Raw genomic sequence first — 288,358 nt, forward strand, 5'->3', positions numbered from 1 at the left:
GCTCCCAGAACAAAGCCAGTGCTGGCAGTGGAGTGTCCCCACACTACACATAGGCAGAGGGATTAATTCATAGCCAATACTGAGGGTAATTCCTGGCACCTCCCAATGAGAGAAGCTGTTGAGAAAATTCAGAGTAGCCTGAAGTAGCCCCTCCCCCTCCCACCCAGACAAAGGAGCTTCAACATAGCCATATCCCTGTGAACAGTGTGTTTCGACCCCATCTCATTAGCAGGGATGGTGACAACTCCTGGAAACCCCTGGAAACTCTGTGGCCCAGCAACACTCAAACCAAAAAGTATGTAGCAGAGCCAACAGTTTGACAAGAAAACCCAGCGGCCCTGTTCAGTGAGGGAACTTGGGATGTTGGTTGGCTTGAATTAAGACAACAAACAAACAGCTTTAGCAGCTTTAAAGCTGGTTCTCCCACTGCATCTGGGCATCTAATTCTAGCCCCCTCATTGCTGAATACAGCCTTCAGCCCATCTGACCAGAGAACCTAACACACAGGAAACTACATAGTCCATTCAACAGCACTACTTACTCTGGCACTGGAACAGAGAGCACAGCCGAGGCTTCCCCCATCTGCAGAGAAAAACCAGTGGCCTCACCTGACCAGGGAATTCAGTGTACACTCTGGCCCGATTTGAGTCCCTAAACAATGAGCGGTATAGGGCCTGGCTCCTGTCCTGTTGCCCTGCTAGGGCAGGGAAGCTAACTCATAGCCCCATCCAGTAATGAATAGAACACTCAGTCTCAACCATGTAATAAGCCTAACCTAAAAATCCAGGCAACCGCAGAGACCATCCTACAGCCTCACTTGGGTAGGGAACCAAACCAGCAGTTCTATCCAACTGTTCTCAGCCAGTGGCACAATCCCCCACCAAATCCTCAGCACTCAAACACTTACCTCACCCAAAAATAGACAACAGCTTGCCCCACCTGCCCAAAGACAATATCAAGAAATCCAAACAGAGCTGACTGGTGAAGAACTATCTCTGCCAAACTAAATCTGTAAAGACTAGAAAAGGAGTCTGATTACTCAAATGTACAAATACCAACATAAGGAATCAAGGATCATGAAAAAAAAAAAAAAGATCTTGAAAACTCAGGTAAATATGACACCACCAAAGAAAATTAATAAAGCTCCAATAATTAACTCTAAAGAAATGGAAGTCTATAAATTGTCAAATAATTCAGAATAATCCTCTTAAGAAAGTTTAGTGAACTACAAGAAAACACAGACAACTAAACAGAGTTAGGAAAACAATGCATAAAAAAACCCAAGAAGTTTGACAAGGAAATAGCAACCATCAAACAAATAAACAAAGGCTCCCCCCCACTTTTTTAAAACTTTTAAACTAGGATTAAGTGAATTATGCACCACTATTACTATATTGCAGAATCTAACTATACTATATATTTGCCATTATTGGTGAGATTTACATTACCTGTTTTTATGGTGTTAATTAGCATTCTTTTATTTTTGCTCAAAGATCTCCCTTTAGCATTTCTTGTAAGGCAGGTCTGGTGCTAATAAAGCCCTTCAGCTTTTGTTTGTTCAGGAAACTACTCTTTTGTTTCCTTTTTTTTTTTTAGATTTATTTACCTATTTGAGAGAGAGAACAGGGGAGGGGCAGAAAGAGAGAATCCAAAGCAGACTCTATGCTTAGCATGGAGCCCAACATGGGGCTCGATCCCGCGATCCTGAGATCACAACCTGAGCCCAAATCAAGAGTTGGATGCTTAACCAACTGAGCCTCCCAGGCGTCCCTTTATCCTTTTGTTTCTGAAGGACTTTGCTGGGTATAAAATTCTAGGTTGTCACTTCTTTTCTTTAGATATTTTGAATATGTCATCTAATTTTCTCTTGGCCTAAAAAGTTCTATTGAGAAATTTGTCAATAGTCTTATGGAAATTCCCTGGTATGTAACTTCTCTCTTTTCTCTTGCTGCATTTAAAATTCTTTGTCTTTGACTTTTGACAACTTCATTACAAAGTGTCTCAGCATAGTTCATCTGGGTTCAACCTACTTGGGATCTTTTGGGTCTTGTGGATCTGAATGTCCATTTCTTTCCCTAGGTTCTCTGACTGCTTTAAATATAGTTTCCGTCCTTTTCTCATTCTCTTCTCCATCTGGAATTCCCATAATGTGAATATTGTTTCTTCTCATTGTGTCTCATAATTCCCATAGGCTTTCTTCACTCTTTTTCATTCTTTTTAACTTTTGCTCCTCTGACTGGATAATGTTCAATATCCCTTTCAATGTCCTCTAGGTCACAAATTCTTTCTTCTGCATGGCTAAGTCTACTTTTGAAACTTTCTACTGCATTCTTCAGTTCAGTTGTATTTTTTAACTCTAGATTTCTGCTGTTTTTTGTTTTAGATGGTGCCTACTTTCTTGTTGAACTTGTTTATTCATGCATCGTTTTCCTAATTTTTTTTTTTAAGATTTTACTTATTTATTTGAGAGAGAGAGCATGAGAGGGGGGAGGGTCAGAAGGAGAAGCAGATTCCCCACTGAGCAGGGAGCCCAGTGTGGGACTCGATCCCAGGACTCCAGGATCATGACATGAGCCAAAGGCAGTCGCTCAACCAACTGAGCCACCCAGGCGCCCCTTGTTTTCCTAATTTGAATGCACACTAATGCAAGGAGGGTTCAACATATACAAATCAATGTGATACGCCACAATAATAGAATGAAAGAAAAGAATCATATGTAAATCTCAATAGATGCAGAAAAAGCATATGGCAAAATTCAATATCCATTCACAATGAACTCTTAACAAATCAAGCATAGAGGAGCATATCTCAACATAAGAAAGACTATATATGACAAGCCCACAGCTAATATCATACTCTATGATGAAAGGCTTAAAGCTTTCCCTATAAGATCAGGGTCCAGACAAGGATGCCTACTTTTACCACTTCTATTCAACATAGTACTGAAGTCCCACTAGAGCAGTCAGGCAAGACAAAAAAAGAAAGAAAGAAAGAAAAAGTATTGGAGTTGGAAAGAAAGAAGCAAAACTGTCTCTGTTGCATATGACATGATATATAGAAATTCTAAAGACTAAAAAAAAAACCTATTCGATCTAATCAATAAATTTTGTAAAGCTGCAGAGTCCAAAAATCAGTAGTGTTTCTATACACTAATACTGTTTTCTGAAAAAAGCAACAAAGAAATTGATCTCACTTATTATAGTATCAAAAACAATGAAATACTTAGGAATATATTTAACTAAGGAGGTAAAGATCTCTACTCTGAAAAGTATGAGACATTGTTGAAAGAAATCAAAGAATAAATGGAAAGGCATCCCTTGTTCATAGTTTGGAAAAAATTAATATTGTCAAATGTCAAAACTTAGCTAAAGTCATCTATAGATTCAGTGCAACCTCTATCAAGATTCCAATGGCATTTTTTTTATCAAAGTAGAAAAAACACTCCTACAATTTAAATCTTTTTTTTTTAAAGATTTTATTTATTTGAGAGAGAGAGAGAATGAGAGAGAAAGCACATGAGAGGGGGGAGGGTCAGAGGGAGAAGCAGACTCCCCGCCGAGCAGGGAGCCTGATGCGGGACTCGATCCAGGGACTCCAGGATCATGACCTGAGCCGAAGGCAGTCACTTAACCAACTGAGCCACCCAGGCGCCCCACTCCTACAATTTATATGGAACCACAACAGACCCCAAATAGCCAAAGAATTCCTGAGAAAGAACCAAGCAGGAGGCATCACACTTCCTAATTTCAAGCTATACTATAAAGCTGTGGTCATCAAAACAGTATGGTACTGGCATAAAAACAGACAAGTAGACCAATGGAACAGAATCAAGAGCCCAGAAATAAACCCAAGCATCTACAGTCAATAAATGACAAGGAAGCAAAGAATACTGATAGAGAAGAGACAATCTCTTCAATAAGTGGCACTGGAATAACTGGATATTCATATATAAAAGAAAGAAACTGGATCCATATCTTACAACACTCATAAAAGTTAATTCAAGATGGATTAAAGACTTAAATGTAAGACCTGAAATCATAAAATCCTAGAAGAAAACATAGAAGTAAAGTCCCCTGACATGGACTTTGGTCATGATTTTTTGGATATGACACCTTAAAGTACAAGCAACAAAATAAAAAACGAGTGGGACTACACCAAACTAAAAAGCTTCTGCACAGCAAAAGGAATCATCAACAAAGTGAAAGGAATACTTACAGAATGGGAAAAAATATTTGCAAGTCATATATCTGATAAAGAGTTAACATTCAAAATGTATAAAGAACTCATACAACTCAGTAGCCACCAAACAAATAACCCAGTTTTAAAAATGGGAAAAAGACCTGAACAGACATTTCTTCAAAGACATATGAAAGGCCAAGAGGTACATGAAAAGATGTTGAACATCACTAGTCATTAGGGAAATGCAAATTAAAACCACAGTGAGATGTCACTTCATGCCTGTTAGAATGGCCATCATCAAAAAGATAACAAATGCCAGTGCGAATGTGGAGAAAAGAGAACCCTTGTGTACCATTGTTGGTAGGATTGTAAACTGGTGCAGCCACTATGGCAAACAGTATGGAGTTTCCTCAAAAACTTAAAAAAATAGAACTACAATATGATCCAGCAATTACACTTTTGGAAATATATCCAAAGGAAATGAAAACTCTAACTCAAAAAGGTATCTGCACCCCCATATTCATAGCAGTGTTATTTACAATAGCTTAGACATGGAAACAACCTAAGTGTCACTGATGGATGAATGGATAAGGAAGTTGCGGATGTGGAGCTTACTTAAAAAAAGAGAAGTTGTGATTGATCTATATATCTATCTACCTATAGATCTATCTATATACTCAGCCATAAAAAATGAGAAAACCCTACCATTCGTGACAACATGGATGGACCGTGAAGGCATAATGCTAAGTAAAGTAAGTCAGAGAAAGACAAATACTGTATGAGCTCACTTATATGTGGCATATTTTTTAAAGATTTTTTTTTAAAATTGAGAGAGAGAGTGAGAACACAAGCAGGGGGAGGGGCAGGGGGAGAGGGAGAAGGAGCAGCAGACTCCCTGCTGAGCAGGGAGCCCATCATAGGATTCGATTCCAGGACCCTGGGATCATGACCTGAGCCGAAGGCAGACACTTAACTGGCTGAGCCATCCAGGCACCCCATACATGGCATATTAAAAACCAAAAAAACAGGGGCGCCTGGGTGGCTCAGTTGTTAAGCATTTGCCTTCGGCTCAGGTCATGATCTCAGGGTCCTGGGATCGAGCCCCGCATCGGGCTCCCTGCTCGGCGGGAACCCTGCTTCTCCCTCTCCCACTCCCCCTGCTTGTGTTCCCTCTCTAGCTGTCTCTCTGTCAAATAAATAAATAAAATCTTTAAAAAAAAAACAAAAAAAAACCCCCAAAAAACAATCTCCTAGAAAAAGAGATTGGACTTGTGATTACTAGAGGTGGAGGGTAAAGGGAGAAGGAATCAGAGGAAGGTGATCAAAAGGTACAGAGTTCCAGTGATACCATAAATAAGTACTAGGGATGTAATGTACAACAGGATGACTACAGCTAATACTGCTGTATGATATACAGGAAAGTTAAGATAATAAATCCCAAGAGTTCTCATCACAAGGAAAATGTTTTCCTTTTTTTCCTTTCCTTTTATTGTATCTATATAAGAAGATGGACATTAGCTTAACCTACTGTGGTAATTCATTTCACAATATATGTAAATCAAAGCAACATGCTGTTCCTTAAACTTATGCAGTGATGCATGTCAATTATTTCTCAGTAAAACTGGGGGGCAAAAGAGTAGTATAGATAAGTGAATTGTAGGGTACCTGGGTGCTCAGGCAGTTAAGCACTGCCTTCAGCTCAGGTCGTGATCCTGGGGTCCTGGGATGACGGCCCGCATTTGGCTTCCTGCTCAGTGGGGAGTTTGCTACTCCCTCTGCCCCTTCCCTGGCTGGTGCACTCTCTCCCCAGCCGCCCCCCCCCTTGCAAAAACAAATAAAATCTTAAAAAAAAAAGTGAACTGTAGTTATTTTCAGAATGGAATATCAAATGGAAATGAGAATATTAAAAACTACCAATATTCAAGGGCGCCTGGGTGGCTCAGTTGGTTAAGCGACTGCCTTCGGCTCAGGTCATGATCCTGGAGTCCCGGGATCGAGTCCCGCATCGGGCTCCCTGCTCGGCGGGGAGTCTGCCTCACCCTCTGACCCTCCCCCCTCTCATGTGCTCTCTCTCTCTCAAATAAATGAATAAATAAAATCTTTAAAAAAAAAAACAAACTACCAATATTCAAAACATGTGAATGAATCTCACGAGAATATTTAATAAATCAGATGTAAAAGCATAATGTGATTCCATTTATATAAAGTTGAAAAGTCTGCACATGATAACACACATTACAATTTTCTGTTTTCACAAGTTAGGATATCCTGAGGATGACAGTGTAGTAGCAGTGAGGGAACACGAAGGGGCTTCCTCGATGTTGATTATGTTCTACGATCTGAGTGCTGGTTACAAAGATGTAATCACTTTGTAAAAATTCACTTAGCTGTATACTTGTAATTTATGCACTTTTCTATATGTGTGTATTAAAAAATACTTCAAAATTTAAAAATTTAAAATTTATTATATAGTCTATATGTCAATAGCTACCATGTGAATAAATGCACAGGATAAAGACTAGAAGGACATGAGCCAAAGGTAGTCTTTCACTTATTCATTTGTTCATTCATCCAACAGATACTTATTGAGCACCTGCTATACCAGGTACGGTGCTGGGTAGTGGCCATGGCCAGGTACTGGGCACTGCTATCTCCAGGAGTGAATTTCTAGTGTTTTTTTCTTCTTCTTTTTGTATTTCTAAAAAGTTTTATTGTGAATATGTATTTACTTATAAAATAACAGGACATTATATATATTCATTTTTAAAAGATTGATAGAAGGACAAGAACCACATGATCCTCTCAATAGATGCAGAAAAAGCATTTGACAAAGTACAGCATCCTTTCTTGATTACAACTCTTCACAGTGTAGGGATAGAGGGTACATACCTCAATATCATAAAAGCCATCTATGAAAAACCCACAGCGAATATCATTCTCAATAGGGAAACACTGAGAGCTTTTCCCCTAAAGTCAGGAACACGGCAGGGATGTCCACTCTCACCACTGTTGTACAACATAGTACTAGAAGTCCTAGCCTCAGCCATCAGACAACAAAAAGAAATCAAAGTCATCTGAATCGGCAAAGAAGAAGTCAAACTCACTTTTTGCAGATGACATGATATTCTATGTGGAAAACGCAAAAGACCTCACCCCAAAATTGCTAGAACTCATACAGGAATTCAGCAATGTGGCAGACTATAAAATCTATGCACAGAAATCAGTGGCATTTCTATACATCAATGAGACAGAAGAAAGAGAAATTAAGGAGTTGATCCCATTTAAAATTGCACCAAAAACCATAAGATACCTAGGAATAAATCTAAACAAAGAGGCAAAGAATCTATACTCAGAAAACTATAGAATACTCATGAAAGAAATTGAGGAAGATACAAAGAAATGGAAAAACATTCCATGCTCATGGATTGGAAGAACAAATATTGTTAAAATGTCAATGCTACCTAGAGCAATCTACACATTCAATGCAATCCCTATCAAAATACCATCAACTTCTTTCCACAGAACTGGAACAAATAATCCTAAAATTTGTATGGAACCAGAAAAGACCCCGAATAGCCAAAGGAATGTTGAAAAAAAACCCAAAACTGGTGGCATCACAATCCCAGACTTCAAGCTCCATTACAAAGCTTTGATCATCAAGACAGTATGGTACTGGCACAAAAACAGACACATAGATCAATGGAACAGAATAGAAAATTCAGAAATGGGCCCTTAACTCTATGGTCAACTAATCTTCGACAAAGCAGGAAAGAATGTCCAATGGAAAAAAGTCTCTTCAACAAATGGTGTTGGGAAAATTGGACAGCCACATGCAGAAGAATGAAACTAGACCATTTCCTTACACCATACACAAAAACAGACTCAAAATGGATGAAAGACCTAAATGTGAGACAGGAATCCATCAAAATCCTAGAGGAGAACACAGGCAGCAACCTCTTCGACCTCGGCCGCAGCAACTTCTTGCTAGAAACATCACCAAAGGCAAGGGAAGCAAGGGCAAAAATGAACTATTAGGACTTCATCAAGATAAAAAGCTTTTGCACAGCAAAGGAAACAGTCAACAAAACCAAAGGACAACCTACAGAATGGGAGAAGATATTTGCAAATAACATATCAGATAAAGGGCTAGTATCCAAAATCTATAAAGAACCCATCAAACTCAACACCCAAAGAACAAATAATCCAGTCAAGAAATGGGCAGAAGACATGAATAGACATTTCTCCAAAGAAGACATCCAAATGGCCAACAGACACATGAAAAAGTGCTCAACATTAATCGGCATCAGGGGAATACAAATCAAAACCACAGTGAGATACCACCTCACACTAGTCAGAATGGCTAAAATTAACAAGTCAGGAAACAACAGATGTTGGCAAGGATGCGGAGAAAGGGGAACCCTCCTACACTGTTGGTGGGAATGCAAACTGGTGCAGCCATTCTGGAAAACAATATGGAGGTTCCTCAAAAAGTTGAAAATAGAGCTACTCTATGACCCAGCAATTGCACTACTTGGTATTTATCCCAAAGATACAAATGTAGGGATCCAAAGGGGCACCTGCACCCCAATGTTTATAGCAGCGATGTCCACAATAGCCAAACTATGGAAAGAGCCCAGATGTCCATTGACAGGTGAATGGATAAAGAAGATATGGTATATATATATATATATACAACGGAATATTATGCAGCCATCAAAAAAATAAAATCTTGCCATTTGCAGCAACATGGATGGAACTAGAGGGTATTATGCTAAGTGAAATAAGTCAGTCAGAGAAAGACAATTATCATGTGATCTCACTGATATGTAGAATTTAAGAAACAAGGCAGAAGATCATAGGGGAAGAGAGGAAAAATGAAACAAGATGAAACCAGAAAGGGACACAAACCATAAGAGGCTCTTAATCATAGGAAACAAACTGAGGGTTGCTGGACGGGAAGGATGGGGTAACTGGGTGAGGTGATGGACATTGGGGAGGGTGTGTTTTAATGAGCACTGGGTATTATAGAAGACTGATGAATCACAGACCTGTACCCCTGAAACAAAAAATACATTATATATTAAAAAAAATAGTAAAAAAAATTAAGAAAAAATGAATTAAAAAAAAGATTCTGATAGATCTATGGTTCAGAAAGGAGTGCATTGATATAATTGTGTAGCCATGTTGTAATAGATGAGTTTTTGAGATACTTTTTTTTTTTATCACTTCTTGGCCTTTTGGCTAAGATCAAGTGTTGAGATATTTACTTATTTTTGAAGTAACACTGGTATTCCCCAGAAAGCCTTTTCCATGCCCTTTGTAAAATGTATCCCTTTAGCAAACAGTAGCCATAATTTTTAGAAAAAAGTGTATTTTTATTAGTAAGATTTTATATTACCTTCAACATCTGCCTATCTAAATGTAAGTATGTATATTTTTTTTGAAGAGCAAATTTTTTATATGTGGTTATTTAATGTTATTTAAATACTTTAAAGGTTTTTTCAATAATAAGGCTTTAGGGTAATTAAAAAATATAAAAAATGTATAGTGTAAAATGAATTTGAATTTATATAAATACAAATTATCTATACCACGTCTTTTTGTGAATGAGATTTATCTTTAGATTTATCCTTTTCATTCTTTTTCTTCTGTTTTTCCTCTGCTTGTTTTTCAAAATAATCTTTAAGAAGATGGTTCAGCTGTGGTTCATACTGGCTTGCATGTTGTAATCCATCTTCCCTTCCTTAAAAAGATACAAAACATGAGACAACAGTATTTCATAGTGATCCCCTACTATTTTAGTCATCTCCCACAGTGGCAAATCCAGAGCTGTTCCTACCTGAACCACTTCAAGCACTAACTCAAAAGTCAGTTTCAATTCAAAATGCTTGAATTAAACATATTTTTACCTTACCTTCACAGTGTTGGATCACACGTCCCCAGAGTCGATTTTTCCGCAAACAGGATAAATTTCCCACGATCAATAAATGCCTCCTTCCTCTGGTCAATGCAACATTCATTCTTTTTTCTGAATCAATAAATCCTACTTGTCTTGTTCTTACACAGGACAGAATAATGATCTCCTTTTCAGCTCCCTGAAAAGCATCTACTGTGGATACATGCACAGCTTTAATATCAGGATGGTCAAAGTCCACGGCACTGAGTAAATGACAAAGCTATGCAGGAAAGAGGAAAGAGATCATACAGGGTAGGGACTATGAAGAACTTAAGACCTGAACCAATTCATAGCAGCCATTTTTATTTAACTGGTAGTGGATAATTTTCATTTTCATTTTCTTTTTTATGACTCACAAAGATTTGGTAGATAGTTTCTAAAATGATACATAAATAACTAGAGGACAATATAAATTAGGAAACAAAATCAAAAGTGATGATTTATCTATTGCTGGAGAATTCATCTGGATATGCTAATTCAGAGTTGATAAATAATAAAACAGATGAAAAATATTTTTTAAAAAAAGCAAAAACTAGTTAGAAGTAATTGGCTTATGCGTACATTAATATCTGGTATCTATCTTTGATTAATAAAATGAAATGATAATGAAAGTACATTTTGGAAAACAAAGATTGAATCCCATCTGTCTCAAAACACAAAGCATACACTGTATTTTCTTCCCTCTAATTTGTTTATTTGCATTTTTGCCCTAACAGCTGTAAACTGAATTTAATTAAACCTTGTTAGGTTTACATTTAATTATACAGAAAAAAAGCCAGACCAGACAAAAATCAGAATTTTTTTAATGTTAACTATACTCCCAAAAGTTTTTTAAGCACCAAACCAAACCACTACAAATGTAATATCAAATATTACAACATAAAATTATAATATTTAAGTATCATAACATGTAATACAAACCTTGTACATCTGGGATTTGTATAATGTTATCACCCCAATCATAGAGCCCGCTATTCCACTTGCAATCAGTGATTGAATCAGCTTGAGTGTAAAAGCAGCTTCTGCCACATTATGAAAGCTGTTATCTCTTTCAATCTGGAATAAGAAACAGATCCTAAATTATATTTCCCAGAAAGGCTATGGAAAAACCAAGAAAACCATATAAACAACAACAATAAAATTAAACCCGGAAACTAAACCATGCTGACTCTCATTAACATTAATGTCATTTACCTGTTCCAGTCCTTTAACGTTATAGAAACACAGGGTTGGGAGCCATTCCAATAAAGGGCTCCTCTCTGTTTCTGAAATGCCATTCATGAGGTTTCCTTCATAAAACAGATCATTAGAGATAGCACTGATTGCAGGGTGACAACGGTATTGGGTTCTCAACAGAACTGGCTTATGCCCCTAAGAAATTTAAATGCAGAAAAATAAAAAATTAAACCATTTTTTTTCTTAGGGAAAAAAATATTTTAAAATTTAAAAGTATCACCATATTGTGCTCTCAGTAAATGAATTACAACCATGAAATAGATTATAAATAGATTGTAAATGAATTACAAACATGAAATAGACTATAAATAAAATTTTTCTAATTACTAAAAATATTTTCATGGTAAACTATTATTATACCACAAAATTATAAAATATAAAACAGGTCAAATCTTCAAATTATTATCTAATAAGTTTGGCACCTAACATTATGCTTTCAGAATCTATGCAGAGTTGGCTTGACACTAAATTGAAAGGGAATCTTCAAAAAAAATTAGAAAGTGTTGTTGATAACTCATTTATTAATTTTCCCCCTTGGGCACAAGCCATCTTTCATTTTGAATCTTCAAAGAAGTTTCCAATTTTGTTAGTGCATCATAAAATCCACATTCCATCTACTTCAGGGCTTTTCTGGAACATGTTCTTTCTTTGCAAAATGTTCTGTAGGACTGTCTGAACATTTTAAATAACTACAAGTTACTCTAATAAAAGCACATAGTAAAAGGCAGGATTAATGATCACATAGACAAGGTATTTTTTATGGGAGAAAAACAGTAAGTAAAAAACCAATCCTCAATACTAATTAGGGCATAAGTTTGTGGATGAGTCTAAGTCAGTGGGCATTTGAAATCTCTGACAAAAATACACAATATGCTCAAAGTACAAAAATGCTCAAAGGCTCTGGGGCACCATGCTGGCTCAGCAGATGGAGCATGTGACTCTTAATCTTGGGGTTGTGAGTTCAAGCCCCAGGTTGGTTGTGGAGCCTACTTTAAAAAAAAAAAAAAATGCTCAAAGGACCATGATTTAGTACTAGAAAAAATGTTAGAGAAATGACTAAATTATAGTATATCCACATTACGTATTTGGTGATAAAACATATTTATGACAACAGTGATGATTACAAAGCTAGTTAGTAACACAGGGAAATGATTTATTATAATGCAAAGTTTTAAAAAAAAGGCAGGATAGAAACTATATGGTATGATCTCAATTTTGTAAAAAATATATATATTTTTTCCAGCTTTATTGTGATATTATTGACACATAACATTGTATAAGTTGAAGGTGTACCAGGAGTTGATTTGATACACTTATATATTACAAACTGATTATCACCACAGCATTAGCTAACAGATCTATCACATCACATAGTTACCACATCCTTTTTATAGTAAGAATATTTAACATATACTCTCCTGGCAATTTTCAAATATGTAATATAGTATTATTAACTATAATCACCATGCTGTTAATTAGATCCCCAGAACTTATTCATCCTATAACCAGAAATTTGTACCCTTTGACATCTCCCTTTTCCTACCTCTCTACCTCCCAGTTCCTGGTAACCACAATTCTACTCTTTGTACGAGGTCAGCTTTTTTAGATTCTATATACAAGCGATATATACTATTTGTCTCTCTCGGATTTATTTCACTTAGCGTAATGCTGTCAAGGTACATCCATGTTGTTGCAAATGGCAAGATTTCCCTCTTTTTTATGGCTGCATATTCCAATGTGTGTGTGAGCGCACATGCGTGTGTGCACATATCAAATATACATATTTTTATAGTTTATATATATACATATATTTGATATAAGCATATACCCCAAAGATAAAAGCTGGAAGGAACAATACTAAAATATTACAAAGGATTTTCTCTTGGGGGCAGTGAAGTTATTATAGATTTTTTTTTTTTTTTTTTACCTTTTAGTTTTATGTAGTTTCCACACTTTCTATCATGATTAGTAGATATTATTTTTATTTCTTTTAATTAATTCTGAACTAGTTCAAATATACAGAAAAGCAAAGAAAATATAATACTCATGTATGTACCACACAGATCTGACATTAGTATTTAGTCATTGTTGCTTCAGATCTCTTTTTTTTTTTTTTAAGATTTTATTTATTTGCGAGAGAGAATGAGAGACAGAGAGCATGAGAGGGAGGAGGGTTAGAGGGAGAAGCAGACTCCCTGCTGAGCAGGGAGCCCGATGTGGGACTCGATCCCAGGACTCCAGGATCATGACCTGAGCCGAAGGCAGTTGCTTAACCAACTGAGCCACCCAGGCGCCCCAGATCTCTCTTAAGACATAAAATGTGACATATCCAGATACAGCCCCCACCTCATCTATTTCCTCTGCCACCTTCTCCAGAAATAGCTCCAAACTAAATGTATCTTATGGCATTCCCATGCAAGTTCTATATGTTTACTACAGAGGCATGTATCTATGATTAATACATATTATTTGTTATGCTTTTGAAATTCACATAAATTGTATTTTACACTATGTAACCCTCTGCACCTTGCTTCTCTCAATATCCACTATGTTTATGAGAACTGTCTATATGGATCAAGTGAATTCACCTTAACTGTTTTATATATTCCATTTTGTAAATTCTATTCCATTTTATTCTGTGAATAAATCACTTTTAAGTCCTTTATTTGCCCTTTTAAAATTCCCTCTAAAAATCTACTCATATTTTAAAAGTCATCAACAACAAATAAGTGAAAGAGCAAAGAGCATAACAGCATGCATAGTATGCTAGCATTTGTTAAAAGGGGGAAAATATTTTATGTATTTGCTTACACTGGCATAAATTATCACTAGAAGGATACAAGAAAAAGATGACAGTTGCTTTGAGGGAGAGAAACTGAGTGGTTGGGGGACAGGAGTGGAAGGTGTCACTCTACTTTTTCGTTCCTCTTAAATTCAAATTCTGAATCATGTGACTATGTTACCTATTGAAAAATGTTTTAAGAACCTAAAGAATTTTTTTAATTAAGATATTTTAAAAGCCACTGGAAAGGTCTGATTCAAAAGAATCTGGACACTGACATTATGGAAGGGGTAGAAAGTTATGCAATTCAATTCAGTTACAATTAAAAGCTCAAGACAATGAAGCTTGAGTCCTCACAAAATTGAGTACAACTCAACTCAAAACTCAAATCAACTTGAAACTCAGTTTAAGGGGAAACTTCTGAAGAAAGTAGAATAAAACTGCCTTGGAGAATCCATTCTCTAATATCTAAAGGAACAACAAAATACTAAAATAACAAAATATTAAAAACAGCAAAGAAAAAATTCAGTAGCCATGCAACAAAGAAAGGTTTATAGCCAACCCAATGTCATAAACTTTAAAAAAGTACTTGTCACCAAGAAAGAAACAAAATTTTAAGTGGAAGGGAGAAATACAGTACAGATCTTCCTTGACTTATGATGGGGTAGCATCCTGATAAACCCATCATAAGTTGAAAATATTGTAAGTCAAAATGTATTTAATACAATCCTAAAGAAACAAACTAATTTTCTAAATAGTAACATTAAAGAATAAACTAAAAGCAGCAAAGAACAAATAGGATTTCTTCATAAAACTCACTGTAACCTAACTCAAAACTCTATGCAACTTCCAACTCAACGTAAGAGGAACAGTAGTAGAAAAGGCTTCACAGGTAATGAGGATGAAATTAAAGTAACATAAATGGAAGACAGATGAAGATACCCAATATAAGAATAACTGGGGGACCTCTGTTTTAGACTGAATGTGTCCCCCACCCAATTCCTATGTTGCAGCCCTAAACCCCAAAGTGATGGTATTTGGAGGTGGGGCCTTTGGAAGGTAATTAGTTTTGGTGAGGTCATGAGGATGAGGTCCTCATGATAAGATTAGTCTCCTTATACGAAGAGGAAGAGGCCAGAGTTTTCTCTCCACCATGTGAGGATATAGCCAAGAAGAGAGTTCTTATCAGGAACCAAATCTGAAGGTACCTTGACCTTGGCCTTCCCAGCCTCCAGAACTGTGAGAAATAAATCTGTTGGTTAAGCCATCCAATATGTGGTATTTTGTTATAGCAGGCTGCACAGACAAGCTACTGATAGAGAATTCCACAGGTAGAAAAAAAGCTTTCCTGAAACAAAGAAAGAAAAGAATCTCCACTTTGAGAGAACTTATATTACAGAATAATTAGTTACAGAAAGCTCCACACTGAGATATACTGTAGTAAATTTATCAATTTTAAGGTTATAAAAAGAGTTCTTGCATCCAGGTAGAAAACATAAATCATTACAAGGGGAAAATAATCAGGCTGGCCCTAAAATTCATAGTAATAGCAACAATTCAATAAGCCAAGGGGCCATTTACATTTAAAGGCAATAGACATTTGAAACAAAAGAACTCAGGAAAGTAGGCATCTATGAGCCATTCTTGAAAAAAAATGATGATGAAGTCCAAGGTACCCAGATGAATGAAGTACTGAATCTTTTAAATATAGAACTGATTCTAAATAACTGTACAAATTATGATTGTAGAACAAAAAGAATAATGATGTAACTAACAACAATAGGAATATGGGAAGGGATAAGAAAAGGGGGGAAAGCATGAGAGCACTAATATCTCTACCTTTCAGAGCAAAGAAATCAATCCATCTGTCTAAAATCTGTTAGAGGATCTTTTAGGAAAAAACATTTCTTATGGGTAAAGAAATATTTATTTGAAATTTCATCATTTCTAGTTTCATTTCAGTTTTTCTCCTCTCTTAAGAAAGTACAGATTATTGAAAGTTCAAACAGCAAGATAACCCCTTAAATGCAATTTAAACTAGCAAGAATGGGGGTGCCTGGGAGGCTCAGTTGGTTAAGTGTTTGCCTTCAGCTCAAGTCCCAGGGTCCTGGATCATGTCCCACATCGGGCTCCTTGCTCAGCAGGGGGTCTGCTTTTCCCTCTCCCTCTGTCCCTCCCCCAGCTTGTGCACGTGCTCTTGCTCACTCTCACTCTAATAAATAAATAAAATCTTTAAAAGGAATAAACTAGCACCAATGAAAAAATAAATTAATAATAATAAATAAGCTAGCAACAATGATAAAATTTTTCTTTTGGCAACAGATTTTCTATAATTCTTTTGGCTATAATATTTTAATCTTCTGCTTATAAAAACAGCTTGATTTAGATTATTGCATCAAAATAATAGTAATAATAAACAGGCAAGCAAATTGTGGTATATACATACAATGAAGTATTATTCAGCCATAAAAAAGTAATTAAATCATATAGACCAATGGAATAGAATGGAGGGCTCAGAAATAAACCTGCACATAGTCAACTGATTTTTGACAAGGGTGCCAAAACCATTCAAGGACAGTTTTTTCAACAAATGGTGCTGGGAAAACAGGGTATCTGCATGGAAAAGAAAAAAGTTGGTCTGTACATTATACCATATACAAAAATTAACTCAAAATGGATCAAGGAATTAAATGTAAGAGCCAAAACTATAAAACCCTTAGAAGAAAACATTGGGGGAAATCTGTATGATACTGGACTGGGCAACAATTTCATGGCTATGACACCAAAAGCAAAAGCAACATAAGAAAAAATAGATAAATTGGACTTCATCAAAATTACAAACTTTTGTGCATCTAAGGATACTGTCAAGGGGCACCTGGGTGGCTCAGTTGGTTAGGCATCCAACTCTTGATTTTGGCTCAGGTTATGATCTCAGGGTCGTGAGACTGTGCCCCATGTCAAGCTCTGCACTGGCCTGGAGCCTGCTTAAGATTCTTTCTCCCTCTGCCCAACCCACCACTTGCTCATGTGAGCACTTATCTGTCTCAAAAAAAGAAAAAAAAAAAAAGATACTGTCAAGAAAACAAAAGACTACCTAAGAATGGAAGAAAGTATTTGTAAATGATGTATCTGATAAGGGTTTAATATCCAGAAAATATAAAGAACACATACAACTCAACATCAAAAAACCAAACATCCCAATTCAAAATTGGGCAAAACACTTGAATAAGCATTTTTCCAAAGTGCTTTAAGCACATGAAAAAATGCTCAATGTCATTAGTCATTAGGGAAACCATAATGAGATACCTAATTCACACTCACTAGGAGAGCTATTATTAAAAAAACTCAAAAAAACAAATATTGGTGAAGATGTGGAGAAACTGGAATATTTTGTTGACAAATTGCTGTTGGGAATGTAAATGGTGCAGCTGATACGGACAACAGTTTGGTGGTTCCTCAAAAAGTTAAACATAAAATTATCAAGGATGTGGAGAAAAGAGAACCCTCTTGCACTCTTAGTGGGGATGCAAACTGGTGCAGCCACCCTGAAAACCATATGGAGGTTCCTCAGAAAGTTAAAAATAGAACTACCGTATGATGCAGGGTATTTGCACTTCCGAGTCTTTACCCCAAAAATACAAGAACACTAATTCAAAGGCATATATGCACCCCGATGTTTATAGCAGCACTATCTACAATAACCAAATTGTGAAAACGGCCCAAGTGTCCATCAACTGATGAATGGATGAAGAAAATTTGGTATATATACATATATACAATGCAGTATTATTACTCAGCCATAAAAAAAGAATGAAATGTTGCCATTTGCAATGACATGGATGGAGCTAGAGAGTATAGTGTTAAGCAAAATAAGTCAGTCAGAAAAAGATAAATACCATAGGATTTCACTTATATGTGGAATTTAAGAAACAAGACAAGTAAAGGGAAAAAAGAGCAGGGGAGGGAACCAAGAAACAGACTCTTAACTACTGATAACAAACTGATGGCTACTAGAGGGGAGGTTGGTAGGGGGATGAGTTAAATAGGTAATGGGGATTAAGGAGAGCACGTGTTGTGAGAAGCACCCAGTGTTGTATGGAAGTACTGAGTTATTATATTGTACACCTGAATTTTAACAAACTGGAATTTGAATAAAAACTTAAAAACAAAAAAGAGAATGGATTAAAAAAACCCATAAAAGCATTATATAACCCAGTAGTAGCACTTCTGGGTGTATAATCAAAAGAACTGAAAGCAAAGACTTGAACAGGTATTTGTATACCAATGTTCATAGCACCATTATTCACAATAGCTGAAAGATAGAAACAACCCAAATATCCATCCATAGATGAGTGGATAAATAAAATGGGGTATTACACACAATGGAATGTTATTTGGCTTTAACAAGGAATGAAATTCTGACACATACTACAACATGGATGAACCCTGAATGTATTATGCTAAGTAAATAAGCCAAACACAAAAGGACAAATACTGTAGGATTCTACTTATATAAAGCACTTAGAGTAGGCAAATTCATAGAGGAAGAAAGTAGAACAGAGGTTATCAGCTCAGGAAAAAAGCATATTAAACAATGGGTACAAAGTTTCTGTTGGGATAATGAAAAAGTTCTAGAAATGAGTAGGGTGATAGCTGCACTACATTGTGAATGTACTTTTAAAAAAACGTAATATAGCACTGACATATGCTACAGTGTGGATGAACCTCAAAAACACTGTGCTAAGTGACAGAAGCCAGGCACAAAAGGTCAATATTGTATAGATTCCAAGTTGTATGATATGAAAGTTGTAAACTGTATGATATAAAATCTCCTGAACAGATAAATCTATACAGACTGAAAACAAACTGGTGGCCAGGGCTGGAGGAAGGAGGGAATGGAGAATAACCGCTCAACAGGTATGGCGTTTTATTTTGGGGTGATAAAAATGTTTTGAAACTAGAGAGGGGTCGTTACACAGTACTGTGAATGTACTAAATGCCACTGACTTATTCACTTTAAAATGGTTAATTTTATGGTGAATTAGTTACCTCAACTTAAAAATATATTAATAATTAATTGAAAAAATTCTTTTAAATGTGAAGTAGTACCCTACAACAGCTCTACAATAGGGGACAGGGATAATAGAGACATTATAGAGTTTTTTAAACTTTGGAGCAAAAGCAATGTATTTACTACCCATTACTAAAGTACATGGGGGAAATATTCATTTTATAAAAAGGCATTTAAATTAAATTAATTTAAATTATCTTTAAGAGGGGTACTTTCTAAACAATTCCAGTTAAAATTATTTTAGGGCATAGAGTAGTTCTAATATTTTCATTTTCTATCAATCTACATAGTGTATAATCAATAAATGATAATTCTGTATGAATTTAGCAGTAGTACCATTAAGCAAAGCCGATCAAAAAGAGTTTGTTCCAATCCATTTTCATGAGCTGCATCAGAACCCTGAATAGTAGGAGGAAGCTGTTTGGGATCTCCAACAAGAATCAGCTTTTCACACTCAAACCTAAAAACAGAATTCCAAAAGTTAATCTAAGCAACAACAACAACAAAAAGCATGCATTCACATCACTTGTTGCACTGTTTTGTTTTTTAAAATTTATTTATTTGATAAAGAGAGAAAAAGCAGGGGTAGGGGAGCAGAGGGAGAGAGTGAGAGAAACTTAAGCAGACTCCTCGCTGAGCCCGGAGCCCAATGGGGCTCAACGGGGCTCGACGGGGCTTGATCTTATGACCCTGAAATCATGACCCTGAGCCTAAACCAAGAGTCAGAGGATTAACAAACTGTGCCACCCAGGTACCCCTTATTGCACTATTTTCTAGCATGTATTTCAAAGAACTGGAATACCACAGAGTTCTGGGAACTAGGGCACCTAGCTGGCTCAGTCAGTAGAGCATGCGATTCTTGATCTCTGGGCTGTGAGTTCAAGTCCCACACTGGGTACAGAGATTACTTGAAAATAAAAAATCTTAAAAAAAAAGTTCTGGGGCGCCTGGGTGGCTCAGTTGGTTAAGCGACTGCCTTCGGCTCAGGTCATGATCCTGGAGTCCCGCATCGGGCTCCCTGCTCGGCAGGGAGTCTGCTTCTCCCTCTCACCCTCCCCCCTCTCATGTGCTCTCTCTCATTCTCTCTCTCTCAAATAAATAAATAAAATCTTTAAAAAAAAAAAAAAGTTCTGGTAACTAACAAGGCTTAATAATGTTAATAAATGTATTAAAGGGATTTGAAGTTATTCAGTAAAAAATCCTTTACAACTTTTTTCCACATAAAATTTGCTAAATGTCTACCTGCCTCTGCATGGAATTAGCATTTTGCAGAACACATTTTGAGAAACAATGACTTTTAAATTTTGTAAGCTCAGAGGCTTTCTTAGAAGTCATTTGGCTTAGGGCGCCTGGGTGGCTCAGTTGGTTAAGCGACTGCCTTCGACTCAGGTCATGATCCCGGAGTCCCGGGATCGAGTCCCACATCAGGCTCCCTGCTCGGCGGGGAGTCTGCTTCTCCCTCTAACCCTTCCCCCTCTTGTGCTCTCTCTCTCACTCTCTCTCTCTAATAAATAAATTAAAAAAAAAAAAAAAAGAAGTCATTTGGCTTAAACTCTTATTTTAGAGGTGAAGTAAATTAGGCTCCTGGGGGCTAAATGTCTTTCTAAATAGAGGTAGGATATCATGGGAAAATGTCCAGTTTTTGTAGAAAAATCTATAGTGGAACCTTTAATCTAGTTGAGAAATCTGCAAGGTCCTAGGAGAATCCTAGCACTAGAGTTATCAAGGCTTTAAAAATTATGTAATCTGGGGTGCCTGGGTGGCTCAGTCAGAAAAGTGTCTGACTCTTGATTTCGGCTCAGGTCCTCATCTTGGGGTCCCGGGATCAAGCCCTGTGTGGGTCTCCGTGCTCGAGCCCTGTGTGGGTCTCCGTGCTCAACAGGGAGTCTGCTCTCTTCCTCTCCTTCCCCTGCCCCCACTTGTGTTCTCTCTCTCTCAAATAATCTTTAAAAAAAATTATGTGATCTACCACCAGGGAAATACAAATCAAAACTATAATGAGATACCACCTCATACTCGTTAGAATGGCTAAAATCAACACAAGAAACAACTGGATTGGTGAGGATGTGGAGAAAGAAGAACCCTCATGCACTGTTTGTGGGAATGCAAACTAGTACAGCCACTGTGGAAAACAGTATGGAGGCTCCTCAAAAAATCAAAAATAGAACTACCCTACGATCTAGCAATTGCACTACTGGTTATTCACCCAAAGAATGCAAAAACACTAATTCAAAAGGGGGGGAAATCGGAGGGGGAGATGAACCATGAGAGACTATGGACTCTGAGAAACAAACTGAGGGTTCTGGATGGGAGGGGGGTGGGGGGATGGGTTAGCCTGGTGATGGGTATTAAAGAGGGCACGTTCTGCATGGAGCACTGCGTGTTATATGCAAACAATGAATCGTGGAACACTACATCAAAAACTAATGATGTAATGTAGGGTGATTAACATAACATAATAAAAAAAAAAAGAAATACTCTTCCAAAAAAAAAAAACAAAACACTAATTCAAAGGGGTAATGCACCCTTATGTTTGTAGCAGCATTATTTATAATAGCCAAGATATGGAAGCTGCCCAAGTGTCCATTAACTGATGAATGAATAAAGAAGAAGTGGTATATATATATACAATGGAATATTATTCAGCCATAAAAAAGAATGAAATCTTGCCATTTGCAATGATATAGATGGAGCTAGAGAGTACAATCCTAAGAAAAGTAAATCAGTCAGAGAAAGACAAATACCATATGATTTCACTCATATGTGGAATTTAAGAAATAAAATACACAAAGGAAAAAATAAGAGACAAATCAAGAAACAGACTTTCAATTAGAGAAAACAAACTAATGGTTACCAGAGGGAGGCTGGGGGGGGTGTTAAATAGGTGATGGGGATTAAGGAGGACACTTGTGATGAGCACAGGGTGAAGTATAGAAGCGCTGAATCACTATATTGTACACCTAAAACTAATGTAACACTATGTTAACTAACTGGAATTAAAATTAAAACTTAAAAAAAAAAATTATGTGATCCAAATATCTCAACTGTGATCTAACAAAATTTTGACACATTAACCAACCCCCCTAAATTTTCCTCTGCATTCTCTTATTTATTTATTTTTTAATTATTATGTTGTTAATCACCATACATTACATCATTAGTTTTTGATGTAGTGCTCCATGATTCATTGTTGGCGTATAACACCCAGTGCTCCATGCAGAACATGCCCTCTTTAATACCCATCACCAGGCTAACCCATCCCCCCCACCCCCTCCCCTCTAGAACCCTTAGTTTGTTTCTCAGAGTCCATAGTCTCTCATGGTTCGTCTCCCCCTCCAATTTTCCCCCCTTCATTTTTCCCCTCCTGCTATCTTCTTCTTCTTTTTCTTTTTCTTTTTTTTAACATATAATGTATTATTTGTTTCAGAGGTACAGGTCTCTGCATTCTTTTAAATAATCAGTTTAGTATCTAAATTGCTAAGAATACTCACAAAAGTTTGGTAAGAGTTTGAAGTGCAAAATTATTTGAAATAATTGTGATATCTGAGTGCTTTTCAGAAAAGAAATTTTTAGGTTACCTTGCAATAGGAAGGAGAGAGGCCGGTTCAGTTATTTGACTACACTCATCCAGCACTACTACAGGAAATTTAAGATCATTCATGCATGGGAATGGGCAGGCTGCACAGGTAACTCCAACTACTCGCACCTTTAGTACAACAAGAATGTTATTAATTAACAACCTTTTGAGAAAATAAGATAATGTATTTACCAAAGAACTTGTAAATCTAAAATCAGAAATGAGCTGTCCTAATTACTGGCAATCAGGAATAACAGGTCACTTTATCTCCACATTTTTATTATTTCCACGTAGGAAATGGAAATCACAGAACATAGGCTACTTAAGCCACAAGTCCCTTAATAAGAACAAATAAAAGGCACAGTTTGATATTCACAAGGAAGGTATTATATTATCAGGGATTTAAAAAATATTAATGATGACATCAATATTTTATCCTTCTAAACAAAGCTGGATAAACGCAACATGCATTATTATCAACACAGGCCACAATTCTCCACAAAGAACAGTGAATATGCTATAAACTGTATTTTGCTTAACCTTCAATCACACTAGGATTTTGACTTATTTAAGAAAGTAAAGAATACTATTTCTAAACAACAGTAAATTAAAGTGTACTTGTGGCCTGTAAGCATATTTGAATCTTATAATTCTCAAATATTATAGCAGAATACCATTATTCTCAAGGCAAAAAGCCTGATAAAAAAGCTAATATTTAATCTCTGGAACTAAACATAAACAAGAGGAAAATCACTGAATTTTCTAATTAGATGTGTTCAATTGCCCTAGTAGTCTAATAGCTACAGACATACACACACACTCACATATATATACACACATACGCATACACGATTTTTTTTCTCTCCTAACAATCTGAAGTATAATTCCACTTTTTGGTAGCAAGGGCAGTCCACACAAACAGACCATATCTTTTGTCAACAAATGTGACTGACAAAAATATGCTTTACAAATTAAATACTGCCTCCATAGAGCCTGTGAAACAAGAAATATATACATTAATAATAACATTCATCACGTGTAACAGCCCTCTGTCAGTTTCCTTTTGTTAAAAACAAAAATCACAAAGCCACATTTATATTAGAAACTCCACACTTTTTGAATATTCAGCTCTTTTAAAATGATCCAGCAGAAGACACCACTGTAGTAAAATACACTGCTCATGGTACCACTCTCAAATATCATTCATTATTTAATTTCTGGGATTCTGGAAATTCAGCCATAAAAAAGAATGAAATCTTGCCATTTGCAATGATATAGATGGAGCTAGAGAGTACAATCCTAAGAAAAGTAAATCAGTCAGAGAAAGACAACCTTAGAATGAGAACCCGAAAGTTATGAACCAGGAAGAAGTTTTTTTAAAAGAAATAGCTAGGGGCGGGAGCCTGTGTAGCTCAGTTGGTTAAGCAACTGCCTTCGGCTCAGGTCATGATCCTGGGGTCCTGGGACTGAGCCCCACATTGGGCTCCCTGCTCGGCGGGAAGCCTGCTTCTCCCTCTCCCACTCCCCCTGCTTGTGTTCCCTCTCTCACTCTCTCTCTGTCCATTAAAAAAGAAATAGCTAGGAGCGCCTGGGTGGCTCAGTCGTTCAGCGTCTGCCTTTGGCTCGGGTCATGATCCTAGGATGGAGCCCTGCATCGGGCTCCCTGCTCCGCGGGAAGCCAGCTTCTCCCTCTCCCACTCCCCCTGCTTGTGTTCCTGCTCTCACTATCTCTCTCTGTCAAATAAATAAATCTTAAAAAAAATAAATATAATAGCTAATACAAAAACATAAAGAACTAAGCTTTCTTTAAAATATTATATGAGTATCTACTAATTTGTCATCATATTGCTAAGATTCTAACCCCAGAAGATATTTTATTATTGATCTAGGAAATAGCAATTAACTATGAAGCATTTTTAAAATTTAATTCTATTGTAAAGACATGTCACTTTAGAAATGTGTTAGCTCTGAATGCCTAATTGGACCTTGGAAATTTGTTAGACAAAACTTTTTAAAAAATGTTCCCTTTAAAAGAGTTTTCATTTGGGGCGCCTGGGCGACTCAGTCAGTTGAGCATCTGACTCTTGGTTTCAGCTCAGGTCATGATCAAGCCCTGATCCAGCTCCAAGCTCTGTAGGGAGGCTGCCTGAAGATTCTCTCCCTCTACCCCTCCCCTCACATGCATGTGCATGCACACACACATTCACTCACTCTCTCTCTTTAAAATAAATAAGTAATTTAAAAAAATAAATAAAAGAGTTTTCATTTGTGAACAGATAATACCAATGAACAATAGATTATGCTATCTGGGCTTTCACTTGGAAAATAATAATAATAAAAAAAGAAAATTATCAAAGAAATCATTAACAATTATTCTTACATATCAATATTATGTTGGATAAGTGAGTAAAATGGTAAGTAATTTACATAAATGACTAATTTGCATTAATTGAACACAGTCAAACTAAGCCCTTCTGGATTTAGTTGGGGAGAAGAAAGTAGAGTTAACTCTATAACTCAAAATAATAGAAAGCTAGTCTGAAACCTGAGGACTTCTGTAATCAAAACTTGTAGATTGGTTATTATTTCCAATTGCTCTCTCTCTCCCTGTAAGAGTATTACACATCCACATTCTTTGCCATGTGACTTTGCAGTACTTCTCACCAGAGAAGTAGGGGGAGTGTATTTCCCTGTCCCACTAAATATTAGGCATGGCCATATGACTTTTTGCAGCAAATGGAATATTAGCAGACATGACATGAACAAAAGCTTTAAATGTATTTGTGTGATCTAGGCTTCCTTCTTGCACTTCTGCCATCTGTCAGGAGAAGACCATCATGCCATAAGCAAATGTTCTCAGAGTGAGAGATCTGAACCATAGCCTCAAGCTGGGCCGTGCCAACTGATCTTTAGAGTCATAAGTTTGTTGTCTTAAAGTATTGAGATGTTTGTTAAGCAGCAATATTTCTGAAAATAGCTACATAATATGGGGATCCAAGTATGTTGATTTTTCCAAATCTCTTGCAGAAAGTAACCAATGTCCACATAGTCCAAGAAGTCAAGAACCCTCTTTTCTTCCCTTCCTCTTTCTTTTCCTCAAGCTCTCCTTTCACTGGAGGAAGCTACTGATTGACTTCTTTCTCATCAGCTACCAGCTAAAGGAAGCCGCCCCGGATCAGAAGCTGATAAAGGGGATACAGCTACTTGTTACAGCTTGGGATCCTGTGTGTCCAGTCTTGGCTTCCAATACTTAGAAGCAAGTGTCTGAGCCTCCTAGATTCTCAGATATAGACAGACCCTGAAAGGCTTGGCTTTCTAGGGAGGCATTAAAGACAAATTTCACTTGGGTATTTTGTCCAGGGTCAGACCTTCTTTTCCTTCCCCATTGCACCTAAAAAAAAACCAAGTTTCATTTTAACTTTCCAGGAAGTCTATTCCCACCTCTTCTCTTTCCTCTTTAAGCTTATAAAAAGATCTACAAATACGGAAAAGGAGAGAGGATAACTCAGTCATGGTAAGTTGGATCTGTTCGCAAATTTGAAGAATGTTTTATAAGATAAAAATATGCACTGGATAGACATACACACACTTTATTTGAATCTAAGCTATCACAGTCATTTGTTTTATTTAAAGGAAATATTCTCCATCAACAGGAATAAAAGAATTTTGAGTAGTATATATAAATTAAGAAACAAACTTACCTGCTTCAGCAGGGTTTTATTGGTCCCCAGTTTATGCTGTTCAATACTTTTTCTGACATAGACCCTTTCCAGAGGAGTCAAGTCTTCTTTCATTAGTGCATGTAGTTCTTTCAGTTGTTCATTTTCATTTTCTGAGGCATGCAAACTTAAAAAGAATTACTTAAAAGAATATCCCTTTTTATCCCATTTTCACATTATAAAAAAGTAAAATACAGATTTTCTAAGTTAACCAAAAAAAATAAAGCTTTTCCACTCTTCTTCAAAAACCAAATTTAAAATTATATAAAATTATTATACTTTTTTTAAAAAAAGATTTTATTTATTTATTTGACAGAGAGACAGCGAGAGAAGGAACAAAAGCAGTGGGAGTGGGAGAGGGAGAAGCAGGCCTCCCGGTGAGCAGGGAGCCCAAGGCGGGGCTCGATCCCAGGACCCTGGGATCATGACCTGAGCAGAAGGCAGACACTTAACGACTGAGCCACCCAGGCGTCCCAGAATTATTATACTTCTTTGAGCACTCTGACTTTTGGAATTCAGTGTTCTTACCTATAAGGTAAAATTGGCTTGGCAATCTTCCTGACACTCCCAACTCTGACGAACTTTTCAAATCCAAGACTGAGAAGGCTTTAAAGAAAACAAGGTAAAATAGATTCTGATTATTTAGAAGAACTTATAAAGCAAAGTTTACCTAATATTTATGTTATTAAAATTAATTTTATGTAACAGTGTATTTTATAGTTATAGAATTCAATCTGATATGCCTAAACTCAGTAAATGCAATGTAGCTAAGACTTTTTTATATAATACATTTTATAGAGAATTTTAAAATTATATTGAAGGTTCATTAAATGTTTATAAAATAGTGATGTCAGTATTTATCACAAATAAAACTGTCTCTAATGACATAATAATATGGAAAACAATAGCTACCATATACGTAGCATCAGGATTTATTAGGAATGCATACCTTATTTTTACATACACTATCTCACTTAATACTCATTTCAGCTCTGCAGGGTAGTATCTAATCTTAGAGATGAGGACTCCAAAAGTGAGGAATTTTGCTGAGGCCACAGAGCTAATAAGTAGAGTCAGCCATGATTCAACCAAAGCAAGTCTGTCTACCTTCAAAGGCTATGATCATTCTTCTACATACATCACCCCCAATTAGGGCTTTGTGAATAAGCAACTCTCATCTACCTTTCCCTCTCATGTATCTTACAGCTCTGGTTCTAGGCTAGAAACAGAGTAGAGAGCTCAATGAATATCCAGTCCTCTACAACATCTGTCACCTCAAATGGGAATTTAAAGAGTTACAACACTAAATAAACTATAGCTTTCCACACATAGTCTTCCTAAATAATTTTGAAGCAGTTTGTTTAATGTCAATGGATGGATAGATTTCAACTTCTGTGTATTTCATAGTCCTCATCCTGGAGACAGTCAGCTACTTTTCAGTCTCAAAACACAGATTACACGTTTTCAATGCAATTTTATGTTAATTTTTTTATAATAGAGGGTGCAGTATCCTCATCATACCACTAAAATAGGGTAAAAAGTATGTTTTGGGGCACCTGGGTGGCTCAGTCAGTTAAGCATCCTCTTGCTTTGGGCTTAGGTCATGATCTCAAGGTCATGAGATGAGCCCCACCGCAGGCTTCACACTTAGCGTGAAGTCTGCTTGTCCCTCTCCCTCTGCTCCTCCCCATGCCTCGAGTGCTCTCTTTCTAAAATAAATAAAATCTTTTAAAAAAAAAAAAAGTACATTTCATTTCTTCTCAAGAAACTCTTTGTCCCATCCTGTCCATTACAGTCAGAGCACATTGTCGAAAGGCACTGCTAAATGTTATTTTAATGTGAAGAAGTGTGTGAGTCTAGCCTATATGAAGTTGAGGTGTATATCCTAATTATAAATCCATACTTCTCAGGTCCTTATCAGAGGCTTAAACATTGAAGAATTTCTCCTAAATGTTTTAGTATTCAGTACTTACCTTCCTTCTTCATTCTACTTTTGTGATTTTTCTAACTTTTCTAACAGCCTACAGTTAAAATTTTCATCTCAAGCTGAGCAATCTAAACCTTTTCCTGTTTAGCCCCCAAGTAACTCCTCATTGTCTTGAATCAAAAAATATATTCAGTCTCTGTTTTAGATATTTAAGTCCTAATAAAGACTTAAAAAATATTTATATCTTGGGGTGCTTGGCTGGCTTAGGCAATAAGCATGCAACTCTTGATCTCGGGGTTGTGAGTTCAAGCCCCCACTGAGCACAGAGCTTACTTAAAAAAAAAGTTTAGGGGTGCCTGGGTGGCTCAGTCAGTTAAGCACTGACTGTTGATTTAGACTCAAGTCATGATCTCAGGGTAATGGGATTGAGCCCTGCATCTGGCTCCTCATTCCTCGCTCACTGTGCAGCCTGCTTAAGACTTTTTCTCTCCCTCTGCCCCTCCCTTCCCCCCCAACACACGCACACGTGGTGTGCATGCTTTCTCTCACTCTCTCAAATAAATAAATAAATCTTAAAAAAAAAAGTTTATATCTTTTATTCTAGGCCTAAGACTTTTTCATAAGGAAAGAATCAGAAATGGAGACACATTTATATTTAAGGATTTTTATCACAATATTATTTGTAATGGCAAAAATCTGAAAAATGTTTACTGATCAAAATTGCTTAATTAGGAGTGCCTGGCTGGCTTAGTCAGAGAAATGTGGGACTACTGATCTCGGGGTCCTGAGTTCAAGCCCCATATTGGGTGTAGAGATTACTTAACTAATAAAACTTTAAAAAAACAGCTTAATTAAAGTATAAGCAGGGGAGGGGGGAAAGATGGCGGAGGAGTAGGGGACCCTATTTCAGCTGGTCCCCGGAATTGAGCTGGGTATCTACCAAACCACTCTGAGCACCCACGAAACCAGCCTGAGATGTAAGAAGATCTGGATCTCTACAAACAGAATATCGCAGGCAGTTGGTTTTGAGGTATGAAGCGGGGAGCCGTGATTCTGTGGGCAGATATCGGAGGATAAACGGCAGCGGGAGGGTGCCTGGCCGTGGGGCTCCTACACCGCCGGTGAGTGACAGCCTCGTGCACTGAGGACGGGCACAGACTCACAGACGGGTAGTGCCGGGAAAGGACTTTAGGGCAGCCCCCGGGGTGGAAACCCAGAGTGACGGAGTCGCGCGCACGCGAACTGCAGCCGCCAAGACGGAAACCCGGTGTGCTGGGGTCACGCCTGCAAACTGCAGCCACCTGGACGGAAACCCGGAGCGGCGGGGTCGTGCCTGCGAACTGCAGCCCCTGGGGCAGAAACCTGGAGCGGCGGAGTTGCGCGGGCACGAACTGGGAGCGGCTGGCGGTTTTAAAAGCACAAAGGGCAGAGACGTGCCCTGACCTGGAGGCAGGACTGGGAGCGCTGCGGAGGGGCACACAACCCAGGATGCTGCGGTTTAGAGCAGCACGGACACAAACGGAGACAGTGTGGCCTGGAGAGCTCACTGAAGAACAGACTGCGGTCTCTCTGCTCTGAGGCAGAGGGTTGGAAATGGTCTCTTCTGCTCTGACTCGCGGAAGAGACGTGGAAAGCCGCCAGGGAAAGGCGCCAGAGAACAAAAGCCCCAAAACCTGATTCCCACTGAGCCCATCCCCTGCCACAGGGGCACAGGGCAACTCCGCCCAAACAGGGTTGCCTGAGTAACAGCGCGGCAGGCCCCTTCCACAGAAGACAGGCTGGGAAAACAAGAGGCCAGCAACCCTAAGGTCCCAAGAAAACAGGTGCATCTTGCTTGGGTTCTGGTCAATAATCTGGACTCTATACATTCCTTCAAACACCCATCAACAGAATGACTAGGAGGAGGAGCCCCCAAAACAGAAAAGACTCAGAGATTATGACTTATGCTGCAGATTTACAAATGGATGCAGATATAACCAAGATGTTGGAGATGGAATTCAGGCTAGCAATTGTGAAGACAATGGCTAGAATGGAGAAATCAATTAATGGCAACATAGAGTCTCTAAGGGCAGAAATAAAAGGTGAATTGGCAGAACTTAAAAATGCTATCAATGAGATCCAATCCAATCTAGATAATCTAACAGCTAGGGTAACTGAGACAGAAGAGAGAATAAGCGACCTGGAAGACAATATAATAGATAAAAAGGGAAAAGAGGAGGCCAGGGAAAAACAACTCAGAATCCATGAAAATAGAATCAGAGAAATAAGTGACACCATGAAGCGTTCCAATGTCAGAATAAATGGAATCCAGGAGGGAGTGGAGAGAGAGAGAGGACTAGAAGATGTATTTGAGCAAATCATAGCTGAGAACTTCCCTAATCTGGGGAATGAAACAAACATTAGAGTCCTAGAGGCAGAGAGGACCCCTCCTAAGATCAACGAAAACAGGCCAACACTCCGGCATGTAATAGTAAAACTTGCAAATCTTAGAACCAAGGAAACCATCTTAAGGGCAGTTAGGGGGAAGAGATTCCTTACGTACAGAGGGAGGAACATCAGAATAACGTCAGACCTATCCACAGAGACCTGGCAAGCCAGAAAGGCCTGGCAAGACATATTCAGGGTACTAAACAAGAAGAACATGCAGCCAAGAATACTTTATCCGGCAAGGCTTTCATTTAGAATGGATGGAGAGATGAGGAGCTTCCACGACCGGCAGAAGCTGAAAGAATATGTGACCACTAAGTCGGCCCTGCAAGAAATATTAAGGGGGGTTCTATAAAAGGAGAAAGACCCCAAGAGTGATATACAACAGAAATTTACAGGGACAATCTATAAAAACAAAGTCTTCATAGGCAACATGATAACAATTAATTCATATCTTTCAATAATCACTCTCAACGTGAATGGCCTAAATGCTCCCATAAAACGGCACAGGGTTGCAGACTGGATAAAAAGACAGGACCCATCCATACGCTGTCTGCAAGAGACTCATTTGGAACCTAAAGATACAACCAGACTGAAAGTGAAGGGATGGAGATCCATCTTCCACGCCAGTGGACCTCAAAAGAAAGCTGGGGTAGCAATTCTTATATCAGACAAATTAGATTTTAAACTAAAGTCTGTAATGAGAGACACAGAAGGACACTATATCATTCTTAAAGGTTCTATCCAATAAGAAGATCTAACAATTGTAAATATCTATGCCCCCAACATGGGAGCAGCCATCTATATAAGCCAACTGTTAATCAAAATAAAGAGTCATATTGATAACAATACGTTAATTGTAGGAGACCTCAATACTCCACTCTCAGCAATGGACAGATCATCTAAGCAGAAAATCAACAAGGAAACAAGAGCTTTGAATGATACATTGGACCAGATGGACCTCATAGATATTTACAGAACATTCCACCCTAAAACAACAGAATACTCAGTCTTCTCGAGTGTGCATGGAACTTTCTCCAGAATAGACCACATACTGGGTCACAAATCAGGTCTCAACCGATACCAAAAGTTTGAGATTATTCCCTGCATATTCTCAGACCATAATGCTCTAAAACTGGAACTCAATCACAAGAAAAAATTGGCAGAAATTCAAACACTTGGAAGCTAAAGACCACTCTGCTCAAGAATGTTTGGGTCAACCAAGAACTCAAAGAAGAACTTAAACAATTCATGGAAATCAATGAGAACGAAAACACATCAGTCCAAAACCAATGGGATACTGCAAAGGCGGTCCTAAGGGGGAAATACATAGCCATCCAAGCCTCACTCAAAAAAATAGAAAAATCCCGAATTCACCAACTAACTCTACACCTTAAAGAACTAGAGAAAAAGCAACAAACGACGCCTAAGCCACGCATTAGAAGAGAATTAATTAAAATTAGAGCAGAAATCAATGAATTAGAAACCAGAAACACAGTAGATCAGATCAATGAAACTAGAAGTTGGTTCTTTGAAAGAATTAATAAGATCGATAAACCACTGGCCAGACTTATCCAAAAGAAAAGAGAAAGGACCCAAATTAATAAAATTATGAATGAAAGGGGAGAGATCACGACTAACACCAAGGAAATAGAAACAATTATTAGAAATTATTATCAACAACTATATGCCAATAAACTGAGCAATCTGGATGAAATGGAGGCCTTCCTGGAAACCTATAAGCTGCCAAGACTGAAACAGGAAGAAATTGACAACCTGAATAGCCCAATAACCAGTAGCGAGATTGAAGCAGTGATCAAAAACCTGCCAAAAAACAAGAGTCCAGGGCCTGATGGATTCCCTGGGGAATTCTACCAAACATTCAAAGAAGAAATAATACCTATTCTACTGAAGCTGTTTCAAAAAATAGAAACAGAAGGAAAACTTCCAAACTCATTCTATGAGGCCAGCATTACCTTAACCCCCAAACCAGGCAAAGACCCCATCAAAAAGGAGAATTTCAGACCGATATCCCTGATGAATATGGATTCCAAAATCCTCAACAAAATCCTAGCTAACAGGATCCAACAATACATTAAAAGGATCATCCACCACGACCAAGTGGGATTTATCCCTGGGATGCAGGGGTGGTTCAACATTTGCAAATCAATCAATGTGATAGAACACATTAATAAGAGGAGGGAGGAGAACTATATGATCCTCTCAATTGATGCAGAAAAAGCATTTGACAAAATACAACACCCTTTCCTGATTAAAACTCTCCAGAGTATAGGGATAGAGGGAACATTCCTCAAGCTCATAAAAGCCATCTATGAAAAACCCACAGCGAATATCATCCTCAATGGGGAAAAGCTGAGAGCCTTTCCCTTAAGATCAGGAACACGTCAAGGGTGCCCACTCTCACCACTGTTGTTCAACATAGTACTAGAAGTCCTAGCAACAGCAATCAGACAACAAAAAGAAATAAAAGGTATTCAAATTGGCAAAGAAGAAGTCAAACTCTCTCTTTTCGCAGACGACAGGATACTTTATGTGGAAAACCTAAAAGACTCCACCCCCAAATTACTAGAACTCATCCAGCAATTCAGTAATGTGGCAGGATACAAAATCAATGCACAGAAATCAGTTACTTTCTTATACACTAACAACGCAACTGTAGAAAGAGAAATTAGAGAAACAACTCCATTTACAATAGCACCAAAAACCATAAGACACATCGGAATAAACCTAACCAAAGAGGTAAAGGATGTATACTCTAGGAACTACAAAACGCTCATGAAAGAAATTGAAGAAGACACAAAAAGATGGAAAAATATTCCATGCTCATGGATCGGAAGAATAAACATTGTTAAAATGTCTATGCTACCTAGAGCAATCTATACCTTCAATGCCATCCCAATCAAAATTCCAATGACATTTTTCAAAGTGCTGGAACAAACAATCCTAAAATTTGTATGGAATCAGAAAAGACCCCGAATCGCCAAGGAAATGTTGAAAAAGAAAAACAAAGCAGGGGGCATCACGTTGCCCGATTTCAAGCTATATTACACAGCTGTGATCACCAAGACAGCATGGTACTGGCACAGAAACAGACATATAGACCAATGGAACAGAATAGAGAACCCAGATATGGACCCTCAACTCTATGGTCAATCTTTGACAAAGCAGGAAAAAACATGCAATGGAAAAAAGACAGTCTCTTCAATAAATGGTGCTGGGAAAATTGGACAACCACATGCAGACGAATGAAACTCAACCATTCTCTAACACCATTCACAAAGATAAACTCAAAGTGGATGAAAGACCTCAATGTGAGACAGGAATCCATCAAAATCCTAGAGGAGAACATAGGCAGCAACCTCTTTGACATCGCCCACAGCAACTTCTTTCAAGATACATCTCCAAAAACTAGTGAAACAAAAGCAAAAATGAACTTTTGGGACTTCATCAAGATCAAAAGCTTCTGCACAGCAAAGGAAACAGTCAACGAAACAAAGAGGCAACCCACAGAATGGGAGAAGATATTTGCAAATGACACTACAGATAAAAGGGTGGTATCCAAGATCTATAAAGAACTTCTCAAACTCAACACACAAAAAACAAATAATCAAGTAAAAAAGTGGGCAAAAGATATGAAAAGACACTTCTCTGAAGAAGACATACAAATGGCTAACAGACACATGAAAAAATGTTCATCATCATTAGCCATCAGGGAAATCCAAATCAAAACCACACTGAGATACCACCTTACACCAGTTAGAATGGCCAAAATGGACAGGGAAAGAAACAACAAATGTTGGAGAGGTTGTGGAGAAAGGGGAACCCTCTTACACTGTTGGTGGTAATGCAAGTTGGTACAGCCACTTTGGAAAACAGTGTGGAGGTTCCTCAAAAATTTAAAAATAGAGCTACCCTATGACCCAGCAATTGCACTACTGGGTATTTACCCCAAAGACACAGATGTAGTGAAAAGGGCCATATGCACACCAATGTTCATAGCAGCAATGTCTGCAATAGCCAAACTGCGGAAAGAGCCAAGATGCCCTTCAACAGATGAATGGATAAAGAAGATGTGGTCCATATATACAATGGAATATTACTCAGCCATCAGAAAAAATGAATACCCAACTTTTACATCAACATGGACGGGACTGGAGGAGATTATGCTAAGTGAAATGAGTCAAGTAGAGAAAGTCAATTATCATATGGTTTCACTTATTTGTGGAACATAAGGAATAGCATGGAGGACATTAGGAGAAGGAAGGGAAAAATGGGGGGGGTGGGTGGAATTGGAGGGAGAGATGAACCATGAGAGACTATGGACTCTGAGAAACAAACAGGGTTTAGAGGGGAGGGGGGAGGGGGGATTGGTTAGCCTGGTGATGGGTATTAAGGAGGGCACGTACTGCATGGAGCACAGGGTGTTATATGAAAACAATGGATTGTGGATCACTACATCAAAAACTAATGATGTATTGTATGGTGACTAACATAACATAATAAAATTAAAAAAAAAGTATAAGCAGATCCTTGCATATGACAGAGCTAAGAAAAATTATATTTTCTAAGAGGATTTGATACCATAATCTTTTTTTTAAGATTTTATTTATTGGGGCGCCTGCGTGGCTCAGTCGTTGAGCGTCTGCCTTCGGCTAGGGTCATGATCCCAGGGTCCTGGGATCGAGCCCCGCATCAGGCTCCCTGCTCCGTGGGAAGCCTGCTTCTCCCTCTCCCACTCCCCCTGCTTGTGTTCCCTCTCTCGCTGTGTCTGTCAAATAAATAAATAAAATCTTAAAAAAAAAAAGGGAGATTTTATTTATTTATTTGAGAGAGAGATAAGAGTGTGAGAGCAGAGGAGGGGCAGAGGGAGAGGGAGAAAGAATCTGAAGCAGACTCCACACTGAGCACAGGGCCCCATGCAGGGCTGGATCCCACAACCCTGAGATCATGACCTGAGCTGAAACCAAGAGTCAGACGTTCAACCAACTGCGCCACCCAGGCACTCCAATACTTAATCTTTATGTGAAAAAAACAGGACACAAAATAAATAATACATTATGTTGAATGCTAAGTTTGGAAAATAAATGAGTATGTGTGTATGCACAAAAAATCTCTAAAGAAATATATTATCCGTATAGTCTGCATATTTTCCACCTTAAGCATTCATTTATGTAATTATAAAAGCTAATTTTTAAAAAGCCTACACATTTTGAAATAATGAGTTATTTCTCCTAATCAAACTTTTGTCATTTATGTCAAAATTCAGATAATTAAACATTGAGATATTGGTAAAATATATACTATTTTCTTTGCATTAAAAAAAATTTTTTTTAAGACTGTATTTATTTTATTTTAGAGACAGAGAGAAAGAGAGAGAGCGGGCATGCGAGTGTGGAGAGGGGTAGAGGGAGAGGGAAAGGAACAAGCAGACTCCACAATGAGGGTGGAGCCCAATGAGGGCTTGATCTCATGACCCTAAGATCATGACCTGAGCCGAATCTAAGAGTCAGATACTTAACTGCTTAATTGACTGAGCCATATAGGTGCCCCTTTCTTTGCATTTTTAATAAAATTTTACACAATCACAAAAATTTTATACCTGCAGGACAGATTGTGATTATCTTCCTTATATCCCTCTTATTAAAATCAAAAACTTAATTTGACTAAACTGATCAGCTATTTTACTATTATATGCTCATACAGACAGGTATATAAGAGAATAACCTATAAGTTGGTTCTGCGATTTTAGCCTACTTCCAAGGTTCTTGAGTCAGAGACAAAGGATTTTTATTCATGGCACAGGAAACAGCATAAGCATCCACAAATATGCACTGGTTTCCCTTGGCCCCCAAGTCCAGTGGAAAGATACAGAAGGTCCAGATGGATGCCTGCACATGCAATGTGCTGAGCTGCAGAAAAGAACACTGAACTTGGAGAGCCACTATTCTTATAACAATCAGCAAGCAAACCTGCTCTTTGTCCTGGAGGGAGATACTACCTTGTCAGTCAAGGTTGCTTGCTGCAAACATAACACTGAGAAATGTCTTGGGTAATAGTGGTCAGGGCCTTGCATCCTTAGCATCCCAGTAGGGATGCTCAGGGTCCCAGAGCAGATCGCCTCCCTCAACAATATACATTTTAGTCTTACATGACTGAACTTTTTAGTGAGTATCTTATCTTTGTGCCAAAATGGTCAGGTTTGGTATTTGATTTTATCCTACTTACAACCTAATAAACTTAGTTTATTACTGTTTCATTGATGCTGGCTCTTGAGTCAGAGACTAAGGCCTGGAATTTTTGACATACCCAGCAAAAATGTGCATGGACACTCAGGGCCCATGATGGATTGCCTCTCTCAACAATAACCTAAAATATTAACTACTGGGCACCTGGGTGGCTCAGATGGTTAAGCGTCTGCCTTCGGCTCAGGTCATGATCCCAGGGTCCTGGGATCGAGTCCCACATCGGGCTCCCTGCTCCTTGGGAGCCTGCTTCTCCCTCTGCTTCTCTCTCTGTCTCTCATGAATAAATAAATAAAATCTTAAAAAAATAAAAATAAAAAAAAATAAAATAAAATATTAACTACTTAGGAGTGCCTGGTTGGCTCAGTCGGAGGAGCATGTGACTCTTGGTCTTGGGGTCCTGAGTTCAAGCCCCACACTGGGGGTAGAGACTAAATAAATAAAACTTTTTAAAAAATTAAAAATAAAATAAAATAATAAAATATTAGCTACTTAAATACACTAGTCATACCTACCCAAGAAGTACTCTGTCCACAGCTACATTAGTGGAAGAAGAAATGAGAAGTTTCCATGGTCTTGCATTTCCAACTGTAGGAACTTCACTCTTTTCAAATAGCTGTACAAAAAACAAAATCACCACTGCCAGCAAATAACTCTTTCCTGATCCAAAAACACCTAATTATTTTGAAGGAAGGGGAAAAAATAAAGGCAGTGTCATAAATAAATTTCTGAAAGCACAAGAAACATTTCATCCATCTGCCTTCCTCTCTCCTCTGTTTAAATTAATTTATTCAAAAAATATTCACTGAATGGCCACTATGTGCTAAGCACAGGGGATAAGGAGATAACCAAAGATCTCCACATTTAATGAGACCCTAGTCTAGTTGGGAAAACAGATAAAGTAAAGGAACAATGATAAAATGATAAGGTAAGTAACACTGTTATGGTATTAATTAAAAAAAGAACATTCCTTTCTGCTTTGGTGGAGATGGGAATGTTTCCTAAAAATAAGAAGTAGCAGAATGAAGTCTTTCAGCATAAGATATCCAGACGACTTAAATAAAGGGTCATTCTAGGCAAAGGCATGACAAAGTATGTAGATGTTACCTATTTCTATACAGCCTATAGCAAATAGGCAAGAGACGAGGCTGACAAGATAGGCAAGAGGATAAATCATAAGAGTTCTGCATGGTATGGCTAAAAAGTTTAAATTTTGTCTTGTAGGCCAGGGACAGTCCCTAAAGGATTTTAAGCAACAGAACTGACTTAGGCAGATTGTATTTTGTAAAAACTACTTAAGTGAAAATATTAAGAAAGGTAAAACTACAGGTAGATCAATTAGAAAGTGGTGTGACAGTAACTGTTACAATATTGTTACAATACTCTAATACATGCTAACTTTCCTGAGTGCCTCCCATGTGACAGGCACTATTCTAAGACCTTTACCAACCAGTTAACTCATTTAATCTTCCAATCCTAAGAGACAGATGCTATTATCAACTCCACGTTACAAGGCAGGAAATTAAAAAGATAAGTAACCTGCCCAAGATCATATAGCTAATAAATAAAAGAGCCAGGATATAAACCCAGGATTCTAGCTTGAGAGCCCACCCTCTCACCAGTAGGCTATATGAAGGTATGGTGAAGGCTGGGATTGAGGTGATGCTAGTGATCTGGAGAGAAGAAAACCGATATGAAAGAAAGGTAGACACTAGAAGGGAAACATCTCAGTGACTGATCTGATGAGGGAAGATAAAAAGAGAGTAGGAGGAGGATTAAGAGAGTCACTTCATCTAGAGAGAAAGAGTAATCAAGGATGACTCCCAGACATCTAGCTTGGTCAACAGGGTGGATGTGATGTAAATCCTCAAAGTAGCACAAAACAGCTCTGGAGTGGAGGTCTGTGAGAGGAAATGAGCTAAAGGGGTGACAGAATCCAAATAGAATAATTAGCTCTAAGAGGGGAAAGTAAAGCTCCCTTACTGGGACAGAACCAAACGGGGTTAAAAAATAGATTCAAACTTAGGTAAACTGGAGGATGGCAGGATATTGAGAGGAGTTTCTGTTATAAGCTCCATTTCCTGTTTTAGAGGCAAGATCAGTTTCAGAGAGAGTGGGGCAGGGGCCAGGAGGGGTTATGAGAATGAAGGTTTGGAATAGCTGCTGGGGAGGATGAAAGAGTAAACTAACTAGGAATTAATAAAAGGCTTTGCTGCTCAGAGTTGAAGTTCACTCTGATAGTGCAACACATGGATATCTAGATCACATCTGGATGCTGTGAATAATGAGTGCAAGATGCTACTCATTCATCAGATACGCTGCCTATTCTCCCTTTCAGGGTGGTCAGTTCTGCTCTCATCTAATAGTTTACTAAAGTAGGTTCAGATTCAAAATAATCTATGCAGAGTTTTTCTGGAATCTTGTCTGACTAGGAAATTACAAGCAGGCTAAGTTACAAAAGCTTATATAACAGGATATTCACTAAAACTATTATCTTTCTTACTTCTTACCATGTATGATCGTGATAGGGAGGGTATGGATTTGCAGTTCCTTCACTTCTTCAACATTTCCATGGGATGCCATCATTTGAGCTATCTGAATTAAAGCTGTAGCTTGATCCTTATTTAACTTGTGTGCCTGAATTAATTCACTAGCTAACTGCAACGTTGCTTCTAGGCTGAGAAGTTCAAATTTTGTGTTGATATTTGAGAAGGCTGGTGGGATAAATCTTCTCTTATTGACTTTCTTGTTGTTAACTATAGTTGATGAAGACCTAGTATAAAGGCAGCAAAAAAAAAAAAAAATCAAAGAAAAATGAGCGGTTTTTGAAATAGGTAAATAAACCTATTCATAGCTTAACCTTCACTTCATACGCATCCCAGAGAACATTTTTTTAAAGGCATAAATGCATATATGCCCCAATCTGAAGGAGGGGGAAAGAGAAAAGAACTAACGTTTGTTGACCATCAACTATGTGCAAGTACTATGCTGAGCATTTTACATACTATTTGATGTAATCTTAAAAACAACATTAGGAAGTAATTACCCCAAATAAAGATACAGAAATATTAAATTTTTTCCCAAAAAGCACACAGATAATAAGTGGTGCACTGACCTAAAGCCCATGTTCCACTATATAAGGCTGACAGATAATTAATATAGCCTCTATTTCAGGTAATACTGCAATAAATAAATTGGCTTTATTTCTATTTCTATAAAGAAATTCTATATAGAATGAATTCATTTCAAAGATTAAATAACAAAGATAGATAATAATATAATGGAATCAGAAGGATTTTAATTTTTTACCTAGAACTTCCATAAAATTCCAAATTAGAAACTATACTTTTTCTACCATTTTAGTGAATTTAATAGAATATCACTTCCAATATTTTAAAAAGGGGTATGGTACTTGAAAAATTAAAAGTAAGTTATAGGTTATGTCAAGAATAAAGTTAGCATCAATATACATTACTGAATTCAACCTGTAAAAGGATTCTTTTAGATATTAAATCATTTGAGGCATAAAAATACAAATGAATAAAAAAATTAACACTCAAAAAAGTCCTTAAAATATTATTCCTTGACAAATGGAAAAAAATTGCAGTAACATCCTTTTATTTTTAACTAGTGACTAACAGTAATCTCATGGTCTCTGAAAGATAATAAGAATATTGTTGGCAAAAATTTATGTAATGTACTTTTGATTTCATTTTCAAATTCACATTTAGTCACATTTTGGAATACCAATGACCCAAGGGTAAAATAATGACTTACATTGTTAACAAGTACTGTGTTAGAGGTAGAGTAGCTGGATTAAAGTTGTCCTGAATGTTTTTCAAAGTGGTCAGCTCTGTGCTAGCATTACAAACCAACAATGCATGGACCACTACTGTAGAGAGAATGCAGAAAATGAACATTTAATATAAAAAAATGGATCATAAAAAAACTATTAAAAATGTTCAGTCGGGTGTCTCAGTTGGTTAAACATCTGACTTGATTTCAGCTCCAGTTGTGATCTCAGGGTTATGGGATCGAGCCCTGTGTTGGGCTCTGTGCTGGGCATGGAGCTTGCTTAGGATTCTCTCTCCCTCTGCCTTCCGCCCCTCCCCAAATGTTCATATAACTCAGAGCTTGGCTACTGAATTAATCACATGACATAAAATAAACTCTTAAGTATATATGGAGGTCCTTTTATCCATTAAACTACAATACTACCCGCTTATTCATACTTTTCATAATGGGTATCCATAAATTGCATAACTTAAATAAAATTTAGACTTCTATACGTCAGCTAATGAGCAAGAACAACTGTTCTGAGTTAGTGCACGGTGACACTGCTTGACAGTTCCAACTAATAAGCAGACCATCTTGTGCTGTACAGTAGTTATTTGTGTAATTTCTGAACATTTTATTTGTTCAACTATTTTATAGGAAAATATGGAAAGCATAAAGTTAGAATGCTGATATGGGGGAAAGAACTGCAATAAATACGAAAATATGCATATGAAAGTGACATATTAAGTAACAAATGTTTAGGTAATTAGGCTTTTACTGGACTCAAGCTAGTTGACTAGCTTTTTCAGTTCCTGAAGAAAAAAATCAAAAGTTAAAAATGTATATGAAATACTTGAAATGGGGACGCCTGTGTGGCTCAGTCGATTAAGCATCTGCCCTCGGCATAGGTCATGATCCCAGGGTCCTGGGATCGAGCCCCGCATCGGGCTCCTTGCTTAGCAGGGAGCCTGCTTCTCCCTCTGCTTGTGCTTGCTCTCTCTCACAAATAAATAAAGAAAATCTTAAAAAATAAAAATAAAAAAAAAAAACTTAAAGTGAATCATTAAATGTTGTGTCTCTAATTATAGACCAAATTCAACTATCAGGAATTATTCCAGAGATCAAGAGGCATAAAGAAATCTATAGATTCTTAGAACTGGATAGGGATTCAGGCTACTAAAACTTCCTTTATTAAAAAATAATAAGGATGGGGGTGCCTGGGTGGCTCAGTCATTAAGCGTCTGCCTTCAGCTCAGGCCATGATCCCAGGGTCCTGGGATCGAGCCCCGCATCAGGCTCCCTGCTCCGCGGGAAGCCTGCTTCTCCCTCCCCCACTCCCCCTGCTTGTGTTCCCTCTCTCGCTGTGTCTCTCTCTGTCAAATAAATAAATAAAATCTTTAAAAAAATAAAAAAAATAATAATAAGGATGGTAGCCTACTATCTTATTAAAACTTTCTCAAAATAAAAATCATACCTTCCTGTTCCATTGCTGGCAAAATCCCTGTAAAATCTACAAGACCTTCTCAATGTAAAAAGAAATGATGTGTTTACTAAGTGTACCCTATTAGAAAAATAAACCAAAAGAATTAAAAAAACCAAGAGAATCAGAACTTAATGTAAGAAATGATTTAAGAAAATTCTTCTTTATACTTTTAATGTTTATATTTTTAAAAATCAGTTATATAAAAATCAACTTTAGGGGAGCTTGGCTGGCACAGCCAGTTAAGTGTCCACCTCTTGGTTTCGGCTGAGGGTTGTGGTCTCGGGGTCATGAGATCGAGCCCCGCACTGGGCTCCGTGCTCAGTGTGGAGTCTGCTTGAAATTCTCTCTCCCTCTTCCTATGCCCCCCCACCTCTCTTTATCTCTCTCTCAAATAATAAATGGATGCATTTTTTTTTTTTTTAAGATTCTATTTATTTATTAGAGAGAGAGACAGCGAGAGAGGGAACACAAGCAGGGGGAAAGGAAGAGGGAGAAGCAGGCCTCCCACCGAGCAGGAAGCCCGATACGGGGCTCAATCCCAGGACCTTGGGACCATGACCTGAGCCGAAGGCAGATGCTTAACCGACTGAGCCACCCAGGTGCCCCAATAAATAGATGGATCTTAAAAAACAAATCAACTTTAACAAATACTTAAGTGAGGGTTCAAGATTTTATTATATTGTTAGCCCTCTGAGACTTGAACTGCAGAAATATTTATATATTCAACTTTTACACATATTTTCAGGAAATAGAGATGGATGCTTTTTTTTTTTTTTGTGAGAGAGTGTGTGTGAGCCAGGGAGGGGGGCAGAGGGGAGGAACAAAGGGAGACGGAGAGAGAGAATGTTAAGCAGGCTCCAAGCCCAGTGCAGAGCCCCACCCTCACAACCCTAAGAACATGATCTGAGCTGAAATCAGGAGTCAGACACAGCCGACTGAACCACCCAGGCGCCCCGAGGTGGTTGGCTTTTTGTTGGCCTTAATCAAATAATCCCACACAAAGTTAGCATCCTTGCTCACAATGCATCTTATGTCTATCGTTCTTCTTTTAATATCAATTAATATGGGCATGATAACACTTACCGTTAGTGGGCCAGTTAGAGGGGAAATAACCTTTCAAAGGTAGTAGCTCCACCTCATTGATAGATGATGGTCCAAAGAAAGCACTACATGCAATAAAAGTATCCAATTCAAAGTCCAGGGTTTTTGAAACCACCCAAAGATCATCTGAAAAGACAAACATTTTTTTTTAAAGATTTTATTTATTTATTCATAAGAGACAGAGAGAGAGAGAGGCAGAGGGAGAAGCAGGGAGCCCGATGCAGAACTCGAACCCAGGACCTGGAATCATGACCTGAGCCGAAGGCAGAAGCTTAACCATCTGAGCCACCCAGGCACCCAAGACAAACATTTTTTAAAGAACTCAGAACTATGCTCAATTCAAAACTACTTTGGATTTCTTACATGCCTAGTCATATGTTATTTCTCCAAAACCAAAATTAGTTATTATCTACCAGATTCCACCCAAACTAAGATCTGAATAAGTAACATTTTCATGTTTTAATGCAATTACTTTTATGTTTTTAAAGTTATTTTATGATTATATTAAAAAATATAAATAAAGCAACATAACATCTAACTCATCTTTCTTATAAAACAACTTTATAGCTATATCAGACTTTCCCAAGGTAGAACATTAGTCTAAAAAGATGCTCTGCCATATAATGGTTTTCATGCACAAATAAAGTTGGCAATCTGTGGATAGAATACAAGTTCTCTTAACAGACTTCTACTTAACTGATGCTCTAGATTAATTAATGTTCTTCTTTCTGTATAACATGCCATCTCCACAGCATATTGAGTACTCATAGCTAGTAGGCTATTTCCCAGAATACCTGTACACCGTTTCTACCACCAGTTGAGTTAATACAAAGAGTCAATTGTATTTGTTCTAAAACTTATTTATACCAGTTGGATTAGTTATAATATTATAACTTAATCAGATATTATTTGAACCATTATGAGTATGAAGAAAAATAATTGTTGCTTTAAGAAAATTAAATAATTTAGAAAGACTTAAGATTTGCTTTAAAAATTTTAGCCACAAAACACAAAAAAACTGCCTTTGACTCAAGTATAGATGAGATATATGTAAAAGATTAGAAGAGATTGAAAAAATTTAAATCACTCTACACTTAGATTGGTTCACACGTTCTTGCTCCATGTTTAAGAATTCAGAGTGGTAAATCTTTTTTTTTTTTTTAAAGATTTTATTTATTTATTTGACAGAGAGAGAGTTAGCGAGAGCAGTAACACAAGCAGGGGGAGTGGGAGAGGGAGAAGCAGGCTTCCCGCTGAGCAGGGAGCCCGATGCAGGGCTCAATCCCAGGACCCTGGGATCATGACCCGAGCCGAAGGCAGACGTTTAACAACTGAGCCACCCAGGTGCCCCAGAATGGTAAATCTTTATGGGTGGTGTATTTGTGGGTATGGTATATACAAGATAAAAATGATCACCAATCAAAAAACCCATAGTCTAAGCAAAAGCCTTAATTCTTCATCAAAAGATCATTAAATAAAAATATATTCAAATATTTTAAGTTTAAATGTTCATATGCATTATTTATTATAATCCTTAACTTAAATGAACTTTGAAAATTAACTGACAAATCACGAGTCTCAACTGCATCATAAAAGATCATTTACTGGCTACATTCCCATCTTGGGAAGTCCAATGCATCAGCATATTTAAGGTTCTGAAAAATCTTAGATTAAGGTTATTTGCTTAACACAGCATTTTCCAAATTTATTTAAACACAGAATCTATTTTTTTTACATTGACTTTTATCAATACCCCCATAGAACTATTGTTTTAGAAAATGTTTATACTTTAGAAAAAGCTGATTTATATTATAGTATATTTTATATTTAATTTTTAAAAATATTTGCCGGGCGCCTGGGGCTCAGGCAGTTAAGCATCTGACTCTGGATTTCAGCTCAGGCCATGATCTCAGGGTCGTGAGATCGAGCCCCACCTGGGGCTCTGCGCTGAGCTTGGAGCCTGCTTAAGACTCTCACTCTCCCTCTGCCCCTCCCCTGTTCTCTGTCTCTCTCTCTCAAAAAGAAAAAAAAAATGCCAACTGAGGTAACATATAAACAATTTATTCCTTATTTGCTAATATTTATTTAATCTAACCATCACCACAATTTTTAAAAAGATCTCCAATTCAATATAGTTGACAGAAAAAAATTGTCCACCTTTCCTTTCTCTCTATATCCCACTGATATGGCAGGAAAAATTTGAAATACAAATCTAATATAATGTTAAAAAACAGCCAGTGGGAAAGGGAAAGGCATGCCTACCTCAGAGCAGTGAGATTCTTACAGAAGCCACAAAGAGAATAGTAAAGGATGATGATAAAAATCTTACAAATTTAGGAAACTCCTAATCCTTTATAGATGATAGAAAGGAATTCTGGGATTGGGGGAGAGAGGAAGAGTTTTCCCAGCAGATTCCCAGGATAACCCCAACTTCACCACCAAGGGGACAAAGAGGAATTTTGAGTGTCGAAGGTCAGCTAGGACATTAATTAATGGATGATGGAATAATCCTATCACTCTTGGAACAGCTGACTCCAGGATTTGTTTTGAGGCTAATTTAGTCTTTGGCTAAAACAAAGACTGCCAGGAGGACTTTAAGATAGAGAAACAGGGCAGCAAACTACATAACTACTGCCACCAGAGTTAGACAAATAGATAAGAATCTATTGGCAGGTCATGTATCTATGGGAATATATATTTTTTTAATAAAATACAATAAGCCTGGTGCACCTGGCTGGCTTGGTGGAGCATGTGACTCAGGGTTGTATGTTTGAACACCACGTTGGGTGCTGAGATGACTTAAAAAAAATAAAATCTTAAAAAAACAATAACAACACTATGGACTCTGAGAAACAAACTGAGGGTTCTAGAGGGGAGGGGGGTGGTGGGATGGGTTAACCTGGTGGAGGGTAGTAAAGAGGGCACGTATTGAATGGAGCACAGGGTGTTATATGCAAACAATGAATCAGGGAACACTACATCAAAAACTAATGATGTAATGTATGGTGATTAACATAACATAATAAAAAAAAATAAAGTAAAAAAAAAAACCAGTAACAACAAAAAACCCCACACAGTAACACATATTATATTCTGGGTCAACAGACATTTTAAATGTCAGACAGGTGCTATTATTATCACCATTTTATTGATGAAGGAAGACTGAGGCCCAAAGAAGTTAAATAAATTATCCATAGATACAAGGCCAGTAAATGGCAGATCTGGGACTAAACCCAACTCCCTGACCTCATTGGAGCTAACCAGGCTGGGGTCCACCTTCACCCATTTGCATTGCCAGAAACAGCAGCTGATACCACCAGGGGAAAATTCGTTTACAGGCCAAAATAATGAGACATTTAAGAAGAACAAAGACTTCAAAGAAAAACATACTGGATTACAGAGTCCTACAGAAAAGGAAATACCAGAACAGATGGACAAATAATTTAAATTTAGCCTGAAAAGAGATTTTTTTTATGAGATAAGAGATGATAGTAGCAATGCAAAATAAGACCAAGAAAATAAGGAAAAAGAAATGAACAAAAATATTAGGTTGAAAAATATTGTAGTTGAAATAAAGTTATAACTGATGGGATAAACAGCAGAATGGATATATCTGAGGAATAACTAAGCAATTTAGAAGACCATACTGAGGATGTTTCCCAGAAAGAAGAAGGGACAAAAGCCCAGACAATATAAAAGAAATGTTGAGAGTCAAAGATGCTAATATTGGAAAAGTCCTAGAGAGAGAAATAAAAATAAAATGAAGATTATTTGAAGAAATAGTGGAAATCAATTTCCCAGAATTTAAAAAATAGAAAAGATAAAAGACTTTAGTATTTTTTTTAAGACTTTTATTTATTTATTTGAGAGAGAGAGATAGAGAGAGCACAAGCAAGGGGAAGAGGGAGAAGCAGGCTCCCCACTGAGCAGGGAGCCCCACGTAGGGCTCGATCCCAGGACCTGGGACCACGACCTGAGCCGAAGGCAGACACTTATTAACCGACTGAGCCACCCAGGTGCCCTGACTTCAGTATTTAAAAAAAAAACAAAAACAAAAAAACAAAACACCCTATGGAGATATAAATGACATACAAAAAGCTATATATATTTAATGCTTATACTGGATGAGTTTGGAGATAGAGGACTTTAGACTTAAAAGGCCAACAGTGTGCCCAAGAGGAGAAAAAGGAAAAACTCTTATTTAGATACATTATAGGGAAATATAAGACTAAAAGTCAGAGAAAAATTAAAATTCTAAAGCTTCCAACCAGAAAGAGCAAATAACATGTAAAGGAGTAAGAATCATAATGCCACCAGATTTTTCAACAGCAAGCACATAACCAAGTATGTTAATATTTACTTAAAACATATAAAATTGCTGCTTCTGTAGGCCCAAAGTATTAAATGAAAAGAACTTAAGGGGCGCCTGGGTGGCTCAGATGGTTAAGCGTCTGCCTTCGGCTCAGGTCAAGATCCCAGCGTCCTGGGATCGAGTCCCGCATCGGGCTCCCTGCTCCTTGGGAGCCTGCTTCTCCCTCTGCCTCTCTCTCTCTCTGTCTCTCATGAATAAATAAATAAAATCTTAAAAAAAAAGAAAAAAAAGAAAAGAACTTAAAACCTAGAATTCTAAATGTAGCAGAACTATCATTCAAATATGAATGTACAATAAAAATATTCTCAAGTATTCAAGGCTTAGGAGGTTTACCATTCAAAGACCTACATTCAAAATAGTTTTTGATGAAATATATTAATGAGAAAAATCCAGAAGATGCTAAAAGGGAAACATGAAATAAATGTAATTAAATTACCTTGGACAAGTTTATAGGCCTCTTTTAAAAGGTAGTTATGTTCAAGGATAGGAAATAAATCCATACTAACCTAAAATTTATGGATTTACATTAGTGCTATTCAAAGTAGTCTATCTTAAATAGTTTTGTTTTTGGTCTGCAACATGAAGTTTGTGCTAGAATGCAATCAACAAATCAATATAATGCTTCCTTCATTCAGAAATTTAAAATACAACTGGTTAGGGGTGCTGAACTCCCGCAGTCAAAAATCTGCATATAACTTTCAACTCCCCCAAACTTAACTACTAATAGACTACTGGCCAGAAACCTTACAGATAGCATAAACAGTTGATTAACACATATTTTGTGTGTTATATGAATTATATGTTATATTCTTATAATAAAGATAGAAAAAAATATTAAGAAAATCATAAGAGAGGGGCGCCTGGGTGGCTCAGTCGTTAGGCGTCTGCCTTCGGCTCAGGTCATGATCCCAGGGTCCTGGGATCAAGCCCCGCATCAGGCTCTCTCCTCAGCGGGGAGCCTGTTTCTCCCTCTCCCACTCCGCCTGCTTGTGTTCCCTCTCTCACTGTCTCTCTCTGTCAAATAAATAAATAAAATCTTTAAAAAAAAAAAGATCATAAGAGAAAATATATTTATAGTACTGTACTGAATTTATTAAAAAAGTCATGTATAAGTAGACCTGCACAGTTCAAACCTATGTTGTTCAATAGTCAAGTGTATGCTCTTTAGGAATTCATTTATATAAACCTATAAACAAAGAGAAGCAAGATGCTGATGAACACAGGGATGAAAATGATAATCACTTTAGGAGAGACAGCCAGATGAGTTATTGGGGTTACTCTATATTAAACGTAGGTAGCTATAAAGGTACTTGATTTTGCTTTGGTTTATAGATTCACAGACACTTACATTATTTAAAATAACTAAATAATTAAAGCAAGCTACATGAGGACCAATGATAGGAGTAGGTCATGAAACCAAAGATAATGATTAACCCAATTTAGCGCATCTAAACACCTTAGAAAAAATTCTTTTAAGGATTTTACTTCCAAATATATAAAACTTGTGGTCCATTGTTGTCAAATTGTGCAATGACAGAAATATCAAGAAAATCATTGCATTTTCAGTTTATTTTTGATATTAGGTCAGAGTACAACTGAATTAATATAGTTATTTATATAATGCTGAGAAGCTAGTACAATTTCTTAAACAAAATTAAATAGATTTGAGGATCCTTTAGTAAAGTTTTTTAAAAAACTAAAATTTTAAAATATGCGTTTTGGAAATGGTCCAATTTATTATACAATAATTCACAATATATGCTACTATTAAACAGTATTTTATAAAACCTCTTTAATATAAAGAATTTACAGAGCTGTTATGTAACTGAGATACAAGGCTAGACTCAGTTACCAAAATGATCAATTAACTTACTTTTGCTGTATGTTGAAGAACTTTCCTTCCGACTCAGCTTAAGATAAAGTTTGCTTTTAGGTTCAGTATAAAATTCAGGATTTACAGTAGTAAACTTCTTTAGTTTGCCATACTGCTTTCTTTGAAAATCAATTCCTTTTCTGAAAAATGAGTAAAAAATAAAAATGAATTTAAGTATTAAGGTACAAATTTTTTACTGAGATATAAATGTCATACAACATTATAGTAGTTTCAGATGTACAATAAAATGGTTTGATATATGTATATATTATGAAATGATCACCACAGTAAGTATAGTTAACATCCATCACCACAGGTACAAATTGTTCTCCTTGTGATGAGCATTTTTTTAAAAATTTATTTATGTATTTGGTGGGGGAGGGGCAGAGAGAATCTCAAGCAGACTTACCGCTGAGCACAGAGCCAAATGTGGGGCTCGATCTCATGACCCTGAGATCAGAAACTGAGCCAAAATCAAGAGCTGGACGCTTAACTGATTGAGTCACCCAGGTGCCTAAGAGGAGCACTATTAAGATCTACTCTCTTAGCAACTTTTAAATATATAATACAGTATTATTAACTACAGTTACCATACTGTACATTATAATTCCAGGACTTACTTTATAAGTGGAAGTTTGAAGGTACAAATCTTTTTCTTTTCATCTTTAAAATACAATATTAAAAGGAAAGAACCAGGGTGAATGTATGTTTATGTACTTTCATACATGTACACAAAATAAAAAAGTATTGTGTCAAAGGAAGAAAATAGCAACCATCACAGAATTATTAGTTTTAAAAGAGACTGATAGGAAAAGTATCCAAGAAGTATATAAAAGAGTATATCTCAGTTTTAATAACTATAATAAATTATCCCCATTATTTCCCTATTTTCTAGGTTATTATGATGATTAAATGAAATAATACATGCAAAGTGCTTAGGAGAGTGCAGAGCATGTATAAACTCCCCATAGATGTTATTAAATTACCATGCAAATGTTCATTATAGCTACATTTTGGATAATCCCACTTTTATAAGACATGTTTCCAAAATGTAGCATTCTGGGGGCACCTGGGTGGCTCAGTCCTTAAGCGTCTGCCTTCGGCTTGGGTCATGGTCCCAGGGTCCTGGGATCGAGCCCCACATTGGGCTCCCCACTCAGTGGGAAGCCTGCTTCTCCCTCTCCCACTCCCCCTGCTTGTGTTCCTGCTCTCACTGTCTCTGTCAAATAAATAAAATCTTTAAAACAAAACAAAACAGGGGCGCCTGGGTGGCTCAGTCGGTTAAGCAACTGCCTTCGGCTCAGGTCATGATCCCAGGATCCCAGGTCCCAGGATCGAATCCCACATCGGGCTCCCTGCTCAGCAGGGAGTCTGCTTCTCCCTCTGACCCTTCCCCCTCTTATGTGCTCTCTCTCACTCTCTCAAATAAATAAATAAATAAAATCTTTAAAAAATAAAAATAAAACAAAACAAAATGTAGTATTCTATTACCCTATAAAACTACCTAGTTCAGGCTTATGAATGACCACTATTATCCTGCACTGATAAAAATTATTCTTATGGTTGATTGTGACTGTATATAAAAATGATTAGAGGGGCACCTGGGTAGCTTAGTCATTAAGCTTCTGCCTTCGGCTCAGGTCATGATCCCAGGGTCCTGGGATTGAGCCCCACGTCGGGCTCCCTGCTCTGCGGGAAGCCTGCTTCTCCCTCTCCCACTCCCCCTGCTTGTGTTCCTCTCTTGCTGTCTCTCTGTCAAATAAATAAATAAATAAATCTTAAAAAATTAATTTAAAAAATGATAAGAAAAATAGCATGCCTGCCAGTCACCTTCATATTGTTGACACTGCTTGATGTTTAGAGGGGGCCAAATATAGCTTTAGAAAATTATTCCCATTTTACAGTTAGAAAAACTGAGGCTTTAGATACTTTTAGATATTTTTTCTATCTCAATCTCTTTTAAAACTAATGATAATCAGGGCCCCCTGGTGGCTCAGTTGGTTAAGCATCTGACTCTTGATTTCAGCTCAGGTCCATGCTCAGTGGAGAGTCTGCTTGAGATTCTGCCCCCCCGCGCCTCTGCTCCACCCCCAACTCGCTGTCTCTCTCACTCTCTCTCTAAAATAAATAAATAAACCTTTAAAAAAAAAACAAATGATGACAATCATGTAAGGTTATTATTTTCTGATATAATTACAGGCATTATTTGGTACCAAGAAACATACCTCACCAAAAGTTGGCATTCCTCAAAGAGCGGAATCTTTTGACTTCTTAAGTATAAGCCAATACTCTTTATATCACTTAAAACCATGCTAGGTAGACAGTCTTCTTGTGTTAAATATTCTGGGGTCATTTCTTCAAGCCACTTGAAAAATTTACATCGGTCAACTTTGGGTCCATCACAGGTATAAAAGAGACGACCCTAAGAGGAAAAAGATACTACAATTTAGTAAGAGAAATTTTATATTTTACTGTTTTTGTATTGTGTTTGTCAAGACTTGTGTCTGGCATTAACGTACTCCAATAAATTATTCATTATACAAGTTAATCTTTTTATTAATATCAATTTAAACACATTAAAATTTAAAACCACCTACCTTTCCATTTATTTTCTCCTTATCAAAAAATTACATTATCCTGAGAATATAAGCTTATTTGAAAAATAAAATTTATTGTTTTCCCCATTTAAAATGTTCACTATAGAAAACCAGAAAGCTACCCAGAAACAACTACAAGAAATACCTTGTGCATTTCTTTTGGCCTTTTTTGTCATTCACATAAGTGTGTGCACATGCACATGAAAATATACACATGCATACTGTTTTAAAAAAAAAATAAAACTCAGATAATGATGTGTTTTCTACTCCATAACCTAACCTTTACACACAACATACTGTACACATGACAACAATGTCATCAAATTATCTTAAAAAGAAAAAAAAGACTTGATGGTTCTATATTTTATTCTATGGTTATATTATATTTAAGAATTCTTGCTTTTTGGGGCGCCTGGGCGGCTCAGTCATTAAGCGTCTGCCTTCGGCTCGGGTCATGATCCCAGGGTCCTGGGATCGAGCCCCGCATTGGGCTCCCTGCTCCACAGGAAGCCTGCTTCTCCCTCTCCCACTCCCCCTGCTTGTGTTCCCTCTCTCGCTGTGTCTCTCTCTGTCAAATAAATAAATAAAATCTTTAAAAAAAAAAAAAATTCTTGCTTTTGACAACTGAATTTATATCTAAATTTATATATGAAATACATAAACATTTTACTAACTTGACTTCTTCTATAATAATACATTATCAGCAATGTAAATTAAATTATTATGTTTTATATTCCTAAGGCCTTATCTTTTACTCATACTGGAGATTACATAATAGACTACTTCAACTTTCACTTCTTTCAGGCTCATCTCTGCATTCTCTAAGACGTCAGGTTGGGAGATAATCTTTTCTCAGTGCTCTAACTGTAACTTGGGCATATCCCTCCTACTGTATCAGTTACACTATTATACAAAATTTCCTTTTATGTTTCTTTCTCCATCCACCACTATGTAATAAGTTCCTAAGCAATCTGAAGGATGATCTTTTTTTTTTTAAAGATTTTATTTATTTATTTGACAGAGAGAGAGAGAGACAGCAAGAGAGGGAACACAAGTAGGGGGGAATGGGAGAGGGAGAAGCAGGCTCCCCACTGAGCGGGGAGCCCAATGCGGGGCTCAATCCCAGGACCCTGGGATCATGACCTGAGCCGAAGGCAGTCGCTTAACCGACTGAGCCACCCAGGCGCCCCTTGAAGGATGATCTTAACTCATACTTTTGTATCCTAGAACACAGATAATCTTTCAATAAAAATTTCCTGGGAGTTTACTGTATGTTAGTTACTAACACCTCAAGTGGCTCCTAATCAAGACTTGATCTTTAACTAAGCTTGTCATAAAGCAACAGGTACCTACACTTTTTACAAGTTTTTGGTGGGGCAACAGGCAAGGAAGGGAACAATACCTTATTTGGACCTTCCTTTTTAACCATGACAAGTTTTGCAGGTTGATGATGATGGCAGGATGGCACATTACTTTCTACATTTTTCAGTTTCTCTCCCTTTAATGATGTGTAAAATGATATGTCAACTTTTGAAAGAGCTTTGTGCAACCTCTGTGCCAACCCAAACAGCAATATATTTAGATGTTCTACAAAAAAAAAAAAAGATAAGTACAGATGAAAACTAAATACAAAATAATTGTTTGTATCATGTGTATTGTTAGCTAAATTAAAAAAAAGCCTTTTAACAGAGTAATCTATAACCTAATGCTAATATCCACTTTTTTAAAGTTAAGTTTTGTCGTTGTACAACAAAAAGAACTATCAAAACTAATCATGCATCATGTTTAAAATTTCTTAACAAAACCATTTGTAACACTTCTAGTTTAAAAAAAATGAAAAATTATAACTTGAAAAAGGTAATACTGTCATTTCCCACTTATGAAACTCAATTTGACCTGCAATTAGAATATGTTACTGTTGAAAACCGGAGGAAACATGGAAAATAACAAATCTCAAGTAGAGAATTTAATATGAAAAGTCACAGTATATTATGCTTTCTCGCAGCTATACTACTTACACTAAGCAGCAATTAATCATAATAAAATAGAAAGACAACAGTCATACCTATGAGACAAGATGTAAAAATCTGCTTATAATGAGCAGGAGACTGAAAAACAGCTGGTATATGAATTTGCCTTTGGGGAAGACAAGCAGATTTTATTTTCTGCCCACTTGGGAAGCATAGCTCAGAGCCATTTATCTCCTGAAATGGAATAATTCAAATTATAACAACTCCAGAAAAATACTGTTTACTACTGAGTAAATTACTTTCTATAGATATATTTAACACATTTTTCTTTTAATTTTCAGAATTCTTGAAAATCATTTGCTAATTTTAAATGAGACAGTAATATAGCAAGAATGGCTATGCATAGCACTTTTTTTTTTGAGGCATGTGCATTTTTTTATTATGTTAATCACCATACATTACATCATTAATTTTTGATGTAGTGTTCATGATTCATTGTTTGCGTATAACACCCAGTGCTCCATTCAGTACGTGCCCTCTTTAATACCCATCACCAGGCTAACCCATACCCCCACCCCCCTCCCCTCTAGAACCCTCAGTTTGTTTCTCTGAGTCCATAGTCTCTCATGGTTCGTCTCCCCTTCCGATTTCCCCGCTTCATTTTTCCCTTCCTGCTATCTTTTTTTTTTTTTAACATATAATGTATTATTTGTTTCAGAGGTACAGGTCTGTGATTCAACAGTCTTTACACAATTCAAGTGCTGTGAATTGCATAGCACTTTTAATCATGTAAATAAAACTAAATGTTTTTTGTCTGTCCCTTAATAAGTTTTTAGTTTTTGCTAGGAAAAACTTAGCTGATAAGAACAAGATTATGGGGGCGCCTGGGTGGCTCAGTGGTTAAGGGTCTGCCTTCGGCTTAGGTCACGATCCCAGGGTCCTGGGATCAAGCCCCGCATCAGGCTCCCTGCTCTGCAGGAAGCCTGCTTCTCCCTCCCCCACTCCCCGCTGCTTGTGTTCCCTCTCTCGCTGTGTCTCTGTCAAATAAATAAAATCTTAAAAAAAAATACATATATATGTGTGTATATATATATATGTATATATATATGAACAACATTATGTGCATTATGTGTTTCAATTTATGGTTACAACTACAATAATTGTGCACAACCAATGCATAATAAGATGTAACTTTACCTTAACAATGATCTGATTGGCAAAACTGAACTGAGAGTGAAAAATGAGAACAATCACAGTAATAGTAGTAGTGGAAGTGGAAACAGTTGGAGCTATAATTTATTAAGTACTTATTATGTGCCAGACACTGCACCAGACACTTTCAAATATATAATTTCATTTAATGCTCACACTACTAGGAAAGATTTTAAGTCAAAGAAGATATGACTGTACCTAGAGTTCTGGAAAACTCAAATAAGGGAAAGAAAAAAAAAAAAAAAAGCCATCCACTCCAAGAGTAAAATCATTGCTCCTATATGATTTTGGTAATTCTTCTGTTAAAATTCAGACAGTAACTATTGGAAAAAATGCACCAAGATACATTGGTACACTTCCTCACCTGTAAATTTCCTGTTACACTGTAGATATAGCAGGCAGACTCTCTTAACATGTTTTGAAGTTTTTCAGTCTTGGAAGTCTGCTTTATACTCAAAGAGAGTGCTTTCTTTCTGGGAACCAAATCTTGACTGCTAAAATCCTGCTGCTGTTGATGGAGCATGCCTTTTAACATTTGCAAATGCATAGAGTCTAAAGAGCTTTTATTCACAGCATCATTCTGTTTTTCACCTGTGTCACTAAAATGTGTCCCAGATATAACCTCAGCAGAGAAGCCATCTGTTACTTTCTTATCGACTCTGTTTGAAGTAGTCAAATTGCACTGGGGTATGTTCTGATATTTCAGCCACTTGCTTTGAGTAGATACATTATTGAGAAGTAAAACGTCCCTTGGAGTTATTTCTCTAGATTCTTTACAGAAGGAAGTTTCACTTTGGTCCTCAAGCCCACAGCGAAAAGAAAGAACTCCTGAATCTTCACACAAATTGAGTATGTGGGGGGAACCAGAAGATTCTTGCCTGTCACAGTTGATCACGTATGAACAAGCATCTAAATCAGGTGACCTTTCAGCAGGTGGCAAGGTAATAAGTGGAACTCGGGTTCTACTTACTATTGGAAGCCTTTGAAAGTTCTTATTCTCCAGAGAACTGGATTTTTTGATAACTGGGGAGGAAAAAAAAAGAGCTGATTAAATAAAAAAAAGTATTACAGTCATCACCTAGGCTCTAAAAACCAGTAGCTATCTGTACAAAAAATAAAAAGTACCAACTTGCCTTGAAAAAATAATAATAATTTTATTTCCTTTTCCATAATAAAAAAATTTTAATGATTTTAGTCTCAAAAAATAAAGATTTCAAAGCTTAAGAGACTCAAAGTTTAAGGTTGATGAACTTGCAATCCTTCTCTTTTTCTTTTCCCCCTTAGCTAAGGATTCACCCCCGCCCCCACCAATCACTAGATTATATTTATATAGCACTTAAGTTTTCAAAGTACTTTACAGGCAAGAAGGGATTTAGTATTCTTATTTTACGGATGAGACTACCAAGACCTAGAGGTAACATGACTACTGACTGGTAGAGTCAGGACAAATACTCAGAACTTGTTTGTGCTCAACCTTACATTCCTACTCCAGAGACTGAAGTTCATGGTTTATTTATCTGACCATGTGACTATAACTTCCTTTATATTTACTACACTCATGAATTAGTATGTTAACATTCAGGGTAAAGAAGGTATTTAGCCTTATTCTGATCTATTGGTATGTGATAAGAGTTCAGTTCTGGTAAACTCATGTTATGGCAGATCTTAGCTGAGTTTTAGAATTCCTTTTTTCAGGTGCGCCAGGGTGGCTCAGTCATTAAGTGTATGCCATCAGCTCAGATCATGATCCCAGGGTCCTGGGTTCGAGCCCCTCATCGGGCTCCCTGCTCTGCGGGAAGCCTGCTTCTCCCTCTCCCACTCCCCCTGCTTGTGTTCCCTCTCTCGCTGTGTCTCTCTGTCAAACAAATAAAAATCTTAAAAAATAAAAAAATAATTTCTTTTTTTAGCAGTGTTAGTAATAGATATATTCCTGAAAATATAAAAAGCAATAATAAATATTTGTTGAATAAATAAATGAATGAATACTACTACATGGAAAGTATATAAGCTTAAAGTTTTTATCTGACAATGCTATGGTTTCCTATTTTATGATAATGTACCTTCTTGACAGACTTATTATTTGTTGGAAATAAACTCTGGAGATCACTTGGGAAGGTAGTAGAGCAGTAGGTGAGCCAAAGATATTCTTCTATAATGTTAGATTATAATTCTAACAAGTCAATCAAGCAACACTGACAGAAAAGTTAAAACCTCATTAAAGAGTAAAAGACTGGCATAAAAACAGACATATATATCAATGAAAGAGAATAATAGAGTCCAGAAATCAGTCCACACTTATATGGTCAATTAATCTATAACAAAGGAGGCAAGAATATACAATGGGGAAAATCTCTTAAACAACTGGTGTTGGGAAAACCAGACAGCTACATGCAAAAGAATAAAACCGGACCACTTTCTTACACCATAAACAAAAATTAACCTGAAATGGATTAAAGACCTAAATGTGAAACCTAAAATCATAAAACTCCTAAAAAACAACATAGGCAGTAATTTCTTTGACATTTGCCATAGAAACATTTTTCTTTTTTCTTTTTTTTTTTTTAAGATTTTATTTATTTATTTGACAGAGAGAGAGCCAGTGAGAGAGGGAACACAAGCAGGGGGCGGAGGGAGAGGTTGAAGCAGGCTCCCTGCACAGGGCTCGATCCCGGAACCCCGGGATCATGACCTGAGCCGAAGGCAGATGCTTAATGACTGAGCCACCCAGGCTCCCCTAGAAACATTTTTCTACACATGTCTTTTCTGATAAGAGAAACAAAAACAACATTAAAAACTATTGGGACTACACCAAAATAAAAAGCTTTTGGACAGCAAAAGAAACCATCAACAAAAGAAAAAGGCAATGTACAGATTGGAAGAAGGTATTTGCAAATGATATATCAGATAAGGGGTTAATATCCAAAATACATAAAGAACTACAACTCAACACCAAAAAACCACAAGTAACTCCATTAAAGTGGGCAAAGGATATGAAAAGACACTTTTCTTTTTTTTCTTTTAAATTTATATATTTATCTTAGAGAGAGAGAGTGAGCACATGCGCAGGGGGAGAAGCAGAGGGAGAATGATAGAATCCTCAAGCAGACTCTCCGCTGAGCATGGAGACTGATGTAGCTTGACATCAGAACCCTAAGATCATGACCTGAGCTGAAATCAAGAGTCGGCCGCTTTACTGACTGAGCCATCCAGGCACCCCTGAATAGACATTTTCCAAAGACATACTTATGATCAACAGACACATGAAAAAATGTTCAACATCACTCATCATCAGGGAAATGCAAATTAAAACCACAATGAAATACCACTTTACACCTGTCAGAATGGCTAAAATAAAAAAAGACAAGAAATAACAAGTGTTGACAAGGATGTGGAGAAAAAGAACCCTATGCACTGTTGGTGAGAATGCAAGTTGGTGTAGCCACTATGGAAAACAGTATGGAGGTTCCTCAAAAAATTCAAAATAGAACTACCATATGATACAGTAATTCCACTACTGGGTATTTACTGAAAGAAAAGGAAAACACTAATTTGAAAAGATATATACACCCCCATGTCTACGCAGCATTATTTTCAACAGCCAAGATATGGAATCAACCCAACTGTCCATCCTTAGATGAATGGATAAAGAAGATGCAGTACACACACACACACCATGGAATATTAGTCAATAAAAAGAATGAATCCTTGCCATTTGCAACAACATGGATGGACCCAGAGGGTATAATGCTAGGTGAAATAAATCAGAGTAAGACAAACACCATATGATTTCACCCATATGTGGAATTTAAGAAATAAAACAAAGAAAAAAGGAGATAAACAAAATAACAGACTCTTAAATACAGAGAACAAACTGGTGGTTGCCAGAGGGGAGATGGGTGGGGGGAGGAGTGAAATAGATAAAGGGAGTTAAGAGCACACTTATCTCAGTAAGCACTGAGAAATGTATAAAATTGTTGCATCATTGTATTATACACCTGAAACAGAATACTACATGTTAATTATACTTGAATAAAAAATTAAAAATAAATAATTTTAAAAATAAAGAGTGAAAGACTCACGGTCTAACTATGAAAATCATCTATTATTCCATTGTCACTTCACTTGTTTAGATACCCAATCCTCCCACAATGACTCTTCCCTACCTTGTTTTCTCTACCAACCACACCCAGTAAACCTTTTCCAACCCAACTACTCATTCACATTACAAAGTTTTTCTTTTTTATATCATCCACCCATGACCAAAAAAATTACGTACAACTTCACCCCTTACCTAATATGGCTTTGGAATCAGGGGAAGATCCGTTGGTGAAATTACAAAAAAAGAAGAAAAATTAGTGGAAAGAATCCTACAGAATGTACTGTACTTACCAAGAAGCAGGAAATTACTCATAGGGAAGAGTCAAATATATGAAAACATGGAGACCTGGAAATACAACTATGGAAGCAGCAGCTGAAGAGCTCCCTGATATTGCCAGGATCCCAGAGCAAAAACAGGGGAAAGTAAGAGGTTAGACCACAGTCAACTAATGGTGTAAATGAAACATTCATAATGAACCGTTCCCCTGGGAGGGGAGTGGGCAATTGAGGGGCCTGGCTCTGGAGTCAGAGCTATGAGAAGAACTGTAATGACAGAAGAGACTTTCAGAGGTCCATGATGAGAAACTGACAGGCAAAATAAGAAGGAACCTGTGAATTAGAAGGAAATACTGTATTTGGAAGTAAGGACCATCTGAAATAGAAAAAGGATGTGGGAAAGCTTGAGGGGTATGACACTGAATCTGGTCCCAAGATTATTTTTAGTTTAGTAACAATTTCTCAAATAAAAAACTTCATTTTACACAGAGAGATATTAGAGGACTATGATAGTAACTAAGTTGAGGAAGTGAAGGTCACCAGGTAAAGTTCTTTCTTTCAGGGACTCCTCAGAGAATTCTAGCACAAAGTCTTCATCTCTTGAGTTCAAAGAAAAAGTAGAAACAGGGTTTAATGTAGAGTTCTTTTGTTCTGGTGATGTCACCTATTCAGAAAGAAAAAACAAAACTACTGACCAAAATGTTATTACATTTTTTCCCTATAGTTTGAATGAATTCTAATAATCTACATTATAAAAATAATGCTTTCAAGCACATTATGAAGAGCTATAGTAGGGCAAAGATTCTTCCCAAAAGGGCAGGATAGAATAAACTCACTAAAGTCAATAATAATAATAAAAAGTAAAATACAGAACATAAAAACTACTGGATTTATGGGGCTCAGTCAGTGGGTGGCTCAGTAGGTTAAGTGTCTTAACTTGGGCTCAGGTCATGATCCCAAGTCCTGAGATCGAGTCCCACATTGGGCTCCCTGCTCAGCAGGGAGCCTGCTTCTCCCTCTTCCCCTCCCCCTGCTTGTGCTCTCTCTCTCTCTCTCTCTGTCAAATAAATAAATAAAATCTTTTTAAAAAATAAGTAAAAAGGGGCTCCTGGGTGGCTCAGTCGTTGAGTGTCTGCCTTCGGCTCGGGTCATGATCCCAGGGTCCTGGGATCAAGGCCTGCGTCGGGTTCCCTGCTCAGCGGGAAGCCTGCTTCTCCCTCTCCCACTCCTCCTGCTTGTGTTCCCTCTCTTGCTGTGTCTTTCTGTCAAGTAAATAAATAAAATCTTTTAAAAAATAAATTAAATAAATAAATAAATAAATAAATAAATAATAAAAACTACTGGATTTATTTGAAATGGGTCAGATTCTGATTTAGATTGATCTGGGTTATGGAGATTTGGTTCTGAAGATGAATTTCCAGTCGAAGGGGCTTAAGATGAACTCAGACCTCATGTTTAGAGCTGTGAAAGTAAAACTTCCTGCAGACTCAAGGAATAAACAGCTTTCTCTTAATGTCTTCAGGTCTAGGGTTTATCTACAGTTGACCTAAATCTCAAAATATTGCTCCCAAATGGAGTGAACTTTTTTGATATATTCCAGACCTGAAGTCATATTATTCATTATGTTATTCTCCTTATAACAGTATTTAATTTTCTTGCTGCTTCCAGAAATTAATCACCTTAAAAATCTAATATGATGATCACATTTGATATATATATATTTGTATAACAATAGAATAAAAGAATAAAAGTTTGGAAGAATGCATACCAAACTGTTAAGAATGGTTGGTTTCTAATGGAGGTGGAATTAGGGGAAAAGTGTTCTTGAAACTTTATATACTTCTGAATGATTTAAACTTGTTAGAATGTATCTGTTTATTTTTTTAGTAAATTACAATAAAGATAAAAATTTATATACAAGTTTTAAAACACTTTCTTGATTAGCCACTTGGTTCTAGGTGCTGTGCTAGGAAATAAGGATGTGAAGATGAATACTCATGATCCTCACACCCAAGGAATTCAATTTAGTAGAAGAAACAAACTAATGAGAAATTACAGTCAATCATCACCATGGTAATAGTCTTACTATATTTACAAATTCTTACTGTGTGCCAGGGAGTATCCTAAGCACCTTATATTTTTAACTTATTTGATCCTTACCACAATCATAGGAGATTGGTACTCCCATTTTTCCTTATTCTACCACTTAGAGAACTGAGAAAGAGTAGTTAAGCAATTAAACTTGTTTAAATTCACCCAGCTTATTAGCAGCAGAGTTGGCATTCAAACCTAGGCAGTCTCCATTGTATTACACCTTCAACAAAAGTAACAATAAGAGGCAGTACTTCCTGAGTATTACACACTGAGTATTACATCCACAGTGCATTCTCTACAAACTGGCCACAGAGTTCTTTCTAAACATAAGTTCAACTATTTCCTTCCTCTCATTAAAACTCTAATGGTTCCCAAACTCTCTCAAAGTACAAGAAGGTTCTGAAAATGTCCTGTGCAGCTGCCCTGTAAGATCAGGCCCTTTACTTCCTCTTTGATCTCACTTCCTACCACTCTCCATTCATTCATTCCAGGGCTACCTCCTTGCTGTTCTACAAATTGGCCAGCATTCCCCTGCCTCAAAACCTCTCTACTTACTATTCCTTGTGCCTGGAATGCTCTCCCTCCAGATATCTGCATGGCATGTGTGTGCTCTCCCTTCCTCTCTCTCCTTCTAGATCTTTACTCCAGTGTCATTTTATTAGAGGCCCTATTTTACCTATAAAATAGAACTCTATCCCCTTTACACAGCTTTATTGTTCTCCATAGCACTTAAAACCCTCTGAGGTACTATATACTTGCTTATTGTCTGTTTCCTTTCATTAGAACGCAAGTTCCAGGAAAGCAGATCTTTGCCTGGTTTATTCACAGGCCTATCTCTAGCACGTACAACAGTGTAACACACAATAGTTGCTCAAAAAATATTTGAGGAATGAGTGACTGATTGACTAAATATGCTAATCTTTTTAAGGAGTTTTCTGCATCTATAGTCACTACTTCTCACGTCTCATTTACTATTAAATATACTCTAAACTGGTTTCTACCCTCACTATTTCACTGAAACTGCTCTTACCAAAGTCACCGATGATCTCCAACTTGCCAAATGAACAGTTTCTTTCACTTTACAACAATAACTGACATAACTAGCCCTCTCCACCTCCCAATTCTTGAGAATGGGATATAACATTCTCCTTTCTCTACACACTCTTGAAATGAACCCCTCCATTCTCAGTACTTTAAACTTTGCTATGTGCAAATGACCACACAAACTTCTCTGAGCCAGACCCAGGTACCCAACTTCTAACTTCCTATCTCTACTTGACTGGCTCATGGGCATTCCTTGTCTGTGTCTGTATATTCACCAAACATGCTTCTCCCTGCTGTGGACTGAAATGTGTCCCCCACAAATTCATATGTTGAAGTTTTAGCCCCCAATGTAACTGTATTGGGAGATAGGGCCTCTAAAAGATAACAAAGTGTAAATGATAAAGGAGGTCATCATAAGAGTGGGGCCCTGATATGACAGAATTGGTGTCCTTATAAAAAGAGAGCTTGCATTCACTTGCTCTCTTTCTCTCCACATGTACACACCTAGGAAAGGCCCTGTCAGGATATAATGAGAAGGTAACCATCATAAAGAGAGTCCTCATCAGAGACCAAATTAGCCAAAGCCTTGATCTTGGACTTCTAACCTCCAGAACTATGACAAAATAAATTTCTGTTGTTTACGAGACCCATCCCGTGGTATTTTGTTCTGGCAATCTCAGCTCCTCCATCTTACTCCACTCAGTGAAAACCACCGCAGTCTACACAACTGTTAAGTCAGACAGCCAGGAATCTTTCTTCTCCATTTTTCTTCACCCTACTATCTATATTCAATCCAGCAGCATCCATGCTTCTAACTCCTTTCACTGCCACAATCCCTACCTGCAAGTCCTTATCATTCAAGGCTCCTCTTAACTGGTTTCCACCAGCAGTGCCCACTAAACCCATCTTCCATAGAGCAGCCAGCAAAACCTTTTAAAAAGGTGAATTAAGTCATGTGGCTTTCTGCTGAAAACACTTCATGGATTTCCCAGTGGAACATAGAGTACTATCAAAATTCTTAACCTCGACTGCAAGACTGTGTATCTGGTCCTGCTCACTTTTCCAATCTCTAAGTACCACTCTCCCTTTCACTCACTACAATCCCGTTACTTTGGTTTTCTTCCACTTTCTCAAGCTCACTCAACTTTTTCCAATCCCGCAGTATTTACACTTGCAGTTTCTTTGCAAGGTATGTTCTTCCCCTCACTGCTGCCATAGCTGGAGAAGCCTTCCTAATTACCCATAAAGTAGATTCCCCTATAATTTCAGAGTACTTTGACAGCTTTCCTACATAGCAATTATTTCAATTTATTTGTTTGCTTGTTCTCTTGATTAACATCTCTCTCCCTCCTTTAAACGTCTCAACCTCTTTCTCCTTGGCCTTTAAAGACAGGGATCAGGGGCACCTGGGTGGCTCAGTCAGTTGAGCATCCAACTCTTAATTTCGGCTCCAATCATGATCTCAGGGTCATGAGATCGAGTCCAGCTCAGCTCTACACTCAGCACGGAGTCTGCTTGACATTCCTCCCTCTCCCTCTGCTCCTCCCTCCACTCACTTGCTCTAAATAAATTAATAAGTAAAATCTTTAAAAAAAAAAAAAAAAGGGGGAGATCATACCTGTTTTGTCCATTACTCTATACCCAAGTCTTACAAGTTCTGACATACACAGGGCATTCAATATTGTTGAATTGCTATTTATACATGAATTTTGTATTTCCACAGTAAAATTTCATAGTCTATTTCACACATGTTCCACACATTTCCAATTAAGATTATACCTAGGCATTGTATATCATTTGTTACTACTGTCGGGATTCTTTTTCTGTTATATATTCTAACTGGTATAAGAAGGTATTTAACATTTCAAGTTTATCTTATCTTCAGCTACCTTACAAAATTCTTCTTAAACTTCTCATTTTTAATTGATTCTTCTATTTCTTCCTCTCTAATTATGTATGCCTCTCTTATCATGTCATATTAGAAAATTCACAACACCTTTGAGTAATAAGATAGCAGTCATCCACATTTTATTATTTATTCTAACAAATTACACTGCTGTTTTATCACTAAAATAATGTTGGTTGGTTATTGATAAATTTCTTGATCGTGTTAAAAAAAAAATCCAAAGATTTTTATCTTTTTAGTTTTTGCTGGACTCATTTCTTCTAAGATTACCAAGACTTGTTTTTAAAGACTTATTTGAGAGAGAGAGAGAGCATGGATAAGCAGGGGGAGAGGTGGTAGGAGGGGAGAGAGAGAGAGAGAGAGAGAGAGAATCTCTAGCAGACTCCCTGCTGAGTGCGGAGCCTGACTCAGGCTCGATCCCAGGACCCTGAGATCATGACCTGAGCCAAAATCAAGAGGCAGCCACTTAACTGACTGAGCCACCCAGGCATCCCAAGATTACCAAGATTTTTTACTCTAAACCATTAAAGTTCTCCTTACATTATACCTTATTTGCTTCCCATGAAGTCTTCTCTGCTGATTTACAATTGTAATCCAAATGATATGAACATTCTGAATTTTTAGGAGAGAAATCTAAAATAACTGTGGAGAAGGAAAAAAGCATGGATTTTTACACAACAGTTTGTTCAATGTCAAATAACTTTTAATGTTATATTTTACTTAATTTACTTACAGTCATTTTCAATTGAGTCCTTATTACACTCAGCTCTCACTTGAAAATTATCTTCAATATTAAAGCTAATACCTCCTTTTGGAAAGTTTTCTTCATTTGGGAACTAGAAAACAGAGATCCATTTATCAGTTTATTTAGTAAAAAGAAAAAGTGTGTGTACACATCTGTATCTTTATCTACCTCCCTATATACACACACATAGTCCATGGTATAACTTGAGACACAGAGGAACACAAGCAATATGTTATGAAGCCAATTCTATTCAGGGAAAGCAGAGTACATTACGTATCATCAATTCTTATGATTCACATTTCTTATATCTTAACATCATTGAAATAAGGAATGAACCCTAACAGTGATAACATTGTTACATCTCTAGAGCACAGGCAACAGTCTTAACATAGCTGGCATTGCTGCGCAAGTGAAACCATGTGCAAGTTAGTCATACTGTTCATATAATAATCACTTAAGTATGAGTTTGCATTAACATCACACATTAGGTAATTTTGCTGTTTAAATGTCTTCAAAAGGATAACATTATCATTTGCCATTGAACAAAAAAGTATTGTGTTCACAGAAGGGCAAGGAAGCAAAGCAGTGTGATATATCATAAAAAATCTACACCCAAATAAATCCAAGGCTTCTTACAACAAATATAACATCAAAAATCTAAGTGAAAGTGAAAAAGCTCTAGAGCTCTGTTTCACAACATTGTAAATATACTTCGCATGACTTAACTGTACACATAAAAATAGGTAAGATTGTAAATTTTATGATTTTTTTTTTACCACAATAAAAAAGTTTTCTTTGTTTTTGTTTTTTTAAGTAGGCTCCACACCAAGCGCAGAGCCCAACATGAGGCTCAAATGCACAACCCTGAGATCAAGACCTGAGCTGAGACCAAGCATCAGATGCTTAACCAACTGAGCCACCCAGGGGCCCCACCACAATAAGGAAGTTTTTAATAAAAAATCGAAGTGATAAAGCATTGCATAATGTTAACTGCTCTTCTTCTTTAGTGTTATATAATGGTGCTTCTTTTAATCGGATAGTACCTGGGAATTTGATGAAATACAGAATATATTCTAAGCGTCAGAGACTACTATTGAAATCTGCCACACTTATACCAAAAAGCTCTCCTCTCTGTAGGTAAGCCTGGTCATTTTGCCTTAAAATATATTTTATAAACTCATGATATAAAACATGACCATAGTGATGTATGCAATAATAATTAGAAATAAAACAAATGGACACAAATTTTTTTTCAATAGGAGTACTTCTCTAATCTATTCTCTTCAAAAAACCACAGGAAATAGGGGTGCCTGTGTGGCTCACTTGGTTGAACGTCCATCCAACTCTTGGTTTCAGCTTGGGTCAGGATCTCAGGGTTGTGGAACCAAGCCCCGTGACGGGCTGGGTGCTCACCACAGAGTCCACTTGGGATTCTCTCCCTTTCCTTCTCTCCCCCTGTCTGACCCCACCACTACATGCACAGGCTCTCTCTCTCTCATAAATAAAATCTTTTAAAAAAACACACAGGAAATAAGACATAGAAACATCTTTTATCTTTGATGAAACTAAGAAACAATGGTAACGCTTAATTACAATACAATATTAAGAGGATGGGGAAGAATATAGACTTGGTTAAGATGGAAGAAAGTTAAACCAAAGTACCTACTACAGGGGGCCTAATAAGAAGTAAACTGATTTACCCTTATAGCCATGGAAAACACTTAGAAACCATGGCATTCTCAGGGGATCCTCAGCAGAAAAAGTAGGCTATAGTAGGCTGAAAACATTTGATAAAAGTTCTAGAAAGAAAAACCAAGAAAATAGTGGGGAAGAAATTACCAAAAAAAAAAAAAAATTTTTGAGAAAGAATTTTTTAGGGGCACCTGGGTGGCACAATTGCTTAAGTGTCTGACTCTTGGTATTGGCTCAGGTCGTGATCTCAGGGTTGTGAGACTGAGCCACCCTGTTGGGTTCCTTGCTCAGCGCACAGTTTGCTTGAGATTTTCTCTCCCTCTCCCTGCTCCTCCCGCTTGTGCACTCACTCTCTCTAAAATAAATAAATAAATCTTTAAAAAAAAATAAAAAATTTTTGTAAGACTGGTGGACTTGTATGTGCAGGATGAAAAGATTCACTGAATGTCCAGTATACAATTTGAGATATAGGGAACCAATCTAGGACATGGGCAAAGGTCATTCTTAAAATGTCAACTATACACGGGGCACCTGGGTGGCTCAGATGGTTAAGCGTCTGCCTTCGGCTCAGGTCATGATCTCGGGGTCCTGGGACCGAGTCCCTCATCGGGCTCCTTGCTCAGCGGGGAGCCTGCTTCTACCTCTGCCTGCCACTCCCCCTGCTTGTGCTCTCCCTCTCTCTCTGGCAAATAAATAAATTAAATCTTAAAAAAAAAAAAAGATGTCAACTATACAGTGCAGATTGGAACAGATGGATGGAGGACCTAGGAAAGAGGTCCTAAGGAAAAAAAAATGGAGTTAACAAAGATTATCTAATAAGTTTGTGTGGATTCCTATATTGAAAAGTACTTTATAAGCTTTTGGAGCATGTGAAAAATCTTTAGCCTAATATTCAAAGAACACTAAGCAAAGTTTAAAAAATGAGACAATTAGAAACAAGAAAATAAAACCAAAATTATAAAAGAAATAAAATGTAACCATAGTATATTAATTGGCTCAGCTGTGAAAAATATTAAAACACTGGGGCACCTGGGTGGCTCAGTCGTTGAGCATCTGCCTTTGGCTCAGGTCATGATCCCAGGGTCCTGGGATCGAGCCCCGCATCGAGCTCCCTGCTCACTGGGAAGCCTGCTTCTCCCTCTCCCATTCCCCCTGCTTGTGTTACTGCTCTCGCTGTCTTTCTCTCTGTCAAATAAATAAAAATCTTTATTAAAAAAATATTAAGGGGCGCCTAGGTGGCTCAGTCGTTAAGTGTCTGCCTTCGGCTCAGGTCATGATCCCAGAGTCCTGGGATTGAGCCCCGCATCAGGCTCCCCACTCGGCGGGAAGCCTGCTTCTCCCTTTCCCCCTCCCCCTGCTTGTGTTCCCTCTCTCACTGTGTCTCTGTCAAATAAATAAATGAAATCTTTAAAAAAAAGTAAAACATTTATAATAATAAAAATGTTGAATACCGCTTTATCTAAAAATTATGACATAGCTATAATAGGAATCTAAGAGAATTTATAAAGCAGGAACTCAGAAATAACTTATTTTAATTAATGTAGCCACTATAATCATTAGATCTTACTAAAGATAGTGTAAAACCATGATAATAGTTAATAAAAGCAACAAAATTTATTAATAAGAAGCACAAAATGAAAACTTAAGGATTTTGGCTCCAGAAACCATGAAAGAAAGCCCTGACAGATCTGATTACCTAAACATTAAAACTGTATTTCTGCAAAAAATCTGAGTCAAAACATTAATACATTAGGAAAAATGACAAATGGTTAATTTTCTCAATATAAAAAGAACTCCTACAAATCAAATATATGAACAAAGACCCTGTAATGCCAAAACTGTAAAACATTACTGAGAAAATTTTAAGATCAAAAGATCAAAATAGAAAGATATTTTATTACAATATTGAAACGTATCAATAAAATATTCTAAAAATGTTAATTTTCTCCAAGATTTATATATACAATGAGGGGCGCCTGGCTGGCTCAGTCGGTAGAGCATGTGACTCTTGATCTCACAGTTGTGACTTCAAGCCCCACGCTGGGTGTAGAGATTACTTAAAAATAAGATCTTAAAAAAAAAAAAGATATATACACAATGAAATTCCAGTCAAATTCCTAGCATGGTTATATACATGGTGGAAATTGTTAAGCTTATTCTAAATGTATACGGAAACACAAAAAGCTAAAAAGAACAAGGTGAAAAGATTTAGAGATAAATGAAAACATTCTTTATAAGACATGAAGACTTTTAAAACTACAGACCAATGAATCAGAATAGAAACCAAAACTAGACTCAAAATACATGAATACCTGATTTATGGCAAAGGGGGCAAGGCAAAGGAATGGAGAGAAGACAGCCTTTTCAATAAAGAGTGCTTGGTCAAATGGATGTCCAAATGGGAAAAATATGAAACTTTATCTATACCTCAACACATAAAAATCAATTACTGGTTAATTGTACATCAAGGTGTGAAAGGCAAAATAATAAAGCTTCTACAAGATAATATGAGAGAATATCTTCATGATCTCCAGGTAGAGAAAGATTTCTTAAACAAGACAAAAAAAGTACTGATCATAAAGGACACAATAGATAAACTGTTATTATGTTAAAAATTATAAACTTCTATTCATCAAAAAGCATCATTAAGAGTGAAAGACAGACAAATGTAGGGATCCGAAGGGGTACATGCACCCCAATGTTTATAGCAGAATGTCCACAATAGCCAAACTGTGGAAAGAGCCAAGATATCCATTGACAGATGAATGGATAAAGAAGATGTGGTATACCTCACACCAGTCAGAATGGCTAAAATTAACAAGTCAGGAAACGACAGATGTTGGCGGGGATGCGGAGAAAGGGGAACCCTCCTACACTGTTGGTGGGAATGCAAACTGGTGCAGCCACTCTGGAAAACTGTATGGAGGTTCCTCAAAAAGTTGAAAATAGAGCTACCATATGATCCAGCAATTGCACTACTGGGTATTTACCCCAAAGATACAAAAGTAGGGATCCGAAGGGGTACGTGCACCCCGATGTTTATAGCAGCAATGTCCACAATAGCCAAACTGTGGAAAGAGCCAAGATGTCCATCGACAGATGAATGGATAAAGAAGAGGTGGTATATATATACAATGGAATATTATGCAGCCATCAAAAGGAATGAGATCTTGCCATTTGCAACGACGTGGATGGAACTGGAGGGTATTATGTTGAGTGAAATAAGTCAAAAAGAGAAAGACATGTATCATATGATCTCACTGATATGAGGAATTCTTAATCGCAGGAAACAAACTGAGTGTTTTTGGAGTGGGGGGTGGGGTGGGAGGGATGGGGGGACTGGGTGATAGACACTGGGGAGGGTATGTGCTCTGGTAAGCGCTGTGAATTGTGCAAGACTGTTGAATCTCAGATCTGTACCTCTGAAACAAATAATGCAATATATGTTAAGAAAAAAAAAAAAAGAAGAAGAAGAAGGTAGCGGGAGGGGAAGAATGAAGTGGGGGAAATCGGAGGGGTAGACGAACCATGAGAGACGATGGACTCTGAAAAACAAACAGGGTTCTAGAGGGGAGGGGGGTGGGAGGATGGGTTAGCCTGGTGGTGGGTATTGAGGAGGGCACATTCTGCATGGAGCACTGGGTGTTGTGCACAAACAATGAATCATGGAACACTTCATCTAAAACTAATGTTGTAATGTATGGGGATTAACATAAGAATAAAAAAAAATGGTAAAAAAAAAAAGATGTGGTATATATATACAATGGAATATTATGCAGCCATCAAAAGGAATGAAATCTTGCCTTTTGCAACAATGTGGATAGAACTGGAGAGTGTTATGCTGAGCAAAATAAGTCAATCAGAGAAAGACATATATCATATGACCTCACTGATATGAGGAATTCTTAATCTCAGGAAACAAACTGAGGGTTGCTGAAGTGGTGGGGGTGGGAGGGATGGGGCGGCTGGGTGATAGACATTGGGGAGGGTATGTGCTATGGTGAGCGCTGTGAATTGTGCAAGACTGTTGAATCACAGATCTGTACCTCTGAAAGAAATAATACGTTATATGTTAAAAAAAAAAAAAAAAGAAGATAGCAGGAGGGAAAGAATGAAGGGGGGGGAAATGGGAGGGGGAGATGAACCATGAGAGATGATGGACTGTGAAAAACAAACTGAGGGTTTCTAGAGGGGAGGGGGTGAGAGGATGGGTTAGCCTGGTGATGGGTATTAAAGAGGGCACGTTCTGCATGGAGCACTGGGTGTTATACGCAAATAATGAATTATGGAACACTACATCAAAACCTAATGATGTAATGTATGGTGATTAACATAACATAGTAATTTAAAAAAAACGTTGAAAATAAAAAAAAAGTGAAAGAGAGTCAGGGAAAATATCTGCAAAGTATACAACTGACAATGAGTATATATCCATTATAAGAATTCCAAAAATTAATTAGAAAGATAAACACATCAATGAAAAACTAAGAAGGGGTGGGCGCCTGGGTGGTTCAGCTGGTTAAGTGTCCAACTCTTGATTTTGGCTCAGGTCATGATCTTGGGGTCCTGAAATCGAGCCCCGTGTTGGGCTCCTCCAAGCTAACAAGGGAGTCTGCTTTTCTCCCTCTACCCGTCCCCTATATGCGCACGTGTGTGCGTGCATTCTCTCTCAAATAAATAAATAAATATTTTTTTTAAAAACTGAGGAAGAAACCTGAGCAAATACTTCATCCCCAAAGAGAATACAGAGAAGGCCAATAAGCATACAAAAAGGTCCTAGCCTCATTATTAGGCAGGAAAATGCAAACTAAAACCACAATGAAATACCACTACATATCTACCAGAATAGCTAAAATTCAAATCAAAAACTTTCAGCACCAAGCGTTGATGAAGATATAGAGTAATGGGAACTCGTATATACTTCTGACAGAAATGTTAACTATAATAACCATTTTTGGAAAGCAGTTTGCCATTATATACTAAAAGTAAAGATACACATACCTGGTGACTCAATAATCCCACTCCAATGTAGTATAACTGACAGAAACATGTCATGTGTGTACATGTTCAGGACAGCACATGAACATTCATATCAGCATTATCGGTAATAGGCCCCAAATGCAAACGACTGAAAAATGGATAATTGGAGCGTATTCATACAGTGGAATAGTACACCAGCAATGAAAATGAATAAACTACAGACACAGGCAACTACATGGATGAATTTCAAAACTGCAGTGTTGAACAAAAAGAACCAGACACAAAAAATACATTGTATATTACTCTATTTACATCAAGTTTTAAAAGCAAAACTAGGGCACATGAGTGGCCCACTCAGTTAAGAGTCTGCCTTCAGCTCAAGTCATGATCTCGGGGACCTGGGAGGGAGCCACGCATCAGGCTCCCTGTTCAGCGGGGAGTCTTCTTCTCCCTCTCCCCCTGCTCATGCTCTCTCTTTCTCACTTGCTCACTCTCTCTCTCTCAAATAAATAAAATCTTAATAAAAGCAAAACTAATATATGGTATTATAAGTCAAGATAGTGGTTATCTTTGGAGGGAATAGAAAGGGATAGTGGCTGAAAGGGGGCCAGGGGACTTCTGGGATGCTGCTAAGGTTCTATTTCTTAAGAGTGGAGGTTACATGAGTGTGTTCACTTTGTGGTAATTACTGAGCTGTGTACTTATGGTCTGTGCACTTATTTTGTATGTGCATTATGCTTTAATAAAAAAGAAAAAAATTGGGGTGCCTGAACCGGTGGCTCAGTCGGTTAAGCGTCTGCCTTCGGCTCAGGTCATGATCCCAGGGTCCTGGGATCGAGTCCCACGTTGGGCTCCCTGCCCAGCAGGGAGCCTGCTTCTCCCTCTCCTCCCTGCTCATGCTCTCTCTCACTATCTCTGTCTCTCTCTCAAATAAATAAATAAAATCTTTAGGAAAAAAAAAAGAAAGAAAAAAATGTGCATCTCTTTAACAGACACTGTTTCGAATATATGCATATCATTCTCTTATGACCTCTATTTGGTAACAATTGAGAGGTGCTTGGTGTCATACTTAGAGAAGTGGGGATAGGGATAACTTATATTTGTTCAAGGATTTAAATATAATCTCTTCATAAAATTTAGTATTGACATAAAGAAAATGATTTGGCAAGGTGCAACTATAAAAAATATTTTTACCTGCAAGAAATCAATCTGCATACAAGCGCTAGTCAATTTTGGCGTCAATAAACAAGTGTCTGTCGTGCGGTTTTCATATTCAATACTATCTGGAAACTGACCGCATTCTAGCTGTGAGCTGTGTCCTCTGACCATCACAGCACTAGTAGCTGATCCTTTCACTTGGTGTCCTTGAAACTCAACAGGCTACAAGTAAATTATTAAAAATGAGTATTGCAATAAATACACATTGATATATAGTCACAATGTATATATACACAGGAAATAAATAACAATTTAGCTTTCTATTAAATACTACTTAATGTAAATAATTATAAGTGACAAATGCTGAAAACCAGAAAAACTAATTATCCTAACACATGCTAATTATAAAACATAAATCGGTTATTGATTTAATTGAATTCAAGTTCAACATTAATAAATATGAATTTTTTATTAGGAGCATAAGAAGTATAGTTATAATGGACTAATTAAACCAGAAAGATATAGTTGTTCCTTTCTCTATGCTTCCCCGTACATTATACAACTTTCCATTATAGACTTATCACATTATACTACAATGAAGTTTCTTTTCATATATACCCTAACTGTACTGTAAGCTCCTTGAGGGAAGAGACCTGTTTGTTTCATCAGGGTATCACGTGCATTTAACACCATGCTTGGCATATGGGAGGCAGTCAATAAACATATGATAATAGGAAGTAAGGGAAGAAATACAGGAAGGATTTTCCTTTGTTCAGGCATTTTGTAAACTATCAGGCTTCACAGAAGAGGGATGGTGGGTTCTCTCCCAGAAGATCTGATCCTATTGCTCTGAGAACAAAGGCCTGAGAATGTGATGCCAATACAGACATGTACTTCAGAGAGGTACTGTGATCTCCTCACAGACCTGATCAGCTTTCAGGCTTCAAAAGGCTTTCTCTGCTGCCCCCTTGAGGGTTCTAGGATTTTTATTCCTCACAGGGTGACAAAGCCTACCCAGAAAGTGGAAAATTAAGATTGCTAATAGAGCCAAAGGAATGTAAAGAATGAATTTATTTCTAACTGATAAATTAACAACAAAATTATGATAGTAAATAATCTGAATATTCTCTTATTTTAGGATGAAGATTCTATATCACACATTTGAAAGGAAAATTAAACCTAAAATGTCCCTTATACTTTTGCTGAAAATATCTAAATTTTAAAACATACACATTTCAATTAAAAAAGTCTCAACGGTTAGACTCTATATTTCTGATTTGTTTGATAGGGAATACACATTTTCTACAAGCAAATAGATGCCCCGTTTTCTATGCTTCCATGTAGATCTCTTCTAAAGATCTGTTGAGTTTTAGGAATAGAATCATTATTTGTAAAACCCAACTATTTATATGCTATTTTCCCTCCAAACTTTTGATATGGAGTAGATGGCACTACTTAGAGCTTGGGTTATATATACTTCTACAGAAGTAGGACTGGTAGAGGAGACTATAATATGTTCAAGGCTATAAAGATCTTCATTTTGTTCTCGGCAGAACATTCATTATTTATACGTTATTTATCTTCCTGTCCAACCTCTAGGGTATGCATCATATATATGCATGATGCATTATTAGCTCACTAGTAAAGAGAAAGGGCTCAAGATCAAACAAGGGGTAGCAGTCATTAGTTTTTCTTGTTCCTAAAACCAGGTTAATTCATTATGCTCATTGACCTTCTGACCATGAAAACTCTGAGAGTGGTATAAAAAAGAGCAGGAAAAGACAGTGGATTAGAAAATCAAAGTTGTTCACAAATTTTACCGTAGGGTCACAGGTTTTTCTCTCTAATTGTGTAGTGATAACATCTAGAAAAGCAGTCTCTTCATCTCCCAAGGAAAAGAACTAGAATAAAATACCAATAAGCATGTTAGCTAGAAGAGTTCTGTAGGCAGCTCATGAGTATGATGGGAAAATACTCCCAAAACTTAAAGTATGCCATTTGAAAATCTTACTCCTGTATATACATACATATAATTAGCTACATCTAGCAAAGGAGTTCTCCAGCAGATAAGGTACTATGCTAATTAATTTTATTTTTAATTTTATTTTTTAAAGATTTTATTTATTTATTTGACAGAGAGAGGCATAGCGAGAGAGGGAACACAAGCAGGGGGAGAGGGAGAGGGAGAAGCAGGCTTCCAGCCGAGCAGGGAGCCCGATGTGCGGCTCAACTCCAGGACCCTGAGATCATGACCTGAGCAGAAGGCAGACGCCTAAGGACTGAGCCACCCAGGCGCCCCATATGCTAATTAATTTTAAATTCAGCAATAAAAAATTCTAATTCTAAAAATTTTTTTAATTTCTTTATTTTGAGAGAGAGAGAGGGAGGAAACACATGCACACACAGAAGGAAAGGGCAGGGGGAGAGAGAGTATCTTATTTTTTTTAAGATTTTATTTTTTAAAGACAAAGTGCAAGAGTGCACATGAGTGGGGGGAGGGGAAGAGGGAGAAAGACAAGCAGACTCCCCGCTGAGCAGGCAGCCTGCCCCCGGGGCCTGAGATCGTAACCTGAGCCTAAGGCAGATGCTTAACCCACTGAGTCACCCAGGTACCCCAGGAGAGAGAGAGAATCCTGGGCAGAGTCCCCACTAAGCATGGAGCTGGACTTAGGGCTCAATCTCACAACCCTGAGATCATGACCAGAGCTGAAATTAAGAGTCAGATGTTTAACCAACTAAGCCACCCATGCGACACTAATTCTAAAAATTTTAGTTAAATATTTTAACACTAGAAAAAATTGTTGCATACCTAATAATCTCCATCTAATCTAATATTTAATATTAATGCAGATTATTTAATTCAAAAATTAGTATGAAACCAAAGGAGGAAAAATTGTAAACAGTGTTAACAGTTTATTTAAAGAATGAATCAGAGTACCTGGCTGGCTCAGTCAGTAGAGCATGTGACCCTTTTTTTTTTTTTTTAAGATTTATTTATTTTAGAGAGAGAACAAATGCCAAGGGGAGGGGCAGAGGGAGAAAGAGAGAAAGAATCCTCAAGCAGACTCCCCATTGAGCACTGAGCCTAACACAGGGTTTGATCACGACCTAAACCAAAATCCAGAGTTTGCCGCTTAACTGGCTGTCACCCAGGCGCCCGAGTAGAGCATGTGACTCTTAATCTCGGGATCATGAGTTCAAGCCCCATGTTGAGCATGGAGCTTACATTAAAAATAAAAATAAAATAAACCATTTTCTAGCAACCATAAAAACACAAGCTACAGACAACAGCAACTAGTCATGTTTAGTTAATCAAGTAACCATATCAAATAATCATAATTTCTACTATGAATTAGATAGACTTTGAAAAGGAATTTAAACAAGAAAACAATTTTTATGTTTAAAAAATATATAGAAAAAAATTTCCTCAATAGACAGAAGAGGTAAAGTAGCATATTTCTTCAAATAATGATAACCTTCCATTAATAACACAATACATTAGCACATCTGCCAACTACTCTTGAAAACATTCAACTCAAATTTTAGAATTAGGGGCGCCTGGGTGGCTCAGTTGTTAAGCGTCTGCCTTCAGCTCAGGTCATGATCCCAGGGTCCTGGGATCAAGCCCTGCATTGGGCTCCTTGCTCCGTGGGAAGCCTGTTTCTCCTTCTCCCACTCCCCATTTGTGTTCCCTCTCTCACTGTGTCTCTCTCTCTGTCAAACAAATAAATAAAATCTTTAAAAAAAAAAATTTTAGAATTAGAATTTTCTAATACAGTGAGTTTAAAAACCAATTAGCACAGCACCTTCTCTTCTGCTTTGTTATGTATAGCTAATTGTAGAAATAAAACTAGCAGAAATAAAAAAACAGTGCCATTAAGTATATCCTCAAAGAGCACCCTAACTTTAAATTTTGGAAGTTTTTCTATCATTAATGTACATGAAGAGGTTGTTTCAGAAAGTTATAATATGAAAGGTATTACAAAAATGCAAATATTCTCCTATATTAATGCTAAAAAGATTTAAATAAATTTTTTTTACAAAAGATAAGACCTTTTTAATTCCTGTGAGATTACAACAGATTTTTAAAATATATATATTTATTTTAAATGGCAACTCATAGGCGCACCGGGGTGGCTCAGTCAGTTAAGTGTCTGCCTTCGGCTCAGGTCATTTTCCCAGGGTCCTGGGATCGAGCCCAGCATTGGGCTCCCTGCTCAGTGGGGAGTCTGCTTCTCCCTCTCCCTCTGCTGCTTCCCCTGCTCATGCTCTCACTCTCTCAAATAAATAAATAAAATCTTAAAAAAATAAAAATAAATGGCAACTCATTCTGGAGAATGATAGTGTTTATTTCCAGTTTATACTTTGTGATAACTGTCCATGAAAGAGTTTAAATCATATTTTTTCAAGTGAAAAAAAGAATTAAGAATGTGATCATTTGTAAGCTAAATAATGCAGTTGCTAATTATGATTTTATACATTTGATCTTATTATATAAGGATGAAAAATGATTGAGCCACCACTATGTGAATTTTACTTGTTTTGTTTTGTTCTTTTTTGGCAACAGAGTTGCAGGTACAGCTATAATAGTCAATGTCAATTCTTGGATTAAGTGATGATTCTAAGTTTACAACCTTATTTGTGATAAAAGATTTGTCATTTAACCAAATCCTATTGACCACACAGGCCATTTATACAAGACAGTAGGCTCACCTAAATAAGTATAAAGGGGTAACTAATTACAAATGATATTGAAACTGACAATATAAAATATAAAACTATATGCCATACCTATATATACAACTACAATTTCTGGCTACTTTATATTTTAAAAATTAACTCACCTGCAAAGACTGAAGTGGTTCACTTGCTTCAACTTCTTTTTCTGTTATAATCTTAGGAACAGAATATTAATATAAGAATAACTAAAAGATACTAGTAAGTTATAAATAAAATATAAATTTCTATTAGACATAAATAAAACACTATCACTAATAATCAAAAGAGCAAAAACTAAATGTTAATTAAACACTATTCTGACTTAGCAAGAATTGAAATTTTTTTTTTTTTTTTTTTAAGATTCATTGGGGCACCTGGGTGGCTCAAATGGTTAAGCTTCTGCCTTTGGCTCGGGTCATGATCCCAGGGTCCTGGGATGGAGCCCCGCATTGGGCTCCTAGCTCAGCTGGGAGTCTGCTTCTCCCTCTCCCTCTGCTGTTCCCCCTGCTTATGCTCTCTCTCTCTGTCTCTCTCTCTGTCTCAAATGAATAAAATCTTAAAAAAAAAAAAAATTTATTTATTAAAGTGGCAGAGAGAGCGTGAGAGGGAGGGGAGGGGGAGAGGAAAAGAGAGAGAATCTCAAACAGACCTCGCACTGAGCACAGAGCCCAATGCCGGACTTGATCCCACAACCCCAAGATCACAACCCAAGCCGAAATCAAACGCCCAAGCAACCAAGCCACCCCGGTGCCCCAGAATTGAAAATATCTTAGTACTGGTGATTGTGAAATGAAATAAATATTCATACTGTAAAGCAGTAAGATTTTTAGATTTGACAGTGTAAATCAAGAAAATTGTTCTTAGCCGTTCAAGTTATCAGTTCCACTTGTGGGACTCAAATCTTTTTTTTTTTTTTTTTTAAAGATTTTATTTATTTATTTGAGAGAGAGAGACTGAGAGAGAGAGCGCGCATGAGAGGGAGGACGGTCAGAGGGAGAAGCAAACTCCCCGCTGAGCAGGGAGCCCGATGCGGGACTCGATCCCGGGACTCCAGGATCATGACCTGAGCCGAAGGCAGTCGCTTAACCAACTGAGCCACCCAGGCGCCCCGTGGGACTCAAATCTAAGGAGATAACTTAAAATGTAAACACTGATTTATGTGCAAAAACATTTGCTAAAGTTTTATTTATCCCAGCAAAATGCTAGAAATAATTTAAATGTTCAAAATAGGGCATTGCTTATCCAAAGCATAGAATATCCACAGGATGGGATGGTAAGTAACCTCTAAAAGATATTTAACTGCTGGTCTGTGGTGAGCCACCAATGTGGTCTCTGTTCCGCAGGATGGCATTTGTTAAAGTTGTCAAGAATAAGTCTTACTTTAAGAGATACCAAGTGAAATTTAGAAGATGATGAGATGGGGCACCTGGGTGTCTCAGTCGTTAAGCGTCTGCCTTCGGCTCAGGTCATGATCCCAGGGTCCTGGGATCCAGCCCTGCATCGGGCTCCCTGCTCAGCGGAAAGCCTGCTTCTCCCTCCCCCACTCGTCCTGCTTGTGTTCCCTCTCTCGCTGTCAAATAAATAAATAAAATTTGGAAAAAAAAAAAAAAAGATGACGAGGACAAAACTGATTACTATGCTCAGAAACACTTGGTAATTCAGGATAAAAATAAATACCAAACACATTAATATTAATACAGGATGACAGTTTGTGTGGCCAACAGAAATATCATTTGTCAGATTACTTATGCCCACATAGAAGGAGATATGATAGTTTGTGCAGCTTAAGCTCATTAACTCCCAGAGTACGGTATGAAGGTTGACCTGACAAATTATGCTGCGGCATATTGTACCAGCCTGCTGCTGACCCACAAGCTTCTCAATAGATTTGACATGGACAAGATCTATGAAGGCCAAGTGGAGGTGACTGGAGATGAATGCAATGTGGAAGCACTGATGGTCAACCTGGTGCCTTCACCTGCTATTTGGATGCAGGGCTTGCCAGAACTACTGGAAATAAAAATTGGGGGAGCTGTGAATGGAGGCTTGTCTATTCCTCACAGTACCAAATGATTCCCTAGTTATGATTCAGAAAGCAAGGAATTCAATGCAGAAGTACATCAGAAGCACATCATGGGTCAGAACGTTGCAGATTATATGCATTACTAATGGAAGAAGATGAAGATGCTTACAAGAAACAATTCTCTCAATACAAAAAGAACATAACTCCAGACATGATGGAGGAGATGTGTAAGAAAGCTCATGCTGCTATATGAGAGAATCCAGTCTATGAGAAGAAGCCTAAGAAAGAAGTTAAAAAGAGGTGGAACCATCCCAAAATGTCCCTTGCCCAAGAAGAAAGACTGGGGAGCTCAGAGGAAGGCAAGCTTCCTTAGAGCTCAGGAGCAGGCTGCTGAGAGCTAATAAACCAACCCACAATTTTCTGTGAAGATTTTTCAGATAAAGACAATAATAAGCTTACTCACCAAGCAGCTAAAAAATTAGCTAAACAAATAAATAAGTAGAAGATATATTTAAGAAGTATCTTAATAATGTGAGAAACATAATATATTAAGGGGAAAAGATATAAAACTATTTGTACACATCAATCTAACCATATTTTTAAAAATAGGCCCCAAACATTAATAATAAATATCTATCAGTGATAGGGTAAGTTTTATTTGTCTTCACTTTTTTTGTATTTAAAAAAGAAAAAAATAGTAACATGGAAAATAGAGTAAGATACAAAATGGGGGCAAATGAAACATTTCACTTTCTTTTATTTCAAACATGTCTTCTAGAAAGAGCAGTGCCATATAATGAATATCCCTCCAAATATGCTAAAAGCATCCCCAAGGGGTGCCTGGGTGGCTCAGTCGTTAAGTGTTTGCCTTCGGCTCAGGTCATGATCCCAGGGTCCTGGGATCCTGCTCACTGGGAAGCCTGCTTCCCCCTCTCCCACTCCCCCTGCTTGTGTTCCTTCTCTCGCTGTGTCTGTCAAATAAATAAATAAAATCTTTAAAAAAAATAAAAAATAAAATAAAATAAAAATAAAAGCATCCCCAAGAAGAAACACTAATTCTAGAATTTCAATGTATTCTAATTAGTACTATAATTTTTATAATATTACCATGGTTCCTAAACTGTTCAACAAGGTACTTTGAGATGCCAGAGTGAACTCAACAGGAGCTGCACAAAATGTTTTAAATTTAAGGGAAGGGGTGTCTGGGTGGCTCAGTGGGTTGAGCATCCAACTCTTGGTTTTGGCTCAGGTCATGACCTCAAGGTTGGGAGATTGAGCCCTGCATTGGGCTTTGCGCTCAGCAGAGCCGCTTAAAAGATTTTCTCCCTCTCCTTCCCTCTCTGCTCCTCCCCTGGCTTGTGCGTGCTCTCTCTCTCTCTCTCAAATAAATAAATAAAATCTTTCAAAAATTATAAAACTTGGGGCGCCTGGGTGGCTCAGTTGGTTAAGCATCTGCCTTCAGCTCGGGTCATGATCTCAGGGTCCTAAGATCGAGCCCTGCATCAGGCTCCCTGCTTAAAGGGGAGTCTGCTTTTCCCTCTCCCTCTGCCCCTCCACACCATTCATGCTCTCTCTAGCTCTCTCTCTCTCTCTCTCAAATAAATAAAATCTTTAAAAAACATTACAAAAATTTTAAAATTTAAATAAATTTAAGGGAAATACAGTGTCACTTGACATCTGTTGATCACTGAATGAACTACTAACTCAAGGTAGTTCATTTCAACATCAGATCTTTTTTTTTTAATATTTTATTTATTTGACAGAGAGAGAGAGAGAGATCGAGAGAGGGAACACAAGCAGGGGCAGAGGGAGAGGGAGAAGCAAGCTTCCCACTGAGCAGGGAGCCCAATGTGGGGCTCGATCCCAGCACCCTGGGATCATGACCTGAGCCGAAGGCAGACGCTTAATGACTGAGCCACCCAGGAGACCCTCAACATCAGATCTTTTATCATCTCTTTCAATGGCATTATATCTTTGTAAAGTTGAGTTTTCAGAAACTGCTATGATAAAAATCAATTACCATGGAAAAATCAATGAGAACAAGAAAACTAATCTATTTCAAGGTTTGAAAAGTTACGTGGTGCCCAACAAGCGCATACATCCCATTAGTAATTGCGTTTAATTAAAAATAAAATGCTTACATTGGGCTCCACACTGGGGGTGGAGCCTACTTTAAAAAAAAAAAAAAGCAGGATGGGGGAGTGCCCCTGGGTGGCTCAGTCAGTTAAGCACCAACCCTTGATCTCAGTTCAGGTCTTGACCTCAGGGTCGTGAGTTCAAGCCCCACACTGTGTTCTGCGCTGGATGAGGAGCCTACTTATAAAGTAAAAAGTAAAGTAAAATAAAATAAAAGGCATATAGTAATCATTTCACAATATATACATGTATCAAATCATTATATTGTAAACCTTAAACTGATGTGTTATATGTCAACTATATCAATAAAACTGGAAAAAATAAAAATAAAAAGCTTACTAAATTAGTAGGACATAATACTTATTAAGTTGTTTAATACTACTAACTACTTAATAAATGAAACTGCTAGGCTCCTTTTTTTTCCCCCAAAGGATGTAATGAAAATAATTACTGAGATACAAGGTCGGGGCGGGGGGGGTCATGAGATAAGATATATTGGGACCCTCTATATTACTGTAATCTCATTACAAAGAACAGAACATTCTATATCAGAATAAAAGAATATAGGAAAAAAATGTACCTGATGAGAATCCTGGTTCAGATGAGGCAACTTTCGTAAAGCTTGTGAAACTCCTGCAGTCAATGGTTTCCTAACTATAGTAGATAAAATAAAATGATTTTATTCATCATACATAGTGTTTTAAACTTTAAAAACTTATTTCTAGGGGAGCCTGGCTGGCTCAGTCAGTGGGGCATGTGACTCTTGATCTCAGGGTTGTAGGCTTGAGCCCCACACTGGGCAGAGGTTACTTAAAAATAATAAAATCTTAAAAAAACACAAAAAACCTTATTTCTAAAACTGAATGAAATGAGGAATACAACTTAAACTTGAAGATGAGGTATTCTTGATAATTGTTGAATCTGGATTTTGGATATTTCAGGATTCACTGACTATTCTGTGTATCTGTGCAGTGTATGTGTAGTCAAACATTTTCAAGATAAAAATTCAAGAAAAAGGGGCGCCTGGGTGGCTCAGTCAGTTAAGCTCTGCCTTTGATTCAGGTCATGATTCCAGGGTCCTGGGATAGAGTCCTGCTTCAGGCTCCCTGCTCAGCGGGGAGCCTGCTTCTCCCTCTGCCTGCAGCTCCCCCTGCTTGTGCTCTGTGTCAAATAAATAAAATCTTAAAAAAAAAAAAAAGTAAGAAATAAGAAAATGTTGATTTTTTTAAAATTCAGGAGAAAAGAATTTTTTGGTTGCTTTCTAAGTCAATAGTAGAAATGCTTCCTTTTGTTTTTTCAAACTAATTGAAAAAATAAATACCAAGTCAACAGCCAATAACCTACACTAAAAAATGCTAAAAATGAGATATTAACTGTTAGAATAAAGCCAAGACCATTACACTGCTGCTATGTGCAAACACAGACAACAAAAAAGCACTTAATGCTATTTCTATCCTAACCCTATTTAACTATGGTTTGAGAAAAAAAACTTCAATTATCTTCTAAGTACATTGTGCCAGACACTGGGAAAACAGCAGTTTCTTGAAAAAGGAAGGCCACAGAAGATAAAAAAAAAAAAAAAAAAAGATAAATTCAGATTATGATACAAAAGAGCTTTGTAACAAAGGTTGATAGGACAGAGAGTAATGTTAGATAGGATGATGGGAAAGATCTTTTATGGGAAGTGACATTTAAGTTGAGATCTGAATACAAGAAAAAGCTACGAGCTAAGCCAGAGGTAAAGATGTTCAGAAAAAAGTCAGAACACATATAGAGTCTCCCACCAACAGGAGAGTTGGCAAAGCTACAGAATGAAAAAGAAGAGAGGGTGGCCAGGCCATACCACCTAATTGAGTATGTTTAAAAATAGGATTTTGGGGGGCATCTGGATGGCTCAGTTAGTTAATCGTCTGCCTGCGGCTCAGGTCATGATCCCAGAGTCCTGGGATAGAGCCCCACATCAGGCTCTCTGCTTAGCAGGGAGCCTGCTTCTCCCTCTCCCTTTGCCTGCCACTCCCCCTGCTTGTGCTCTCTCTGTCAAATAAATAAAATCCTTAAAAAAAAAAATAGGATTTTTTTTCCTTAAAAAGGTACATATACAATCATTTCAATTTCTTATAAAGTCACCAAGAAGACTATAATTTTAAAGTGATTATTAATAAACAAATAATTATTGTAAAAATGAAAATCAGAGGCACCTGGCTGATTCAGCTGGGGAGCATGCAACTCTTAATCTCAGGGTCATGAGTTCAAGCTTCTTTTTGGGTGTAGAGATTATTTAAATAAAAAAACTTTATTGTAAAAAAAAAACATAGCTAAATCTAGTGTAAACTTCAATTTTAGTCAATTGTTACTTCAGGTTTCATTATTTTCCTGTTAAAATTCAGAATACATTAAATGAAATCAAAATAAGTAGATTTTGGAACTTGATGCTATTTCTAAAAAGGGCTTTAAAAAGGCACTGGTGAAAATTGTATTTTTTCCTTCATGCATTCACTCAAGAATAAAACTCTAAATGAACATTTCTAAGATATATTCAGTAATCTCACAAAAACTTTAATCTACTGGAAAAAAAATTTTTTAACACTTTCACACATCCTAAATTGGTGGCAAAACCGATTCTCACTCCATGAAGTCAATTATTATATTCCAATAAATAGATTCAAGTTTCTCAGATTGTCTCAAGAAAACCAACTTATTTCTTTTTAGAGAAATATATCAGAAAACAAATAGTCAATCCTCATTACTCACAGAACCTACCTACTCACTAAAATTTATTTGGAACCCCCAAATCAGTACCCTGTTTTTTTGAGGTCATTTGTAGACATGCAGAGCTACAAAAACTGAGCTGCCTGACATACATTCCCAGCTGAGGTAGAACAAGGTGACACTGCCTCCTTGAGCTCTTACACTATAAACAAGTGCCCTTTTTGTGGTCTTATTTTAGTAGCTTTTTTACACTTTGGGGCTTTTTGTAGGGGACTTTGCTATTTACAATATTCCCTACGCATACTGTCTAGTGTTCCTAAGTGCAAGAAGGCTCTGATGTCCTTTACAGAGAAAACGTGTGTTAAAAGAAGTTTTTTTCAGGAATTACTCATAGCGCAGTTCACCATGAATTCAATGTTAACAGATCAACATTAATTAATATCTTTGAATAGAAACACTCATAAAAACAAGATTTTGATCAATTGATAAAAATGCTCTGACCAGAGGTTTGAAGGAAACTACCCCTAAAAGCAATGACTCATTTTTCACTAATTCAGTGTTTGTGTTGATTCAATAGAACATAACTACCACAAATAATGAGAATCAACTGTAATCCTCTTTCCAACTTGATGAGAAAAAAGATTTCTTTTTTTTTTTTAAAGATTTTATTTATTTATTTGACAGAGAGGGAGAGACAGCGAGAGAGGGAACACAAGCAGGGGGTGTAGGAGAGGGAGAAGCAGGCTCCCCGCTGAGCAGGGAGCCCGATGCTGGGCTCGATCCCAGGACCCCAGGACCATGACCTGAGCCAAAAGCAGACGCTTAACAACTGAGCCACCCAGGCGCGCCGAAGAAAAAAGATTTCTTAAAACTAAATTCTATAATTCCTGTATCTTCATATAGGAATTTATATCCTTATATATTACATAATTATATCTGCCCCTACTTATTTTTCATGAAAATTTTTTTCCTTTTTATTTAGAAAATAAACTATCAATTGCCATCAAACTTAACTACATTTTAAACAAATATTTCAGGAGGTACAATAATTTATTCTTATCTTTCTCAGGAATCCCTTGAGGTATTTAAATAAGAATTCAATTTTAACTTTCGAGTATCCTAAAGTACCCTGTTCATTCACAATTATATGAACCTAATATTTATATTTATTAATATGTCCTACATTGGTTTTCTTTTTTAAAAAATGCTACTGGCAACATACCATAAGCAAAGTCAAAAGACCAATGACATATGAAAGAGAATATCTGCAACACACATCACCAGTAAAGGGTTAGTATACCTAATATATGAAAAAAAAAACCTCGGGGTGCCTGGGTGGCTCAGTTGTTAAGCGTCTGCCCTCAGCTCAGGTCATGATCCCGGAGTCCTGGGATCGAGCCCCGCATAGGGCTCCCTGCTCCGCAGGCCTGCTTCTCCCTCTCCCACTCCCCCTGCTTGTGTTTCCTCTCTCGCTGTGTCTCTCTGTCAAATAAATAAATAAAATCTTTAATAAATAAATAAATAAATAAATAACCTCTTAAAAATCAATGAGAATAAAAAGACTGACAGCCATTAAACATCTGGACAAAAGGGGAGGACAGTTCATGAAAAAAGATGTACAAATGCTGCTTAAACATATGAAAAGATGTTAAATTTCACTTGTAGTAAGAGAAATACAAATTTAAATACACTGAAATGCCATTTCTCATTTATCAGATTAGCAAAAATTCCAAAGCTTGGGAACACACTCTATTGGCAAGACTGTGGAGAAAAAAGCACTCTCATACATTACTGGTGGGGATAAGAAATGGAGGGAATTTTGAAATATCTAATAAAGTCACACATTTACCTAGGAACCCTACTGGCAGGAATTTGTCCTGAAGACACACCTCAAACAATATGCAAACATGCACACACATATATATACATATATACGGCTACTTAATATTACATTATTTGTAATAGCAAAGTATTGGAGACAGGTTGCATAAATGATGGTTCATCCACACAGTGGAATATTACACAGATGTAAACAAAATTAGGATGTGTCCTATGAATTGACATGAAGCAAACTCCAGGATATACGAAGTGAAAAAAAGGTGATGAAGAATATATAGAGTATACTATCTCTTGTTGAATAGGAAGGGAACAAAAACGTAAATTATGGAGGTATTTATTTTTGCAAAAAGAAACATAGGTATGACATATTGGCTATGTCTAGCAGATAGGTAAGAAAAGGATGAAAGGCATAAGGAAGGCATCTGAGTTTATGTTTTTATACAGCTTTGATTCCTGAACTAGGTTAATATTTTACATAATCGGAAATAAAAATAAATCAAGGATGGGCAAAAAAGTCCTCATACCGAATATAAACAGTGAATATAACTATATTTACATCAAATTATAACATAATCACACTGAAGAAAATAACCCAAGTAACTTTTTAAAAATATTTGAGAGAGAAAGAGCACCTGTGTACGCACACCTGAGCAGGGGAAGAGCAGAGAGAGGAAATCTCAAGCAGACTCCCCACCGAGCACAGAAGTGGATGTGGGGCTCAATTCCACAACCCTGAGATCATGATCTGAACTGAAACCAAGAGTCAGACACTCAAAGAACTGAGCCACCCAGATGCCCCACCCAAGTAACTTTTGAACATAATACTCTATGTATTTTCAGTAGGATACGTTGCAAAAACAAACCAAAGAAGGGGTGCCTGGGTGGCTCAGTCGGTTAGGCATCGGCCTTCAGCTCAGGTCATGATCTCGGGATCCTGGGACGGAGCCCCGGGTTGGGCTCCCTGCTCAGTGGGGAGTCTGCTTCTTACTGGGCCCCTCCCCACCGCTTGTGCTTTCTCACTCTTGCTCAAATAAATAAAATCTTAAAAAAAAAAAAATGGATTTGTGAACTTTACAAATTTGTAAAGGTTTTTTGCTAGTAGTGATACCAGTGTAACAATTAGGAAGCCATTTGATATGTATTGTAGAATTGAGAAAGTAAAATACTAATGTTGTTGGGAACCAGGGACCTTTCTCATTTTGGTAGTAAAGTAATATAATCATGAAATTGAGGAAAGACAGAAAGAACCCAGTGGTTAAGAATTGGAATTAGAGATATCAATATGAACTCATGATTTTTTAAAAAAGTATCTTCTAACACATGTCCAGAAATGTATGATAGGAATGGATATTCACATACATATGTGCCTGTATATGCTTATATATGCACAAAATATTTCCAGAAGGATACCCTGGAAGGAAACTGTGGCTAATTCTGAGGAGTGGACTGAAGGACTGTACTAGAAAAGTGACTTTTCACTATATTATCCTCTATTGGAATTGATTTTACCAAGTACACATATTACCTATTTAAATACTATGTAATTCTGAGGTGCCTGGGTGGCTCAGTCGGCTAAACATCTGACTCTTGGTTTTGGTTCAAGTCATGATATTGGGGTCATGAGATCAAGTCCTGCATCACGCTCTGTGCTGGGCATGGAGCCTGCTTAAGATTCTCTCTCTCCTTCTCCTTCTGCCCCTCCCCCAGCTCACAGGCGCACCCTCTCAAAAAAAAAAAAAAAAAAATTACTATGTAATTCTTTAATGTAGCCTCCAAAGCAAATACTTTTCAACCTCTGAGCTATACAGAGAACAATCCAAAACAAACATGCCAATCTAACCTTCAGGATTGCTATCTGGCTCATAAGTCCACAGAGTTCCTTGTTGTTTAAAGGTAGCATATTTCTTTTTCAATACTTCCAAGCCTTCTAAAGCCGTACTGTGTTCAGACAATGACTTTAAAAGGGAAATGTTATTTACTAATCCAGAGAGTTCCAAAGGATTTCTAGGACTATTCCAATATTGTTTGCTTTCTCCATTAGTTTCTACTTCAATATGGTCATGGTCTAAACTTCTAATGCTTCGCAAATCTTCAGATTCAGGAATATATGCTTCTGTGTCTTTGGAAATAGGATGCTTTTTTTCCAGAGGGTACAAAGAATTGGAGACTTGGATATTTGATTTATCAAGAGCAATACATTCCTCAGAGTGATTATGATTAACATTTAATTCTTGGATACTGATGTTGCTGCTTGAAGTTGACAGTAAAACCTGTTCATCATTTTTGTCTAAGTTACTTCCCATAATAAAAGTCTGAGGCTCAGTCTGTTCTGAGAATAGGCTATTTTCAGCAGTCTGATTAGTGGCTATGTTTACAAAAGGAGTATGTAAATTCAAGCTTATACCTTTAGATTTATTCTGTAGTGAAGCAATATCATAGTTAATTCTGACTTTTTGAATAGATTTATTAGCATTTTCATTATTATCTATAAATACATTATCAGTTCCCTCTAAAGATGAGTCAAAACTGCTTAATGTGTCACTACACACTTCTATTTCTTTTCTAATGTTTCCAGCTTTCCAAGGTCCTGTGTCAACACCTACACAAGCTTTATCACAAAATTGTGATAGCAGAGTCTCTTTAATAGGAAATGTCTCTGTAGGCTTATCCCTGATAGATGTTAAAAGAGACAAATGTTCACTGCCAACTTTCTTACAGCTTATATCTTCACATCTCTTCTGAACACCTGAACTGCTGTCATTAACCAAAGCTTCTTTTACCCAACCCCCTGAATCCTGGGAAATTTTGTTGTCTTCCTGTGATTCCTCCTCAGTGTCGCTGGTTTCAAAATTGTTCAGATTAAAAGTCACCTCCACAAGTGGCTGTGTTACATTACTCATAGGTTCAGGAATACTATTAAGACTTCCATTATCAGTATTACTTTTAAAAAGCATGTTGGTAAAGTCATCAGAGAGCCTAGAATTGTTGCTTATAGAAGACTCCGTTCGCAGATGTTCAGATTCTGGCAGGACTGACGTCGGCTGTTTATATTTTTTTTCTGGTGTTCCACATAGATTTATCTCCTGAGCATTTTCTCTAATGAGAATTGATCCTTTTAGACACATCTGGTCATTCTGTCTAACAGATATTTTATTATTTTTTTGAATGTCAGATTCTGATAATAAGCCATCACATTCCACACTACTACAGGTAACTGGTAAGCTGTTGCTTTTACAGAATGAGGGAATTTCTAATTTTACTTCCTGATCCAAAGATTGATCATTATCATCTACTGGCTTGTCTTCATTATACTTTTTACCCTTTTCAGCACATGTTTCAAAGAACTGTTTCCTTTCTTGTACCAAAAGGTCTTTCAAATTTAAATTTGTATTATCTCCCTGGACCTTGGGTTTCCTTTCTATATTATTTCCATCTTCAGTAGAAGAATGTACAGGTGAACTCTGTGAGGATAAATACATGGCCCATCGGCTTTTATTTCTCATGATATTTTCGGATTGATGCTGGTGGTGTAAACTCTCTGTACTCTTCTTCACCTCAGCACACTCTTCTTGTTCAGTTATGCACTTTGGTTTAGTAGGAGTGTTTTCATTTCCTTGTAGTTGTATCTGAGGGAGATGTTCTGTAATCCCAGAATTTAGTTCTTTACACACACCAGTTGATTTGGACTTCAGAAGAGCTAATATCTGTGCTTTGCTTCTGATGTTTTGTGAAACTGCTAAACAGTGAGATGTCAAACCATCTTTTTTTATAGTCTCATTGGTCAGTACAGAATCTGAATGCTTATTTACAGAATAGACAGGAGAGCAAAAATAATTTTCTTCACATAGCATTTCTGGGTTATTCTTGAAGGATGGAGTAGAGACAATAGAAGAAAAATGTAAGCCATTTGTCTCTCTGTTCTTGTAAGTGATACTCTTCTCAGGGTCTGTTGGCATATTATTTATATCTTTCTTACCAGCAGTAGAAAACAAAGGAGGTGTGCTGTAGAAGGGAGAGAGAAAAATAGGACCAGGTTTCTTAGCCTCAAGTGATGCAGCTGATTCACCATTTTCTGTAATAATCATTTTCTTTGGCACTTGACGTGGTCCTCGAAAACCCTAAAAATATTAAAACAATTATTAGCTGTTCCATTATCTATAAAGAAACTTTGATATGAACTGGCTAAAAAAAAAAGAAAAAGGAGTGTGTCTGTTTTGTAAGGTAAAGTAATAAAGATATAAAATTTACAAGATTAAAATGTAAACACTCATTTGTATTAAGATTTTTCTAGTTAGGGTTTACTTCCTCTCCACCTAAACATATATTATGAAGTACCATTTTAATGATAGAGTGCAATAGTTTCAAATTCACTACTTCTTGAAACAATATTATAAATACATATTGATTTATTATTTTCAACAGAGAAACTTACAGTAAACTTCCTTTTTAAACCAGCAGGCTGACATCCAAGGGACCGGCCAGAGGATATAAATCTCCTTGGATTTAACTCCGGTGCTTCTTTAATGACATCCTGTTTAATAGCTATGCTCCCAGCAACTTTAACCTCCTCAACTGTGATTAAGTATCGATCACTTTCTAAGTCATCTCCAGGCTTCACCTAAATTTTAAAGAATAAATTTTAAAAAACAAATAAATTTTAAAAAATAAATTTAAAATCATATACATCTAATTATTTAATTATGTGTTCCAATAGGTCATTAGCACTAGCAAGACACAATAGATAATAATTGTTAAATGTATGAATCAATACCTAAATCTTCATTTATTATTATAGACTAGTTGTCAAATAAGCACAAAAAAGGATAATAATATAGCAAAAATTTTTCATTAATTTGTTTATTCAATAACACATATATGAGACCCTTTGTTGCATGCAGGAGGTACAAAGACAAGCAAGACAAATATGCCCCTTCTCAAGGAGTTCACTAAGAACCCATACAACTAAATGTAATTTTTAAAATTAGAGGTATCAGGGCGCCTGGGTGGCTCAGTCGTTAAGCGTCTGCCTTTGGCTCAGGTCATGATCCCAGGGTCCTGGGATCAAGCCCTGCATCGGGCTCCCTGCTCCGCAAGAAGCCTGCTTCTCCCTCTCCGACTCCCCCTCCTCGTGTTCCCTCTCTCTCTGTCAAATAAAAATAATAATAATAAAATTTTTTAAAAGAGTGTCTGCCTTTGGCTCAGGTCATGATCCCAGGGTCCTGGGATCGAGCCCTGCATTAGGCTCTCTGCTCAGCGGGGAGTCTGCTTCTCCCTTTTCCTCTGCCTGCAGCTCCCCCTGCTTGTACTCTCTCTCTCTGTCAAATAAATAAATAAAATCTTAAAAAAAAAAATAAGATCGGGGAGCCTGGGTGGCTCAGCCGTTAAGCATCTGCCTTTGGCTCAGGTCATGATCCCAGGGTCCTGGGATCAAGCCCCACATCGGGCTCCCTGCTCAGCGGGAAACCTGCTTCTCCCTGTCCCACTCCCTCTGCTTCTGTTCCTGCTCTCACTAACTCTCTCTCTGTCAAAATAAATAAATAAAATCTTAAAAAATAATAATAATAAAAAAATTAAAAAATTAAAAATAAATAAGATCATCAACCTAGTTGGTGATATACAAAATCTGTGTATTATCACAGACAATATGCTTAGTCTTTCCTAATGAAATGATTTAAGATGAAATAATAACAACAGTAGTTATGCCCAATTAAGCATCTACTAAGATAGTGCTTTTCATAGACCCTTTTGATAAATACAAAAATACCACAACCATTATTAATGCTATTTAACACCATGGCTGGAGAGCCTGGGTGGCTCAGTCGTTAAGCGTCTGCCTTCGGCTCAGGTCATGATCCCAGGGTCCTGGGATCGAGCCCCGCATCGGGCTCCCCACTCAGCAGGAAGCCTGCTTCTCCCTCTCCCACTCCCCCTGCTTGTGTTCCCTCTCTCGCTGTCTCTCTCTCTGTCAAATAAATAAAATCTTAAAAAAAAAAAAAAATTTAACACCATGGCCAAAATCAACACAATGATAATAAGAATATGCATTTTTTTTTTTAAGATTTTATTTATTTGACAGAGAGAGAGACAGCGAGAGAGGGAACACAAGCAGGGGGAGTGGGAGAGGGAGAAGCAGGCTTCCTGCTGAGTGGGGAGCCCGATGCGGGGCTCGATCCCAGGACCCTGGGATCATGACCTGAGCCGAAGGCAGACGCTTAACGACTGAGCCACCCAGACGCCCCAAGAATATGCATTTTAACACTTTTAGAATCACCATACTAAACTGCACTTTACATAAATTATTTCTAATTTTTACACCAACATAATAAAGTCTGTCTTATGGTCTGTTTTACAGTACAGAATTTAGACACAGAGAGGCTAGGCTAGCTAGGAAGCATTTTAAAGTGGGAAATGAACCCAGAATGACCAAACTTTAATATCCTTATTCTTTACACTAAAATATGCCTTTAGTTCCCTTTCTTTCTCCAAAAGGGGAAAACAGAGAATATTTGAGAAAATATTATATATAGGAATAATTTCCCAAAATATTTCCCACTATAGTTCTCAGCCTATCAAGACCATGTAATACAATTAAGTTAGAGTCAATTTCTGGGGTCAGATCCCAGCCCTACCACTGTAATTCTATGAACATGGGCAAGTTACTGAACCTTTCTGTACTGCACTCCTATTCTAAAAAAAAAATCACAGCGTTGTGTAAAGATTAAATGAAATATCTAAAAGTTTTTAGCAAGGGTGTGGCTAATAATAAATGTTGAAGAAGTATTAACTATAATTAATGCTATTAATACCATGTCTATACTCTTTAACAAAATTCATATAGAAATTTTTTTAACTTAAATACAGAGATTTAAGTAACTTAAAAATAGAGATTTAAGTAACTTAAAAATAGGATAGAAACATTAAAATACCTCCAAGCACTTCAGAAATATACTCTCCAAACATTCTCCTTTGTCATCATATAAAATTGCCTATATTAAAACAAAATAAATGTTAAAAAGAAACAAATTCTGCTTTTCTTAAACATTTTCAATAGCAAATCAAAAATGGTTGTATGAATAAATCCTATAATGAAAGAATTACCCAATTTGTTTTGGATTAGAAAGTACATCTATTTCAAATGTTTCCTAAGCAACTATTCAATCTGTGCAAGACAGCAAAGGTATATGCCTAAGAAATTCATGAACTTAATCTCTGCCAGGAGGATCCTGGAATGGAAATGGGAAGAAAACAGAATTGGAATGCATTAGAGGGCAAAACAGGAGGCAAGATGAGTAAACAGGGGTGCCTGAGTGGCTCAGTTGGTTAAGCATCTGCCTTGGGCTCAGGTCATGATTCCAGGGTCCTGGGATTGAGCCCCAAGCTGGGCTCTCTGCTCAACAGGGAGTCTGCTTCTCCTTCTGTGCTCTCTCTCTCAAATAAATAAAATCTTAAAAAAAAAAAAAAAAGGATGTGACATGGAGGATTGGGGAGATGATCAGTGCTTGAAATAAGTCATCAGCATTGGGAAAAAAGACTTATATGGGGTATAAGGAATAAAACTTGTTGAATGGAAGCAATAAGGGAGAAAAAGGAAGTTAAGGTAATTATAATTTTCTGGCTTTCTCCTTATGTCTTTAGCCATTTTTTTTTTTAAAGATTTTATTTATTTTTATTTGAGAGAGAATGAGAGAGAGGGAGTACATGAGAGGTGGGAGGGTCAGAGGGAGAAGCAGACTCCCTGCCAAGGAGGGAGCCCGATGCGAGACTCGATCCAGGGACTCCAGGATCATGACCTGAGCCGAAGGCAGTCGCTTAACCAACTGAGCCACCCAGGCGCCCTGTCTTTAGCCATTTTTTATAGCACTTTCTCCACTAGCCCTTTAAATGTTACTGTTTCCATCACTTTGGAGAACAGTTTGGCATTCTTAAAAGGTTAAAAACAGAGATGCCATGAGATCCAGCAATTCCACTCCACTCTGTACATATACAGAGCAATGAAAACATATGTCTTCACAAAAACTTGCACACAAATGTTCATAGCAGCAAAAATGGCAGCCAAGGGTTGCCTGGGTGGCTCAGTCATTAAGCGTCTGCCTTCGGCTCAGGTCATGATCCCAGGGTCCTGGGATCGAGCCCCACATCGGGCTCCCTGCTCAGTGGGAAAGCCTGCTTCTCCCTCTCCCACTCCCCCTGCTTGTGTTCCCTCTCTCGCTGTGTCTTTCTCTGTCAAATAAATAAATAAAATCTTTAAAAAAAAAAAAATAGCAGCCAAAAAGTGGAAACAACTCAAATCTGTATCAGTTGAAGAATAGATTAAAAAAATGTGATATATCCACACAATAGACTATTACTGAGCAATAAAAAGAATAAAGTATTGAAACATGCTTCAACATGGATGAAACTTGAAAACATGCTAAATGAAAGAAGTCATTCAATGAAAGACTACCTATTGTACCATTCCATTCATGTGAAAGGTCCAGAATAGGCAAATCTATTGAGGCAAATCTACTGAGACAAAGAATAAGAGCAAAAGTTCTTACAATGACCAATAAGGCCTACATAATCCCCTTGATCTCCATTCTCATCCTTGCTCACTCTACTCCTTGTTGTCTGCCTAACCCACTAGACAAACATTCATTTAGTTTACTGGTCTGTCTCCTCCATGTTGTTTCCATGAAGTCAGGGGTTCATGTGTTTTGTTCCCTCTGCATCCTCAAGAACAGTGTGTAACTCATAACAGGTGCTCAAAAAACATCTGTTAAAGAAATAAATGTAGGGGAGCCTGGGTGGCTCAGTTGGTTGGGCATCTGCATTCAGCTCAGGTCATGATTCCAGGTCCTGGGATGGAGCCCCACATTGGGCTCCCTACTCAGCAGGAGTTCTGCTTTGCCCTCCTCCTCTCTCCCTGTGTTGCGTGTGTGCTCTCTCTCTCAAATAAATAAAATCTTCAAAGAAAAAGAAAAAAAGAAAGAAATGTATGAATCCACTCCAGAAGCTTCAAATATCATCTAAATGCCACGTACTCCCAATCAGTATTAGTAGCCGAGAACTTTCCTGAGTTGCAGGTCTCTATAGCCAATTATTTAAATGTTCCTATGACACTGCAAATTCATTAAGTTCAAAATGGAACTCAAAATCTTAATTTTGGGGTGCCTGAGTGGCTCATTCGGCTAGGCATCTGACACTTGATATCGGCTCAGGTCATGATCTCAGGGTCGTGCGATCAGGTTCCAAGTCGGACTCTGCACTCAGTGCAAGGTCTGCCTGAGATGTTCTCTCTCCCTCTGCCCCTCTTCCTGCTTGCATGAGTGCGTGCACTCTCTCTATATATGTATATATAATAAATAAATCTTTAAAAAATTTTTTAATTTTTTCTCCTAAACTTACGCTTTTTCTTTTTGAGATATCCTATCTCAGTACCTCAGTGTATCCTATCACAATACAAAAACCTGAAAGTCATTATGGATTTTTCTCACCTTCCATGTCCAAGACCTTAAGGTTCTATAATAATTTCACAATTTCTCTCTAATCATCCTTTCTCTCCATTGTCATTGCTAATGCCTGCTTGGTCAGACCTCCACCACTTTTTGTCTACATTATTCTTTAGCCTACAGTCTTCTTAAATTCAATCTTTCATCCTACACAGCTTAAATGTTATGTTATACATTGTTGCCAGAATGATATAAAAAAGAAATATGATTATGTCACTCTTCTGCTCATAATTCTTCACTGGCTCCTAAAGCTGAGTATACAATGTCCTCTGTGATAGGACTCCTGACTACCTCTTCAAGCCATATATTCTACAATTTCCCAATATGAGCCCTTCATTCCAGGCATATTTAACTGCTTATAGTTACCCAAATTTTTAATAGTTTCATCCTCTATGTTGTTATAGCTATGACACCATCTTTAGCTCCCCTCCCTCCAACCTATCAATTGTTTACGAAAACAAATATTCAAAAAATACTCTTTATCTGGAAAGACTTCTCTGAACCAGAATCAGACTGATATCACTCCCACAGAACCTTAAGCATATCTCTATACATATTATAATCCTTATGTTCTTAGATAAAAGCTGCTTAAAGACAGAAACTATTAAGTTACCATTTATTGCATTCTTACAATGTGCCAGGTACTTTAAGAGGTTTATACATTTTCTCATTTAATCCTCAAGACAACTGTATTAAAGGGACTGTAGGCCTTGAAAAGCTAAATAACTTGCCAAGATTATACATCTAGTAAGTGAAGAGCCAGGATTCAAACTAAGGTCTATGTGACATTAACTGGTCTTCCACATAGCCTTTATATGTCTTATTTAAATTGTCCCACTGCCTACCAGCAACATGTTTATTAAATGACTCAATTAATGAAAATAAGTAACCCTGACAGTAAGAATTTGGATAGGTAAAGATAATACTAGCAAGAGAAATGGTGTAAGCAGTGGCTTGGATTTGAGAACAAGGGTGTTACTTAGTATACAGAGAGATTACTAACTTTCCTGATCACAGAAAATCCCTGGAACTAACTTGAATTTATCTTGTTTTCCTATGACTTATCAATGTAAGGGATAAAATAGACATTCAAATACATGCTAGGGGCGCCTGGGTGGCTCAGATGGTTAAGCGTCTGCCTTCGGCTCAGGTCATGATCCCAGAGTCCTGGGATCGAGTCCCGCATCGGGCTCCCTGCTCCTTGGGAGCCTGCTTCTCCCTCTGCTTCTCTCTCTGTCTCTCATGAATAAATAAATAAAATCTTTAAAAATATATATATTAAAAAAAAATACATGCTATACGCTGAAGATAAAATTGGATTACACCACTAGCGTAACCCAATATTACGATTTTGTACCCAAAGACATGAAGGATATGCAGAATCTAACCAGATGCCTTTTTAATATAAGACAAAATCTGTAAGACTTTGAAGACTTAGCCCAACCAAATAGGAAAAATATTTTTTAAAAAATTACATAGGGGGGCGCCTGGGTGGCTCAGTTGGTTAAGCGATTGCCTTCAGCTCAGGTCATGATCCTGGAGTCCCGGGATCGAGTCCCGCATCGGGCTCCCTGCTCGGCAGGGAGTCTGCTTCTCCCTCTGACCCTCCCCCCTCTCATGTGCTCTCTCTCATTCTCTCTCTCTCAAATAAATAAATAAAATCTCTAAAAAAAAAATAAAAAATAAAAAATTACATAGGGGCACCTGGGTGGCTCAGGCGTCAAGCGTCTGCCTTCGGCTCAGGTCATGATCCCAGGGTCCTGGGATCGAGCCCCACATTGGTCTCCCTGCTCTGCAGGAAACCTGCTTCTCCCTCTTCCACTCCCCCTGCTTGTGTTCCCTCTCTCACTGTGTCTCTCTCTGTCAAATAAATAAATAAAAATCTTTAAAAAATAATAAATAAGATTAAAAATAAAAATAAAAAATTACACAGAATATCATCAACAGTGAATGGATTAGTTTAAGACAAATTATTAAAAAATATGAATGAAGATAGGCATAGACATTCATCTACTCAAATCAAAAGAAATAGATGATATGACTTAAACCCAAGATATCAACTATGAGGGGGCGCCTGGGTGGCTCAGTCGTTGGGCGTCTGCCTTCAGCTCAGGTCATGATCCCAGAGTCCTGGGATCGAGCCCCGCGTCGGGCTCCCTGCTCGGTGGGAAGCCTGCTTCTCCCTCTCCCACTCCCCCTGCTTGTGTTCCCTCTCTCGCTGTCTCTCTCTCTGTCAAATAAATGGGTAGGATCTTTAAAAAAAAAAAAAAAAAGATATCAACTATGAGACCCTTCCTAAAGGGCATGGACTTGGAGATCCCATTGTTACTCCAACTAAACACAAGGTTCAACATGTCCCTTTATGATGCTGGTAAGGTTACAGTGATTATAACCCTAGGTCTCAACTCTCAGGCCGGAATCTAATTTGTAACTTCAGTTCACTGGTATAACTCTAATTTACTTGGGACAGTAACATTTTTATTTAAAGTTAGTTAGTTTGTTTATTTAAAGTACTATTTATTTATTTATTTACTTACTTACTTACTTACTTACTAAAGTACTCTCTACACCCAATGTGGGGTTCGAACTCATGACCCCAAAATCAAGAGTCACATGCTCTTTGGACTGAGCCAGCCAGGGGGCTCTTATGGGAAAGTGCCTTTTAACTCCTGAAACATTTAGAACTGGATAGTGATAAGGCAGTAATTCAAACCAAAAATATCAATGTTTTGAACTAAGATCATGAATAGGTTTTAGTAATTATGCAATTAATGATTTTAAAGTAATTTGTGTTATTTTAATTTTCAAAAAATATTTTTTACTTTTATTTCTTTCTTTATTTTTTAAGATTTTATTTGGGAGCGACTGGGTGGCTCAGTGTTAAGCGTCTGCCTTTGGCTCAGGTCATGATCCCAGGGTCCTGGGATCAAGCCCTGCATCGGGCTCCCTGCTCCACAAGAAGCCTGCTTCTCCCTCTCCGACTCCTCCTCCTTGTGTTCCCTCTCTCTCTGTCAAATAAAAATAATAATAATAAAATTTTTTAAAAGAGTGTCTGCCTTTGGCTCAGGTCATGATCCCAGAGTCCTGGGATTGAGCCCCACATCAGGCTCCCTGCTCAGCAGGAAGCCTGCTTCTCCCTCTCCCACTCCCCTTGCTTGTGCTCCTTCTCTCGCTGTGTCTCTGTCAAATAAATAAAATCTTTAAAACAAACAAAAAAATAAATAAAGATTTTGTTTGTCAGAGAGAGAGAGCGCGCGCACACACAAGCAGGCAGAGTGGCAGGCAGAAGGGGAAGCAGGCTCCACGCTGAGCAAGGAGCCAGACACGGGACTCGATCCGAGGACACAGGACTCCATCCAAGGACCCCGGGATCATGACAGGAGCTGGAGGCAGATGCTTAACCAACTGAGCCACCCAGGCATCCCTATTTTTTACTTTAAAAGGTACTTATAGGGGCGCCTGGGTGGCTCAGTCAGTTAGGTGTCCGACTCTTGATTTTGGCTCAGGTCATGATCTCAGGGTCATCAGATCGAGCCCCACATGAGGCTCCAAGCTGGGCATGGAGTCTGCTTAAGATTTTCTCTCTCCCTCTCCCTCTGCCCCCTCCTCCCCAACCCCGCTCCCTCTCTCTCTCTCTCAAAAAGAAAAGGTACTTTAATGCTTCAATTTACATTTTACATGCATCTAACAGATTAGACAAATTACACATTAATGATTCCAAATGTGTAACTGAGAAATTCATTTTGGATAGGTTACTTTTTAATTGAAAGTTAATTTTACTAAGTTTATAAACAGCATTAGAATACTTATATTTTAAGGGCGCCTGGGTGGCTCAGTCGTTAAGCGTCAGCCTTCGGCTCAGGTCATGATCCCAGGGTCCTGGGATCGAGTCCCACATCGGGCTCCCTGCTCGGCGGGAAGCCTGCTTCTCCCTCTCCCACTCCCCTTGCTTGTGTTCCTGCTCTCGCTATGTCTCTGTCAAAAAAATAAATAAAATCTTTAAAAAAAAAAAAAAAGAATACTTCTATTTTAAGAATAACTGTTTATGTTTAATTTCTTAGATACACTAGAAGGATTTAATTGGGAGGTTTTTGTTTGTTAGGGCAACTAAAATGCTAAAGAAAGAAACTTAGGGGCAGCTGGCTGGCTCAGTCAATACAGCATTCCACTCTTGACTTTGGAGTTGTGAGTTCAAGCCCCACCTTGGATGTAAAGATTACTTTAAAAAGAGGGGGTGGGGTGGTACCTGGCTGGCTTTTTTTTTTTAAGATTTTATTTATTTATTTGAGAGAGAGAGAGAGAAAGAGAGTACGAGAAGGGGGAGGGTCAGAGGGAGAAACAGACTCCCCGCTGAGCAGACAGCCTGATGTGGGACTTGATCCCAGGACTCCAGTATCATGACCTGAGCTGAAGGCAGTTGCTCAACCAACTGAGCCACCCAGGCTCCCCACCTGGCTGGCTTGGTAGGAGCATTTGACTCTTGATCTCAGGTTTGTGTGTTCAAGCCCCATGTTGTGAGTGAAGATTACTTAAAAAAAAAAAATCTTAAAAAAAAAAAATCAAATAAATTTGTAAATTTAAAATATTTAAAATATTTAAAATTTTATGTTTGTTGACAGACGGATTATTAAAAGTATCTAGTTTGGGGCAACTGGATGGCTCAATCGGTTGAACGCCTGACTCTTGGTTTCGGCTGGGGTTGTGATCTCAGAGTCATGATCTCAGGGTCGTGAGATGGGGCCCTGCATCAAGCTCTTCACTGGGTGTGGAGCCTACTTGGGATTCTCTCTCCCTCTCCCTCTGCCCACTAGTGCTCACACACACTCTCTCTTTCAAAAATAATAATAATAAAATAAAATCATTAAAAAAATATACCTAGTAGGGCACATGGGTGGCACAGTTGGTTAAGTGTCTGCCTTCAGCTCAGGTCATGATCCCAGGGTCTTGAGACTGAGGCCCACATCAGCAGGGATCCTGCTTCTCCCTCTCCCTCTGCCCCCCAACTTGTACTCTCTCTTTTGCTCTGCGCTCTCGCTCTCAAATAAAATCTTAAAAAAAAAAGTATTTAGCTTGTGCAACTTAAGTTGACTGAACATTAAACCCACTGAAAGTTAAACTAAAGTTAATAGGATTTGTAAATTGAACTTGAAGGCTTAAAGCAAAACTAGTTTTTCTTTTAATTTTCTGTTTTAATTGTTAATTCACTAATAATAATAAGTAGCCTTTACATTGAGAAGCTTGTCTTACTGATAACTTCACAATGATAGATATGTGGAGTAAGAACAGAATATGGAATAAGTCAATCAGAGAAAGACAATTATATGATTTCACTCATATGTGGAATTTAAGAAACAAAACAGAGGATCAAAGGGCAAGGGAGGGAAAAATAAAATAAGACGAAATCAGAGAGGGAGACAAACCATAAGAGACTTTTTTTTTTTAAGATTGTATTCATTTATTTGACAGAGAAAATGAGAGCACAAGCAGGGTGAACAGCAGAGGGAGACTGAGAAGCAGACTGCTGAGCAAGGAGCCCGAAACAGGGCTCAATCCCAGGATGCTGGGATCATGACCTGAGCCGAAGGCAGGTGCCATCCTAAGCCATCCTAGGCCATCCACGCACCCCAAAAGACTCTTAACTATAGGAAACAAACTGAGGGTTGCTGGAGGGGAGGCGGGGGGGGGGATGGGGTAACTGGGTGATGGACATTAAGGAGGGCACGTGATGTAATGAGCACTGGATGTTATATGTAACTGATGAATCACTGAACTCTACCTCTGAAACTAATAATATACTATATGTTAATTAATTGAATTTAAATCAAATAAATTAAAAAAAACAAAACAGGGAGATCTGTAAATGTAATAAAGTTGTTCTTTTAAATTTGTAGTATTTTTTTTTTTAAAGATTTTATTTATTTATTTGAGAGAGAGAATGAGAGAGATAGAGCACATGAGAGGGGGGAGGGTCAGAGGGAGAAGCAGACTCCCCGCCGAGCAGGGAGCCCGATGCGGGACCGGATCCCGGGACTCCAGGATCATGACCTGAGCCGAAGGCAGTCGCTTAACCGACTGAGCCACCCAGGTGCCCTAAATTTGTAGTATTAAGAGAGACAATAGACTGCTTAGGATATGGGCTCTGGAGCCAAAAAGCCTAGTGTCGCATATGACTCCTCCACTCTCTAGCTGTGAGATCTGGGGACAAGCTACTTTATCTCTCTGTGTCTCAGTTTCAACCTCAGTAAAATACAGAGAAAAACAGTACTCTAAAAGGGGAGTTATGTAGACTAAGTAACTTGACACATTAAAAGCATGCCTGGCACATGACAATATAAGTTTTTTTAAAAATCCATTTGGGGGAGGGGCAACTGGGTGGCTCAATCAGTTAAGCGTCTGCTTTTGGCTCAGGTCATGATCCCAGGGTCCTGGGATGGAGCCCTGTATCGGGCTCCCTGCTCGGCAGGGAGCCTGCTTCTCCCTCTCCCTGTGCTGCTCCCCCTGCTTGTTCTCTCTCTCTCTCTGTCAAATAAATAAAATCTTTAAAAAAAAAAAATCCATTTGGGGGAGGGTAACAGGGGGGTTGCTAAATGGATGAAGGGAGTCAAGATTCAAAACTCTAGTTATAAAATAATGTACAGCAGGGCGCCTGGGTGGCTCAGTCGTTAAGCATCTGCCTTTGGCTCGGGTCATGATCCCAGTGTCCTGGGATCGAGCCTCACATCGGGCTCTCTGCTCAGCAGGAAGCCTGCTTCTCCCTCTCCCACTCCCTTGCTTGTCTTCCCTCTCTCGCTGTCTCTCTCTCTGTCAAATAAAGAAATAAAATCTTAAAAAAAAAATGACCATTAGGGCGCCTGGGTGGCTCAGTCATTAAGCGTCTGCCTTCGGCTCAGGTCATGATCCCAGGGTCATGGGATCGAGCCCCGCATGGGGCTCCCTGCTCTGCAGGAAGCCTGCTTCTCCCTCTCCCACTCCCCCTGCTTGTGTTCCCTCTCTCGCTGTGTCTTTCTCTGTCAAATAAATAAATAAAATCTTTAAAAAAAAAAAAAATGACCATTTTTTTAATTATGATGACCATAATTAATAACACTGTATTGCATATTTAAAAGTTGCTAAGAGTAAATCTTGAAAGTCCTCATCACAAAAAATAAAAGGAAAAAATCATTTTAACTATGGTGACAGATGGTAACTATACTTATTATCATCATTTTGCAATGCATACAAATATCAAATTATTATGCTGTATACTTAAAACTAGTATTATGTTAAATGTCAGTTATACCTCAATAAAAACAATAAGCAAACAGAGCTCTCCCTAACTGGGTGGGCCCTATCCAATCAGTGGAAGGACTGAAGAGAACAGAAAGACTGAGTAAGAGAAAACTCCTCCTGCCTGACTGTCTCTGAGCTGGGACATGAGTGCTCTCCTGCCTTTTGACTCAAACTGAAACACCAGCTCTTCCTGAATCTCAAACCTCCCATCATTTATACTGAAACTATACAATTGGCTTTGTTGAGTCTTCATCTTACCAACTACAGATCTTGGCACTTAACAGCCTCCACAATCACATGATTCAATTCCCTAGAATAAATCACTTCTTTTTCTCTCTCTCCATATACATATATATACATAGACAGAGACTCGGGCATCTGGATGGCTCAGTCAGTTAAGCGTCTGCCTTTGGCTCAGGTCATGATCCCAGGGTCCTGGATGGAGGCCCACATTGGGCTCCTTGCTCAGTTGGGAGCCTGCTTCTCTCTCTCCCTCTACCCCCCAACCTCGTGCTCTCTCTCACTCTCTCAAAATAAATAAAAAAAACTTTTTTTAAAAAAAAGACAGATTAAAGAGAAAGATTTATATATCTTTATATATTTCTGTGTAAGTACATACACAACTGAGTTCTAAGGAAAACTTTAATGTTTGAGAAGAGAATGAGCCCACAGAAAATACTTAGATGTCAATAAGCAACCTCAGGAAAGTGTGGTGTCACAGAAGTCAAACGAAGAGTTGTTATGAAGAATGGAGGAGCCAAGGCTGTTGCATAAGGTCATGAGAACTGGTATGAGAAAATTACAATTCAGCAGATGCAGATACTTGGGGTGAAAAAAGAAACCATAGAGAAGGATCAGCATATCTAGTAAAGTGAAAGATCACCCAGTAAATAATTCTCTCAAGACCGTTAGGATCAGAGGGCCTGGGTGGCTCAGTTGGTCAAGCACCTGACTTTGGCTCGGGTCATGATCTTGGGGTCCTGGGATCAAGTCCCGTGTCGGGTTCTGTGCTCAGCGGGGAGCCTGCTTCTCTCTCTCCCTCTGTCCCTCCCCCAGCTCATGCTCTCTCTCTCTCTCAAATAAATAAAATCTAAAAAAAAAACAAAAAAAACAAAACCCCTTCCCCCCAAAAAAGACAGGATCATATCATAACCAAAGTAAATGATTCAAAGAAAACCTGAAAATAGAAGAACTCTATACATAATTTTAGACATTGGCAGCTTTCCTAAAATGGTGTGTCAACTCTGTATGTACCATTCCACTGTGAGCATTATGGTGTTAGAAATATATTTTAATACAGTTTTTTTGTATCATTAAACTCTCATTGCCTGTAAAGAAAAAATGTGCCAAAATAAAAAGTTTTACAGAAAACCTAATTCAAATTTTAAAAATCAAAACAAATTAAATAATATTTACTGAACTTTTAAAACATACAAATTAATCACTGTAACGTGACAATCATTTGACAACTTTTATAAGCTGACAACTATATCAGCTTAGGAACATATCCAACATTTTATCATCTACAGAGTCTTCTTAATATTCAATCAAAAGGCAAGAATCTAGCTTTTGGACGCCATAGTCAATTTTCTTGTACTTACTTTGTTTCCTAAATGAGTGATCTTCAGAATTCCATCTTGCCACACTTTTGACTTCTTCATCTTTTGATGAGTATACAGTACCTTATTTCCAAAAGTACAAAAGAAATGGTTTCTACTTACATGTATTAAATGTTGCATATTCTTATACCCTTCCTATATAAAAAAATATTTAGATATCTTTTAATAAAATAAAAGATAACATAACAATAACAATAAAATATCAAGGTCCCTGGATGACTCAGTTGGTAGAGCATGTGACTCCTGATCTCAGGGTTTTGAGTTCAAGCTCCATGTTGGGCATAGAGCTTACATTAAATAAATAACAAAACATAAATTTTTAAAAAAGGAACTCAGTAGTAAAAGGCACGGCAGGGGAGAAAGGAGAGGTAAAATCTAAGGAGAAAAGTGAAAACTTAATTGAACAACAAAAATCATTTTGAGCTTCTCAGTCATCAGTGGGAAGGAAAAAATTTGTTGGGTTATATAGAAGTCATCATCTGAGCTCAAAATGTAGTCCAGATTCCTAGAGGTTCCCAAGACTTTTTCAGGAGTCTTGGGGTCAAAACCATTTTCATGATGTTATTTGTCTTTTCACTCTCATTTCTTCCGGCATGCATAGTGGTCTGCCAGGGTTATGTATGTGCAGTGTTGCAAGATTCAATTTCAGACTAAATGCAGAGGCAGATCTGAGAATCTAGTTGTCTATTAAATCAAATGGTAAGGGGATTTGCAAAAAAATGTCTATAGCAATGCTACTTTTTTCAATGTGGTTTTTTCCTGTTGTTGTTTTGGAAAATACAGCTATTTCCATTTTTAAAAAGTAATTTATGTTCAATGTAATGGGTTTTTTAAATGAATTAATAAATATTTTTTAAATTTCTGAAAGACATCAATAAATATAAGCCCCATTATCAGAAATTCTCTGGGCTCCTCAATAATTTCTAAGAGTATAAAAGCATCCTAAAACCAAACAGTTTAAGAATCACTGATCTAGATAGAAGAGGCATGGCAATTCTTCAAAAGAAATTATTTCCTGATCCTAACAAAGAGCTTACAAAGGGTTTGTTCCAAAGGATTTTGTATAACTAACATGAGTAGTAGGCAAGAGATAAAGTTGCCAGAAAAATACAGGGCAGGGCACCTGGGTGGCTCAGTTGGTTGGGCGTCTGCCTTCGGCTCAGGTCATAATCCCAGGGTCCTGGGATCAAGCCCCGCATCGGGCTCCCCGCTTGGCGGGAAGCCTGTTTCTCCCTCTCCCACTCCCTCTGCTTGTGTTCCCTCTCTTGCTGTGTCTCTCACTCTCTCTCTGTCAAATAAATAAATAAAATCTGTAAAAAAAAATACAGGGCAATATTTGAGACATACATACTTATACCAAAAAAATTACTGTTTATCTGATACTCAAATTTACCTAAGTGTCCTGCTTTAGTTTTGGGTTTTTTTTGGTTTTTGTTAAATGTGTCAACCCCAGCAAGATATCTGTGAAATGTAGAAGGAAGAAATAAAAAAGGAAATAATGGGAAGCCTGCCTGGCTGGCTCAGTCAATGGAGTATGTAACTCTTGATCTCAGGGTTGTGAGTTCAAGTCCTACACTGGGTATAGAGATTACTTAAAAATAAAATCTTAAAAAAATTTAAAAATAGAGGATTTAAAAAAAAGAAAAAAGGAAATAGAGAAAACTGTTAGACTCACAATAAATTCCTGGCTTTCCATTATTTCTTCTGAAATTATAAACCAGTCAGGTCCAGAAAATAATGGTGGTTATTCAATTATTTATACAACCTAAAATAAAAATAGACAAAGAATATTCAACCCTGATGAAAAGAATATCAAATACGACTGTTTCCCACAAACTCTTGACAGGATAGAGGAATCTAAGAGTTCTAAGACTATGTGATTACCAAGGGAAACCCAGGTGTAATCAAATTATCTGATACTAAGTACAAAATAAAAGAGGGACCCCACCCGGTGGAAAAAGAGTTTGCCAAGTAAAGAGAAATCTAAATAAAATGTATAAAATAATTAGTAGTGTGCTAAGCTTTTTTCCAAATGCCATAACATGTATCAGAAAACCATCCCTCTTCCCCCAACATTTGAGTTCCTTATGGAAAGAGCTTCTATTTTCCATTTTCTGAATTGCTATGGCCACCACAAGATGGCCCCCTTGCGTTTTGAATTTTTCCTTTTATATCATAGTATCCAGGATCTAATACACAAATTTCCTCTGCAAGGAATAATCTTTTCAATATCACTGCAATGAGTACTGTATTTATCCTATGCTACTGGATAAAATTGTTATTGTGGGCAAATTTGGAAGTCAAAAATTACTGATGGTGAACTGAAGAAGTAAATGGAGATGCCAAAAAAAAAATTTTTTTTTTGTAAAGCAGTGGTCCCAAAGATATGATCCCTGGACCAACAGCATCAACATCAACTGGTAACTAGTTAGAAATTCAAGTTCTTGGGTCCTGCCCCTGACCTTTTAAATCAGAAAGTCTGAGGTTGGACCCAGTACTTCGTTTTAACATGTCCTGCAGGTGATAGTGGTACATGCTCAAGTTTGAGAACACAGGGCTAAAAGACCTAGGATGATTCAATAAAACTATAATTTGAAATTCTGGATTCAATTCCCCCTTCATACATACAAGATATACCACATACATATTATTTATAAATTACATGTATTTATTTAGTACTTCCTTTAGCATTTGCCAGACACTGCTAGGTTGAAGTACTAAAATAAACAAATACTATTTTTAATCAGGGACTTTCCAGTATAACAGGCTGATAAACAGTAATTACAATAAAACATGACAGAAATAAGCACAGGAAGGGACCCAACTGGGTCTATGGCATCAAATAAGGCTTCCTGAAGAACATAATGTCTAAGCTGCAAGCTAAAATAACTATAACCGAAAGAAAATGCCAGGAATGTATTTCCAAAAAGGAATCAATATATACAAGGGCCTATGAAAGACAGAGCAAGGCATGACCAAGGAACTCAGTACAATTAAGGGGTCAATGTAAGATAGTGAATAGTGAGAGAGAAGACTGAAAATGAGCAATAATAGGAGTCAGAGGGCTTTCTATGCTATGCTGAGTTCTTTGAACTTTATTCTATAAAGGCAGTACGAACGGTAGGGTTTTAAGAATAAGATTACATAATCTGACTTGGATTTTACAAAGACTGCACTGGCTGCTAAAATAGGAGAGATAAGGGATTAGGCAAATGAGATATGAATACTTGCCCCATACCATAGTTCCCAGGACAGGACACAGGCCTACAGAGGCACTGCCTTCCAGCTATAAAACTCCCATATCCCATATCCCTCCCCTCAAGCCCAAAGGAATTGCTAAATGCCTAATGAATGCCAAGAAGATAACAGAGGTCCAGAGAAACACGTCATTCACTACTACTTTGAGAGCAACTTGCTCCCAACACTGAATGTGTCGGACATTTTACATCTGTATGAGACTACATGGTGTAGGCACAGTGTTTACCATGTGGCAGTTATGGATATGAGATCTCTTTAATAACAGCTATCATTTATTCAGTGTAATTTTATGCTAGACACCTAACATGCTTTAAATGCTCACAACCTTATGGTATAGATACTATTTTTTACATTTATTTTACAAAAAAGGAAACTAAGGTACATAATAGTATGTAATTTGCTCAAGATCACAAAACAAATAAATGGCAGGTTCAGAATTCAAAACTAAGTAGTCAAGAGGTCCCTAGCTGGCTCAGTCTGTAGAGCATGCAACTCTTGATCTCCCGGTCATGAGTTCAAGCCCCATGTAGGGCATAAAGTTTACTTAAAAAAAAAAAAAGAAGAAATTTTAAAAACTAAGTATCTAAATTCTGGTGCTCATACTCACAAATATGACATGACTATTGAATACCTAGTATGTCAGGCAAATTTTTGGACTACTTTGTATTATATATGTTACTTATATATAATATTTGTCAATCTCAGAATCCTGAAGAGTAGATATTATCACAACATACAGATTACTAATCCAGTATTTACTAATTTAAGATTACTTATATTCTATTTAGGAACTGCAAGATAAATTCCCCATTGTTTTCCTAAATTAGAGATATTACTTGCAGGGCTTACAATTTAAAAGGAATTGTGAAGATCCATATCCTCATAAGTGGTAAATTAGATTATAATAAAACAAAGACTAGCTAAAAAAAAAAGGCTAGCTTTATTTAAAAATATTTAGAAGAGGTCTAAATTCCTACATTCGAAGGAGAGTCAATAGTCCTATTTTACCATTAAATAGGAAAATGGTATTAGCTAACAAATGACATATTTAAGTGAAGTGCAAATATAAAAAAAATTTCTGAAAGTCTTCACCTAGCCACATCAAGTGTTCACCCACCTCTAACGGGCGGAAGTTTAATTTACAAAGTTTTTAAAGCGGTATGGAGACCTCAGATGTGGTAGTTATATAACCACAGACATGCACACATACCCCCCCAACCATATATATTCCCACACGTCCTTACGCTGCTTTATACATTCATATATAAAAATCAGTGTTCTCAACAAAACATGAGCCATTCTTCCTTTTAAGATGTTTTTGGTCTTTTTGTTTTGGAACAAGCAGGACCTTTAGAATCCCTAAATGGTTCACAGATTTCAAAGTTCCAGAATCTCGAACTCAGTATTCTGTTAAGAAGCCATTCAGTCCAAATAACCAAGAGAAGCTAACATTTGCCAAAATAATAATTACCATGACTCTGTGTAACCAAATGGCAATGAGACTTGACCCTCTGTCAGTCCTAAATGGAAACACCAAAACCTTCTCTGGTCCTTACACTTATGCGGAAACTGCAAAGCAGAGGCTGGGGAAAGCGGTCAAGACGAGGCACCAATTTTACAGAGATTCGGAGCAAGCGAGTGTAACTGTCCAAACCTGGTTCCATATAGCACCAGCAACGGTCCGCTTCTGGCGGAATAGTCTTTCAACCCTCTGCCCTAAATTGCGACGCCTCCTCTCCCTCAAATCCCTTTGCCTATACATCCCCACGCCGGGGAAACAACAGACCTCACCTGTCCATAAAATCCACTTTCGAATTTCTCCCGCGAAAGACTGTGACGTCATTAAACTGGGACCGCACCAGATCAGGACCCAATACTCAGCCCGCCCACCACAACCGGCGTTTTCAAACCGCCAATCAAACTTTTCATCGTCTGCGAGCCTCCTTGCCCAGCCGGGTAATCCAACGCCCCGCCCCCAGCGCCAGCCCACGCCCGTGACGTAAGCGACGGACGCACCGTCCCGTGCTCGTCTTTTCCAAGGCCTACGGGAGAGCTGTGTCGCTCATCCTATGACGCGGAAACCAGGACTATAAGGATCTGGAGACGAAAAGGTCGGAGGACGCTATCACCGGCCCAGTGTTTTGGGAATTGAACGGAGTAAGTTCCAAGTAGACCGTAGATAGTGTCGCTCAGGTTGACTGAGGTTTCATTTCCTCTGAGTCCTTTTTAACGCAGTCCATTCTATCTTCTGTCGTCCCTTTCACTTCGTCCCCTCCCACAAACCCATCAGTTTGCTTGTCCTAGTTCTCTGTGCGCACGCGCAAAAGTCCTTTGGGCGCCCTTGTAGTTCCAGTTTTCAGAGGTTGGGGGCGCGTATTGTCCGGCTTTGGGAGACTGGGGGCCTGCCCGGCATTTGGCGGCGTACTTGGGAAAGGACGGGTGCCGAGGTGGACCTTAGCCAAGGGTAAAATGCTTTACTTCCTAGATCTGAGCCTTGGCGGCCAAACAGTAGCGAATGTGAGGACTTGTTTTAAAGTTAGTCATTTTCTTTTTCAAGATTCTAGTTTTTGTTATTAAAGAACCGAAAATCCAGTTACGGAAGGGAGCTAACAGATTTTAAGTGTCAAGTGAAGGGTACGGAGCGCCCTAATAGATGTGCTTGAGGGAAAATGGGTAAGGAGACAAATTAGGGGAGACGTGGTGGTAGAAAGCTACATTGAGTAAGAGGCCATTTAACGTGGGCCTTGAAAATTGGATAGGGGTTTATAAGGCAAGTAAGACAAGACTAATTCAAAAAAGCAAAGACACACAGGCAAGGGTGTTCTGGTGCCTTTGAATGGCCAGCCGTGGCTAGAACGATGACTTAACGTTTTTGACACATCATTTCCTCTAAGAACGATGAAGGCTGTGGATGAGCTTCCCAGGAAGGTGCATGCACATGGCAAGACATTTTACGTGTAATTTTGTTGGGAAATTGTGAAACACCTTGAAATGGCCAAGAAAAGAAATACTGGATATCTTGTCTAGCTCACTCTTCCAGGTTATCTCTTTCATTGTCATTGAGCTATTTTATTTTACATTTATGGAAGTTGTAGAAAATAATGGAAATTAGTCTTGCAATTAATTTTGCAATTATTGCCCTAACCATTTTTGCATCTATGAACAAATTCCTTTCAGTGTTTCTGATCGTTTATATATTTTAATACTCCTTTGAAGTAGTTTTTTTTTTAAGATTGATTTATTTGACAGAGAGAGACACAGCGAGATACAGAACGCAAGCATGGGGAGTGGAGAGGGAGAGGCAGGCCTCCCGCGGAGCAGGGAGCCTGATGCAGGCTGGGATCATGACCTGAGCCAAAGGCAGACGCCCAATGACTGAGCCACCCAGGTGCCCCTGAACTAGTTTTTTTTTTTTTAATATAATATTTTTAAATTTATTATTTATTTTAAGTAGTCCTCACATCCAACATGGGCCTTGAACTCATGACCTTGGGATTGAGTCTCCTGTTCTACTGACTGAGCAAGCTAAGCGCACCCTCCCCGAACCAGTTTGTAATACTTAACTAGTTCCTTGATTAATTACTGAAATGTTTGACATATATTCATTTTATATTAATTTATATTTAAATTCCATTGTTTAAAATCTTTTAACAATTTCACAGAATTCACAAGAATGTTTGAAACTCACCCAAAATTCCATGGGCTTTAGGTTAAGAATATCTGAGTCAGAGCATAGAATGCATCGTGACAGGCTAAAAAAGTTGTACTAAAAGGTAGGCAAATATGACGGAGTCAAACTTAACAGAGCTCGTTTGCTTACCCAAGCTTGTTTTTACCCAGCTAGTTTTGACCAATTCACTTAATCTTTAAGTCTCTGTAAAAAAAAAAAAAAAGAAAGAAAGTTGGAAGAAACCACCTAATTGTGATTGTGAGGATTTAAAATAATATATGTAAAGTAACTGGCATTGTTACACAGTACTTTATTTGTTTAAAGCCCCTGTTTAGAAGCCAGTTAGATGTCCCTGACTCTAACAATTTTTTAAACTTACATATTATGTTTTAAGAAGGTGCTAAGGAATTTTTAATGTTGAAAGTTTTAACATTAAAATCATAAAATTAGGTCTGTGTTTTAGACAAGTTACACAGCTTATGAGAAGGATAAATGACTTCTAGAACAGTTTATAAACTGTTCCTGTATTATAGTGACACTCGTGGAAAATATTAGAGGAAGATAAAAGCCATTCCAAAAGTTGAATTGGTAGGACTTAGTGACGGATTGATAAATGATAAAATGGTAATAATGTTACATTTTATCAAGTGTGTGAGAAAGACTTAGAAGATCAGACTAACAAAAGTAACTTCCTGATTCCGCCCCCCAGCCTTTGCACTGGGCAGTGAAATTGTACTATATCTTGTTACTTTGTGTTAATCAAATCTTTCCCTTATACATATATGAAAGTATATTTGATTATTTACAGAATATATTTCTTAAGATCACAGACTGCAGACATACGTTAGGCGCACTAGGCAAGAGTTTTAGAACTTAATTTTCCAAGTCACAAAAATAACCCTTAGGTGAGGGAAGGAAGGAAGGTCTCTGAGATGAGAATGATGGGAAAAAATCTGATTTCAGGAAAATTTTTACTTTCTGCGCTTCTGTCCTCTATTTCCTTAGATGGTGGCTCTAACAAGGAAAGGAATTGGAGAGCTGGTTGTCTGTCCTTTATAATTTGTGGAGTTTTTGCAAAGGGGAAAGTTAGCATTGGATTCTGCTGTGTTGATAATTTGTAGCTTCCATTTGTATTTTATTTATAAACATCTACCCCCTTTCAAAACTTGAAATGCCTAACACTTTGCAGTATGAGATCCTTTTAAATACATTAATTATTTAACAAACGTTTAGGTTGTGATCAAGCTAAAGTCCCTGCCTTCATAGTTTTTGCATTCTGGTGGGATAGACAGACAATGAAATTATAATTACAGGTAGCAACAAGAGGATACAAAGTGGTAACGGAATGGGTAGTGTTAAGATTGTCAGAGCAGAAATGTTTCAGAGTGAGTGAAAGAAAGGCATCTTTGAGAAAGTGACATTTAGAGACCTGAATGAACAGAGAAGTAATCCCTACAGATGTGGTGGGGAGGGTAAAGAGAACAGCAAGAGCAAAGGCCTTGAAATGGGAATGGCCGTAGCATGTTTGAGGAATGGTATATCATAGTTGGAATGAGCCTGTTGGAAAGAATTGTAAGAAATTAAGTTAGATATCCCCAGGCCAGATCGAATAGTGCCTAGTAGGCCACAGTAAGGTCTTTGGATTTTGAGTATGATAAGAAAGAATTGGAGGATTTTGTCTGAGAGATTGACATGCTCTGATTTACATATTTAGATGATTATTCTGGCTACTATCTAGAGAATTGATGATAATGGAAGAAGAGTAGAAACAAGCACAAGTTACAGTGTACTTGCAGTAGTTCAGGCAAGACACAATGATACCATGGACCAAGTGGTTGTGATAAAAGAAAAAGTATCATTCAGAATATGTTTTATAAAGATAGACAGTGCTCCTGGATTTGTTGTGGCGTATGAGGAAAAGAAGGATTTTGGAATTTTGGGCTCTCAGCAATATTGTGATTGGTGTTTTCCAAGATGGGGAAAACAAGGCAAATTTAGGTTTGTTAAAATTTCAGAGTTCAATTTAGCCATTTTACTATAAGAGAAATACTTAAGGTAAATAAGTGGAGATGTCAAATGGACAATTGAGTATTGGAATGGGGGGAGCTAATGGGGGAAGTCAGTGCTGGAAAATACAGATTTGTGAAACATCAGCATGGCACTAGGGAGCTTAAAGTCAGAGACTCTCATAAAGGATATATGTGGAGATAAAAAGGGAACCCAGGACAGAATGCAATTCTGGGTAGCATATAAAGGTAGAACAAAGTAGGATGGTCCAGAAAAGGAAACTGAGGAGGAGGAAAACTCTCCTGGAAGCCAAATGAAGAAAATGTTTTCAAGGAGGGAGTTTAACTGCAGATACTGCTGAGGGGTCCAGTAGTCAGTAGAGATCACTGTTTTCAGTTTCACTAGAATGGTGGAAAGGGAAGCCTGACAGGATGGGTTAAAGGGAGAATATGGGGTGAGGAATATGGTTATTCAGCACTAAATGACACCTTATTGGTTTTTTTGAGTGATTAATTCTGACGAGTAGCTCCCTTTTATATGTATCTCAATAAATACTTCTTGCATATTTTCAAAATTGGCACTTGGTTAATCAACTGCAGCCTGTTTTAAAAGTGCCAAAATACTCTTCCGTTGATTTTGGTGAGAATGCAAGTTTAGTTGGAGATGTGAAGTGAAATGCATTAATGGCTTTGTACTCTCTTACTGGATGTCACTTTGAAACACATTTTCTATGTGTTACTCTCTGCAGCATTGCAGCTGGAGTAACTGATTCTGGCTGACAGCCTGAAGGGGTACAAATAGGCTTTGATATTATGTTTAGTGAGTGTTAAAGGATATAAGGCAGGGATGCCTGGGTGGCTCAGTGGGCTCAGTGGGTCCAGCGTCTGCCTTAGGCTCAGGTCATGATCCCAGGGTCCTGGGATCAAGTTCTGCATCAGGCTCTTTGCTCAGCAGGAGCCTGCTTCTCCTTCTGCCTGCCGCTCCTGCTGCTTGTGCTCTCTCACCCTTTCTGTCTGTGACAAATATGACAAATAAGTAAGATCTTAAAAGAAGAAGGATACAAGGCAGAAGAGATAGTAGGGACAGCATCTTCATCTCATCTGGAGTCCCAACCCCAGCATTTACACAAACTCCACAATTAATCCAAATCTACTTTTTCCCCCCTTTACCTACAAAAAACATGTGACACACAGATAAGGACCAAAGTGGTTTTAGGTCACCTGGATATGTAAAAGCCTTAGCCCCTATTTCCCACAGATCTCAGATGTCATTCTGGTTGCATAGGTTCAAGGCCTGCATGCCAACTAAGAGTGGCTCCCACCGTGGTGCAACAGAGGAGACAGAAAAAACTCTGTCCGTATGTCTTAACTCTCCTGTGTCCATGAAAACCATATTATGGGAGCCTGGGAAATACAGTAGGGGAAAACCATGTTTAGGGGTTTTTCTCAGGGAGGACTGCACCATCCCGGGCCCTATGTTAAGCCTTTGTTCATTTACTTATTTTTGTGTGTGTACCTCTAGCGATTCAATGAAGATGACACAATTAATTCAACAAATTTTTGAGTGACTACTCTGTGCCAGGGAATGGGAATGCATCAGTAAACAGACAAAAACCTGATTTCATTAATATTAAATTCCAGGAAGGAAAAATAAATAAAATTGTACAATAATGTTAGAAGATAAGTGCAATGGGAAAAAATAAGGGAGATAAAGAATATCTGTCCAGAAATTTGAAGTTTTAAATACGGCTGTGGTATACTTCATTGAGGTGACATTTGAACAAGACTTACCAAGTAAGAGAACAAGCCATGTTATCTAGACATTAAGTGTTTGAGAACAGCAAATTCAGAAGGCCCTCAGTTGAAGATTTGCCAGCTGAATTTTAGGAAAAGCTAGATGACCAGTATGGTTGGAGCTGAGGGAACAAAGAGGCATGCAAAGTGACTCAAGGAAGGGCTTGGGAATTGCTGTCCAAGAAATAAACACTGGGATGGGAGGTCCCCTGGAAAAGAAAAAGCTTACCATTTGAATTCCGCTTCTAGTGAAGAAGGAAATTAACAGTTAAGGGGCCCCTGGCTGGCTCAGTCAGTAGAAAGCATGGGACTCTTATCTTGGAGTTGTAAATTAAAGCCACACTTTAGGTACAGAGATTACTTAAAAATAAAATCTTGGGGCACCTGCATGGCTCAGTTGGTTAAGCATCTGCCTTCAGCTCAGGTCTTGATCCTGGGGTCCTGAGATTGAGCCATGCATTGGGCTCCCTGCAAAGCAGGGGACCTGCTTCTCCCTCTGCCCCTCCTCCTGCTCATGCTTTCTCAAATCTTGAAAAAAAAATATCAAAAACAAGAATCCACTTATATCATTGGAGACTGTATATTTAAAAATGTGACACCTTTTTTGAGTTCGTCAAGATGGAGAACGTCTGAATCCGTTAATCTTACACTTTGACTTACTGACTTAAAGTGTAGTTTGGTCAGATGTAAAGATTTTATACTATATGAAGATAATCTGGTCCTACAGTATAAAGTGCATCAAAAAATAAAGCTGATTTATGATGTAGGAGGTAAATTATTTTAAAACTAAAAACAAGGCAAATGAAAAGTAAACAGGTAAGAAACTTAAAAAGATCAAAAAATTTAAAAACCACAAGGCTAATTGCAAGGGTTACCCCAAAGTTTGTTCTCTGCCAGGCAACTTTGTCTATTAAGCCCTCAGGCAATTTAAAGGCTAATCTGAATATTTTCCTGTATTTTCTTCTTTCAATGAACAGGAATGGAAACTGAAAGTGGAAATCAAGAAAAGACAATGGAGGAAGAAAGCAGTGAAAAGAAAAAAGAAGTAGAAAAAAAGAAACGGTCACGAGTTAAACAAGTGCTTGCAGATATTGCTAAGCAAGTGGACTTCTGGTTTGGAGATGCAAATCTTCACAAGGATAGATTTCTTCGAGAGCAAATAGAAAAGTCCAGAGATGGATGTAAGTGTACTTCACTGTAAAATTGGAACCAGTTTATAGATAAGTTATGTACTAAAATAGTATTCTAGCACAGTGTGATACTACCATGCCATGTACTGAATAGCATACCACATTTTATACATTATGGTTTTTTCCACATGAATATTATAGCTCATTTTAGCCTTAAGGACAGACATTTGTGGGATTATGATATTCTAAAGTTTGTGTGGTGGAGCTCCTAGCAAGCTCATGGTTAGGTAGAGTACGTGACAGTTGACCTGGGCTTAGAGGTTACTACTTTTAAAGTGTTGCATGTGTTTGCAGGTTCACACAAGGCATTTTATTTTGAGTCCAAACTTCTTAGTTTGTGAATGTCACTTTTTTTACCAATGAGTAATAGGTATACCTACTTATATTTAGAGAGGCAGATTTAATTACCAAAAACGCATTTGAACTCCAATTTAGCATATATACATTCTGTATTCACTTTTGCATTTGTTAGATGTTGATATATCACTCCTCGTGTCTTTCAACAAAATGAAAAAATTGACCACAGACGGAAAGTTAATAGCCAGGGCACTGAAAAGTTCATCTGTTGTGGAGGTAAGAATTGTTACAATACAATTAATTGTATCACATAATCATATTAGTTTAATAATAAACTAATCCATAAAACATAATCCCCTCATGTGCCCATTTCAAAGCTGGACTTAGAAGGCACCAGAATCAGGAGAAAAAAGCCACTGGGTGAACGACCAAAGGATGAGGATGAAAGGACAGTGTATGTGGTAAGTAAGCCATTTAAGAAAAGCTCAGGGCTGGCGATCACAGTCAAAGACAGAAACATTTTTATATTACAAGTAAAAATTTATTGACCTTGAGAAAAGTACTTATATTTAATATTGCGTTTAATTTATTGTAGGAATTACTTCCCAAAAATGTTAATCACAGCTGGATTGAAAGAGTATTTGGGAAATGTGGCAACGTTGTTTATATAAGCATACCACATTATAAATCTACTGGAGATCCAAAGGGATTTGCCTTTGTGGAATTTGAAACAAAAGAACAAGCAGCAAAAGCTATTGAGGTAGGTCCAGAACCTAAAAGGAAAAGCAAAAAAATTAGCAAGTGTGTTTCAAAGAGTAACAAAATTGGTTGGTTTTGCCGATTTTCCAGTTTCTTAACAACCCACCAGAAGAAGCACCAAGAAAACCTGGTATATTTCCTAAGACAGTAAAAAATAAGCCCATTCCTGGGCTTCAAGTATCAGGTAATTAATATTAAATTTAATTTTTAAGTAAATGTAGTTGAAGGAAAATGAAAACTAATGATAGTATTGTTACAGAAGAAAAGAAAAAGAAGAAGAAGAAGAAAGGCCGAATGAAGAAGGAAGACACCAAAGTGTCAAATATGGACACAAGTAAGGAGAGTGTTGGTAAAATGAAAAGATCCAGGACCACGTCTGAGGGATCAGAAGTAGAAACAACTGAACCCCAAAAGCCGCCTTCAAAAAAAAAGAAAAAACGGGAAAGACAGGAAGTATCCAGTTTACCTGCAGTCAGAACAGGGAAGAGGAAGAGAAGTATATCTGAAGAAGCAGAATACCCTACTCCCAGGTCAAAAGTAAAGAAAATAACTCAGAAAGACAACATTAAAAAAGAGGTTTCCAAAGAGAACAAAGGTATCGACAACTTTAAGGTAAATGTTAGACGATAAAAGGTTAGTACATGTAAACTTGTCTTTATTTTTTTATATTTTAAAATTTAAGATTTGGAAGTGTCTACTGAAGAGGAAAAGGATACTGGAGATGTAAAAGATGGATCCCTTTTAAAAGCAAAAAGGAAGCATAAGAAAAAACACAAAGAGAGGCACAAAATGGGAGAAGAGGTTATACCATTAAGAGTCCTTTCAAAGTAAGTAGATACAATCCTGATGAAAACTGATCCTCTCCATCACCATTGCTAAAGTGCAATTCCAATTTGTATTGAACAGAGTTGCATATTAGCAACAGTCATGGCATGTAGGCAGGATCTGCAGATTGTGGGTTTAAGGCAACTGAGAATTAAAAAGGAACCACCACACTAAAACATGGAAGCACTTATTTTCAGCATGTCACAGCAAGTGCCTCCATGTTAAAGTAGAGGGTGTTCCTTAACAGACTTAAAGATAAAGCTTAATTATACCACAGACAGGCAGTTCCGTGAAGGACTCTTGTGAACTTCTAAAATGTAAAAGTAAGACTTACCATCACTAAAACATGGAAGCACTTACTTTTTTAGCTTCAAAGCAAGTACATCCACGTTTAAGTGGTGGGGAGCCCAGTCTTGGAAAAAACGTGAACCACTAACATTCATTAACCTGTAAAGTAAGCTTTGAGATAAAACTGTGTCCATTTGGAGACCCCTCCACTGAAACATGGAAGCACTTACTTTTGTTTTACACAGCAGGTACCCCCATGTTAAAGCAAAGGGGAATCCCCTTGGGCTCTGTAAGGGACTTGCCATATTACATTCCGAGGAAGAATTTGGGTTCACTTCTACTAAAACATGGAAGCACTTACTATTTTAAAAGTCAAAGAAAGTACTTCCATGTTAAAGTTAAAGGGAGTCCAATCCACTCAAAGGGTGGAAGCCAAGGGGAAAAAAAAAAAAGAAAAAATACCATACCTTTGGGAAGAAAGTTTTTCCTAGCTTTCCTGAATCGTACTCCCCAAGTGTCTGTCCTCCTCTTGAAGGTTAAAAGGCAAGGACTTCAGGCACTTGTATTTATACTATTCTTAACTGCTGAATTCCTTTTGCCTTTTTATCTCAGAGAATCATTACAAGAGGTTTTTGTTATTCTAATGTATCAGCTCTCAGGGAATGTATGATCCTGGGTGGGTCTGGATACTTTTTTTTTTTTTTTTGAAGTATACAGATGTCAGTAATAACTGCTAAGACCATTACCACAAGATATCCTCCTCTTTCAAAAAAAAAAAGCCCCTATCTGCTTGTTTGATGGCATAGATTAGAGTAACAATGAGTGCGCCTGTGGAGCCTGGAGGGGCATTGTGTTTCTATCTGGGGAAGCTCTAGCTGTTTGAAGAAACATCTACATGTTAAATGTATGTAAATAAATAAAATGCTTCCATGGGGTGTTTTTTTCTTCTTAGAAATTCTTTTGATTCAAGTAAATAATAAGGAATGTTCTCTCTCTCAAATTGGAAGGAGTTTAACAAATAATCTTTAAATTATAATTGGCCATTATTCCCCCAAAGATGACTAATTGTTACTAGCTAATTAATTCAAAGCTTTTGTTTTCATAAATAAAAACATTTGAAGCTTATTCAAGAATTGAATTGCCAAGTTTAAAACATTTAATCTGAATGTTGGGTCAAGGGAAACTAAACTCCCCTTTTCATATTTCCTGGATCACTTAGGACTCAAAAGGTAATTTGAATGTTTGTGTTTAAAGAAGGAAAAGTTAGGAGGAGTGGTTATAAAACACTGAATGTATATATTTAGATATTTTTATTTGCTCATCTGTGTTCACTACTTCAAAAGTACATTCTTTTCATTACAGGGGCGAATGGATGGATTTGAAAAAAGAGTATTTAGCACTGCAAAAGGCCAGCATGGCTTCTTTAAAAAAAACAATATCCCAAATAAAATTGGAGTCAAAAATGGAAACAAACGGAGTACCTACTACGTCTGAGATAAAAAATGAAAAAAGTAAACAGCACTATGATAGTTGTTGTAGCATTATGTTGTATTTAGATACTGACATACTATTTCTCAGTTACTATAGGATAAATCTTAATTTTTAAAAACTTAAATATACAGTGGTAGTTATTAGAACAATTACTGATTTGTCATGGTATCCCAAATGTGCTATTTATGCTTGATACAAGAATATTTGAAATGGTTGTTATAAAATCTCTTTTTTCGTGGCACCTGGCTGGCCCAGAAGAGCATGCGACTCTTGATCTCAGGGTCATGTGTTTGAGACCTACATTGGGTCATACAGATGACTAAAAAAAAAATAGTAGACTTAAGGTGTCTTTTTTAATGATTTAAGTTTGCATTCTTAATCATATTTAGTAATGAGTACCTAGTTTATGAATTGAGCAAGTTTATAGCAACAAAAATTGTAACTTCTCATCTATAATTTTGTCCTAGTATATTAAGATGTATTTTGAATTCTTATAAGTTGAAAATACAAATTTTCACATTTTTATCATAATGTTTATAGAATATTTTACGTATTATTCTGTTTATTTTTTTATTAAGTAAAGTGCTTTATTATTCGGCTAAGGGAAACAGGGCAGGTATTCTTATTTGTTTAAGGTTTTACAAGTGTTCTTCTAACTGCACTTTGCAATTAAGAGTGATAAAAGTTTTGGTATTTTATTTCATGCTAATCTGCAATAAGCAGTATGGCATCAAGGATAATTTAGTAAATTAATTATTTTACAATGAAATTTAAGTAAATTTGAATTATTTAAATCAGCCTAAGAAATCATTGTTGTTATTCTCAAGTGGGCCTACTAAGTATTAAATTATTAAGTGTAAGAGGCTTATTTCTGGTCTTTCCCTTTCAAATCAACAGCAAACAGTGAAGAGGGTTGTCCCCAGGAAAAGGTTAATGCAGCAGGACCACAGTTTGTGAGTGGCGTGATTGTGAAGATCATTAGCACTGAGCCTCTACCTGGCAGGAAACAAGTCAGGGTAATGCTTTTGTGTGTCAAGGGTAGTTGTTGCTCTTTCCTCTTTAGAATTTACCCATCTGAAAATGTTTTGCATTATAGAAAATGAAGAAAATAAAATTAGAATTTATTCCTCTGTGGAAAAATACTTCTAGGATTTGATTCCACAGTAACTCTTGTGTTTGACTTGAAGCAAAATCTGCATTATGAAATTCTTCACTGGATCAGATTTTGCAATGAGTACGGTTGAAACATCCTTCTGTAGAACTGCACTTTGTGCTTATTTTTCTTGGTGCCCTTAATGGTTGACTGTTGTGTAGTTGAATGAACAGGCCTTACTGTGGTCATTATAACTTAAAAGAATAAAAATAGTAAAATGCTGTCATAATATTACTTATTTAGGGGACATTATCTGTTTTCAGAGAAAATGGGTTTTATAAAATACTTAATGTCAAAACTTTTTGACGATTTAATCAACATTACAGTTCATCTGAAATTATTTTGAACTTTTAATCATCTGCTATTGTCTGATTTTTGTAGCATACTAAAGAGTTTGTCATTTGTTTTCATTAGCTTTCAGTAGATTCTTAAAAGATTTTGTGACCTAAAAAAAGTCAGAACTGTTTTCATATAAAAGGGATAATACGCTTATTCTTAACTTACCAGAACGATTTTGTCTGTTAGTCCTCTTGGAAATTGAAATTTTTTCCTGGGAGAAATGCAGGATTTTTTGGAGAAAAGAGCTTTTGTTAATTTTATTTTTTAAATGTTGCATTTTCAGTTTGTGCTGTTTTTAAAATGTCAAACAATTACAGAAAAGTTAAAATATTTTGAAAAGCTACAAAAATTTTGTATGGGTATGCAAACAGAGTTTTACATAATTTACAGATTACTACATTTACTGCTCTACAGTCTTTTTTTACTTACATATTTTATCTTCGAACAACCTTTTGTATCAACAAAACATACTTAATTCTTATTGACATATTCCTGTGTAAGATGTCCTTTGGCATAGCAAAGATATTTAAAATTGTTATACTGACATTCATCATCATGTAGTATGTTTTGGGTTTGCATGGACTCCTACCAGTCACGTTTTTTAACTTGCATAAATGAGGTTGCTCACTGTAATTATCTTGTGAACACTCCTTATCTAAAATCCTGTTTCTATCCTGTAAAATCTTGTAGTTATCACTAACACATAAATTTAGATTCTGTTTATGATATTGATGAGGGATTTGGCGGATCCAAATTGGTATTACCAACTTGAATTTCAGAGTATGGTAGCAATATAGAATTTCAGGTCAGAAGGATTAAAAACTGAGGATGTAAATGATGCTGTGGTTAGTCAAGTTGCAAAAGATTTAAAAGTAAAATTAGGCAAAGTTTGCTCTTTGGAATAATTGTCATAGACTTTAATTATATTCACCAAAGACCTTTTTATTATCTAAATAGTAAGTATATCAATTAAACATTCTTCATTTATCATCATCAAAATCAACAAAAACTGAGTTATAATGATGGTTTACTGTTGTCTGACTTGCCCTTGTGATTACCAGGCTAATTTGTCTTTTAAAGAAGGGTTTTTAGTCAGGAGATAGCCTAACATTATAATGTCTATCGTAAATACCTTTTGAATTGTAGTAATCTATCTGATAAATCAATTACAGAATTTACTGTTACCACCTAATACATCAGATTTCATCAACTTGATACCAGTTATTTGTCTTGCTTTGTTTCTAAATTTAGTGCTTAAGTAGATAGCGAAATGGGAAGAATTGGCAAGTATATTTCTCTCCAGTTGTCTTATTTTTTCATTGAAGTAGCAATCATTTATTAAGTGCCTACTTTGAGATAGGCAGTATGCTAAGAGTAGGGATGAGTTAAGACTTAGTCCCTGGCTTTGTAGGTTTTTATTGCTTATTCTTTATTATTAACTAATAAACTTTTCTTGTTTTATGATCAAATATTTTCACCTATTGCTTAGTTTTTTCTGTAATCCAGACTTTAAAAATCCAACATCTAAAAGTAATCTAAATTTCTTGTGGCTTGAAATTTGGGTCAAAAAGAAAGGAAGCCAGATGGGTAGGCAAAACTTTTTTTTAAACTGGCAATCTCCAGTAATTTCTTAAGCTTTCTGAATGGAAGTTGATGAATGAAGAATTATGTAACATTCCTGCATAATTGCATTGTTTACACCTAAGAACATGCTGGGAAAAAATAATTAGAAATGCAGGAATGTCGTTAATTTGCCCTCACAGCAGGCATTATAGGTAAAACTTTTCCTTGCTGCCTGACCACTACTTGTTCAGAGGAGATTGTTTAGGTATTTCATCAGAAAGCACGAGCTCTTGGGGCACCTGGGTGGCTCAGTCGTTAAGCGTCTGTCTTGGGCTGAGATCATGATCCCAGAGCCCTGGGATCGAGTCCCGCATAAAAAAGTTGAATGTTTTTTTCATACATTTTAGGTTATAAGTGATTTTGTACAGATGAGTGTAAACACCTTGTCCACCAATCCATTGTGGGTTTTTTGTTTTTTAATCCATTGTAACTGCACTGAGACTTGGAACCCTCTTATTGATCTGGCATTTGGGGGAATTACTTGTACATTCTGCTCTACAAATCTGTTGTCCTTGTGCAGTGTTCCCATTCTAGTTAATATTTTAGGATTGTGCTTGATTAAAAGAAAGTTATGATTAGAGTTCCCAAGTTTGTTCAAGTCAGTTTTCAAGTGTATTTGTGTTTTACCGATGCCTGGCTGGCTCAGTCAGTGGAGTGTACGACTCTTGATCTTGGGGTTTTGAATTCGAGCCCCATGTCAGGAGTAGAGATTAGTTAAAAATAAAAACTCATTAAAAGAAGATATTTGTGTATATTTTAGAAGAAATGTTAATGTAGGATAGTCACTCCTCATTTTAAACTGTATATGGCTGACTTTTTTGTACATTCTGTCACAACCATGGGAATAGTTTTAGGATTATTGTGAAACTTTTTTATTATTTATTTAAAGTCTTTCTAAATTCTAATGCAGGATACTTTGGCAGCAATCTCAGAAGTTGTTTATGTTGATCTGCTAGAAGGAGATACAGAGTGCCATGCTAGATTTAAAACTCCTGAGGATGCTCAAGCTGTAATAAACGCATATACAGAAATTAAAAAGAAACACTGCTGGAACCTCGAGATCCTTTCTGGTAAAAATTCATGCAATCTTTTTTTTTTAGTAATTCTTATCTAGGGGTGATTGTGTTGTATTTTCTGAGTTTGGCTAGTAAGATTAGTTTAATTTTCATATTCTAACATGCATAAAGTAGTAGTAAATATAATCAGACAACGACAGTTTGTTTATTGAAATGTGATTAATGCCTTGAATACGTTTCTTCATATGTATTACTGATTGTCGTTTTTGTTTTTAAGGTGACCATGAGCAGAGGTATTGGCAGAAGATTTTGGTAGATAGGCAGGCCAAACTTAATCAGCCTCGTGAAAAGAAAAGAGGCACTGAGAAGGTAATTCGTTTTTTGGTTTTTGTTGTTCAGTAGCCCAAATTCAACATTTGCTTGAATGTTTTCTGAAAGTCAGTAATGTGTAGCCCTAAAATAACCTTGGTTTTGCTAGACACAACAAAGATTTACATGGTATATACTGCATTATAGATTGTGAAAGAATACTTGTTTTTTTAGATTTTGAAATACATGAAATTAGAATTATTTTCCCCATAAGGGTGCGTAATTTAGAGTTTTCTTGTTTTGCTTTTTTTACTGTAACTAGTGGCAGTTTAAACAGTATTGATTTCTAGCTGCTGTGTTTTGTAGTTTGGTAGTAAATGATTATTTCAAGATTGTCTTAATGGTAAAACAACATATTTGAGAGTGTAGTTTTTAAAGATAGGAGCCTCCACAGATAATACCAGGAAACTTAATGCATAAAGTTTGCTGTAGAAATGATAAGCTTTATTCCTTTTTCTCTAGAATACTCAACAAGTGAAGGAAACAAGCTTAAATACATGAAATAATTTAAAGCAAGACTCTCAGTAATTTTGTTTTAAATGACACTGAGTAATTTATCATACTTACTGTTGCTTGTGAGCTGTAACGTTTATTCTTTTAAAACAAATTATTATATGTGTAAAAGATTAGTACATCTTTAAGTGCTTAGGACAAATTAGGGCACATAAAAACTAATACTATTATCAAAATTTTAAAATGCTTATTATTAGACAAAAATATGAAAAGTTATGTATTATTCTATGATTCATTAGCACTTAAAATCATACTTTCTGTATTTTAGGTTTGTTGATTTAGGATTCTAATTCTATTTTTGTTTTATTACATAAAAATATAGTGCTTTTTCATCAGCCTTACATTGCCTAGGATTCACTGGAATTTAAGATTATTTGGGTGCGGGGGACTGGTCTTTGTTAATTCTGTTTGCATGAATACAGACTGAATTTGCTGAGATGTGGGAAGGCCTCCTTCCTCCCTAAAGACTCATTCAGGTCTATGAGGTGTTAATTTCAAAGCCTGCTTGAGATTATTTAAATGTTAAAATCATTGATCCAGAACTCATGACTAAAATGAAATCACTTTGTTAAATAATTGTTATCCTTCTAATTGGTGTGAAGTTTCATTTAAGTTGTATATGTTTTTAAAAGTAGGAATTAGTCATTTTGTTTTCCAGAAAGATCTGATCTCCATAAATTAAATTTAAAGTGAGGAAATAAACACTGACTAGGGAGTTTTATAAATTGGGTTGGAAAACAATGTGTAGCTCTGTTATTCAGTTGGAAAATTGTTTTCTGATCTCATTTATCTGTTGCACCATCAAGCTTTTTCTTAGCATGATTTGTTTCATAAACAGTATAGGATCCTAGCTGAAACTATGAAAGTAGACGTCTATCACAAAGTGAAAATATGGCACCACACAAAGTAGGTATTGTACAGGCTTTTCAGAGGAGACAATTAGTATGTCAGTCGACTTTTTTGATAATTCATTTAATTAATATTTTTTGAGTGCTCATTTTTGTTGCCCACTGTTCTAGGAACTGGGGATAGAGCCAGGAGTAACAAAGTTCCCTGGTTTCATAAAGTTTACAGATGAACAGTTTAGGACAGGTGATGACAGGTGCTGTGTAGAATAATCAAATTAAAGGATATCATGAGATAGCTTTCCATCAAGTGAGGTTGTCCAGGAAGTTCTTTGAAAGTGACATTAAGACACACCTTAGGAAAGTGAGCAAGCAAGCCCGAGATTTTAAAGGCACAGTTTTCAGGCACAGGCAGCAGAAACTGCAGAAGCCTTGAAGGGAAGGAGGCTATTATAGCTAGAATACTGGGAGTTAAGCACCTTATTAAAGGGAGTTAAATATTTAGAAAAAAATTTAGCAGCCAGAAGTATGACATTAGCACTTTTCTCATACTACAGCTTTACATTTCCACAGTAATGTTATATTACTTGGTCCATAATTGAATTAAAGAAAAGCACTGGTAATAAATCCTGGTTCTTAATTTTCACCTTATGAAGCAGAAGGAGACTGGGGACAGTTTCCTAAGCCCCAGTCAGTTTATACAGAATTAAAAGACAAAAAGGGGAATAGGTGAAGGAAAAAGTTATTCTTTGTGGGTAAAGACCTCTCAGAAAAGATCAGTAAGATGAAGGAAATATCTGCCAGATAGGGTCTCACTCATTCTTGCTAGACCAAGCCTTTGTTGTCTTCCCTATCACTCTGAGCACATTGGTAAAATTAGATAACAGCTACTGGAAACAGAGTGAGTCTTTTCTCGTTTGTCTTATCTTTTAAAGCATATTTGAAATGTTTTTATCACCAAGGTCTTTTCTCTACAAATTACCAGTAGTCAGATATTCAGCAGGTAAAGGCAGAATTCACAAAATATGTTAACAGAGTTATAAATAACTTATATTTTGACTCACTTCACTGATGAATAGGCTTTTAGTTTAATCTTAAAGTGACTTCCTAGAAAAACAACAAATACAGGGTCCCCCTATTTTCATTTCCAAAGTAACCAGACCTTAAATATATCCCATAAACCTTTACTTCCATAGATGCAAGCCCTGACTCTGGCTTTGCTGAAGTCTAGAGACCTTTGAAATGTGGGTGAATGTGAGTGAATGTGGTCCTCGTGTGGCAGTCACTATTTCCTATCATAAACAGACAATTTGGTGACCTGGGCAATTTTTGAATTTTTTCTTTAAATACTTGTTTTTTTAACTTGTCCAGCCAGTCTATCTATAGACTGACTCACACTCTTTAACTTTTAAGTAAACTTTTAATGATTTAGTAAACATTTTAAGAAACTAAAAAATAAATAAAAGTGACTTCCTGCCAACGGCCACAGTCATCAAACACTTTAATGAATGTCTAATGAATACTTAACTAGAATCTGTATTTTTAAGAGAACAAGATTTTCATTTCTTCCAAAGCTACAGAAGATATTTAAAACTTTTACATCTCAAGAAAACTTTTGGAATATTTAGCCATCTTAAATGGTCTTCTACATTCCACATAATTTCATTTGCCTTCTTTAAAAATATTAAAAGGGCATCTAACTGGCTCAGTCAGTGGAATGTGTGACTCTTGATCCTGGAGTTGTGATTTCAAGCCCCATGTTGAGTATAGAGATTACTTAAAAATAAAATCTCTTTTAAAATTTTTAAAAATGAGGGGTGCCTGAGTGGCTCAGTCGTTAAGCTAACGTCTGCCTTCAGCTCAGGCCATGATTCCCAGGTCTTGGGATCCAGCCCCACATCGGGCTCCCTGCTCGGCGGGGAGCCTGCTTCTCCCTCTCCCACTCCCCCTGCTTGTGTTCCCTCTCTAGCTTTCTCTGTCAAATAAATAAAATCTTTAAAAATAATAATAAAAATAAAATTTAAAAAAATAAAATAAAGGATTTATGTAAGGGTATAATAAATAATAAGTACTCTTAATAGCAGATCCTTAGTTGGAATATTTTAATTTTCAAATTTGTAAGCAAACCTTTATGTAGCACTCAGCCCAAAATATACTGTCTTCATTCAAGTAATGATTAATCAAGTAATTAATACTCAAGCCCAAGGGGGATATGAAACAACTAACAAATACGGGTGCTGAACCTTCCTAAAAGGTTAAAAATTTCCAGCATGGAGTGGTTGGTTTTTTTTTTTTAACTTTTTTTTTTTTTTTAAAGATTTTATTTATTCATTTGAGACACAGAGATACAGAGAGAGAGAGCATGAGCAGGGAGAGAGGCAGAGGGAGAGGGAGAAGCAGGCTCCCCGCTGAGCAGGGAGCCCGATGCGGGGCTCTATCCCAGGATGCTGGGATCATGACCTGAGCCGAAGGCAGACGCTTAACCATCTGAGCCACTCAGGCGCCTGGAGTGGTTGTTTTTAATTGAAAAATTCTCAGTGATGTGGAAGGAAAATGGTAGTGTTTTAGTAATTCTAAGATTTAATATCTATTATACTTAATAAACCATAATCCTAAACAGTTCTCTCTGTAATTGATTTGGCCTAAGCTTAATTTATCTCATTTGTGTACCTTTCTCTCTTTTAAAAAAATTTTATTCAAACTGATAGTTGTGAAATTTTTTACTCATGATTATCTTTTTGTTTTAGGTATACAATACATTATAATTTCTAATTTCTTTCTCCACAGTTAATCACCAAAGCTGAAAAGATTAGACTTGCAAAGACTCAGCAAGCAAGTAAACATATTAGATTTTCTGAATATGATTGAGAAACGGTTTTGGGTCACCTCTTAAGATTTCACTGGACACTTGAACTTTTCTTAGGAAATCCATTTTATTTTGATAGTAATAGTTTTTCTGAAACCTATATTGATTAGAAGAAATACCTTTGTTCTTTAATTTGTAAGTAAGACTTTTTGTTCAGATAAGTACATTGTATACCACAGTTTTTCATTAAAAACATTTTATTTGCTGACATTATCTTATACAAATCAACCTCGAAGTAATTTAGTAAATGTTTTGAACATTATCATTAATTTTGTTTTTATATTACAAAAACAATATTTACAAAAATAATACTACATAGTTTAGAAAAAAATGTTTGACAGTGCACTCACTCTACTTATTTTGTAATGTTTTTTCCTTTTCAACTACCTTTTCATGTTGATTTATACAGAGACTTATGTGTGATATTTCATTCTGTTTATTGCACTTTGTTTATCTGAGCTTCCACTGAATCGGCCATATGAACTGTTTCCAATTAAAATGTTAAACTTTAAAAGTATTGAGTTTGTTTCTCATAAATGAGGTTAGACAAAATAAAATGTACCAGATGCTGTGAACATGGGGAGAAAAAAATCTTCTAAGAATCAGCCTTAGGCATAACTGAACTCTCTATCATTTTATTCAGAAAAATCTCAGACCTGGCATATTTAAGGCCTTCTTAGAACTGAACCGAACCTATAGGGTCTATTCATGACTAGCATCTTAATCCTTTATAAGAATATCAGAAACATACTCTGGACAGCGAAGGGGTTTATTTCCTTGGGCTACAAATCATTTGTAGTTCCATCAGCTTTGTCCAGAAGTGGGCCTAATTTGGTGCCCATTCTATGCATTGTGGAAGACCCAAAGTTAGGAAACTATTTACTTCTATGGGCCAAGGATTTGAGGAGATTGGCTACCTCAGCAGTAGGGGTGACAGTAGCTTATTACTAGTAAAAATAGGTATCTAGCAAGTTGCCATTGTCTCCTTTTTGTTCTCTCCGTGAAGGAAATCTAACAAAGATCTGTAAATAGTTGCTAAACCTTATTATGAGGATTATGACCAAATATGCTTCATATGTTCCAGAATAATCAAAACTTAGATGTCTGTTTCAAGGATTCAGTTGATATCAGTGAGGACTCTCTTAAGGTGACTTTGGAAAGGTTATCAAGTAAAATTTCAGAAATTTTCCCCTTGGCAGTTTTTTAAAACAAGATGAGTGCTCATTGAACAACTAGCTTTGGCCACTTTTAGCACTTGGGAGATATTAGTGAAGCACATCAGACAAAGATCCCTCTCTTCTTGGGCCTTATAGTCCAGCAGTAGATAGAGACCGTAAACAAAAATAAGTAAAGTTACATACTTTGTTAGGTAACTCCTTAGGACAAACAAAAAAGGTGGAGGAGACACCCCATTTGTTTGTTTATTCTTCTGTTTATTCTTTAATTCATTTAATTAAAAGAATATTTAGCCCATACTACATATTAGACACTGACACTATAGACTTTAGAGATATGAAGAAGAGGTAAGGTGCTCTGCCCTTGAGTATACAGCCTTGGGGAAGACAGACAAGCCAACATAATTATGATAGAATGTAAATGATGTAAGTACCTCCAGATGATCTGGGATAGTTCCTGAACGCTAAGTCACAATTTTGAATGACCTTCCAAGGTTTCTGTGAACCTTTAATCTTTTGGGTGAGTGAATTTCCTTTTTATCCAACACTTAGCACATATTAACTGCTTAATAGATATTGTTTAGTTGAGTTGAACTGAATATATGTTTCAGGTTGTTCCCCAAGGGCAGATGTTATGATTTACTTACATGAGGGATACTTTCTTTCTGTACTTGATTCTCCTATTCACATTCCTCCCCCCCACCTCTTTTTTTAAGTGCCTGCTTATGTACCTGTCTTTGTGCATTTCATTGGGATTTGCTTTCTTAACTGCAAAACCAATTTTATTTAAGAACCTTGCATTAGCTCAGTATCTCTCACTCATTGGCCATTGTCTGTTGTTAGTAGTTGTTGAACCTGAAGCACTTACCAAAGGTTATAATAGCTAGTCTAGATTTAAGCTCAGTTTCTCTACTCTAAAGACCACACATAACAACTGTAATACGTCCCCCTTTCCTGCCCTCCCGCCTTCCGTCCGTCCGTCCTTATTTTATTCACTCCAGCCAATGTTTTGCATCTCATGGTAGTGATATACTATAGTTCATATACCCGTGCTTCCATTAAACTTGTAAAGTTGTCTGCTCTTTTTTACTACTAAGAGCAACGCTGCAGTGAACATCATGTCCTCCTTTGTTGATGTGTGTGAGTGTATCTGCAGGATAGATTTCTGGAATAGGAATTGTTGGGGCAAAGATACCTTTTAGGGGCACCTGGCTGGCTCAGTTGGTAGAGCACATGACTCTTAATCTCAGAGTCATGAGTTCAAGCTCCACATTGGGCATGGAGCCTACTTAAAATTAAAAAAAAAAAAAAGTTGCCTAGTGTGGGGCTCAATCCCTGGAACCTGGGATCACTACCCCAGCTGAAGGCTGACACTTAATGAACTGAGCCATCCAGGCGCCCCAAAAGTTTATATAGTGTGTCTGAAATAGTCCAAAAGTATATAACTTTTCATTACCAACAATTACATTTTCCTTTTTTTTTTTTTAAAGATTTTATTTATTTGACAGAGACAGAGCAGGAACACAAGCAGGGGGAGTGGGAGAGGGAGAAGCAGGCTTCCCGCCGAGCAGGGAGCCTGATGCGGGGCTCAATCCCAGGACCCCAGGATCATGACCTGAGCCGAAGGCAGACTCTTAACGACTGAGCCACCCAGGCGTCCCTACATTTTCCTTTTTTTGTACTTATTTTTTTTATTTGACAGAGGGCATGAGCAGGGGGAGGAGCGCTAGGGGAAAGGGAGAAGCACTCCCTGCTGAGCAGGGAGCCTGACATGGGACTCCATCCCAGGACACTGGGATCATGACCTGAGCCGAAGGCAGACACTTAAGGACTGAGCCACCCAGGCACCCCAGGGCATGCGACTCTTGATCTCAGGGTTGTGAGTTGGAGCCCCATGTTGGGTGTAGAGTTTACTTTAAAAAGAAAAATACAGGTTCTAATCAGTCTTTTTCTTTCTTTTTTTTTTTTTTTTAGTCTTTTTCATTTTTGCTGTTCTGAGAGGTGAAAATGTATCTCATTGCTGCCTTCATATGCATTTATCTGATTACTCTGAGATTGAGTACTTTACGCATGCTTCTTTAATATCTATCTATACATATATCCTCAGCAAAGTGCTTAGATTTTATAGGATGGATAATTTTTTCTTAATTACTGATCTGCAGAACTTTTTAAGTTAACATATCCTTGTAAATATTTTCTCCAATTCAACCACTTGCCTTCCAACTTAGTTTATAAAACAGTTGCTGTTTTTTGTTTGTTTTTAAAGATTTTATTTATTTATTTATAAGAGACAGCCAAAGAGTACAAGCAGGGGGAGGGGCAGAGGGAGAAGCAGACTGCCTGTGGAGCAGGGAGCCTGATGTGGGACTTGATTCCGGGACCCTGGGATCATGACCTGAGCTGAAGGCAGAAGCCTAATGACTGAGCCACCCAGGCACCCCTATAATACAGTTGCTATGTAAATATTTTATATTTTTACAGAGCCATGTCTTTTAATCTGCATTTAACAGAAAATTATTTCCCAGTCTGGGGCCTATGAGTCCTGCCTTCATTTCTTATTCTCTGATGTCTAGAAGATTGACATATAAATAGGAATCTTCTTGAGTTAGCATGAGTGAGTTTGTTTGCAGCCAATACAACCTTAATTAAAGTAATACCTTTCTTTAAAAAATAAATAACACATTTTATTTTTTAAATACCTTGGGAAGTTTATAATGAGCAATTAGGAAAAAAAACTAGGAAAGAGTCACACTAGGAAAGAGTCCACACTGTCACTTTTACTTATTCCCCACGTGTCTATTGACTTATTTAAAGATACCACAAACAAGGTTATAGTTCATGTAGCCACACACGTCATGCACCGCTGGTAGCATTTGCATAGACAACACTGTGAAGGTGTTCTTGGAGTTGTGTAGTACACAGTCTGCACACCATACATGACAAAACAAAACAAAAAACTAACATTTCATGTAAATTATCACAGTAGTCCAGGTAGTCCAGGTCTGAGGTGATCCAAACCTGGATACAGTTGGTTAAGCGACTGCCTTCGGCTCCGGTCATGATCCTGGAGTCCCTGGATCGAGTCCCGCATCGGGCTCCCTGCTCGGCGGGGAGTCTGCTTCTCCCTCTCCCACTCCCCGTTTGTGTTCCCTCTCTCGCTGTGTCTTTCTCTGTCAAATAAATAAATAAAATCTTAAAAAAAAAAAAAAAAAAGTGTCTTAGGGCGCCTGGGTGTCTCGGTTGAGCGTCTGGCTCTTGATTTCAGCTCAGGTCATGATCAGGTTCATGAGATAGAACCCTGTGTTGCGCTCCATGCTCCTCAGAGAGCGTGCTTGAGATTCTCTCCTCTCCCTCAGCCCCTACCTCCCATGCAGGCACACACACTCTCTAAAATAAATCTTAAAAAAAAAAACTTGTGTTTTGGGGGCACCTGGCTGGCTTTGTCTGTAGAACATGTGACTCTTGATCTTGGGGTCATGAGGTGAAGCCCACGTTGGGCATAGAGTTTATTTTTAAAGTTTTTATTTATTTATTTGTAAGAGAGCACAAGCAGGGGTGGGGGAGCGGCAGGCAGAGGGAGAAGATAAAGCAGACTCCCTGGGGAGCAGAGAGCCCAATGCGGGGCTCGATCCCAGGACCCTGAGATCATGACCTGAGCTGAAGGCAGATGCTTAACCAACTGAGCCACCCGGGTGTCCCTGGTGTAAAGTAAGGTATATCTTAATAATAATGAATATCTTTTAACTTTTATTTTCTTAAAATTCAACTTAATCTGTATTTCAGGCCTCACATCCCACAAAACTCTTAATCTCAGTCAATTTAGGCTTCTATCCCTTTTTCTTAGAGTTGAATCTGCATTCTAGGTGCTTACGCAGTACCAAGTGAGAGGGGCACGCATTTGTCTCCAGTCATATTATTGAGAAGGCCACTATCCCAGTTAGTTCCAAGTCATTTGTTTATAGGTATCCCTGTTCCTGCATGTACTTAGCCCAGTAGGACTCAAAAATCACTACAGAGTTTTTGTGATGTGCTGTAACTTGCCCAGTTCAGGGAGTAAACACTCGGTGATTGTTGATTCACTTCTCTTCATCTGTCAGAGTAAGGATAGGTCAGTATGGGTTGGATCCCATACTGACCTATCCTGCAACATATTTACAGAATAAGTGTGCAAGACAGGAAAAATAAACAGAAAAAAGAGTAAGTGTACAGAGCATGTGAGAAATTGAATTATTTACTTTTTTTTTTTCAAGAAGGCTCTACACCCGGGCGCCTGGGTGGCTCAGTCGGTTAAGCGACTGCCTTCAGCTCAGGTCATGATCCCGGGGTCCTGGGATCGAGTCCCGCATCGGGCTCCCTGCTCGGCGGGGAGTCTGCTTCTCCCTCTGACCCTCCCCCTTCTCATGCTCTCTCTCTCTATCTCATTCTCTCTCTCAAATAAATAAACAAAATCTTTAAAAAAAAAGAAGGCTCTACACCCAGTATGGGGCTTGAACTCATGACCCTGAGATCAAGAGTCGCATGCTCTACTAACTGAGCTGGTCAGGCACCCTTGCCTCTATTATTTTCTATTCTTTGGTTGCAAGAAATAGAAACTAACTCCACTAGATTAAGCAAAAGAAAAAATTATTGTAAATATGGGGGAGACTTGTGGAATCTGAGTAAGTAGATGAGTAATAAGCCTCATGAAGTCCAGGAGGCCAGGCAGCTGTGGATTTCCTCACAGGAGTTTTTAGAGAGACTACTTTAGATTACTGTTCAGTTGATTCAGCAACTGTGTTCTTCAGGCTCATGGACTCTCAGTTTAAAATTCCCATTTCCCTGGGGAGACAGTCTGATGACCAAGCTTGAATCAGGTACCTTCTTGCATCAAACAATTATAATAAGTAGATACCCTGATATTCACACTAGGACTACAGGTTTAGGATTCATTCTTAAAAAGGACAAAGGTTGTTAGCTGACCTTTGTTACCATCTAACCTGCTAATTCTTTTATATCAGTAGAGTTAAGACAACGTGTAAAAATACTAAAGGAGGAACTGGCCTGGTGTGTTTGGGACACAGCAAAAAATCTCAGCAGTTGAAGAAACTTGGTAAAAAGAAAATGGGACGAGATAAAGAATAGGATAGGTCGATAAGGATCTGTCTATAGAAATTTTTTGAATGTCAGGTTCAGGGATTTGCTCTGTAGCAACTTTAGATTTTAAACAAGGGAAAGATAACAAAGTATCAGTCTAGGGGAAAAAAAAAAAACAATTAAAAAAAAAAAACCAGCATCAAATATGCCAGCTATTGGAAGGGAAGGAGGAGGAAACAGATATCAGTGAATCAAGGTTAAAAATGACTAGAATACTTCAGTCATGAAGAAATGGAGTTCAGTGAAAATAAAAAAGATGCGATAAATGCATGGCCTGGGTCACAGGAAGAGCTGACAATCCCTGGTGACTGATCAGATAAAAATGTTGGTGGAGGGCACCTGGGTGGTGCAGTCGGTTGAGCATCTGCCTTCGGCTCAGGTCATGATCTCAGGGTCCTGGGATCGAGTCCCGCATCGGGCTCCCTGCTCAGCCGGGAGCCTGCTTCTCCCTCTCCCACTCCCCCTGCTTGTGTTCCCTCTCGCTGTGTCTCTCTCTCTCAAATAAATAAATAAAATCTTAAAAAATATATATATTTTGTTTGAGAGTGCCTGTGATCAGTGGTGGGGGTTGGGCAGAGCAGAGGGAGAAGGCAAACAGACTCTGCGCTGAACACAGAGCCCCAGCTCCGGGGCCCCATCCTGGGACCCTGAGATCATGACCCCAGCTGAAACCAAGAGTTAGCCTGTTAACCAACTGAGCCACCCAGGCACCCCTGTTTGCATATTTTAATAAACATGAATTTTTTTCAGTTTTTAAAATATGAGTAGAAAGTTGAATCCTTCAGATACAATCCTCACATTTAATTTGAAAACCCTTGTTGACAACTCTGCAATAAGACATTGGCCCTTGAACTTAAATTACAGTGTTGAAAATGGCCTGAAAATTTTAGGAGTAAGTGGTGACCCACTTAAAATTGTTGATTTAAACTGTTAAAATTGTTGGTTTAAACTTTGAGTCAGGCCATTTTCACAGTCATGATTTTCAAGCTCCCTAGAATAAAATCAGACTGATAATTAGTATGCATATCTATTACTCAGGAAATCCAAACAGTTTTAAAAGAAAGTAATGGAAAAAAAAGAAAAGAAAAGAATGTTTGGGAGCTTTAGCTGCTATTACTAAGGAAACCAACTCTACTTGCCCTGTCACTAGATTTAAAAAGAAAAAAAAAAGCCAAAAAGCCAGCCAGGCACCCCCAATAGCTTTAAATTTTTATATTTTTAAAATTAAAATTTATTTAAGTAATCTCTACACCCTACATGGGGCTCGAAATCACAACCTTGAGATCAACAGTGACATGCTCTACTGAATGAGCTAGCCAGGCCTTACACTGGGGTTGTGAATTAAAGCCCCCAGGTTGGGTGTGGAGCCTACTTAAAAATTGGGCGAGCACCTGAATGTCTCAGTTGGGTATCTGACTTTTAGTCTCAGCTCAGGTCTTGATCTCAGGGTCATGGGTTTGAGCCCCGTGTTGGACCTACTTAAGTTTTTCTAAAAAAAATTCTTCCCCTATTATTATATTTGAGTTACATAAATAACACAGATTCACTAAGGAAAAAAATAGAAAATATATGAGAACAAAAAGGAAAAAGAAGTCACCAAAATTTTATATGTGTTGGGGCACCTGGGTGGCTTAGTCATTAAGCGTCTGCCTTAGGCTCAGGTCAGGATCCCAGGGTCCTGGGATCGAGCCCTGCATCGGGCTCCCTGCTCTGTAGGAAGCCTGCTTCTCCCTCTCCCACTCCCCCTGCTTGTGTTCCCTCTCTCGCTGTGTCTCTCTCTGTCAAATAAGATCTTTAAAAACAAAAATTTATCTGTGTTATTACACTGTGTCATAACTTCCCATGTTTACTGAATAGTATACTGTAAAGATTTTTCTATCAATACTGTCTTGTCTGAGTCAGGTTTTGGGTTTTTTTTAATTTTTTTTATTTTTATTTTTTTCTAAGATTTTTATTTTTAAGTAATGTCTACACCCAACAGGGACCTCAGACTTATAACCCCAAGATCAAGAGTTGCATGCTCTTCTGACTGAGCCAGCCCAGTGCCCCTCCAAGGCAGGTTTTTAATCTATAATATGTAGATACTAGAATTATGTACCATCTAGCACATGCTTGGCATATGGTAGTCGGTCAGTTGTGAATCTTTCAATAATAGCATCATTTTTTTTTTTTTAAAGACTTTATTTATTTGACAGAGAGAGACACAGTGAGAGAAGGAACACAAGCGGGGGAGTGGGAAAGGGAGAAGCCACCTACCCGAGGATCAGGGAGCCCGATGCAGGGCTCGATCCCAGGACCCTGGGATCATGACCTGAGCCAAAGGCAGACGCTTAACCATCTGAGCCACCCAGGTGCCCCAGCATCATTATTTTTAATAGCTACTTGGTACACCATTATGTTATCTACTATAGCTTATAAGATTTATTTTATTTAACATGGGGCTTAAAGTTAGAGCCCTGAGATCAAGAATCACATGCTCTACTGACAAGCCAGCCAGGTGCCCCCTGCTATAACTTATTAATCAACCCATTATTGCTTGACGTTTGGTTTTCTAATTTTTTATTATTATATGTGTGCACTTAGGACAAATTCCTAGAAGTGTTGAGGCACCTGGGTGGCACAGTCGATTGAGTGACCAACTATTGATTTCAGCTCAGGTCATGAACTCAGAGCCTGGGCTTGGGCCCACATTAGGCTCCACACTCAGCATGGAGTCTGCTTGAAATTCTCTCTCCTTCTCCCTCTGCCCCTCCCACTCGTGCTTTCAATCTCTCTAAAATAAATAAATCTTAAAAAAAAATTTCCTAGAAGTGTTCATGACAGGCAAGGGGTGGAATACAAAGGAGGTGGTCCATGAATTCCTATGAGCCTGCTAAATATTTCTCTTTTTTTTAAGGTTTATTTATTTGAGAGAGAACAGGAGCAGGGAGAGGGGCTGAGGGAGATGGAGAGACTCTCAAGCAGACTCCCTACTGAGCGGAGAGCCCGAGGTGGGGCTCTATCTCACAACCCTAACTCAGATCATGAACTGAGCCAAGTCAGGAGTCAGAGGCTTAACCAGCTGAGTCACCCAGATTCCCCAAGAGCCGGCTAAATCTTTCTAAAAGCATTTTTTTGGCCCTCCTGTAAAGTTGATCTGGTCTTTGCCATGCATGTCAAGAACCTACCTTGCTACCATGACTATGACTGACTAGACCAGAGTCAAAGGCAGATGTGTGGGCTGGCACCTCAGAGAGGCCAAGAATCTCTGGGGAGTCTCGTAATCAAATCCCATCAGGTTGGTTTGCCACTGGACCCAGGATCATCTTCTCTCTTGGGTGGTAGGTCTCTCATGAGCAAGCTGAACTCCTGTGGTGGTACTCCAAGAGGATTGCTTTCATCACGAGGTTGTCTGAATAGCTGAGGTGTTGACATACGTGTCTTACACTAAAGTAATCTGGGCATGTCCCTCTCCTACCACTTTATAGCACCTAATGTTCCATCTTCAAAATGAAATAGAAGAAACTGGAAGAAGGAACACCTTATTAGACATTTTTAAGACAAGTATAAATTTTTCTTTGTTCTGAATACACCTGCAGTGCTTCTGAGCACCAGCTGAACTGTTGCTCTCTCTATCCATGCCAGCATAAAGACTCATACGTGCTGTTTCTTTCCAGTTGCGGGGTTAGTATTTTAGTGAGCTGATTCAAAACACTGCATTTTGGGACAACTGGCTGGCTTGGTTGGTGGAGCATGTGCCTCTTGATCTCAGGGTTGTGAGTTTAAGTCCCACGTTGATCATAGAGCTTATTTTTAAAAAAATATTAAAAACAAAAAAACCCGACTTTCTAAGAATAAGCTGTCTGTAAACCTCTGATCACATTCCCTGTTGTTTCTATCCAGGATTCAAATCCTCATGACTGTTCTCTGTTTCTGTGGACATATTTTGGTTTGGATAGTGCTGGTATTGGTCTCAGATTTAATATATCATATATCAAATTCTCTTAGATTACTTTTAAAGAAGAAAAGCTGACCTCAATGTCAATGAATAAATAGATTTTTCAGATTAACAATGGACCATATTCTCTTATTACACATTTATCCTCTCTAACTAGAAACTACCCACTTTGATTTTCCAGGTGGCCTGAAGTTCGTCTCCCTATCCATATTTGATTTTGAGTGTGTGAGAGGAGAGGCCTAATCTATAGTGTATTTTTTATTTTTTATTTATTTTTTTAAGATTTTATTTATTTTATTTGAGAGAGAAGGAGAACATGAGCAGAGGGAGGAGCAGGTTTCCTGCTGAGCAGGGAGCCCGATGTGGGGCTTGATCCCAGGACCCTAAGATCATGACCTGAGCTGAAGATAGACACTTAACCGACTGAGCCACCCAGGCACCCCAAGTGTATTTTTTCAAAGATTTTATTTTTAAATAATCTCTACAACCAATGTGGGGCTTGAACTCACAACTCCGAGATCAAGAGTTGCATGTTCCAGCAACTGAGCCAGCCAGGCACCCCCTATATAGTGTATTTAATCCTATATAACACATAGTTAATTTCTTTCTGATTATAAAACAAATACAGTTAAGTGAAAAAGCAAGTTGAATAGTAGAATGATTTCGCTTATATAAGACAAGTGTATACATACAGATATAAAATTTATATATGCATACAAAAAATATGGACAAATATAAACCAAAATATTAACTGGTTATATCTGCGGAGTGGAATGGGGTGTGGATTTTCACATTTTACTTTATACATCTCTGTATTAATTAATAGTAAAAGCCAATACAGTTGTTTACTGTGCCAGGCACTATACATTTATTAAGTCATACTTTCTTAAACAATCCTATGAGATAGATACATTTTACATATGAAGAAACTGAGGATCAGAGAGATTAAGAAACTTGTCCAAGGCCACACAGCTAGTAAATGGCAGAATTGAGATTTCTTTTTTTTTTTTTTAAGATTTTATTTATTTGAGAAAGAGTACATGAATGGGGGTAGGAGAGGGGCAGAGGGAGCCGGAGAGAAAGAGGGAGAAGCAGACTCTCCACTGAGCAGGGAGCTGGACTCACAGCTCGATCCCAGGACTCTGCAATAATGACCTGAGCCGAAGGCAAATGTTCAACCGACTGAGCCACCCAGGTGCCCCAGAATTGGGATTTCAAACCAGGTCTCCCCAGTGCCTAGATAAGTGCCTGGTGCATAGAAAACATCTAAAAGGATATGTTGCTCATCTCAATAAATGCAGAAGTATTTGACAATTCAACATCTTTCATGATAATACTCAACAAATTAGGTACAGAAGGAATATATATCAACATAATAAACACTTTATATGACAAGCCCATAGCTAACATCATACTCCGTGAAAAGCTGAAAGTTTTTCCTTTAAGATAACGAATAAGACAAAGGTACCCACCCTTACCACTTCTATTTAACAGTACTGGGAATCCCAGCCAAAGCAATCAGGCAACAAAAAGAACTAAAATGCATCCAAATAGAAAAGGAAGAAATAAAATTATCGAGGCGCCTGGGTGGTCCAGTCAGTTAAGCATCTGTCTTCAGCTCAGGTTGTGGTCTCTGGGTCCTCGGATCGAGCCCCACATCCCCCACATCAGGCTCTCTGCTTAGTGGTGAGTCTGCTTCTTGCTCCCCCTGCTTGTTCTCTCTCTCTCTCTCTCTCTCTGTCAAATAAATAAAACCTTTAAAAAAAAAAAACCATCTGTTTGCAGGTGACATGTTCCTATATATAAAAAGCACTACAGGGGCGCCTGGGTGGCTCAGTTGTTAAGCGTCTGCCTTCGGCTCAGGTCATGATCCCAGGGTGCTGGGATGGAGCCCCGCATCGGGCTCCCTGCTCGGCGGGAAGCCTGCTTCTCCCTCTCCCACTCCCCCTGCTTGTGTTCCCTCTCTCGCTGTGTCTCCCTCTGTTAAATAAATAAAAATCTTTGAAAAAAAAAGGCACTACAGACTCCACAAAAAGTGTTAAAACTAATAAATGAATTCAGTAAAGTTGAAGGATAAGAAATCACACAAAAATCAGTTCCATTTCTGTTCACTAACAATGAACTATTTATACTTAGCATCAAAAAGAATAAAACATGGGGTTCATGGCTGGCTCAGTCAGAACATGCAACTCTTGATCTCAGGGTTGTGAGTTCAAGCCCCTCATTGGGAATATAATTTACTTTAAAAAAATGAAATAAAATATTTCAGAAGAAATTTAAGCAAGGAGCTGAAAGACTTATATACGGAAAACTAACACATTGATGAAAGAAACCAAAGAAGACACAAATAAATGGAAAGATGCCCTATGTTTATGAATTGGAAGAATTAAAATTGTTAAAATGTCAATACTAGGGGTGCCTGGGTGGCTCAGTCGTTAAGCGTCTGCCTTCGGCTCAGGTCATGATACCAGGGTCCTGGGATCGAGCCCCACATTGGGCTCTCTGCTCCGCAGGAAGCCTGCTTCTCCCTCTCCCACTCCCCCTCCTTGTGTTCCCTCTCTCGCTGTGTCTCTCTCTGTCAAATAAATAAAATCTTTTTTTAAAAAAATGTCAATACTACCCAAAGCAATCTATAGATTCATTGCAATGCCTATCAAAATTCCAATGGCATTTTTCACAGAAATAGAAAAAAAAAAAAGCCTTAAATTTGTATGGAACCACAAAAGACCTTAAATAGCCAGAGCAATTCTAAGAAAGAACAAAGCTAGAGGCATTATGCTCCTGATTTCGAACCATATTACAAAGCTATAGTATTAAAAAAAGTATGGTATTGGATTAAAAACAGACACATAGACCAATGGAACAGAATAGATAGCCCAGAAATAAACCCATGCACATACAGTCAACTAATCTCTGACAAGGGCACCAAGAATACACAATGGGTAAAGTATAATTTTTTCAATAAATGGTGTTGGGAAAATTCGACAGAATTTGGAAAATTGGACATACAAAAGAAGGAAATTAGACCCTTACACCGTATACTCATTGCGGTCTGCTTGAGATTCTCTCTCCCTCTGCCCCTCCCCACTGCTCACACATTCTCTCTATATAAAATAAATAAATCTTTTAAAAAATAATAATGAGGTATTGTGTACTTGAAATGTAGCATGAAAGTAAATCTTTAGTGTTCTCACCACAAAACAGGGAAGAAAAAAAATTGATAACTATGTGAGGTGATGGATGAGTTAATTAACTTGATTGTGGTTGGGGTGCCTGGGTGGCTCAGTCAGTTAAACATCTTTCTTCAGCAGGGGTCATGATCTTGGGGTCCTGGGATAGAGTCCTGCATCGGGCTTCCTGCTCAGCAGGGGGTCTACTTCTCCCACTTCCTCTGCTCCTCCTTCCCTTCCCCCTCCCCACTTGTGCTCTCTGCTCTCTCTCAAGTAAATAAATAAAATCTTAAAAAAAAAAAAAAAACTTGATTGTGGTTATTTCACAGTGTATACATAAACATTGTGTTGTCCACCCTAAAAAAGATGAAAGATTATAGATTTTTATTTTATTTTATTTTTTTAACATTATTTATTTATTTATTTGACAAAGAGACAGCGAGAAAGGGAACACCAGCAGGGGCAGAGGAGAGGGAGAAGAAGGCTTCCCACGGAGCAGGGAGCCCCATGTGGGAACCGAAGGCAGACCACTTAACGACTGAGCCACCCAGGCACCCCTAGATTTTTAATTATAAGAGAATAAACTATTTTTTACTTAAGAAATATTCATTTACATATAATATTAACTTCAAATTATTCCTATTTAGTGACATTTTCTTGCACTCAGTCCATCTTGGGAGTCCTGCCAAGGAATATATGTCAAAAAAGAGAATGTAAGTCTTTTCAGTTATTCTTTAAATCCACTTTTAACTAATTTAGACATCTTTGTCCATTTGTCTAATTTGTGAGGCATCTATGAAAGCATATAGAAGTCTATTAAATGTAGACCTAGGTTCTTACTGAATATTCCTCATCGTAGACAGCAATCTTGGTAGAATATTTAGGGAGTATTTCATGATGTTTATGACTCTATCCTACCACTCACTAGCTAACTCCTTTTGGTAAGTTACTTTACCTTTTTGTACCTCAGCATGTAGTGCTCCGGCATGTAGCAAGGGCTTTATACATGTTCATTACTATAAGAATCAAAATTGAGTCCCTATCCTTTTCTTTTTAAAGACATTGTATCTGTATTAAAGATACTGTTTTTATATTGCAATTACCAGTAACTTATGGATAGTAATAACTGATATTTATATAAATGATAGAACAATCTTTTAAAAAGGAATATGAGAAAAGTAAGCTTTCTATGCCCTAGTACTTGTGAAATTTATTTTTAAATTTTTTAGGCGGGCGAGGGGCAGAAGGAGAGGGAAAGAGAGAATCTTAAGCAGGCTCCACACCCAGTACAAAGCCTGATGCAAGGCTCTCTCTCATGACCCTAAGATCATGACCAGAGCCGAAATCAGGAGTCAGACACAACTGACTGAGTCACCCAGGCGCCCCTATTTTTTAATTTTTAAAGACTTTTCAGGTCTCAAAGTAATAAATATCATTTTGACGTGCACAGTGAAGGAACGACAAGAGACGCTTATGATTGACCTATAAGCAAACATGAGTAATCTTCCCTTTTTTGACACATTTTGCACATTTCTTTGACCTATTTTTACCATTCATTCTTCTTTTCTCATTCTTATGTTTTCAGTCTTCAGTTTATCTAGTTCTTTGTATAAGTTCCTCATTTTTGTTATTTTATTTTCTTATATTTTTCCTTATAAAACAGTTTCCGGGGCGCCTGGGTGGCTCAGTTGTTACCGTCTGCCTTCAGCTCAGGTCATGATCCCAGGGTCCTGGAATCAAGCCCCACATTGGGCTCCCTGCTCCGCGGGAAGCCTGCTTCTCCCTCTCCCACTCCCCCTGCTTGTGTTCCTGCTCTCGCTGTGTCTCTCTCTGTCAAATAAAATCTTTAAAAAAAAAAAAAGTTTCCTTTTTTTTTAGACTTTATTTATTTATTTGGTGGGGGGGAACGGGAGCATGAGCAGGAGGAGGGGCAGAGGGCAAGGGGAAGCAGACTCCTCACTGAGCAGGGAGCCCAACACGGGACTGGATCCCAGGACCCTGGGATCGTGCCCTGAGTGGAAGGCAGATGCTTAACCGACTGAGCCACCCAGGCGCCCCAAAACACAGTTTCCGTTAAGAATAAATAAACACAAGGGGCACCTGGGTGGTTCAGTCAGTTAAGCAACCAACAGACTTTTTGATTTCAGCTCAGGTCATGATCTCAGGGTTATGAGATAGAGCCCGAAGTCAGGCTCCGTGCTCAGTGTGGGGTCTGCTTGACATTCTGTCTCTCCCTCTCCCTTTATCCCTCTCCCCACTCGTTCTCTTTCTGTCTCTCAAATAAATAAATAAATAAATAAAACACAAAAACTCACAGTCTCAAATCTATATAGGTAATTAATTTAGAAAACTTCTTTAATTTTGTAATATAGGAACTAAAAATCCCTTGAACATAGGATTGGCTCAACAGGTTAAACATTTTATTGATGGATCTAAAAGTTCAGATTCTTTCTGAAGCAGGGATACGTAGGTCTGAGAAAGGAGGGCTGTACTTGTAATAATCATAGATGACAGCTCTCATATGCAAAAAAGACACACAAGCTTCATCTGGTAAATATGAGAAACAGAAGCCCTGAGTTATTCAATCACTTACCCAAAGTCACAGGACAAATGGAGTTGTCCCAGATGCTGGAGTTAGGTGCTAAAGCCAATACTAGGAGAAACACCCCTAATAGTCAAATTTATCCTGGGGGAGAAAGAATCCTCCAGGAATATGACTCATTAGAAAAATCAATTCTTTAAGTTAAACAGAGACAATTTTTCCATTATTAGAAGCAGTCCCTGTTCTTTCCGGTGGACACTGATGTATGTGAAGGCCATGTCATATGACAAGTAAATTTTTTTTTTTTTAAGTAATCTCTACACCCAATGTGGGGCTCAAACTCACAACCCTGAGATCAAGAGTCACATGCTCTACCCACTGAGCCGGCCAGGTGCCCCAAGTGAATCTTTAAGTGCTAAATCACACACAAGTGTAGCTCAATGTTCACACTCACAAAAGAATTTGGAAAATTAAGCCTGGGAAGAGTTTATTCCTATTTCCCAATTAAGACTTTCCCATACTAATTAAATTATTACACTGCCCTTCCTCTTCTCTTCTTCCTTTTCTTTGCTTCTCTCCTTTTTCTCTCTTTCTCCTTCCTCAGTTTGAAGGGTTTGTTATTTAAGGCAAATGCATATATGTCCTGACTCCACCAAGGTTGAAGGGCCCATTGGAATATAAGAGGTACTGAATAGTGGGAACAGAGAGGAAAATATAAGAATGATAAGCATCTGCTATCGAAGAATCTGCCTGGTGATTTTCTTTGGTTTATATCAGGTAGGAAGTATTTACCCTTTTTTTTCCTCACCATTCCAATGACTTACTCTCCCAAACCCCAGACCTCATTTCTCATTACTTAATATAATTTTTGCCAAAAAGTTAGTGCTGCTATTTAAACATTTTGAACTCAACCTATGGGTTCCACTTTTCAATACGTGGCTCTGCCTAGCTTCTCAATGGGTTTGAAAAACTTTCACTTGGAAATCGTCCCTCCCGAGGCTATCAAGCCTTGGCAAAATTCCCACACCGATTTGTTATCCATCAGCTCTGCTCTTGATTTAAATTCACCACAGTATCCTGGAGTTATGTGGACCCCAGAGTGAACAATTACGGCTCAATTATAGATTGCTTCTTATATATGTAGAATATTAAAATTTATAAAATAGAACTTTGGATTAGAACTGAACAGCGGAGCATCACATTTTCCCTTTTATTTAATATGCTTGGCATATCTAAACTATTAAGAATTTTTTTTTTAAGATTTTATTTATTTATTTGAGAGAGAGAGAGAATGAGAGACAGAGAGTATGAGAAGGAGGAGGGTCAGAGGGAGAAGCAGACTCCCTGCCGAGCAGGGAGCCCGATGCGGGACTCCATGCGGGACTCCAGGATCATGACCTGAGCCGAAGGCAGTCGCTTAACCAACTGAGCCACCCAGGCGCCCTAAACTATTAAGAATTTTAAGAGCTACTTTCAGCCTTGTTACTACTTCAGTTAAAGGCCATGCAACGTGAGTCAGAGATGCAACTGTGTTAAATGAAGCTGACAGCGTATGCAAAGGGTCAAGGGCTGCCCTGATTTGACTAAGGTTCAACACTGCAGCCTTTACAGCTCAGGGCAGGTGGAGCGGCTTCAGAAATGTATTTCAGAAATACAGTGTTGAGATTGGCTCAGGAAAACTTGAGCTACTTTTGCATGATAGAGTTCAGGGTATCAGTCAAAGGCTATTCTTTCTAGCACAAATTTACAATAGAACTATTTTACGCGGTGATGCTGGAGGAAGTAGGACAGGGAGCTGTGAAAGCACATTAAGTATACAAACAACAGGAGAAAGGCATAATAGTGCCAATTATTAGTATATATCTCATTCACAATAATTCTTGCTTTTTATTTATTTATTTTTTTTTAAGATCTTATTTATTTATCTGAGACAGAGAGAATGAGAGAGACAGAGAGCACATGAGAGGGGGGAGGGTCAGAGGGAGAAGCAGGCTCCCTGCCGAGCAGGGAGCCCGATGCGGGACTCGATCCAGGGACTCCAGGATCATGACCTGAGCCGAAGGCAGTCGCTTAACCAACTGAGCCACCCAGGTGCCCAACATAAATTCTTGCTTTAAATGGCTTATATTGCCAACAATATAACTCATGGATTTTACTTCCATGTCAATCCTCATTTTGGATGTCAACTTTTTAAAAAATTGTTTTTATCACATCACTGCCTCATTTGTGAATCTATCAAGATTCCCTGTTTACTGGTTACCGTATCTCTCTTAGCTTAGCATTCTGGGCTCACTGTCAACTCCCCAACCTCATCTTTTGTTATTCCCTAACATGACCTTCTTCTTGAGCCAAGTTAATTGGCAGATAGCACCCAGCACATGACTTGCTAGTTCCTCTCTGTGGGCCCCTGGAAAGGCTATTCTTTAAACCTGGAATGGCTTTCCCACTCTCTGCCAATCTGTATCCATCACTTCCTCTCAGCACCGATCCAAGATTTAATTTTCTCCAGGAAGCCTTCCCATTCTGATCACTTCTTTACTGCATATTCCCCATTCACTTAAGCTCTGAGGTGCTTCCTACTGTGGTCCTTGTTAATTGCCTTAAATTACTTCATGTGATTGTTGTCTCTACAGAACTGGGACTGAGTCTGTGTCTCTTTGTTCTTTGAGCTCAATTTAGCCCTGGGTAGCACTAACTGCTGTCTTCTGTAGGAGATTCAAATGCTATTGTCACTACTTGTCATAAATGTCAGAGTTAATTGTTTAATATTTGTAAGCCACTGAAAAGGAAACACAAAGAAAGATTATAAAGCATAAAAATAGCAAGCAGGGGTGCCTGGGTGGCTCAGTTGTTAAGCATCTGCCTTTGGCTCAGGTCATGGTCCCAGGGTCCTGGGATCAAGCCCCGCATGGGGCTCCCTGCTTTGGCCAGAAGCCTTTCCTACTCCCCCTGCTTGTGCTCTCTCTCTCTCTGATAAATAAATAACATCTTTAAAAAAAAAAGCCTCAAATAATTTAATAAAGCTAAAGCATAAATATACAAAAAATAAAATTAAGATTGTATCACAAAGTAGTATATATATACTGACTTTGGCTCAGTGAAATATTATGTACATTTATTTCATACAATGTAAATGGTGTTAGAGATTCATTTTTGTTTTGTAAGTTTGAGTATAATAAAACCCAAAAGGTAAGAGATAGTGATGGAAGTTGAGTAGTTCTGCTTCTTCAATTTATGTGACTATGCTCCCCTTCCCTCTTTTCCTGTCCCCTACAAGACCACAAGAATTGATGAAGAACCTGTTCTGTGCAGGGCACTGGCAGTTATGATCTGTGTATCAGCAGATTCCTGACGCTCATTAAATGTTGGAGAATGACTGCACTAGGGCATGAGATCCTGTAGTTCTCAAACTGTAGGGCAGCACCAGCATCACCTGGAGCGCCTTGTTCAACTCTCCACTTGCAGAGTTTCCGATCCAGTAGGGGGTTTGGGGTAGGTCTGAGAATTTGCATCTTAAACCAGTTCCCAGGTGATGCCAATGCTGCTTGTCCAGGAACCACACTTTGAGGACCACTGTTTTCTTTTTTTTTTTTAAGATTATTTATTTATTTGTTTGACAGAGAGAGACACAGCAAGAGAGGGAACACAAGCAGGGGGAGTGGGAGAGGGAGAAGCAGGCTTCCCGCGGAGGAGGGAGCCTGATGTGGGGCTCGATTCCAGTACCCTTGGATCATGACCTGAGTCGAAGGCAGACACTTAATGACTGAGTCACCCAGGCACCCCTTTACTTGAGTTTTACTTTTCTTTCTTTCTTTCTTTTTTTTTTTAAAGATTTTATTTATTTGTTTGACAGAGACACAGCAAGAGAGGGAACACAAGCAGGGGGAGTGGGAGAGGGAGAAGCAGGCTTCCCGCTGAGCAGGGAGCCTGATGCGGGGCTTGATCCCAGGACCCTGATGATCATGACCTGAGCCGAAGGCAGACGCTTAATGACTGAGCCACACAGGCGCCCCATTTGGCTTCTTCTACTTGCTTAAGCCCACATCGTATTCCCTTGTGAGCTAACCTATTGTCTGCTTCCATCCGTCCTACCCCTCTCTGTTTATATTTAATTTTCCTTCCCCAAAGCATCTCTGAAAAAAAGACCGCCATCCTCTAAAATAGAATTTCCCTCCATCACTGCTTCCTGTCCAACTTACCTATGCCAAGAAAGAGAGAGCTATAATTGAAAGTTTCCAGAGTGTGTTTTTGATGACTCTGCTTTAGTTGGCATCCAAAGCTGATGTTTAATCCCAGAGTTGTGAGACTATGTGTGGGCCTGAAGACGTGTTGGGTTTCACCACACCTCTGGCCCCAAAGTGCCTATCACTGAACTGTCGCCTCTTCTGATTATATGCTTCTCTTTGGAATGGCTTGAAAAGGTAGGAGGGGACTTAAGACCTTCCTTATGTTGTTCTGCTCTGAAAGGTTATGGAAAATTGATTTCTCGAAGACACAGAAACTGTAGCAGAGGGCATGGTACTGGTTTGAGGCTGTGCGCGCTCTCAGAAGTGAGAATGCTGTCACCACATGACAAATGTTCTCACAGCAGCTGGGAAGGCACGCAGAGCTTCCAATGTGATACAGTGTATTTTTGCCTGGCGTCACGTAGTCCCTGCTTTTAAATATCCAGGTTACACTTTGAAAGGATGAGCCAAATATCAGATCATTGAAAATTTCTGATTATTATATGCAAAATAGAGAATTGTTAACCTCAGTTTCTTAAACTTTCTAATCTCAAAGTTGAAACCAGGAACAACGTAACGTGTGCCTTCTTGACAGGCTCTTATTTTGGCAGTCTTTAGTTTTTACAGTACAATGTGGCTATATTTAGTCAGTCATTCCCTTCTAGGCTCTTGAAGTAATTTTTTTTTTTTTTTTTTTTTGGTTTAAGTACCTTTAGAGGAAAAAGAGAGATCTGTTAACATAAATGAGAAATGGCCACAAAAGCTTTTTAATAGAGCAGTGGAATTTCTGAAACGAGGGTGGGTTTTCCTCAATCGGTGGGATTAATGCCATCTTGTTTCTGGCCCACTGAAGAGGGTTAGCATTCTGCAAAATGATCACGTAGACAGGTTTATCTTCAGATTCCAAGACTGCCCCATTCTCAGGCCTCCTGGCTGGCTCAGTCAGTGGAGCAGGCAACTCTTGATCTCGGGGTTGTGGGTTTGAGCCCCACATTGGGTGTAGAGATTACTTAAAAATGAGATCTTTAAAAAAAAGAAGGGCTGCCCTTTCCATGCCCTTCACCCCTTTGGGTGGTGTCCATCTGATTCTTATGCCTTCTTTCATGATTGTACTTTTATTAAAATATTTGCTTAGATCTTCCATTACAAATGACAATATATATGATTCATTTATTCATTCAGCAAATATTTGTTGTACAGCTATTATGGGTTAAAGCATCAACAATAAAATAATATATCTGCCCTTGTTGAGCTTATATTCTAGTGGAGGGAAATAGCAAGAAATAGATAGATGATAGATAGATGGATAGATAGATTTATATATAAATGTACACGCACACATTACAAGCACACACTATGTTGTGCTTGTAATTATGATACACACTATGGAGAATAAAGCCAGGAAAGGAGATAAGGAGTTCAGGTGGGTGGTGTGTATGCAGATATTGTAGTTTTAAATAGGGGATTCAGGGTTGGTCTCACTGAGAAGATGACATTTGAGCAGAGCCCTAAAAGGTGTAAGATAGGGAGAAATCCAGCTTTTGAGCTCAGGAAGAACAAATGCAAAGACCCTAAGGTGGGAGTGTACCTCAGATATGAAGGTATGACAAGAAGGCCAGCCTGGGTGGTGCAGAATGAATAAGAGGGCGAGTGGCAGGAGATGGAGCTTCAGGTCAGATGATATAGAACCTGGGGGATCACTGCAAAAAACATTCATTTTTATTCTGAGGGAGATGAGAAGCCACTGGAGGGTTTTGAGCAGAATAGTGTGGTCTAAAACATCTTAAAGTACTGTCCCTTACAGGACTACAAAATTGTAGAGATAAAGTAATGACAATATGTAGTATGTGTATTACAATGACATTAGAAATAGCCAACATATATTGAACAATTAATATGCATAGGCACTATGATAAGCATTTAACAAGGAGATTCTGAAAGAGAATTTCAGAAACAGAAAGATATTTTCAGGCAGGGGGTGTCTTCTTTATGAAAACACCTCATTTTCTCTCTTTCTCTGTCTACAGACAAGACCAGCCATCCAGTGCCCTAAATTTTGCTGGTGGTGTGAGAACAAACCTACTCTTTCAGTGAGAAGAGGTAAAATAGGAAATAAAGAGAAAAGTTTTAGATTACATTGTTCCAGAAATATTATTCGTACTGTAAACCTATCATTAAGGGAAACCCATCGTTGCTAACTCATCATAAAAAAAAAAAAAAAAAATGCCAACCAACTCTTAGCTCTTCATATTCATTCAATGCTGTATGCATGGCTCTCCCCTTTTGAATCCTTAATTCTTTCTAGGATCTGGCAGAGCAATTATTTCTCTTCTCTTTTCTTTCTAAATTGTCTGCTTGAATCAGATTTATATTGAGAGTCTCTGAAGCTGATGGCTAATGAAAAGTCCTATGTAACTTTGCTGTCGATTCAGTAGAGCAGGCCCTATGGCAACATGCTGGAAAATTCCTGGGTGTCCTACTGGCCACTCTTTCAAATTCTCAATCCCTTTCTTTTCTTTGACATGTACCCAAGTAGACTCCTTAACATTGAAAAAAATAAATGGTAGTGTTGGGCACCATTTTGCAGCACTGAAAGACCAAGGAGTTTTCTCTCTCCCTTGCAAAAATTCTCACATGCCTATGCAGGCAAAGAATTGAACTCATGTTTACTTGTGCTCATCTATTTTCTTGAGTTGCAGCAAATACACGAGACACCATTCTGGCTGTGATAAGAAATAAAGGTTTAAGTAACTCTTTGCCTGGCCATATATTCATCTTTTTGAATATATTATTGCATTTAAGACTTAAATTTTTAGTTAGATATTATTAGCTCCATTTTGTCTAAGGAAATTGAAGCTTGGAGAATTAAAATCATTGGTGAAGTTCTTGCATCTAATAAGTGGCAAAGTCAGGAGAAAGATTTCATGTTTATCTGACATTAAAGTTCATGGTTTTTTTTTAAAGTTCATGTTTTATCAGCACAAATGGGGCTGATAAAATAGAATATCTATTTTATAAAATAGAATAGATAAATATCAAGCATATAGGTCATATATATATTCATTATTCTGTGGAACATTAAACATAATTAAACTATTTAAATTGTGTATTCCTGTGGCAAGAGATTTCTTCTATCTTTTATTGAGGCACCAATGTTACCAAACGAGGAAGTCCCCTAAGGCAATGCCAATCACTAGAACCCCTAAAAAATCACTTAGTACCAGCTGGAATGTCATGGGCATGTGCATTGTACGGTTAGCACAAGAAAGCAGGAGTTTAGGCTTATCATGTCTTAATGCGTGTCTCCTCAAGGGCAGGATGGAGGAGGGAAGTCAAGGGCAGGCACTTGGTGTTCGGCAGGAGGCCAGGTGCAAGATGAGAAGCAACAGCAGCTGAGGATCCAGGGCCTCTGAACCTGTTCTTCTTCTTTGACCTTGACTTATTTTTTCCATTTTCTTTTACATCCAGCATCAACCTTTCCTTACTTTGTGTTTTCTGTTCCCTGAACTGAATAGATAAGGCTTCTGAAATCCCTTTGAGAAAAACATCACAAGAATATGAAACTTCAGTCCAAGGATGCAGCTTTTATTTTTTTTTCCAAGATGAAAAATTGGGTTTTTCTTCATTGTTAATGACAACACAGATAAGTGCAGATGGAGTGCAAGGGGCGTATACACATACATATACATTAAAAAAAAAGATGTAGAATGGTATATTCCAGGAGTTAACGTTGTTGCTTGTATTACAGTGTTTGTATCTCCTTTTCCTTTTTTAAATACAATATTCTTTTTTTTATGCGATTAGGTATGGCCTTTTTTTAAAAATTTAGTTTTATTTATTTATTTGACAGAGAGAGACAGCGAGAGAGGGAACACAAGCAGGGGGTGTGGAAGAGGGAGAAGCAGGCTTCCCGAGGAGCAGGGAGCCCCACGTGGTGCTGGATCCCAGGACCCTGGGATCATGACCTGAGCTGAAGGCAGACGCTTAATGACTGAGCCACCCAGGCAACCCTAGGTATTGCCTTTTTAATAAAGGAGATGAAGATTACAGTTCATATGCATATCTGATGACTTACCAACATATTAAAAGTGGAAAACTAACAAATTGGAAAACCTATGTAAGGACAAATGCAGCACCAAGATAGAATTAAGGAAACTCAAAATAATGGGTGAATAGTTAAGGAAAATCTAGCATGGAGACTTCTGCAAACATACCACCACTCTTTGGGAAAGTCTCTTCAGTGAATATGGGGTGCTAAGGGAGGACAAAAACAATCACTTAACTTGATAGATTAACCTAATTAAACCCTGATGGATGGGTTAACAATAGTCAAATATAAATCATATTGATATCCAAGTAATTTCCACAGAACATTATTTTCTTTTTTTTTTTAAAAGATTTTATTTATTTATTTGACAGAGACACAGCAAGAGAGGGAACAGAAGCAGGGGGAGTGGGAGAGGGAGAAGCAGGCTTCCCGCAGAGCAGGGAGCCCGATGTAGGGCTTGATTCCAGGACCCTGGGATTCTGACCTGAGCTGAAGGCAGACGCTTAACGACTGAGCCACCTAGGCACCCCTATTTTCTTTTTTTTTAAAGATATATTTTTTAGGGCGCCTGGGTGGCTCAGATGGTTAGGCATCTGCCTTCGGCTCAGGTCATGATCCCAGGATCCTGGGATCAAGTCCCACATCGGGCTCCCTGCTCCTTGGGAGCCTGCTTCTCTCTCTCTCTCTCTCTGTCTCCCATGAATAAATAAATAAAATCTTTAAAAAATATATTTTTTTAAAGATTCTATTTATCTGAGAGAGAGCGAGTATGAACGGGGATCAGTGCTAGATCCCAGGATGCTGGGATCATGACCTGAACTGAAGGCAGACGCTTAACTGACTGAGCCACCCAGGTGCCCCAGAACATTATTTTCATTTAAAAAAAAAAAAGTAATAAATAAATAAATAAATAAATAAAATTTTTTAAAAAGTATTTTTGTGAAAGCTGGTTGGAAAAATGTCAAATGAATAAGTCAGGATGGGGGCGCCTGGGTGGCTCAGTCGTTAAGCGTCTGCCTTCAGCTCAGGTCATGATCCCAGGGTCCTGGGATTGAGCCCTGCATCGGGCTCCCTGCTCAATGGGAAGCCTGCTTCTCCCTCCCCCACTCCCCTTGCTTGTGTTCCTGCTACTGTGTCTCTCTCCATCAAATAAATAAATAAAATCTAAAAAAAAAAAAAAGTCAGGATGTAAAATTGTATTTATAGTAGTACAAATAAGATTTTTAAAAAAAATAAAAGTAATCTAAGCATTAAAAAAGATTAAAAAAGTAACTGGAAAGAAATCTACCAATAGTCTATCCATGGTGGTTGACTGGAGAGTGGGACAATGAGTAAGCTGTTTTTCCTACTTCTTTCTTTCTGTATTTCTAAAATTTTAAAAATAAGTGTATTACTTTCGATATGAAATATAGTGAAGTCATAGTAATAAAAGTTTTTAAATAACTATCTTTTCATATATCAATCAAATAATTTGAGAAAGATTGTTCTTGTGGGAATTTTCACTGAGAATTTAAGAGCTTTGGCCTCCATAAAAGTTTATGTTCGCCAAGTTCAGTTGAATTTTTGTCTTAGTCATACAAATATGGAACAGAGAGACATAATTAAAATAAATTTCAAGGGGGTGCCTGGGTGGCTCAGTCATTAAGTGTCTGCCTTCAGCTCAGGTCATGATCCCAGGGTCCTGGGATCAGCCCCACATCGGGCTCCCTCCTCCATGGCGAGCCTGCTTCTCCCTCTTCCATTCCCCCTGCTTGTGTTCCCTCTCTCGCTGTGTCTCTCTCTGTCAAATAAATAAATAAAATCTTAAAAAAAAATAAAATAAATTTCAAGGTATTAGACAAAACATTCATTTTTATTTTTAGTAATCTCCACCCTCAACATGGGGCTAGAACTCAATGACCCTGAGACCAAGAGACGCACAGTCTACTGACTGAGCCAGCCAGATGCCCCTTAGATCATAATTTTAGATTTGGATTGTTGGATGAAAAGTAACGAATGTTTGCAGGCCCCTGGCTAACTCAGTCAGCACAGCGTGCAACTCTTGATCTTGGGGTTGTAAGTTCGAGCCCCATGCAGAGATTACTTAAAAATAAAACCTTTTTTTTAAAAATATTTTTATTTTTATTTATTTGACAGAGAGAGACACAGCAAGAGAGGGAACACAAGCAGGGGGAGTGGGAGAGGGAGAAGCAGGCTTCCCGCCGAGCAGGGAGCCCGATGCGGGGCTCGATCCCAGAACCCTGGGATCGTGACCTGAGCCAAAGGCAGACGCTCAACAACTGAGCCACCCAGGTGCCCCTAAAAATAAAATTTTAACTAAATAAATAAATAGAATCATGATTTAATACTACAATCCAAAAAAAGGAGCACTCCTTAAATGTCATTCATTCATTCATTCATTCATTCATTCATTCTTCAGTGCTATTTATAATGAGGAAGAATTGGAAGAGGAAGCAAGGGGAATAGTTATTGAAATTGGAATGTAGATACTTTGTATTAGACAAGCATTATCATGCTACTTCTCCCTCTCAAAATATCTTTAGTAAATATTAGTTTTATAATAAGGAAAAAAAGTGATTGAAAAATATGCTTCTAAAATCTGCTAGACAGAAAGGTTTTCTTTCCTTGCCTTTCCAGCATCCACCACATTTATTGGCATTCTATCAGCCTGCAGACATACTGGATAAATAAATCTATAAAAGAATTAACACATGGGGGTGCCTGGGTGGCTCAGTCGGTTAAGCGTCTGCCTTTGGCTCAGGTCATGATCCCAGGGTCCTGGGATCGAGGGCCACATCGGGCTCCCTGCTCGGTGGGGAACCTCCTTCTCCCTCTTCTCCCCACTTGTGCTCTCTGTCTCTCTCTCTGTCAAATAAATAAATTTTAAAATATCTTAAAAAAAAACACACATAAATAAATGAAATAAGACAAAGCCCTATGTAGTTAGGCCACTTTAACTGCTATCTTGTCTCCATATTTTATACCCAAATCATTCTCAGAATTTGTCAGCCTTACCTGTAGAAACAACCCAAATCTAACCTTTTTTGTCACCTACACTGATACCATCCTAGTCTGAACTACCATACTTGCACAACTGGACAAGTGCAATAACCTCTGAGCTGGCCTCCCTACCTTCATTCTTGCTGCCTACAGTCTAATCTTTATAGAGCAGTAAAAGCGTGACTCAGAATGTGTAACTCCTGAGCTCTAAACCTCCAATGATATTCAGTGTCAATCAAAATGATCAAAAGTGGCCAGTCAGGCCCTTTGCACCTGACCCCTCCCCACTCCCTCTAAGCTCATCTTCTACCTCTTTTCACTCCGTTCTGGCTACCTTAGCTTTTTCCTCCTGCCTGAGGTCCTTTGCACCTGCTTTTCTCTCTGCCTGCGATGCTCTTTCCCAAAATAACTCCAAGGCTTGTTCCATCACTTCATTTAGGTGCCTGGGCAACTGTCAGCATATCAGAGGGGACTCCCAGATCCTCCTATTAAAAATAGCACTATTCCCATCCATTACTCTCCTGGCATTTTCTGTGACTTTGCCCTCCTTTTCTTCTTCAGAGCCCCTTTAACTACCTGAAATAATACCTATTCATTTGCAACATCTTTCTCCCCTTCCATCTCCCTGGTAAGTGTGTTAAGCTCCATTAAAGCAAGAGATTTTCTTATTTTTTCCCTGCTATACACAAAAATAATTTTTTGAACATTACAGCACAATTACTGTCAAAAGATTAATGATAAATTCTTCCCTCTGAATTATCTCAAAGATTAGTAATAAGGGTACCTTAAGTTCATTTCTTCTTTAATTTCAGGTTTGAAAGCTGAAAAGTTCCGGGCAGCTCCTTCTGCCCACAGGTCCTGTCCCCATGCTTTAATAAAACCAAAAAAAAAAAAAAAAAAAAAAAGGCTGAAAAGTTCCAAAATGTCCTAGTGCTATAAGATAATGTGTTAAGCGGAGTTGTACAATGACAGCTACTAGACATCTGGTATATGAGGTACTATAATGTACCTTGTGTACCAAATTAGGAATATTTTGACTGATTGCATTTAAAAAATATTTTGAAGGGCATCTGACTGACTCAGTTGATAGAGCATGTGATTCTTGATCTTGGAGTCATGAATTCAAGCCCCGTGTTGGGTCTAGAGCTTACTTAAAATATAGATAGATACATAGATACATAGATAGATAGATGGATGGATTAACATTATTCTATACTGAAAATTATATATAGCTTATGACGGAAGAAATATGGTAGTAGTCATTGCTTGGTATTTTTCTGAGGTTGTGTCTCTATGAATATGATGAGTACCTAAAATTTGATTTCAGTCTCCTTGCTGCAGTCTTTTTTTTTTTTTTTAAAGATTTTATTTATTTATTTGAGAGAGAAAGAATGAGAGAGAGCACATGAGAGGGGGGAGGGTCAGAGGGAGAAGCAGACTCCCCGCCGAGCAGGGAGCCCAATGCGGGACTTGATCCCGGGACTCCAGGATCATGACCTGAGCCAAAGGCAGTCGCTTAACCAACTGAGCCACCCAGGCGCCCTCCTTGCTGCAGTCTTAATAATTACCTGGAAACACTGGTTCCACAGAGCATGCTCCATATAATTGTTTCAGACAATTTAGGTGGACTGAATATTATGATCCTTATTAATGTACATATTCCAAGATTATTCAGCACTTCACTGGCTTTGTGATCTTGGCCAATGGACTTAACCTCTCCAAACTTCAGTATTCTTGTCTGTAAAATGAGAATGATAATAGCAGGTAACTAGTAGGCTTGTTGTAGAAGTTAAATAAGATAGTATCTATTAAAAATAGAACTACCCTATGACCTAGCAATTGCACTACTAGGTATTTGCACCTAATATACATACAAGGATACAAAAATATAGCTTCGAAGGCTTCAAAGAGGTACATGCACCCCAATGTTTATAGCCGCATTATCAACAATAGCCAAACTATGGAAAGAGACCAAGTGTCCATCGACTGATGAATGGATAAAGAAGATGTGGTATATATATATACAATGGAATACTACTCAGCCATCAAAAAAAATGAAATATTGCCATTTGGAAGGATATGGATGGAACTAGTGTGTTGTGCTAAGTGAAGTCAGTCAGAGAAAGACAAACACTATATGGTTTCATTCATATGTGGAATTTAAGAAACAAAACAGATGAACATATTGGAAGGGGGAAAAAGAGAGAGAGAGAGAGGGAAACAAACCATAAGAGACTCAATGATAGAGAACAAAATAAGGGTTGATGGAGGGAGGTGGGTTGGGGATGGGCTAAATTGGTGATGGGCATTAAGGAGGGCACTTGTTAGGATGAGCACTGGGTGTTATATATAAGTGATGAGTCACTAAATTCTCCTGAAACCAATATTATACTATATGTTAACTAACTAGAATTTAAATAAAAATTTGAAAAGAAAAAAAAATCAGTGTCTATAAACTACTTAGCATAATGCCTAAAACACAATATGTGCTCAGCAAATACCAGCTATCGTTCTTTTTTTTTTTTTTAAAGATTTTATTTATTTATTTGAGAGAGAGAGAGAACACATGGGGGGGGAGGGTCAGAGGGAGAAGCAGACTCCCTGCTGTGCAGGGAGCCCGATGCGGGACTCAATCCCGGGACTCCAGGATCATGACCTGAGCCGAAGGCAGTCGCTTAACCAACTGAGCCACCCAGGTGCCCCCAGCTATCGTTCTTATCACAAAGACATATATATATGAGTGAGGAAAACAATTCCTGCCAAGCAAAGGCACGCATGAATATATGAACAACCTCACTAGTCATTAAAAAAAATCAACTAAAACAATATGTAGTATTTCACCTATCAAATTGGCAAAGGTATTTAAAAATCAATGCACACTGTTTATAAATATATGGTGAAAAGGCCACTCATATACTCACCATTCATTTGAGTCCAATTTTGTAAAATCTTCCAAATTTGTATTATGTATTTTAAGCTCCAAAATGGGGGCGCCTGGGTGGCCCCATTGGTTAAGCATCTGCCTTTGGCTTAGGTCATGATCTCAGGGTCCTGGGATTAAGCCCAGAGTTGGGCTCCTTGCTCAGCAGGGAATCTGCTTCTCCCTCTCCCTCCGTGCTCACTCTCTCTCAAAAAAATAAATAAAATCTTTTTTTTAAAGATTTTATTTATTTATTTGAGGGAGAGAGACTGAGAGAGAGAGCACATGAGAGGGGGGAGGGTCGGGAGGGTCTGAGGGAGAAGCAGACTCCCTGCCAAGCAGGGAGCCCGATGAGGGACTCGATCCAGGGACTCCAGGATCATAACCTGAGCCGAAGGCAGTAGCTTAACCAACTGAGCCACCCAGGTGCCCAAATAAAATCTTTTTTAAAAAAAGCTTCAAAATGTATATGTAAAAATCTAATGTATATTTAATAATGTATATTTTTGCATATACATTTTGAAGCACTGAAAATGTATTTGAAGGCCATAATTAATGAAGGGTGAGAATATTCAACTATAAGAGTATTTATAACAGCATAGCTTGCATATGTTACAATGAAATAAAAAATAGAAACAATCTGAATAGTCTAAAAGGAATAATAATTTACTAGTGTAATAGAATTCTATGCAGTCATAAAATAAAAAGAGACAGTAAAATCACATTTATTGGCATAAAAAGATATATTATTAATTTAAATTAAATAAATTAGATGTTGCATTTGTTTGTTTGTTTGTTTGTTTAGTACTCTCCACCCTCCACCCCAACGTGAGGCTAGAACTCAGGACCCGGAGATCAAGAGTCACATGCTCCACAGATTGAGCTAAGCAGGTGCCCCAGATGTTGCATTTTTATAAATCCGTAGAAAAATATTTGGAAGAATTAAACAAGATATTACTAGGTCAGAGCCAGTTGGATTGTAAATAGTTTTTATTTTTTCCCCTTGTTATCTGTATTTTTAATTTTTTCAATGATAATCTTATTTATCTGCACAATTAAGGAAGCACACAGAAAGGCATTTATTGAATGAGAGCATAGCAATTAAGAACATTGGCTCTGAGTCAGAAGGCCTGTGTTGCAGTCCAGCTGTTCCAGCAACTGTATAAACTTTGACAAATTATTTAACTTTTCTGAACCTCACTTCTCTCTTACGGGAGTCCTGAGGACTAAATAAGCCAGTGAGCCAAAGTTTAATGATACTTTGTAATAATAATGGCTAACATTTGGGCGCCTGAGTGGCTCAGTCGGTTAAGTGTCTGCCTTCAGCTCAGGTCATGATCCCAGGGTCCTGGGATCGAGCCCCGCATCGGGCTCCCTGCACAGCGGAGAGCCTGCTTCTCCCTCTCCCTCTGCCTGCCACTCTGACTATCTGTGCGCTCTCTCTATCTCTCTGTCAAATAGATAAATAAAATCTTTAAAAAAATAATAATAATGGCTAACATTTATTGACCACTTACTATGTGCCAACACTGTTTTACTCTCTACACATATTAAATCTTTTAATCTCTAAAACAATCTTCTAAGGTAGGTACCATTAGTATCTCTATTTATAGATAAGGACCCAGTTAATGAAGTAATAAATGTAATAATAATTATTATGATTATTTTAATTGTTCAGTTTGGGACTACACACACACATATATATTTTTAAGTAGCTTCCACGCCCAACATGGGGCTTGAACTCACAACCCTGAGATCAAGAGTCACATGCTTTACTGACTGAGTCAACCAGACACCCCAGGACTATATATATTTATCAACTTGAAAACAAAACTGATTACAAACAAAAACGTACACCAAACCATAATTTTAACATACAAAGGCAATTGGTATTTCTAGTCAGCCTATTTCCTAGAGGAGCATCATGGAAGGAGTCATCCCAAAGCCGATCCCAGCTCTGAGCATATGATGCAATGATTAAGATAATAGCTAGAGGGGCGGCTGGGTGGCTCAGTCATTAAGCATCTGCCTTCAGCCCAGGTCATGATCCCAGGGTCCTGGGATCGAGCCCCACATCGGGCTCCCTGCTCCGCGGGAAGCTTGCTTCTCCCTCTCCCACTCCCCCTGCTTGTGTTCCCTCTCTCGCTGTGTCTCCCTCTGTCAAATAAATAAATAAAATCTTTAAAAAAAAAAAAAGATAATTGCTAGAAAATTCAGGTATTACTTAGGTGTGCCTGGGTGGCTCAGTTGGCTATGTGCCTGACTCTTGATTTCAGCTTAGGTCATGATCTCAGGGTTGTGGGATCAAAGCCTGCGTCGCGCTCCGTGTTCAGCACAGTCTGCTTGGCCCTTTCCCCTGCTCCTTTCCCCACTCACTCTCTCCCCTTCTCTAGCTCTAAAACAAATAAAATCTTTACAGAAGAAAATTCAGATGTAACTTAAACATAATAAATGTTGACCTAATGGCTCAAATCCATCTTCTGTCCATGACTAAAGTAGCCCATTGTATTTAGAAATATATCAAGTTATACAGTAGGCCTATCCTTTCCAGGTTTTCACACATTGTGGCTTAAATAACTGTGTCATCTTAAAACGATTAAAGTAAAAAAAGGATCACTTCAGTACCACGTGGGCTCTCTAAGAGACCGCTATTTTATTTTTAGACTTACTTTACTTAACATGTATTTTAGAAGGAAGCAGAGGTACAGATAGGGAGCATGTTAGTAGTGAACATAGAAGGAAAAAGACCAAAGTATATAAATTCGCTGAATTTGTGGTACTACTATGTGCTGAAGGCATTCAGGGCTTTATGCAGACTCAGAGCACACGGGTAAAGAGTGTATGCCGGGGGTGGGGGGGGGTGGGGGAGGTTGGGGTGTGTGTGTGTGATGTCAGACCACCTGGTTCTCACTCTGCCTCTGATATTATCAGAGTGATCTTGAGCAAATTGCTTAAACCAGTGCTGTCCCATAAAAGCTTATGAGACACATATTACTCATGAGACACATATTACTCATGAGACACATAAGTAATTTAAAATTTTTATAGTAGCCAAGTTACAGAAAGTTAAAGAAACAAGTGTAATTAATTTTGTTAAATATTTTACTTACACCAATATACACAAAATATTATTTCAACATGTAACTAATGTAAACCAATATTAATGATAGAGTTTACATTCTTTTAATTTGAAATCTTTGAAATCCTATGTGTGTTTTATCTGTATATTTCAGTTCAGACAAACCACATTTTTCTTTCTTTTTTTAAAAAATAGGCACCACATCCAACATAGGACTTAAACTCACAACCCTGAGATCAAGAGCTGCATGCTCTGCCGACCCAGCCGGCCAGGGATCCCAGATATGTTTCAAGTGCGCAATTGTCCCATGTGCTACTGGCTTAGACTATTGAACAACACAGGCTTCAACTTCTGCCTCAGGTTATTTCTCTGTAAAATGTGTGGGAAATCAGTAACTGTCTGAGGGGGTGAGTGGGGGTTGGCAAAGTAGGTAGAGGGTCAAAAGCTACACACTTCAGGGGCACCTGGCCGGCTCAGTTGGTAGAGCATGCTACTCTTGATCTGGGGGTTATAAGTTTGAGCCCCACGTTGGGTGTAGAGGTTACTTAAAAATAAAATCTTAAAAAAAAAAGCTACAAACTTCCAGTTAAAAAATAAGTAAGTCACAGGGATGTAATGTACAGCATGGCAAATATTGTTAGTATTACTGTGTTAGGGGGCGCCTGGGTGGCTCAGTTGTTAGGCGTCTGCCTTTGGCTCAGGTCATGATCCCAGGGTCCTGGGATCAAGTCCCGCATCGGGCTCCCTGCTCTGCGGGAAGCCTGCTTCTCCCTCTCCCACTCCCCCTGCTTGTGTTCCCTCGCTTGCTGTGTCTCTGTCAAGTAAATGAAATCTTTAAAAAAATAATAATAATACTGTGTTAGTATATTTGAAAGTTGCTAAGAGAATAAATTATAAAAAGTTTTCATCATGAGAAAAAAATATGTAACTATATGTGGTGACTAGACCTATTGTGGTGATCATTTTGCAATATATATAAGTATTGAATCATTACATCATACACTGGAAACTAATACAATATTGTCAGTTATACCTCAATAAAAAAATAAAGATAACATAAAAAAACACAAAATAATACTTGTCCCATTAGATTAAATGAATTAATGGATATAAAGTGCTTAGCACAAACTCAGAATTCAAAACAAAACAAAACAAACCAAGAAAACACCTTCTCCAAAAATGGCCTGGTGGTCTATAGGGAAGACCTGAAGCTTGTTGACAATCAAATAGAGTAAAGGAGGGGAGATCTCAGGCCAGCAGGCTGAGCAAGGCTGGAATCAGGTAAGCAGAGGTTACAGGGCTGTTGGAAAGAGGCACCGATAGCATCTGTTTAAAAGGGATTACAAGATTTGCCTGGTAAAACATTAATGATCCACCATTTTGTTGAGGCTTTAGCTTGCTTTCTGTAATTACTGATATATATGCCCATCTTATTTTGGAGGAGTTTGTTTCTGCAAGAGAAAATGCCCAATAAGCCATTGCTGTTCAACTATTATCTTTTAAAAAATTTTTCATTTTGTTGTGGTAAGTCCGCTTCAAATGACAGCTACTCTCTTATAAATTTGTAAACTGACTATTTAAGTCATTATCTCAATCTATTCACAACATAGTAAGAAGAGTGTTTTTGTCTCCATTTTTCAGGGTAAGGATTTTATAGATGAAATGAAGGGAGAATAGCTGTTACCCAAAGGGTGAATAAGGATTTGAGCCTGGGTTATCTTTTTCCAAAGCTCATGCTCTTTTCATTTCACTGTATACTGAGGAGTATCATAGACTGTACCAGATTTTTAAATCAAATCGATTTTACAAGTTGTCTTTTCACAATACCACATCTTTTATTTATTTATTTATTCTTTTTTTTGTTTTTGTTTTTAAGTACTCCAGGGGCGCCTGGGTGGCTCAGTCGTTGGGCGTCTGCCTATGGCTCAGGTCATGACCCCAGAGTCCTGGGATTGAGCCCCACATTGGGCTCCCTGCTCAGCAGGAAGCCTGCTTCTCCCTCTCCCACTCCCCCTGCTTGTGTTCCCTCTCTCGCTGTGTCTCTCTCTGTCAAATAAATAAATAAAATCTTTAAAAATAATAATAATAAAGTACACTCCACACCCAACGTGGGGCTTGAACTCACGACCCTGAAATCAGGAGTCACATGCTCTACCGACTGAGCCAGCCAGGTGCCCCCATAATACTGTATCTTAATACTACATTAATTTCTATTTTGGTGGATTCTAGTTTTTAAAATGGCACTAAATTTGGTGCATTAATACCACGGCTATCCAGAACCCAAAGAACCTTGGAGGAAGGGAACTATTCTGAGTAGGCAAAAATAGTTGTCACGAAGTCCAATGCCCTAGAGTTCATGACTGTTTTTTTTAAAGATTTTATTGATTTATTTGACAGAGAGAGACACAGCGAATGAGGGAACACGAGCAGGGTGAGTGGGAGAGGGAGAAGCAGGCTTCCCGCAGAGCAGGGAGCCCGATGCGGGGCTCGATCCCAGGACCCTGGGACCATGACCTGAGCCTAAGGCAGACGCTTAACGACTGAGCCACCCAGGCGCCCCGAGTTCATGACTATTCTTAAAAGAGTCATAGGGAGCAGGTGTTTGAAGGCAAGACAGAGGACAATAGAGAGATATATTCAGGCTACTGCGTGCAGTGAACAGTGTCTTAAAATGGTAGCTGATGGTGCAAAAGCCACAGGCGGGGACCAGACCGTGACGAGATTTGTGCCTTAAACTAAAGGGTTTGGATTTTATTCTGAATCCTATGCAGTGCCTTTGAAGGAGTGCAGGCAGATGTGCCCCCGATTAGACTTTTGTTTCAGAAAGATCATTGTAGGATAGATCACAGGATCTCGCTGGATCAGAGCCGGAGAGAGCAGTCAAGATGTCCCTGCAGTAAAATGGAAAAAAAGCGGCAAGAGCCTGAAATTGTGGCCATTGTGAAGAAAGAGAAAGGGACTGTTAAGAAAGAAGCTGGTATGAAGAGAATTTAATAACTGATGTGGGGAAGATTGGTGGAAGAGAAGGAGATTCCGATTATCCCTGAATTTCTGGTTTTCACTGTGGTTTGCACTGAGAGAAGCAGCTGAAGTTGGTTTTGGTCATGCTGTGTGGGGTGTTTACTGGGTCTGAATAGTTGACCTATAAAAGATGTTTTATCCTCATCCTGGTCTTTCAGTATTATTTTTCTCCATATGCCCTTTTGCACTTAAAGAAAAAAAAAGATGCATGGAAGTGAAGAAACTATTTCAAGGACACCCACTGAATCTATGCTTACATGTCAAATTGAAAAAGAAAATAGAGATACTTATCTTAAAAGCTAAGTAACATATAAAACACTTTTAGTATAAACAGGAAAATAATTGTTTGGGGATCTAGACATTATTTTGTCACTGAGGTAAATTAGTCTTTATTTCTCTCCGGTTCTCTCTTATCTATGTTTTCAAAGTTACATTTATGTGCGATCTGCAAACCAAGGAAATTTGCTATTCAAATTTTCCTAGTTGCCTGTGAATATTCTGCTCCAATTTACAGATTCTTAGATCACATTTTAATTGATAAAAAACATAAAGGGTCAAATGCATATTCTCTCATCTATAAAACTGTATCTAACTTGATTTCCTCTGATTTTGTTCCCTTCGTTACCTCACCAAGAGCCAACATCTATTAGGAAAAGAAATTCTATCATGTGGCAGAATTCTTAAATATTTTATAAAGTTGTTTTCTGTTCTACTTTCTTCTTTGACAAGAGTGCTTTTAAAGAAAAAAGAGTGGGGCACCTGGGTGGCTCAGTCAGTTAAGCGTCTGCCTTAGGCTCAGGTCATGATCCCAGCGTCCTGGGATTGAGCCCCACATTGAGCTCCCTGCTCAGCAGGGAGTCTGCTTGTCCCACTTCTTCTGCCTGCCACTCCCCTTGCTTGTGCTCTCCCTCTCTCTCTGTCAAATAAGTAAATAAAATCTTTAAAAATAAATACATAAGTAAAAAATTTTAAAGAAATTTATTTATTTATTTTAGAGAGAAAGAACAAGGGGGAGGCAGGGAGAGGGAGAGAAATTTTTTAAGCAAACTCCGTGCCCAGCATGGAGCCCCATGTGGGGCTAGACGTGAGGCTCGATCTCATGACCCTGAGATCAGGACCTGAGCCAAAACCAAGGGTCAGATGCTTAACCAACTATGCCAGACGCCCCTAGAAAACTGTTTTTTTTTTTTTTTTTTTAAGAATTTATTTATTTTAGAGAGAGAGAGTGAGAAAGAGCATGAGAGGGGAGACAGTCAGAGGGTGAAGCAGACTCCCCACTCTGAGCAGGGAGCCCGATGGGGGACTTGATCCCAGGACTCCAGGATCATGACCTGAGCTGAGGCAGTCGCTTAACCAACTGAGCCACCCAGGCGCCCTAGAAAACTGCTTTTTGAAGGAATACTATTTCACATTTTCTGAATCACTTTCTATAGCTGTTTCAGCAATTGTGAGGTGAAATGTGTCCTCAATTTGTAGTTCTCTTCAGGCTTCCCTCCCCCTTTTTTTTTTTAAGATTTTATTTATTTAGCAGAGAGAGACACAGCGAGAGAGGGAACACAAGCAGGGGGAGTGGGAGATGGAGAAGCAGGCTTCCCACCGAGCAGGGAGCCCGATGTGGGACTCAATCCCAGGACCCTGGGATCATGATCTGAGCCGAAGGCAGATGCCTAACCACTGAGCCACCCAGGTGCCCCTTCAGGCTTCCCTTTACTTCACAGTTTCCTAACTGCTCTGAATGGTCACTATTATCTATTGGAGGGGGTGGGGAGTAATACTACCTTAAGACACTATGACACTTCCTGTCTTTCAGTAAGGAGTTGTTTCAATCACTAGAGCAAGTCTATAAAAGAGTACTTCACCTGTTTGACCTACTCAGCTGATTTTCACGTTGGCTCTTCATGTACCAGGCATATTGCCCTCTATGAACTGGAAGATATCCCAGTGGATAAGAAGGTCAGAAGCCTTCTGGAGGTGTCTTTCAGTCTAAGATTACTGTTTTTGTCCCTGAAGGTCAAAGTAAATCGTGTTGACCAAATGGTAGAACATGCAATCACAATGATATTTTCTAACTATACATTTTCTATTGGAAAGACTGTCCTGTATCTCATCCAGGACCTTACTCAAACGTGCCATCACACTCCTGAAAACAAGGCTGGGCCTATATTAATTTCATAACATGACCCTGGACTTTTAGAGTCCCCTATATTTGATTTATTAAAATGTGTTGTGATAGAAGATGCTGTGGTGTCTGATAATACCACATTACTTATGGTATTAAGTCTTATACTACACAGCAATCAATAGAAATGACCTACGGATGCATGCAACAACTTGGCTGAATCTCCAAGGAATTTCTCTGAACAGTAAATGTCAATCTCAACTCTTTGGTCTCAGCTGCAGGAACGAGATGACGAAGGGGACGTCATCTGGAGAGCATTGCAATGAGACATGCATGCTGTACTATTGCTGTGGTCTAAGACCTACCACCTTCAGAAGTCAGCCCGTGGCCAATACGGCTCTCCTGCCAAGTGGGAGTGGACGTGTGACTGGAGTGCCAAGGCTAGAAGACCAAATACCACCGCGACAGATCAGATCAGGCACCTACAAATTGCATTTCACAGATTCAGGCCTGGATTTCGAGAAGGAACAACACCTAAACCCAAGAGGGCAACTGTTGTAACATCCAATTCATCTTAAGCATTTCAACAATGAGGATTCACACAATAAATGTTCTGGTTTAAAAAAAAAGAGTCAGTGGCGCCTGGGTGGCTCAGAGGGTTATGCATCTGCCTTGGACTCCCGTTGTGATCCTGGGACCCAAGGATCAATCCCCTCCCTGCCCCACTTGCAGGCTCCCTGTTCAGCAGGAAACCTGCTTCTCCCTCCTCCCCTGCCCCTCCCCCCCCGCTTGTGCTGTCTCTCATTCTCTCTCTCAAATAAATAAATAAAATCTTTTTAAAAAGTCAATCTAAAAAGGCAACATTCTCTATGATTCCATTTATATAACATTTTTTCAAAGATTTACTTATTGTGGCGCCTGGGTGGCTCAGTCGGTTGAGCGTCTGCCTTCAGCTCAGGTCATGATCCCAGGGTCTCGGGATAGACCCCCACATCAGGCTCTCTGCTCAGCAGGGAGTCTGCTTCTCCCTCTCCTTCTTCCTGCAGCTCCCCCTGCTTGTACTCTCTCTCTCTGTCAAATAAATAAATAAAATTAAAAAAAAAAGATTTATTTATTTGAGAGAGAGAGAGAGCACAAGAGGGAGAGTGAGAAGCAGGCTCCCCACTGAGCAGAGGAGCAGGGAGCCCACTGCTGGGTTCCATCTCGGGACCCCGGGATCATGACCTGAGCTGAAAGCAGAGGCTCAACCAACGGAACCACCCAGGCACCCCTACCCTATAAACATTTTTTAAATGACAACATTGTAGGGGCGCCTGGGTGGCTCAGTCATTAAGTGTCTGACTTTGGCTCAGGTCATGATCCCAGGGTTCTGGGATTGAGCCCCACATCGGGCTCCCTGCTCTGCGGGAAGCCTGCTTCTCCCTCTCCCACTCCCCCTGCTTGTGTTCCCTCTCTCGCCGTGTCTCTCTCTGTCAAATAAATAAATAAAATCTTAAAAAAAATAATTATTACATATCTGTTACATAGGTTGTTTGTAGGTATCAAGTATTATTTTAAAATTTAAAAAACTAGGTAGATTTATATATATTGACATGGAAACATGCTATATTGTAAAGAGAAAAAAGCCCCTTGTTGGGGAAAAAAAAGAGAAAAAAAAAGCACCACGTGAAGTTGCATGTATAACATAATTCTTAAAATATAATTATTACATCTTTCAGACATATGTGCCAAGAGTCCTGGAAGGACAATTAAGAAACTATTTATGTAGTTGACTACTGGGGCGTGGGACTAGAGTAAGGGAAAGTAAAGGACTCTTATTTTTCACTTATATACTTGGTGTGTAAGTTTGTATGTTGTATGTTGTTTACTGTGAGTATGCATTGCCTCTCTAATTAATATTTTACAAAAAAATGATTCCAGCTTAATAACTATTTAGAATCTTTTTTTTTTTTTTAAAGATTGTATTTATTTATTTGACGGAGAGAGAGACAGCGATAGAGGGAAAACAAGCAGGGGGAGTGGTAGAGGGAGAAGCAGGCTCTCCCCGAAAAGGGAGCCGGATGCGGGACTCGGTCCCAGGACCCTGGGATCATGACCTGAGCCAAAGGCAGATGCTTAATGACTGAGCCACCCAGGCGCCCCATAACTATTTAGAATCTTAAAAAAAATTTTGTAAAATTCTTAGATACACTTGCAGATATGAGTGTCAAAAACATCTGGAATAATTTCAAGTAATAAAGTATAGTTATTTAATATATTAATGTAATACAATATAATAAATAATATATATCCAGGTATAAGTTGTCAACTGAAGACCAATGAGCTCTTCAAAATTTGTCTCTCTCTTATTTTGAAGAAACCAAAAATGACTGGGAAATGAGAAAAATAATCCTTTCTTTTTAGAGTTCTTATGTAAAAATAAATATGCCCATTTCTAGGGATCTTTCCACTTCTGGTGACTTTTTCAAAATATCAACAATCATTTATTCCATGCCTATTATGTGTAGGACATGGGCTGAGTTCTGGAAATAAAGGCAAGTGTATGACATAACCCCTGACTTCAAGATGTTAATGCCATAGCAACTGGGAAATAGACTATATACATAAAATACAGATAACTACACTATAAGTATTATGTATACATAGAATTGTGTGATTGCTACAGACAATAAATGCTAATAAATAATCAAAGGATGAGGCCACTACAGAAGTCTAGGGAAATCCAATAATACTCTAGCTAGAAGGCAGAAATAAATGTGGCGATTTATAACTTTTTCTTTTTTAAGCAGGCTCCCTGCCCAATGCAGGACTTGAACTCATGACACTGAGATCAAGAGTTACATGCTCTACTGACTGAGCCAGCCAGGTGTCTCTGTAGGGGTTAATTTAAGAATTAGACTGATTTAGCTGAAAAAAGTTTATGTAGAGAAAAGATAGGAAATAAAATTGGAAAGAAACAAAGGAGTCTGAATGTGAAATCTTCGATGTCAGCTTCCTAACATTCAGCCTATACTTAATATGAAATAGAATTTAGATCAAGATCTATGTAGGCAAGAATATCTGAATTTCAGTCTATTGATTTGTTTTGTGTAGTTGAAGCTCCTGTTCTTTTAGTTGAGTAGTTTTAAGATTGTTCGGGACCTTATATATGTTGGTTTAGTATGTTTATTTGGGAATGGGCCCAATTCTCTTTAGAGATTTATTACCCTTCTCAATTTTGTCTGGAAGCTGCAGAAAGATTTAAATTTATTTATTTATTTATTTATTTTTTTTGAGAGAGGGAGAGAGCATGTGAGCGCAAGTGGGGAAGGGCAGAGGGAGAGAGAATCTTTTTTTTTTAATTTTTAAATTTATTTAATAATTTAATGATTTTATTTATTTGAGAGAGAGAGAGAGCGCACGCGCGCACGGGCAGGGAGGAGGGGCAGAGGGAGAGGGAGAAGCAGACTCCCTGCTGAGCAGGGAGCCCCACACGGGGCTCAATCCCAGGACCCTGGGAATCACGACCTGAGCTGAATGCAGACACCCAGCGACTGAGCCACCCAGGTGCCCCAGGAGAGAGAATCTTAAGCAGGCTCCATGGAGCTCGACTCAGGTCTCGATTTCACTACCCTGAGATCAGGACCTGACCTGAAATCAATAGTCAGGACACTTAACCGACTGAGCCACCCAGACACCCCACCACGTTTTTTTAAAAATTCCAGTTAGATGGGCGCCTGGGTGGCTCAGTTGGTTGAGCGACTGCCTTCAGCTCAGGTCATGATCCTGGAGTCCCGGGATCGAGTCCCGCATCGGGCTCCCTGCTCAGCAGGGAGTCTGCTTCTCCCTCTGACCCTCCCCCCTCTCATGCTCTCTCTATCTCATTCTCTCTCTCAAATAAATAAATACAATCTTAAAAAAAAATTCCAGTTAGATAAAATACAGTGTAATATTACTTTCACGTGTAGGATTTAGTGATTCATCACTTTCATATAACACCCAGTGCTTATCACAAGTGCCCTCCTTAATACCCATCACCCATTTAGCCCATCCCCCCCAACTCTCCTCCAGCAACCCTGTTTGTTTTCTAATTTTTTTTTTATTATTTGAGTATAGTTGACACACATAGAAAGGCTTTTTTTTTTTTTTTTTTAAGATTTTATTTATTTGACGGAGAGAGACACAGTGAGAGAGGAAACACAAGCAGGGGGAGTGGAAGAGGGAGAAGCAGGTTTCCTGCAGAGCAGGGAGCCCGATGCGGGGCTCGATCCCAGGACCCTGGGATCATGACCTGAGCCGAAGGCAGACGCTTAACGACTGAGCCACGCAGGCGCCCCGAAACACTTTTTTTAACCTTAGAGTTGCGTGTGGAAAGTAAGATCTGGGGCCTATAGACTATAAATCCCACCTAGAATACCTATTATACTATATTAAAACTATCTTCTCTTATGAATAAGATGAGTCCTTAGCTTATTTTCCCAGTTACACATGGAGTTAGAAGAGAAGAAAAAGCCTATAAAGGAATTAAAACACGGTCGCCAGGTGGTATGCTGAGGACAACGATACTCGACATTTGTATGCTCTCACTACTTATCATTCACAATGTGCTATCACATACATTTGATCCTCTGGAATACAGCCTTCGATAAACATCAGAAGGTGTCGAGTAATGGCACGTTAGTGGTAGACCCATAACTTCCTAGGAAGTTGATTCAGTGTTTTAGGTGATGTAGTCTGGTTACAAATCGCAGCATACCTTTCATGTCATTTGTGGTCTTCAGTTTGTTTTAGCAAATAGAGAAAAGCAGGTAGAGGGAAATCAAGCCTCAGAGTAAAAAAAAAGAAAAGAAAAAAAATGCTTTTTAGAGTCAGAAAACACCTGTGAATTTTCTTTCCCATCCCCCCAAAACATCTGTGAATTTTAATAAAGCTCCAATGTAGTATAATTCAGCAGAAAGTGTTCAACAAAGGCTATGAAAACAGCATATACTAGCATGTGACTTGGGTCATAGATCTAAATTCTGGTCTCATTTTCTTTATTTATAACATAAGGGTAACACTGTCCTGCTACTCCACATAGTAGGTGTGAAGATAAAATATATGATACATATAAAAGCCTACAAATAAAAGAGTAATTCTAAATATGGGGACCTCAGCTTAAGGAAGAAAATAATACCTAACATAGCTTTGCAGTCATTGAGTTTCCAGACACAATAAATGATTTATAGCCCATCTAGACCCCCAATTCCTAACATATACACACAACAACCTATGAGGTTTAGAGAAGTAATTTATCTAATGTATAGATAATGTATAATCTGTAACAGATTAAAAATTACAGAATCCAAACTCAAAACCATGTTTGTCACACCAAATTACATAGCTTTAATTTTTAGACCTGCACAAATATTTATGTATGCTCCCAATGATGGTAATGAGTCTCTGTCCTGGAACAGAAATCAGTAGCTATTTAGACATTTGAGAGGTTGTAGGCCCTGTGGTTTCTGAAGCTTGGTTGAAATGCTAATTAATGCAGATTTTAAATATATTTGTAATGATGTATATAATACTCTTTTGGTAGTTTTGTGTATCTAAGAAAATATAAGAACATCCAAATTTATGTTTAAATTTCTATATCTCAGGGGTGCCTGGGTGGCTCAGTCGTTAAGTATCTGCCTTCGGCTCAGGTCATGGTTCCGGGGTCCTGGGATCGAGCCCCTCATCGGGCTCCCTGCTCAGCGGGGAGCCTGCTTCTCCCTCTCCCACTCCCCCTGCTTGTGTTCCCTCTCTCACTGTGTCTCTCTCTGTCAAATAAATAAAATCTTTAAAAAAAAATGATCTCTCCAAATTATTTATATAAACACACAAACTTACACATACATATACACATTCACTCTCTCTCTCTCTCTGTCACACACACACACACACACACAGTTTGATGGAAACTCAAAGCAGATAGCTAGCTGTGGTTATAAATTATGATTCAATATTGTTTCGAGTTGTGCTTCTTAAAATCACAACCTTTATAGAACACTTACTAAATGTGAAGAACTATGCTAGACGCTGAAAATTCAGAAAAAAATAAAACCCAGTCTTAACTTTTGAGATCTCATAGTCTGGTCGGGGAGATAATTATGTAGACAAAAACATTAAATAGAACTAGCTAAAATTGCTCTAGGGGCACTGAGAACAAAACTCTAGTCTATCTAAGGGAGTAAGGAAAGACTTTTTCTTGATCTAGGTCTTGCTTGGTGCACAGATGTTAGGTGAAGAATAAAGGTGAGGGCATTCTGGGCAGATGGAACCCAGCATGTGGGGGACCATAGGCACAGTCAAGGCAGGCTTCCAAGGACAAGAAAGTGGCAGGAACAGAGAGTAATCAGGAGCAGAAGGAAACAAGCTCGAAAAGCCAGTTGTGGAAAAGATCAAGAAGGGCACTAGAGAAAACAAGCAAACAACTAATAACATGCAATGATTTTACTATGAAAACTACTATACCTGAAATATTTGCCTAAAGTATTATTTGAATGGCTGAATGGCATTCCATTATACATTCCTATATGTGAAAGTTCCATAGTGTATATACTTGATTCCCTTCTTTAAGATATTTAGGTGATTTCCAGGTTGTTGTTATTGTTTATTTGTTTATGTTTTCACTATTGTAAAGACTGCTTCAATGAAAAATTTTTGCTCATGTTTATGATTATTTTCAAACTCAAAAATTATATATATTTTTATGGCATTTGAAAAAGCTTTTATTTACTTATTTTTTTGACAGAGAGAGAGAGGGAGGGGAAGGGGAGGAGCAGAGGGAGAGGGACAAGCAGACTCTGAGCTAAGCGTGGAGCCTGACATGGGGCTTGATCCAAGACCCTGAGATCATGACCTGAGCTGAAATCAAGACTCAGACACTTAGTGGACTGAGCCACCCAGGTGTCCCTATGGCTTTTTTTCTACAGAGTGACAAGATGCCCTTCAGAACATTTGTACCAATTTACATTTCTATCAGCAATGCCTGAGTATTATTCTTTCTGAAGCTCTGGAGGGATTTTCATTGCTTAAAATTCTCTTCTCTGCCAATTTATAAGTGAAAATAGTATATTGTCATTTGAATTTGCATTTCTTTTCTTTCTAATGAGGCTAAACATTTTTTTCATCTGCTTATTGGAAATTATTATTCTTTTGTGAGTTCTCCTAAAAGTTCTCCTCCCCTTTGATAAGGCACTGGTCTTGTCTATATATGAAGGTTAACTCCCTCTGTCCACAGAAATTGTGTAAATATTTTTTCCTCGGGTCACTTAGCTTTTAATTATTTTCTGTTCATACACAAATATATATTCACAATTATTTCATAACCTATAACAGTGAGTTTTATTACTTTTTTTAGTTTATTTTTTTAATTTTATTTTTTAAAGATTTTATTTATTCATTTGAGAGAGACTGTGAGCAGGGGGGGAGGGGCAGAGGAAGAGGGAAAGCAAACTCCCCCCTGAGCAGGAAGCCCAATGTGGGACTTGATCCCAGGAGATCATGACCTGAGCTGAAGGCAGATGCTCAACTGACTGGAGCCACCCAGGCACCCCCAGAGTGAGTTTTAATATAAAGAAGTTTTACAATTTTATGTAGAAAAATCTATCACTTCTCCTTTAAAAATGTTTTTATAGCTATCATTTTTAGGAACATCTTCCTGAACACAAGAAAAGTATATTAATATTAAGAAGTGCTTTTACTTCAAAGCAGAGGGACATAGATTTTATCCTGAGGGCAATGGAGAGCCATCAGGGCTTTTGAAATGGGAGAATTTTTTTTTTTTTTTAAGGAAGATACTCTGAATTATGCAGGATGTCCCAGAATAGAAAAAGCTCTGAAGTGCCATTATTAAGAAACTACGACAATACCCTAAGTGTAGCTGAACTAACCTGGACTAAAACCATGGTTATGGAAAAAAATTAGCAGGACTTTACCATATTAGAATTCACAGGGTTTAGTGAAGATTATAGAATGTGAGAGATGTAGAGAGGTTGAGAATGACACTGAAGTTCCTAGTTTGAGGGACTCAGTGGACAGTGAGACTCTTTATGTAGATTAGGAATGAAGAGGTTGGAGCAGGTTTTGAGTATTTGTGTATATGGATGGATACACGGGATGGATAAGGGAAAACGTATGTGTTGTATTTTGAATACCTTATATTCTAAGAACTGAGTGACGTCTTTTCTTAACCCACTGGAGCTAGCTAACACTTTCCTGAAGCACTCTTATTTTTCCTCTTTCTTTTTTTCAAGATTCATTTATTTATTTGAGAGAGAGAGAGCAAGCACGAGCTCACGGGAGGGGCAGAGGGAGAAGGAGAGAGAATCTCAAGCAGACCCCATGCTGAGCGTGGAACCTGTCACAGGGCTTGATCTCATGACCCTGAGATCATGACTCAGATCAGGACCTGAGTGGAAACCAAGAGTCAGACGCTTAATGGACTGCACCACCCAGGTGCCCCTTTCCTGAAGCACTCTTTACTGTTGCAGCCAGTGACAAGTGACAGCAGGATTTGTGAAAGCAAAAAAGGGACTAGTATCCTACTTACAAGAGTAGATTATCTATCTATCCATATCTATTGTCTACTTAAAACTTTAATGTTATTTATTGATATGTTCATTTTGTTGTTAATTTGAATTAAGTACCCCAAGTCACTAGAGATCGAAAACCCTGCTTTGGATTACTGTGTGCTCAGTCATGACATAGGATGGCCGGGAGTCTTAGCAGCTTTACTGTCACTTACTTGCCTCACTAAATTTTCCTTTATTCTCTGAAATATAGGGTTTCCTTTTTTTATTAAAAGATTTTATTTATTTGAGAGAGAGAGAGAGCACGAGCAGGGTGAGGGGCAGAGGGAGAAGCAGACTCCCCACTGAGCAGGGAGCCTGATGCCGGGCTTGATCCAGGGACTCCAGGATCATGACATGAGCTGAAGACAGATGCTTAACCGACTGAGCCACCCAGGCACCTTAGGGTTTCCTTTTTAACCACCTTTATCCTCAGCCTCTTCCTATTTTTTAGGTAGATATCATTACATAAATTAATAGTAATAACTACATTATTGAGTGTTTTCATTGTGTGTTTATAATGTTTCTGTACATTACTTCATTTAATAGTCACAATGACCCTGTAAAGCAAGTACTATTATTATTTCCATTTAAGGTATCAAGATATAAGTGATTTTAGTTCACCATCCTAGCCACTATGCAACACTGCCACCATAAAAACTGTCACATTGAATGACTCGAGGATACTTGCAAAGGAAAAAAACAGTTTTCTAAAAAATTATTTTCTCTCTCTCTTTTTTTCCCACGCTGAGCAGAGTGGGCTCCATCCCAGGACGCTGGGATCATGACCTGAACCGAAGGGAGATGCTTAACCATCTGAGTCTCCCAGGCGCCCCAAATTATTTTCTCTTATGTACATTTTTATTTATTTTTTAATTTTTTTAAAGATTTTATTTATTTATTTGACAGAGAGAGACACAGCGAGAGAAGGAACACAAGCAGGGGGAGTGGGAGAGGGAGAAGCAGGCTTCCCGTAGAGCAGGGAGCCCGATGCGGGGCTTGACCCCAGGACCCTGGGATCATGACCAGAGCCAAAGGCAGACACTTAACTACTGAGCCACCCAGGTGCCCCTATGTACATTTTTTTTTAAAAAGATTTTATTTTTAAGTAATCTCTACATCTGATTCAGGGCTCAAACTTATAGCCCCAAGATCAAGAGTTGCATGCTCCCCGGACCCAGCCAACACCCCTATACCTTTTTTTTTTAATTAAGTAAACTCAACTCCTAATAGGGGCTTGAATGCACAACCCAGAGATTAAGAGTTGCATCCTCAACCAATGAGCCAATCAGGGATCCCAGGAAAAAAGGTTTTATAATGTTTCCTAAAGAGTTCTTCAAATTTGAACATTAATATAATTATTATCCACACACTTGAGAAATGGTAGTATAGTATTTGAGTTATAGTATAGAGTTTGGGCTTTAGAATTTGAACTAGAGTTCAAATCATGGCCCTCCAATCTTCTAGATGACCTTGACAAAGACAATTCATTCAATAAGTACTTACTGAAGAGCAATGTGTCAGGCACTGCTCAAGCTGCTGGAGATTCTTGGTGTTTAAAATAGTGAACAAGAGGGGTGTCTGGGTGGCTCAGTCGGTTGAGTGTCTGTCTTCAGCTCAGGTCATGATCCCAGGGTCCTGGGATCGAGCCCTGCGTCACGCTCCCTGTTCAGTGGGGAGTCTGCTTCTCCCTTTCCCTCTATCCTCTCCCAACTTATGCTCACTTGTGCACGGTCTCTCTCTCTTTCTCAGTTAAATAAACAAAATCTTTAAAAAAGAAATGGTGTAGGACACCCAGGGGTCTCAGTCAGTTAAGTGTCTGCCTTTGGCTTGGGTCATGATCCCAACGTCCTGGGATGGAGCCCTGCATCGAGCTCCTTGCTCTGCGGGGGGCCTGCTTCTTCCTCTGCCTGTTGCTTCCCCTGCTTGTGCTCTCTCTCTCTGTCTCTGACAAATAAATAAATATAATCTTAAAAAAAAATGGTCAACAAGACCACATCCCTATTTTTATGGAATTAACTTCCAGTGATAGATAAACATCAGTAAACAAGTAAATATAAAAATTGTGTTTGTGGTAAGTGTATAGGAAGGACATACTGAAGAGAGAGGAAGAAGGAGGGTGGGACTGTTATTATTTTATAGGACATATTAGTTTTCTAGGGGTGCTGTATGCTGTAACAAAGTGCCACAAACTGGGTGGCTTAAACAATGGAAATCTATCTCTCTCCCTGTTCTGGAGGCTAGAAGTCTGAGGTCAATATTGTCAGCGAAGGTCCTTCTGAGGGCTGTGAGGGAGAATCTGTTCCCTGCCACTTTCCTAGCTCCTGGTAGTTTGCTGGCAAACTTTGGCATTCCTGGATTTGTAGATGCATCATACCAATCTCTGCCTTCATATTTATATGGCATTCTCCCTGTGTGTGTGTGTGTGTGTGTCCAAATTTCCCCCCCTTTTATAAGGATACCAGTCATATTGGATTGGGGGTCTGCCCAGTATGACCCTATCTTAACAAATTACATCTGTAACCACTCTATTTCCCAATAAGGTTACATTCTGAGGTACTAGGGGTTAGGACTCAATATGTGAATTTTGGAATACGCAATTTGCCCTGGAGTCCTCACCCTCACTGGTAAGGTGATATTGGCACAGAGGCCTAAAGAAGTGAGGGAATGATCTATGCAGGTATCTTCCGGAGGAGTGGTTCAGCTACAAAGGACCAAAACAAGAGTAGGCCTGGATTGCTCAAGAATTAGAAACAAGGTGGTGGGCAGGAAGGAGAATGGACTACCTAGGCTTTATTTTGTATCAAACGGCCTTTGCTCTTGCTCTGAGTGAGATGAACAGGCACAAGAGGTCTTTGAGCATTAGCTAGCTGCCGTATTGCAAGCTCCTCTGCCACGGAGCAAGGTGGAAGAATGCAGACTTGATTGCAGACCTTTGCTATCAGGCAAGCCAAAGATGATGCTGGCTTGGACCAGAGAGATTGTGGGGGAAATAACTAAGTGGTTGGATTGTGTAGGAATGTAGAACCAACAGGATTTCCTATTAGATCAAAAGTGGGTCATGAGAGCAAGCAAGGAATTAAAAATATCTCCGGGGGGGGGGGGGGGGCCCGGGGGGGTTTGTTTTTTAAGGGTGCCCTTTGCTCAGGGGATAATCCCCGGGGGCCAGGATCGAGTCCCACATCAGGCTCCCTGCTCAGCTGGGCGTTTGCTTCTCCCTCTGACTCTACCCCCTCTTGTGCTCTCTCTCTCTCTCTCAAATACATAAAATAAAATCTTAAAAAAAAAAAAAAGTATATCTCTGAGGTTTTTGCCCTGAGCATCTGAAAGATGGGTAAAGCTATAGCAAAGCAGCTGATTTGATAAAAAGGAGCTCAGTTTGTACATGGTAAGTTTGAAACTCCTAGATACCCAGGTAAAGGAGGAGGTGGTTGGCAATAGGAGTTTGAACTTAATAGGGAAAATTGGGGATGGAGATGAACATTTGGGAATATGTATCAGAATACAGATTCTATTTAAAGTCATATAACTGAGATCAACGACAGAGTCAGTATAGATAGAGAAGAAAAGGTGGACCAGGACTGAACTTTTTGATATTTCAAAGTTTAAAGGTCTGGAAGATGAGGAAGAAACAGGAAAGAGGACCACGGAGAAGGAATCAGCGAGATAAGATGATCAACAGAGAACTGTATCCAGAAACCAATGGAAGACATTCTTAAGGAGAAAGGAATGATTTTTTTAAAGTAATGTTTATGAGTATTTTATAACATATATAATTGTCTAATCACTATGTTGTACACCTGAAACTAATATAATATTATGTGTCAACTATACTTCAATGAAAAAAATACCATTTAGAGGTCAAGCCAAATGAAGGCTGAGAATGGATCATTAGATTTAGTAACATGAACATCACTGGAAACTTGTCAGTAGAAAGCCTGTTGGAATAAATGGAGGAACACTTCAATAGATTGAGATAGATTGAGATAGATTGAGTTCAGTGAGAATGTAAGGAGAATAGGAGATATTGAAACTGTGGAAGATCTTGCTGAAAGACGTGTAGAGAACTGGAACACTAGCTGGGGTCGGAGGGTAGGAGAGGGTATCTGTGGTAAAGTTTTCTTAAAGGTTTTATTTATGTATTTTAGAGAGATAGAAAAGGGGGGAGGAGCAGAGGGCGAGGGACAAGCTGAGCACAGAGCCCGCTGGGGGGCTTAATCCCACCATCCTGAGATCATGACCTGACCCAAAATCAAGAGTTGGAGGATCAACCAACTGAGCCACCCAGGCTCTGGTAAAGTTTATTTTTTAAAAGGAGGGAGTTATGTTTGTATGGACGTCCATAAGAAAGAGGAAATTGATGCACGAGAGAGGGAAAAATTCATCTCTTGAGGGGCTCACCTTATCTGCAAAAAGCCATAATTTCCACCTCCATGGAAAGAATTGCTCATAATTGCTCACTCCAGTGGGGCAGCTGAGCCAATAATTGGAAATAATGATCAGGTCTTGGAAAGTGGTTTACACTTAGTCAATGGTAGCTCCAACTGTATCCCTGAGAAGCAGTAATGCAAACAAAGCTGGGCCCTGTGGGGGACTCACTACTCCTGCCACAAGTTTTTGCACAGACTGAGGTCGGCAAAACCTGGTCTCGTCTTTTAAGTTCTTCACAGGGCTACAGAGGATGTGCTCTTCACCTTAGTAAGGATGGGGCCGTCACTACCTGGGCCAGCAGCTGGACGACGTTTTGTCATGGTGAATGAAGATGGGAGGGAAGAAGCTGGATCTTGGGGAAGGGGTTAACGCCCAAGGAGTAAATGACACACTGCTTAGGGCACCTCATCAGCCCGCAGCTGACATGGATTGAAGTCGTCTGTCGCAGTGGTATTTCACACCGTGTTCAATCCACAAATTAATTTCTCCTTGTCAATGGAGAGTGGTTGGCAGAACAAAGAGTGTGTGTCTGTGGAGGCTAGCGGTGAGTGCGTGCCTATCACGAAGCGAAGGGGGAGAATGAGTGTGAACAGGCCATGTGTGTATGGTATGAGTGGAAAGAGCCCGGTGAGTGCGGAGATTGGCAGGGAAGAGCTGCACGTGCCCTCCAGGCCGGGGGCCTCCCGGGGGAACGTCCGCCCGTGATGCGGGAGCGCCCGCGGAGCAGCCTCCTTTTCCCCACCCACCTCCCGAACTCCGGCAGTCAGTGGTGCATATAGACATATTTCTGGGAGCTGTCCATGAGCTCATCGCTCTCCTGGCGATCGCGGCAGCGGTGAGGAGAGCAGCCTCCTCTCTCCCGGCGCCGCCGGAATAAGCCCCGGCGCTCGCACATTCAGACACAGCGCGCAGAGCGGCTCTGGGAAGCTGCCGCCGTCCGCTCAGCCTCGCGGCCAAGGTCGCGCCCGCCCCCGGCCCGCCATGGCCCCGGGTCTCCCCGCTGGGAGGTAGGTGGGCGCGGGAAGACGTGAGGGCTGCGGCCGGGACTCCGCGAGGGCGAGCCAAGGGGCAGCCGCTCCTTGCACTCTGCGGCAGAGGAGCCCGGGCGGGGCCGCGGGGCGCGCGGCTGCGGAGCCTCCCGGTCCCCGTGGGGCCGCGGGCCGCAGGCCCGGCGCTGAGGAGCCGCAGGAGCCGCGGGAGACCCGGGCGTGACAGGAGGAAGAAACCCGGAGCCCCAGGAAGATGGCTTCTCCCACCTCCCCGGCCCCGGAAGGCGGGGCCTCCACGCCGCCGAACCCGCCGCGGATTCGTCAGGTGGGTGCACAAAGTGCGGGAGGGGCGCGCCCCATTGTCCTCTCCTCCCCCAAGGACGGGGACCTCGCCCCAGTGTAGAGGCTGACCAAGAGGTGGGGCTGACATAGGCATACTTGGCCGCATCGCCTGGCCCAGGACCATTCTCTGAATCTCTCTTTTTTTTTAGTCCAACTTCACAGACAGACAGACACACACACACACACACACACACACACTCCTAGAAAAACACGTCTTCCAAAACCAGACGTGTAACTTCTGCACACACGCCCCCAAAACTCATCCTCCCCCCCCCACACACCCCACCGCGCACGGAGGCACACACCCAAATGTCACATGATCTACTGCGGAGCTACACGGTAGAAGAAACCCACCGTGCCCTCAGGGTGGAAATGCACCCCAGACCCAAATCCACTGAGGACTCTGAGAGGGACTGCTGGAAGCATTCACTTCCCACCGTTAGGAGAGAAGGAACCTTGTCTAGATGTTACTCACCAGTTCTTAACTTTCAGACAGAGCTACACCCGACAACTGCAGCCCTGTATTAGACGTGCAGTACTAGAAAACATGTGTTCCTGCTCTCTCGTGTGCAAAGACAGTTTTCCCCAACACTGCAAGGGGGGAATGAACATTGCTTTGGCTGTTTGAATGAGTCCTGTTTTCTGTTTGTATGGTAATACTGGAACAAGGGAGTACTCCATCTGGTTGTGATCTGTGATTTGGTATCTAGTAAGAGTTTTGCTTTTTTGTTCCCTGCTGTCATTGCCTGAACTACAGCATTACCACTTTAGGGTATTGCAGTAGTAACGCAAGCTTGCCCTATTCGGGGTAGTGCATGGGTGTGAAAATAGGATCCCCTGACTCCAAGCAGGCAGCCTCTTTACCAAAGAGAATTGGATTGCTGTTTAGAAATAGGTAAAATTGGTTGATGGAAACTGTATGGGGGGAAGAGAATACCCCACAGAATGGTCTTTCTTCAGGGTGGTGTAGAAATTTCGAACACCAGGGGCTTCAGAATTTCTGAAAATCTGACCCTAAAATTTGGTTGACACTTAACAAGGTCTTTGCCACATTTGCATTTTATTATGTATAGGTAGTGTTATTTTGGGGGCAACCTTTGTTTATGTGCATTTTTTATGCAATAACTAAAAATTACTTTATACTTTCTTTTATGGCACTCTGTGTCCCAAAGAAATTGTTAGGGTTTTAAATTCTTATGGGATGCAGGACTCTAGTTTTATGACAATGCATTTTTAATTGCACTTGGAGCTATTTTTTTTTCCCCCTGAAGAATTGTGGTGGCATGCTTCATTAAATCTGTATATGTGATATTGATGCATCTAAGAATGAAGGTGAAATTATTGGAATTTGCAGTATAAGAGAAAGCACATCCTATGCAAAAAATCATTTTTGTAACTATTTGTCTATGTATGTATATATATTTATATAAGCATTAAGGACAAACATATTAATTTAAACAGAATATATGTACTCATAAAATCTCTATGAAATCTCATTCTATATTTAGAATACTTCTATTGATCTAAGAAATAGTATATATGAAAATAATTTTTAGAAAAAAATTGCAAGAAAGGTCATCGTTATTTTGTAGAGTAGATAGAGGACCTCATAATTAGAAGCTGTATACATGACATAATGCTGCAACATTCAAGTAATTGACTGGTGTCCTCTGTTTAGACTTTCATTTATATGACCTTATAGAAGCACTCTTTTAGTGATTGGTGCATTAATTTGCATAGGATGTAGAAATAGGTTGTTGAAATTATTTGTCATTCCATTCTACCTGATTGATCCAGGCAGGTGGAAAGAAAAATACTGACAACCTCTGACTGCAGTATCACCATTTGCCTGCAAGTGATTTTGAACAAATTAGGAATAAAAAAACAGAAGGGATAACAGTGTTTTCTTTCAAGTGGTGAAATATGTTAGGCCCCAGTCCCAGTATATTTTAAGTGTGTCACTGTTTCTCAGACACCTTTCTCCTCGTTCTTTTATAATTCTTTTTCAACTCAATTCTGGATTGAATCAGAATTGAATTAAAATCTGATTTTTTTTCTTTTTAAATCATGATTGAGAGAAAAAGTGTAATTGAGAAAATATAGGAATTCAAATGAGTAAATTTTAATTATATAATGGATGTTTAGAAATAAAAATATTTTAGAAAGGCCTTTGGTGAACATAAATATAATTGGTAAATTAGTGTATTTGACTTCTAACTTCAATGAAAATATGCTATGTGAAGACTCATTTATTCAAGAAACATCTGTTCAGCATAAAGTAATATTTCATGCCCTAAAGATAAAAGAAGGAAGAGGACAAAAAAAATATCTTACAATTAGCAGGTGTATGTATGTATTTTTAATGAAGACTGACATTAAAATATTTGAAATTTGAATTGTGTATAGAATCCTTTCTACATTATTTAAAAAAATGTTTATTTCTCAGCTTTTGTTTTGATCATTCCCCGAATAATGAGCCTAAATAATACCTAAGTTTGCATATATCTAAAAAGTCACTATATGACTGGATTCATGTTTGCATTCATTTGATATATTTCTGTTCTCTTTTAATTATTTAATATGTTATTAGAATTACATATCAGATACTATATATATTATTTTACAACTTGATCTTTTGGACAAAGATTTTTTTTTTTTATCTTTTGGGAAATAGTGATGCAGCATGAAATAGCTAAAGCAGTCAATGCCTTTATATAGTGTAGTTAAAATCTAGGTTCCAAAAATGAGAAGGTCAAGGAAAAATGACCTTCAACTTCATTCTGTCATGTTGAGGAAGAGAAAATTTATCAATATACCCTATTTTAGGCTCCTAAGATACTAGATATGTGATTTTTTTCCTCCTTTAAGAAGAGGGTTATCTTTGTTTTATATGCAAAACTGAGATACAGAAGTTTCACCTCCTTTTTAAACATCTAAGTCAAATTAGTTACCAATAGAAAGACAAATTTCTTAGATTTCATTGTGTGTTTATTCTTTATTATTTTCTCACTTTGTAAAAGAAGAGATTAAGAAATTGTAGTTTTGGAACTAAGTTTTTAAATAGTTTGTCTATGTATATTATGTACATTAAGAGATCCATATGATTCCTATGGTTATTGCCAGATAATAAATCAATTAATTAAATGAGTACTTATTGGGACCTTGAAGTTAAAATACTTTGCTACCATCTTTCTGGGCCTTAACCACCTTTCTGATGAACTCTGATGGGAGTTTCCAAGGCAATGATTGCTTTGAGAATTGGAAAGCTATAAGACATCCTTCATAATTGGTGCCAGTAACATTTAGTGTCTTTCTTGTTTCATGATCAATCCTTCTCCAAGATTTGCAGGTATTGATGTCATTGCATTTATGGCAGCAAACCGGTGTTCCTTCATTGTTTGCTGTAGAAACTTAGAAAACTCGCGTTCGGTAATAATGAAATATTTATAATGAGTCAGGCATGATGCTAAGCTAGGTACAATTTTCACAACAGTTCCATGAAGAAGGCAGGCATTGTTATTCACATTTTCCAGATGAGAAATGTGGGTTTAGAGAAACTGAACTACATGCTCAAGGTCATAGCTAGTAAGTTGCAACTCAGGGATTTAAAACTTGGTCTTAATTAATGATGCCTTGTTTTAGAATCACTATTATTTATTGTCTTCCCCTTCTAATTTTTAGACATTGTGACTGTTGAGGGAGCACATATTAGCACTCTTGTTACTTTGAGCTATCTGTAAGCATTCTCATGAAGTTCTCCTTTATGTCTCCTTTACCTTGACAATAACTGTAGGAGAGTTGAAGTAATTTTCATTACTCTTATTCTTCAAATGAGAATAACTTGAATTCCATGTTTGCTTCTGTATTCTCTAAGAGAGCATTTCTCTAGTGTCATGGTTGCTGAGAGGAGATACTAAAGCCCTCATTTAGCTTTGGCTTACCCCTGAGAACTCCTCAATTATTCTTGCTGTTTCCATGATGGTCCTGAGAAAAATAATTCTGCGAATGAGTTGGGTTAATGGAGAGTCTTCTTGAGCAGGCATAAACAAACAAACAAACAATAGGCTTCTATTTTCAAGTTCTTCAGTACTTCTGATATTAATTCCATTCTTTGTATATGGTTGTCAAGATAACTTATATTTTGCATTTTCATGTTATGCAAAATATTTCAGTTCCAAAAGAGGATAATTTCCTTTAGACAGTGAATGGATGGGAAAACAAGGCAATAAAATAATATAGTGATACATTGATATAATTGGTTTATAGAGTTTTAATTTTTAAAAATTTACATACAGTAAAGTTCACTTTTTATACTGAGTTTTAGCAAATACTTAAGTTGTGTAGCCACCACCACAGCCGAGGTACAGGACAATTATATCTCCCTGAAACATTCCCTTATGCTAATTCCGCTGTAGGCAAACAGATCTTCCCTCCTCCAACCCCTGGCAGCCACTGGCCCGTCCTCTGTCCCTCTATTTTTACCTTTATCAGAATGCCATATAAATGGAATTATCTAAATAATAACCTTTTGAAAGTGACTTTTTTCTTTCAGCATAATGCTCTAAATATCCATCTAACTTCCTGTGTGCATTAATATTTTGCTCCTTATTATTACGGTGTAGTATTCCCTTGTACCACTGTTTAGCCATTCAGATGAAGGACATTTGGGTTGTTTCCAGATTGCAGCAATTATGAATAACATTGCTACTAAACATTTGTGTACAGGTTTTGTGTGAACCTAAAGTTTTTTTTTGTTTGTTTGTTTTTAAGATGTATTTATTTATTTATTTGACAGAGAGAGACAGCGAGAGAGGGAACACAAGCAGGGGGAGTGGGAGAGGGAGAAGCAGGCTTCCCGCTGAGCAGGGAGCCCAATGCGGGGCTTGATCCCAGGACCCTGGGATCAGGACCTGAGCCGAAGGCAGATGCTTAACGACTGAGCCACCCAGGCGCCCCTGAACCTAAAGTTTTAATTTTTCTCGGGTGTATAACTAGAAATCGGATTACTGGATCATATGGTAAATGTATATTTAACTTTATATAAACTGCCAAACTGTTCCAGAGTGGTTGTACTGTTTTTTCATTCCTCCCAACAATGAGAGTTCCTATTGCTCTGCATCCTTGTCGACATTTGGTGTTATCATTTTTTGTTTTAGTCATTCTAATAGGGGTGTAGAGGTATAACATTGTAATTTTAACTTGTATTTCTCTAATGACTGATGTTGTTGAACACTTTTCATGTACTTAGTTGCCATCCTTACATTAAAAAAAAAAGATTTTATTTATTTATGTGATAGAGAGAGAGAGCACAAGCAGGGGGAGCAGCAAGCAGAGGGAGAGGGAGAAGCAGGCTTCCCGCTGAGCAGGGAGCCTGATGCGGGGCTCCATCCCAGGACCCTGGGATCATGACCTGAGCAGAAGGCAGATGGTCACTTAACCGACTGAGCCACCCAGGCGCCCCCATCCTTACATTTTTTTGGTTGAAGTATCCAAATACTGTGGTCATCTTTTAAATTGGGTTATTTTCTTATTGTTTAGTTATTTATATGTTCTGGATATAAGTTCTGTGTTAGATAATGTGATTTGAAAACATTTTTTCTTAGTTTCTTGTCTTTTCTCTGTCTTTCTCAAGCAAAGGTTTTTAAATTTTTTTTTTAAAGATTTTATTTATTTATTTGACAGAGAGAGACACAGCAAGAGAGGGAACACAAGCAGGGGGAGTGGGAGAGGGAGAGACAGGCCTCCCACCGAGTAGGGAGCCTGATGCAGGGCTCGATCCCAGGACCCCAAGATCATGACCTGAGCTGAAGGCAGATGCCTAATGACTGAGCCACCCAGGCGCCCTGGTTTTTAATTTTGATGATGTCCAATTATCAGTTTTTTCTTTTATAGGTTGTGCTTTTATTATATTCAATAGCTCTTTCCCTAAAGTCACAAAGATTTTCTCCCATATTTTCTTTTAAAAGTTGTATAGTTTTAACATTCTACAGTTAAGTCTATCACTCATATTGAGTTGATTTTTGTAACTTATAGATTAAGATCTTTTTTTTTTTTTTTGCCTATGGCTATCCATTTGTTCCAGCTCTATTTGTTGATAAGACTATGCTTTATCTATTAAATTGCTTTTACATCATTCTAAAAAATCAGTTGACATATTGACATGAGTCTATTTCTGGACTCTGTCTTCTGGATTTAGATTTATTTTATTAGAGAGAGAGAGAGCATGGGCAAGGGGGAGGGGCAGACGGAGAGGGAGAAGCAGGCTCCCCACTGAGCAGGGAGCCTGACGCGGGGCTTGATCTCAGGACCTTGGGATCACGACCTGAACTGAAAGCAGACACTTAATTGACTGAGCCACCCAGGTGCCCCTTTAGATATTTTGAGTTTTTCAGATTTTAGAAAAAGGTATGTATCATGACATTTTTTAGAAACCTTAATGATATTAATATGCTTTTGGCTTAGTTTTTAAAAATGTTATTTACATAATTTTCAATCTAAACATAATATGAAAGTATAAGGGAAGTCCTCATGTCTGGGAGGGAAAACTGTTTATGAAAGTGAGATGCATACAATAAAAGTATATCAAGAAAACAAATGGAAAATGACAAGATAATATGTCGTGTTGTGTACCTACTTGATGAATACAGAGTTTGCAGAGGCTTTAGAAAAAAAATTTCCAGGGGTGCCTGGGTGGCTCAGTTGTTAAGCGTCTGCCTTTGGCTCAGGTCATGATCCCAGGGTCCTGAGATCGAGTTCTGCATCCGGCTCCTTCCCTGCTTCTCACTCTACCTGCCACTCCCCCCTGCTTGTGCTTGCTCTCTGACAAATAAATAAATATAATCTTAAAAAAAAAATGTTCTAAATTAGTTATATTCAATATATATTCAATATGGGCAATGAAATGAAAAATAAATTGGGACTTTAAGCTTCATTCACTGTAAGTTTGTAGAACATTAGCATTTCATGTTTTTTAAAGAATTATTTTTTTAAAAAAGTTATTTTATGGGTAGATTATGGTATATTAAGGAGCTAATTGGGGGGTGCCTGGCATGCTCAGTCTGTAAGCATGAGACTCTTGATCTCAGGGTCATGAGTTCAGGCCCCACGTAGGGTGTAGAACTTACTTAAAAAAAGAAAAAAGAGAGAGCCTGGCTGGCTCAGTTGGTTAGGTGTCTGCCTTTGGCTCGGGTCATGATCCCAGGGTCCTGGGGTCGGGCTCCTTGCTCTACTGGGAGTCTGCTTCTCCCTCTCTCCCTCTGCCACCTCCTCTCACCCCCTCAACCCCCCGCTCATGCTCTCTCTCTCAAATAAATAAATAAATAAATAAATAAATAAATAAATAAATAAAATCTTTTTAAAAAAAGGAGCTAATTATCTGTTCCTAGTGATACATACAGCCTTGAGTTCAGTAGTCTGTAAATCTAGCTTTTTTTTTTTTTTTAAGATTTATTTATTTATTAGGGAGAGAGTTAAATTAGTTAAATAAACATTTCACAGGGAATATTTTTCCACTTAAATTTTTATTAATCACTATATGAAGACACTGGGTACACTTTGTCTGACTTTCAGTTGCTCAGTAGTCCTGGATTTGGGTTCTGCCATTGGAATCTGGAGGGAGTTACACAGTATTGCCCTTAGACACGCAGAAACCATGGCCTATGGAGGCTCCCACTCTGTATGGAGGCTCCCACTCTGGGCCTCCTGTGATGATACCTTTCCTACCAAGTGAGGCGTGTGTAGGGCCAGGGAACTTGCTCACACTGAATCAGCACTTTGTCTTTGAAACTATGCTCTGGGTAGTCAGGAACCAGAATTTTCTCTTCCAGTGAAATCAAGTCTGCTTCCTGGGCTGGAACCGGCCTTTTCTTCCAGTCTGTTCTCTAGAGAGCAGATTGAGAGGTCAGTATGTGCACCCCCAGCTCAAGTATTGTGTGTGGAGGGTGTAGATAGAGCTTGACAATGAAGGCTGGAGTATCCACGTGTCCTGTGCAAAGTCTAGTTTAGTCACTTACTGGCCGTGTGATGTTAGGCAAACTACTTAACCTATTTGTGCCTAGTTTCTTCACTTATGAAGTGAGGATCATAGCAGTATTCATTGCATAAAATTAGTTTAAGAATTAAATAGTATAATGAATATAATGCACAATGCATGTTGCTTAATGCTTGGCACTTAGTAAATACTAAATAATTTTCGGTATTGTTGTTATACAAGAAGTACTTAATATCAGCCTTTCTCTTTCCCCAGGAGAGTGCTAGAAGCAGACATAAAAGTCATTTTCCTGAGAAGTAGACATTAAAAGTCAGAAGTTGGGCTTGTACAGTTGCCCTGTTGCTCTTTGAGTAAATAAATTATTCTGAGTAATTCTGAGTAAATAAATTATTTAATTTTGCTAAGCCTTGGTTTTGTAATCTATAAAATGCAAATAATAATCATTCTATCTTAAGGGCGCCTGGGTGGCTCAGTCATTAAGCATCTGCCTTCGGCTCAGGTCATGATCCCAGGGTCCTGGGATCGAGCCCCGCATCGGGCTCCCTGCTTGGCGGGAAGCCTGCTTCTCCCTTTCCCACTCCCCCTGCTTGTATTCCCTCTCTCACTGTCTCTCTCTCTGTCAAATAAATAAATAAAATCTTAAAAAAAAAAATCATCAATCTATCTTATAGGCCCATTATTAAACTCTAATGATTTTAAGTAAACCTTATGCTAAACCAAAAGTCTGCAACCCCCTACCCCTGAAGCAACCACTTCTTATGTATTCCTTCTAGAAATATTCTGTGTTTATAGAAAAGTTTATCTGTGTACATACCTCTCTCCCCTTTTGTTTACATAAATGTGATCCAACTATGCACATTGCTTTGTACTCTGCTTCTTTCATAAAAATTTATTTTGGTCATCACTCCATTTTGGTATATACACTTCATTTTTCTTTTTTTTTAATTTTATTTATTTGACAGAGAGAGACACAGCGAGAGAGGGAACACAAGCAGGGGGAGTGGGAGAGGGAGAAGCAGGCTTCCTGCTGAGCAGGGAGCCCGATGCGGGGCTCGATCCCAGGACCCTGGGATCATGACCTGAGCCGAAGGCAGACGCTTAACGACTGAGCCACCCAGGCGCCCCTACACTTCATTTTTTATTCAGCTACATATTATTTTATTACATGACTATTATCATAGTTCATTTCAGTCTTTCTTTATGATTGGACATTTAGGTTCTTTCCAGCATTATGCAACAATGAAATCTTGCACATTGTGTTTAAGGATAATGTGTTTTTGAACCCATGTATTGGTAGATAAATTCCCAGAAGTAAAATTGTTGGATAAATGGCTACGTTTTACCTCCTCTCACTGCTGAGTACTATATTCAACAATGTAGAAACAATTGCCAACCAAGCTTTATATTTTGCAAATCCTTTTTTGTTTCTTCCACCTTTAATTGTTACATGCTTAAATGTCAACATATTAGGAAAAGAGATCTCATAATCTTGTAATGAGTCATAATGGATTATACATACTTTGGCTGAAAAGTTTATTTAACTCCATTCTTTTCTTAGATCACTTTATTTATTTTTAGGATTATATATGTATATATATGTGTTTATTATATATAATATGCATGTATATTTATTTATCTATTTTAAGTAATCTCTATATGCAGCGTGGGGTTCGAATTTACAGTCCTGAGATAAAGAGCCCTGTGCTCTACCAACTGAGTCAGCCAGGTGCCCCTTTAGGTCACTTTAGATTATTAAACTCTGGAGTGTTATTTTTAAAATATTTTATTATTTTATTTATTTATCACAGGGAGAGAGCACACACAAGCACCAGTGAAGGGAGGGGCAGACAGAGGAGAGAATCTCAAGCAGACTCTGTGCTGAGCACCGAGCCCAGCTCGGGGCTTAATCTCACAATCCTGAGATCATGACCTGAGCCGAAATCAAGAGTCTGTTGCTTAACTGACTGAGCCACCCAGCTGCCCCAAACTTCAGAGTGTTATTTGCAAGTACCATTTCTGTTCACTCTTCAGATTCCCTCTTTCATTATAATTCTCAACAGTCAGTTATTTATTTATTTATTAGATTTTTATTCATTTGAAAGAGAGAACACAAGTGGCAGGCAGGGGTGAAAGGGCCGAGGGAGAAGCAGACTCCTGATGTGGGGCTCCATGTGGGGCTCCATGTGGGGCTTGATCCGATCATGACCTGAGCTTAAAGGCAGACACTTTATCAACTGAGCCACCCAGGCATCCCTCTTGACAGTGATTTAATGACTAATATCTATAACAGCTTGGAAAGTAGTTAATCCATATTTTAGATTTCAGATTAGGTAAGTGGATGCACAAAGAATATAATGTGCTCATGATTATCTATCAAATGAATGACAGGCTGAACAAGGCCCTGATTAGTAACTATTTGCTTTTAATCAATGGAACTTTATTGCCTTTCAAACAAGAGAACTATAGACAGTCACATTTTCAATTTTAGCTATCACTTGCTGGAAGATATAATAACAATGTAACTCTCCATTACATTTTCATTGGAAATTTTATTTATTTATTTATTTATTTATTTATTTATTTATTTTTTAAGATTTTATTTATTTATTTGACAGAGAGAGTGAGAGAGCACAAGCTGGGGGAGCAGGAGAAGGAGAAGTAGGCTCCCCACTGAGCAGGGATTCCGATGCGGGACTCGATCCCAGGACCCTGGGATCTTGACCTGAGCTGAAGGCAGACACTTAACCATCTGAGCCACCCAGGAGCCCTTCAGTGGAAATTTTAAAAGGTTGCTGTTAAAATGAAAGACCAGATTTAGAAGTTTAGGTGTCAGGAGCACCTGGGTGGCTCAGTCGGTTAAGTGTCTGCCTTCAGCTCAGGTCATGATCACAGGATCCTGGGATCGAGCCCCGCATCAGTCCCCTTGCTCAGCGGGGAGTCTGCTTCTCCTTCTCCCTCTATTGCTCTCCTTGCTCATTCTCTCTCTCACTCTCTCTCTCTCAAATAAATAAGATCTTAAAGAAAAAAAAGTTTAGGTGTTGCCTGGAATATACCCCGACGTGGTCATTGTAAGAGATAATTTCATCAGATTTTTCAAAAGATAAGCCGTGATTATAGAAGTTATGGTTCATTTGGAAAATTCTTCCTAAAAAGAACTTTAGATTTACCCCTACTCTCAAGAATGTTACAATCCTGGGGCGCCTGGGTGGCTCAGTCAGTTAAGCAACTGCCTTCAGCTCAGGTCATGATCCCAGGGTCCTGGGATCGAGTCCCCGCATTGGGCTCCCTGCTCTGCGGGGAGCCTGCTTCTCCCTCTCCCACTCCCCCTGCGTGTGTTCCCTCTCTTGCTGTGTCTCTCTCTGTCAAATAAATAAATAAAATCTTAAAAAAAAAAAAAAGAAATTTAAAAACTAAAAATAGAGGCGCCTGGGTGGCTCAGTCGTTAAGTGTCAGCCTTAGGCTCAGGTCATGATTCCAGGGTCCTGGGATCAAGCCCCGCATCGGGCTCCCCGCTTGGCGGGAAGCCTGCTTCTCCCTCTCCCACTCCCCCTGCTTGTGTTCCCTCTCTCGCTGTGTCTCTCTCTGTCAAATAAATCAATAAAATCTTTAAAAAAAAAAAATGTTACAATCCTGTAGAAGATGAAATCAAGCAGTGTACATAGCATGCTATATAGTTCAGATAAAATATGGTAAATACAATAATAGAGCACAGGTGCGACTGGATTAGGTGTCTGACTCTTGATTTTGGCTAAGGTCGTGGTCTCAGGATCGTGGAATCTAGCCCTGCGTGGGCTCGAGCTCAGTGGGGAATATGCTTGGGGTTCTCTTTCATCCTCTCCCTTCGCCCCTCCCCCCTGTAGTCTCTCTCTCTAAAATAAGTGAGTAAATCTTAAAAAAAAAAAAAAATAGTAGAGTACAAAACACCGTAAGAGGACAGATAAAAGACATTTATTTTGGTTGGAGGAAATCATATTAGGCTTAGTGAAGCAGTTGAAATTTGAGATGTATATTGAAGAATGGATTTAATTTTGACAGGTGGATATTGGATAAAAAGCATTTGAGACTTAGAATGAATGCATGAAGAGACACATAGAAATTGGAAAAAATTAAAGGTAGGCATAATGGTTAATAATCAAAACTGACTGGCTACAGAGTAGGAGACAAGGAGTGATTAGTGAAAGATAAAATTGGAAATATAATTGGTATATCTTAGAGAGTCTTTAATTCACTAGAGTTTATTCTTTACTCTATAGAAAGTGAATACCCCTGCTAGGGTTTGGTTCTATCATCATTGTCATCATCATCATCACTTAATCATGGATAAGCCATATTTTTCAGTCTGAACGAAAATGTGAATAAAATAACTTTAGGAAACATTGCTATTTTCATAAATTGTGTAACATAAAATCCAAGAAAAACAATATGTTTACATTCTGCATAAGTAACTTCATGCCATGCTTCCTTAGAATCTCCCTGTCTTCCTATCAGATTGCCTCCCTTAGGTCCCAACTAAATAGAAATTCTGGAGCTGTCATTGCATGTAAAGATTTTAATTGAAAGAATAATTTATTTCAAAGGCTGAACAATAATAGATTTAATATCACAGCTCTAACTAAGATCCTTTTGTGCAAATATAATTTGTAGAACACTCAGAAGAAAATGAACATTGTAATAGATTTGATTATCTGGTTTGGCTTATTTGAGCACCAGGATCTTGACTAATATCCAGGTATTAGACCAGATATCTTTGTATAACAATGCTTGGAAGAGGTGTGTTTTATTTGTTTTGTTTGTTTGTTTGTTTTTGAGTAAGCTCTACACCCAACATGGGGCTTGAATCATCACCCCCAGATCAAGAATCCCATGCTCTACCAACTGAGCCAGCGAGGCACCCCCAGGTTCTTTAGTGTAGGATTTATGAAGGTAATAAAGAATTCATAGGGAATAATGGAACTCACAATATAGAATGAAAATTATGTGCATTTGGGATGCCTTGGTGGCTCAATTGGTTAAGTGTCTGCCTTCGGTTCAGGTCATGATCCTGGGGTCCTGGGATCGAGCCCCACATCGGGGTCCTTGCTCAGTAGGGAGCCTGCCTCTCCCTCTGCTTGCCGCTCCACCTGCTTGTGCTTTCTCTCTCTGTCTCCTCACTTGCTCGCTCTCTCTTGAGACAAATAAATAAATAAAATCTTGAACAAAAAAAAAAAGAAAGAAAGAAAAGAAAATTACATTCATTTAAAGATACCATAAGGGTGCCTGGCTGGCTCACTCTTGATCTTGGAGTTGTGAGTTCAAGCTCCACATTGGGGGTAAAGATTACTAAGAAAATAAATAAACTTAAAAAAAAATACAATAAGTTAAACACATCTGCAGTTATTAATACTACCCAGTAGGGTTTTGATATGAAATTCTATGTCTCTCACTAGGAAGTCTCAGTCCTGTTTTTTTCGAATAGAGCCTGATCACATTCTGAATTCCATATTCTTTCCCAGAAATGCCTATGCCGCAATTGATAACTTCCTTGTTTTAGGGCCATTGTCATTATTTGCATGTTAATCTTATTCGATGCTAATGAGATTTAATTTTAAAATTATTAATTAATTAATTTAATTTAATTAAAATTAACTTAAATGTTAATGTTATTTAAAGTACTAAGTTTTAGAATCTGATTTCTGGGGTGTTTTGCTTCTGTCATTTTACTCTACAAAACTTCCACCATGATATACCTATTAACCTGATAATGATATCTATCTAATCAGTGTCTTCTGTCTTAAATATGTGTATTTGGGGGCGCCTGGGTGGCTCAGTTGTTAGGTGTCTGCCTTTGGCTCAGGTCATGATCCCAGGGTCCTGGGGTCAAGCCCCGCATTGGGCTCCCTGCTTGGTGGGAAGCCTGCTTCTCCCTCCCCCACTCCCCTGTTTGTGTTCCCTCTCTCGCTGTGTCTCTGTCAAATAAATAGATAAAATCTTAAAAAAAATATGTGTATTTGGTCATGACCACTAATTGGTGAGCTGTAGGTAATGGGAGGGATATTTTAAGTTATAGCTTAGTAACTAGGTCATTTTTTATTTTTTTTAAGTAAGTTCCATGCCCAATGTGGAGCCCAAGGCAGGGCTTTAACTCATAACCCTGAGATCAAGAGTCGGACGTTTAACCAACTGAGCCACCCAGCTGCCCCACTACTTGGTCATTTCTTTCCTTTTTTTTTTTTTTAAGATTGATTTATTTATTTTAGGTGGGGAGGGGCAGAAGGAGAGGGAGAGAGAGAATCTCCAGCAGACTCCCTGCTGAGTGAGGAACCCAGTACGGGGATCAGTCCTAAGACCCTGAGATCACGACCTGAGCCAAAATCAAGAGTCAGATGCTCATCCGACTGAGCCACCCAGGCACTCCTGGACTTTACTTTTCTTTTCAGTGAAATTAAAGAAACATTCATTTGTTTACCTGAGTAGGTCTGAAAACAGTGTTGTTCTTTTTTTTTTTTTTTTAGTGAACTCTCCTCCCAATGTGGGGCTCAAACTCATGGCTCTGAGATCGAGAGTCACATGCCCTACCAACAGAGACAGCCAGGCACCCCAACAATTTTGTTCTTTTAAATGCTTTTTTTTTCTTTTAAATGCTTTATTTCACTTAGACTAACATAGCAACCAATCTCCTTGAATCTTCAGCACTGTCTTATATAGAAGTTATTTATCTTAGCAATTTTCCTTTATAATGGATGGTAGCTTGCCAGTCACTTGGTATTAAAAACTAGATTCCTAGAAATGCAGTTTTTTTTTTTTTTTAAAGATTTTATCTATCTATTTGACAGAGAGAGACACAGCGAGAGAGGGAACACAAGCAAGGGAAGTGGGAGAGGGAGAAGCAGGCCTCCCGCCGAGCAGGGAGCCCAATGAAGGGCTCAATCCCAGGACCCCAGGATCAGGACCTGAGCCGAAGGCAGATGCTTAACGACTGAGCCACCCAGGCACCCCTGAAATGCAGTTTTTTAAATCCATTAACCTTTATTCAACTTTTATGATAATAAATGTAGAATGATCATGTCATTTTTCTGCACTGCATGATCTACTTATAAATTGGGTTTGTCTGAACTTTTTCTGACCTAAAGAATAGGTTTATAAAATGAAAAGAAATCTTCCCACAGCTTTTATGAATACTGAGTTTCTCTTTTGTTGTCTGTCTTCGCTTTCATATCATAAGGTCATTTCACCCTAGTTCATTTCGGGATCAGACAAATCAAGTCAAATAAACCCTTTCTGGAACTGGATTTAACTTGGTTTAACCAATTTGCTGCCTCATGTAATAGGCTGATAATCACGGATATATGATGCATAGTATTGTGATATTGCTCAAATTAGGTGAGCTTGTAAATTTAAGAGTAACAAATATATTAACATAAATTATATGGACTAATCCCTTTCATAAAGCTAGTTTATAAAGAAAAATATTTGCTTTTTAAATTTGCACCATTGAGCTAAATATAAATCAATATATTTAGTACTATGACCTATCCATGATAGTTATCAAGTATTTGTATAGCTTTGTTAGGAGTGCTCATAAAGTTTATTTAGACACTTAATAATAATAATTTTTTTAAGATTTATTTATTTATTTATTTGAGAGAGAGAGCATGAGCGGGAGAGCACAAGCAGGGGGAGTGGGAGAGGGAGAGGGAGAAGCCGGCTTCCCACTGAGCAGGAGGCTGACAAGGGGCTCTATCCCAAGACTCTGGAATCATGACCTGAGCCGAAGGCAGACACTTAGCCAACTGAGCCACACAGGCGCCCCGAAAATCCTCTCTATTTTCAATAAAAGCTGGGATCATTATATTACTGACTTAATACTTTCATTCAGAGTAAAAAATGTGGTATTTATAAATGCCTCTTTTAGTCACTTTTTTCAGTTATAAAAGAAAACTAGAAACATACCTCCACCTCTAAACATAGTATTTTCACATATTCTTGCTTTCTTTCTTCCTGTTTCAGAGGAAGAATGATCCTGACCTCCTTTTGCTTATTATTCTAGAATGTTATTTTGTCCAGGAGTTGTTTCCTTTCTTTCTCCCAATTTTTTGTCTTCATTGTTATGGAGACTGGGGCAGGATTGAGCCCGATGGTGAAGTTAAAGAAACCAAACTGCTGGGGAGAGAAGGATGCTTTGGTTGAGAATTTAGGAAACTGACAGCCCTAATGCTACTAGACTTCTCAGCAGTTTTGATTCTGTTGATCTTTCCTTCCTTCCTGAAACTCTTCCAGGTAGGACTGTAGAGCGCCATTCATATATTCAACAATTACATTGCACTCCCTCTGAAATATGATGCTCATCCTTAACTGAGCCTGCATGTGAGCCAAGTTCTTTACATGTATTCTCTCATTCATTCTCCCATCCATTCTAGGAGATAGGTACAATAAAGGTCCCAATTTATTTTTTATTTTTATTTTTAATTTTATTTATTTATTTGATAGAGAAAGAGAGACAGCAAGAGAAGGAACACAAGCAGGGGGAGTGGGAGAGAGAGAAGCAGGCTTCCCTCAGAGCAGGGAGCTGATGCGGGGCTCAATCCCAGGACCCCGAGATCATGACCTGAGCCGAAACAGACGTTTAATGACTGAGCCACCCAGGCGCCCCTACAGGTCCCAATTTAAAGACAAAGAAGCAGGCTCAGTAGTTTACTTAAGATCACACATCCAAGTAAATGGCAGAGTAAGGGATTTATACCCATATGTTTTAGGTATCACATCCTCAAATAGACCTGATAGTACCACCTCATCATGCCAGGTGCCATGTTAAGGTCTAGAAATGCAGAGGTGAATATACTCACTACTCATGGAACTTACAGTATAGTGGTAAGTAAACAAATAGAAAGTGATGATTTGAATGGTGGAGGTATGATCCCAGGCAGTGAGTAGGGGGGGGTGCCTTTGTTTACTTGGGGAATTCAGCAAAGGCCTCAAAGAGAAGCTGGTGCTTGAAGGAAGAGGAAGAGTGTGATTAAGATGGGGAGGGAATTCTAGGCAGAGGACATGGCAGTTGCAAAGGCATAGAAGTAGGAAGCATATTGCATTTTAGGGAGTTATCAGCAGTTCTGAATAGCTGGAGCAGAGTGTTTGGAGGAGGTCACAGGAGATGAGACTGGTGACTCAGTCAAGAGCCTGATCATAAAAAGCCTTATTTATGATCATGACTTATTCATGATTTTCCTCCCAGTGCTTTCCCAGGAAGTTCTTTATTATTCTCCATCCTTTCCTCTTCTTTCACTTGTCATGTCATTATTAGTGTCTCTCAGGGTTCTGCTCTCTTTCTTTTTTTTTTTCTTTAAAGATTTTATTTATTTCTTTGAGAGAGAGAGAGAGATAGACCATGAGCGGGGGAGGGGCAGAGAGAGAGGGAGAAGCAGACTCCCCTCTGAGCAAGGAGCCCCATGCCGGAGAGGGAACACAAGCAGGGGGAGCGAGAGAGGGAGAAGCAGGCTCCCGGCTGAGCAGGGAGCCCGATGCAGGACTCGATCCCAGGACCCTGGGATTATGGGGGCACCTGGGTAGCTCAGTCAGTTGGGCATCTGCCTTCAGCTCAGGTCATGATCCCAGGACTCCAGGATCATGACCTGAGCCTGAGGCAGACGCTTAACCAACTGAGCCACCCAGGTGCCCAAGGGTTCTGTTTTCTATCTCTGATTTTCTTCTCATATATTTAAACTTCTTCCCAGGCAAATGATCCACTTTCATAGCCTGCACTCCCACCTAGATGCAGACCTTTCTTCCATCACTATCTTAGCGGCAACCCCTCTTTTGACTTAAAATTTTCATATGACTTCTGTGTACCTTCTCATCTTTATCCTGTAGGTCCTTCAAACATAACATGTCTAAAAGGATCTCACTATTTGCTCCCTGCTCCACAAAAAGTTTCATATATGTGGACTGGATAAAAGGAAAAAAAATGAGTTTGGTTGTATAATGTATGATTAATAGTTATGTTATTTCAAAGCACCTTACTATGTAATGGATAACTCAAATATTTGTTGTCTAGAGATTGTGTTGGCAAATGGAAAACCCGTAATGTACTTAAAAAGAACTTAAATTTGTGACTGCTAGAGAAGGATAAAGGATATCATGACTCCTTGATTTCAAAGTTTTACTTACTGTTGTTTTTCTAAAAAGTACTGTGGAATTATCTCAGTATTTAGGAAAATCTCCCCTACCCCCATACCACCCCTGTCAGCATCTGTGGGCTCTTTTTATTCTCTCCTTGCTGCAGAGAAAATAGAATACCTGAATCCTGGAGTTCAAAACCCATGCTCCCAGGCCACTCTAAAAGTTGGGTACCGAAAGATCAGTTGCTGAGGAAAAGGTAGGACAGAAGATTGAGAGTTCTTTGTGCTTCTTAGAAGTGGGTTTTCCAGGGGTGCCTGGGTGGCTTAGTCGGTTAAGCATCTGCCTTTGGCTCGGGTCATGATCCGAGGGTCCTCGGATGGAGTCCAGAGTCGGACTCCCTGCTCAGCGGGAAGCCTGCTTCTCCCTCTCCCACTCCCCCGCTTGTGTTCCCCCTCTCGCTGTCTCTCTCTCTGTCAGATAAATAAATAAAATCTTAAAGAAAAAAAAAAAAAGATTTGCTTTCTTAACTTTTATATCCACAGATCCCTGACCCTGTGGACATATTATTTGAGTGCTTTCTAATCACCTACCACCATTTGGCATGCCCTAAATTACTTGAAGGCCAGCAGGAACAGCTCCAGCCAACATTATAATATAGTTGCAATTTGTCTTGTGTTTGGTCTCCTATTCTCTCTCTCTTTAATTTTTTTTAAAAGATTTTATTTATTTAGGGGCGCCTGGGTGGCTCAGTCGTTAAGCATCTGCCTTCGGCTCAGGTCATGATCCCAGGGTCCTGGGATCCAACACCACGTGGGGCTCCCTGCTCCTCGGGAGTGTCTCTCTCTGTCAAATAAATAAATAAAATTAAAAAGATTTTATTTATTTGTTTGACACAGAAAGAGAGACAGCTAGAGAGACGCTTAACAATTGAACCACCCAGGCGCCCCTCTACTCTCTTTTAATTTATCCTTACTTCTGGCCTCCAATGCTTTAAAGTTTGGGCCACCTAACAGTCAGTCTCTCTCTTTTTCTCTCCCCCATCCCTCTCCCTCTCTCTCTTTCTCTGCAAATAATGAAGCTGTGGTCTGGAATCCCTAGCTGTTTAAATGGGAGAGTCTACCTAAAACACACACACATATACACCATTTAAAATGTTTCAGCTCATCTTATCTTAAGCCATAAAGAATCTACTGTTTACCTAACAAGGAGGCCAGAAGTTATTAGTCCCGGGATTGTTGTTTTCATTGGCTCAGTAATGTTATCAGTGATTGAAGCCTCTCTGGTCCTGTTTTTCAGTCCTCAGGTGTAAGCTATGCCATTCCTCTTGATCACAAGATGGCTACCACAGTTCTAAGCATCATGTCTTTTTATTTATTTATTTATTTTTAAGTAATCTCTACCCCCAACATGGGGCTTGAACTCACATGCTTTACTGACTGAGCCAGCCAGATGCCCCTTTCCCCCAAGCATCACATCTTTATGTAATGTTGTCCAAAGCAGAAAACACATTGGGGGGTGTGGGTGGTACTTGGTGGCCAGGTCTTTCTCTGGTCACATCTCTCTTTTTTTTATTTGGGGAGAAAAATCTTTCCTAGAAGGTGTCCTGCAAAAACCTCCTTTCATTTCATTGGTAGAACTGGATCATGTGCTCATCCCTAGAAAAATTTCTAGGAATGAAGAACAGAATGCCATGTATTGGGGTTGGATACATTATCATTTTTTTATTATGTTATGTTAATCACCATACATTACATCATTAGTTTTTGATGTAGTGTGGGTACATTATCATTCAACCAAAATGGTTGGGGAAGATTAGAAAAAGGTGTTAGGTAGCAAACCAACAATATCTGCTACATCTAATAGCTAGAACTTGACTGAATTTTAGGTCCTATGAATCTGCAATTAATTTACTGGATATTTACTACTGTTAGGCTTAAAGACTGAATCTTATGTTCAATTTATCTTGCTCAGTGGAAAGACAGTAGTTTTTAAGTTCTTTTTCTGTTTAGCTATCTCTACAAGGGCTTGATATAAACTTTGGTTAATGTTTCCATGGTGATCAAAAGCATTGTCATCTAAGAGCATTCCTTTAGAACTTAACAGCGAAGGACATAGTTTAGATGATGATCACAGAATAAACAAAAATGGTCCTTGACAATTGTTGAGAATGTGTTTTGAAATAATTTATTCCTCAGTTGATGTGATGTATGCGTTACATTACTGAAATTACATCTGGGTTTAAATTTTAAAAGAGTCTCAATTTTACACTTAGATTTCTGAGAGAATCTGTAGAGATGGTCTATATAATAATTTCTACAATAACTATTCTCTTATCTTTCAACTTGAAAATTATGCTAGGATAGGGGTACCTGGCTGGCTCAGTTGGTAGAGCATGTGACTCTTGCTCTTGGGGTTGTGAGTTCAAGCACCACATTGGTCATAGAGCTTACTTAAAAAAGAAAGAAAAAGAAAAAAAGAAAATTATGCTAAGATAAAAGAAATCTTTAAGGTGTGGTAGCATTTAGTTCATTCTACAAATATTTTTTTAATATATATTTTTAAAGATTTTGTTTATTTATTTGAGAAAGAGAGCGCACATGAGAGCGAGAGCAGGAAGGGGGGAGGTGCAGAGGGAGAAGCAGACTCCCCACTGACCAGGGAGCCCAATGTGGGACTTGATCCCAGGACCCTGGGATCATGACCTGAGCCGAAGGCAGACACTTATCTGAGCCACCCAGGCACCCCTACGTATATTTTTTTGATGCCTAATATGCCTATATAACACTTCCAGGCAGTGTTATAGAATTTGGGAAGGAACAGTGACAAAAGTGAAGCCCCTGTCCTTGTGAAGCTTATATTGTAGCAGGTAGGACAGTTAGAAAAGAAAGATATACCACCTCACACCTATTGGTATGGCTACTATCAAAAGGCAGCAAATAAGTGTTGGTGAGGATGTGGAGAAATTGGAACCCTTGTGCACTGCTGGTAGGAATGTAAAATGCATGCCGCTGCTGAGGAAAACAGTATGGCTGTTCCTCAAAGATATAAACATACAACTGCCCTAAGATCCAGTAATTCCACTTCTAGGTATATAACCAAATGGGTTGAAAGCAGGAACTTGAATAGATATTTGTACATCCATTGTACAAATAGAAGCATCCTAGCCAAAAGGTGAAAGCAACCAAAGTGTCCATCAGTGGAATAGTGGATAAACAAAATGTGGTATATACATATAATGAAATATTATTCAGCCTTAAATAGGAAGGCAATTCTGACATGTACTACAGTATGGATGAACCTTGAAGACATTATATTAAGTGAAATAAGCCAGTCACAAAAGGAAAAATACTGTATGATTACACTTATATGAGAAACCTAGTCAAATTCAAAGAGACAGAATGGTGGTTGTTAGGGGCTGTGGGGAGGGTGGAATGGGAAATTGTTTAATGGGTATGAAGTTTCAGTTTGGGAAGATGAAGTGTTCTGGAGATCGGTTGTGCGACGATGTGAATGTACTTTACGCTATTTTTTTTTTTTTTTAAGATTTTATTTATTTATTTGACAGAGAGGCACAGCGAGAGAGGGAACACAAGCAGGGGGAGTGGGAGAGGGAGAAGCAGGCTCCCTGCACAGGGCTCGATCCCGGAACCCTGGGATCATGACCTGAGCCGGAGGCAGACGCTTAACGACTGAGCCACCCAGGCGCCCCAATGTACTTTACACTATTGACCTGTACACTTAAAAATGGTTAAGATGGTAAATTTTATGTTATGCATATTTTACCACAATTAAAAAAAATAGAATAAGAAGGGAAGGGAGGAAGAAAGGGAAGGGAGGAAAGAAGAAAAGAAGGAAGGAAGGAAGAAAATATCAGGTAGTGATAAGGTCTATGGAAAAGATAAAGCAAAGACAGGTGTGGGAGCACATAAGGTGAAGGGGTGTGGATTACTACTTTATATTTGGTGGTCAGAGAACACCTCCCTGATGAGCGGCAGTCATGCAGAGCTTTGAAGCATACGAAGGAGGGATCACCCATCTGGGGGAAGAGCATTTTAGGCAGATGTTAAGCAAAGGACAATGGTCAAAGGTAGGACCAGTTTAATACATTCCAGGAATAGGGAGATAGGCAGTGTAGCTTAAGCAGACTAGGTGAGGTAGAATGAGGCCTCAGAGGTGGGATAGGCAGATCATGTTTCTGGTTATGACACTGAGTATGTATTAAGTGCATCGTGGTATGAATAAAATATGGGTATTATATTTCTCTATACTTGTAAGCATAATGTCGTTTGTTTGAAAGCAAATGATTATATTGACCTAAATCATATATGTTTTTGCTCTGTATACTCCTACAGTTAACAGAGGAATGTTCATACTGGCGTACACCGTCCCTAAACTGTATTTAGCAGATTCTTCTCCACTCCCCTCACCACCTCCCACTCTATTTCATCTTGCCAGTCTTAAAGGAATATTTTTCCAAAATTTTCAAATTACAGCCTGAATACTGTGTTTATATCTTCAGGGTCAGAAGATCATTTTAAGAATTCTGTTATTGCAATAGTAAATTTATTTATTTATTTATTTATTTATTTATTTATTTATTTATTTATTTATTTATTTGATAGAGACACAGCGAGAGAGGGAACACAAGCAGGGGGAGTGGGAGAGGGAGAAGCAGGCTTCCCGCGGAGCAGGGAGCCCGATGCGGGGCTCGATCCCAGGACCCTGGGACTATGACCTGAGCCGAAGGGAGACGCTTAACGACTGAGCCACCCAGGTGCCCCCGCAACGGTAAATTTAAAAGAACATAAATCAGGGGCGCCTGGGAGGCTCAGTCGGTTAAGTGTCTGCTTTCGGCTCAGGTCATGATCCTGGGGTCCTGGGATCGATCCCCACATCGGGCTCTCTGCTTCTCCCTCTCCCTCTGCCTACCACTCTACCTACTTGTGCTCTTGCTCTCTGTCTCTCTCTCTGTCAAACAAATAAATAAAATCCTTAAAAAAAATAAAAAAATGAAAGTACAGAAATTAAACTATAAGCCTTCTTGATTTTATTTTATTTTATTATTATTATTTTTAAAGATTTGTAATTAATCTCTACACCCAACCTGGGGCCTGAACTCACAACCCCGAGATCAAGAGTTGCATGCTCCTCCAACTGAGCCAGGCAGGCACCCCTAGGCCTTCTTGATTTTACAATCATTAGGTAATTCACTGAAAATATATAATAAGACGAGTTTTCTTAGTGTTTATAAATATCCAGCAATAGTTTACCCTGAACTTTATGCACAAAATTAAATATTACGTACATGGTTCAGCATATGATAACTGTAGTGTTCAGTATAGAGAATTACTGTTAAAATACTATTATATAGGGGGCGCCTGGGTGGCTCAGTCGTTAAGCGTCTGCCTTCGGCTCGGGTCATGATCCCAGGGTCCTGGGATCGAGCCCCACATCGGGCTCCCTGCTCAGCGGGAAGCCTGCTTCTCCCTCCCCCACTCCCCCTGCTTGTGTTCCTGCTCTCGCTGTCTCTGTCTCTGTCAAATAAATAAATAAAATCTTAAAAAAAAAATACTATTATGTAAATAGTTTAACTCAAATTTTTACATGGAACTGAAAACACAATGAAACTGTTTCTAATTATGGCACATGTGTGATTATGCCATAAGATTTAGCCTCAAAAGATGAGGTTCAAGTGTATGTTACTTACTAGATGTAAGCCCTTTGGAAAGTTATGAATCCTCTCTGAAACTCAGTTTCTTCACTTGAAAATAATATCTACCCAATGTGGTTGCTATAAGGACTAATGGAGATATTGTAAGTAGAGCACATGGGATACACTCAATTAATTGTTATGAAACTATAAATAATATATCATTAATAATGTCGTTCAAGTAGGAATTATCCATGCATTTACTCTCCTCCATCTAGAAGGGGATTAAAAGTGGAAATCTGATCAGAAGGGGCAGAAACTTTGGGGGAATCTGTCTTGAAGCTGCATTTGCATAGCAAACATACTGTTTTAGTTAGGTTGTATGTTCTTTGGGGGCCTCTTGGGAAGAAGGGCCCCCCCAGGCACCACTATGAATTTAGTTATTCTGAAAATTACAGTGTATTTAAACACTCCAAAATCAGAGGAAATGCTGTCATTTATATTAGTATGTATAGTAACTAATATCCACACATTTTATTTATCTAGCACTTACCAAGTGCCACTTTTATAAATGCTTTACCTGCAGTGGTGTGCCATGGACCAGCTCAATAGAGCCTATTGTTAAAATACCAGAAATTCTGTGAGCTGACTGACCTCACATTGGTAGCTCGACCTCACATCAGTAGGAAATTGGCAATTGCTACCAAGCACTCTTACCCCCTAGACGAGTTTTAACCATTTACCATCACACCAACGTGTGCACCAACTTCTTTTACTCTCACAATGACTCTATAAAATGTATACCATTATCATTCCTGCTTTACAGATGAAGAAACCAAGGCCAGGGAAGTTGAGGCCACTTGTCCCTGGTCACATAGATAATAAGTAGCGCAGTAGGGATTTGTATTGCATCAGTCAGGCTCTGAAGTTCATGGCCTAAACTCTTCGCCTTGTTACTGTTGATTGCTGCCAAAGCAGTGTCCTCTCCTTGCAGTGTTTTCTACAAAACAGAATGCAGCCTCACAACTGAAGGTTAGAATGTACTCTTAGAAGTCATCTACGTGGGTCTTCACCAACACCAGGCTCTAGGGGCTACTCTGGATTGGAAAGAGCCTGGGTCTCCCTCTACTTCTAAAGAGTACTCATTATTCCTCCTGGGATTCAGATTCCTCATCTAAAAGGAAAGCATTTGGATTTGATTATATCTAGCATGTCTTCCAGGTATGAAATTCTTACTTAACCGAAGCCTATCTGATTCTGTCTCTTGCCACTGGTTCCAGTGGAGACTCAACATCTGCTCCACAGGTGTAGCCTGTAACTACTGGTGAGCAAGCATTTGAGTCCGCTGGCAATTTTTCTCTAGTTGTTTTATACATGTACATATTTTTGACAGAAACTAGGTAGGTTTTAGGCTAATAGCTTATCATGATTTTGAAAATTAGACTTTAAGCTTTGTGAAGGCAGAAACCCTGTCTGTTTTGTTCACGGGCATAGACGGAGCATTTAGTTCAGATTAGACATTTGTTGAAGGAATACATGAAATTTTCTTCAGTTCATTTCAGCAATTCAACTTCAATTCAGATCATCCAGGGTTAATATTATGGGTATAGGTTGAATATTGGAGGTGGAAGGAAATGAGAAAATTGGAAACAGAGACCAGTTATATTATATGATGTGATGTATGTGTGTGTTTGTGTAACATCCATATATATGCATAGAATATCTGTGGAAGGACATAGAAGGAACTGAAAACATTGCTTTCCTTTAGGAATGAAGAGTATGAGTTCAATTGTAAGCCTACCTACATACTCTCCTTAAAAGAAAATGCCATTGGGATGCCTGGCTGGCTCAGTCAGTAGGGCATGACTCTAGATCTCAGGGTCATGAGTTCAAGCCCCTGTGGGGCATAAAAGTTACTTACCAAAAAAAAAAAAAAAAAAAAAAAAAGAGCGGTTTGTTTAACGTCCAACTCTTGGTTTTGGCTCAGGTCATGATCTCAGGGTTGTGAGATCCAGTCCTGCACTGGGCTGTGTGCTCAGCGCTCAGGGTGGAGTCTGCTTGAGACTCCCACCTCCCCCTGCCCTCAAATAAATTAATCTTTTTTTTTTTGAAAAAAGAGAGAAGATGCCATATCTTCTACTCTTTTGGAGAGGAAACTAACTCCTCATATTGGCTCACTGATGGGACTTGTCAAGTTATATAAAACATTATCCTTAGTGTAGTGATAGGAGCATTCCTGCTGTTCCCTCTTTCTAGTAAAGTTCAGGGCCAAAATGCACCTCAGGGATGGCTTAGCGACTTTCCATCTTATGTCTTCAAAGTCATTGTCAAGACCTATTTACTGAGAAAGTATGCTGGGAAGAACTCTGTTAGGGGTATGTAAAATCAATGAAAGACAAACTACCTGCCACCAGATAGCTGTAATTCCCACTTTGTTTGGTGATACAGAGATGTAGAGAGTAATCTGAGAACTTTGAGGGAATCTGACCAAGAGAACATGTGCCCTCACTTTATCAAAGATGATCGCTATCATTTTTCTTTCAGGATCTCAAGGACTACTTTGTCTCATTTTTCAGTGTCATTTATTATAATAGCAATTTGTTCCATTAAATGTTTTTCCATTGGAAAAGATGTCCATGCTTATTTTTAAAACATAGGAATAAAAAGTAATACAGAGAAAGTCTTCTATTGTTTCACCACCCCAAAACACCCACCATTGCTGTGACACATTTCCATTTTCACTTTTTATAGTACTTTGTTGGTGTGTGTAGGATGTAATCTGGGCATTTTGCCCAGTTTGGCTTAATTTTTGTTTATTTGTGAAGTGTCTTAGATTGCATTACACTTATTAAATCATTACTGTTATTAGCTGTTACTAATGATACATCATAATGTGTTCTTATCAGTCTAAAATTGAAGCAATAAAAGTTCATTCCCTAGGGTAATCTCATATATTTTCTCAATTATGAAGAAATGATGCACAGTGGAAATATAACTCTAACTACAATGAATTAAAAATTCCCTGGATTGTGGTTCTTTAAGTGTTTCTTCTCTGTATATATTGCTTAGTGCAAAAGCAGGGTGGTTCTTTTCCTATCTCCCAACACACGGCTTTTCTACCTTCCCAGATTTTCTCAGGTCTTCAATCTTCCCAATCTCTACCTGTCAAGATTCAGGTCATCTTCAAGGACTGCCACCCATTTTATTTCCTACAAAGAGGCTTTCCTTGTCACACTAACATTCACACCGAACAGCAATGAATCTCTCATTTCCTCAAACCCCTGCACAACCTACTATCTGTACCATTCATGTGGTATTTATATTCTTTTTTTTTTTTTTAAAGATTTATTTATTTTTGAGAGAGCGAGAATGAGAGAGAGAGAGAGTACATGAGAGGGGGGAGGGTCAGAGGGAGAAGCAGGCTCCTCGCTGAGCAGGGAGCCCGATGCGGGACTCGATCCCAGGACTCCAGGATCATGACCTGAGCCGAAGGCAGTCGCTTAACCAACTGAGCCACCCAGGAGCCCTGGTATTTATATTCTATTTCCCTTCTTTTTTATTGAGGTAAACAACTCATAACATAAAATTGACTGCCTTAACCATTGCTAAGTATACAGTACAATAGTGTTAAGGATATTCATATTGTGGCACAACGGATCTCCAGAACTTTTTCAACTTGCAAAACTGGAACTCTGTACCCATTAAACAACAACTCCCCATTTCCCCTTACCACAGCCCCTAGTAACCACCATTCTACTTGTGTTTCTATGAATTTGGCTACCCTTATACCTTGTATAAGTGGTATCATATAGTATTTGTCTTTATATGACTGACATTTCATATATTCTATTTTCCTTGATTATAATTATTTATATATATGTGTGAGTAAAGTCACACTTTCAAATTATTTATATACATATGAATGAGTAAAGTCAGACTTTCAAATCTGACCCATCCATAGAATTGCTTTAACTACAAGCCTTGCATACTTTTTGTGGAGACCATTAGGGATATTTATGTAACATTTCTTATTCCTAGGTTCTTTTTTTTTTTTTTCTTTTCCCAGCAAGTTTTAGCTTTGCTGGCAGATTCAATGTAGATAATCTGGGAGTCATTTCTACTGTTTTTCCCCAAATTATACCTTTTCTTTTAGGTTTTAGAATAGAAATAAACCCAGGGAGCACCAGTACCTTTCAATTAAATTTTATATATATATATATATATATATAAAACATATATATATAAAATTCTTTACCTAACTTAATGACTTAAACTGAGAAATTACCTAATTTACCTAACTTAATGACATAGCTGCTAAATATATCTTAAAGAAATAAAAAATAGAACCAAAAAATTTATAAAATAAAGTTCTCTATTTTACACATGAAGAAACTGAGCCCAGAGAACTGGGTGTACAGAAGAATGTGGCAGATCATCGTCACTTTCCCTCCATGATGGCAAATTTCAGGCACACTAACCAGGTGGGGAAGAAATTTTTGGTCACATAGGCTTTTCTTTTGCAATCACATCATTTCCATAGGTGCTGAATGTTGGTAGGTTTAACTCTTTTTCTGCAATCCTTTTTTTCTTTTTTTTAAAGATTATTTATTTATTTGAGAGGGAAAGAGAGAGAGAGAGAGCATGAGCACGTGTGTGGGGGTGGGGGGGGTGGGAGGGACAGAGGCCGAGGGAAAAGCAGACTCCCCACTGAGCAGGGAGCCTGATGTGAGGCTCCATCCCAGGACCCTGGGATCATGACCTGAGCTGAAGGCAGACGCTTAACTGACTGAGCCACCCAGGAGCCCTGTGCAAATCATTTTTAGAGGTAAAATGGGTGAGGAGTCATCTGACTCATAGGCACTGGTGAAGGGCTAACTTGTGATTCTTTCCATTGTCTCAGTAGCCCTGGGGGAGTTCAGCTGAAGCAGGAGAGAAAGAGAAGTGGTTGGAGGGTTGTGACAGCAATTCTTTCTTTATGGAGCACAATTAACATGCTTATGACGACTGGGTAGTGGTGGTGGTGGTGGCCCTTTCCAAATGCCCCCTAGTGTTTTTAAGATCTTGAACTCTGAAGATTCACTGTCTAGGTTCACATCCTGGCCCTGAATCTGGTCACCGTGTGACCTCAGACTGGCCACGTCATCTCCCTAATCCTCAGTTTCCACATCTGTAAATTAGGGATGATCTCTGTGGCACAGAGCTGTTGTGAGAATTAAATAATATCTGGCACCTAGGAAATACTCCTGAAACATTAGTTATTTTTCATGGCTAAGAGAAAAGTTCTAACAGGTCATAATGCTTGATTGATTTATTTATTTTTAAAGATTTTATTTATTTATTTGAGAGAGAGAACAAGTGGGTGGAGGAGCAGAGGGAGAGGGAGAAGCAGACTCCCCGCTGAGCAGGGAGCCTGACACAAGGCTCGATCCCAGGACTGACCTGAACCAAAGGCAAACACTCAACTGACGGAGCCACCCAGGTGCCCTATAATGCTTGAATTAAAAACACATTAGACTGTGGTATGTCCAGAAAACCTATAGGTTCTCTGTGTAAATTTGCTGCCTCTCACTGAAACAAACCTTTGAGTACATATATAGTATTATTTCCGTGAAATTTAAATTACTATCTCTCAACCGTCTAACCATTCCAACATTTAGTGGCTTAAAACTGTAGTAATCATTTATGTGTTCATGATTTTGCCATTTGTGCAGGACTGGGTGGAGCAGCTTGTCTCTGCTGCACATGGCGTTCAGCTGGGGCACTGTGACTGGGTTTTGATGATCCATTTCAGGCATCCCATCAAGGACGTTTTATTTTTTTTATTTTTTTATTTTAAATTTTATTGTTATTTAATCACCATACATTACATCATTAGTTTTTGATGTAGTGTTCCATGATCCATTGTTTGCGTATAACACCCAGTGCTCCATTCACTACGTGCCCTCTTTAATACCCATCACCAGGCTAACCCATCCCCCCACCCCCCCTCCCCTCTAGAACCCTCAGTTTGTTTCTCAGAGTCCACAGTCTCTCATGGTTCCTCCCCCACTCTCATTTCCCCCCTTCATTCTTCCCCTCCTGCTATGGATGATCCATTTCTAAGACAGCTCATTCACATGAGTGGGAAGCTGGTGCTGGTTGTTACCTGTGAGTTTGGTTGCAGCAGACATTCAGTCCTGGCTCAGCTGGACTTCCTTGGATCTTGTTGTCAGCTGTGTTCTCAGGCGTCTTCCATGTGGCCTCAGCATAGAGCTAATTGGGTTTCCCCCTCACTTGGTGGTCTCAGTGTAGGTGGACTGTGTACATGGGGATTAGCTTCCAAGTGTGCAAAACGAGGAAGCTACTAAGCTTTCCTGAGGCCTAGGCCTGATTACCGGCAGAGTATCTTCCACTGTATTTTATTGGTTAAAGTGTGTCAGATTCAAGAAGAGGGGACTGCACAAGGATGTAAAGAGCAGGAGGTATGGATCATTGGGGCCCACTAATGTAACAGACCACCATACCATTCATCTAATATAAACATTTGGCTACCTTTGGTGTATAAGAGAACATTCAGTTATTACTTCTACAGTTATTTACTGAGCATCTATCCTGGGCCAGGGTGTGGAATAGGCACCAGGAATACCACTTGTACAATTGAACAAAATGTACAAGATCCTTGTCTTGATAGAGCATACATCAGGCAGTTAAACAAGGCAATACATCAGGCATTAACTCGTAATTTGATGGGTGCTCGGAGAATGGTAAGAACCATATACTGCCAGCATCTTAGCAGGGACCTTAACTTATCTGTGGGTTCAGGAAAATTCTGATTTGTGAGGTAAAAATAATACATGCTATAGGAGTTCGATGAAAGGAGAGCAGCAGAGTTAAAGTAGGCAAGGAGGAGTCTGTTTTGTCTGCTATTAAATGATGTGAAACACTTAAAATGGTAAGGCGTAGGGGAGGATGAAAGAACCCAGTGCTGAGCCTGGAAGCAAGCATGCATGTGAATGAGTGAGTGGTTCCTTTCTCTAGCAGGAGTGCTGGGTTGTACCACTTTACTGCTCTCTAATGTGGGCCCAGGACATGTGCTTACAAAATAGCAAGCAGAGAGGAGTGTGTTTGATACTCATGAATCTAGGGATTGACCCTTCGACCTGGAGGTTATCAGCAAAATACCGAAGTGATTCCAGAGAGGGAGAGGCAAATGTGCACGGGATGCAAGCTTTCAAAAGCTACCTCTGCCCTCCCCCACCCTTGTGCCAAATTACCAGATTCCTGATGTTCCCCTAGAAGGGGCGGAGCTATTTCTCCCACCTCCCCTCCAATCACTTTTTCTGATAAATCTGTGTTGTGCCCTCTCCTTTATTAACAGGAAAATATTAGGGAACGACTGGTTTAATTCAAGTATGCTAAGAAGCTTCCAGAAAAATATTTCTTAATAAAAATATAATTGTCATTGTTGAATATTACCATTGTCCAATTTCCTATTTCAAATAGGAATTTTTATCAATTAGAATAAAACAGGGGCACATTTAATTAATTTAGGCCTGTTCACCTGTATAAGGAAGCTGGATTAGATCTGTTTAGGTTTAATACTCTGTTTCTGCTTTAGGAATGAAAAACATGTAGTTTGAGTTCTATTTTTCAAATATATTTGTTTCATTTATAGACATTAAAAAAAAAAGCATATAGGGATGCCTGGGTGGCTCAGTCTGTTAAGCGTCTGCCTAGGGCTCAGGTCATGATCCCAGGGTGCTGGGATGGAGCCCCATGTCCTCAGGCTCTCTGCTCAGAGGGGAGCCTGCTTCTCCCTCTCCCTCTGCCAGCCACTCCCATGCTTGTGCTCTCTGCCAAGTGAATAGGTGAAATCTTAAAAAAATACACATCAAAATATGTTAAATACAAAATTCATTAACTGGCAACCACAAATTTGAGTTAAATTAAAATCTCCGTTTACTTCAAGCCTGCACCCCATAGTTAAATTTGGTCGAAGAAAAGTATACAATGATCGTGCCTGGTTGTCCTTTAGATTAACAATCCTGAATCTCAAGGGAGATTAATGCTGTCCAGAAATGTTACTTCGCTCACTTCGCTCATCCATGCACTCAGATTTCAGTGAGCATCACTCTCGCCTGGAGGGCTTGTTAAAGTGAGATGCAGGAGTGCACACCTCCAGTTTCTGATTGGGCCTTGAGAATCTGTAATGGCTAACAAGTTCCCACGTCATACTGGTGCTGCTGGTCTAGGCAGTGCATATTGTAAACCATGTCTTAGACCATTCACTCTCTCACTCTATTTCATTATTTCCTCTCTCCATTCTCTTAAACTTCTAACATTTCGTCCTTCAACACTCATGCTCAGCTGATGGCCTTGCTCCTGGATTCACTGAGAAAACTGAAGCCATCAGGAGAGAACTCCACAAACTCTCATCAGCACCAGTAAGCTGTGCCCATCCGGCAGAGCCAAGCACATAATAAGTTTCGAGTTATTTTCTTAGCTAAGTCTTATGAAGTGTCTTTACAAAAAATATAGATTTGAATTTATATAACACATTTATCCTAATAGAATACAGCTGATATCACTTTATATATATTGGTTGCTATGTATTTATCTATTTGAGTTATACTGCAAAAAACAAAATTGAAAAACCACTGGAGTTTATGGCCTTTAAGATCCCTTGCAGCTGAATCATTTTTAGACTTCATGTAATGTGGACTAATGAGATAGGAATTGAAACGAGACAGAATAATCCTCAAAAAGGAAAGGAGGGCTGTCACTTACCTGGAAAAATTAAGTAGAGAAAAACTGCAACAGTTATTTTGTTGGACAAAAGGTCACTGTTGTGATGAAGAACTTATATAGAGAGTTGCTTATAACTAATCAGTCACCACATTAAAAGATACTGTGTAGGTGAGTGACATCATCTGAATTGTGTTTTAAATACAAATGTAGTGATCCGAAGGGGCAGGTGCACCCCAGTGTTTATAGCAGCAATGTCCACAATAGCCAAACTATGGAAAGAGCCTAGATGTCCATCAACAGATGAATGGATAAAGAAGATGTGGTATATATACACAATGGAATATTATGCAGCCATCAAAAATTGAAATCTTGCCATTTGCAATGGAACTAGAGGGTATTATGCTAAGTGAAATAAGTCAGTCAGAGAAAGACAAGTATCATATGACCTCACTGATATGTGGAATTTGAGAAACAAGGCAGAGGATCATAGGGGAAGGGAGGGAAAAATGAAACAAGATGAAACCAGAGAGGGAGACAAACCATAAGAGACTTTTAATCTCAGGAAACAAACTGAGGGTTGCTGGAGTGGTGGGGGGTGGGAGGGATGGGGTGGCTGGGTGATAGACATCGGGGAGGGTATGTGCTATGGTGAGTGCTGTGAATTGCGTAAGACTGATTAATCACAGACCTGTACTCCTGTTAACAAATAATACATTATATGTTAATAAAAATTTTAAAAAATCACTTGTTGGGGCGCCTGGGTGGTTCAGTCAGTTAAGCCTCTGCCCTTGGCTCAGGTCATGATCCCAGGGTCCTGGGATTGAGTCCTGCATCGGGCTCCTTGCTCATCGGGGAGCCTGCTTCTCCCTCTCCCTCTGCCCTAAATGAAATCTTTAAAAAAAATCACTTGTGGGGTGCCTGAGTCGTTAAGCGTCTGCCTTTGTCTCAGGTCATGATTCCAAGGTCCTGGGACCAAGACCCACATCAGGCTCCCTGCTCTGAGGGAAGCCTGCTTCTCCCTCTCCCACTCCCCTTGCTTGTGTTCCCTCTCTCCCTGTGTCGCTCTCTGTCAATAAATAAATAAAATCTTTAAAAAAAAATCACTTGCTACTGTATGGTGCTTAGGTGGAGTAACGACAGAGCGTTAGCAAGACTAGTTAAGATAGTACAGTAATCCATGGAAAAGATAATGGTGATTTGGATTAGTGCCATCAACAGAGATAGAGAAAAGTGGATGGTATTGAATATTTAAGAGACAGAGTTGACAGACTTTCTGATGAATATGGTGGGTAAGGGAAAGAAATTGAACAAGAAGGGGGGTTCCTGGGTGGCTCAGTCATTAAGTGTCTGCCTTCGACTCAGGTCATGGTCCTAGGGTCCTGGGATCGAGCCCGTGTTGGGCTCCCTGCTTGGCAGGAAGCCTGCTTCTCCCTCTCCCTCTCCCCCTGTTTGTGTTCCCTCTCTCGCTGTGTCTCTCTGTCAAATAAATAAATAAAATCTTAAAAAAAAAATAAGAAAGAAATGGAACAAGAAGATGCAAGGTTTGTCATTAATAATAGTTTGAATCATTTTTTATTTTCCTCTTAATACTTTCTGTATTTCCCCAGTTGTCATCTTGCATTAATAATGAGAAAGAAGTAACAAATGTCTTTTACATTATTAAAAATAGTGAATAATGGTGCCTGGGTGGCTCGGTCAGTTAAATATCTGACTCTTGGTTTCAGCTCAGGTCAGGATCTCAGGGTTGTGAGATGGAGCCCCATGTTGGGGCTCTGTGCTCAGTGGGGAGTCTGCTTCCCCTTTCCCCACCCCGACTCTCTAAAGATTTTATTTATTTATTTGACAGAGAGATGGAGAGCCAGAGAGCACAAGTGGAGGGAATAGCAGAGGGAGAGGGAGAAGCAGGCTCCCCATTGATGAGGGAGCCCCATGTGGGGCTTGATCCCAGGCCCCTGGGATCATGACCAGAGCCAAAGGCAGACGCCCAACCATCTGAGCCACCCGAGAGCCCCTAAAATAAAATAAAATAAAAAAGTGAATAAATTTGTAAGTTATTTAAGGGGCGCCTGGGTGGCTCAGTCGTTAAGCGTCTGCCTTTGGCTCAGGTCATGATCCCAGGGTCCTGGGATCGAGCCCCACATGGGGCTCCCTGCTCAGCGGGAAGCCTGCTTCTCCCTCTCCCACTCCCCCTGCTTGTGTTCCTGCTGTTACTATCTCTCTCTCTGTCAAATAAATAAATAAAATATTTAAAAAAATAAAAAATAAATAAAAAGAAAGGTAGGCATAGGGTGCAAGTAACTTCTGAAATATCTGAATGCTGTGTACCATCATAACAAAAGCTATGCTAATGAAAGAAATTTTCTAATTTACCTTTTATGACAGTGTTTTATATTCAGAATATATGGAAATATATATAAACTTTTCTTATGTTCAAGTGTAAATTCCACAAGGACAGGGGTTGTGTTTCATTTTTCACTGTTTATTTTCCCTGATACCTAATTGGAGCTAAATAAATATTGGTGAGTGAATATATATATATATATTTTTTTAAGTTTATATGTAAAATATTTTGTTTACAATAAACAATTTTGACATTTGTTGAACGATAGATACTTTAGGAGGACAATCTTCAATCTCTTCAGCATGTGTTACTATATTTTCTTCAGAAGGATGTGGGAACTTCAACATACTCCAAATTGATTGGATCACTGTTAATCCTAGGGGATTCTTTCTAGCTCTAAGAAAGCCCAGGCAAATGTCAGGTTAATTTTTTAATTAGTGGTTTCTCTGTTTACTTATTTCCATGAGGCTAACAGTTTGTCCTGAATTAGAAACATGGTCACTTTAGATGCAGGTGCATAATTAGCATTATGCTCATGCAGCACCAGAAAACACCAAGATATTTTTTTTTTTTTGATTCATCAGAAAAGTATGATTAGAGTTTTAGGGCTGAGAGAAGAGGCATACAGTACATTTTTAAACTAAAATAATATACTAAAAATTAAATCTTTGCCAGTATTGCTTTTTTCCCTCTGGTAGGATGATCTGGTATTATGTCTTACATATCCGCTCTGCTCATTTGCTTTTCTTCCTCTCTTGTCTCTTATTAGCCTGTCTCTAGTCTCACACTGTCTAGCTTATCCTTTACCACCAAAGAGATCTTTATAAAACTCAAATTTTATAAAGATTTATTTCCTTGCTTGGAAATATTAAATGATTCCTCATTGCCTTTAACATGAAGTCCAAATTCTTAATAAGGCTTCTAAGATCCTCCAAGATCTGGCTTGTTCCTCCTGAGCAGAGCCCCAGGTCTATGAATAGGCCAGGCAATTTTTGCTTCTCATTTAAATTCCTTTGTTTTGATCCCAAGCCTTCCCCCTCCCTGTCAACCAGGGAGTCTACTTCTCTTTCTAGAATCATCCCAAGAATCTTAAAAAAAAAAAAAAAAAAAAAAAAAAAGAATCATCCCAAGAATCTTAAAAAAAAAAAAAAAAAAGAATCATCCCAAGAGTCACTCATCCCTCTATGGGAGCCTTTTCTGAGTCTCCCAGGTTGAATCCATCAGTCACTCCTTCTTTGTGCCCTGCCTCCACCTTTCTAGGCTTTCATTGCTGCAGCCTACAACAGCTTAATGCACTTCTTTTTTGTGACATCTGTCACATCCTTGAGGGCATGGACTATGTCTTATTCATCTTATCCCCAGGGTCTAGCACAGTGCAAAGTGCAGAGAAGGCACAAGGTACATATTATATGAATCATTAAGTGAATGGTAATGTTTTTCTTGGGAAAAAAAAAAAAACCTTTTCTTAAAAAAGATGATTTTATTTATTTATTTGACAGAGAGAGAGAGAGCGCATAAGCAGGGGGAGTGGCAGGCAGAGAGAGAGGGAGAAGCAGGCTCTGATGCAGGGCTCCATCCCAGGACCCTGATACCATGACCTGAGCCGAAGGCAGACATTGAACCGACTGAGCCACTCAGGTGCCCCATGGGGAAAAAAAAAAAAACATTTTCAAGAAATAAAAATCTTGGTTACCGGCTGATATTTCTAGCTTGCCTATTTATTATTTATTTATTTCTCGCTTGGCTATTTTATTTCCCAAATTCTCACCACCAACCACCAACCAGGTTCCTTTAAGTGTGGTTAGCTGGTAGTATTTCTAGTGCATGTTCTGATGAGGGGGGAAGAAAAGAGAAAAAGCAGAAACAAATGGCTATTACCAAAAGGGCAAAGGCATTATTCTCTGAAGGATTATTATCTCCTATGACAACCACTCTCTCCCTAGCAACAATCATTTATCATGTGCTTCCGTATCCAGAGATTCAGCTTTGCCTTTCTCACCCAGGAATAAACACCCAGGAGAAAGAGATTAGCCCAAACTTCCTTTTCTTCTTCTAACTGCTCCCGATATGAAGCCAATAGGCTTCCCCTTTTCCAAAAGCACTTTCCAATAAGGCATCTGCCTCCCCCAAAGTCTGGCACTCCTACACTTGGCCCTACCGAGAGCTTCCTTTTCCTTCCATGGTCACCTTGACTGCCCTGTCCATACTGTCCCTTGGAGCTGGAACTGGGAGGTGTGGGTGACAGAGCAGCTAAGCCGTCCCCCGGCACAGCCAGTGTTGAAGTGTGGGGGTTCATAGAGTTGTCTAGGGCAAGCATTCATAGTCGGATTTTGTTCTGGATGTAATTTTATAATTTTAAATTTGTTCTCTATTCCATTTAGATTTATCATTCTTCCCATAAAATGGCCGGTTTGTAAATCTTTGTAATTGGCGTTGGACTCAAAACACTTCATAAAGCATTTTCCTTCCTAATTGGCATAAATAGTTAGGATATACCAATGTTTCAGGTACTAGATGCCAAATACATGGCCCCTTTACTTGAATAGTTTACTGTTTAGAACAGAGAATAAGCACTTAAACAAATAAAAGTGTGATAAATACCACACAAACTTGAGGAAGTTCTTCATAGAGGAGATGAAATCCACTTGGTGTTAGCACTGTGTCGTCACTAAGCTTTTCACTGAAGAGAGTGTGTGGGTAGGTGGGGTATGGAGGTGGATGAACAGAGATCCTAGATAAGGCTGGTTCAGGTAGGTTGGGGCCAGAATGTTAAGGGCCTTGTTTGTCTTGATAAGGAAGAATTTGGGCATTATCCTTTGAACAATGGTTACCCATAATAGATTTGCAAGTAGAGGAGTAACATGATCAGATATATTTTCATTCTTAGAACAAAGTAAAAGTAGTATTGAAAAAAAAACTTCTCCAGAGTCAAATGTCAGATGATCCAAAATTCAATAACAACAATCCATAACACATTTTGGGGATTTCAGCCCTCATTCCACATCTCATTTTGAGATCTGTGGGGGCTACCATATCAGGTAAAAGCTCAAATATTGGGGCACCTGGGTGGCTCAGTTGTTAAGCGCCTGCCTTCAGCTCAGGTCATAATCCCAGGGTCCTGGAATCTAGCCCTGCATCTGGCTCCCTACTCAGTGGGGAACCTACTTCTCCCTCTCTCTCCCTCTCCTCCTGCTTGTGCTCTCTCTGTCCCTCTCTGTCTCTCTCAGATGAATAAATAAAATCTTAAAAAAAAAAAGAAAGAAGTATATTAAAGGGAAATGAAAGTCTTTCATAGTTCTTTTCTCTAAAGATAACTTCCTCAGTATATAGTCTTCCAGCTTTTTCATATGTCTGTTGCTTAAACCAACACTTGTAGATGTATATTTTATATTTCTCATTGAACATTTTGGATAAAATAGTATAAATAGATTTATTGAATAGTTACAGAGTATTACATTTAATGGATAATTCTACTCTTTGAGACATTTCCATTGTTTGCAGTTTTTCATGTTATCTATAATATCTTCTTAGGATGAGATCCTAAATGAGGAATATTGGGGTCAGACTATGTGTATCTTAAATTTTAGTATATATTGCCAATTGTCCTCTGTAGTTATGACACAAATTTACATTTCTACCTAAAGAATATCAGAGTGCCTGTTTCAGCAAATGCTTGCCAATATTAAATATTTTCATTTATTTTTTATCCATGCCAGTCTGATAGCCAAAATAAATTTCATTGGATTAATATGTATTTCTTCATTTGTTATCAGGTTAAATATATTTTTGTAAGTCTATTAGCCATTTTTATTTCCTTATTTGTGAATGTCTGTGCACAACACAGTCTTTGTCATTTTCTATTGGTGCTTTGGTCTCTTTCTAAGTGACTTGTGAGGCCTTTTCATGTAAGTGTCATATATGATCAAATAGTTCTTTCTCAGTTGGATTGGAATCCTTGGATTCCATTTATTATGTCTTTTCTTCATAATATTCATAAGTAGGTAATCAAATGCATCAGTCCTTTTCTTCCTTTACTATTTACTTCTTCCTTGACTAATTCTTAGAAATTAGTTACATGGGGGCGCCTGGGTGGCTCCATTGTTAAGCGTCTGCCTTTAACTCAAGGCATGATCCCAGGGTCCTGGGATGGAGCCCCACATCAGGCTCCCTACTCAAGGGAGAGCCTGCTTCTCCTTCTCCCAGTCCCCCTGCTTGTGTTCCCTCTCTCACTGTGTCTCTCTCTGTCAAATAAATAAGTAAAATCTTCAAAAAAAAAAATCAGTACCATGTATTCACCAATCACATGGGTCATAACACATATGCATCAACTGTAAATCTACACATAAAAACTGTTAATAAACTTTCTTTTTTTTTTTTTTGGAATATAGTATTAATCTTGTCCTCTTACCCACCCCTTCTCACTTCAGCCCATTAAGGTAATCTACTGAATTTTCAATTATACAGTGGCCTAGATATTTTGGGAGTTCTTAGATGAGATCACACATATTTGGGATGACAATCGAGTTAGCATGTATAACCAGCTTTTGTTGATCATCATTTACAAGAATTAAGAACATTGAAAAATTGTATTAATCTTCGATTAGTTTTCCAAATATATCTAAAGAGCACATTGGGTTTAACTTCAGTTAAAACTGCTTTTCTAGCTCTCACGTATGATGTAAATAAAGGAGAGTCTAAATAAAATGTTATTTGATTTGTGGAGTAGCAGAGTTAACTTGGGAACCAGAAAATGCCTTTGAGCTACCTCTCCTGACATGCATAATTTTCTGGATGAAGAAAGGCATCATTATTTCTCTTATATTGGAAAGATACAGATGATGTGTTCCTTAGATTATGTACATGTTTTACTGTTAAGTAATATTAGTATCACATGAAAATTTGTAAAGTAGGGTCAAATAATTGACACATATTAATCTAAAGGAATTTATTCATTTTTATAATTTAAAATAGGTTTAAATAATGTAAATTAAATTATGTAAATAGCTTGGTGGAAGGTTATTAAAGTTATTCCTATTATTTAATGACAAAAGACATGATACTATTTTTCTGCAAATACTTCAAATATATTGAAATATCCAATTTTAAGCAGTAACTAGGTTTATAACCGTATTCACATTTTTATAAAATCTCTAAAAAGCATTTCCACATGTGTTACATTATCTTGGGAATTGAGTACAATTAATAGTATCAGTACATTCCCCCCCAAAAGAAGACAGGAACAGTGACCAGATCTTTTAAAGTTAAGGAATTCCTAAGAACGTAAGTTATAATAAAGGGTATCAACATCCTGAGGTGATACATTCTTCACCCAAACTGTGGGGATTTTCAAAGTGAGAAATTCTTTGTCTCTTTCAAAACAGGAAAATCAAAGGAATTTCTTTTAATCTGGCTTACATCCAGGTCAGTGAGTGGCACTAATAAGGAACAAACACATTAGCACCAAAAGGACATGATAATTAGAAACGAAGTCTTAATCCGTAGACCACAGGCTGGGATCTCTAAAGCCTTGCCACCCGGCTTTAAATGTAAAAATCACATTCAAATGTGCAAAATGGTAATACACGGGAATATTTGCATGTGAAAATGAGTGGCTTATGCGCAAATTGATTAGGTGAATACCTTTTGTTGGGGAGATGGAAGATGGTTGTTTTCTCCCAGGAACTGTTGAGGTGAGGAAAGGAGCCTTGTTTTACAAGAAAACACTGAATTTAAGAGTAGATTTATTTTTCAAGTTAGAAACTAAATATCAAGTGCTGATGGTTAAGCAACGTGATTTTGCTCTGACGTGATACATTTTACCGTGGTCCTCTCATTTTGGTTCTACTTACGGGAATCCACCTGCCCTCTTAATACTGAGAATGAAAAGAAGGTGGGAGAAGTATGAGGAGTGATAGGACAGAGTAACAACAGACGTTAAATAATAGACTTTAACCCTCCAGTATTTTAGGATTGGAAAAGAGAAATATTAATTGTGAGTTAAAAATAGAAGTTGCTAATGATTTTAAATACTAATAACTGCTTATGTTATCCGTTTAACCCTAGCTCAGTTGGGTTAACTTCTATTAGAGTGTTCCTAATGATGTTATCATCTGTGTATTTGTGAATTTTTTTCAGTGATGGAAAGATTTGGCTATTATCCTAGAATATACATTCTCTATTATCTATTGAGAGGTAGTAAAAGCTGTTTTCACACATACATTTTTTGGAAGGCATACTCCAAGTGTTTTCAGTATCTTCAGTGTATCAGGAAAATGTGTGATTAATATTGTATGATGTATGACACTAAAAGCTCTTCTGGAAGACTGTCTTGTTCTTGAATTTCCATACCACTCAATAAGGCATCCCCCAAGCAAAAAACAGTTTTAATCTGGAGTTGATTACTATCAGATTTGCCTCTTTACACAAACATGTTTACCATGTAATAGTTGTAAGATGGCAAATTAAAATGGTCATTGTGGGTTTTATAGAGTAAATGTGGGGGCACATGTCAGAAATAAGATTCCATGTCCCCAAGTGGTGGTAGATCTAATTCAGACTTGCTAGACCTGAGCCTGGTGTGGAAATGTAGAGAACACCTTCATAAACAACCTAAAGCAATGTATTTCTTCTAGGAATGTGTGTGACCAAGGTGTCCTTAATCCCAGGAGAGGGTCAGTTCATAGTGATAAATTCTTCCTTCCTTAAATCTGCTTTTTTTCTTGTTTGCTTCATCTTTAAACTATAAGCTTATGTTAATTTCATGCACAGATAGCAAATTCCTGTTTGACCTTCCTGTTTTTCCTCTGATTCCTGCTGCCTTTAGGCCTGAAGTTTCTCACAACATGATTTTGTCCTTGATATTTTCTGAAAGGGGATGAATGCAAGATACCCATATGTGAACATGCTTTATAGTCCCCTAAAGCAAGGCAATTGAAAACCACTTCGTTGGACAACATCTTGAAACATACCTTGGAATTATTGGAAATAAGAATTATATACAATCAATTTAGTAAATAGCAGTTGAAAGTAGTATAGGTTCTCAGAAATAAAGGTATAGGGCTGACTCGTGATTCTCGATCATCTTGAATTGATTCTTTATGACCGCTGCACATTTCAGTAGTTATCACCAAATATAATGTCTCCACTGATGTTATTGGTAACATATATGTGAGGATTTTAAGTTTCTGTTGGGAAAATGCCTTGGGTGACTGTGCTTAGGTATAAAAATAGATCCATAGATACTAATGGCAAGCACTTGTTTATGGATCAAAATAAACTTTGTAATTTGGGAGAAAATGTTACACTCAGAAAATGTATTCAAAAGCATGCGCTGTTTACTCTAAAATTTCCCAAAGTCAGCTGTCCCCAACCCTGCAGAGTCTGCGAGCTAGATTGTCTGAATAGAATCACCAGATTGAAAACAATCACAGTAGTATTTTCTAGGATTGCCCTGGAATTTCTAGGATTATTCCTGGATGGTGCTGGATAATAGGAAGCACATTTTTGTATTGACATTTATCATAGAATATAAAAGGTGTTCATTTCAGGATTATTCACCTCTAGGCACCTTCCAACACATTATTTTCCTACTTCCACAATTTTTTACTTTGTATCTCAAGAAAAATGCCCCATGCCCAGCTTTTTTGATTACCCTAGTGATCATGAATGAGAAAAATCCAAACAGACCTGTTTGTTTCCATGCAGTAGAGCATAGATATTATTAGGCTTTATTTTATCTCTAAGAACATTTTCTTTCTGTTAAAGGAAGCAGATATTGAAGGAGTAAATCTCAGATTAACTGAAGAGAAATTAATAGGGGGAGTCACTGGTTATAGAAAGCCCCTAGGACCCCCTGCTCCACTCTGCACACTAAAGAAAGACAGAGAAATGGAAGCCCTTCAGAAGCTCACTAAATGGGAAATGTCTACTTGTTTTTTTAGAAAAATCACCCTTCAAAGATTCATGTATTTATTTACATCTGGATGAGTTACAGGTGCAGACAAGAATCTCAGCACACTTCCTTTTAACTAGATTTATTGTTTACTATCATATTTCTACACACATGCCACATATTGTATATATTGTGTATATATGTGGATTTGGAGATTTCTCCAAAGCTCTCTCTACCACCTGACTGCACGGTTTTTAAAATTTCAGCAGATGAAGCAAGACTGGCATTCTGAGCCCAGGAGAAGCATCTGATGAGTCAGTGAGGAGCCCTAAGAAGGAAAGGCCCCTAGGGCTAGAAAAAAAGAAATGGTATGTGTGGGGGTGCCTGGGGGGCTCAGTCATTTGAGCCTGGACTCTTGATTTAGGCTCAGGTCATGATTTCAGGGCTGTTGGCTCTGCACTTAGCAGAGCCTGCTTCTCTCCCTCTCCCTCTGTCCCTCCCTGCGTGCTCTCTCTCTCAAGTGGATAAGTAAATTAAAAAAAAAAAAAAAAGAATGGGGAAGAGAGGCCTGCGGAAAGTGAGGGACCAAGCTAGTTGAAAGGTTACTGAGAACAGCCCTGGTATGAAATAATAAAGGCTGTGGGTGGTGAGAAAGATAATCCCAGCCTGGGGAGTGTTTCTTAGGAGAGCTGGAGAGAAAGGCTATGTGTATCCTCCCAGACCAGATTGAGAATGAAGCAAGAAGCGCCTATTCCTCCAATTTTATTCTTTTTATTTTTACTTACTTATTTTTTTTTAAGATTTTATTTATATATTTGACACAGAGAGAGACAGCGAGAGAGGGAACACAAGCAGGGGGAGTGGGGGAGGGAGAAGCAGGCTTCCCATTGAGCAGGGAGCCCGATGCGGGGCTTGATCCCATGACCCTGGGATCATGACCTGAGCCGGAGGCAGATGCTTAATGACTGAGCCACCCAGGCTCCCCTGTGTTTTTTTTTTAAGATTTTATTTATTTATTTGACACAGAGAGAGACAGCGAGAGAGGGAACACAAGCAGGGGGAGGCCCCAATTTTAATGACCCAGAGAAAAAGTGCCTCTCTTGCTTCATCCTTGTCCCAACTGTGTCCCAGGTGTAAGTGTAGTGCTCATCATGGGCAGCCTATGAGTGTCTCTCAGGGAGGGTTGGTGGGGTTGAAACAGATGGTAAAGAGCAGAGAGTAATATTAATTTAATGAGGACCAGAAACACACAGGGAGGGGTGCTTGGGTGGCTCAGCTGGTTAAGAAACTGCCTTCAGCTCGGGTCATGGTCCCTGGGTCCTGGGATGGAGTCCCGTGTTGGGCTCCTTGCTCAGCGGGAAGTCTGCTTCTCTCTCTGTCCCTCCCCCCTCTCATGTGCTCTCTCTCTCTCAAATAAATAAATAAAATCTTTAAAAAAAAAAAAAGAAAAAAGAAGAAACAGAGTGACTTTCCTAACAAAGTGCTCGGTATAGAATTCAGTAGAGGACTGATGAATGAATAAAGAGTTGATTTTCTCTTCCCTTTAATTTCTGTATCCTCAAAAAAAGGTAGTTCCTAGGAGTCGGCATAAAGTTGTGGCACTTACAAGAAGTCTTGGCTTCAATGGTCATTTACCCTCAGGTGGTAAATCCTAGAAATTGTGGCAAAAACATGAGAGCACACCTCAAACTATATTCCCCCTATTCTTTTGTACTGAGAGTAAACAAAAATTTGTACTGAGAGTAACAAAAATTTCACAGCCTTCCTTAGGCAGGCTTCCCACCTCTGGTGCAACATCCCTTCTTGAAACTTTAGCACATACCCCAGAAGAAAAGATCCCCAAATTTGCCCCACTTCTTAAGTCCTTAACAATTCTCTTGGGATTCTTCATGCAAATGGACCTCACTTCCTACTTTAGAGATAAAATCTCTGCCATTTGCTCTAAAGTCCCTCCACACCTTAGCATATCTCTAGGTGCATTCCTGTCCCTACATTTTTGCTAAAGCTGTTTCCTTTAGCTTCCCCCTCCCCTACTTCTAATTCCATCCCTCCCCCACTGCTACTTAATCCTTCTCATCCTTTAGAACCTAATCTAATCCATGGCTTCTCTGCAAAGTTTTCCTTGACATTTCCTGCCCACAATGATATCTTTCTTCTTTGAACTTCAATGAAGTCTGTCATAAAAAGTCTTAGAGTCACCAAACTGGCAACTCTTTAAGTCGCCTTCCAGTCTAACATCATTAGTTTACTTATTTGCCTAGTCTTTTAGCTAGTTAATGGCTGAGCCAGGACTACCCTTCTGTTTTCTGATTCCAGCACTGTGTTAGCTGAGTCACCATATTTTTGTAAAATTAAAAAGGTCAAGTGTTTCTTCCCTTTCACGGGTTGCCTGATACTGGTATATGACATTCTAAATGCTGGCAGCTTTCCTCCATATTTGCAAGCATTGTCACGTTTTATACTGCTCCATTTCCTTGGTGGGAACGTTTGGAGTTGTTTTGGGGAACCAGGAGGCAGTATGCTAGAGCAGGAAGAGCTTGAGGTTGGAGAAGAGACTTGGGTTGAGATGACAGGCATTAACTGGCCATCAGAGACATGATACGTCCTTTTTTGTTCTATTTCTGTACATTGAAGAATCCTTTATTATTGAATGGACATTGGTGAAACTGCTTTCCAAGTATTCCCTTGAGGGCATCCATGGCCTCTGCCTGGTGTAGTAATTTATCCCCAGTTAACATTGGTTCCCCTGCACTGAAGCCACAGCCCCTCTCTGGGCCTGTTTCTTTTTGTCATAAAACAGTGTGTTTGCTCCTGATGAGTTCTAAAATCCTTTCCAGTTCTCAATTGCTATGGCCAATCTGAGGCTTCTTACAAATTGAAAGCAGAAGTCAACTTGTGGGCCTGCCTAGGTCCTTGTCATATATTTGTTGTTTGCGTGTGTGTTTGTGCACACGTGCGTGTGTGCCCGTGTGCGTGTGTTCGGCTGCATTATGCATTTATATTACAAACTTATGATTAGTTTCCAATGATTAAAAGACTTCATATTGATGTGTGGATTTCTACCTTCTCTCAAAAAAACATGGTACACTGAATTTGCTTTCCTTCAGGCGGCCAATGTCTGGAATCGCTGTCTCGTGGCTGCCACCCGCAGAATCCATGAAGTTCACCAGTTCCCAGGTCTCTCACCCTGTGTCGGCCTTTCATGTGATTTCCTAGTCACTCTGTGTACTGTGTCTGTAGACTCTGCCCTAAAGCTGCCCAAGAAGACTTGCTAGAAAGGAAAGTGGTGGAAGAGAGCGCGAAGGGTCATGTAAAGAAAAACCCAGAGTAGAGATTTAGGGGGATGAAATACTGAATTGAATGATGAATTCTTTTTTTTTTAAGATTTTATTTATTTATTTGAGAGAGATATAGAACGAGAGTGAGAGAGAGAGCAGGAGTGGTGGGGAGGGGCAGAGGAAGAGGGAGAAGCAGACTGTGCTGAGCAAGGAGCTGGATGCAGCTCCATTCCAGGACCCCAGGATCATGACCCGAGCCAAAGGCAGATGCTTAACTGACTGAGCCATCCAGACATCCCAAATGACAAATTTCTTTTTTTTTTTTAAAGATATTATTTATTTACTTGAGAGAGAGCATGAGAGAGGGGAAGGGCAGAGGGAGAAACACACTCTCCGCTGAGCAGGGAGCCCAACTCGGGGCTAGATCTCAGGACCCAGAGGTCATGAGCTGAGCCAAAGGCAGATGCCCAACCAACTGAGCCACCCAGGTGCCCCCAAATGACAAATTCTAATATGATGACAGTGGTTACCCTACGAATAGAGGCCGAAGATGAGAAAGGAAAAGGAAATCTTTTTTTTTTTTTTTTTAAGATTTTATTTATTTGACAGAGACACAGTGAGAGAGGGAACACAAGCAGGGGGAGTGGGAGAGGGAGAAGCAGGCTTCCCGCCGAGCAGGGAGCCCGATGTGGGGCTCGATCCCAGGACCCTGGGATCATGACCTGAGCCGAAGGCAGATGCTTAACGACTGAGCCACCCAGGCGCTCCGAAAAGGAAATCTTTTACTTCTTACCTTAAACTCTTGTGTCCTGACAGTCCACAAGTGGGAATAAATCCAAGATGAAAACTTCAAAGCACATCAACAACTTAGAAGTAGCTAATATGTACTTTGTGAAGATTTTAAGTCTCATGGTTGACCAAGGTATATGCCTTGTGGCAGGAACAACTCTTTTTCATTCTTTTCATTACCCTATAAGCCTGCAGAATACAATTGTTGTGGAATAAATGTTTATTGAATTGAAATAAGAGAAATATTTATCTTAAGGTTATTGTTTTATATAATTGAAACATGCATATATTTCAGAATTTCTCAAAGTTGATTCCTAGAATCCTTTGGTCTAGTCTTTGCCTGAGGTTTATGGATGTGATTTGAATCTGTTCAGATGATGGTTCCAGTATATCTGACCATGCATTTGCTAGCATCTAGTCCCACCATGCACTGGAGGATGTTCACTCAAATGGTCCCAGGGCAGGTCATTGGGTTCTGGGTCATTAGCATGTCATATGACTTTGTTACTGACCTTTAAACTGTGAACCCGGTTTCTACAGTTTAAAGAAGAGACTAGACTTTCTAAGGTCAGGTGGTAAGTTCTTCATAAATATTTGTTGAATAGATGACTGTAGTCCTTCCAATATTATCTTATCAACATTTTTATTCAGGGCTTTTCTGCTACTGAGAACAGTGGAGGAAATCAGAGCCTTGACTCTGTTTCAAGAAGTCTAAGTAATCTAAATATGCAAGCTCTGTTCAGGTCTATCTATACTCCCTAACACCTTTTAAATGCCAGCAGATTGGGGCGCCTGGGTGGCTCAGTTGGTTAAGCTACTGCCTTCAGCTCAGGTCATGATCCTGGAGTCCCAGGATCGAGTCCCGCATCGGGCTCCCTGCTTGGCAGGGAGTCTGCTTCTCCCTCTGACCCTCCCCTCTCTCATGTGTGCTCTCTCTCACTCATTCTCTCTCTCTCAAATAAATAAATAAAATCTTTAAAAAAAAAATGCCAGCAGATTCAAATGTACCATTTAAAATGATTCTTTCAGGAAAGTCATCTAGTTTATTCTTTAGATCTGCCTTTTCTAATTTTTTTAAAGATATCCAAATTTACTCAATTGAGTATTTGTTCTTTAACAAAACTAAGAATGTGTTTAAACATTTTTAAATGGTTGAAAAAAATCAAAAGAATAATAATATTTTGTGACACATGTGAATTCAATGAAATTCACATTTCATTGTCCATATATAAAGATTTTTGGCATCACAGACATTCTCATTCATTTATGTACTGTCCACGGTCACTTTTGTGGTACATTATGACGGGTGAGTAATTCAGATGGCATCCTTCAGACAGACGATATGGCTTGCAAAACCTCAAATATTTCCTATTCTATCCTTAATGTCTGCTGACCCCTGCTCAGTGCCATTCCTTTTCTAATTGCCAAAGTTAATGGTTCCAATATTCTATGATTCTGGGATTCTGGGTCTCTAGGATTCTATGAAATAGCATTCAACTTCCCATTCAGACCTGAATGTCAAATACAGACCAATGGGGGCATCTGGCTGGCTCAGTCTGTGGAGCGTGCGACTCTTGATCTCAGGGATTGTGAGTTCCAGCCGCACGTTGGGTGTAGAGATTACTTAAAAATAAAAATAAAATCTTAAATAAAATAAAATCTTAAAAAAAAAGTTTGAATTCATCCAGGGAAATCCACTGGGATTATTCCTCTTTCTTCATATTTGCAGTCCCTCAGCTTCACCCCTAGTTCAGCATGTCTTGGTAGGATGGGGGGGCAACTGAACATCATTTTTAGGCAATTGTGTTTAGGAACTAGACAATCTGGGTTCAAGTTTTAGAATAAATATCTATTTTAACTGTGAGCTAAGGTCTACTGTTGCCCTTGTAGTAAATTTTGTTGGAAAAATACCAAGACAATACTAGCTTTTATTATACAATCAGACTCTTGAGGGTAAGAAAATAAACTTGCCCACAGTTTATAGAAAACAAACTGAGACTCCAGAAGGCTCTCTATGGTCTATCTTTATCAGCGTCTTTATTCTATAGTTCAGTTAATGACATTAAGTTCTTCCTGTGTGTGAGAAGGTATAAAATATGTAAGAACCCTTCCAACCCTTAACTGCTGACAGATTGGGAAGGAGGAAGGGAAAGGTGCAAAGAGTGGCAGGGGGACCGGGTAGCCATATTAAAGCAACAGAATTAAGATGTTGCAATTCGAAATGCCTGGGAGCACAACAGGTAAAATGATAATTACTCAGAGGGAGTTAATTAGCATTCTTTTATCCCCCCTTATTTGATTTACAACTTTGTCTAACTTTATCAATCCTCTTATGCAGATGAACTGTTCTATTATTATTTTCCAGCCATTATGTTTGTAAATATTCTACATTATCTCTCTATGTAACATCATCTTATTTTACTAGGAATGATTGTTAAAATGAGTCACTATGTCTCCGGATAGTTTTAAACAAAGAAAAGAAAATGTCATCTACTCCTTAATGACTTTGAGTGGAAAATATATTCAGGATAGAAAGACCCCTCAGTGCTTCTAACAAAGGGCTTTCCTTGCTGGGCCCTCAAATAACCCTTGAATGAATGAGTCAGGAATGCAGGATTGGCTTCTGGCTACCGAGCCTTCCCGAAACTAGAATGGGATGGAGTGACAGGCCAGTGCAAAAGGGGCCGAGGAGAGAAAGCAAGTGTAGGTGGTTTTATTTATTTATTTTCTTTAAAACACTCCTTCTCCGTATTACAAAAACAATGTCCAAGTAATTTCTTTAAACAGAGTGACCATTTCTTGTCAGATTCTGGAGAAACTGATATTATTTGTTGCCTCTGGGAAGAGGAGCTGATGTTGGGGGCGGGGTAGGATACTTTTGTATATTTTGTCTCTTAAAACATTTGAATTAGTCATTAAGATAAGTGATATCTTGTAATGATAGAAAAATAAAAATTAAAAAAACAAGCAAAAAGAAGAAAATAAAACATACCCTGATTTTATAACCCCTAAATGATCGTTACTAACATTTTCTGGTTTTGTTTTTGTTTTTAAAGGAGATAGAAGTATATTGAATAGGGGCGCCTGGGTGCCTCAGTCGTTAAGGGTCTGCCTTCGGCTCAGGTCATGATCCCAGGGTCCTGGGATCGAGCCCCGCATCGGGCTCCCTGCTCGGCGGGAAGCCTGCTTCTCCCTCTCCAACTCCCCCTGCTTGTGTGCTCTCTCTCGCTGTCTCTCTCTCTGTCAAATAAATAAATAAAATCTTAAAAAAAAAAAAAAGAAAAGTATATTGAATACACTGCAAGTGGGCAGTGGGCAGGACAGCGAGGGAGAGACTGTCTGCCTCATTGCTAACATTTTGATGCATACTTTTCCACCCGCCCACCATACATCTGAATTTTAAAAAGAAAAACAGGTCATATATGTGTCGAATTTTATTTTATTTATTTATTTATTTTTAAGATTTTTATTTATTTGAGAGCCAGAGAGAGAGCAGGAGCGGGGCGGGGGTGGCGGGGAGGAGCAGACAGAGAGGGAGAAGCTGACTCCCCACTGAGCAGGGAGCTGGATGCAGCTCCCTTCCAGGACCCTGAGATCCTGACCTTAGCCGAAGGCAGATCCTCTACCAACTGAGCAAGCCAGGTCCCCCTGTGTTGATTTTTACTTACAGTAAATGCTTGAGTAAAATCAACACATTTCCAACTCATTCCCTAGGAAGATGGGCTATTTCTTATTGACAAATCTAGACCCCCCCCTTTTTCTTATCCTTTTAGGGTAAAGTTACTGGAAGTTAAGTTCTATCAATCTATCAGGTGCAGGTGACAAGTAGTGGTATCAGCAGTTGAGGAAACCACTCTCCTTTCGATTAGAAGTCAGAATATTTTAGATCTGGGGCACCTGGGTGGCTGAATCCGTTAAGCGTCTGGCTTCAGCTCAGGTCATGATCTCAGGGTCCTGGCATTGAGCCTCAGGTGGGGCTCCCTGCTCAGCTGGAGCCTGCTCTCCCATTGCCTCTGCCCCTCCCAACCTCCCCACCCTGCTTGTGCTCTCTCTCTCAAATAAATAAAATCTTTTTTTTTTTTTTTTTAAAGAATATTTCAGGTCTGGAAGTAATCTTAAAGATGGAATTCAAATCCTTCATTTTATTTATTCATTTATTTATTTTAAAGATTATATTTATTTATTTGAGAGACAGACAGAGCATGGGACGGAGTTGGGGAGCGGCAGAAGTGAGTAAATTGTCTTGTGAAAGGTAAGGCTACCAACTGGTGGATGAGAGAAGTGGTCTGGATCTTAGGTGAGGGATCCCACATTGTGTCACCATCTCGTTCTTCTGAAAAAACCTAAATTTCAATTGTGGACAGACCCCAAACAAAAGGAAAGCATAGAAGTGACTTAACTTCCCTTGACATGGAAGAAGTTGTTTTGTTTTATGTAGGAACTTGATTTAAAGCAAAGGCCAAGATTATTAAGGGCAGTAGAAATGAAGAACAAACCAGCAAAAATAAAACTCCTTTGTTGAATTGATTAAAATATCTTAAGCTAGCAAGAGACTCCATAATTAGTAATAGTAATTACATTGTTATTTTAAGAGCTGTGTACTTCTTATTTCTTTTCTTTTTTTTAGATTTTATTTATTTATTTGACACAGAGAGATAGTGAGAGAGAGGGCATAAGCAGCGGGAGCAGAGGGAGAGGGAGAAGCAGGCTGAGCCTGGAGCCCAACACAGGGTGCAATCCCAGGACCCTGGGATCATGACCAGAGCCCAAGGCAGACACCCAACCGACTGAGCCACCCAGGTGCCCCTCTTATTGCTTTTCTAACTTTTAAAATTTCTTTTCTTACTGTGAAACTTTTAAAGCCTTTACAGAAGTAGATAATAATTTAATAATCCTTTCTATAGCCATCACTCTGATTCAACAGTAATCAACATTTGACACTTGCTTCGTCCATCCCTATTTTTATCTTTCCTCCCATTCTTTATTTTTGTTGCTGTAGTATTTTATCTTATTTTATTTTATTTTATCTATGTTTGTTCCTGTAGTATTTTAAAGCCAGTCCCTGACTTCTCATCATTTCCCCTTTTTGCATTTGTGATTACGTCCTTCTGTACTTCCCATGTTACAGTTTCATTGCTAACAGCTGAGGTCAGCCCTTTACTGAGATCTCTTATGTCAGCAGTGACATCTTATCAGTAACTGTCTAACAGGGTGGGTGAGAGTCTGCGTGGATGGAGTACCATGTGCCAGCACAGGCCCGGGCATTTTACAGGTATTAATTTTTGTGATCAATCTTGTAAGGTGTGAGCTACTATCATTTCTGATTTTATAGATGAGGAATTGGAGGTACCCAGAGTTTGTGGTAGATGACTTATGGGCAGTTAATCACTTATTTAATCAGTAATCCACAGTTTGCAGATATGAATTCTTAGAAATTGAAGTCTAGAGCTTCTCATCGTGAATATTTTATACTTTTCTACATTTGGTCCCCTAGATTTTAGGCTGAATCTTATTTCTGTGTCTGTGGCCACGCTGTCCTACCACAGGAGTAAAGTCTGTGGATGGAGAAGGGGTATATGTGAAGAAAAAAGAAATGTAAAAGGTTTCTTAATTTTAGGTTGTTAATTGTAGGAGAGGAAGTTTCCTTGATCTTCTTAGGTTTCCTGGCTGCGTCTGAAACGTAGACTGAGAAAGCACACAAATTTATTTAATCTAAGTTTTATATAACATGAGAGCATTTATAAGAAAAGATCTGGGGGGGCGCCTGGGTGGCTCAGTTGGTTAAGCGACTGCCTTCGGCTCAGGTCATGATCCTGGAGTCTCCGGATCGAGTCCCGCATTGGGCTCCCCGCTCGGCAGGGAGTCTGCTCCCTCTGACCCTCCCCCCTCTCATGTACTCGCTCTCTCTCATTCTCTCTCTCTCAAATAAATAAATAAAATCTTTAAAAAAAAAAAAAAAGAAAAGAAAAGATCTGGGGCGCCTGGGTGGCTCAGTCATTCAGCGTCTGCCTTCGGCTCAAGTCATGATCCCAGGGTCCTGGGATCGAGCCCCGCATCGGGCTCCCTGCTCGGCGGGAAGCCTGCTTCTCCCTCTCCCACTCCCCTTGCTTGTGTTCCTGCTCTCGCTATGTCTCTCTCTGTCAAATAAATAAATAAAATCTTAAAAAAAAAAAAAAAAAGAAAAGAAAAGATCTGAATAAGTGGTTAAACAACGTAGACTGAGAAAGCACACAAATTTATTTAATCTAAGTTTTATATAACATGAGAGCACTTATAGGAAAAGATCTGAATAAGTGGTTAAACCTGAGTTTTTGTTTTTGTTTTTTTTTTAAAGATTTTATTTACTTATTTGACAGAGAGAGACACAGTGAGAGAGGGAACACAAGCAGGGGGAGTGGCAGAGGGAGAAGCAGGCTTCCCGCTGAGCAGGGAGCCTGATGCGGGGCTGGATGTGGGGCTCGATCCCAGGACCCTGGGATCATGACCTGAGCCGAAGGCAGATGCTTAATGACTGAGCCACCCAGGTGCCCCAAACCTGAGTGTTTTTATGCTAGGTTTGATGAAGAGTGAAGTTGTGGAAAGGTATAATAGGACAAAGTGTATCAATTAGTTTAGGAAACGGGAAATTTAGCAAGGCCTCTTCATTCAGATTTCTTTTGTGTCCGTTTCTCTTTAGAGATAGGGATGCTTCTTTCCATAGGGAGGGCATCTCTCATATGAGGGACTTAGGACTTGCTTCAGGGAAGGTTAGAAAGTTCTTCCTACACCTGCTGTTTTTCAAATTCCTTCAGTTTAAAGTGTGCAAAATGCAAAGGTGCCATATTTTGGGGTAGCGTGTCCTATTATGAACCCTGTATAATCCTTTTAAAGATGTATATAGTAGGGGCACCTGGCTGGCTCAGTTGGTAGGGCATGAAACCCTTGATCTCGGGGTTGTAAGTTCTGACCCCATATTGGGTGTAGAAATTACCAAAAAAAAAAAAAAAAAGATGCATTGTTTTAGGTTGATTCTGAGTTACATACAAGTTTTACTAGTAAGTTGGAGAAAAAGGTGTTTTTTTTTTTTCTATTTATAGTCTATCTGGAATTTGAAATACAAGCCTAAATATATTCTATTCTCTGATCAATTTTAAATGTTATTTCTTCCTAATTAGTTTTTCTATTTATAATTTTTAGAAAACAATGCCATAGATCAGATCTAGTGTCAGAACAGTCTTTACAAGATATATCACAAATCTTTCTAATTACTAAGTTTGAATAGCTATTTTCTTTACCTTTCTAGGAATTGTTATCAGACAATAAGAATAAAGGTGGGGGTTGCATAAAAATAAGAGGATTCCCTTCGGTCTGTCCCTTGGTGGTAAATTCCATCTCAGTACTGTAGATAAAGGGGAGGTGAGTCAATTAGCATGTGAAAGGAAAGCCCACTTTCTCTTTGATCCTCAACTTCTCTAGTTTTGATTCAGTTCTGTAGTATCAGTCCAGCATTTTCCCGTCATCCAGACCTGGAGCCATATTTGTGTTTTGTTTTTTTTTAAGCCTTTATTTATTTGACAGAGAGAGACACAGCGAGAGCAGGAACACAAGCAAGGGGAGTGGGAGAGGGAGAAGCAGGCTTCCCGCCAAGCAGGGAGCCCAACGCGGGGCTCGATTCCAGGACCCTGAGATCATGACCTGAGCCGAAGGCAGGCGTTTAACGACTGAGCCACCCAGGTGCCCCCTGGAGCCATATTTGATTAATAGTTATTATTATAGCTCCATGTGTTGTAGAGGACTTTATGCTTTTCCAAGTGCTTCTACATCCATGGTGTACTAAATGTTGTTTCTCTCTTCCCTTCATTCTTTCCCCATCCTATTTGCTGTCAAGTTCCTATTGATTTTTTGACTATAATGTGTTTTAAATTCAACCCTTCATTCCAGTAGCTGATACCATAAAAATCATTGCATGGTGGAGCTAGAATTATCCTCAAAGACCATTGAATATGAACTCCTCATTTTTTAAATGAAGATATTGAAATACAATGATGGCAAAATAACTTCGATAAGATTGTAGGTACCCCCCAGGTACCCTGACCACTTACCTTCCAGGCCCTCAGATTAAGGTCTGACTGCTTAGTTTCCCCACCCCTGCCCTCCCTCAGTTCTAGTTCTTTACTGTGAAGCTTGGAGGAAAATCTATTTCAAGTTCCATTTTTATAAAGCTGGGCTTTCTCCTCTAGACTTAATGGGACTTCTTATTTTCTGATGTATTAAATCAAAGGTGCTTTAGGTTGATTTAATATTTGTTCTTTTTTTGAAAGAGATTTTATTTATTTATATATTTGACACAGAGAGAGAGACAGAGAGAGAGAGTGTACAAGCAGGGGGAGCAGAGAGGGAGAGGGAGAAGCAGGCTCCCCGCTGAGCAAGGAGCCTGATGCAGGGCTCAAACCCAAGACCCTGGGATCATGACCTGAGCTGAAGGCAGCCGCTTAACCTACTGAGCCACTCAGATGCCCCAATATGTGTTCTTTTTAAACAATTCTTTTTTTCCCTGAACACATAATGCGTTTTCTTTATAGTAAATTAATTACATTTGAATATATATTGCTTTTTTAATGTCTTGAAGTTTTGGATATACATCTTTTATTTATCCAGTAGGCTTAACATTTCTTCTGTTAGAAGTGGTACCACTTATTTCTTTTGTATGCTTCTCCACAGTGCCTAAAAGTGTTCTGAGTTGGTACTCGGTTAATAAAAATGAAGTTGTCTTCCAAGGTGAATGTAAAGACAGTGCTTGGAAGTATTTCTTTCAATAATGAATTCTTTTTTTTTTTTTAAGATTTTATTTATTTATTTGACAGAGAGAGACACAGCGAGAGAGGGAACGCAAGCAGGGGGAGTGGGAGAGGGAGGAGCAGGCTCCCTGCTGAGCAGAGAGCCCAATGCAGGGCTGGATCCCAGGACCCTGGGATCATGACCTGAGCCGAAGGCAGATGCTTAACGACTGAGCCACCCAGGCGCCCCTCAGTAATGAATTTTTAATGTTTACTGATCTTCTTTTGCTATTTATTTCATTACTATACTTCTATTTTTGCATGTAATTGTATTTTTTTTTCTCTTTTCACTCTATTACTTATTGTAAGGAAGCAAAAGTATCTTTTCCTTCTATCCTGTTAAGTTCTCAATTGGGACATCTGCAACAAAAGATAAAGAGAAAAGCATACAAGTGTATTTAATGGAAGTTTAATGTGGCATGAGAGCCTTCATGAGGAAATGAAGACCAAGTGAAGTGGTTAAACCTGAGTGTTTTTATGCTAGGTTTGATAAAGAGTGGGAAATTGTGGAAAGCTATGATGAAACAGAGGATAGGAGGTAAATGTAGTAAGCTAGGGAAACTTAGCAAGTCCTATTCATTCGGATTTCTCTCTGTGTCCTTTTCTCTGCAGAGGTGGGAATGCTCCTTTCCTCTGGGACTTGTGAACTTTATCAAGAGAAGGTCAGAAAACTCTTCAGACAAGTGCCATTTCTCAAATTCCTTAATCTTAAAATATTCAATATGCCAATTTGCCACATTCAATATTCAATATTTAAAATATTCAGTCAATTTGACATATTTTGGGGTGGCATGTCCTGAACCCTGTGATATAAACTCCTTGAGGGAAAAACAGTCTCTGGTGCATGGCACATAGTAAATTGTTAAGAAATATTTCCTTCCTGGGCATCTGGCAGGCTCAGTCAGCAGAGCATGTGACTCTTGATCTCAGGGTCATGAGTTTGAGCCCCACATTGGGCATAGAGCTAACTGGGGGGAAAAAAATATATATATCCTTCAATTAACTGCACTAAATACCCCAGGTGTTGTAGGAGTACAGAGAAACACAGAAGAAGGAATCATTACTTTTTCCAACGGAGATGTGGTGCTAGAGAAAGCTGGACCAATATCTGAGCTAGACTTGAATTACTAGGCTAGGGGAAAGGACATTCTAGGTAAAAGAAATGTAACCTATACTTTTTTTTTTTAATACTTCAAAATTTAATTGTGTAGCAAATCTGAAAACTGGTTAATTTTTTAATGCTTATGCTTCTTGGCTTTTGGTGCCCTCCAGTGGTAGGAATGATCAGTTAAATCCTTAATTAAGTGTTTTGAAAATGCTCAATACAACTTTAATATAGTTAATTTTATACATATTCAACATTTCATTAGGAGAAAATTAAGCTTGCAGCTAATGGGAAGGAAGTACTAATTTGGGTTAGTATAAAGTAATAACTCCTGGAAATATTGTTTGTACACATGATGAATATTCAATGCATTTAAGGAAAAAAAAAGAATCTATGTGCTACAATTCTCAAAACGTATTAAGATACATAGTTTGGAGCTGAAGGCCATGGAAATTTTCTCTAGGAAGATAAATGTATCATGTCAAGAGGATTTGGAGAACATACAAAATGGAGTGATAATTTACATAGATTCTTTCATCTATAGATTTGTTATAATTAGGGAATATTGCCTCTCGGACGGGTAGTCTGCTGCGTTCAAAAGATAAGTAAGTGTGGTGGAATTTTCCCTTGTCCCAGAAATCCGATTGTGGAGTTACGAAGTACCAGAGAAGCGGTCAGGTTTCTTTTTGGAAAACTCAAGGCAGAATTAAAGGCAGTTGCAAACTTTAAAAGACCTTGGTTCTAGTTCAAGATTAGACTTTGATCGCCAGTCAGTCGTGGGAGGGAGATGCCCACGATATTTTATTTTATTCTTATTTTATTTATTTTTTTTAAAAGATTTTATTTATTTGAGAGAGTGAGAATGAGAGAGAGTACATGAGAGGGGGGAGGGTCAGAGGGAGAAGCAGGCTCCTCGCTGAGCAGGGAGCCCGATGCGGGACTTGATCCCAGGACTCCAGGATCATGACCTGAGCCGAAGGCAGTCGCTTAACCAACTGAGCCACCCAGGCGCCCCGCCCACGATATTTTAAATGCCCTTGTTTCCATCATGTTAGTGGTGGGCTCAAGATCCAGAATTTCGATATTGAGTTTGGGCACTTTCCCCAGCTCTGACTGGCAGTTGCCATTATCCTTGCTGGGCTTCAGTTTCTCATCTGTAAAGGGGGATAGTAATAGTTACTATTTATTACCTTTATTTGTGTCTTGAATGACATGTGTAAATAGAATCCTTGCTAACTTTAAAACAACTTTAAAAATTAGGTTATTATTGTTCGTAGAAATCTTTAGTATTGTTACTAGGCAGTGAGGAGACAGAGCAAGGAGGGCCTTCAGAAGTAACATTTCACCCAGGCTTTTATTTTTTATTTTTTTAAATTAAGCTTTGTATGTTTATCTTTTTTAAAGATTTTATTTATTTATTTGACAGAGAGAGAGACAGTGAGAGAGGCAACACAAGCAGAGGGGAGTGGGAGAGGGAGAAGCAGGCTCCCTGCTGACCAAGGAGCCTGAAGCAGGACTCCATCCCAGGACACTGGGATCCTGACCTGAGCTGAAGGCAGATGCTTAACCGACTGAGCCACCCAGGCGCCCTCAACCAGGCTTTTAGCAAGTACTAAAAAATTTAAAAGATTTTGCCGATCTCTTGAATTCAGAACTGTAATGCGTAAAGGAGGCTAGGCCTGAAAGGTAAATGAAGGCATGAAGAAATGGTCTTTCACAGGAAAGATAATAGACATTCTCTCTGAATCTGTGAACAGTGTTTATTTTGCACTTTCCTCTTTTTACTACATAGCCCTTAGGTCTTCATTTGAGTATTTGATGGGAAACTCTGGGGTGATTTCATTCCTTTATAAATTGTCCTTGAAACTTTTTCAAAACATATTTTATATCAATTTTCACTTTATTTAGGAATAGCCATTAAGATCCAAGCCCAGTGAGGGGCGCCTGGGTGGCTCAGTCGTTAAGCGTCTGCCTTAGGCTCTGGTCACGGTCCCAGGATCCTGGGATCAACCCCGCATCGGGCTCCCTGTTCCCGCGGGGAGTCTGCTTCTCCCTACCCCACTCCCCCTGCTTGTGTTCCCTTTCTCTCTGTCTCTCTCAATGTCAAATAAATAAATAAAATCTTAAAAAAAAAAAAAAGATCCAAGCCCAGTGAAAAACCCTCTCTTTTTTCCCTACTTGAATCTGCCTATGAGAATAACACTGTAGTAACTCAGGACCCAAGGAAGTTTCTGGAATGGGGAGGGTTCACTAAACAAGGGGTTCTTTCTGTACTTTGACTAGATCAACCATCTGGCCAACAGGAAATTTACCCTCAAAAAAGTCATTCCCTTGGGAGTCACAAACTTTTCTTCCACTGAGGTATTTCCCATGATCTTTTATCTGGTCTTGACCCCTCTCTCAATTTCTGTTGATTCAGTAAGTAGCTCATAGTCTTATTACTGGAGAGCCCATACATAACTGCTGAAGCTAATTTCAGGAGTTCCAGGGAATCTTTGACTATTAAGAATGCCAGAAGAGGGGCACCTGGGTGGCTTAGTCGGTTAAGCATCTGCCTTCAGCTCAGGTCATGATCCCAGGGTCCTGGGATGGAGCCCCACATCGGGCTCGGGCTCCCTGCTCGATCGGGAGCCTGCTTCTCCCTCTCCCACTCCCCCTGCTTATGCTCTCTCTCTGTCAAATAAATTAATAAAATCTTAAAAAAAAAAAAAGACTGCTGGAAGAACCTGGCTTATGTCAAATTATTAAAATAATTTGTCTCATTAACTTAAAGCAATGACAACGGCCAACATTTCTGAGGTAGAGCCTCTCAGCATACCTTGTCTCTCTTTTTTTTCCCCCACTGGAAGGTACCTGTCTTTTGCATTGAACACTTAGAAAATGTAGAATGTTTACTATTTCAGTATTTTATTACAGTCTGTTATTTAATCCTCACAACCTTATGAGGGAGGTATTACTATGAACCTCATATTGCGAATAAGGAACCGGATGGAATGAAAGTGAAGTAATATGTTCAAAGTCCATTCCTAGTATTTGGCAGTGTAAAGATTTGAACCCAAGAAGTGTGACTCCAGAGTTCTTGCTGTTAACCACAGTACAAAGTTGGCCTTTTGTTTTGCTTACGGTCCTTCCTTGAAGCTCCCAACATGTCCTTTTCCTTTCATCACCAAAATACATCTGCTATCTCTATTCCCTTATCAGCTGCTTACTCTTCAACTCCCTGCATTCTGCCTTTCTCTACTGACGCTTCTTTCCTTTTTTATTAAGATCAGCAATCACCAGTTGTCTCATGTATTTTCATTTTTTTAAAGATTTTATTTATTTATTTGAAAGAGATAGTGAGAGAGAGAGCACAAGCAGGGGGAACAGCAGAGGGAGAGGGAGAAGCAGGTTCCCCACTAAGCAGGGAGCCTGATGGGGGGCTCCATTCCAGGACCCTGGGATCATGACCTGAGCCGAAGGCAGATGCTTAACCCACTGAGCCACCCAGGTGCCCCTCACACTTAAATTTTAACATGCCTCCCACATTTGCTCCTTCTGGGTCTCCTAATTATTTTTTCTCCCACCATCCTCCCAATAGTCAGCCACTAAAAATTGGCAAAATCTTTGACTTCATGTACTCTGCATGTTCACTTAGTTCCTGGTCCCATTGATCTCTTTTCTGCTGTGTCTCTCTAATCTATTGCTTCTTATATTCCAGTTGCTTCTGCATTTCTTTATATTTCTCATTGATTTTTTCCCTTGTATTTCCAACTGTTCTCCTTGACCCCACTGTCTGTCCTCTCTAAGTCCGTTGTTCTGACTGGTGGGTCTGGCACAGGTGATCATCATGAATAAGGATCACCTATGGGATTTTCTACAGTTTTTTAATTTCTTGTTCTACATAGTTTGTATATCTATAGAAACGATGTATATATTTTTTCAATATTCCCTGATAAAGTTCTACTTTTCTTTTTTTTTTTAAGATTTTACTTATTTATTGAGAGAGAGAGAGTGAGAGAAAGAGCACAAGCAGGGGGAGCGGAGGGAGAGGGAGAAGCAGGCTCCCCGCTGAGCATGGAGCCGGATGTGGAACTCGATCCCAGGACACTGGGATCATGACCTGAGCCGAAGGCAGACACTTAAGCAACTGAGCCACCCAGGCGTCCCAAGTTAGTTTTCTTTTTTCTTTTTTTTAAAGATTCTATTCATTTATTTGACAGAGAGAGAGACAGCAAGAGAGGGAACACAAGCAGGGGGAGTGGGAGAGGGAGAAGCAGGCTTCCCGCTGAGCAGGGAGCCCGATGTGGGGCTCGATCCCAGGACCCTGGGATCATGACCCGAGCCGAAGGCAGACACTTAACAACTGAGCCACCCAGGCGCCCCAAGTTCCAGCTTTCTTAATTAACATTTTATTATGAAAATTTTTCTAACATGAAGAAAAGTAGAGGGAATAGGCTAGCGAAAATTCATATATCCAACGATATTTTTTTTTTTAAAAGATTTTATTATTTATTTGACAGAGAGAGACACAGTGAGAGAGGGAACACAAGCAGGGGGAGGGGGAGAGAGAGAAGCAGGCTTCCTACGGAGCAGGGAGCCTGATGTGGGGCTCGATCCCAGGACCTTGGGATCATGACCGGAGCCGAAGGCAGACGCTTAACGACTGAGCCACCCAGGTGCTCCTATCCAACGATATTTTAACAAAATAATTAAAAAGCAATTACAGAGAATATTTATTAAGATGCTAAATTGAATCTCTAACCTAGTATTCTAGCTTTAATAATTAAGATTCTTCCATATTTACTTCATCTTCTTTTGTCTGAAATATTTTGGAGTACTTAAAGACACAATGATTGTTCACCCCTGAATATTTATGTATACATTTCTAAAAGCATGAAGATTTTTCTACATAACTATACCAAACAAAATTGATAATTCCTTAATATCATCTAAGATCCAGACTATGTTCAGATTTTCCCAATTGTCCCTAAAATGTCTTTTACAGATTATTTGTTCAAATCTGGATCCAAGCAAGTTCCACATATTCATTGATTTGGTTGTTTTGTTTCTTAAGTCTCTTTTAATCTAGAATAGTCTTCACTGCCCCAACCCCACCCTTTTTATGACCTTGCTTTGTTGAGAGGGAAGACCAGTTGTCCGCGGAATGTTACCCCTTTGAATTTGTCAGATGGAAGCTCTATTTTATCATTAGCATCTTTTATCTTGCTCCTCTGGTGATCTCAAGCATTTTTTCTGTGTTGGTCCTTAATCATTTGCTTTTTTGTAACATTTTTTCTGTTAATTGAAACCCTTATTTACCTTTTACCTTGTAATACTAGATACCAGTCTGTTCTGCCTTCTGGAACAAGTTTTCATCTTCTGTTTTTTTTCCTCACTGGGACTTCTGACATGTCTTCTAAGTCATGCCTGACTGCTCTAAAATCCTTAGCTCTATGATGTCCTGGTCTGGATCTTTCCGCAGAGTCAGTGGTTCTCAATCAGGAGTAGTACTGCCCTCTAGGAGAACTTCTGGAATGTGTGACACTTCGGGCTGTCACAGTGACTGGGGCCTTACTGGTGGATATTGGTCAGAGGCCGGGGTTGCAAATGTTCCCTTCTCTACTTGGAATAATCTTGAGCAATTAAGAATTATCTTGCCTAAAATAATAATAATAGAGACTGTGTTGAAGAGCACTTGATCCTAGTTAATTTACTCTTGGGTTAACTGACAAGATGTGATACACAAGCACAGAGTTGGTGAAATATTTGTTGAATGAATGCATGGACTTTGAAATTTGACCTTTTAAAGTGGACATTTATTTATTTCTTTATTTAAGTAATCTCTACCCCCAGTGTTGGGCTTGAACTCACAACCCTGAGATCAAGACTCACATCCTCTACCAACTGAGCCAGCCAGGCACTCCAGACAATGGGAAGTTTTTAAAGTTTTTGAGAAGAGATTTAACAGCATAGGACAGATGTTTTAGAAAAATAACTCAATATTATTTGTGAGAAAGAGGGTCACCAAAAGACTTGGTCCCCAGGAAAATAATTTTTTGAAGCTCCCAGAATAGGACTTTTATTGATATACAACACAGTCTTCCTACCAGCTTCTTCCTCTCATGGGTTTTGTCTACTAGGAGTGTGGGGGACAGATTTGTGTAGAGATCAACCAGCAATGAATAGCCTGGTTAATGATGCTCTGCAGCATAGTCAGTGATGGTGAGAATGCAGAGTAGGACATAAGAGATGGTGCTAAGGTAGAATCAGGACTTGGTGATCAAATGGCATAGATGAGAGAAGACAACTAACATAGATGAGTTTTATGATTTCTGGGCTAAGACACTGGGTGAGTGTTAGATATTAACTGATACAGGAGAGTAAGAAAAGGAGCAGGTTGTAGGGTAGAGGTGGTCAGGGAGAGGGGTAGGGGAAGGTAGAAGCTTATTGCTTTGTTGAGTTTGAAATACACTGGGGATATTCAGAGAGATGTAGCAAGCAGATGGGAACTCAGGTCTGGAGCTCATAAGAAAGGTCAGAGCCAGCAAGTATAGATTGATTGATTTTATTTTCAACACCAACATGGGGCTTGATCTCAAGACCCCAAGATCAAGAGTTGCACGCTCTACTCACTAAGCCAGGCAGGTGCCCCAGCAAGTATAGGTTTGTAGTCACAGGACGACAGGACTGAAGCCTTGGTGGTAGATCAGATTGCTTGGTCGTAGTAGTTTTCCACACTTTTCGGCATGCATCAGAACCACCTGGAGGCCTTGATGAAACTCATTGCAGGGTCTCATCCCTAGAGTTTCAGATTCAGTTTGGTAGGGCCCAAGAGTTTGCAGCTCTAACAAATTTCAGGTGACACTGATGCTGCTAGTCTGGGGACCACACCTTGAGAAGTACAAGCCTAAAGAAATAGGTAGTGAGGGGATCCCTGGGTGGCTCCGTCGGTTAAGCATCTGCCTTCAGCTCAGGTCATGATCCCAGGGTCCTGGGACTGAGTCCTGCATTGGGCTCCTCGCTCAGCAGGGAGCCTGCTGCTCCCTCTGCCTACCACTCTCCCTGCTTGGGCTCCCTTGCTCTCTCTCTCTCTGACAAAAAATAAATAAAATCTTAAAAAAAAAAAATAGGTAGAGAGGGGCGCCTGGGTGGCTCAGTCATTAGGCATCTGCCTTCAGCTCAGGTCATGATCTCGGCGTTCTGGGATCGAGCCCCGCATCGGGCTCCCTGCTCAGCAGGAAGTCTGCTTCTCCCTCTCCCACTCCCCCGCTGGTGTTCCCTCTCCGTCAAAAAAAAAAAAAAAAAAAAAGGTAGTTAAAGAAGAGGGCTGACAGTAGGACTTTGGGGAGTGCCCTGGTTAAGAAGGAAGTGAGGGAAGAAGAGCTAGTGAGAGCTACCTATAGACATATCTTACAGTTCCCTTGCATTGTAAAAGAAACAATTGTAGATTAAATCTGTGCATTATGCACATCTATTTGCATATTAAATATGCACATATCAGATATACAGTCAGATAAGAAGTATGAGAAGAGAACTGGGAAAAGAGAGAATTCTGTGAATCCCGGAAATTTGGTCTTTGGAGGAATCCCTTTCACTTTGTTTAATCCCTGAGTGGCTTTCATTTGGGAGTCATCTACTCCATACTGGTCTCAGTGGCCAGTCTTCTCATTAACTGATCAACTTAACCCATTCCTGGAATAAAAATGTCAAGCCAAATTTATAATCTGAGATTTTCTGTGAGTTGCTTCTGAAAAATTGAAATGGATTTTAATTTTTTTTTATTACAAGGAAAAAGAAAATAAAAATAACATCAGTAACAAAAATAACCCAGTGAGTGTTGGCATAATATATTCTTGTTAATTTTGTTTTTTCCATATACAGTTTTGTTTGGATGGGGAAGCCACAGCTGACAGAAATAGGCACATAGAAACCTCAAATGAGCAAAGTCACATTGTGGAGAACTTGCTCAGCAAAGTAAAAATTCAAAAAGCCCTGTTAATAAAAATATTGGAAAGTATTGAAATTAGTTTTTAAAAATATATCCATGATCTCTTATTTGAGAAATAACCACCACAAAGATTTAGGTATATTTCTTTCTAGTATCCTATATATTGTAGGAGAGGAAAAATTATTCTTCCTACTACCCTCTAGGTTTGCTTGCTGGAGCCCTGCATCTTGGACTGAAAAAAGATTAACAAGAGAAAAAATGCATACATATTTAAGTTTTATGTGACATGAGAACCTTCACAGGGAAATGAAGCCCTGAAGAAACCATTAAATCTGAGTGTTTTTATACTAGATTTGTTGAAGAATGTTCGCTCAAACATGCTAGAACAAAAGGGATGAGTTAAGGGTAGTAAGCTGGGGGAAACTTACCAAGGCCTGTTCATTCAGACTCCTCTCGGCAGTCCTCTGTTTTCAGAGATAGAGGAAGCTTCTTTCCTCCAGATAAAGGGAGGGCACCTTTTACATGAGAGTCTCATGGCCTGTGTCAGGGGAAACCAAGGAGGTCAGAGAATCCTTCCTGCACCGGCTGTTTCTCAAACTTCTTCAGCTTAAAATATTCAGTATACCAAGTTACCATATTTTGGGGTAGCATGTTCAGAACACCATCAATATTTGGAATATTAAAGTCAAATAATTGATTCAGTTTTGTATCACATTCTTTTTAGATTTTTTTATTTTTTATTTATTTACTTGACAGAGAGAGAGAGAGCGAGAGAGGGAACACAAGCAGGGGGAACAGGAGAGGGAGAAGCAGGCTTCCTGCGGAGCAGGGAGCCCAATGCGGGGCTCGATCCCAGGACCCTGGGATCATGACCTGAGCCGAAGGCAGCCACTTAACCATCTAAGCCACCCAGGCGCCCCTGTATCACATTCTTTTTAAACACTCAGTATTATAATGTGGACATTTGTCCATGTCATTAAATGTCCTTTGGAAACCTCGTTTTTATTGGCAGCACTGCATTCTAGTTTGTGGTTGTATCATCATTTATTTAACTATTGCCTCAAGTTGTTTCCTTTTCAAAAGATCATTCTAATCAAAACATAGTGAGGTAAATATTAATATTCTTTGTTATGTGATAGAGCATTTCTACTAAAAGTCATAAACAGAAATTTGGTTTTTGGCAGCATTCTCTTTGCTGATTAGATATTTAGCTGATATCTTAGTTTAGTGGCTGCATCTAGTGCTCAACTATGCTCAACAGTTTTACTTTTCTCAATTATTTCCTTTCGTTAGACCTGAGTCACCTGTTTTGGGACAGTTTTTTTGCTCTAACCGTATGTGTATAAATTTAACAATACTCAATAGTAAACATGTATTGAACTCTTATCAAGAAATATTAGGTGTTATGAGAAATTATAGAGATAAACAAGGTGGGGCCTCTGCTCTCAGATGATATGTAATAAGGCAAAACTATGAGTAGACTATAAATGATAATCAAATTTTTTTAAGGTTTTTTTTTTTTTTAAGATTTTATTTACTTATTTGACAGAGAGAGACACAGCGAGAGAGGAAACACAGCAGGAGGAGTGGGAGAGGGAGAAGCAGGCTTCCCGCAGAGCAGGGAGCCCGATGCGGGGCTCGATCCCAGGACTCTGGGATCATGACCCGAGCCGAAGGCAGACGCTTAATGACTGAGCCACCCAGGCACCCCTTAAGATCTTATTTTTAAGTAATCTCTACACCCAACATAGGGCTCAAACTCAGCCGGAGGCTTGATCTCAACCCAGAGTTCAAAAGTCACAGGCTCTTCTGATTAGCCAGCCGGGCACTACCCCCCAATTTTTTTTTAAAGATTTTATTTATTTATTTGTCAGAGAGAGAGAGAGCACAAGCAGAGGGAGTGGCAGGCAGAGGGAGAAGCAGGTTCCCTGCTCAGCAAGGAGCCAATGCGGGACTCGATCCCAGGACCCTGGGATCATGACCTGAGCCGAAGGCAGATGCTCAACCGACTGAGCCACTCAGACATCCTCCCCTCCCAGTTTTTTTAAAATGATAATCAAATTTCGTTTATTGGTCAACCACTTTCTGATCTAAATTTCCAAATTAAAGCAAAGAAGTTGTATTATGAAATTGTAGGTTTCATTCATATGTAGATTGTAGAAATACAGATTGTTGTATGTAGAAATTGTATATATATTTGCTCCCCTTCTCTAGTGTCAGGAAAAATAATACCACTGTGTTAAATATGCATGTTGAGGGGCGCCTGCGTGGCTCAGTCTTCAAGCCTCTGCCTTTGGCTTGGGTCATGATCCCAGGGTCCTGGGATCCAGCACCACGTGGGGCTCCCTGCTCCTCGGGAAGCCTCTTCTCCCTCTCCCACTCTCCCTGCTTGTGTTCCCTCTCTCTCTGTGTCTCTCTCTGTCAAAAAAATAAATAAAATCTTAAAAAAAATGCATGTTGAATTTAAAATGCATCCCTATTTCAGAAACATTAAATGTGAAAATACCTATTTCAGAATTGAGATTGTAATTTATATTCATGTATCTGCCCGATATCTACCTACCCATCACCTGTGTATCACTTAGTGATAAGTATTCTTTTTTCCTTTTAGATTGCCTAAGAGAATCTCTCTCTCTCTCTTTTAAAGATTTTATTTATTTGACAGCGAGAGAAACAGGGAGGGAGGGAATACAAGCAGGGGGAGTGGGAGAGGGAGAAGCAGGCTTCCCGCGGAGCAGTGTGCCGGATGCGGGGCTTGATCCCAGGACCCTGGGATCATGATCTGAGCCAAAGGCAGATGCTTAATGACTGAGCCACCCAGTCGTCCCCCTCTCTCTTTTTTTTCTAACATTTTTAAAATTAGCATATAAAGTATTATTTGTTTCAGGGGTACAGGTCTGTGATTACACATTAGTCTTACACAATTAACAGCGCTCACCATAGCACATACACTCCCCAATGTCCATTACCCAGCAACCCCATCCCTCCCACCCCCCTCCACTCCAACAACCCTCAGTTTGTTTCCCGTTCCCTCTCTTTCCCTATGATCCTCTGTCTTGTTTCTCAAATTCCTCCTATCAGTGAGATCATATGATACTTGTTTTTCTCTGATTGACTTATTTCATTTAGCATAATACCCTCCAGTTCCATCCACGTTGTTGCAAATGGCAAGATTTCATATTTTTGATGGCTGCATAATAGTCCTCTGTGTGTGTGTGTGTGTGTGTGTACATATAAATATATATACCCCACATCATCCTCTCTCTCTTTTTTTTAAGATTTTATTTTTAGGGGCGCCTGGGTGGTTCAGTTGTTACGCGTCTGCCTTTGGATCAGGTCATGATCCCAGGGTCCTGGGATTGAGCCCCGCGTCGGGCTCCCTGCTCTGCGGGAAGCCTGCTTCTTCCTCTCTCACTCCCCCTGCTTGTGTTCCCTCTCTCGCTGTCTGTCTCTGTCCAATAAGTAAATAAAATGTTTTTTAAAAAGATTTTATTTTTAAGCAATCTCTACATGCAACATGGGGCTCAGACTCACAGCCCTGAGATTAAGAGTTGCGCACTCCACTGACTGAACCAGCCAGGTAACCCCCTAAAAGAGTGTCTTATTCTAGAACTACTTTTGTGGACATTTAACTGCTTTCCCTGCCATCAGTCACCTTTAATCTGGCTTATTACTTCCAGACCAATATTCCCAATCCATAGCTCTCATCAGAACGAAGTGGAAACAAAGGCTTTGCTGGTCTGGGGCCACAGCTAATTCTGGGATTGTCAAGACAGCTGTTCTCCATCTTGGTCACAATCAAGACCAAGGTCCTGCTTTAACAGTGAGACCCTGAAGAGTGAGTGAGTGAGGGTGGCTGTCACCAGCCCTTTTTTCTTTAAGATTTTATTTATTTATTTGAGAGAGAGTGAAAGAGTGCACAAGCAGGGGGAGCTGCATGTGGAGGGAGAAGCAGTCTCCCCACTGAGCAAGCAGCCTGATGCAGGACTTGATCCCAGGACCCCCGGGTCATGGCCCGAGCTGAAGGCAGTCACTCGACTGACTGAGCCCCCAGGTGCCCCATCACCAGCCCTTTTCTATCCTTTAGTTGCTGGAATTTGATAGTTCATCAGATGAGTTTTGGAGAAAAGCACTGCTTTCTCCAAAGTGTTCTTCTTACACTGGAGACAGTGTAAGACAGTTTGAGGCCCATCTTTATTACCTATCTTTGTGTCTTTAGGGAAATGTCCCGTGTAGTCTTGGTCAGCTTTTATAAGTCAGGATAACAACTATTTAGCTCCCTTTCAAAACTGTGGTAAAAAACATACCAGCTTTGTATATGAAAGTGCTTTCAAAAGAATAAATTGTTTCACAAATTCATATAAGTTAAATTTTGACAACACCCTGCTACTGCAAGTGTTGGCTAAAGACAAATCCTGACATATTATGAGTTACAATCAACTGTAACTTCAGCAAACATCTGTGGAGGATTCAGTGAGACCCTAGTGTGTTAAGGGCTGGGGCGACAGGGATAAATAGAAGACAGAGTTCCTCTCCTGCAGGGGCTCATCACGTTCAGCTCCTCTGAAGCAGAGCCTTGTGCCTTGCTTGCTCCCTTGCCACGGCTGTGTCATGGAACCAAATCTTTGAGTATGGATACCAGCCTGCAAGAGGATTGCTAGCTAGAGTGTTCCTGTTTGTGCTTGGGAGGGGTAGGGGTAGGATGTGGGAATGGCTGACCATTAGACAACTGCCCAGCACACCGTTGCCTACAACTGATCTGTCGGTTTGCTAATCTTTTGTATGGAGGAAACTGAATGTATCATGACTTCTGACTTCTCAGCATTATCATTTACAGGCAGCTCTAGTACTTGCCACTGATTTCTAACTTGCTGAGCAAGCTTAAGTTGCTTGTTCTTTGCGTAAAATTGGACCTCTAGGGAAATCTAGTTTGTACCAAATTGGCTAGGATCGGCAGCCTGCTCCGGTAGGAATTTTCCGTATCATCAGGTTGTGTGATCTACAGCCCCCATTTTTCAATTCTCTCTTTTTGGACTGTGGAACCACTTTTGGGTGAGGTCCTGGTGTGCTCTCTATAGCTGTGCACATCTTATAATATCAGTGTGGGATAAGTATGTAATTTTTTGATAGTTCTGCTTTTTTCTTTAAAAATCAGTCACCTTTTTCTTATTGACAATGCAGTATAATAGTACATAGATTTCTCATTTTCTTCTCATTGACTCACACAATTATCTCAATTACACGAATGTATGAAAGGCATTTTTAGATTTTTCTCAGAAGTCCTGGAGGGCGGAGTGTTTCTACATGACTGTTTTACATGAGCACTTATACATATTTTAATTTTAGACCTTTTCACAATTATTTTATCAGACAGTCTTGTCTTGCCTTCACCTGAACAGAATCCTAAAGTAGGATGATGGAGGAAAATAAACAATTTGTGATAGAGCCTTTCTGTTTTTTCAGAACGAGGGGTTTGTGGCCGTGCCTCTTCCAGGGTTTTCTTCTCCCAGGAACTGTGCCAGGAGGAGGCGCTGTGCTCCGTAGCCCCTCGCCTGCATCCAGCCTTGAGCTGGCAGTGAAAACTCTGCAGTCGGAAAGCCCATGAGCCCCAGAGAGGCTGACAGGAAATGAATTTGCTTCTGCATCTCCAGTCAAGGGCAGTATGGTTAAGGGCTGCAAAACTACAATATCCCAGACTAAAGATTTTCAAATTCTATTGCTGGCGCACCATTAAGACACTTTCACTTCAATTTCGACCCAGGGCTGGAAACCTGAGTAATAGAAGCACAGTTGTTAAGGTAGAACACAATTGGGATTATGAACGAAATGAGTGAATTCTAAAGGGAATCTATATATTGAGTTTGCTGTAGAATAGATCTCTTAGTGTTTGTTATACTGTAATAACTGTAAGTTGAATCTGTTTTTAATTATTGATGGTATTTCCTTTTAAAAATGCTAATTGATGCTAATGCCTCAGAAGACTGCACTGGTAAATTTTATTATTTCTTTCTTTTTTTTTAAGATTTTATTTATTTATTTTGACAGAGAGACAACGAGAGAGGGAACACAAGTGGGGGGAGTGGGAGAGGGAGAAGAAGGCCCCCTGCTGAACAGGGAGCCCGATGCGGGGCTCGATCCCAGGATCCTGGCCCGGAGCCAAAGGCAGAAGCCAAAGGCAGACACTTAACGACTGAGCCACCCGGGCGCCTCTTCTTTATTTCATTAAGTAAATCTGCTATCTGCACTTAGTAAAAAGGTGAACACTAAAGAAGAGTAAAAAATGAAAAGTAATACTTGCCTTATTGAATTTCTGACTTACATTCCCACTGCCCATGGTAATAGTGTTGTAAATATTCTTTTAAAAATAATGAAAAAAAACCCAGGTTGTTTAAAAAGGAGGACTAGGCCATTTCCTCACCATTTTAATGTTAATTTAAAAGTTAATGGGGTGCCTGTTTTTCTCAGTCAGTAGAGCATGCAATTCTTGATCTTGTGATCTTGGGGTTGTGAGTTCAAGACCCATGTCCAGTGTAGAGCTTAGCTTTTTTTTTTTTTTTAAAGATTTTTAATTTATTCATTAGAGAGAAAGAGAGAGAGAGCACGCCAGCAAGAACATGAGCAGGGGTAGAGGGTCAGAGGGAGAGGGAGAAGCAGACTCCCCGCTGAGCAGGGAGCCTGACTCCAGGCTGGATCCCAGAACCGCCCCCTCCTCCCCTGTCACGATCTGAGCTGAAGGCTTAATCAACTGAGCCACTCAGGTGACCCTAGAGCTTACTTAAAAAAAAAAAAAAGTTAAAAATTACACTGGAAGAGACCATCAGCCAATAGTAAAATATGGAACCCTATTTGGATCTTGATTGGAAGAAATTATTAAAATTATAAAAAACAAAAAACCTAACATGTTCTATTTCTTCTCCCAGGTGCTGGCTGGTTATATGGGTATGTTCACTTGGTAAAAAACTCAGCAAGCTGTATACTATAAATACTGCAACACAAAATTTACTTACAAGTATTTATGAAACAAGGCAACTTTAATTTTTTATTTTTAAAGTAAGTTCTAGGTCCAACATGGGGCTTGAACTCAGCAGCCTAAGATTAAGAGTTGCATGCTCTGGGCGCCCGGGTGGCTCAGTCGTTAAGCATCTGCCTTCAGCTCAGGTCATGATTCCAGGGTCCTGGGATGGAGCACCGCATCGGGCTCCCTGCTCTGCAGAAAGCTTGCTTCTCCCTCTCCCACTCCCCCTGCTTGTGTACCTGCTCTCACTATCTCTCTCTCTGTCAAATAAACAAATAAAAAATCTTAAAAAAAAAAAAAAAGAGTTGCATGCTTTACTGACTGAGCCAGGCACCCCATCAAGGACATTTTATTTTAAATTTTATTGTTATGTTAATCACCATACATTACATCATTAGTTTTTGATGTAGTGTTCCATGATTCATTGTTTGCGTATAACACCCAGTGCTCAATTCAGTACGGGCCCTCTTTAATACCCATCACCAGGCTAACCCATCCCCCCACCCCCTCCCCTCTAGAATCCTCAGTTTGTTTCTCAGAGTCCATAGTCTCTCATGGTTCCTCTCCCACTCCGATTTCCCCCCCTTCATTTTTCCCTTCCTACTATCCTCTTTTATTTTTTAACATATAATTTATTATTTGATTCAGAGGTACAGGTCTGTGATTCATCAGTCTTACACAATTCCCAGTGCTCACCATAGCACATACCTTCCTCAATGTCTATCACCCAGCCACCCCATCCCTCCCACCCCCCCACCACTCCAGCAACCCTCAGTTTGTTTCCTGAGATTAAGAATTCCTCCTATCAGTGAGATCATATGTTACATGTCTTTCTCTGATTGACTTTTATTTCGCTCAGCATTAATACCCTCTAGTTCCATCCATGTCGTTGCAAATGGAAAGATTTCAATTTTTTGATGGCTGCATAATATTCCATTGTATATATATGCACCACATCTTTTTTTTTTTTTTTAAAGATTTTATTTATTTATTTGACAGAGAGAGACACAGCAAGAGAAGAAACACAAGCAGGGAGAGTGGGAGAGGGAGGAGCAGGCTTCCCGCTGAGCAGGGAGCCCGATGCGGGGCTCAATCCCAGGACCCTGGGATCATGACCTGAGCCGAAGGCAGACGCTTAACGACTGAGCCACCCAGGCACCCCTGCACCACATCTTCTTTATCCATTGATCTGTTGATGGACATCTTGGCTCTTTCCATAGTTTGGCTATTGTGGACATTGCTGCTATAAACATTGGGGTGCACGTACCCCTTCCAATCACTACATTTGTATCTTTGGGGTAAATACCCAGTAGTGCAATTGCTGGGTCATATGGTAGCTCTATTTTCAACTTTTTGAGGAACCTCCATACTGTTTTCCAGAGTGGCTGCACCAGCTTGCATTCCCACCAACAGTGTAGGAGGGTTTCAAGGACATTTTAGTAGTGACTAGATATTTGATAATATTAAGGAAATGTTAATTCTTCAAGTCTGATAATGGTATTTTTGTTTACGGTTTTAAAAGTCCTTATATAGGGGTGCCTGTGTGGTTCAGTCGTTAGGTGTCTGCCTTTGGCTCAGGTCATAATCCCAGGGTCCTGGGATTGAGCCCTGCACTGGGCTCCCTGCTCAGCAGGAAGCCTGCTTCTCCCTCTCCAACCCTCACCCCCCCTTGTGTTCCTGCTCTCGCTATTTCTCTCTCTGTCAAATAAATAAATAAAATCTTAAAAAATAAGTCCTTATATATTAGAGATATATAATGAGGTACTTATGGATAAAATCTAGGATTCCTTTCAAAATAATCTTATGTGTGTTTTTTGGGAAGGGGATGGGGTAGAAGTGAAATGCAACTGGTCATGATTTGCTAATTACTAAAGCAAAGTGATTGGTACATCTGTGCTTATTTTATTAGTCTCCCTGCTTTTGTTTATATTTATAGTTTCCTATAATAAGTAGTGAAAAATATTTTCATGAAATATTCCAGGCATACACAAAGCTATCAAATATAATAGTAGCTAAATTAAATAGTATTTACCCATGTGTTGGGCATTAAGTTCTTTACATATATTAACTTATTTGATCCTCACTCTGCCCCTGTGAGATATGTATTATTATTATCCCCATTTCATAGATGAAAAAATCAGGCTAAATAACTTGTCTATTGTCACAGAGCTAAGTAGTGGTGGAGCCACATGGTTTCCTGTGAATATTTGCCTCTCAGTTTAAGAAATAAAACCTTCTGGGGCGCCTGGGTGGCTCAGTTGGTTAAGCGTCTGCCTTCAGCTCAGGTCATGATCCTGGAGTCCCAGGATGGAGTCCTGCATCAGGCTCCTTGCTCAGTGGGGAGTCTGCTTCTCCCTCTACCGCTAACCCCGCTTGTGCTCTGTGTCTCTTTCTCCCTTTTTTTCTCTCTCTAGCATGCACATGCTCTCTCTCTCTGTCTAATAAATAAAATCTTAAGAAAAAGAAATAAAACCTTTTAACGTAGTCAAAAACCACTTATATGTTGGTTAAATCATGTGATGTTGTTTTTGTAGGTCAAAAATGGTAGAACATTGGCAATATCATGTGGTTTGATCCAATACCTCTTCCTAATTACATCCTGCCCTGAGCCCCCAGATAATAATTACCATCATTCCCATGCATTTATTTGTATTTTTACTTCATGTGTATGTGTCTCTAACAGTACATAGAATTGTTTCTCATGTTTTAAAATTTTATATAAGTGACCTCATTCTATTAGTATTTTAATAGATTACTCTTTGCTCTCTCCTTGTGTTTATGAGATGCATTTATGTTGATATGTTTATAAATATATTGTTGTATACTCATATTCGGGTATATTATACAATAGTAAAAATACATGAACAAAAGCTAAACATTTTATTTTCGCTTTGACTTAACTATTCTTTGGAATGTTTTCTGAAGTAGAAATATAGATCTACCTCATTCCTCTTAACTGCCTCGTATTCATTCACTGTATGGGTAAACGAATTTACTTAACCAGTTTCCTCCTGATGGATATTTAGGTTGTTTCCAGTCTTTTGTTATGACAAGCAATGATCCTACAAATATATACAAAATACTTGTATGAGTATGTAAAAAGAATAAACTCCTGGGGTGCATGGCTGGCTCAGTCAGTGGATCATGAGACACTTGATCTCGGGGTTGTGAGTTTGAGCCCCACATTGGGTATAGAGATTACTTAAAAATAAAATCTTTTAAAAAACAATAAACTCCTATCAACAATGACAATTTGTAAGCTTTAAAATTAGTAGATAAAAATGCCACACTAATCTTCTTTAGCTTCTAGAAGATATTTGATTGGATTTTATTTGGTCCTCCCTGACAATATTCCAGATGGTTCTCACCGATTGTTGTGATAGACTACATGTCATGTGTTCTTACCGAAAAGTATAAATCCCCTTAACAGCAAGTGAAAATGTGCATAGATAGGCAAAGCAAATAATGTGGTTGAGTTGAAAAATGTTTACTCAGTTTGACACTGTGGCAAATAAAATAAAACAAGAAAGAACCAGAATTATGGGAAGAGAGGGAGTCTTTAAAGTAATAATATATTATTTTAAAGTAAATTACTTCAGCGTAGCTTTGGGAAGACAGCTGCTTGCTCTAGAGAGAAATCCATCTTCAAAGGTCTGTGAGCTGTGGATGCAAATGAGGGAAAAGTTCGTGCATCTGTATTGTTGGTGGGAATATTTATCCTCTTTTACTGCCCACTCTCCCACGCATCTTTTGTTACCTGTCCTTGATCCCTAATATGTCTTTTTTGCCTCAGTGTGGATTATGAACAATCTTTCTGGTGACCCTCAATGGTGAGACTCTTGTCAGTAGTGATTCTCACCTAAAACCTGAAAAGGTGAAGGGAAGTCTGAAGTTCAGTGATGAATATTGGGCATCACAAGATGAATATTCTCTGCCCCCCTCTAGTGGCCCTGGTGCTATTGGTGCACACGTTTCTATAAGGAGGTAGTAAGTGCTGGAATGACTTTGGAAAATACATTGTTACCATTGGTGTGTAAGCTTTTTTTCTTATTCCAACCTTAGTAATCCTCAGCAGTCAATGTTCCTGCATTGTAGGTAGATTCTTAGTTGAGACCATTGTGGAAAACTGGATGTTTGCTTTCTTTTCTGAATACTAAGCTTGTTTTGTAAAAGGTTTCAGTGTTTATCTCAGCCCTCTCTTCAGAGAGAGCCAAGGAAGATATTTTTGTTAAAGGATTACAGTTTAAAAAAAAATTTTTTTAAAGATTTTATTTATTTATTTGACAGAGAGAGACACAGCGAGAGAGGGAACACAAGGGGGGGGAGTGGGAGAGGGAGAAGCAGGCTCCCCGCGGAGCAGGGAGCCCGATGTGGGGCTCGATCCCAGGACCCTGGGATCATGACCTGAGCCGAAGGCAGACGCTTAACGACTGAGCCACTCAGGCGCCCCCAGTTTAAAAAATTTTAAAGTATACTAACTAGACACAAGGAAAAACATTTTAGCATTTTATTCCTTTAAGCTTTCTTGCTGTTTATGCTTTGCTTTAAGAAAATCCGTATTAAAGGAGACCCCTATTATCATGCATTAATAGTCAGAACCCGAAAGCCTTTAATATTTATGTGCAACTGCAAGAAAAATCAGTCTTTGAGATATCCTGTAAACTTTTTATAGTGTTGATCAAAATATTTTAACTTGCCAAATCCATTCCTCACTGTGTGAAAAAAACACAATATGAGGTGTGGGTGTAGATGTACAGTTTTTTAAGTTTTATTTTTTTAAAACAGTTTTAGGTTCACAACAAAATTGAGAGGAAGGTACAGAGATTTCCCATATACTTCCTGCCCCCACACATACATAGCCTCCCCCGTTATCTACATCACTCACCAAAATGGTACATTTGTTACCAAGGATGAACCTACATTAATATATAATCACCCAAAGTCCATAGTTTACCATAGGGTTCACTCTTGATGTTGTACATTCTAATTCTATGGGTTTGGACACATCTATAATTACATCCATCATTATACTATTGTACAGAGTATTTTCACTGCCCTAAACATCTTGTGTGTTTTGCCTACTTATCCTTTCCTACCACTTCATCTCTAGCTACACTAATATTATTATTATTATTATTATTATTTAAAGAGAGAGAGAAGGGGGAGAGTCAGAAGGAGAGGGAGAAATAATTTTTTTTTTAAAGATTTTATTTATTTATTTGACAGAGAGAGACACAGCTAGAGAAGGAACACAAGCAGGGGGAGTGGGAGAGGGAGAAGCAGGCTTCCTTCCATGACCCTGGGATCATGACCTGAGCCGAAGGCAGACGTTTAACGACTGAGCCACCCAGGCGCCCTGGGAGAAAGAGAATCTTAAGCAGTCTCCACTCTCAGCATGTGGGGCTTGATCTCATGACCCTGAGATCATGACCCTGGCCAAAATCAACAGTTGGATGCTTAACCAATTGAACCACCCAGGCTCCCCACACTTTCTTGATTACTGCATTTCTAGTAAATCCTGAAGCTGGATGGTATCAGTCTTCCAGCTTTGTTCTTCTCCTTCAATATTGTGTTGGCTATGCTGGGCTTTTGTCTCCTGATATAACCTTTAAAATCAGCACGTCAATATCTATAAACTGACTTGCTGGGATTTTGATTGGGATGGCATTGAATCTATATATTAAGTTAGGAAGAACCGTCATATTGACAATATTGAGTCTTCCTATCCATAGCAAGGAATATTTCCTCACTGATTTAGTTATTCTTTGGCTTCACTAATCAGAGTTTTGCTTATATAGATCTTGTACATATTTTGTTAGATTTATACCTAAGTATTTAATTTTGGGGGGTGCTAATGTAAATAAAATTGTGTTTTTAAATTTAAATTCTACTCATTTGTTGTTGGCATATAGGAAAGCAATTAACTTTTGCATGTTAGTCTTGTATCCTGCAACCTTTTCTGCAAATTTTCTGCATTGATAATTATGTCATCTGTGAGCAAAGACAGCTTTATGTCTTCCTTCTCTTTCTGTATATCTTATATTTCCTTTTCTTGCTTTACTGAGTTAACAAAGCCTACCAGTACAGTGTTGAAAATGGTGGTGAGAGGGGGCATCCTTTCCTTGTACTGATGATCTTAGTAGGAGATGTATATCTTTTGTGTGTGTGAAAAAAGGAAGATTTAGAGCATCTCCTTATTATGGCACATCACCACTAGACTTTTTTTTTTTTAAGATTTTATTTATTTATTTGACAGAGAGAGACACAGAGAGAGAGGGAACACAAGCAGGGGGAGTGGGAGAGGGAGAAGCAGGCTTCCCGTGGAGCAGGGAGCCTGATGTGGGGCTCGATCCCAGGACCCTGGGATCATGACCCGAGCTGAAGGCAGATGCTCAACCATCTGAGCCACCCAGGCACCCCACCACTAGACTTTTTAATGCCTTTGGTTATCTGTGACAAAAGAGGTATAAAATCAAACATTTATGTCATTCAAGTCCTATATATCTCTTACCAATTAATTTAATTTGTTTCAGTCTAGACTGATAGGTTCTTTTTTTTTAAATTTTGCCAAATTCACAATGGAAAAATTAAAGTGAGATTAAATAAAAAAGGAAAAAAATATAGCTAGTATTCAAAATTATTCACACATGAAGATCTTAATCTACTGTCCAAACTTAACTTCTGCTACTTCTCTAGATAAACCATTTGGGGTAGACTCATGTATTGCTTGCTTCCCAAATATATTATTATTATTATTATTATTTTGGTTGCAAGGGAGAAATTCACTCATATAATCTGAAGATATAATGTGAAGACAAAGGTTTTTATTGTCTTCCATTGTTTTTCTGGGTGAGTTCTCTCTTCTTTTCCCCATCTATTCAATCCTCTCTATATTCTCCAATGTAAATTCTGGAGGGATATAGTTCGATTGGACCAATTTCCATTGCCCTAGTAGGAAGTAAGAGTCCTCATGGGTCAGGGCTGTGGAGTTGTCACCCTTGGGTCAAGCTCGCTCTGGTTCAATCAGTATGAGGAATAGAGTAACACCACTGTCATGGGTAGGCAGTTTCAGTTGGAAGGATGAAATTTTCTGTGTGACTCTGGGGACTGTCATGTCTAAGACATGATTAAAGTATTTCCACCTCTCTGCCTTTGCTGACACCTACTCTCTTGTACATAGGGTATTCTCTATGAATTAATACATATTTTGATTCTACCCAGCTAAAATATTAATGTTAAGTAAATCCTGGCCAAATATTGTAGTCTGTTAAAATATTCTATCTATGATCTTTTTGTAGATCATTACTGAGCACATATCATGTGCTAATATTATTTGTTAATTATTAAAATTATATATTGCATCATTTTAAGTAGAGTATAAACTCTCTGTGGGCAGGGTCCATTTCTGGTATGTCTTTTTTTTCCCCAACATGTTTTGGGCATAGATTCTATGTTTGTTGCCTTTTGTCTGTTTTAAAAAAGTCACATCCATTTCTAAAGAATAGGTAATATATACAGCTACTTGCGGTAAAGTAGTACTCTCACTAAAAAGTCATTGTATATAGAGGGTGCTCTGTTACATTTATATAGTTAACCCGGTTAGAACAACATGGGTTAGAATAGCATGGGTCCACTTACACGCAGATTTTGTACAGTACAGTACTGTAAATGCATTTTCTCTTCAAGATTTTTTTTTAAAAGTTATTTATTTACTTGAGAGAGAGACAGAGAGAGTGAGAGAGAGTGTGAGCTATGGGAGGAGCAGAGGGAGAAGGACAAGCACAAAGTCTGAGGTGGGGCTCGATCCCAGGACCCTGAGATCATGAGCCGAGCCAAAACCAAGAGTCGAGTGCTTAACCAACTGAGCCACCCGGGCGCCCGTTCTTTAAGATTTATTTTTTTAATTTTTTTAAAAGATTTTATTTATTTATTTGAGAAAGAGAGTGAGAGAGAGATAAAGAGAGAACATGAGCAGGGTGAGTGGGAGAGGGAGAAGCAGGCTTCCCGCTGAGCAGGGAGCCCGATGCAGGGCTCGATCCCAGGATCCCGGGATCATGACCTGAGCCGAAGGCAGACGCTTAACGACTGAGCCACCCAGGTGCCCCTCTTTAAGATTTTTTAAATAACATTTTCTCTCTCTTCTCTTGCATTATTGTAAGAATACAATATATAATACATATAACAAACAAAATATGTTTTGACTTTTTTTATTACATAATCATCCATAAGGCTTTCAGTCAACAGTAGGCTATTAGTACTTAAGGTTTTGGGGAGTCAAAAGTTACATATGGGGGTGTGGGCACCCCTAACCCTTGTGGTGTTCAGGGGTCAACTGTACTGTGCTAGGATGGCAGGTTCAGAAAGAGATCAGAAGAGACTTGAAGAACACCTCCAATTTTAAATGTGTCAAAGCCTGGGGCTCACAGCTTATGAGAAAAGCCTCAAATGTTAGAAGACTACAAAATATATAAGAAGAAGAAGATAGGTGGGACAAAGACACCCAGAATAGGAAGATCAAAATGGAGAATTAGCTAAGGTGATACTTGATGACTAAATCATTAGGGATCCTTGAAGGAAGAGCACTGAGCATATCATCCAAGTCAGCAGGTAAGATGAATGTCAGGGAAATGTTTATGATTTGAGACCAAGGAGGTGGGGAAGGCCTAGAAATGAAAGACTTTTTAGGGGCACCTGGGTGGCTCAGTTGGTTAGGCATCTGCCTTTGGCTCAGGTCATGATCTCAGGGTCTTGGGATCAAGTCCCATGTTGGGCTCTCTCCTCTGTGGGGAGCCTGCTTCTCCCTCTCCCTCTGCCTGCCACTCCCCCTGCTTGTGCTCTCTCTCTGTCAAATAAATAAATAAAATCTTTAAAAAAAAGGAAAGACTTTTCAACAGGCTATGGGAATTCAAATAATTACATTTATTAAATATAGAGTTGAATTTATACTGGGCTTGGGGATGGGGAGAGAAGCAATATGAACTAACAAGATCAATAATGACCACTGAATGGTTGAATCTCACTAGTGATTTACCTCAGGTGTATGTGGTTTGTATCCCCTAGTTCTCTTATACTCCAGTGGATCTGTGCTTTTGATCTCTATGTTATGGATCATAGTAGTTGGTATTCAAAGTAATTTTTTCTAACAATTTAGATGTGACATATTTACAAGGAAAGGCACACCAGTTGGAATAAGATGGAGAAAAAGAAAAAAAATCAGGGGTGGAAGAGGACATGAACCAAAAGGTGCAGGACTTGAAGTCAAAGATTTCCCTCTCTTTGATCCTTGGAAGCAACACCAGAGAGTTTCAAAATGGTGACAGCAAGGGATTCATTAAGGAATTCCCTAAACACCGAAGAATTAGGCTTATTTACTCTAATAATGTAGTAGAGATAGCTTATGTAAGTGTGTGTTGGACTACCTAGTGTTCATTCTGGAAAAAAAGAATGAATAAGAGAAAACTCATTTAGACATTTTGAACATAAGAAAGATAATAAAATAGAAATGAACTTTTACTCATAAGAAGGAAGAATAAATTCTTTGTCCACAGTGACCTTGAGGTAGATAGAAATAATCTGTCCTTGATGATGTACTTATTTATCTTCATGAAATATCAGATCCCCAGCCAGTTGATCTTTTTTTTTTTTTTTAAGATTTTATTTATTTAAGAGAGAGAGAGCAAACAAGCACATGCAGGGAGAGCTGCAGAGGGCGAGGGAGAAGGAGGCTCCCCACCGAGCAGGAAGCCCAACCCCAGGACCTTGGGATCACGACCAGAGCCAAAGGCAGGCACTTACCTGACTGAGCCACCCAGGCACCCCTTTAAGCACTTGATCTTGAAATCTACCTTGTTGATCTCTGAGCCAGGTCACTAGATTTCCAGTAGCATGGGGTGGGGGGTGGTTATAGATAGATGGCTTCATTGACTGTTCCCTGCCTCTTAAGGGTTTTTAAGGGTGTGCAGACATAAAGAGTAGCTTTTCCTCAGGAAAATGCTACATATTAGGACTAATTTAGTAAAGTATAGCATCCCTGTGTTACTCATATTTATAGAGTATTTGAGAAGTCTTTCTAGCTGCCACATTTTAAAGAGAGTCTTGATAAATTGAACATTTCTAAGAAAGACAGGGCCTAAAAGGGAAGAATTCTTAAAATATCTGGGAGTCTTCATGTAATTTTTTTTTTAATTGAAAGGAGGGATTAAGTTTATTCCATGTAGCTTCAGAAGGTGGAAGTTAGGTTATTGGATAGAGCCTGCAGAAAGCAGATTTATTCTTAAAATAAGAACTTTTTTTTTTTTTAAGATTTTAGTTATTCATTTGAGACACACAGTTACAGAGAGAGAGAAAGAGAGAGAGAGAGAAAGAGCATGACTAGGGGGAGAGGCAGAGGGAGAGGGAGAAGCAGGCTCCCCGCTGAGCCAGGAGCCCGATGTGGGGCTTGATCCCAGGACCCTGGGATCATGACCTGAGCCGAAGGCAGATGCTTAACCATCTGAGCCACGCAGGTGCCCCAAAATAAGAACTTTCTAACGCTTAGAGTTGTTTTAGAGTGGATATGGCCACCTTCTGAAGCAGGCTGTCTTTGTCAACTTGGGCTACTGGAAAAATTACCATGAGCTAGGTGGGTTAGACAAGAGAAAGTTATTTTTTTCACAGTTCTGGAGATCAAGATCAAGGTTTCCGCTAATTTAGTTTCTAGTGAGAGCTCTTTTCCTGGCTTGCAGGTGGCTGCCTTTTTCTATATCCTCACATGCATATACACATGTCTTTCCTTAGTGCATATATACAAAGAGAGAGAACACAGGAGTGGGTGGAAGGGCCCAGTGTGTCTTATGAGGACACCAATCCTATTGGATCAGGGCCCCACCCTCATGACCTTATTTAGCCTTAATCACTTCCTTAGCAGCCAGTCCTCAGACATAGCCACACTGGGGTTAGGGCTTTGGCATATGAATTTTGGGGAGACACAAACAAAACAGGACAGCCCTTTGTTTGGAGTATTTAAATAGAAGCTAGTTAGCCATCTGTTAGGACTGTTGTAGAGGGGAATCCTCAAACATGGAGAGACTTGATCTGATGATCAGTTTTCTTGAAACTAAAGGAATAGGGTAAAGCTGTAGATTATTGGATGTAGGTATATATAGGGGTGCACATTTGAAAAAAATTTGGTCTTATTCTGGGAGCTTCTCAGGAACCCAAATCATAGGTGTTGGAAAATCAAGGTAGAAATAAAGAAAACCTCTTTAAAAAAAAAAAAAGATTTTATTTATTTATTTGACAGAGAGATAGACAGAGCCAGAGAGCACAAGCAGAGGGAATGGTAGAAGGAGAGGGAGAAGCAGACTCTGCACTGAGCAGGGAGCCTGATGGGGGCTTGATCCCAGGCCCCTGGGATCATGACCCAAAGGCAGATCCTTAATCATCTGAGCCACCCAGGCGTCCCTAAAGAAAACCTCTTAACCTCTAGAGCTGCTTGGACTTGGTTAGGCATGGAAATTGAAAAAGTTAGAATCTACCTACATAGAATTTCCAGATACCTTAATCTTCATCAATAATATATTTGTCATGTAGCTCGTTCTTTAAAGGACAAATTCATAATAACGTGATAGATACGTTGTGTCATTAATAGATGCTGATAAATAATTTTAGAGATCTTAAACCAAATTTGATTTGTTTTTCAACACATCCTAACACAGTTCCTTTTTCAGTAGGCAATGAAGTAAACTTCGCATCCAGTAGGATATCAGAATTGGACCTAAGAAAACCAAACCAAATATTTGAATTACTTGAAAACATTCTTATATACAGGTCGTTGTGGTGGAATTTGAATCCGTTTGGCATTAAATGTGAACAATAGTCTGCATTGTTCAGTGTTGCTGATGACTATAAAAAGGTTACTAGGGGAGGTTATCATCTTAGGTCTTTGGTATTTACTATGATCCTCACAAACATTCTTATGCTAATTACAGCACAAAAAATTGGTTTGCTGCAAGATATATAAGAAACATACAGATGCTACACATTATATAATGTTATATTGTAGGGGCCCAGGGCAAACTGCCGCAAGATGGGCAACTTTGACATAAAGATTATTTTGAGTCAAAAGTAATCAAAACCCAGTAGATACAGGAAAGCTCTCTGCCTCCCCCTCAGCTGCCTAAATTTACATTGGAAAGGAGAGCGAAAGAGAGCTATTAACAGAGACTCCCCTTTACTTCAGAAGCTTATCTGCATAATAGGGCAACCTTGTTTTTCCAAACATCTCCTTTCACCTTCTTGCTAATGAGCTTTCTCCCCTTTGTATCCTCAGGCCCCTCACCGTCTCCTCAGTTCTATAGGCTTCAAGTTGCCTCATTGTCTTTGGAATTTCATTTCTGTGTGGATTCCCCATACCTACGCTATTTAATTTAATTTTCTCCTGTTCATTTACCTCATATTGATTTGATTCTAAGTCCAGTTTAGAAGGACTGTAGGGCAGAGGAAAATTCTTCCTCCCAAAGCCATCTTCACTGCTTAGTTGGTTTGCTACTATTTGGGGAACATGGAACGATGGAGTCAACAGGAAGTAGAGACATAGAATAGTTTTGCCCTGATATAAAGGAGGTTGTGAATTTTATTTGCATGTCATGCTATTTTTTTTTGTTTTTCTTTCATTATAAATTTGATACATGCTTATTATAGAATGCTTTGGGAAAAAAGCATTATTTTTAAACTCACCATCTGTTACCTCAAAACTAGATTTTTTTGGACAATATGAATTCATCATTCCTTTTGATCCCCAATTTTTTTTTGATCCAAAATTTTAAAATAAAACAACAACGATGTGATTTACTTTGAGAAGAACCTCAATTTTTAATATTAAAAACCTAAAAATATTTTTAAAAGTAAGAAAATCTTCAAATTAATTTGACATCTTTTGATGCGATTTATTAAATCGTTTTGTCCAGGAAATTAAAATAAGTCACAAATGAGCCAAGTTAAGGTGTTAAGATGGTTCATATCAAAATTATTGATATGAAAGGCTGGAATAATATTTATATTTTGTTCAAAGAATTTAATTATGTTATAGGCATATTAGTATCAAATAATTACTTAGGAAAAAAGTGGTTATAAGGCAAGTAGTTTTTAATCATTATTATTTACCCTGAAAGTCCCTTGTTAATGTGGGGTCTCACAATTGGATGGGGGCCACCAAATGTGGGCAACCTGATCAAGTGGTGGGCAGGATGGTAAAGCAGAGACTGTCTGCCTCGAGGCAGTGGTGGGAGGCTGTAGTTAAAGGGGGTAGGTGAGGAGGTATTGCAATGTATGGAATTTTCCCTTTTTGTACCTTTGTCCAGGTATAAGTAACTCATTGGTCAGCCAGGGCTTATGGATATTTTGAGATGAGTCGCCCAATGGGCATGTGTGTATCCAGCCAGGGAGTTGGGGGTCACTGTGGGCCTTTGTACCTTACTCAGATTTCCATTGTTCAAGTTGATTGCCTAAAGGTGGCCTCTACAATTAAGAATTTTATCTTACTATGCCATTGCTTATTAAAAATTAGATAAGAACTATTTTATATTTTGGTTTATCATATTGCTGAATAATTGAGTCATAGAAACTCAAAGATCTAAAGAAATATCCTTGGAGATGATTTCATTCAATTTCGTCTTTCACAGATGAGAAAACTAAAGCTCAGATAGAAATGAAATAACATCCTCCATTTGGGTTACTAGCAGCAGCAACCCCCCCCTCCCCCCCGCACCTCCCCTCCACCCTGCCTATCATCACATTTCTCCTGTGGGGTTTACAGAATAACTAATTGCTGATTCCTCACTCCAATCCAGTGTGTTGGAAAACATATTTAACAATGTAAAAGAGAGCTCTGAAGTACTTTATGATAAAAGTGAATTTTATTTTCAGACAAGCTATAGAAGGTCATGAAATTCCTCTGGAAAGTTTTCATGCAGTTAATAGTTTATCTGTACAGATTTCTAACTTGGCTGTCTTATAAAATTAGTTGCTTTGAATTAAGATTTCATTTATAAGAATTTATGCATTTAATACAGTATTTTGATAGACAAGTCTCCTGTTGTCTGGAAGAGGAATCAAATCATTTGTTGGAAGATATTTAATTGGTTAAATGATTAATAAAAGCAGAGTATGTAGTTATCTTATTTGTTTATTGGTTTGCTTATTCTTAGCCACTTAACTAAAACCAATCCCATAACAAATACTCCTGGAAATGCAATTTAAGTATAATTAAGTCTGCAAGGTCTAGTGTGCTTGTAAGGGAGTACAGTATCCAAGCCTGAATTTATATTTAGTGATTTTCAGGCATCAGGTTTAATTTCTCTTATCAATATGAGTTGGTGACTCTGTTTTAAAATTTTTTAAAAAAAATTTTTATATTTTTGAACCAAGGGAGGTGCTAAATGCAGAGGTAAGAAGCACTTTCTTCTGTCATCCTAATTATTCTAGCTGGGAATCAATCTTAAGTGCTTTCAGCAAAGACCAGACTTGCTGCCAGGAGCTTTGTTTATCTGCCAACATGAGAGTTTAGGTATAGATTTTTGATTTCATAGTAACATAGCTCTTTTCAAGGAGGAGCCATTGTCAGAAGTTGGCTCTAGGGCAACTGTGAGACAGAATAATAAACTGAGTCTGGGCTATTGAGTCAAAAAATAATTAGGTTTGAATCCTAGTCCTTGGACTTGCAAGCAATATGACTTTGAGAAATACTAATTGTTCTGAGTCTTAATTTGGCCATCTATGAAATGAGGATAACAATATGTTTGTTATGAGAATCAAATGAAATAATGAATGTCAAGCACCAATGGCAGTGTCTGGTACATGTTGCATAAGTCTTAATTACCTTCCTGCCTCCCTGCAAATTCAATTCTACTTCCTCTGGATTCCTTTGCAGACTAAACTGCAAAATAATTGAAGTGGGGATAGAGAGCATTGGGCTACTATGGAGGCCATGTTGTTGGTAGACATTACCTTCCAATAAATATAGGAGAGGGATCAAGATTACCATTCTCCATTGTGCCCCATTCCTAACCCCAGGTCTAATTGCAAACAGCACACATCCAATTAAATCCAATTCCCAGCAGCCTCATCTTTGGATATTATTCAGAGACTTGACATATGATAACTAGTCCTGTATTCCAGGGTGAGGTAATCCATGATTGGCCCCAGTTGCTTATGGAGAGCCAGTGCTCAGGTAAAGTGGGTTACTATTTTTCTTTAGGAAAGATGAACAAGAGTTACAGTTGCTAAAGTAAAACAGATGTCAAGATCCAGGGATAGGATCAGAAAGGACAACTAGATTACATTTTTTAAAAATTGTAAATATATATGCATATATCATAAGTTTTATCATGTTAGCCATTTTTAAGTGTACAGTTCAGTGACATTAAATCCATTCACATTGTTGTGCAACAATCCCCACCATCCATTTTTAACACTTTTTTTTTTACTATTTCTAAACTGAAACTCTGTACCCATTAAGTAATAATTCCTCAGCCCCAGCTGTTGGCAACCACTTTTTCATACTCTCTGTCCCTATAAATTTGACTATTCTAGATACCCCATATAGGTGGAATCATATACTATTGGCACTTTTGTGATTGGCTATTTTGCTTACTATACTGTCTTCAAGGTTCGTCCATATTATAGCATGTGTCTGAATTTCCATTTTATGGCTTGTTAACTTTCCATTGTATGTATAGATCACATTTTGTTTATCCATTCACTAGTGAACACTTGATTGCTTCCACCTCTTGGCTAGTGTGAATAATGCTGCTATGAGCATCAATATACAAATATCTGTTTGAGTGAGTCCCTGGTTTTGTTTTTTTGGGGGTATATATCAAGAAGTGGGATTGCTGGGGGCACCTGGGTGGCTCAGTCCAATAAGCGTCTGCCTTCGGCTCAGGTCATGATCCCAGAGTCCTGGGATCGAGTCCTGCAGGAGGCTCCCTGCTCCATGGGGCGTCTGCTTCTCCCTTCCCCCCGCTCATGCTCTGTCTCTCAAATAAATAAATAAAATCTTAAAAAAAAACCCAAACAAACAAACAAAAACAAAAAAGAAGTGGGAATGCTGGGTCATGTGGTAGTTCTTTTTATAATTTTTAGAGAAATTGCCAAAACTGTTTTCCATAGGGCTGAACCATTTTACATTCCTACAAGCAGTGCACAAGGGTTCCAATTTCTCCACATCCTTGCCAACACTTGTTATTTTCTGTTTCTTTCTTCCTTCTTCTTCTGCTTTTGGATAATGTTATCCTAATGCATGTAAAGTGGTAGATTACTCTTAAAAACATGAATTGTGATATACAACAAAAAACCTGTCTCATTTCCTAGCCTAGGACCCATGCACATAGTAGGTGTCTGTTGAATGAATGAGCAAGAATCCACGTCATATATGAAATGAAATATCTATAGAAAATAATTCAGGAAGTATTATAATACAACATATTCATCTATACATCCATTCAGTCAATGAACAGGAGTATGTGCCATGTACTGTGTTAATTGTTAGGAGTTCAAATTTCTTTCCTTTTTTTTTTTTAAGATATTATTTATTTGACAGAGAGAGAGCACAAGCAGAGGGAGCTGCAGGCAGAGGGAGAGGGAGAAGCAGGCTCCCCGCTGAGCCCCCGATGCTGGGCTTGATCCCAGGACCCTGGGATCATGACCTGAGCCCGAGGCACACGCTTAACCGCTGAGCCACCCAGGTGCCCCAAGAGTTCAAATTTCTTTCTTTCTTTCTTTCTTTTTTAAAGATTGTATTCATTTATTTGACAGAGAGAGACACAGTGAGAGGGAACACAAGCAGGGGGAGAGGGAGAAGCAGACTCCCCATGGAGCAGGGAGCCTGATGCGGGGCTTGATCCCAGGACCCTGGGATCGTGACCTGAGCCGAAGGCAGACGCTTAACGACTGAGCCACCCAGGCGCTCCGGGAGTTCAAATTTCAATAAAAGGTGAAGCCAAGACAAATGTGGTTCCTTCTCTCAAAGAGCTCACGCTCTGTTATCTCTCTAGGGAGGAAGGCTGAGTCACCAAGATATGACAGTTCAATTAGAGTATCCATTAAAAAAATCTAACCCTTTTGGTATTAAAGTCTATATATTTTTCAGACCTCATCATGAATAGTAATGATACTGTATTCTAGTGTGTTTTCTTTTGCAAGTAGTAAATAATACATATAATACACACATATACATATAGTTACATATATCTACATTCTATATCTATATATAGGGTGTACGTCATGAGATTTAAGCCCTCTGGAGTTCTGGGATTGAAATAAGCCCAAATGGCTATAAAACATCCATTGTTTGTAGGAATTAACTTTTCTTTTCATTTAGAATGGTACTAGTTATTTGCTGTTGTTGGGAGAATTGAGAAATAATCACTCAAATCATTTTCTGTATACTGTGTTCAGATGAAGAACCCCTGTTGAGAAAGTCTGCCTCAGTGACTTTCTACTTCTCAGTGAAATAATAAAATTGGTCTGAACCTGCCAAGCTGAAGACTATTCAGTGGTTCATGGTAATGATAGAAAACGTGTAGGGCACCAAAGAGACCAGTTAGATTACTGCTTTTGCTTTCTCTATAAATTCAGAAGGATAGGAGGACATATATTTGCAACTGAATCATGGTCTGACTTTCTTCCTATAGAGAAGAATGGGCTCCTTTTTTGGGTGGGATTTATTTGTCTTATGTCCAAGTCAAGAAAATGCTGTAAACGATCATGCTGTCATTTGGTTTATTATACTCAAGTTATCCACTGAACTGCCTCCCTGAACATAAATGTACAGTAGTTTTCTACTGAGGCTCTGCGTTATTTTTTCTACCTATTTAATTCCATTCATTTAACAATTATTTGTTGAGATCCTGCTATATCTTCAGTACTATGGTAGGTCCTGATAATACAAAGGTGAACTGAGCCTGTGGCCTAGTGGTAATGAAAGACAAATGAATAGACAATTATAATTGCTAAGTATTAATAAATAGCAGAGCAAGCAGAGGGTGCCGAGGTAGCACAGAAAAGAGACCGCCAACGCAGACCAAGAAGATTAGGGGAGACTTCCTGGAGGAACTGATAACTAAATTAAGACCTACCACTGAATAGGAATTAAGGGAGGAAGGAAAAGAAAAGTTCTTTCTCAGAAGAAACAGCACAAAGTCCCAGCATGGGTAAGCATGCATCCTTAAGAAAATGAAAAAAAGGTAAGAATGGCTTGAGACCACATTGTGAGGGTGTAATCTAGGATATCATGAATCCTCTTTAGGACTTCATTCTGGGAGCATCAGGACTCATTATAGAGTTTGAAGAAAGGGTGCATCGCAATGAAATTTATGTTCTAAAAAGATAGCTCCAGCTGCAATGTGGAGAATGGGTAAGAGAAGAAAGGGTAAGATGGAAGTGTGGGAGACCATGAGCTTTCTGTACTAATCCAGGAATACAGAGAAGTTTGTAAATTTCAGTGCTCTTTTCCAGGATTTGGTGACTTTTTTGGATATATGATGTGGAGGAAAAGAGTGATTCCCTGGTTTCTGGCTTGGCCACTAGGTGAGATGGAAAACAGAGTGTAGCAGTTTTCTAGGGAAGATGATAAGTTCAATTTTAGATAATTTATATTTGAGGTGCCTGAGAGACAACCAAGAAGGCTGTTGTGGTGGGAGTTTTAGGGAGAGATTAGGGGAAATTATTGTTGATGTTTAACTTTTGCTCTTATTGCCAATCCTTGTTTAGGATGTTGCTATGCAAATAATAATTTAGGAATTAGAGGCATTTCTTGTGGAATTGGATCCAAAGAGTAAAATAGCAAGGGGTACATAACTTGCTGCTTCTTGGGAGCATCATGGGTTGAGGTAGCATCATTTTGATTATCATTTTCTGCCAATGGCTAAATGATTGCTCCTTCTTATTTATATGAATATATAGTTGCATATATATATTTATGTATACATAGATAAGTATGATCTTGCTGTGTCTGTTGATGTGCTTATTTTTGGGAAGTAGAATTAGTTGGAGGAGTGGGGAATTGTTAATTTATATAATCTTAACATGCTAGAATTTCTTTTGTAAGAAGCACTTTATTTTATGAAAAAATAATTAAATCAAAATTATTGAGTAAATAATTGAGTAAAAATTTTAAGTAAACTGTGTTGATAAAAAATAATTGAGGGAGTGGGAAAATTTTGAAGAGCAATGTAGAAGGCATAGAAAGGGAAGAAATGACTGGAGGTGAGATAGGAGGTTTGGTGATACTCCACAGATTACATGGGGAAGTCTTCCTGCCTTCTTGCCTCCCTAAGTGGTATATGAGGAACCACAGGTAGGGTGCCTGGGTGGCTCAGTTGGTTGGGTGTCTGCCTTCGACTCAGGTCATGGTCTCGGGGTCCTGGGATCGAGTCCTGCATCCAGCTGCCTGCTCAGCGGGGAGTCTGCTGCTTCTCCCTCTGCCTCTCCCTCCCCGCTGCTCATGCTCTCTCTCTCAGATAAATAAATAAAATCTTAAAAAAAAAAAAAAAAGAAACCACATGTAAAGAATTTTTGTCATTCAGTTGCTACTTCTTATTTATTCTCCTATAATAAGCCTCCATCATTACACTTTTTAGCAAGACTGATGCTCAACTGTTACTCACTGGTAGACTGTGGTGGTTATTTATAGCTGATATCTGTTCTGGTTGGTGTGATTGCTGATTGTTATTATTACTACTGCTTTAGTAATTTATATTCTCTGACAGCATTGATTTAGGAAGCCTTTCTTTTGTTTTCTTTATTTTTAAAAAAATTTTTATTTTATTTTTTTTTAAGTAAGCTCTATGCCCATTGTGGGCCTTGAACTCATCACCCTGAGATCAAGAGTCATATGCTCTACCAACTGAGCCAGCCAGGTGCCCCTTATTTAGGAAGCCTTCCTTGACATCTGCCTCTTCTTCCACTTTTCAAGTTGAACTATCAGCTCTTTCTCTGCTTCTCCAGTATTCCCTGGTAGATGTCCATAATAGCACCTGTATTAGGCTGAATTATGGCCCCCAAAGATATCAGGTCCTAATTTCTAAAATCCTTAAATGTCACCTTATTTGGAAAAAGGGTCTTTGCACATATGATTAAATTAAAGATTTGGAGATGGAACAGTTATTTTGGATTACCTAGGTGGGCCCTAAATGTCATCACTGGTGTCCTTATAAGAGACAGGCAGAGGGAGATTTGACACAAACACAGAAGAGAAGGCAGTGAAGACGTGGAGCAGACAGAGATTTGATTTGAAGATGTTTGCCTTGAACATTGGAGTGATGTGGCCATAAGCCAAGGAATGCCAGCAGCCCCCAGAAGCCAAACGAGACAAGGGACTGATTTTTCCCCTTAAGCCTTGATTTCAGCCTAGTGAAACTGATTTCAGGCTTTTCAGCTCCAGAAATATGAGAGAATGAATATTCCAAGGATCACATTGGAATGTACTTACATATATTATTTGTGGTTTGTCTTGTCTGAAATTCAAATTTAACTCAGTGGGCCTCCTATATTTTATTTGGTAACCCTAGACAGAGGTCATGTCTTACTCATCTCTGTGTTGTTTAGCAGTATTTGGTAAAATGGATGTTTGGTATAAATGACATGATAATTTTGCAAATAGTTAAGAAGTCTTTTTATTATTGAGATTTCCAAATATATTCAAAAGCAGAGAGAGAATAGTGTAGCAAAGCCCTCTGTATCCATTACCTAGGTTCTACGATCATCAATACATGATTGATCTTACAGTTTTTAAAAAAACACTTTGTTCAAAAGATGCAGCTCTGGTGGTATTGTTTTGTGTGTATATATTTCTTTTTCTTTTTTTTTTTTAAGATTTTATTTATTTATTTGAGAGAGAGAGAGAATGAGAGACAGAGAGCACGAGAGGGAAGAGGGCAGAGGGGGAAGCAGACCCCCTGCTGAGCAGGGAGCCCGATGCGGGACTCGATCCCGGGACTCCAGGATCATGACCTGAGCCGAAGGCAGTCGCTTAACCAACTGAGCCACCCAGGCGCCCCTTGTGTGTATATATTTCTATGTGTGTGTGTATGTGTGTATGGCAGGAGAGAGTGGGTGGCAATAGCATGAATTTGAAGATGCTACGTTCTTCCAAAAGAATCCAGGAATTGGAGAGTGGGGAGCATTGTATATGAATAGCAGGAGAATTGAACAAGATTTCAATGATTGAGGGAACCTGGTAAAGAACGCCAGGTGAGATAGAGCACATGGCCAATATTTTCCAAATATAAATTGGAACATGGGCACAAAGACGAGTAAATATAACTTCTGGTAGAACTGTTCTGCTGAAAACAAAGCATTTCATGAATGTTCAACTAGCTTTGCTGACAATTTCACCTCTCAGAATAGTGAGGAAGCAATCAGGAGAATGGATATCCAGAACTTGATTCTGAATGCCAAGGAGGAACAGGTTGGGGACATGCAAGTGACTGGCACTGAAGGAGGGATGTGAGATTATGACCGTATCATCCGTGAATGTGAAGTAGCTAGGGAAAAGAGGCCTAGATGTAGTCAGACCATCATGGTTTGTAGGAAAAGTAGGCTTCAAAAATTCAGAGGAAATACAGGTATAATTGCATCTTGTGGGTATTGAATGACATACAGTTGCCAGAGAAACAAGAAGCTCTTTAAAAAATGAAATTTTAGGGGTGCTTGGCTGGCTAGTCAATGAACGTGTGACTCTTGATCTCGGGGTTGTGAGTTCAAGCCCCATGTTAGGTGTAGCGATTACTTAAATAAATAAATTTTGTAAAAACCTTTAAAAAATGAAGTTTTACAGTATTCTTTAAAAAATGAAATTTTACAGTTAAGTTTCATACATTTTTTAAAAGTTTTATTTAAATAATCTCTACACCCAATGTGGGGTCAAACTCATGACCCTGGGATCAAGTGTTGCATGTTCTTCCTACTGAGCCAGACAGATGCCCCAAGTTTCATACATTTTTATATGGAGGGAGGAAATCAGAAGGCATCTGTAGCAACTGCTGTTGGTTGCCTACCTTCATAGCAGGTAACCTGAACCAATGAATTGAGCCAGGCCAACAAGTTAGCCAAGAGATTCTTTTTTCCCCCCAGCTTTATTGATGTATAATTGAAAAATAAGATCGTATATATTTGAAGTGTACAATGTGATGATTTGTTTTATGTATACCTTAAAACAAGCAGGTTAATTAATATATTCATTGCCTAATACTTTTGTGTGTGTGTCTGATAAGAATGCTTAAGATCTACTCTCTTGGCAAATTTCAAGTATACAATACAGTATTATTAACCATAGTCATCATGCTGTACATTAGATCCCCAAAACGTACTTATCTTAAAACTGAAGACTTAGGGGGCGCCTAGGTGGCTCAGTCGGTTAAGCATCTGCCTTTGGCTCGGGTCATGATCCCATGTCCTGGGATCAAACCCCGCGTCGGGCTCCCAGCTCAGGAGGGGAGTCTGCTTCTCCCTCTCCCTCCGCCTCTCCCCCTGCTTGTGCTCTCTGTCTCTCTCTCTCAAATGAATAAACGACAACAACAACAACAACAAAAACCCCCAAACTGAAGACTTATACCTTTTGACTAGCTACTCCCCATTTTCCGCATTCCCTAGCCCTGGTAACCACCATTGTACTCTCTGTTTTTGGGAGTTTGACTTTGTTTGCGTTCCATATATAAGTGAGATCATGAAGTATTTGTCTTTCTCTTTCTGGCTTATTTCACTTAGCATGATGTCCCAGGTTCATCCATGCGTCACAAATGACAGCATTTCTTTATTTCTCACAGTTGAATAATTTGTGTGTGTGTTCATTCATGTGTAGACAGACACTTAGGTTGTTTCCATATCTTGGCTATAGTGAGTAATGCTACATTGAACATGGGAATGCAGATATCTCTTTGAGACACTGATTTCATTTCCTTCAGATAAATACCCAGAAGTGGGATTGCAGGATCATATGGTTGTTCTATTTTTAATTTTTTGAGGAACCTCCATACTGTTTTCCATAATGGGTGTACCAGTTTACACCCACCAACAGTGTACAAGAGTTCCCTTTTCTCCACATCCTTGCCAATACTTGCTATCCCTTGTTTTTTTGATAAAAGCCATTCTAACACATGTGAGGTGATGTCTCATTTTGGTTTTGGTTTGCATTTTCCTGATTAGTGATGTTGAGCACCACTTTATGTACCTGCTGGCCATACGTATTTCTTCTTTGGAAAAATATCTATTCAGAGCCTCTGCAATTTTTTTAAAGATTTAATTTATTTATTTTAGAGAGAGCGAGAGAGAGCATGAGCAGGGGGAGGTGCAGAGGGAGAGAGACAAGCAGACTCCGTGCTGAATGTGAAGCCTGTCTTGGGGCTGGATCCCACACCCTGAGATCATGACCTGAGCGGAAGTAAAGAGTTGGCTGCCCAATGGACTGAGCCACCCAGGCACCCTGCCTTTACCAAATTTTTAATTGGGTTCCTTTTTTTTTTTGGCTATTGAGTTGTGTGAGTTGTATGCTATTGAGTTCTTTATGTATTTTGGATAGTAACCTCTTATTAGATATATGATTTTCAAACATTTTCTCCCATTCAGTAGGTTGCTTTTTCATTTTGTTGATGGCTTCCTTTGTTGTGCAGAAGCTTTTTAGTTTGATGTAGTCTCACTTGTTGATTTTTGTTTTTGTTGCCTGTGTTGTTGGTGTTATATCCAAAAAAATCATCGCCAAGACCAACATCAGGGAACTTACTGCCTATGTTTTCTTCTAAGTGTTTTATGGTTTCAGTTTTACATTTAAGTCTTTAATCCATTTTCATTAATTTTTGTGTATGATAAAAGACAGGGGTTCAGTTTCATATTTTTGCATGTGGTTTTCCAGGTTTCCTAACACATTTATTGAAGAGACTGTTCTTTCCCCGTTGAGTATCCTTAACTCCTTTGTCGTAAATTAATTGACTATATGTGTACGTTTATTTCTAGGCTCTCTGCTGTTCCATTGATCCATGTGTGTATTTTTGTGCCAATAACATAGTCTTGATAACTGTAGCTTTATCCTACAGTTTGAAATCAGGAAGCTCCCTGATGCCTCCAGCTTTGTTCCTCTTTCTCAAGATTGCTTTGGGCTATTTGGGGTTTTTTGTGGTTCCATACAGATTTTAGGATTCTTTGTTCTATTTCTGTGAAGAATGCCACTGGAATTTTGATAGGGACTGCATTGAATCTGTAGATTGCTTTGGGTCATGCAAACATTTTAACAATATTAATTCTTCCAATCCCTGAGTATGGAGTATCTTTCTGTTTAATTGTGTCTTCAATTTTTTTTCCATCATTGTGTTATCATTTTCAGTGTACAGGTCTTTTACTTTCTTGGTTAAATTTATTCCCAGGTATTTTTTTTCTTTTTGATGCAATTGTAAATAGGGTTGTTTTCTTTCAGCAGTTGCAAAAATTAGGGCTCCAGACAAGTATCCTGGCTCCTTTCTGGGAGATACCAGTGAGCTGTAGTGAGGCGGAGGGATTTTGCATCGATGGCATTCCCTGGTTTAATTGCTATCCTTCCTTGAGAGCACCACGGTAGCCTCTAGATGGTGCCCAACCTGAAGCCTGACCCTAAGGCCTAAGCTCCAGGACTAGCAGGTAGGCCTCTTTCACAGAAAGGCTGGGGGTGTGTTTTAAAACGTATATTGTCTGTGCAGTGCCCTGGAGGTGGTAGCCTGCCAAGAACTGTTTTTTTAATTGTCATAGTCTCATGGGAGTCAGGATTGCAAGCCCCCTCCCCCCCAAGAGCCAGATAATCAGGAGGTATCCCCTCTGTAGCAGTGGTAAAAACCAGGCACCAGTTGTAAAAACTGGGGTAGCAGACTCAAATAACAGACACATAGAACACATAGAACAGCTCCCTTGCAAGAGATGCTGGTGCTCTGGAGCACGGCAGAGGAGAGTGCAAAGAGTGCCTGCCTTCTGAGGTCCCAGGAGAGATTTACGGTCAACCCTTAGATGTGTGTTTAATTAAAAGCCTGTCTCTCAGGCTGCAGCTCTGATGAGAAGCTAATGATGGGCTTCTTTCACAGAAATATTGAGCACCTGGGTTTGTTGCCTTTTGCTGAGCCCTGGGGGTAGTAGCTGTTTAAGAGCTCTTTCTCCATTGGTTACAGTCCTGTGGGACTTGTGAGTATAACCCCTGCTGGTCACGAGGGCCAGGTGATGTAGAGGTGGACCCTAAAAGCAAAACCCATAATCATGACACCAGACAAAGGTATAAGCTCTATTCTGGAAGATACCAGTGAGGTGGAGTGAGGTAGAGGGAGAGTGCAAAGATTGTCTTCGTCAGCCTCTGTAGTGTAGGCCCCTTTGAATGTGCTGAACAGGAAGCCTGCCCTTCAAGCCAAAACTCCTGGAGGAGAAATAGGCCTCTTTCACAGAAAGGCAAGGGGTAGGTTTCAGTCTGCTATCTGTGCGGTGCCTTGGGAGTGTAGTCTGCCAAGAAATGTCTCTCAGATTGTGACAGTCCCATGGGACCCAGGACACAAGCCCTTCCGGCCTCTAGAGCCAGGTCATCAAGGGGCATTCCCTGGGGTGGGGGTGGGGGGGTGAGCAGCCGCAAAAACCAGGTCACCAGATGTAAAAACTGGAGCACCGTAAGTGTGTAGAAGCTACCCTCTGGGAGATACTCTGGAGTACAGCAGAGGGACTGTGTGAAGGTGATGCTGGCTGGATTGAAGCAGAGGGGAAATTGCAAAGTTGGCACCCATTAATAAAAGAAAAAAAAAAGGAAAAGAAAAAGGGAAAAAAGGAAAAGGGGAAATAAAAAAAGGAAAGGTGGCGGGGAGGGGGAAGGCCCTTTCTGGGTTTAGCAAGTCAAAGGGTGAATGTCCAAAATGGTGCCTGCTGGCTAGTGCATAAAGATGGTACCTGTGGGAAAAGGATTAAAAAATAAGGATGCTACCTGCTGGGTTTTTTTTTTTTTTTAAGATCTTATTTATTTATCTGAGAGAGCGTGAGAGCATGAGCAGGGAGGAGAGGGAGAAGCAGGTTTCCCATGAGCAGGGAGCTCGATGCGGGGCTTGATCCCAGGACCCTGGGATCATGACCAGAGCTGAAGGCAGATGCTTAACTGACTGAGCCATATAGGCACCCCACTACCTGCTGGTTTTAAAAGTACAGAGGTAAAGCAGGAAGATGGCGCCCACCAGCTTCCTACCTCAGAAAACATCTCAGCTGGCCCTTGTCCCTCAGACCAATGCTTTAACATTAGGAAATGAATCTCTTTGACGTAAAGTCTGGGCATTTTTCAAAGGGCTGTTTCTTGGCCCTGCAGTGGGTGAGTGTGTACACAGGCCCTTTAAGAGCTGTTCCTCACTTTGACATAGCTCCAGGATCTCGTGAGCACAAGCCCCATTGGTCTTCAAAGTCAGGTGTTCTGGGGGCTCATCTTTCAGGTGCTGGTCTTAAAAGTTAGGGTGTCTGATGCAAGGCAAAACCCTTCACTCTTTAGGGAGAAGCTCTTGTTTTGGGTTCCCTCCTGACAGTGGGTTTTCTCACCAGGGGTTACTTGTTTGCCAGTTTTTAGTTTAGTTTTTTTTTTTTTCTTTTTTCCAGAGGAAATTGTTCCATATATAGCTATAGATTTGGTGAATCTGTAGGAGGATGAGTTCAGTATCTTCCTATCTTGCCATCTTGAACCAGAACCTCATTCTATTTTCTTACTGAAGAGACTGGATCATTTTCTGGTAGAATTCTACCTTCTGTATTTCTATGATTGTTTACTTTTATTGAAATTTTAGTTTACTCTCCACTGTATTTCCAGTAAACTGGACATTTCTATCTAAAGTTGTGACTAAAGTGAGGTTTCAGGTAAAACATTCTTGTCAAGAATATTTCATGAGTGATGCTGAATCATATCAGGAGTCTCATACTACTAGTTGCTCTTATGATGTTATCTCCCATCATTGGATTCATGGTTAATGTGAAAACTTCCACCATCACTCCATTGGGAAGTTACGAGTTTTCCTCTTGAGACAAGTAAATATTCTGTGTGTTGACAACTTGGCAGCAGATTATTATCCAGTCCTTGTCAACCTTATACCCAATGCTTTTTTTTTTTTTTAAGTAATCTTTACACCCAGTGTGGGCCTTGAACTCACGACCTCAAGATCAAGGGTCACATGTTCTACCAACTGAGCCTGCCAGGCATCCCTATACTCAATGCTTTTAGTACTTATTGCTGATTCTTGCCTGAACCAGTTATTCCATTATAGATTGCAAAATGGTGACTTTTCCAATTTTGTCAATCCTTTTGCATTCACTAATTAGGATTCTTCTGTCAAGAAGAGCTTCCCCTTGGGGCGCCTGGGTGCCTCAGTCGTTAAGCTCAGTCCGGCTCAGGTCGTGATCCCAGGGTCCTGGGATCGCGCCCCGCATCGGGCTCCCTGCTCCGCAGGGCGCCTGCTTTTCCCTCTACCACTCCCTCTGCTTGTGTTCCCTCTCTCGCTGTGTCTCTCTCTGTCAAATAAATAAATAAAATCTTTAAAAAAAAAAAAAAAAGAAGAGCTTCCCCTCATCAACTGGAGCCAATTGTTACTCTGAAATAGAGTTCCATGTGGTAAAGAAATAATACTTAAATCTCTCTTTTCCAATATTTGAGTAAGGAATTGGTATAACTGTCATCCCAATTAGTGGCAAAAATGTTTTTTTCTTTTTGTGTTAAAATATTGTTAGGATTTTTATATATTCAAGTAGATTAATCAGTCATAGTATTCTTTATGATGGTGTCACAGATTGTATTTACCTAAGGAGACTACGCTAATATATTTGGTCCCACATGTTCTTCTTATAATGTGATATTGACACTTCTCCATTATTTCTGCCCAGCACTCTCTTGGGATATGTGCTCTCAGTGAAATCCAACCACCCTGAAGCCACAACATTGGAGAAGAGAAAGCATATGGAAAGAGAACATAGAGATATAGAGAGATGATTAAGGAATCCTAATTGTTCCGTCCCTTACCTATTCCAGGCCAGGCAACAAACATATGAATGAATGAGCGAGCCTTCAGAAGATTTCAGCCTCTAGCTTTTGAGATGCTCAATTGATGCCAAGTATAGTGGATGCCAGCTGACCCACTGAACTCTGCCCACACTGAAAATTTCAGAGAATAATAAGTGTTGTTCTTTCTTCATATTTTTTCTAAAATAAGTGTTGTTTTAAGTGGTTTGGCGTGGTGTTTTGCATAGCCACAGTAGCTAGATGAAGTTGGCCTGTAGGAGCCTCCCCAAATTGATTCCCATGGCCTTTGACATGATGCTTATGCTCTTCAATAGTTTCCTTACTTTCTGGCATAAAATGATGTCTTAAGCTCCCCTTATATTTTTTCTGCCTCCAGATCTGAAATCAGCCTTTTCCCCAAAGAGTCCTGGTTCTTTTTAGTGGGAAATGGTATTTCGGGTTCAAAATGTGGGCACTAAGAAAGCTTTCAAAGAACAAATTTCAATAGAAAAATTACAAACTTGATGATAATAAAACATTTCAACATGTTTCCTGAAAGCAAAATTGAAAGACAAACTATGAAGGTCAACAGAATGGACAAGAAAAGTAATACAATTCTAACAAAAAAAAACCATGAACAGGGGCTGCCTGGCTGGCTCAGTCACTAGAGCATGTTGATCTAGAACTAGAGTCTAGAACTAGAGTCACTATTGATCTCAGGGTTGTGACTTTAAGCCCCACGTTACGTGTAGAGGTTACTTAAAAAACAAACACGAACAAGCAACTCTCAAAAGATGGAATGCCTATGGATAATAAATATTGAATCATGTTCAACTTGTACTAAAAAATAGAATATATATATTTTTCCTTTATCAAATTAATAGATTTTCTTTAAAAGAAATAAGCTTCTGGGGCACCTATGTGGCTTAGTCAGTTAAGTGTCTGTCTTTGGCTCAGGTCATGATCCCAGTGTCCTGGAATTGAGCCCCACAATCAGGCTCCCTGATCAGCGGGGAGTCTGCTTCTCCTTCTCCCTCTGCCACTCCCCTCCACTCGTACTCTCTCTCTTTTACTCTCTCTGTATCAAATAAATAAATAAATAAATAAATAATAAATAAATAAATAAATAAATAAATAAATAAATAAATAAATAAAAGGAGCTTCAATATTGACAAGAATGCAGTAAAAATGTAATCTTGTACACATTGGTGGCAATGCCACTTGATTTTTTGGCTTTCTGCTAAGTAATTGGACCATATGAATAATGCTGCAATATTAAAAAGTTGCAATGATTTACAATATTAAAAAGTAGCTAGGATAGAGCCTAAGATACTGTGACAAAGAGATACCAAATGAAATGTCTTAAAATTAAAACAAAATTTTTTTCTCTCATACAACAGGTTGAGAGTGAGTAGCAGGCTGGAAGGGCAGCTCTGCTTTCTGTGGTCATTTAGGGGCCTAGTTCTTTCCACTCTCTTGCTTTGCCATTTCCTAAGTGCTTTAGTTGTATGGCTGAAGGTAGATCACAAGCAAGTCTGGGTTCCAGCTTGCATGAAGGGGAGAAAGAAGTCTAGGACAAGCAATATTCTCTTAAGCTAGAGAGAATTCTGCTAACAAGGCCACATCTAGCTGGAAGGGAGGCTGGGAGCTGCAGTCTTTATAGACAGGAACTATATATCTAGCTTAAACACTGTTACTTAGGAAGAGGACCACATCCTTTGATTCAATAATTCCGTTTCTGGTAATATATTTTAATGAAATAAGTCAATTGGAGAAAATATGTTAATTACTTAACAGTAACTCAGCCAAGGAGAGTAATGTTCAGTTTTATTTATTAGAGAGGAAATTCACTTGAGAAATATCTATACATATTAACAAAGCGTTTTAGAGGCCATGGAGGGAATTAAATGAGGTGGAAACCAGTGGAGGGTTTTGAGTAAAAGAGTGATTCAGTTTAAGAATATTCTGCTTGCTATTTGGAGGACAGGGTGAAAACAGTTGCCCTAGTCCAGGAGATGAATGATGATGGTAGTTGGAACTAGGGTTTTAGCAGTAGGAGGATAGTCAATTGATTATTAAACTTTTATTAGCTGTATGGATTTTGGAAGGAGCATTTTATCTGTGAGGCCAAATTTCCCACTTTACTTAGCCCATATAATAAGAGATAATGGCAAAAGATCACTAGGTGGGGTGTTGGTACAGACATATACCTGGAATGTTATTTTAAAATGTTCAAAGTTAGAGGTGCCTGGGTGGCTCAGTCGGTTAAGCGGCTGCCTTCAGCTCAGGTCACGATCCCAGGGTGCTGGGATCGAGTCCTGCATCAGGCTCCCTGCTACTCAGGGAGGATGCTTCTTCTTCTCCCTCTGCTGCTCCCCCTGCTTGTGCTCTTGTGTGCTTTCTCTGTCAAATAAATAAATAAATAACAACAAAAAAAAGATTTTATTTATTTATTTGACAGAGAGAGACACAGTGAGAGAGGGAACACAAGCAGGGGGAGTGGGAGAGGGAAAAGCAGGCTTCCTGCCGAGCAGGGAGCCCGATGCAGGGCTCGATTCCAGGACCCTGGGATTACGACCTGAGCTGAAGGCAGATGCTTAACAACTGAGCCACCCAGGCATCCCTGAAAACCTTAGATTTCATTATTTTGTCTTCATTCCTTACATTTAAAGTGGATTACACTATTTTTGTATGTATTTACTAAAGCTATAATATCAGTATTTAAGTAGTATCTATATATCCTCTTTGTTATGGAAATAATTTAATCTAATGATGATCTATTAAGCTATATGATTATTAATCTAATAACCTGTCATTTTATATATAATATTTAAGTCATCTGTTTGTTTTGTATCAAGCATGTGATATTTTCTCCTGAAAAGATGACCAGGTTGCTTGTTAAAGAATTCAATATGAGATTCCATGAAGCAGCTAATGTCCATTTGTTTTCTTTTCTTTTTTTTTTTTTTTAAAGATTTTATTTATTTAGTTGACAGAGAAAGACACAGCGAGAGAGGGAACACAAGCAGGGGGAGTGGGAGAGGGAGAAGCAGACTCCCTGCCGAGCAGGGAGCCCGATGCGGGACTCGATCCCGGGACTCCAGGATCATGACCTGAGCCGAAGGCAGTCGCTTAACCAACTGAGCCACCCAGGCGCCCGTCCATTTGTTTTCTATTGGGAATAACCCATATAAGGAATAAAACTAAGTCAATTCATTTATTCTCACTACTTGTTGAACACCTACTGTGCTTAACACCTATTTATGTCACTGTAAATAATACCAAGGTGCATGACATTCAATGGATTTATAAGCTGATTAGAGAGATCCTGTTTCTACATAAATATCTGAAATACAGTTGATAAACTAAATTCAGTAAGTAACACAGTTATAGAAGTAACACAATTAAAGTAGGCAAAGTGAATTCTCCTCTTGGCCAGGGAAGAATTACACTTCTGATCACTGCTCCTTATTTGGCTATGATTTTGCTTCATAAAAGCTTAATAAGTTTGGTTATTCTTACCTTAAATGTTACATTTATTACCATTTATCATAATGAAACCAGAATGAAACATGGCTCTGTTACTAGCCTTCAGATTTAGTATTAGACACAGAGCATTTTATAAGGAGCCTTGATAAAGCTCTTACTTCTTTGACTTATCACAGAAAGAGAATTGGAAGCCCTGTGCCAAATAAAAAGAAATCTTATTTGAAACCATGCACTTGTTCAAATACTCTGCTTCCAAATCTAATATCCCTGCTTTGTGCTAGGTGCCTAGTAGGTGATCAATAAATGGTTATTGAATGAATAAATGCAAGCATGAATAGATGGTTCTGAGTTTCTGCCTGCTTATCTGTCTGTCTAGGTCTATAGGTCGATTTCTGTTGGACTGAATGTGAGGCTCCTCATAGTGGAATTACTACACATAGCACTGAATCTAGTGGTTACCTCCCTGAGAAATTCCATGAATTAAAGCCACTGGTAACTAGCTTAAATAAAATTCACACAAAACCCACCAATATTTTATGGTATATATACAGAAAGGTGGGGGAGGTAGTAGTGATTTGCAGATGAAATTACTCCCATAGTTATTGGCATCTTGACAGTAGCTCATTTTTCACCTTCCCTGAACTAGGCGTGGAACTCCAGTTACTTCCCTATATCTGATAAATTCTGGCTGCAAACAAATCCAAGTGCTTTTCTTGCTTATTTTTTCCTTCTGTTAGAAACAGAAGGAATCAGGCAAAAAAAAAAAAAAATTTGTGAGACAACAACAGTTCCTTACTGTGTACCACCTGCTTAAATGTAAGCCAAAGGCACCCAAATGATGCAACCCATGAGTGTAGAAGAGGCTGGTGGATGGGCTGTCACGTTTGGCTGATCTGATGTCAGAGCAGATCATGTGGTGCTCTGTGGGCCGCTGGGACTGGCCCGCCGAAAGCACATGGATTACAGTCTGAGGCTGTAATGGGAAAGTCGGCTCCTGGGCTGCGGTCTCATAGACACCAGCCGGCAGGGCAGCTGGGGGCTTTCGGATTTGCCCTGCTCTGGGGCCCCTCCTGCTGCGTGACTCACAGGCACATTGCAGAGAGAAGCTGCTGCTCCCAGTAAGTCCTTAAAGAAGATCTTTATTCAGAGCATTCTGGAAGCGGGGAGGAAGTGTGGGTGTGGATGGGGGTTACTGGAAGCCCTTTGTAGAACACTCTCCCAGGATCTGGGCTGGGCAGCGTGGCTTTCCATGCCATCCTGGAGTTGATAGGCAGTGGTGATGTGCACACGTCCCCCAGCCCTGATTTCGGTTTGTTCTCCACGGGATGTGTTTTCCTGAACTGCATTTTCTATTTTTGCAATTGTAGGATAGATTTGTGAGATCTAGTTAAAGTGAATGGATTTCAGATCCTCAGACCCTTGAGTGGTCTTGGCATTCTCTGTATAAGCGGGGAGAGGGGAGAAAGGGTGGTGTCTCTCTTAGTCAGAATCACTGTTTATATTAGGATACTGGCTGTGTCTGTGAAGGAGAAATATTTAGTGGTTGCTACCTCTTTCTTGCTTTGGGTAAGTAGGTGATGGAAAAGAAAGCAGGGTGAACCAGCAGTGAGGAGCATGTAGATTCGAGGAATTATTGGTAAACTGAAATGCTGTTAATATATTGCTTTTTAGTGGTCTGTTGTATATTAGGTCATGTAAGTGGTAGAACAGGTGTCAGTAGGGGAAGGATGATGGAGTTCTCTCTCCCTTTTCCCAGCAAGCAAATTGTTTTTCCTGCGTTCAAGGCTCTGTTAAAGAGTGGTGAGAAGTGCAAGCAGTGCAGATTTCTAAGCACTGTTTTTTGTTGTTTTGCTGGTAACAAGCATCACATTCCTACACTCATGCATCAGGAGAGATCCTCACCTCGGTGATGTTTAGGTGTGGCCTTTTTGGAGAGCAAGGGAATACATGCAGTAACATCTTATTGTTCCTTCTGGGCATATAACACTAAATTTGTTTTAGAGACTGAAAATAAGTGTGGCTGGAAGGGGCTATACAGGGAAAATTAGGGGAAGAGATTATTTATTTGCCTTGGCACTTTCTGTGAACACTTGACAGAGTTTGGGGTCAAGGTGGAGGATGTCCACTTGAAAGATATAAGCAAATAAATAATAAGGCTATGTTGTTAGGCATTAGAAAACATTTATTCTTTTTTTTTGTTTTTGTTTTAGAAATAACCCTAGGCTTTTCTTTGAGTCTCTGCACAAACTGTAAGCTTTGCAAAGCCTGATTCTAGAAACATTTAGGCATTGAAGAAACTTTTGGGTGGGAAAGATGGTGGGATGGGAGCAAAGAGAGTATGCTTAGATGAGAGCTATTCTTTTTTATAGGCTTTTGCAATAGATGACTTAAGTCACAGAATATCAAACAACAGACAACAGCTTGCCCCACCCATAGTGCTGTGAACATGGATTATTCACTTGTCATTTTATTCCAATGAACTGCATAAACACTAAGTGCAGAGAAGGTTCTAATTCATCATTTGAGCCCCGTGAAACAGAGTACGAGCCAAATAAAATGAAGCCATAGAAAAATGAAGATTCCCTCTTTCCTGCCCCACCCCATCTTGTTCTCCCTCCATATTGTTGAGTCAAGCGAGATTTATGCTGGAAAGGGTCCTTGTTACTGTTTGTAATTTTGTTAGCCATTTCAGAAGAACTGACAAAGGTATAGGATATACACCTGGTACTTGTTGGAGGAGATGAGCATAGTGTGAGAAATGTTTTCAGAGGTGCTCTTACTGACCCAGCCCAGACCACACCCCCTTTTTTGGCTACATGCCAAACACAGTATCTCTGTGTAGGGAAGCCTGATGAACTGATGCCCATGCTTTGGCACATTGATTCTTTGGTTATAAAAGCAAGGAGCCCTCATCTCTGCAGGCT

The 288,358-nt window shown here is 38.8% G+C and overlaps 2 protein-coding genes, 1 non-coding gene and 2 pseudogenes across 4 annotated transcripts; 3 read left to right on the forward strand and 2 right to left on the reverse strand.

The window, feature by feature from the left end:
* Positions 1 to 9,402: 9,402 nt before the first annotated feature.
* Positions 9,403 to 110,538, reverse strand: ZGRF1 (zinc finger GRF-type containing 1). The gene is made up of 30 exons (XM_035030297.1): positions 110,367 to 110,538; positions 106,993 to 107,082; positions 105,300 to 105,380; positions 93,868 to 93,927; positions 91,374 to 91,559; positions 88,782 to 91,059; positions 82,974 to 83,047; positions 78,360 to 78,410; positions 75,336 to 75,416; positions 73,552 to 73,737; positions 65,674 to 65,776; positions 65,488 to 65,582; positions 60,437 to 60,560; positions 55,887 to 56,545; positions 54,406 to 54,544; positions 53,743 to 53,927; positions 51,969 to 52,165; positions 49,744 to 49,883; positions 43,481 to 43,624; positions 40,915 to 41,029; positions 39,648 to 39,910; positions 37,653 to 37,812; positions 27,049 to 27,126; positions 26,503 to 26,647; positions 22,803 to 22,930; positions 19,561 to 19,684; positions 11,330 to 11,506; positions 11,057 to 11,191; positions 10,094 to 10,355; positions 9,403 to 9,922 (listed from the first exon to the last, which is right to left on the reverse strand). The coding sequence occupies exons 2-30, from the start codon at positions 107,011 to 107,013 to the stop codon at positions 9,765 to 9,767; spliced, it is 6,549 nt and encodes a 2,182-aa protein (XP_034886188.1). The 5' UTR covers positions 107,014 to 107,082; positions 110,367 to 110,538; the 3' UTR covers positions 9,403 to 9,764.
* On the forward strand, positions 79,918 to 80,897 carry LOC118027104 (annotated as a pseudogene).
* A 35-nt stretch (positions 110,539 to 110,573) lies between the features above and the next one.
* Positions 110,574 to 129,797, forward strand: LARP7 (La ribonucleoprotein 7, transcriptional regulator). 2 transcript variants are annotated; one of them, XM_035030298.1, is made up of 13 exons: positions 110,574 to 110,732; positions 117,023 to 117,226; positions 117,708 to 117,808; positions 117,910 to 117,993; positions 118,128 to 118,292; positions 118,382 to 118,475; positions 118,551 to 118,886; positions 118,974 to 119,118; positions 120,767 to 120,915; positions 121,793 to 121,911; positions 124,921 to 125,080; positions 125,304 to 125,395; positions 129,541 to 129,797. In XM_035030298.1, exons 2-13 carry the CDS (start codon positions 117,025 to 117,027, stop codon positions 129,619 to 129,621), a joined length of 1,728 nt encoding a protein of 575 aa, XP_034886189.1. In that variant the 5' UTR covers positions 110,574 to 110,732; positions 117,023 to 117,024; the 3' UTR covers positions 129,622 to 129,797. The 2 variants fall into 2 exon arrangements, with proteins under 2 accessions (XP_034886189.1, XP_034886190.1); XM_035030299.1 differs by having other exon boundaries at positions 110,624 to 110,732; positions 118,554 to 118,886.
* A 33,304-nt stretch (positions 129,798 to 163,101) lies between these two features.
* On the forward strand, positions 163,102 to 168,717 carry LOC118027105 (annotated as a pseudogene).
* On the reverse strand, positions 164,950 to 165,022 carry TRNAR-CCU. Its single transcript has one exon. It is a non-coding gene; the product is annotated as a tRNA-Arg (tRNA).
* Positions 168,718 to 288,358: the final 119,641 nt, after the last annotated feature.

The sequence above is a fragment of the Mirounga leonina genome, unplaced genomic scaffold (genome assembly GCF_011800145.1).
Source record: "Mirounga leonina isolate KUSES-001 unplaced genomic scaffold, KU_Mleo_1.0 Mir_357, whole genome shotgun sequence".
In the NCBI taxonomy this organism is placed as follows: domain Eukaryota; kingdom Metazoa; phylum Chordata; class Mammalia; order Carnivora; family Phocidae; genus Mirounga; species Mirounga leonina.

What these genes read in the sequence shown, in the direction of transcription:
- ZGRF1 (XM_035030297.1), bottom strand. Translation starts at nt 107,013, where the DNA reads ATGGAAAGCCAGGAATTTATT. An exon ending in TGAACCAGGATTCTCATCAG is followed by an intron (nt 78,411 to 82,973) that starts GTACATTTTTTT and finishes TCTGTTCCTAAG; the next exon opens with ATTATAACAGAAAAAGAAGT. An exon ending in GAATGCCAACTTTTGGTGAG is followed by an intron (nt 49,884 to 51,968) that starts GTATGTTTCTTG and finishes CTCATTTTTCAG; the next exon opens with AAAAGGAATTGATTTTCAAA.
- LARP7 (XM_035030298.1), top strand. Translation starts at nt 117,025, where the DNA reads ATGGAAACTGAAAGTGGAAATCAAGAAAAGACAATGGAGGAAGAAAGC. An exon ending in AAGCAGCAAAAGCTATTGAG is followed by an intron (nt 118,293 to 118,381) that starts GTAGGTCCAGAA and finishes CCGATTTTCCAG; the next exon opens with TTTCTTAACAACCCACCAGA. An exon ending in TCCTGGGCTTCAAGTATCAG is followed by an intron (nt 118,476 to 118,550) that starts GTAATTAATATT and finishes GTATTGTTACAG; the next exon opens with AAGAAAAGAAAAAGAAGAAG.